Source organism: Nansenia antarctica (assembly GCF_963989245.1).
Source record: "Nansenia antarctica genome assembly, chromosome: 12".
In the NCBI taxonomy this organism is placed as follows: domain Eukaryota; kingdom Metazoa; phylum Chordata; class Actinopteri; order Argentiniformes; family Microstomatidae; genus Nansenia; species Nansenia antarctica.
Window position 1 is genome coordinate 15577213 of NC_137682.1, and position 238637 is coordinate 15815849.

The 238637-nt window shown below is 43.5% G+C and overlaps 11 protein-coding genes and 2 pseudogenes across 13 annotated transcripts; 11 read left to right on the plus strand and 2 right to left on the minus strand.

Annotated features, from left to right (window-relative positions):
* Positions 1-3218: 3218 nt before the first annotated feature.
* LOC308168910 (ADAMTS-like protein 1) lies at positions 3219-94903 on the plus strand (the record flags this gene model as incomplete). The annotated part of the gene is made up of 26 exons (XM_080543552.1): positions 3219-3395; positions 9583-9705; positions 55401-55528; positions 62169-62214; positions 62627-62863; positions 63660-63786; positions 64466-64540; positions 65541-65698; positions 71469-71580; positions 71720-71858; positions 74257-74307; positions 74735-74939; positions 76691-76838; positions 76979-77063; positions 82732-83024; positions 84158-84287; positions 87229-87439; positions 87702-87881; positions 88063-88216; positions 88620-89655; positions 90077-90204; positions 92096-92216; positions 92970-93174; positions 93599-93717; positions 94299-94519; positions 94797-94903. 26 exons carry the CDS (start codon positions 3219-3221, stop codon positions 94901-94903), a joined length of 4716 nt encoding a protein of 1571 aa, XP_080399678.1.
* Positions 94904-101206: 6303 nt separating this feature from the next.
* LOC308168911 (actin-binding protein IPP-like) lies at positions 101207-105462 on the plus strand (the record flags this gene model as incomplete). The annotated part of the gene is made up of 9 exons (XM_080543553.1): positions 101207-101576; positions 101901-102112; positions 102358-102577; positions 102715-102870; positions 103617-103784; positions 104034-104171; positions 104261-104383; positions 104645-104865; positions 105241-105462. 9 exons carry the CDS (start codon positions 101207-101209, stop codon positions 105460-105462), a joined length of 1830 nt encoding a protein of 609 aa, XP_080399679.1.
* Positions 105463-112122: 6660 nt separating this feature from the next.
* On the plus strand, positions 112123-125711 carry LOC308168912 (actin-binding protein IPP-like; the record flags this gene model as incomplete). Its single annotated transcript, XM_080543554.1, has 10 exons — positions 112123-112492; positions 112820-113031; positions 113277-113496; positions 113634-113789; positions 114564-114731; positions 114989-115126; positions 115216-115338; positions 115598-115818; positions 116205-116285; positions 125568-125711. 10 exons carry the CDS (start codon positions 112123-112125, stop codon positions 125709-125711), a joined length of 1833 nt encoding a protein of 610 aa, XP_080399680.1.
* Positions 120679-124734, minus strand: LOC308168488 (cilia- and flagella-associated protein 45-like; the record flags this gene model as incomplete). The annotated part of the gene is made up of 12 exons (XM_080543088.1): positions 120679-120754; positions 120878-121102; positions 121241-121434; positions 121676-121789; positions 121918-122064; positions 122240-122369; positions 122486-122664; positions 122847-123017; positions 123320-123451; positions 123629-123772; positions 124197-124316; positions 124714-124734. 12 exons carry the CDS (start codon positions 124732-124734, stop codon positions 120679-120681), a joined length of 1653 nt encoding a protein of 550 aa, XP_080399214.1.
* A 6801-nt stretch (positions 125712-132512) lies between the features above and the next one.
* On the plus strand, positions 132513-146003 carry LOC308168913 (actin-binding protein IPP-like; the record flags this gene model as incomplete). The annotated part of the gene is made up of 10 exons (XM_080543555.1): positions 132513-132768; positions 133094-133305; positions 133551-133770; positions 133908-134063; positions 134838-135005; positions 135263-135400; positions 135490-135612; positions 135872-136092; positions 136479-136559; positions 145860-146003. Coding segments are annotated over 10 exons (1719 nt in total), but the record flags the coding sequence as incomplete, so codon positions are not given.
* On the minus strand, positions 140953-145026 carry LOC308168489 (cilia- and flagella-associated protein 45-like; the record flags this gene model as incomplete). The annotated part of the gene is made up of 12 exons (XM_080543089.1): positions 140953-141028; positions 141152-141376; positions 141515-141708; positions 141950-142063; positions 142192-142338; positions 142512-142641; positions 142756-142934; positions 143117-143287; positions 143612-143743; positions 143921-144064; positions 144489-144608; positions 145006-145026. The coding sequence occupies 12 exons, from the start codon at positions 145024-145026 to the stop codon at positions 140953-140955; spliced, it is 1653 nt and encodes a 550-aa protein (XP_080399215.1).
* A 6882-nt stretch (positions 146004-152885) lies between the features above and the next one.
* Positions 152886-156578, plus strand: LOC308168914 (tripartite motif-containing protein 16-like; annotated as a pseudogene). Its single transcript has 6 exons — positions 152886-153502; positions 154100-154195; positions 154976-155209; positions 155305-155464; positions 155655-155714; positions 155881-156578. The product of its transcript is annotated as a tripartite motif-containing protein 16-like (transcript).
* A 6225-nt stretch (positions 156579-162803) lies between these two features.
* On the plus strand, positions 162804-167077 carry LOC308168915 (actin-binding protein IPP-like; the record flags this gene model as incomplete). Its single annotated transcript, XM_080543556.1, has 9 exons — positions 162804-163173; positions 163500-163711; positions 163957-164176; positions 164314-164469; positions 165216-165383; positions 165637-165774; positions 165864-165986; positions 166246-166466; positions 166853-167077. 9 exons carry the CDS (start codon positions 162804-162806, stop codon positions 167075-167077), a joined length of 1833 nt encoding a protein of 610 aa, XP_080399682.1.
* A 10870-nt stretch (positions 167078-177947) lies between these two features.
* On the plus strand, positions 177948-181799 carry LOC308168916 (actin-binding protein IPP-like; the record flags this gene model as incomplete). The annotated part of the gene is made up of 9 exons (XM_080543557.1): positions 177948-178317; positions 178641-178852; positions 179098-179317; positions 179455-179610; positions 179915-180082; positions 180360-180497; positions 180587-180709; positions 180971-181191; positions 181578-181799. The coding sequence occupies 9 exons, from the start codon at positions 177948-177950 to the stop codon at positions 181797-181799; spliced, it is 1830 nt and encodes a 609-aa protein (XP_080399683.1).
* Positions 181800-188460: 6661 nt separating this feature from the next.
* Positions 188461-192754, plus strand: LOC308168917 (actin-binding protein IPP-like; the record flags this gene model as incomplete). The annotated part of the gene is made up of 9 exons (XM_080543558.1): positions 188461-188830; positions 189158-189369; positions 189615-189834; positions 189972-190127; positions 190882-191057; positions 191323-191452; positions 191542-191664; positions 191926-192146; positions 192533-192754. 9 exons carry the CDS (start codon positions 188461-188463, stop codon positions 192752-192754), a joined length of 1830 nt encoding a protein of 609 aa, XP_080399684.1.
* Positions 192755-206941: 14187 nt separating this feature from the next.
* On the plus strand, positions 206942-211264 carry LOC308168919 (actin-binding protein IPP-like; the record flags this gene model as incomplete). The annotated part of the gene is made up of 9 exons (XM_080543560.1): positions 206942-207311; positions 207637-207848; positions 208094-208313; positions 208451-208606; positions 209351-209533; positions 209813-209950; positions 210040-210162; positions 210424-210653; positions 211040-211264. 9 exons carry the CDS (start codon positions 206942-206944, stop codon positions 211262-211264), a joined length of 1857 nt encoding a protein of 618 aa, XP_080399686.1.
* A 10169-nt stretch (positions 211265-221433) lies between these two features.
* Positions 221434-225066, plus strand: LOC308168920 (tripartite motif-containing protein 16-like protein; annotated as a pseudogene). The gene is made up of 6 exons: positions 221434-222058; positions 222660-222755; positions 223470-223703; positions 223793-223952; positions 224144-224203; positions 224369-225066. The product of its transcript is annotated as a tripartite motif-containing protein 16-like protein (transcript).
* Positions 225067-231816: 6750 nt separating this feature from the next.
* On the plus strand, positions 231817-236158 carry LOC308168921 (actin-binding protein IPP-like; the record flags this gene model as incomplete). Its single annotated transcript, XM_080543561.1, has 9 exons — positions 231817-232186; positions 232514-232725; positions 232971-233190; positions 233328-233483; positions 234246-234421; positions 234725-234848; positions 234943-235065; positions 235327-235547; positions 235934-236158. The coding sequence occupies 9 exons, from the start codon at positions 231817-231819 to the stop codon at positions 236156-236158; spliced, it is 1827 nt and encodes a 608-aa protein (XP_080399687.1).
* Positions 236159-238637: the final 2479 nt, after the last annotated feature.

Here is a 238637-nt window from a genome sequence, read left to right on the forward strand (position 1 = left end):
GTACATGTCTATTGTGCACTCATTGCCCTGGCACATATGGTGCATTGTACTGTTATAGTGTGGTACCCAGCTGCCAATCCTAATCCTTTCCCCTCGGAATATGATGAAGTGTGACAGCTGGGATGGTGTGTGTGTGTGTGTGTGTGTGTGTGTGTGTGTGTGTGTGTGCGTGCGTGCGTGCGTGCGTGCGTGCGTGCGTGCGTGTGAATTAAAACCATGCCTTCTCGACACACTCCCTTCACACTCTCATAATTAAAATCCACTGTGAGGCAGCGCTCGTCCAGCCAGAAGCTGCACCATCTATCTCCATGCTGGAGCTGCAGACAGGCGGGGGGTTACGCAACCATACTCAACCCAAGTGGATGGTTACGGTTACTTTAACACCACGGGACGAATGAATGTTTCAGGGGGTGGTTGCCTATGAATTTATCAAACTAATGAAAATCTGTGAGGGAGAGCTGTCACACACACAACTGTACCCTAACCACCCCCTCCCTTCACACAGACACATAAGCATGTACACACGCTTACACGCAGGCACGTGCACACACACACACAGACACACACACACACACACACACACACACACAGACACACACACAGAGACACACAAAGGATTCTGTTTGTCACATGCTTCTCAGGCATTGGCCAGTGTTTCTCCTCTCCTCCCCTCCTCGCTCCTTTCCTCTCCTCTCCTCTCTCAGTAGAACACCTCTACCAGTACGTGCCTCCCAGGCCCGACTCACTCCCCTCTTGACCCCTGAAATGTGCTGCAGTACTTCACGCCCTATCCCCGGCTCTCAAACGCTCCATTTCCCAGTGTAAATGTTTTTCCGAAGCCATCGCTCCGGGGTATCCATTCCAGCCATTGAATAACTCGCCGATTATCACCACCTGCCAGGTAGCCAAATAAAAAGCAGGCATGGATGATTAGTGCTTGGTGTGACGTACAGTGACATCTCCGGACTGTGTGTGTGTGTGTGTGGCTTCCATGTCAGCGTGTTTTGTGTTTTGTCATCACTGTGATGCCCATTGGGCTTAGGCAAAAACAACTGTCTCCCCCAGAACTTTTCTCGTTTCCTTTAGAGCACTCTTCAGTAGAATGTAATAGTCAACAACATGCAGCGTTGGAATCGTAAGCTCTCCCTGTAGTGTGACACAAAAAAATGTGTCTGCTGTATGTCACACAACATGTAGTCTTTCTGTTGTGGTGGCACATTGACCTTTCAATCTGATGAAATGCAATGCTTTTAGTACGTGTTTGTATTCATTTGGTTAAGTACTTTTTTGTTGTTTTTTCTATTAACCATAATTTGTGCATACGATCATCCACTGAGACTATGATTGACCATTCAACCGTCGTGGCTCTCAGCCAATCACCCACCTCCCTTTGTCCCACCTTCCTGTGCCCTGTCCCCGTCAATGAGCTGACTAAATGCCCCCTCATCTATCGGGCCTACATGGGTCGAGCCCCAAGAACCACTCCAGAGTATCCACCGTAGCTGCCTCTCTGAACACTGTTCTTCCCCCCAACAGTGTGTAATTAATGACAGTGTTACATTCATATATTTTCTTTCACATCGGGTGTTTGGTGGGAAAGCAAGGCTCTAGCCATCCATACCAGCTAATGCGGTACGTCTGGAAATAATAGGACCAACTTTTGAGAACTTTGAGAAGGGAAAAAAAGGTCTTCTACAGACAGATACGTCTACCAACCAAAATGTGGGTAGGTGGGTGGCTCGGAACAAAGGCGGAAATTGTGCTCTCTATAAATAAAAATAAATCTCTATAGCTAATGCAAACAGCTAGCCTCTCAAACTAATTTTGTATCGGGGAGATGTTGACGATAGATTCAGAACACGAATAACGATAGGCGGTTTTTCCCTGCACGTGCATGTCCCTCCCCATCCGTCTATACGAGCTGGAAAACAATAAGCCTCCCAACGGTATGTCGGGGGCAACGCGTAAGGCCCCACGAGGGTCGGGCTGCTTCAGGCTTGTATCCAAAAGGAGGGAGATGGAGAGATGAAGAGAGAAAGAGATGTGGGGACTGTCGGGACCTGCCCCCCCTCTCTCCTCTCTCTCTCTCTCTCTCTCTCTCTCTCTCTCTCTCTCTCTCTCTCTGTCTCTCTATCTATCTCTGTGCGTGCATTCTGGAACAAAATGTAACAAACGACCAAACCATTCATCAAGGGCAGCGGCAGCAGTCAGGAAAACAAATGGCATTTCTGTCTTAAGTGAGTGTGATGGAAGATGTAAACTGGGTGGATAATCGAAAGCAGAGCAATTATGTCAGAGCTAAGCCCTGGCTTTTAAGCTTCTCTTTTTTTCCTTCGGATTGAAAGGAAGGACATCTTGGCTCGTAACAGATGGACGCCGTTGAGGAATATTGACTGCAGAGTATGAGTTTTGGGGTCCAAACCTCTGACATTATTATGTAAGCCTATTATTTATGTTTAATCAGTGTAATATGTCAGACGATGTTTTGTTTAGCCATTTTGCTATTCTCTTTGGCCACAAGAATGGTACTGCATTATGGGTTGTAATTGAATAGCTTTTTTGTCTACAACAATGTACTGTGTGATACTGTGAGACAAGAGACAGATGGGTAATGCCTCGAAGCCTAACCTCTCCTGTCCGCCCCTCCTTGGGTCCACCCTTTCACCTCAGTGGTCAGCGTTGAGGCTTCTGTCCTTCCCATCGCCCAATGACGTTCCATCTTGCACGCACAGCCTGGTACAGGGAACCCAACTGACAGGAAGGGCTGGCATGTTTCAGGAAATGACATGGTCGTCTGCTGGGACATGCCCGGACGTTGTCCTCCCTACGTGCTCTGTCACTCTGTCCTCGTCAGTGTCAGCGTGGGAACCACCTTCAGCTCAGGCAATGTGGACAGGACAGCATTTCCCGCTGCTGGCATCAGATCCAGAGGTCAGACCGGGGCATCTCACCTCTCATTATGAGAAGCTCTAGGACTGGACTTCATTTCCCAGCAGCCTCTGTGATAAATGGCCAGTTATCCACGTTTTGTTTTCGCCCGTTCTGATAAATACTTTCCTGTGGTGAGCGGGCTAGCTTAATTTCTATCCCTGAACATACTTCGGAGAATACATGAATGAGCAGCACTGATTCTGATGTCTCGTGGTAAAATGAGAACAATACTCTTTTCCAACTCTCTGGCTTTGTTGCTCTCCAAGGAGGACAGCAGGCTTTAAATCATGAGTGAGAGTGACGCTGTCTGCCCCTCGCTGCTGCTCGCCCGCCTCATTTCACCGGTGCTGGACGACCACACCAGGCCAAACCGGATCTTTGTGGCCCTCTGGGTCGCCGTAGCAACTCAACGAGTTCACAATGGCGTGACGGCAAGCACGGCCTGGGATCGGTTCCTCCTGGATGTGTGTGTGTGTGTGTGTGTGTGTGTGTGTGTGTGTGCGTGTGCGTGTGCGTGTGTGTGTGTGTGTGTGTGTGTGCGTGCGTGTGTGTGTGTGTGTGTGTGTGTGTAGTGACGATCCTTTTGGCTCTGGCGTTCCTTTCAACATTACACCTTTCCACAGAGTGCAATTCCACACACAAACTAAGGGCTTTGGATTACAGGCCTGTGCTCTACAGTACATACCATGTTGGGAAAAGCACTTAGGCTGGATGGGAATAGTGTTTTTGTACTGGCACTCTTGTGACTCCCTGTGCAGGTCTCAGAGCTGTCAGAGCTTGTTTGAGGGTCTTGTTAAATACCTCCATATTAAATATAATAGCAGTTGTTACCTGAGCTTCGGGAACTACACTGAATCTGGACTGGAGATTTATGTTCACCACTAAATATGTTCTAAATAAAGACTTTCTCTCCTCTTCCTAATGGGACACGAAGGCCTTAGGCCTGGATTTAGCATCTTCTTGTGTTTGAATTATAGGCAAAGGGGCACCTGAGTTGTGGTGTTTCACCACAAATTAGTCTCCTATTGAAAAAGTGCACACTTGTTGCCCCACACATGGTGAGCAGGTGGGCTAACCAGCCTGCTACTGTCAAAAGCAGGAAACGTACCTCTCATTAACTCTCTGGTAAAACTGGTCAAATGCTGAAGTTGCGGTCAGCTTGTGGTCATTTGCTTCTCCTGTCATTTGCTCTCCTAGAGAGAGGGTAGGGTAATAGCATCAGCGGTGAATAGCAACAATACGACTGGGTTCTGTTCTATGCCTTCACTGGTAGGGACAGAAGTCCTGAGGTTGTTTTTTCCAAATGTTTCTACACTTTTACATCTTTTCTTTTCTACACTCTTACATCTCTCTTTTATGATGACAATTCACTCTTTAGTGACAGTAATGGAATGCAACTGATCCACCTTAATCCTTCTAAGAGGACTCTCTCCCAGATATTTTATATCTTTGTGGCCTCTTCCTCAAACCTGACAGGGAGGTTAATTGTGTCCTGGCACATATAATGGTTGAGGATGACTGAATGCGAGCATGCCCTGACCTTTTCTGGAATCGAATACTGGGAATGCCAACGTCAAGATGTGCCGTTGGACAGGCGGCGGAGAGGCAGCATGGCAGACATAGTTCCGGGCGTCAAACCCCCCCAGGAATGTCTCCCGGTAAACAGCACTAGACAAACAAGCTGACAGGTACTCGTGAACCGGTGGATTGTGGAGGAGGTAGACATCACCCACTCGGAGTGCGCAGCTTCTCCACTGCTGCCCTTGTTAAGATGAGATAGTGACTCGCTTGCCATAAGAGGTTAGAATTCAGCAACCTACATGAGACTTTGAGACATGCAGGTCTTATACAGGCAAGTTCTGTATCTGCCAGTCACATGAATGTGACGTAGAGTGGCCTCTCTAGTCTACTCTATAAAAGGATCTGTCAAAGGAATTACCATCCATCAAGGGCTAGATGCCATGCATCATTATAAGACATTCGGAAATAAAGCAGTACGGTAAGCTACAGTCCATGAAGCAGGGCAAGATGACATCATCAGAAAAACCATGCCTTCATCAAAGACAGTTTTCATTTCCCCCGAGGGCCCTCACTCCTCTCTCTCTCCAAAATGAGAGGTGGTGTGGTGTGAGTTGCAGAGGAGACAGCTTGACCTTTTGCTCTCTTTGTCTTGTCCTCTGGAGAAAGAGATGACTAACTCAACAGAGAGAAATCTGGCGAAGGGGGAAGAAGGTGCGTCTTCAAAGACCCTGGAGGGAAGGGAATGAAAATATTAAATAACTAAACAATCTGTCAGGAAGCAGAGAAAGTGTTGAAAGGGATTTCTTTCTATTTCTTCGGGGCATTCGCTCATGGGCCACTGCACTACCACGTCCCACGGGCGAATGCTTGAAGTGCAAATTGTAACCAGGAGTTTTTCTTTTTTTACACTAAACGGTGTACTGTTGCCCTCAGAGAGCCAAAACCCTGTCATAGTCCTAAAGATGTATACCTTTATCAGCGCTGAGATCATAGGACCGGCCCAGGGCTTTGGTCTATAATGAGCAAATATTGAGGTAGGCCCTTTTGATTCCCGCCTTCCCTCAATGGCGTGTGGAAAATCCTCGCATGGATCACTGTGTGGGGGCCAGCGACCCTGGATCACAGCACAGCTCAGATATGCTAAAGCCCCGGGATGACGGAAAGATCCCCCCCGCCCTCCAAATAAAACCGAGCGGGAGACTGCAGAGAACATAGCTGCTCAATGTTTCTTCATCCTCTATGTGTTAAGTGAAAGCTCACACAGATCCCCTTGAAAGTGGATTAAGAAAATATCTTTCCTCTTACATTTCACTCAGACAGGAGCCAGTCTTGAAAAAGCATGTCCTTATCAAAACATTACACAGGATCGTATTAATCAAAAGCAGCCATGTGTGAAATAGGGGCCCAGTTTGGGCCTACAGTACCATGGTAGTGGTAGACCCCTTTTTGCAATTTCCCCCAAACAGTGGAAGCTGGCACCGCCCTCCAGGAAAGCCCAATTATAATATCAGGTTGGTGTTATTACTGTTGATTATGCGCTTTGAAGGCCCGCCTTGCCCTGAGTTCACTTCCTCTCTCTTTCGCTGGTCTGCTCTCAGACTTCGAAATCTGACCTGCTTGGAAAGGAATGAATCACATGGACTGGCACTCTGTTCCACCTCTGTGTCACAGAAACATATGCATCTACATACACACACACACACACACACACACACACACACAGGGCCTGGCATGGTTGATGGCATATGAGTGGCACTTTGGAGGTGATCGCGCAGACAAAGTACATTTGAGACGCAACATTAAACACAAGCTCATACGGCGCAGACAGGTTGGGTTACCCACCTCTGGGCCCATGTCACTGTTGTAATCATAGTGGAGGCAGCAGAGCCTGTGAAAGCCTGTGACACGGTGTAACCATATGGAGGATCATAGTGTAACCATGGAGCATCACAGTGTAACCATGTGGAGCATCACAGTGTAACCATGGAGCATCACAGTGTAACCATGGAGGATCATAGTGTAACCATGAGCATGGAGCATCAGTCAGTCCAGATCAACATTGCCCATGAACATCTACAGGTCACACATGATGGTGGACGGAGGCTGATCAAGTAAAATCACCTGCTGGATCTCAGTACAGGAAGCTGAGTCTCTCTGGAGAACCCTTTCAACTCAAGTACTGTTTAGCTTTCCTGTCCACGTTGCCATCTTCAGGCCTACCAGTTCATGGGACCCCAAGTAGAGCACGTTCCCAGCCCTCTCACAGAGCACTATTGACCTTGGGACCTCTCTGGAAATGGACGATGTTCGGACCTCTGCCAATGTTGAATGACTTGGTCCAGTGGGGTGTGCAGGATCCTTGACATCTGATTTTAACAACCAGCTTGTTTTCATAAGCAAGAGGGGGGAAAACAAGTTTGATAGATTCGCCTTAAAGACTTGAGAGAGCGTTTGGCTGCCATGCTCCATTAGGCCTTGGTTCAGCCAGGTTTCAGCCTAATCCCTTTCTCTGTGGAGGATGGAGGCAGTCTGTTTACAATGCAAAAGGAAAAGGAAAACAAAGGTCTCTCACTCTGGTGTTTGTCTTATCTATTGAGGGTCAATTGATAAAGAAAGCACCGCAACAGACATCTCTGTGGCAATGGTATTAGACTGCTAAATTACCCACCCATCGGGAAGTCATTTCTTGGTTGACTGCGACCCAACATACACAGCGCAAGCGAGGAGAAAACGTCAGTTTGTTGTCAAGACACTGAAATGGTTTCAGAAAATAAAAGGGTGAAAAAATAATATCTCATGAGAACATTTTCTACGGCGGGCATGTAGGCTTACTTTAAACACACCCTGCCCTCGCTCCGTTGTTTGTGTTTCGCCTTGAGCAAGGACATCTGGTCATTTAAGTGTTTTCATCACATCTTTGTTGATGATCTCTCTCTCTCTCTCTCTCCTACTCTCTTTCTCATTCTCTCCTACTCTCTTTCTCTCTCTCTCTCATTCTCTCCTACTCTCTCTCTCTCTCTCTCTCTCTCATTCTCTCCTACTCTCTTTCTCTCTCTCTCAAATTTCACAGTGTGTTCAACTGAGCCCCCTGCCATGGGTAGCAGACTCCAATGTCTATAATGGCACAACTCATATAGCAAATTCTAATTGCTTGGGGTTGAAACTGTATGGAATGTATAAGTACAACTAAACCAGCATTTGGAAGTTGTTGAGCTTCTCCGTGGTGCCAAGAATCTGTTCGACCGGCCATAACTTCAACAACACATAGGAGTTATGAAGTGTTGAACACTGTAATTCACCAAAATAACACACACACAACCCTCCTCCTGTTGGTTGACGAAAGCAGTGTCACACTTCATTCAGAATATTATTTGGTGTAACAAGCTTGGCCTATGATATGTTTTTGATGTCTGTCGAGATTACATTTACAGCATATGCTTAGCAGATATTTTAGATGCTTTGATATTGTGTTATTCAATGTCGATCCAATTTATGTTTTTGTTTTCTGTGACAGCTTTGCGGAAGATGTTCAGAACCACCAGAACATATTGTTAAATGATTCAATGCTTGCATTGAAATAGTTGCATTGGTTGGTTGCATTATGACTTTCATTGCTTCCTTGTGAAATGATACAGAAAATCAAGACTGATCTGAACAAGATTTTCCCTGGAATTGAGTTAGATTTATTGAAGAGTAACATAATTGAAGCATAACATTTGATTTGAGGTCTCCCTCTGACATATATTTGGCTAGTTTATTAGCTTGTGGTTGAGGAATGTACTCATTTTAAGCATCATTGCCACAGGAGTCTTGCACTAGTGCAAGATCGGTGCTGTCACTGGAGAATCCTCAATGTATATATTAATATCTCTCCCTCGTCTCCTTTTTTTATATGAACATTATACATACAGTATTTGCTTCATCCTTTTACCTCAGCCTATTTATTTAATCTACAGTTTCCTCCCTTGTAGGATAATAATCACAAAGTTGTTCTTTTATACAGTTAATAACCGTCTGAAACGTATAGCTGTGGCTTTGAATGACCATGGAGGTTTTCACACACATCCCCAGGGCTCTTAGTCTTCTGTTGTTTCAGATGCCTCTGCAGGCTAAGTGATTGTAACTGAATGGTGTTGAGTTGAGGGCATGAGCGCAGATTTGATTTGTCACTTTTAAATGTCCATTCCTTGGCCCTTTCCCACACTCGAGTCAATGTATCACAGCAGTTGCTTAGCAGCGCTGGAGGCCTTCCTCCCTCCTACTCGACCCACTCAGAACGCCCCCCTCCTCAACAATCCCAGGCACCCCATTCCCCCCCACCCCGTCTGCCCTCCCTGTCCTCCCCCTTCCCCCAAATCCATCTTGGCACAGGTTCCGGAGGCAGGCAGTTGACCCGGATCATTACAGGGTGTTTATGACCCAGAGAAAGAGCAGCTGAAGGCCCGGGTCCATAAGTTTGCGCATCCTTGAGAACGACTGCTGTTGCTAATGGGCCCTGTCCAAACTAACCCCCCCACCACACACACACACCCCACCCCCAGGTTACATCTTCTGATATTGGATGCCTGACGCTGTGACTTCCACAATGACCCTATACTGTTACTTCCATCCAAGAGAGGAAGATGGGAACAAACCAAAAAAAGCAAGGCACTCAGTCAACCTCACAAACAAGAAATTGGAGTTTTACTGCTGTTTACGAAAGACACTTTTTCTCCAGGACACCTACGGTTAGCTTAAAGTGGCGAGAAGGGAGTTAGTTTTAATAGAGCAAGATTATATTGATTTCACAGTCCATGGTACACATGGGGGGTACAATACCATGTAATGAATAACAGGGGGAGTTTGCTGCACAGATGTTCCTGCTGTCCTTGATTATTTGGTCCATGACAGTGTGAGAGTGCTGTCCAGAGAAACTCAGAGAAAACATTGGAAGGTTTTTTGTAATACCTTACCAGTATGAATAAAGCAGAAATAAGGATATTAACATTTTTGACGCTCCAAAAGTGTCTCCCACAGGGCCTTTTGTATTGAAACAAAAGTGCTGACTGGTGAAATTGTTAGATAATGTTATCTAAAAATGTCAACAGTGACTATTTGAATCGAAATTCATCAGTTGACTTTGTTTCCTAGGTGGGGTTGGAGGCGAACAACGGGGATGCTGTGTTCATTCGGGAGTTTACGTTGATTCGCCATGATAATCTCCCAGAGGAGCCTCTCCATGAAGCCTCCAGCAGCCACAAGCCGGAGGACCCGGTGAGTACCAGCCCCAAAACACCTCACTCGCTGCCTTTAATCTCTATTGCAAAACTCTGCTCAACTCAACTGTTCATTCACATATAGTACAGTTGTTACTGTTCTGGTAACCTCTCAATTTACCACGAAAGGTGTTGCTCTTATGCTCTGACGTCTAACCTACGGCGTGTCATATCTACCATTACATGGCCATGATTCAGACGCGACTGAAAAGTAACGCCTGCGTTAACGTAATGAGCACAATGAGTAACAACAGAGAAAATGGAAGTGGAGGCCGAGGCCAATATGAAATGGAGGCTGAATCCATGAGAAGCAGCATGATGCTCATCCAGGGCGGGGTGGGCTTACCAGCGTCACTATGCTCCCAGTGTCAGCGATGATGAGTGGCCAGCCTTGGCTCCAGCTGTTTCTCTGAAACAATCACTCATCCAGCTGTCTTATCTAACAGGGGCGTGGCACCCGGCCTAACGTCGTCGTCATGGCGAACTTAGTTGCTTGGCTCACCCACCGTCTCTCGTTAGCATTGACGACGCACTTCATCATGGTGCCAATTAGTTAACAGTTTGTTCCTCTTGGTTTAGGACATTTTCTTCAGTTTTTTTGTTTTGGAAGCAGTATGGACAACAACACACAATGTGTCACTGTTGTATTTTACTGTGACATTTGGAATAGATTAGAGAAGAAGAGTAACTATTCACAAGCTCCTGAACTCTTTTGGACTTTTTTGGTCCATTATCAGGGTTATTTCAATAATATCTGTCTGTGATTTTGTTGTTGTTTAGTGTGTTGTGTTTTTGTTGACTTTAGTCAAGATCATCATAAACACTGAATATCACTGACTGATCCTTCATCTGGTATTTCTGACGCATAAGTACTCTCTCAATTCCAAGTTACAGTAATAATCTCCTAATGATAAGTCAGCCCGGCCTGGTCAAACCTTTTGATTACTGGATGTCATTAGGTTTAGGAGCAAAGTAGCAAATTAATGACCTAATCAAATGGCAACTCAAGAGAATTCTGAGAAGAGAAATCTATTTACTGGGCAGTTCACTGTAGTAACTATGTCCCATGACATGTTAGGGCCAACCTCAAAACGCCTTCACAACCAAGACAGGAATGAATGGATGTTAAACCAGCGAATGTCCCTTGATGTTTAACATGTGTTTCAAAAGCAGGGTAAAACTAGGCTCTTGTAATTGCGTTTATTTATCTTGCCTAATTGTGATTCTTTGCTCTTTGCTGTATACTTTCCTTAGCAAGTGACCTCGAAGCTAGGTTGACCTCCCCTGTATCACACACAAGACTGACTGCACTCTCATTAGCTTCAGTACCCTCCTCACTCATTACATATAGAACTACAGTACCCTCCTCACTCATTACATATAGAACTACAGTACCCACCTCACTCATTACATCTAGAACTACAGTACCCTCCTCACTCATTACATATAGAACTACAGTACCCTCCTCACTCATTACATATAGAACTACAGTACCCTCCTCAATCATTACATATAGAACTACAGTACCCTCCTCAATCATTACATATAGAACTACAGTACCCTCCTCACTCATTACATAGAGAACTACAGTACCCTCCTCACTCATTACATATAGAACTACAGTACCCTTCTCACTCATTACATATAGAACTACAGTACCCTCCTCACTCATTACATATAGAACTACAGTACCCTCCTCACTCATTACATATAGAACTACAGTACCCTCCTCACTCATTACATATAGATAGCATCGTGTGTGTCTTAAGAAACATGTTCTTCGCAATATCACTCTAGGCAAAATGAGCACCACACACTAAACTTTTGGAGTTTATTATTGGTATTGCTAAAACACTGAGATTATCCTATCTTCAACAATGACCTTTGTAAAATGTATTTTACAGACACCAATCAGAGTGGAGGGTCACGCAGACATAGCCTATTTATATATAACAAGATGGAACTGAACGGTTATGATGGTTATAACGATTATTTACATGATAATTGACCGCTTCTCAAAATAGCAGACCTACAGTATGTAGAACATTCAACAGCCCATCTCTTTGTGAGATGGGCTGTCCCATATTACCAATGAAAAACAGACCAGTGTGAGTGGGGAATTCGAACAGTCAAACTAGAAGGGGCCCCAACATACTAGAGGTCAGTACAGTACTGTTTAGACAGGCTTGGCTGCCTGGAAGGCTATTGTACCTGTGTCAGCCTTGCAGCATGTCCTGAACTGCAATACCAACTACATGGAGAGTAAAACAGCTTCTGTGTTTCTGCCTTCTAATGTGATAACTTTACCACGGTGTGGTTTAATTTGTGTTCTGCTGCATTGACCTCCAAATGACTGAATCTGAAGCTGTGGTGTCATGGAATGGTTACCGTACTCTGGCAATGACAGAGGTATACAGATGATCAGTGGTGGGTACTGGGTAGTTTTGCGGTCACACTGTTTGAAATGATAAAACATCTGAAAACACATCTTTATCTTATTTTGTGATAAGTAACGCCTTGAGCTCAATGTGTGGTGGATAAACTACAGTAAAGGTAAACCTTAACTATTGAGTGATACCTCTTGTGCGTTGTCTACTACTGAAAGTGTGGGTTCAGACAGCACTGTGTGTGAGTTGACCAGGAGTTGCCCTATCACTGACATATTCTGTAGCCAAGTGGCGCCAGATCCCTCTCAGTGGCCTGGGTGACAGATGGATCCAATAAGAATGGGGTACTCTAGGGGTTGCCTGTGAGAGGCACTCACCGCACTCTGTCAGTGAAAGCAAGTACGTATTACAGTACGTAATATATAGCTATAGGTACTTGGTACTCTATGTAAGTGAATCATCTATACATCAGTCATCATAAGAAGGCAAGGCAAGGCAAGTTTATTTGTATAGCACATTTCATACAACAGGGGCAATTCAGCATTAAAAGAAATACATAAAAAGAAGGATTGTAATAATAATTTAAAAAATGTTTAATGGCAGGCCGTATTCTCCCGATCTGTTTATGTGGTGCCCGTCTCTTTTGAATAGGTCTCTCTGCCTCCAGAATATGTTCCAGTGGTCAATAAATGTCAGCCCTTTAAGTTTGCACGCTCCCGAGAGCCAAGTGTTAAGGCTTAGGAGCCGGCTGAAATCGAAGTTACCTTTGGCCAGTGAAGGGACTGATGAATGAGATGAGACTCTGATGAATGTTTCAATCTTAAGCTTGCCAAATCTATTGAACAGTTATATAAAATCACGTCTCAGGTCTATTGAGCCACGTCTGTCATTTGTACCAATATGTAAAATGAGCCGCTTTTTATCTGGATGTTCAAGCAGTGTCTTTTCCAAGTCTTTTGTTATTTCTGAGACTGTTATATTAGGAAGACAGTGGATATGTAATTCTATACCTCTTGTGTTTCTGATCGCTGAGTCTCCAATCAACAAAGTATCTTTTGGAGGTGAAGGTGGGGGTGTCTTTTTTTGCATATCACACAGAGAAGGAGAGGAAGGAGGGGTAGTGGGTATCCTTGAGCTCTTGTCTGCGGGCCCTGAAGGCGGGGGGGTCTGTTTTGGTTGAGAGATAGTTTGTGCCCTTCAGCTGTCTACGGACTGGGAAGTTACATGACTCCCAGGTCTGAGCTCAGTATCTCAGGGCTTTGAAGCCATGCCAGCTTGCTGCTTTTGAGGCCTACCTGCTAATGAGGACTCACAGTGTTTTTGTAGTTCTCGGGCTGGGCTTCTGAAGTTGCAGTATTTTGGTGGTTCATCTGTCTGATGAATTTTGCAGCTGACGGGTGCCTCGTTAATCTTGGGAAATCTACTTCGTAATCCCAAACATCCTTTAGCATAGCGATCCTTGAGGCCACAGAGCCTTGTCAGGAGAATATTTTCTAATAAATCCACTCTCCGGGCAAGATCTACACAACTTTGACACACCTTGATGGTAGGCATAGTAGATAAAAATAGCAGAGAAAGAATAAAAGATTAAAAATAGCAGTAATTTTCCCCATTACTACCGGTCTATCTCAATCTTTGAAGAGATCATGCTACTGTAACAATTATTTTTGTTTTATAAGTGCAACAAAATATTTACAGTCTATCTATGATTAAATATCATACATTTGTGACTTGATGTCATGAGCATATGTGACTAGGGATGTAATGATACACTCAACTCACGATTCGATAAGATTCACGATACTGGGTTCAGAATATAATTTTCGCATGATTTTTTTACAAAATTATGACAAATTATGACTGAATAATGATTAATTAAGATTATTTTGCAGAGTGCACTGTCGTCGCCCAATGCAGAGTCTCTGTGTTTTGCCTTTTGGGTGGTTTGGTAACCCTAGATGATCTTCGTGACATTTCACATAGGTTCACAAACTCACAAAAGTATAAAAACACCACTCGTAAAGCACTGCTAAAAAATAATATGCTTCCTCGTAATGCTGCTTCTCTCTTCAAATCTCCTCAGCTCTCCATGAGCTACAGTCTTTGAATTACCGTAACAGCCATATATGGGTAGAAAGCGCAGCTTCTCTGCTTTCAGGAACCGTTGGAATCTTTTTGATAACACATTTAGTTTAGGAGTTACGGTAATGAGACCAATGTGGGTTAATGCTGTCGGTTTTTAAGGGTTTAAAAGAGTATCACGATTTGTTTTTCATTTCACCAATTTGAATCGTCTCATATTTGTATCGATAATTAACTGTCTCACGATGCATCGTTACATCCCTATATGTGACACGTTCTAATGTTTTGGTCCGCATGTCGACAACCAATCAAAATGTTCAGACTTTTATTTTGAAACACATTTCAACGTTGTTGAGAATCACAACACAAACTCGCTAGTCAAGCCAAAATACTGCAATACAACTTACTCGGTGAGTAATCCCCACTGCTACCTAGTTAACTATAACACTACTTTACATTGTTAGCAGGCTCACAAAACAAGCTGCGTTAGTTGACTAGCGATGTGTCATTGATTTTCAACAACACAGAAATGTACTAAAATGTTTCGAAAGAAAGGTCCGAACAATGAATTGAATGCCGACATGCAGACCAAAACACTAGAAAGTGTCATATGATTTCCCTCATTAGTGGATTAGTTTAATGGAGTCTCTTTAGGAGAGGTTAGACTGAAGACTCATCTCTTCAGGCTACACCTTAACTGCCCCTCCTGAGACCTCTACATCCCCTCTACCCTCCTGTACAGTTTCTGTACTGTAAAATAAATAAATAAAGACAATCTTCCTTCTTCTAGCATTATGACTGCCAATGGCCCCTGGCCCGAGCATAGATTACATTTTCTTGCTATGACTGATGGATAGATGGTTCACTTACTTAGTCAGATGTATTTGTTGTAAGTCACTTACACTAAAGGTGTCTGCTAAATGCCAAAAAGTAGTGGTGGTCTGGTGGTGATCAGAAGGTCATGAGTTCAAATCCCACCTGGGAACACCACCACTAGTGTGCCGTTGAATAAGGCACTTAGCCCTAAATTACTCCAGGGAGACTGTCCTTGTAATCTCCTATTGTAAATCGCTTTGAATAAAAATGTCTGCTAAATCTCAAACTCAACCTGAACAAGACTGAGCTCCCCTTTCTCTCTGGGAAAGCCTGCCGTCTCCAAGACTTCTCCATCACAATAGAGAACTCTACAGTGACCTCCTCCCAGTCAGCCAAGAAACTTGGCGTGATCCTCAACAGTGACTTATCGTGTGCGGCGAACATCACAGCGACAGCACGCTCCTGCAGATTTGTCCTCTACAACATCAGAAGGATACGCCCATTCCTCACCAGAGAAGCAGCTCAACTTCTGGTCCAGACACTAATCATCTCCCGCCTTGACTACTGCAACGCACTCCTGGCTGGGCTCCCCGCCTCCGCCGTCAGACCTCTGCAGCTCATCCAGAACGCTGTCGCTCGTCTGGTGTTCAACCTCCACAAATTCTCCCATGTCATCCTTCTCCTCTTCTTCACTGGCTCCCAATAGTAGCTAACATTAGGGTTAAGACCTTTGTGCTCGCCTACCGGACGGCAAAGGGAACTGCCCCTTCCTACATGCAGGTGATGATCAGCCCCTATATACCTGCTCACTCCGCTCCTCCACCTCTGCTGGCTGGCTGGCACCACCGCCTCTGCGGGGCTACAGCGGTCGTGCTGCCCGGTCACGGCTTTTCACCGTCCAGGCACCTCGCTGGTGGAACGAGCTCCCCACCGCTGCCAGGACTCCAGAGTCACTCCCTGTCTTCCATCGTAGACTGAAGACCTCCATCTCTTCAGATTGCACCTTAGCTGTCCCTCCTGAAGCCTCCCCTTCCTCCTGTCAGTTGTGTTTATAATACACTTTATTTATCAGGGCTTATGTCCTAGGTTTTCATTATCTTACTGTTGTTTTTATCCTGACTGTGGACTATTTTATTTGATTAAAGTGTATTATTGTTGTAGGTCGCTTTGGACAAAGGCATCTACTTAATGCCCTAAATGTAAATGTTAAAATGTGACATCCTTATCTGCATGGACCCCGTGCATCCTCCCTCCTGCATCTCGAGGAGTTTTAACGGGTGGCATTTTGTTACAGCTGCTCGCCGTGAAAGGACATCCTCTCTGTGACACATTTATGACAGGAGGGACATGTCTCAGAGGACGAGGAGCAAGATAAAACCAGTTCAGGACCCTTTATCTAAGCATTGATACTAAATGTAAGTGTTTAGCAGCATTTCAGCCACTGAACGTGGATATGTAGTTGGCTGTAGTGGTCTCAACGAACAACATGTACCTGTGATGTGGACTGAATCTTTTTTTGTTGTTGTTGGTCATGTCCCCCCTTTCTGTCTGACATGGTTATTTACAAATAGGCAGCAATATACCACATGTCCACATTTGTGTGAACAAATAGTATTTGCTGAGTCAAAAATGAAGGCATCAGATGTTGCAGTTGACATTATTGAATCCATTGAGACAGAGAAGTGATTAGTAGAGCTCTGTTTCACCCCGATTGGTCAGGTGACTGAGAGACTGAAACCCAATCAGGATACAGATGGCAGCCAGACGTATGTCAGCTCACACACCCTCAAGAGGGAGAGGAGAGGGAGAGAGAGAGATAGATAGACACACACACACACAGGTAGAAGAGAGTATTACAGAAACATGGCGCCCACGCACAATGCACCACACGGTTTTCTCCTTTGCTACCGTCTAGATGGCAAAAGATCATCCTGTCAACAAGCAGCTTTAAAGTGAGCTCCTGAAAGGAGATCCTAATGTACAGACAGAGGGGTTTGGGTGCAGGGAGAGTGACAGAGTTGCCCTCAAGTGATCTGCTCTTTGTTCCAATTGTGTACTGTAATACCAGTCAAAAAATGCTCTAAACCATTTACCATGCAAATAATAAAATATATTGTAACAACGTGTTAATGAAGTGCTGTTACTACAGTAGTATTACAGTGTTACTAGTATTACAATACTAGTATTACTCCACTAACTCGATGTAAAGTTTTACCAAAAAGATGTTGTTTGATGCCATTTAGGCCTTAACTCTTATCCACGCCCCCCAATATGGGGGAAGAATCGGGTCTATGTTTAATATAACAGATATAAAGAGCTTACCTTTATCAATAATGTTCATCGATATCGCAAACGATTCATAAGATTCCATTCTAAACGACCATATCGTTTTTTTCCTCGGCCGGTAAACACAGTGCGAGTCACAAGCAGGTTTTTACAGCCACGTCACATACCAACTAGAATGCTAGGTTTCAACGCCCACATTTCCATAACATTGGTCCTCGAAAGTCATTTTTCCCGCCTCTGCTCGATTCTATTGGCTCTGACGCTTCAAATGAGCGGTCAATCATAACATTTGACCAATGGGTTCGGGAGTAAATGCCCTGCGTAACCCGCGCGTCACGAAGCATGTGTGAAAAGGAGGCGGTTGCGCAAGAGGAGCGCGCAGGAGACCCCTGTTGGATGCAAACAGAGTCTAAACAGTTGGATTTGGATGGAATTTATACCTATAGTGATATGTCAATGAAATATAATCAATTTTACAGTCTTAATACATGACAAAGTCTGATACACTGATGGTGCCAAAAAGTCTCCAAATGGCACAATTTGGTTGTCCGCCTAAACATACCTTTGGCACAAGTACTCATCAGACCCTGGAGTACTGATTCCTACATGATTTGGGCTATAAGCTCAGGTTTCCAAGCTGATATTCACTCTAAAAGCTGTTGTTTTTTTAGGCGGAGAGTGAATTTGAGATTTCTCAATGTTCTAGCTCTATTTACTCTGACACAGTAACATATATTTTGATTCTACAGCCACCCCACAGGTGTTAGCTTTCATTTGATACCAAGATAATTATGAAGGCCCTTGTGATTGTGGAGATATTCTATATTCACTGTGGGCATGTGATTTCGAGCAGAAAACCTGAAAAATAGGATCGATAAGAACAGGTTAATGTTTCTCTGTGTATCTTTGCACCTGCAAACCCCCGTTCCCTCAGTCCTCATTAGTTGTTAGTGCCATATTGAATAAAATTAAATACTATGGAGCGTGCTTTAATGCAAAGTCCAGTGCACCCTGTATGATACACATTGTATGGTGTACTGAGAACACAGCTTTCAGAGGACCAGTAATTACAGTACAGTACAGTACAGTACAGTACATAACCCATAATATGTATCAGACATAAGGACCTCTTATAGGACTCACTGTTTCAGTTTATCAGCCAGTCCTGTCAACCAGTCCCGCCATAGCTCTCTGTCACAACCTGGTGCAACATGGGCCGTGAAGACCGACAGTAGGACATACAGCATGCTGTCAAACCCCCAGGTTCTATCCCTAACCCTAATCAGAGTCATCCGGAGGGGCTATTTCTGACTGCATGTTGTGTTCCACACAAAGGAAGTCCAAATGGCCATGGCCTGTAACACTCAAGTGTTCTGTAATGACGGTCATCAGTGTTCCTCTCTGCTGTAATGAGTAGCCACTTGGCATGAGCCCACTTCCACTCAGCCTGCCCGGGTTAAACCCCAGGATAGATGCGCTCTCTCTCTCTCTCTCTCTCTCTCTCTCTCTCTCTCTCTCTCTCTCTCTCTGACTCTCTTTCTCTCTCTCTCTCTCTCTCTCTTTCTCTCTCTCTGTCTCTCTTTCTCTCATTCTGGCTATTTCTGTCTCTCTCTTTCTCATTCTGCCCCTCTCTTTCTTCCACACAGCCTCTCTCTTTCTCATTCTGTCTCTCTCTCTCTCTCTCTCTTTCTCATTCTGTCTCTCTGTCTCTCTTTCTCATTCTGTCTCTCTGTCTCTCTTTCTCATTCTCTCTTTCGTTACTCCAAACGGCCTTGTTTTCACAGCACTCAATTTACTCAGACAGCAGTCTGTGTGTGTGTGTGTGTGTGTGCGTGCGTGCGTGCGTGCGTGCGTGCATGCGTGTGTGTGTGTGTGTGTGTGTGTGTGTGTGTGTGTGTGTGTGTGTGTCAGTGGGGGGACCCAGGGAGGGTGTTTTTAAAACCCTCTGGGTGAACAAGTACACAGTTGCTTCCTGCTCTTGGCAGGGAGGAGACAGAGGCCTGAGCCACGGGGGGGTTGAGGGGCCAGAGGGGCCCGCGGGGGTAGGGGTGGCAGAGAGGGCAGGGGTGCCAGGGTGGCAGGGGGCTCACAGCATGTGATGCCCAACTGTGTTGCGGTGACTAGCCTCACCAGCTGTGTTGTGGGTGAGACGCCAGGTGGAAAGGGCACCAGTTGTGCCTTATTAAATGCTTCACTCTGTCTCATTAAAGAAACAGGCATGTTGAGCTTGGCAAGGGGGAGGAGTCATTTAGGCCTATGGTCCACATCCCTGCCTCTGTGCTCCTGGGTTCGTCCCTCGCCACCACGCCACCGCTCCAAAGTAATAAGGTAATTTTGGTATGTGTTTTATGGACAGCCTTGTGGGATTTCAACATCTGTGCTATTATTTTTATTGGCATATTGATTGGAATTCTTAGTTATTATTAGTTATTATTAGCTTTGTGATGAGATGAGCTTTGAGATGTTTCCATAGTCATCTCTCATGTATTCCAGTGGGCATGCACTGTGGCCATGGTGTTACGTCAAGAATATGTTCAAGAATCATTCGTATACATTTACATTTACATTTTTGGCATTTAGCAGACGCCTTATTCCAAAGCGACTTACAATCAATACATTTGAATACTAAGCATGTGAATCAGAAATCCACCATTCGTTGCAGGAGGAGTAATCTAGCTCGGGCCCAGGGCCACTGATAGAAGAAAAAACCTTCTCCCTATCGCCTTCTACTAAACCTTTTTTTTTTTTTTCTGGAGAAACAGTACAAGGGGGGCAATAGAAGTTCTTAGGGACACAGTAGAGGGGAAAGGGTGTCTTTAGGAGACGTAGTGGTGAGGGTCAGAAGATGTCTCAGGAGGAGCAGTTAAGATGTAACCTGAAGAGATGGGTCTTCAGTCTACGACGGAAGATGGGTAGTGACTCAGCCGTTCTGACGGCCGTGGGGAGCTCATTCCACCAGCGGGGAGCCAGTGTTGTGAAGAGACGTGATCGGGCAGCCCGACTGCTGTGTAGAGGAGGTGGGGCCAGTCGGCCAGCCGAGGTGGAGGAGCGGAGTGAGCGGGCAGGGGTTTGGGGGGTTACCATTTCCTTCAGGTAGGCATAGACGTATACAAACGGAGTAGGGAGCTGGATACAAAAAGAAATACCTTAACATAAGACATACATTAAATAAACTCGACGCTCATAGACAAAAACATTTTTGTCTACTTACTTTGTCCCTGTAGGGGCACCCTTTGATCAAACATGAACAACCCTTTTTTTTCTTTTTCTAAGAGTGTTCAGCATAACGAATGACACAAATGTAAAGAAAATGAATCAGCACAGTCTGTAATGTCCTTCTCGCTCCAGAGTGCAGCCTCCCTCCCTCCCTCACTCTGCTGCCTGGGCTCTGGCACATGGATGGCAGCCGTAGGTTTGGCCTTCTTAGCAGCAGGAGAGAAAGTGCTGAGTGCTGGAGAATGTGGGGTAAAGCCACGTGTTTTTGGAAGGCCTCACTTCTCCCCCTCGTATTTGTTCCATCAACATATGTGTTCAGAACAGGCTGAGCCCCTGCTGTGGTAGTCAGCCGCCGCTGTGATGTGGTCTCACCCCAGTGCACTGTGGGTCTCTGGAGTGGTGCTGCTGGGCTAGACCCCCCTGGGGCTCAGCCTTGCCACTGTGGCCACATAATAGGCCTGTGTGAGTGTGTGTGCGTGTGTGCGTGCGTGTGTGTGTGTGTGTGTGTGTGTGTGTGTGTGTGTGTGTGTGTGTGCGTGCGTGCGTGCGTGCGTGCGTGCGTGCGTGCGTGCGTGCGTGCGTGCGTGCGTGCGTGCGTGCGTGCGTGCGTGCGTGTGTGTGTGTGTGTGTGTGTGTGCTTCATGTGCATGTGTCTGTGTGTATAGGCTGCATACTACGGTGCAGTATGTGCATATATTATATTTATATATTGAAGTGTACACAGTATTCTACATAATTAATTACATATACTCTCAGTTCTAGTTTAATGTTAATGTACAAGTGTTTGTGCATATGTATGTGCATGATGTTTGAGTCCATGTGCGTTCTAGGTTTGTCCCTCGCATTCAACACTATCAGGTGTCATCTCACACGCAAATACATTTGCACATTCCCAAGAGCTGCATCCAAAACTGTTTCTTTGATTAGTGGATTAGGAACCCACCCTCCTTCTCCTTTCCACCCTCCTCCTAACCCCTATCCCCTCCCACCCAACCCTCACTCCTCCTCAACCCTGGTGTAGCCTACTCCCCTCCCCTTATCCTCTGTCCTCCTCATCGTGTGCACACATTGTGGTCAGCCACTTACTGATTGATTTTTTATTTGTTTACATACACATGTCATATTCATGGCAGATGTCCCCTCCTCCCCCTACCCTCCCATGTCATAAGTGCAGGGTTGCCAAAAGATACATCAGGAATTTTACCCTGGATCTGTTGGCTCCAGGTTTTTGGAGAGCTCTGCACATTCTAATTGTCTCTCCACCAGAGGGATATGAATACTGTAGACTATGAAGCCAGGTCTACAGGCCTCTGGCGGCTGCTGTGTTGTTATGTGTGCGTGGGAGGTCATGAGGGCTTGCCATAAACATGGTTTTAATCTGGTTTAATGTGAGGTTATCACATGTCTAAGCAGCCTGTAGCCACTCATTTTTTCTGCTATAATTTGCTGTGATAGGCAAAAAAGGGATAGAGAGCCCTCAATCACGATATCAGCCCTCAGGATTGTCATGCTCTGCATCGTTATTCACATGAAAATATATGCGAAAGGTATTCACACAGGCTCACAGCTCACGTGTATCCAGCCATGTAGCCACTTGTTAGCATTAGCACCAGTGAGGTGTAATTGCTTCTCGCTGAAGGATCCCCGCCGTCCATGCGGAACAGCCGGCGAGGTTGACCGACGGGGAACAGGTAACCCAAAGCTTATCGCTGTGGTGAAGGACGCTTGAATGGCTCCCTGTGCTGGCCGTTCTGTTCTCCCTATGAGAGGGCAAAGACAGACCAGAGTGAGTGGCTATCTCTCCCTAAGCTTCAGTTTCCCTACCACATCTCTCCCATCAGCTGGGCTCGCCTCACTCTGGTGTCTGCTTGCAATATCCTTTCCTTTAGATTAGCCAGAGAAGTTTGCCTTTCTGTGTGTGCTCTGTCGTGACTTCCCAATGAAGGAATTTGTAGCTGCTGCATCTGGTTTTCAATTAGACAACAGTGCCTGGAATCCAATTGCACCGTGTTTAAGAAGGTAGTCTCCTTCTTGCTACATGTAGGAAGCCTATTACTGGAACAGTGGTGTGTCTACCGGGAGCATAAATATGAGGACCGCGACGAGTGTATGTGGTATGTAGGGCCTACAACTTAAACACACATACACACCCGCACTCCGAGATTTCTTAGAGAAGATTTTCTCCTTTCGAAAAACCACAAAATTGAAAAACAACAGCTCTTCCAAGCCAAAAGGGGAGCTGTTCTCGCAACACAAGAAGACCCACTAAAACCATACAAAACACTTCGGTAACTCTTTGACTCCCAATTAACATATTTAGGGTTTCCTTTTGGTTGTAACCAAAGCTTCCTCCTGGGGCTGTCTCCTGTTGACACATACACACACACACACACACACACAGGGCCTGGCATGGTTGTTGGCATAATGAGTGGCACTTTGGAGGGTGATTGCGCAGAAGCAAGTACATTTGAGACGCAACATTAAACACAAGCTCATACGGCACAGACAGGTTGGGTTACCCACCTCTGTTCAGCATAATGTCATTATGTCACTGTTGTAATCATAGTGGAGGCAGCAGAGCCTGTGAAAGCCTGTGACACGGTGGAACCATATGGAGGATCATAGTGTAACCATGGAGCATCACAGTGTAACCATGTGAAGCATCACAGTGTAACCATGGAGCATCACAGTGTAACCATGTGGAGGATCACAGTGTAACCATGGAGCATCACAGTGTAACCATGGAGGATCACAGTGTAACCATGGAGGATCATAGTGTAACCATGTGGAGCATCAGTCAGTCCAGATCAACATTGCCCATGAACATCTATAGGTCACACATGATGGTGGACGGAGGCTGATCAAGTAAAATCACCTGCTGGATCTCAGTGCAGAAAGCGAGGTTCACTAGCCCCTGGTTTGGGCGATGCTGTGGAGAGGCAATGGATGAAAGGGAGGAGTGGAGGGGTGGACAGATGGCCATCCAGAAGCATATTTATGGGCAGGGCTGGTAAGGGCTGCCCTGCCCCTGAGTCCCCTCAGGGCCCTGGGATAGAAGAAATCCCTCTCTCCTCTCTCTTTCTCTACACCCACTCTCGCTCTCTTTCTTTCCCTCTTTCCCCTCACCCTTTTCTCTCTCTCTCACAGACATGAGAGGAAGACAAATGGAACAACATGGGGTTTTCACCATGACAACACTTACCCCTCCCATCTTCTTTATCCTTCTATCCTTCATTCTCTTTTTCATTTGTCTCTCTCTTTTAATCTCTCTCTAGCCCCGCTCACTCCGTTTTCGAGGGCCGGTCACAGAAGGACAGAATGTGTTTCTGATCACGGCGTGATGACACATTTCTGAGATGTGCCATGTCAGGGTGAATGTGTACTGTAAATGATCCGCGGAGAGGGAGTGTTGGGTTAGGTCAATATCGACCAATCAATTCATTATATTTCATACATTTTTTATCCCAGGACCTTTCTTGTGGTGGTGGTCGCTGACTCAGCAGATTTCAGCTGGAACATTTGTGAGCAAAGGTTTTCGCGAGCGTTCGGATTTCAAACGATTTCAAACGCCGAGAATTGGGAGCAAATGGGATTTAGCGCTAACTAACATTGGTTTGTGTACCTTGGATCTGGGACACTTGTCTCAACACTTGACGCTCAGTGAGAAAATAAATAATGATAATGGCATTGCAAATGAATTACCCTTAGATGTTTGCCTGACCTGCTATATTTGGTCATAGGAAATTCTATTTTAAGAGGAAGCTTCATGTTCATGACCCGGTTGACTTTGTACTACAATTCCCTGTGGCACTTAAGTTCATGGTGCGTTTGAAGCATATTCTGTATCGTGTAATCAGGATCAGCTGTAACAGAAACCTCTTTTCCTACAGACAAAATTGAATCAAATATCGTACGTGCCAACCGAGCTCATTTCTCAAAGGCTTGTTTTGGATGACATGGCCCTGTGGTTCTTCACAGTTGCAACTAGATCATGCATGATGCCCTCCAATATTACAGTAAGTACAATGTGGTCTGGCTTAATTGCACTGCTTCTGAGCTCTGATGCATGAGGTTGAGAAAGGCAGTCTTGCTGATTGTTAACGTCTCAGGGTTCTGATTTGGACATGGACACAGAAACCACCATAACGCCAAAAAGTGCATTTTTCTCCTGCGACGTGGTATTAATCGAAATGATTCTTCCCAGATGCGTTATTTGCATGAACACTGCATTTACAGAGGCGTCAATGTCAATGTTAACCAAGGTTCAGTATGCGTAACACAAGTTTAGTGACAATGTCAAAGAGCCTTTATACGTTCAGGGCTACCTTTACAGCATTATCTTCATGTATTCCCTTAACTTACGACAGAGTCTCCACATACTCTGTTTCATCGCACTCGTAGGGATGTACATCGTCTTCCCACAACTATACGATGCGCCCAGTATCATTTTCCCAGGTTTCTTCATGTTTACCGAATCCCAAACCAAAAACACAATGAAAGGTACACCCGGAGAAGTGTCAACGCTACTAGATTTATGGGCCCACAGCGCTCGATATGGATGTCCTGGATGTTTGGGCTGGGGCCAGGGTGTTAGTAATGCCACTGACTTGAAAGGACTGGTGGGACGTAAGCAGGCCACAGCCCAGCCTTAACACGTTGTCCCTGAAGAGAAACATTTTTCTTCTTATTTGGGGGGGGGATATCTACTGTCGGTTGCTTTAAAAAATTCAATCTGTGCTTTGAGGACCAATCGTACCTAAATAAAGACCACGATTGAAGTTGATCTTCTCATAAAACACTCACAACATGATTGAACTATGTCACATTGGATTTAGTGTACCGGTATATGATTCTAGTTTTGTATTGAAAAAAACAACAGAGAAAAGATCTCGCTGGAATGATGACAGTTCAGGATATCTCCAGCACCACCAGAGACAAGCTCCAGTCTTCCTCCCCGGGCCTGTCTCTCTCAGATTGGGCTGCCACAGACGGTGGAGGGGGGGGAACGAGCGAGGGATGAAGGAGAGGTTTTAAGGTCTGGCACAGTTTCGCCCCCTCAATTGAAGGGTGGCGCGACACAGTAAACAGGCCAATTACAGTGAGGCGCTGAGTGAAGCCTCTCTAGATGAGCTCAGCCCTTGGCTCCTGTCTGGCACACACTCGCCACAGCCCCCAGGCCCACTCATTACACTTGAAAAGATGTTACCCCCCCACCCCCCCCCCCCCCCTCTCTCTCTCTCTCTCTCTCTCTCTCTCTCTTGCTCTCTCTCGCTCTCTCATAAGCTATGGGTTCATGTTAACATTCAACCTTATTCCACAGACCACCCCACACACTTCAGTCTCCTGCTTATCTATTATTATTATTGTTTTTATTTTATTTTTACCTCAAATCTCCTCTGCCACCATCCTGTATACAGTCATCAAGCATTACATACTAGACACTAGAGAGAGACAGTGGAGAGATGTGTTGAACGTACAGCGTGCTTACTACTGCTTGACGGTGATGGACCAGAAGGATAAGTCAAGTAAGTCAATGCTTGCACTGTTTTGCATTGTGAATGAAAAATAGACACTCTCCTGCTCAAGTCTCAGTCTTTCTCATTGGAATTTTAGAATGTACTGTTACATTGTATTATAAGATGGAAACTATTTCTAAATATGGATTGAAGAGGTATATTTCAATCTTCTTTGTGAAGCAAGCCACTGTACTTATAGGATATATAAATCATATTGTTCTCCCCACATTGATGACGTGCAGTACATTAAGGTAGACACAAGATGCCGCTGTGTAGTTGTGAAGTCGGTACATGGACACGATAACTAAAGGATTATAGTCTGCTGCTTTGATATTCAAACGTAACAAGACTGAAGGAGGATAATAAAATACTGTATATATTTCCCTGCTCACTTATACACAATGATCACACAAACCTTCAACCTTCTATCTTCACTTTAAACTATCCATATTTTAGTTGAATCTCTCCCCTTCTTAATTCCTTGCTCAAGTGTCAGTTTGAGAGTAGGTGGTTGACAAATTGCACACTGCATTGCACACGTTGGACTGACAGCTAGGGGTGCAGACATACTTTAACACTTAATCAGCCATGAGGGGTCATTTGGGTTAGGGTTTTTGTGAGTAAAAGTGTTATATCTTTGCACTTGATCAAATTTCAGGACCCTCCTTTCATGACTTTTCCTAGATATGTGCATTCGACCACCCAATATCCTTACATTTTCAATGTAAGTAAAAAGTCTGTAAAAAGGCACGGCTGTTCTCGTGTTAAGGAGCAAAGTGTGCCACACGGTGGGATTCCACACCTACCTATGATTCAGTGTCATCATCATGAATCAAATGTGACAGGGTTTGGTGAAAAAGTCCTCAAGTAGGTCTTTTTCTTCAAATAGTTGAAGATATGCTTATTTGAATGTTGGTACACCTCAAACCAAATACAAGAGAAACAGGCTCTGAATCAAAACACACGCAAAACAGCTGCTAGTAGCTCAAAAGGAACATAGCTATGAACATCTAACTGCATGTTAAGCACATCACAACATGCTGATAGAACATCAACATGCTAACTACACATAATTAGATGATCACACAGTCTTTGCTTTGGAACACGTCCTAAAACCTTCGTTTACAAGCCATGTATCACTTACCCAGTAGCATATGGCAGACGATACAGTGAATCCAATTCACAAATGATTAAGTATTTAGTGATCCTAAAAGTATTATTTGTTATATTGAGTGGGCACTTCAACACTCTCAAACTGATAAATGACCTTGCCCTACTTGAGGACTTTTTCACCAGACCCTGTCACATTATGGTCTGATCTTCATCTAAGTTACAATAATGAACACAATCTGTTTTAACTAATAACACACACATTATTGTATTGTTCTTGTCCATATTGAATACACCATTCAAACATTTACAGTGTTGGTTGGAAAAAGTATGTGAACTCCTAGGCTAATGACTTCTACAAAGGTTAGCAAACCCGGAGTCCAATCAATGAAATGAGATTGGAGGTGTGGGTTAGAGATACTTGAAGCATTGTTGATTTGCATAAAGCTGTAAAGGGTTACAAAGTAACAAAAGTAAAGAGTTTAGATATTCATCATTCCACAGGTAGACACATTGCTGTAAATGGAGACAATTTAGTAATGTGGCTACTCTCCCTAGCAGTGGGCACCCAGTCAAGATGACTCCAAAGGCACAATGCAGAATGCTCAATGAGGTAAAAAAAAATATATATATATAAGAACCCTAGAGTAACAGCTAAAAGGCTTGAAGGAATCCTTGGAACTGGTTAACATCTCTGTTCATGAGTCTACCATAAGGTAAAACACTGAACAGGCATGGTGTCCATGGCAGGACACCACAGAGGAAGCCGCTGCTCTCCAAAGAAAACATTGCTGCGCACCTGAAGTTTTCCAAAGAGCACCTTGACACTCCACAACGCTACTGGGAAAATGTTTTGTGGACTGATGAAACTAAGGTTGAACTGTTCAGGAAGAACACGCAGCATTACGTATGGCGTAAAAAGGACACCGCATACCAACATGAAAACATCATCCCAACAGTGAAGTACGGTGGAGGAGCATCGTGATTTGGGGCTGCTTTGCTGCCTCGGGGGCCTGGACAGCTTGCCATCATCGTGGGGAAAATGAATTCCCAAGTGTATCAAGGTATCCTATAGAATGACGTCAGGGTGGCTGTCCGCTGAAGCTCAGTAGAAGTTGGGTGATGCAGCAGGACAATAACCCTAAACATTGAAGTAAATCTACTACAGAATGGCTTCAAAAAAAGAAAATCCGCCTTTAGGAGTGGCCCAGTCAGAGCCCAGACCAGACCAGACCAGGAAGAATGGTAAAACAATTCCTCCAGAACGCGGTGCAGGTCTGATCCGCAGCGACCGGAAGCGCTTGCTTGAGGTTATTGCTGCCAAAGGAGGTTCGACCAGTTATTGAATCCAAAGGTTCACTTACTTTTTCCATTAGCACTGTGAATGTTCAATGGGTGTGTTCAATAAAGACATGTTATTAGTTATGTGTGTTATTAACTTAAGCACATTGTGTTTGTCTATACTTAGATGAAGATTAGATCCCATTTTATGACCAATTAATGCAGAAAACCAGGTAATTCCAAAGGGTTTCTTGCCACTGTAACAGGTTTTAGGATAGGATAGTAAAATAGGTTTTTCTGTTTCTTTGGACCAAGGATGAGCATCTCGGTCTTTTCCGCCATCCATATTTATGGAAAAAAAGAAATATATATTTGATATATTCTGTATGAAACGCAAGCTTCTAAAGCGTCCAGCTGTAGTACTTGTTCTCGTTTCATTGAAATATAAAGTTGAGTGTCATCTCCTTAACAGTGAAAATGTACACCATGCTTATTCCCTAGGGGTAGCATACTGAAAGAACAGTAAAGGGCCTAGTACTGAGCCTTGCGGGACACTGCAGTCCTTAGAGAGATCTGAGATTTTCTCATCTAGTAGAAAAATGTTTTATCTGTTAGGATGTCTGTTTAGGTAGGATCTAAACCACTCTAACGCTAAACCACATAAACCAAACAAGATTCTCTAGTCAAGCCAATATATTGCAAGGCAATGGATTCGGTGAGTAATCCCCACTGCTACCTAGTTAACTATAACACTACTTTACATTGTTTGCAGGCTCACAAAACAAGCTGTGTTAGTTGACTAGCGATGTGTCATTGATAAACGCGGAAATGTACCGGTACTCACATTTTTTCCGAAAGAAAAGTCAGATCATTACATCAGATCCCGACATGAGGACCTAAGCATTAGAATGTGTCACATGTGCTATTCTGTAACATTAACATAGTGAGCTGCTGGGCTACTGCTTTCACAAGTATTGTTGAGAGAATTGGCAAGTTAGATATTGGCCTATAGTTTTTAACAGAGAGAATGATTAACACTATCTACCATAGGCGCCGTCAGGACCAGTAGAAGTTATTTAACTAGCCATGTAGGAGTAGGGTCGAGTAATCAACTGGATGGTTAAAGGACATAAGTGTCCTCTTAAAAAGCCTGTGGGAAGCCTGATATGGCTGTACACACATAATGTGAGCATCTGTCTTCTCAATATGTTTGGCTTTTTCTGTCAACACTGTCTGTCTGTGTGTGTGTGTGTGTGTGTGTGTGTGTGTGTGCGTGCGTGCGTGCGTGCATTTGGACATTGTACATTTAGGGTTTCGAGAGTTGCGATGACATTATCCCATCCTCTCTCCTCTCTTCTCTTCTCTTCTGCTTTTCTCTCCCCTCCTCTCCTCTCCTCTCCTCTGCACTCCTCTCCTCTCCTATCCTCTCCTCTCCACTCCTCTCCTCTCCCCTCTTCTCTCATCTCCTCTCCTCTTCTCTCCCCTCCTCTCCTCTCCACTCCTCTCCCCTCTTCTCCACTCCTCTCCCCTCTTCTCTCCTCTCCACTCCTCTCCCCTCTTCTCTCCTCTCCACTCCTCTCCCCTCTTCTCCTCTCCTCTCCCCTCTTCTCTCCTCTCCTCTCCTCTTCTCTCCCCTCCTCTCCTCTCCACTCCTCTCCTCTCCCCTCTTCTCCTCTCCCTCCCCTCTTCTCTCCTCTCCACTCCTCTCCCCTCCTCTCCTCTCCCCTCTTCTCCTCTCCTCTGCACTCCTCTCCTCTCCTCTCCTCTCCACTCCTCTCCTCTCCCCTCCTCTCCTTTCCACTCCTCTCCTCTCCTCTCCCCTCCTCTCCTCTCCACTCCTCTCCTCTCCTCTCCACTCCTCTCCTCTCCCCTCCTCTCCTCTCCTCTCCTCTCCTCTCCACTCCTCTCCCCTCCTCTCCTCTCCACTCCACTCCTCTCCTCTCCTCTCCCCTCCTCTCCTCTCCACTCCTCTCCTCTCCTCTCCCCTCCTCTCCTCTCCACTCCTCTCCTCTCCCCTCTTCTCCTCTCCTCTCCTCTCCACTCCTCTCCTCTCCTCTCTCCTCTCCTCTCCTCTCCTCTCCTCTCCTCTCCTCTCCTCTCCTCTCCTCTTCTCTCCGCTCCTCTCCTCTCCTCTCCTCTCCATCATCACTGTGAACTCATGATGCTCTCTGTTTTATTGATGTGGCCCCTAACTGTGATGGTGCTAACACAGAGCACTTGGCAGATAGTGCACGACGGTAGCGTATTTGGACAGCTGGAGGTGCAAAGGCTCATGGGAAAACAAGGAGGGAGGTCTTTACTGCACAACGGGTTGCATTCCAATTCGTCAGTTATTACCTGCACTGGTCACTGCACAGGGTATTGTCATTTAAGGGACATTCCAATCCATAGGGAATTCAATTGTTCAGTTTGAGGTGACCTGCAACCCGGGCGTAACTGTAGGGAACAACTGCAACGAAATGGAGTCTTCTTGACACTCATTGGTAGAGCTGAGTGGGGATTTGCAGGGAAATGACCTAATAAATTGTCATGTTTTCAGTGTGCATTGTTTATACAATATACCTAGCTATTCGTTAAGTCCTATCTCTAGCATTTTTCACTAGTGATATCCTAATATCCTAATTATTTAATATGACTAAAATGTAACGTTAAGGTTAGCTGGCTAGCCAACATAACAGTAGCAGCCAATGTACTAGCTAACTGCGACATCTAACAAAAAATACTGTCAGTAGTTACTTAGCATAAAATGTCTGGCAAAATATATTTTGTTTACATCTTTGTTTGTGTGGGTGACTGAAGTATGTCACTTGTGTCACAGTCTGATGATGCTGCAGGGTAGCTCCTCCACCTCGGCTGGCCGACTGGCCCCACCACCTCTGCACAGCAGTCGTGCTGCCCGATCACGTCTCTTCACAACTCTGGCTCCCCGCTGGTGGAATGAGCTCCCCACGGCTGTCAGAACGGCAGAGTCACTACCCATCTTCCGTCGTAGACTGAAGACCCACCTCTTCAGGTTACACCTTAACTGCTCCTCCTGAGACATCTTCTGCCCCTCAGCACTACGTCTCCTAAAGACGTCCGCTTTCCCCTCTACTGTGTCCCTAAGAACTTCTATCGCCCCCTTTGTACTGCTTCTCTGTTCCTCCAGTATTAAAAAAAAAAAAAAAAACGTTTTAGAAGAAGGTGATAGAAGAAGGTTTCTCCTTCTATCAGTGGCCCCGGGCCCGAGCTAGATTACTCTTCCTGCCACGAATGGTGGACTGATGATTCACATGCTTAGCACTCAAATGTATTGATTGTAAGTCGCTTTGGAATAAGGCGTCTGCTAAATGCCAAAAATGTAAAATGTAAATGCAGGGCATTCTGTAGTCATAGTTCCCTGGGCAGATTCACCCTGTGCAGTGTGTCGAGACTCAGGATTATCCCTACGGATTGGAACACAGCCCTGCTGTTATTTGGGAGGGTCCTCTGCTTTTCCAGTCGGGCGAGTCTTCAGCCACACATCCTGACTCTCTCCGTTTACATTTGCCATACCTTGGGGTTGCAGTGGAGTAATTAGCTGGTCTGTTTTAAGGAGATGATGTCAGAGTTCTTAGGCAGGGAGGTGGCTGAGGGAACGTATCCTACTAGGGGCCAAGGGAGGGTCAGTGAGAGGACAATGTTAAACCCAGAGCTGCACTCAGGTGCGTGCACACATACACACACACACACACACACCCACACACACACACACACACACACACACACACACACACACACACACACACACTGCAAAAGATAAACACATCATAAAGGCATTTATGGCTTAGTGGCAACCATTATAAGTAAATACGGTATGAGGGATGATGAAGCTTTAAAGTTGGACTGAAAATAAAATCACTACATCATCAAGTTGTTTTTCATTGTTTTTCTTGACTTTAAAATGGTGAGTTTCATATCTAGGTTGTCTTGAAATAATGACACTCGAAGATGTAACTGCACCACCTTCTTTTATATTTGACAGCATTGTAAATAGCTGTGACTTCTGACATCACAAATGACTATAGTAGTACAGGCATTATACAATATGACCTCAGACAAATTGCAACAGAAACTCTTTCAACTGTCCTAGTCTTATGGATATGTCCTTCATAACATATCAAAAGTCTTAAGAAATCCAAGTGGTGGAAAGTATTGAAAAATACTGAAACTGGTGATGCCACAATTTCCCATTGACGGCCATGTTAAATAATGTTTTTATTGGAAAAGTCCGAAAAATAAAATGTCAGAATAAAAGTCTGAAAAATAAAATGTCAGAATAAAAGTCTGAAAAATAAAATGTCTGAATAAAAGTCAGAAAAATTAAATTTCAGAATAAAAGTCAGAAAAAATTAATTTCAGAATAAAAGTCAGAAAAATTAAATTTCAGAATAAAAGTCCGATAAATAAAAATGTTGGTCGTAAGTATTGAACACGTTTGACATTTACGATTGTCAGCCCCGACAATTTTCAGAGCAGATTGTCGGGAGAGATTGACTCTTAACACACCTCACACCACAGTTTACCCCAGCCGGGTACACACCCCAGCCGGGTACACACATAAAGATAATCTGCCAATTTTCCCCCTTCCGACCAAAGACAGAAAACGCCCGATTATCGGATGGCTCTAAAGATTATCCTATAAGATTATCCTAATCCTTATCCTTATCCTATCCTAATATTGCTTTGATGAAATGTGTCATGTTTAACTTTGTACCATTTAGAGGTTAGGTGTGCTTTTCACTTACAATATTAATTGTAAAAGGCATTTTGACTGTCCCCAAGACAATTATTTATTTGCAAGTCACAGATTAAATGCTCATACTCATTATTATAACAATGCAATATGATACATTAAAGGACAACATTTAAATAGTTTAAACATGGTGCATTGTTACAGTCACTGCTTATCCTTAGTTAGTGATCTCATGCCATGACAAGAATTACGTCATTCCTGGGAACAGCATTATGGCTTACTCAAGTTGTAAAAGAATATCAGGGGGGATGGTGGATTTTATCATATGGGGACAACTTTAGCATCCCCACAGCGTCAGTGACTTCAGTGTCAGTGACTTGGTAAAAATGTCATTGCATGTGTGCGTGCCCCCTCGCCCACAGTATTTACTCAATATGCGCAAAACCAAATGTTGAAATATCAGTAATACCATGTCCATTGATAAAATGACATAAGAGATGGAATGGGGGGATGGCAGTTTTAGAAGGGGGATGATTTACCGTTTTCATTTCAGGGGGGATGCCATCCCCCCTCATCCCCCCTCAACTCGAGTGCTGAGTGATACCTGAAGTAAAAGTGTAATCGATATATTCACACTCAATCACGTCGTGCTACTCTGGAGTAAAGGGCTTCACTGTAAAGACGGTGCTGTCAAAACGGGCCAGATCTTGGCCTGATCGGATTAACGAGTTCTCCATACGTCGGAGGTGAAGACGGCTCTGTTGGCCAGGTCGGCTTTACTCTGTACAGGTGGGAAGACCAGAGTCTCTCGTTTCGCCTCTCCTAGCTTCCACCTCTGTCCAGGGTTGGTGATGTCAGCTATTTTCTTTTGCCATTATCTTGCGGTCATATTTCTTGGATCTTGAGCTCCCTGAACCTTGGCGTGCGATGCTACAATAGCCTCTGTATTCTTTTTCCTTTTTTCTTTTTTTTTCCTAAGTGCATTTTAAAGCCCCTCTTCGCCAGTCAACAGGAGCTGGAGGCGAAATTTGGAGGGAAAGATGGGCATTTTTTGAGCCGTGTTTATCTTGAGGCTTTGGTGAAAAACCATAATATGTGTCCCGTGGGCCGTATTTCCTTGTTGACCTATTATTGAGTGCTGTGTAGTTTATATGCCAGTGGTTTTGGAATGGTGGAAGGATGCTGGGGGACTTGAGCTCTCTTTTCCGTAGAGGTCTGCGATCCGCTCACTGGGTCTGAGCAGACTGGGCTGAAATGGTATCCACCGCCTGGGGGAGGGGCGGGGGGGGGGGGGGGGGGGGGGAACTGACAAAGAGAGAGAGAGGGAGAAAAGGGGAGAGGAAAAGATCGACAGAGTTTGGCAAGTAATGAGATAGGAAGTCACATAATGGACAGAAGACTTCTCTTCCAAAGACTTTCTTTGACATTGATTTGTATGAGTATCATGACGATGAATGCCATTGACTATGCAACACTAACGTGAGGTAATAGCTTTATTATGGGTAAGATTTATCCCAAGCCTTCAGTTTACCCCCTCTCAAGCGTTTTACCCTGAACATATCACTACATCACTCTCCATACTGTACTGTACATCCAACGCTCACACTTTGACTTCATCGAATAAATCTCCAATAGTATAGTCCAATAGTACTGAGTACGTTGTAGTCCCCTAGTATGGTTCCTGTTAGCCTAAGCATCAGTGACTTTGGGGAAACGGGTGCTGTTATTCATTGCACGCATGGAAATCCAATAGTGATGACAGTGCAAAGAGCTGGATTAGTTGACTGTAGCTGATGAGGTGAAAAGTGCTGGAGCTAACAGTGAACTCAGACAGGTTAACAGACAGATTTAGCCCCAGCTTGAGTTACGATTTTCAATGAGTCAGTACTAGGGCTAAATGCATTAGGGTTTTATATTGATAAGTTATGTAATAAGCAGGATATTTATGGATCATTTCAATGTCATTGCCATAATGTTAATTACACCATAAATCACTCCATTACATTTTTAGAATGATACAGCGATAGTAAGATGTGCTCTCTCCTCAATCCCTGTCTCCACACCACCAGATTATCCAGTAGTGTGCAGATGACATGCGGTTGCCGAGACTTGCCAATACATAAGAGTTTCCAATTCATCTACCCAGTGACTGTTTCCATTGACAGTGTCCACAGACACCCCTGTTGATGTGGTTGAGTCCTCCATGCATGTCTGCTGCTGATTACAGAAGCATATGGGCAAGGAATGTTTGATGGGGCAAACTGTAGCAGGCACGCCAGGCAGGAGCTGATATATCATTTCCTCTCCTAGTATCTGGGTGCTCGAGACAAAGCACAGTCGCTAGGTGTTGACGTGCGAGAGCTAGAGACCTGTCGACAGGCGCACTGGCCAGCCAAGCAATGAGCTGGTCAGGTGGGGATGGCTTACTGTATGTGTGAGAGTGTGTGCCATACTTAGTGAGTGTGTGTTTTAAGTTTGATTGTGTCAACATTTGCATACAACATAGCTGTGATCCACTTTGATCTTAGCAAGTTAACAGCAGGAATCTTCTTCAAAACCTGTTCTTTAATTTTCAAACCGATCCTATTATATTGTAGATCAGTGTGTTTCAATTGCAGTCTTTTTTGTTCAAGCCACAGCACCAACACACCTGATTTAAATAGTCACGTGCATGGTGCTGAGTTTATGAATTGAATCAGGTGTTAGTTCTGGGCTGCTGTTAGTACAGGGATGTGCGGCCATGAAGCCCCAGGACACTATCATAGATTAGTGGACCTTGTCTCTATGGATTTTTTGGTAAAGTCTCATCCATTCATGTTGATTTATGGACATACAGGTCAACCCGGGATGTTTATTGAGCTGCAGTCTTCTTAATGAGAACATCTGTGAACCTGAGTTTGATTGACAGTTTTGTTTGAGCTCTCAACCCAACACGGACGGTGAGAGAGATTCACAGATAGCTTTAGCAGAGCTTAGCGCCAGACAGATCCCTCAGAATGGAGGGTTGCCGAGGGAGACCTTACAGCTGTAAACACATGCAATCATAACACTCTCCACAAGGGACCTGATTGAAAAGACAGTGATGGATGAAATGGGTTGCATTGATAGCTATTGTCCAAGCCATTTGAAATCAGGCTGGTATGCTTTGAGGCACCTGTAGGGGGAACAAGGAATGTACCACTAGTAACTGTGTGAAAGTGCCTTGTACTAGTAGTGCCTGCTTTTCACGAACCCCTTTCTGAAGCAGGAAGATAGCAAGATATTACCTTTTTTTTGTTACCAATTTGTAGGTCAGATACAGGTCAGAAGTCATGACAGAGGATAGGACGACACGTACCCCTTTAGCTGTTACAGTTATTGCATCATTATTTAACGAAGTGAAAGTGGCGGTCTCGGAGGACACTTGGAGGGTTAAAACCCTCGTTGGCCACCTTTATCATATTACTATCACATTCCCTGATTGTCCCAGGGCCAAAGACAACATTTAAAAAATTGAAAACACATGTTACAGATGTGACTCAATTTCGTTGTTAAAAACTGAAACCTTACCCATATGTAGTGTACATAGGAGATCAGGAGTGTCATTGCATGGCTAGAAAAGCATTGCAAAACTAATAGTGTAAATTCTCCAAAACACCTCACTTCCTTACGCTGTCATGAACAACAGGAAATTGAAATGAACCTGGGCTATTTAGTCTGGGCGAGTCTTACTTAGTGTCTCCTCTCAAGCAGCCACTTGTTAACCACAGTGGCAGATGTAGTGATTAGACCCATTTTTGTAATAGTGTATGTTTCATTTCATTATTAAGGAGATGATTGCAGCTTTGAGTATTATTGTCCATGAGTGGATGATGTAATTTCTAAATAATAAATAGATTAAATGGAACTTTAATAGGGATGTAGATATTGTAGAAGATTGAAGCCTGGTGTTGACCCACAGTGTGTGGGCTTCTTTAGAGGTCAAATCCCTGACCCCAGAAACACCAGAAACAGTCTCTCCAGTCTCTTTCATGTGTCATCTGCCCTCAGACACACACAAACACGTACAGGTAAACATAAACAGGTATACATGACACTCACACAAATCTAATAAACATAGCTACAGTATAGAGTTTATAGCCACACATACTCTCACACACCAATACAGATACTGTAGACACACAGAGATACTTTCGCTGGGGGGGGCTCCACCTAAGGTGCATATAAACATTTAATAAATAACCTATCATAAATACCTATCATAAATAACCACCATGTGACCCCAGGGGGGCTCCGTACTCTCAGATAACAATTCTGTTAAGATTTAGAAAATCGTTATGTGTGTACCAGGCTTTAGGCACCGCTTGTTGTGTAGATCCTGCATATAGATCCCCCATGTTGACCTGTTAATGTCTCACCTCCCAAGGTGCTCCTCAGAACACTTTACCTTTGGTGTAGCTGGCCGCTACTCTGCTCCCATTTCCTGCATGTTGCTTAGGTCTCTGCACCTTTAGGGTCACCCAGGGGGAAAGAGAAAGCCAAGCTCTTCCACAAGGCCCAATTTACAATTGCTGTTGCTCTCTTGAAATTGTTGTCAAGACAGTTGGATACATATCACAAAGTATTTTGTCCTCAAGCTAAGTGTCCAAACTGAAGAGAAGTGTTTGCGAGAGGTTGTTTGTTCGTGAGATATCGGAGCTCATGTTTCTCCTTTGAAATGACCCTGAACAATAACCCCTTCAACCAGCCTATTTGACTCCTCGGTCTGTTCCATAAATAAAACCCCCATAGTTTTTTTTCTTTTCAGCCATGGGGAATTGCTGGGCCCGGTTTGGTTCCAGGTTGGCTCTAGGTTCGCTTGCTTGACTTCCCGACCTGAGCTGATCCAATTAGGCTCTGGTTTTACTAGATTGCGCGTGCGGACTGAAGGGAACCGCTCTGGGTTCCCATTACATGAGCTTTTACTGCTCCGTCGCTGACTAGTGGCTCCATGTCAGAAGAGGGAGGCCACTGCCTCTGGGAATGTCCTGATCTGTCTGTCCTTCTTGTAACCCTCCAGGCTCTACTCTTATACAGGCGAGACAGCGGCTAAGAAAGGGGGTACCGGTCTTACTCAAGTCGCCCCAATTCCCAAAGTGTCCTACTTTCAACTAATTGGATATGAGTGAAATTAGGTAAAAAATTAAATACATTTAGTCAGCCAGACAGGAAGGGGTTCTACAGGAAAGAGGCCGCCACAAGAGCGGTGTGCCTGTCGGATGTGAATGGCCCAAGACCTGACAGTGGTCTCTTCTGGGAAGTGTCACAGCACCCATAGAGACAGAATCACTGAGGGCAAACATAGTCCATGTTTGTCTTGACAGCCAACAAAAACGAGTTTTTATGTGGTAATTTTTTCACGAGTGCTCTACTTGTATATTGAATGTGTACAGAGAAGATGTTCTTGCTCTCTTACTCCTTTACTCTGTTCATCAGTTTCATGCTTGACATGATGGGATGATAGAACGATAGTTCTGTACAGTACATAGAGTATTGTTACCTGTAGAGGCTTCAACGCTTATCTGTCCTCAGCTAAGAGGAGTTTTGTACGGAGTTCATGATGAGTCACAGTGTCACAGATAAACCGATCTTTGGATAGATCATGATGGGTAACCTACAGTATATCAACCACGTTCAACTATAAATATCGGTAGTCCAGATCGAGATCGTTTTGATCACTGGTTATGAGGCTGAAAGCGTACCATAACACGTAACACTGATAGCCAGTTAATGTGGGAATGTGGTCTGCGTTTGGAAGAGCAGTGGGGAAGCGACGGTTGAGGGTGGGAGGGAGAGCATAAATCAGCTGTTAGCGCTTAGCGCCCACTCTCTCGCCCATCCCTCAAATCTCAACGTCCCACGCTCCTGACTTCCTCCCGGGCCTGCCTCGACACAGCAGTTAGCCAACTCCAACAATTTTACACAACTAATTTATGTGCTTCTCCTTGCCTCAAGGATGAGGTCGGGAAGTGATCCCCCCTTTTAAAACGCCATGGTGGCCACGATTGGGATAAGGGTGGGTGAATAACCCTGTTGGTTTAGTAGGACCCCAGTTGAGTTTGCCGGTGTGCTCTCTGAAACATATGAGCTTGTCTGCACATGCTAATGGGGACCCAGCTCTGCGAGATCTGTGGACAGAGTTTCAGGAAGTTGTAAATGTCACGGCTGATTCTTAATGACTTGCCCCATTCCTCCTCTGTGCTGCATGTGGTGGTTTGGAGGCACAGCTTGGATAAGAAGGTTCAAGTGGATATTGTGTATGGAATAGAATAAAGGGAAGAATATTTGAAACTTCACGTGAAGTGTGACCTAAAGGATAGGTTGCCCCTTTATCTGTGTAGTATCGTTGAAATCACTAGGGAACACATTGTACTGTATTACCATTGCGACATGACAATTATGATTGCATGGTACTTTTCCACTTGTGTAACTCAAACCGGTCAACTTCCTTACTATTGCAATTGTGAAGCAATTACCAATAGAGCAGGGGTGGCCAACCAGTCGGAGACTAAGAGCCCCCCAAAATGATTGGGGTACCACAAAGAGCCACATCATACATGCAGGCTCACAAAAGCACTCCCGCTCACTCACACACACACACGCACACGCACACAAAATACATTTCCAATAGGCTACGAGACCAGTGGTGTAATTTCAGCAAAAGCTGAAAAAATGGCAAGGTACCAAGTGGGGGGGTTGAGAGGGGGTTTCTCCTCCTCTGTGGATTTTTTTTTTTTCAAATCAGTTGTGCAATAGTAATTTTTGGTGAGTTGTTTGACTTATATGACATTAAGGTAATGAATAAAGGTGACAACTACAGTATGTAGGTAGTAATCTACATCTTTCCTAGCAGGGGGACCTGGTTCAATCCTCCTTAGAAACAAAACATTACAGATTTAGCTATTCTCAACTCTAAATTAACTGCACTGTTAACACGCGAGTATTGTAAGACCTCACCCGTGTCCCTGTCATACCTGTCAACCCTCCCGTTTTTCCCGGGATTCTCCTGTATTTTACCTCTCTTTCCCGCCGTGCTCCCGTTTAAATATTTTCCTGTAAATCTCCCGTATTTTTAAGCTATTATAATACAACATAATTGAACAGATTTTGGAGTATGTTAAGATGTGAATGGTAGGCCACTTGTTAGATGTCGCAGACAGGCAAAGAGCTCGCAAGCCACAGGTTGGCCACCCCTGCAATAGTGTATCACCATATAAATACAATGTTGTTAGAGTATGAATAGGGCCAACTTATCTACCTTTTACAAATAATCAAATCCTTCACTACCCCTCTGAGTCTACAGTCTACGCCTCTGGATATTTCAGGTCATACCAGCTGGAGAGGTCTTATTTATTAGACTGGAGAATGCTGGGAAACAAACCTCTTTTTGTTTTTACTTGTGCTGTTATAGCTTTGCTGAGCAATGTTCAGGCAGAACAAATACCTTCCTCCTGAAGGCCTTCGGGAGACAGAGGCTTTCCTGAGGCCTAGGGTTCAATGCCAGCGGAGATGGGCTCATAATCGGTCAACTTGGCATTTGTCTTTCCCCTGTGTATGTTATTTGCCTAAAATGGCCTCACATACAAAACCCTTCCCCTTCTCCTGGATGCTGATACTGTATCCTCCACGGGATTGTTTATGACTCAGTAAATCTATCATCTCCAGATTACTACTAACTCCCTGTCCGAAACCAAACACTACCATCGCTCCCACTGACTGCTTAACAGTCCAATGGACCACCTCTCCTCTCTTGCTCCAAAAAAGGAATGAACAAATAAGATGGAGATGGGGCTCATGATAATACAGTTGGGGAGAAAGAGGATAAAGCAGATTAAGTGCTTAAAACTAAAAAGTGAAATGGCAAGGAGGCAGAGGAAATGGTAGCAGTACTATCTACTCGTGTCAGATGTAACGCTGATATCCACTTTTATTTGGCATCATCAAGGACATTGATAGGATCCATAAAGAGAATTTATAAGGCGAAATATTTGCCTCCCTTCCCTCTCGCTACAATATAGAAGCCCTTAAAGTGTCCAATGCAGGATTAATGTTCCATGTTCTGTCTTACTTTACGTCTCAGGGTTGTTATTTTCCTCCCGTGTGATAGGGTAGATTGTCAGGGAATTACGTTTTTATTTTAATCCTCTGGTATTGGGGGGGTTTGTGGCTGATTTTCAGCTGCGGGCTGTAAAGTTCCTTTCCTGGTAAAACATTTTATGTCGAGGCCCGGAAAGCTTTTAAACGATGACTTTAGTGTAAATCACGTCTGGAGCATATGCATCGTTTGTGGGGGAATCGAAGGGGGTTGGGGGGGGGCTACTATTTATCCCACTTGAACAATTTAATTCTTCTCACGGGAGCTTAGATTTTGGATTCTGGAACGTAGCTTAACGTCAACCCCACAGACCCCCGGTAACTTAAAACCCATTTCTCAGTAAGATCTGTTCAATCAGATCATCTCCCCAAGATATGACAATGTTTTATTTAACCTTTTATTCTGCCACAAGAGACAAGAAGGAAGGATCAGTTAACAGTACAGTCAGTTGCAGTTGGGTTTAATCCATTGCTTTTTACTCCACTTGAAAATGTATTGTGTGTATCTTTCTGAAGTGTTGAAATGTAATGTCAACTGACTTTTATTATTTTAGAAATTAATATTTTCTAGTCTTTATTTTTGAATGTGAAGAAAATCTATGAGCAAACATTGTTGCTGTCTTGTTGCTGTCTCCATCACAATTAGCCATGGGTTCTGAGAACATAGTGGAATGTGAAAAAAATGTATAATAATAAAGGTCCAGTATTTATATATGTATATTTGAGCTTTAAAATAGAAAGGGAACTGTGGGAAAAAGATGATAGGAAAGATATATTACACTTCATTAATATTAATACAGTTCAAGTCGGAAGTTTACATACACTTAGGTTGTGTAAGTCAATAAAACTATGTTTTTAACCACTCCACATTTCATGTTAACAAACTATAGTTTTCACAAGTCGGTTAGTACGTTTTCCAACAACTGTTTACAGACAGATTATTTCACTTATAATTCACTATCACAATCACAATTCCAGTGGGTCAGAAGTTTACATACACTAAGTTGACTGAGCCTTTAAACAGCTTGGAAAATTCAAACTCATTGTGTCTTTGCTTGACATCATGGGAAAATCAAAAGAAATCAACCAAGACCTCAAAAAATGTATTGTGAACCAATTTTAAAAAAAACCTGAAGGTACCACGTTCATCTGTACAAACAATAGTACACAAGTACACCACGCAGCTGTCATACCACACAGGAATGAGGCGCATTCTGTCTCCTAGAGATGAACGTACATTGGTGCGAAAAATACAAATCAATCCCAAGAACCTTAAGATGCTGGAGGAAACAGATACAAAAGTATCTATAGGCCTATCCACAGTAAAACGAGTCCTATATCGACATAACCTGATAGGCTGCTCAGCACAGAAGAAGCCACTGCTCCAAAACCACCATAAAAAAGCCGGACTACAGTTTGCAACTGCTCATGGGGACAAAGATCTTACTTTTTGGAGAAATGTCCTCTGGTCTGATCTGATGTAACAAAAATGTTACTGTTTGGCCACAATGACCATTGTTATGTTTGGAGGAAAAGGGGGAGGCTTGCAAGCCAAAGAACACCATCCCAACCGTGACACACAGGGATGGCAGCATCATGTTGTGGGGGTGCTTTGCTGCAGGAGGGACGGGTGCATTTCCCAAAATAAATGGCATCATGAGGGAGGAAGATTCTGTGGATATATTGAAGCAACAACCTCAAGACATCAGCGAGGGAGTTTAAGCTTGGTTGCAAATGGCTCATCCAAATGGACAATGACCCCAAGCATACTTCCAAAGTTTGGGCAGAATGTGACACGTTGTAATGCTTTTCCTATCGGCAACCAATCAAAATGTTCAGACTTTTCTTTTGAAACACGGAACTACGTTTCAACATTGTTGAGAATCACAACACAAACTCGCTAGTCAAGCCAAAACATTGCAATGCAATGGATTCTGTGAGTAATCTCCACTGCTACCCAGTTAACTAACACTACTTTACATTGTTAGCAGGCTCACAAAACAAGCTGTGTTAGTTGACTAGCGATGTGTCATTGATTTTCAACAATGCGGAAATGTATTGAAAGAAAAGTCTTTTTTTCGAAAGAAAAGTCTGATCATTACATCCGATATGAGGACCAAAGCATTAGAACGTGTCACAAATGGCTTAAGGGCAACAATGTCATTGGAGTGGCCATCACAAAGCCCTGACCGCAGTCCGATAGAAAATGTGTGGGCAGAACTGAAAAAGGAGTGTGCGAACAAGGAGGCCTACAAACCTGACTCAGTTAAACCAGTTCTGGCAGGAGGAATGGGCCACAATTCCACCAACTTATTGTGGGAATGATACCTAACTAAGTGTATGTAAACTTCTGACCCACTGGGAATGTGATGAAAGAAATAAAAGCTGAAATAAATCCTTCTCTCTACTATTATTCTGACATTTCACATTCTTAAAATAAAGTAGTGATTCTAACTGACCTAAGACTGACCTATGTCTACTAGGATTAAATGTAAAAAATGTTTGGCAGAAGATGGAAATGATAATGTGTCAGATGAGTTACACAGACCCAGTTCGACCAAGCTCTGCATCTTGATCAGAGTTGATGTTCAGAGAATGTAGATAGAAAAGGATAACCAAGTCAAGCAGTCAGTGTGACAGAGGTTTTCTATTATGTTAGCTCCATTCACATACCTGCTTTCTGCATGGCCTCAAAACTGCCAGGGACAGCCCTCTAATTTGGGATCAGTGTTCAACTCCACAGCATGACTAACACGAAGCCAAGGCGCCCAAGAAAGACAGGTTACTTTGTTACTTTGTCCAATTGAAATTGGCATGCTTTAGTATTTTACCCAGGAGTAAACAGAGCTACGGCCCCCTCTAAACATGCACCTAAATGATCATACGCTGAAGAAGTGTTTACTGATTGCCTCTGTAGTACAGTGACATTTCAAGACATTTTTCTCGAATGATGCTTGTATTAATGCACTCAGCCCCACTGTGCATGTACCGTACTATTTAGTGTCTCTGGAAAACAGAGTATGCAACAGGGGATGGCTGACACCATTACTCATTCCCTTCCATGCATTATAATGAGCCCGTCCTTCAATTGCTGCCTGCACTGGTCTAAAATGTTAACATACGTTGTACAAGGGTTGTCCTGTGCCCTGACTACTGAATCTTACTCCTCATCCCCCATAACATAACATTTTGGGGGTGGAAAGACGCCCCCAGGAATAGCTGGCAACCAAAGTAAGAGTTTGGCACGGGGAGATTGTGGTAGACCTCACTACATCATCGTCATTATCTCATGGCTCATGTCTCCCTTCATGGAAACGGCTCAATCATTTTCCAATTGGGATGTATAAAGGTTTGCATGGGAAACACAGGAGAGAGGCTGTTTATTGCTTGTTCAGCCTTTATGTTTGGACAGCGACTTTGCTTCCTGTATAAATCATCTCAACAGGGACCGTGGAATGGCTGCTTATCCTCTTTGATTGCCTCTTGGTTTTGGTCACTGACTCACTGGAAGAAAAGGATACTTTTTTTTGTTGCCTGTTTAATCACTCAACATGGTCAAAAGAAAACCTTTTTCATGCAATTTAGACTTAATACTATATTAGTATTATATATTACTAGTATTAATGCACACAGGTGCCATGGCTTTCTATATTAGTATTATGCACACAGGTGCCATGGATCTCTATATTAGTATTAATGCACACAGGTGCTATGGCTTTCTATATTAGTATTGCTTATGGCTCTTAATAACATCCAGTAGTACTGCACCTATAGATTTAGTCATAATACATTTCTCACAATGTTTTCTACCGGTGATGAGACAGCTCTTGTAGGCACATACTGTGGTAGTGAATTAGCCTCCTGTAAGTGTCAATCACCATTTCCATTTCCTCCTCATGTATTCTGGTTTTACTCTCAGGGCAGACCACTGATGCCACGGTTTATTTTCAGTAAGTATACATTCACCAATATGAGAAGGCTGTCCATTGAAAGCAAATATTGGAAGGTTAGGATTAAGGATAGGGTGTGTCTGTGTGTGTGTGTGTGTGTGTGTGTGTGTGTGTGTGTGTGTGTGTGTGTGTGTGTGCGTGTGTGTGTGTGTGTGTGTGTGTGTGTGTGTGTGAGTGCGTGCGTGCGTGCGTGCGTGTGTTCACATGTTTTAGTGTGAGAATGCCCACACACAATCCCACATTCATAGCCATTCATAGTGAGCTCAACATGGGTATATGGTGTGTGTGTGTGTGTGTGTGTGTGTGTGTGTGTGTGTGTGTGTGTGTGTGTGTGTGTGTGTGTGTGTGTGTGTGCGTGTGCGTGTGCGTGTGTGTGTGTGTGTGTGTGTGTGTGTGCGTGTGCGTGTGTGTGTGTGTGTGGAGAGGGAAAGCCAAAGACATCCGTTTCTACAGTATATTGTGATTAGAGCAGTTGAATATTTGTTTTGGAGCACACCACATTCCTCTCAGCCTTAATTGATAGCAATTATGTGGTTTTTGATTTGGTGTGTTTGATTGGGGGTTGGATTTGAATGGTTATGATTTGAAGGGAGAAGTTTCTGTTGTTGTTAAGCTTTAGGGCTGAATTCCTGTAAGATATCCACCCCAACATTACAAAGAAGTCATTTTTAGGGGTGAAGGTTCTAGGGATAATACTTGATTGTCTGTGTTCTTATGGAGATAATGTTTGTTTGGTTTCATCGTCGAAAGTCAGAGCTGTTGGATAAAGATAAAGCAGTGTTATGAAACCAAAACACAGAAATGCTGCATTCCTTGCAGTAACTGAAGTCTAAATTATTGGAATGATTTTTATTACGCTATTGTTATGTCATGTAACGACAACGAAAGACTCACATTTCTAAGTTCACTTTCAAAGTGAAGTTTTATTAAATCAGATTTTATTCATTCATAGATTGTCCTCTGCTCAGACTGCTTCGGGACTGAGTAGACGTGTAGCGTTGGTGGTTGATTGGCAGCCTATCTAGCCAATGTTACAGCTGGTTGCTAGCTAGTACTAGCTACCGGTTCAACAACATCTGGACGCAAATACTGGAATTACGGAGATTTGTTGGACGCAGCAGTCACACTACTCTTTTCACTGTCCTGGCCCCCGCTGGTGGAATGAGCGTCCCACTCCTGTCAGGACTGCAGAGTCTGAGTCACTACCTATCGTCCGCCATAGACTAAAGACCCATCTCTTCACGATACACCTTAATTGTACATCCTAAGACCTCTTCATCCCCTCTTCCCCCCTGTACAGTTTCTCTACTGTAAATAATAAATAAATAAAGCATTATGGCTGCCAGTGGCCCCTGACCCTAGCAATGATAACTTTTTCTTTTGTATGACTGATGGATAGATGATTCACTTACTTGTATTTGTCACTTTGGATGAAGGCATCTGCTAAATGCCAAAAATGTAAATCATTGTTTTGAGAACTATTATTTCTAAGCGCAGAGCAGAAACCACCGTAATCTATCACGCAATAAATAATACATCCAATTTGTTTTGCAGCCGTTATGCCGTATGAAACCAATAAGGCTGTGATTTATTGTGAATAAAGTCACAGCTGATGGGTTGTTAACAACGCCCCTCAGCTGTGACTTTATTCGTGATAAAGCAGGGTATTTCGTGCCTTAATGGAGTAAACTAAGTAAACATGTTGTCCTCCATGAATGATGTAGTACGTCACCTTGTGTGAATTGGTTAACAGAACACGTAGTGCTTATTTGATACATGATCAGTCTTGCTTCTGACAGCTTTGTGTTTATTCGAAGGCAGTCCACGGATTTGAGGTAGGCTGAAAAGTTACCGGAGTTTGGCGTGCTTATTTGATTAATTTCCAAGGATTTGACAGCCTTATTTCAGTCATTTGGCCACAAGTCTGAGGTGCGCTCTCCTCCTTGGCCCCTATGGCCCTATTACGACATTATTAATGATAACAAGTACCTATCACTTAAGATGAATTGGTGTCACCTCAAATCTCTCACCATTCACCCAAGTTTCGTCACAATTGTCCCAGTGGTGTCAGAGGTAAAGAGTGTGACATACAAACCAACATACTTGTGACGTGCGAATGGACAGAGAACGATCAACAGTCCCCCCCTCCTCGATTTCATTGTGGGGGACAACAATCACTTTATAGCTTCAAAACATGGTTAAAACTCTCATTTTTATCTCATGTATGGTCAGTCCTTGCATCCATAGCTCTGTCTATACAATAGAGAGTGGTAACATTTCTCCAGTCCCATCCCTCAGCTGTTTGCCAAAAAAGTGTCGGGGTCCCGGGAGCCTGCCTTGTTGTTGTTGAATGTGAAGCTCTAAGAGTCCCCTTATTTTAAGCCCCATCACCTGATGTCCTTCCCAGGTAATTCATCTCTTAACCACACAGGGATGTTTCTGTAGAATAGAATAACGTTTCCCTACAGTCTGCAGCTTTAAGGATGTCCAAGTTCATCCTCCCTAAGATGATGTATGCTCGTTAGTTGATTTCTTAACAGTTTCTATGTTCATAGGATTCATTGTCTGTCCAGGGGACACCTACCCTCCCCCTGTTAAAAACTTGGACTGCCAGATGTTATGAAAGGATCCATTGAAGCAAAAAATATCAATAAAACAGAATGAAGAAATCAGAAATCTATCCAGATCGCTGATTCTCATATGACCAAACTGTATCATCTAATTGGCATGGGTCTGTCAAATGTGACCTGCATTATAAAGACTTGAGCAGAGGTCTGCTCAAACACGTGCATGCGTGTGTATGTATGTTACCGTTTTGTGTGAATGCAGTATGTGTCCGTGTAGATGTGTAAGTCTATAAATCGGAGTTAGTTATTCTCCAGTTTTCCAAGGTTACTGTGGTATGTTCGAAATATTTTGACATTTTGCGAACTCCTAGTGCTGGCAATGGAAGGTGCTAAGCTGGCCAGACCCAAGAATAGCAGGGAAGAGGGAGGAAACAGAGGAATGACAGTGAGGAAGGGAGAGAAAAGGCAGTAAGAGAAAGGAAGAGATGGTTAAATAGAGGGAAAGAAAAAGGTAGATATAAGCAGAGGCATATGTACATTATGTCTCTGTGTGTGTGCGTGTGTGTGTATGTGTGTGTGTGTGTGGGGGGGGGGGGGGGCGGGGGGGGGGAGCGTCTGTGTGTGTGTGGGGGGGGGGGGGGGGGGGGAGCGTCTCTGTGTGTGTGTGTGTGTGTGGGGGGGGGGGGGGGGGGAGCGTCTCTGTGTGTGTGTGTGTGTGTGTGTAAACGTGTGAGTCTGCAGCTGGTCGGCTCCTTGTTTGAACTAGCGTGCTGGACTGGGGCCCTTTCTGATTGGCTGGCTGGGTGGACCTGGGGACTCAAGGGGCTTGGATCCCCCCCCACCCCCCACCCATTCCCTAACTAACTCCTGAGGTACAGAGGGAGCGAGACAGAGAGTAGACGGCAGGCAGACACAGACGCATACACACAGCTAGAGTGACACACACACCGATAGCAGAGCACCGAGAGCAGAGCACCACACACTGGGCTGACAAACACACACACACACACACACACACATACACATGTGCTAAAGGTAAACACACACAGGCATCTCCCCAGAAGGCATGGACCACGACACCTTGGCTACCGGGCTACTGCTGACAGCACTCGTCTTACTGGTACTGTAACATCTACTTCAGTGCTTCTACTTGGAACATTTTTAAAGAAGGTCATGCTTAACTCTCCTCTTAACCGGTGGAGTGATACTTCTACATCTACTTTTTTTGGTATGTGGAGTGATTCTTACTGTAACTCGAATGGTCATTTGTTCAAGTGGATATTAACTTGTGCTTGGCAGATGTGCTTATTTATTATTAGGTGACATGAGACAGTTGGAATGTACTCTCATAATCATCCGGTCTTTACGGCAGTAGGTTAACTAGGCAGTTAAAATGGAGTTGGCCTATTCATTTGACTCATACTATGAGTGCTCAGGCTTCCTCTCAAACATTTTCCATGTCAGTCATAAATAAAAGTTTGTCCTTCACATCCTAAATAGATACGTAGGTGAGTGAGGGTAGATATTTCGGAGGGTAGATATTGCCATGACTGACTGCCCTATGGCATGAAGTAAAATACTGTGAGAGCCACTCCTCAGGAGACAAGGGCTTAAACAGATGTGCAAAGATCATATGACTTGCCAATTAAATAAAGGCCATTGCATGTACGTATATTGACGTCTGTGAAAGTAGGCATTGAGTTGGACTCTTCTTTCCCCTGTCAAACTTTTCCGTCTTAAGAAGTGAAATATCCTGATTGACGGTCATCGACAGGTGATTCGTGTTTGTCTGTCCATTAAAGGGACACAGAGATAGGTCTGTGTGATGCAGGCATGCCTCATTCATACTTCAAGCATGGTTGTTGGACTATCACAATGGAAACTGCACAGTGTGTAATATGCTCAAAGCAGTGTCTAATGACAGGTACAATACAAAAAGCATTCTTAACAAAGAGCAAGCAAGGCGGTGTTACACACGTATGGGGGTAGGTACTGTATGACCTAGTGTTACACATGTATGGGGGTAGGTACTGTTATGACCTAGTGTTACACATGTATGGGTATAGGTACAGTGTTGAAAGCTTTGACAACTTAAAAAAGCACTAATTAAATGCAATATAATACACCCAAAGGTGAGATGTTCTTGTGATCTGCTCGATCAAGGACATGATCGCCTTCCTTTTAACATTGTAGTTGAATTTGAATCTGGACACAAGGTGTTAGGGGCTCGACTCGGTATGGGGTGGATTCCTTACATAAAGTGTCTGGCTGGCTCTGTGGTTCCCAAACAGGGAGGGGAGATAAAGCGTGTCAGAGTGTCAGGAAGCCTCCAAGTAGATATCCAAGACTTTTGATTATTCTATCCAAATCCTGGTGGGTGACAGATTTACAGAGCTTTGCTCTCTGGTGCTATTGTTGAGAAACAGAAAATGGAAACAGAGCTATTTGGCCTCACAATCATCCAACCATCCCTCCCTCTATCCCGCCATCCTTGCTACTCCATTTCTCATCTTATAACAGCTCTCTCTCTCTCTCTCTCTTCCTGATATGCCCTTGGCCATCTTGGCCATGTAAAGCAGGTCCTATAGTAATTGAGTGAGAATCCACTGATTGCCTTTCGAAGGCGGTTCCAAGGAGCAGCCCTGACTGACCGCCTAAATCACTGCGTGTGTTTATTTTTTCGTGGGGCACCGACAAAGCCAGCCCAGGCAAAGTGTGCATTTCTAATATGATTTGAGGCACGCTCCAGTGGCTGTGTTTAGGCCTCAACGTTCCCCCTCAGACGTGCCTTGCGGATCGCCCGCATTGATGGCTGTTTATAACAGCCCCCCCCCCCTTTTAATGATGGACCCCCCCCCCCCCTCCTCGAGTGAAGAACGGGGGGCGTTTTTGCTACCGGGGCCCAAAGTAAATAATCAGAGCAGTATTATTACCTTGTATCTCCTTTCCACTCCAAAAGCCATTTGTCATTCTAAACTAAGTGAGATGCCGTGCCACTGGGAAGGGGGGCCATAGGGGTCCGTGCATGAAGGCGCCTTCAAAGAGAGAAGGCGCACCCAGGCATTCTGTTAAAGGGAAGGCTGGAGCTTTGGTGTAAACTACTCATTGGATCAGTGGGCGCTTTATACGCTTTAAAAAGCAGGTGTGAAGCTTTGGTTCTTTCTGGTCCTGTTCAGGGCAATCGGTACTGTGGTTTATATTGTGTATTGGGATCTGAATTTTTCTTGGGAAATTTAAGCCACTAGCAAAGACTCTGCCGGGTGCCGATACATTGTTCAGCTTCCAATCCTCTCCAATGAAGACGGAAATTACAGGTCTCACCCCCGTCAAGAGGTTTAAAGGGTCCCACTCCGGAATCACAATTATTCTCTCTAAAGCCCAATGCACACGGCCCCGATTTTGTCGCACCGCCGAACATTCGATTCTCAATTCTTTGAATTATTTCAATTGGTGTGAATGGAGAATCGAATGTTGTCGTGCGATAAAATCGCATCGCACGCCGTGTGCATTGTCTCATTCAAAACAATGGAATCGAATTCGGCGGTGCGACAAAATCGGGGCCGTGTGCATTGGGCTTAAGGGCGACTACACACTAGACGACTTTTCAAGTTGTAACATCGCTGAGCCTCTCACACTAAACGACCGTCGTGCTGGTGTCCGTGTCGCAGCGGCGCGCAGACGTCGCAGCACAGCGCAGACTACAGGATGTGTTAACGACGGGGGCTCACAGACTACAAGATTCTTCACTTGGTCAGGACGATTCCTTGACATGAACATAAACACACCTGCTACCTTCTTTGAAAGAAATCGCGATTTATTCAGTGAAAACTAGTACACCATTCAACATAGCATAACAATAGCATAGCATTCGCGGACACAGTCAGTCAATGCACCTAGCACAACAATAGCATAGCATTCGCGGACACAGTCAGTCAATGGAATGGAATGGACTTTATTTGTCATTGCTACAGTACAGGTACCAAACAACGAAATTTAGGAGGGGTGGCTCCCCTGGTGTTAGGAAAGGGGAATTTTTTTTTTTTTTTAGAAAAAGCACAAAATCACAAGAAGGTAAGGAGCTGGTTTACATAAATAAAGGCTATGTACACAATCCACTGTACTATACTGCACAGATAGTCAACTAGGGTTGTCATATTGCACAAAAGTATTTTTTTCACGTTATTTTAAAGTGTCACAGTTTGCAGGCTTGAAATGTACATGTTTGTGCCTCAGCACTAGCTGCCATACAATCCGTCCGGACTGTCCTGGGCCCAGAACTTAGGCCTTTGCTGTGTTCAGGGACTTGACGGCCCTGTGGTAGAAGCAGTTCTTCAGTCTGTTTGTCTTAGCGGCCGGGGTCCTGTACCTCCTATTCGAGGGCAGCCTGATAAAGTGTACGTGCCCAGGGTGGGTCGGGTCCCTGGAGATCTTGGAGGCCTTCCTGAGACAGCGTGTGTTGTACAGCTCTTCCAGAGAGGGGAGGGGGGCACCGGTGATCTTCTGTGCTGTTCTCACGACTCTCTGTAGCGCGTTTCTCTCCGCTGTTGTGCAGCTGTGGAACCAGTTGCAGATGCCGTAGGTGAGGATGCTCTCCACTGCGCCGTGGTAGAAGGCCACCAGTATCTCCTGCTTGTTGTGTTCTTTCCTGAGGCATCTCAGGGTGTATAGCCGCTGTTGTGCCCTCTTGATGGTGCCTTTTGTGTTGTCCTTCCAGGCCAGGTCATCCCGCATGTGATGTCCCAGGAATCGGAGGGTTGAGACTCTCTCCACGCTCTCTCCGTCGATGAGCAGGGGCTGGATCTCGGACTTTTTCCTCCTGAAGTCTACGATGAATTCCTGGGTCTTTGACTTGTTTAGCAGCAGGTTGTTAACCTTGCACAGCTTGCTCAGTTGCTCTACCTCATCCCTGTACGCCGCCTCGTCCCCCCCCGAGATACATCTCACCACGGTGGTGTCGTCTGCAGTGGTGTCGTCAATGCACCTAGCACAACAATAGCATAGCATTCGCGGACACAGTCAGTCAATGCACCTAGCACAACAACTAGCGCCGTAGCTAAAGGCTATTATCACTTATTTCCCCGACCTCTCGTTGGCTGTGCTGTCCACACGGGTCGTTGCCCATCTCAGACTCGCAGAATGTATACTCCGTCGGCCGATAAAATGAAACATGTTTGAAAAGATCTGGAGCCCTGCGACGGCCCTAACGACGGGGTCGGCGGTCCTCCGATTGCGTCTCTGAGCCTGTCACATTAAACGAGCGTCGGAGACGGCGCGTCCCCGGGTTTGCAACGACTGGAGGATTTTGTCGCCGACCGCAAAAACTGGTCGGCGACAGCTAAATCGGGGTTAAAATCGTCTAGTGTGTAGCCGCCTTTAAGGCTCAGGAGGACAATAGTCATTTCCACAATCTGAGAACACCCCTGCACAGTAAAGTGTCGCCTTCGGATCGAGATCTTTACCCATAATACCCCAGGTGGTATGACAATACGTTATGAAGATTAGCCTGGTAGCAGGTGGATGGGTAGGGAAGGGTAACAACAGAGGAGACTGGGGTATCAAACACACCATTCCTCATTCCGTTCCATGTATTACAATGATCCCGTCCTCTGATTCGTTCCTCCACCGGCCTCCCCTGGGTAACAATAATTGTTCTGGTTAATTTCTGTGGGTTTGTCATTTGGCTCATCGTGAGTTGGCTCATTGCCAAGAGGCAAGAACGCAGTCATGATATCCTACCTCAGCATCCGTTATCTAATTCTCTCTTGTCTTGTCCTATTTACCTCTCCTCTTTGATTAGTTAGAGCTATGTGGAACTGATAAAAATCCAAAACCTCACACATGAGGTTGTGCAAGGGGGTGTTGGGAAAGCTTGGGAGAGAACAGAGCCAAGAGAAAGAAACCTAACTCAGACACACACATACACACCAGCTAGATGATCCACCTCGCATGACAACGCTAATCATTTGACACCGTTCAAATAAACACCTGCCTCGGAGCAAGGTGAGTCATTCCACCAGCGATAAGTCTCTTGTGGAAACAGAGTTGGCCGTGACAGAGAGAAAGACAGCCTTCAGTATTTGGCCGTCACGGTAGGACTGAGATGCACATTGTCCTTGCAAGCGCGGAATTCATCTTCTCATAATATTGATCTTGGACCAAAAGTGATATCTCCACTCCATCCGCTGCCAAATACAGCGCGAAGCAATTATAATAGGGGAAAGAAGAGCGGACTGGAGCTTGTTAAGAGAAGCATAACATTTCACAGTGTAAAAGATGACTCTGACATCTGACTGAAATATGTGGGGTGAAAGCTGAGAGCTTTGATTATTTCCTATCGGCATCTATCTCTTCCTGTCACATGCTCGCGAGCGAGCCTACCTAACAGCGTTCTCATTGGCTCACTGCCTTGGTAATACATTCATCTGAGCGTTCATTTGATGAACCTACTGCAAACGCTCTCAGTGGAGGCTCTCATGTAGGCTATTGCTTGCCATTCATTTGCCGTAAATAAGGTATTTCAATTGAAAGATTTGATTGCGCTATACGTTACTTTCTCTGAGGAGATGACCTCCAGTGTGTATGAGATAAAACTCTGATTACAATGGCCTGCTTTCAAGAGACACACCGGTAACTCAATAGCTATTACTACAACAATGAGGTGATAGAGTGATAAAGTTAAATGTTTGACTTTGAGTAGGGATTCATCCACAGACACTGATTCATTTCCAAGTGTCTACTGCTTTTGAGTGCCTGGCAGGATGGTGCTTTGTTATGAAGAGGGGTATTGTGGGCCACACCAAGGCTTTTGTATCTGAGCTATCTTGGCCTCCTGATCTGGGGCCCCTCATTTATAAATATTGCCTACGCTCAAAAGAAGGCGTACGTCACTTTCTAAGCAAACTTTGGGATTTATAAAAAAAAACTTGGCGGGAGAATGTGCGGTCCTCCACGGACTCACTGACCCATGCGTATGCACATAAACTGGAGAAATGAAGGATGAAACTTGAGAAACACTTTGAAATTGATGCCATTGTGTAAAATAAATAAATATTACCTAATATTATGAAGAGTTCCCTGAAGTGCACAAAAAATATTAATATTTTAGGATAATAAATACAAACAGAGATATCTGTTTTTGCAAAACAACACCTCAAATATGTAGTACAGTTTAATTGGGAATCATCTTTAATTGCATCTGTAATTGTGTGTGTGTGTGTGTGTGTGTGTGTGTGTGTGTGTGTGTGTGTGTGTGTGTGTGTGTGTGTGTGTGTGTGTGTGTGTGTGTGTGCGTGCGTGCGTGCTTGCGTGCGTGCGTGTGTTTAGTGGGGTAGTGTCCGTGGGGTAGTGGTGGCCTAGTGGATAGCGAGTTGGAATGCTATTAAGAAGGTCATGAGTTCAAATCCCACTTGGGAACACCACTGCTAATGTTTCCTTGAGTAAGGCACTTAGCCCTAAATTACTCCAGGGAGACTGTCCCTGTTAATCTCTAATATATCATTGTAAGTCGCTTTGGATAAAAGTGTCTGCTAAATGGTGAAAATGTGTTTGTGGAGGGGGGCGGGTTGCTCATGGGTGTGGGTGGGCATGATGTGCATATGAGTGTGTTTGTTTGTTAGGGTTTTAAAGGTGTGTGTGTCATGATCGTTCTCTGTGCAGAGCTCGCGGACAGCACGTTCGGAGGAGGACAGGGACACCCTGTGGGACGCCTGGGGGTCGTGGAGCGACTGTTCCCGCACCTGCGGAGGAGGGGCGTCCTACTCACTCCGACGCTGTCTCAGCTCCAAGTAAGACATTCAGCCCACTTACTGTGTGTGTCTCTCTCTCTCTCTTCCCAAATATCCCTCTCCTTATCCCTCTGTCTTCCCTGGTCACCAACAGTAGTCTCTCCTTCTCTTTCTGTTTTTCTATGTCTCTCACATTCCTCTCCTGTCTGTCTGTCCCTTTGTGTGTCTGTCACTCTTTTCTTTAGCCCCCTCTTTCTCTCTCTCTCTCTCTCTCTCTCTCTCTCTCTCTCTCTCTCTCTCTCTCTCTCTCTCTCTCTCTCTCTCTCTCTCTCTCTCCCTCTCTTGCCCCCCCTCCCTGTCTTTCCCGAAGTCCTAACAGCCTCCCTTGGTCACCGTAGACCCCCCCCTCTTAGCATGATCTGCTGCAACAATACTTCTCTTTTACAGGTTTTATTGGTTAAATATGTGTCAAAACTTGACCCGGGTTAGCAAACTTGCACTGAAAGCCCCACAGCAAAAATCATCATGACCAGAGCCATAGAATAATACATTGTAAGAGGTTAAAGATAGGTCAACCTGAAAGTGTTGCTCTGAAAGAGCCTACTTCTTCTCCAGTAAATGAAAAGGGTTGTCTGTCCATATAAAAATGAATTCATCAATGAATTCAATAGAGCTTATGATCAGCTAAAGAGAATGAGCATAATATAAGTCATAACCCCGTTATAATGACAGCAAAGTGAAAAAGTCCATTGACAATTTGTAAGCCTGCGCTCAAACACGGTCAAGGTAATCCCCCTTGTTCAAAGAGTAAAGTCCTGACTGGGCTTTGACTGGTTTCCATTAAAGTCTTGCACGATGGAAGTGGGGCCCCTCTCTCTCTCTCTCTCTCTCTCTCTCTCTCTCTCTCTCTCTCTCTCTCTCTCTCTCTCTCTCTCTCTCTCTCTCTCTCTCTCTCTCTCTCTCTCTCTCTCTCTCTCTCTCTCTCTCTCTCTCTCTCTCTCTCTCTCTCTCTCTCTCTCTCTCTCTCCCTCTCTCTCTCTGTGGTTTATGTCCTGCCAAATGGACCCAGACAGGGTCCCTAATAGCGCAAGTAAATCTCGCCGTGTGCCCCGTTCCCATGAGCTGTAATCGAAGTGCTCAAAATACATTTTATACGATTGTTAAATAAACCTTAAAGGTCAACAGAGAGATCTACAGTATCCACAGATCTGGCCCCCAGCAAATCGGGCCCAGGCTGTCATCTGCCTCTTCATCAAAAGTCGACAGTGAACACTCAGGTCCGAATAACGTTGACAGTCATGAGTATGTTTCAGAAATGAGAGCCTAACAAAGACCCTGTATATGACCATTTCAGTCGTATCATTTGAGCTGTACTTGGACTTGTAGGGGCTGCAAACAATGAGTGCACATGTTCTGATGTATATCTTGTCTGGCACCTGTGCTCAGCAGTATGTGTGTGTAAGCCCTCTCTTTTTAGCATTAAGTCAGAGCAACCTTTCTGGAATGGGCTTCAATGATCAGCGCAACACACTAAAAGCTCAGAGACCTACGAGAACAGTCAAAGGGGCCAAATATACAAAAGGATTGGAAGAGTGAATGAGAGAGAAAAAAAGAGTATGTTTTCCATAGAAATTTTGTCACATTTATAGACTGAGAAATATCTGTGCGGTGACTTCATTGCATTCCTCTCTTTATTATTCCCCAATGCACCCCATTTGCTCACTCAAGGTACCCAGTGGGCTTTGCAGGAGGGGTCAAGTCTGTCGCCACAACGTGGAGACTGTGGGAGGCTGGGGAGGGGGTGTGTGGGGTCTTACTGTCCCACTGTGACAGGACCACTCAGCGTGACGATAAAACAGCATGTGTGCCAAAAGTGCACTGACAAAACTGGAAAATTGACTACTCATTAGGTCAAAATGCGATGTAAGGTGCCTTTAGGATGTCACATCCACAAATCTGTCTTTGCAAGACATAATGCAGAGAAGATTGAGGAAAGTTGTTTTTGTTGAAGGCTATTTCTGAGAGAAAAAAGATGCCTTCTTTTTACCCCCAAACTTAATGTGCCTTGCCACTGCACTGCACTGTTCTGCAAACATTGTGGCCTAGCTGTTATAAGAGCCCATTTCGCCATTACCAACAGCAGTCATTTCTGTTGCCCAGAGCTTCTGGTTGAGTAAACCTCAGAGAGCCACTGGCTGTTAAAGTGACCCCCATTAACTGACGTGTTAGGAGCTGTTTGAGGTTTGATCTCCATGTGGGACGTGGGCAGAGACGTGAGAAAGAGTGTATGTGTGTGTGTGTGTGTGTGTGTGTGTGTGTGTGTGTGTGTGTGTGTGTGTGTGTGTGTGTGTGTGTGTGCGTGTGCGTGTGCGTGTGTGTGTGCGTGTGCGTGTGCGTGTGCGTGTGTGTGTGTGTGTGTGTGTGCGTGTGTGTGTGTGTGTGTGTGTAGGGGGTACTACTGTTGGCGAGTCTGGGGTTTTGGGTAGGACCCCCCGCCACCCCACCCCACCATTGCGTGGGAATGAGCAGTAGCCCGGCCTGTATGGGAGATCAAAGTCCCATTAAAGAGCAGCGCACAAGGCCTCCTGTGTTACTGGGGCAGATGACTGGAAATGTGCCTGCAACACCCTCCAAACCACCACCACCCCACTCCAACTCTGTGACCCATTAAAATACACACACTTCAAATACACACACATACAGTATACACACACTTCAAATACACACACATACAGTATACCCACACTCCAAAACACAAGTGCGCTAACTTGGAACCCCAACCCTCCCCTACACACACATGCTCATGTGTATGCTCATGCATACCACCAAATATTCTTTGCCTTGGGCTCAACCACACTACGGTACATGCCTGTGTTCTCAGTACACTTGATAACATGCAGAAACATTGTACCAATATTAAAAACAACAAAGAGTGTATGAGTGTGTACTTAATTAGATACACATGAATTGTCTGAGTTTTTAGCAGTCAGGGTATAAACAAATACACATTGAATTAATTTAAATAATACAATAAAATACAATCCACAACAATACAGTATTCTATTAGAATACAACATATTGTAATCAGGGCCTAATGTAATCATGGTCCAGGTGAATATTTGGGTCTTCGGTACTGCTTTTCTTTTCACTTTGGCAGCATTCAGCTGATTGATTCGTGTCATTGATTGGACAGTGCCACTCATTTGGTGTGCCAGGTATAGATCAGTCTCTGATTGTCAAGGACAGATGAAAATCAAAAGTGCTGTGGTCCTCAAGACACAGATTTCAAACTCATTCATTTACAGTTGGGACATCAGGTCTAGTTCTTACATAAATGCACTCCAAGTTTACATGTGACAGTATTTTTAGATTTGAAACATTTAGCAGACGCCATTATCCAAAGCGACTTACAACCAGTGTGTTTGTGACAGCAGCTGGTGAAAGCGGGAACAAGTCGGCAACCAGTCAAAATGAACATTTTAAATGAATGTCAATGTTGTTGAAAATCAATTACGCGCTCGCTAGTCGAGCCAAAACATTGCAATGCAATAGATTCGGCGAGTAATCCTTATAACTCTAACATCAGCTGACCAAACCAAAAGTACAGAGTGAGAAACTACTCGCTGTGATTGGTTAACTTGTTCCGCGTACGGAACCCTTCACGTGCCGGACCAGGCACTGTTCTGGCTTCTGTTCACACCTAAACCTTCCCTCTAAATTCCATGGAATTATACAAGGTCCTGACCAGGGTAATTGCATGAGAGAATTTCCCTGTACAGTCGTATTCACACATACCCCGTACCAGGTAAATTCCATGGAATATACTGGGAAGGCTTGTATGTGTGAAAGGGATTTAAACTACCATGTAGCCCAACTATGGTTGCTATACATCTTGTATACACTGTTTTACCCTGCTTTTATATTCATTCTATGCTTGTATAGGTTTTTATTATATTCACTTTATGTTCTTATTCCTGTTGTAAAGCACCTTGAGCTGTATTTCTTGTATGAAAGGTGCTATATAAATAAAACTTTACTTACTTACTTGTGCAGTTATGAACAGATGTGTACATCTGGCGTGACTGACCAAGTGGTGTCCCCAATTTTTGCTTGGTTATCAAATTTCAAAAGTGATGCAAAATGATGGTGACATTTGGGAATTTGACCCAAAGGTAATCCACACTTGTTGTGTTAACACATGTTAAAGACAAGTTTTGGTGGCAATTAAAAGTCAGTTTTCTCAGTCAACGATTCATCTAATTAACTTGTGTCAGGCACTGTGATTACACACAGCTTTACAGCAGAGGACCACCCTCTGTGTGTCCCCAGTAGCTGAAACCAACTTCCCTTGAGTTAGCCCCTGACGAACCCTCTCACAGCCAAAATCAATAATCCTGTGTCAAGTGGACTGTATTTCTTAGTACTCTCCTGAAATTATTCATACATAGCACGTTTCTTCTCAGATCCAAGGCAGAGATTTTTCCTAACACCTAGAAGAGGAATGCTTAGCATGGTTGTGCTACAGTACAGTTTTTTTTTTACTAGGGAAGTGAGTCAGTCTTCCTTTTCTGTTACCCGCGTTGACAATACCCCAACTTTCAAGTTACGGGCCACCTTATTATGTTCATTAGCATGCATCAGGGTGATAAGTCTGAAAATAATGGAATGTCTGTGACCTTGTGACAATACTGCATGAATATCTGTTGTCTGTCTGTCTATCTGCCTGTCTGTCTGTCTGTCTGCCTGCCTGCCAGAGCTTGCCTGTCAGTACTGTACTTCTGTCTTTTTCTTGTGTCCAATCTTGTTAGATCAGTCATCTTCATTACGAAAGGAAGGATAAAGGAAGGAACTTCCTATTCAGACTCATGTCCAGTTATATGACCTATGTCTGACTCAACTCAGATGGTCAGAGGGAACCACTAAATGCTCTCTTTAAGGCCATTGATTGCCTGCTCTTAGCTACCCCTAACCACCTCCACTGTCCCCACCACCCCCCCCCCCCCCCCCTCCCCGTTCGCTGACTCTGTGTTCCATGTTACTTGTTGTTTTTGTGTTTCCCATATCCCCTATATTGTCAGCGTCTTTGAGCCTCGGAAAAACGCTATATACATTTAATGAATTATTATTATTATTATTACACTGGAAATAACCAGCAGAATAACTTTACAATGAGAACATATTTCATACATTACTAAATTGGCCGCATTTCCCAGTGCTCATACATTTACGTCCAATATTATGACAACGGTTCCTCTTGCAATTACATTCAATCTATAATTTGCCATGTGAGTCGACTTGATGACAAGTATATGGGTATTATGATGATTAATTCAATATATGGTACTGGGCAATTTCAATACACATCCAGTATTATGAATGTAATGTGCTGTTTCATATTGAGGAGATTATATGGCTTTAACACATACAAGATCAGCTCTGTTTACTTTAAAGAATTGCAATCCATCTGTTTTACAATGGTTGCAATAGAGCTATGTGCAAAAGCACCTGAAGGAGTGTGTGTGTGTGTGTGCGTGCGTGCGTGCGTGCGTGCGTGCGTGCGTGCGTGTGTGTGTGTCTGTTTGGCGTAACAAACTGCATGGTGGTAGCCATGTGTTTGTTGGTCGGCATTCAGGAGTTACACGTCAGCCCCAGGAGTCCTGGAATTCCAAACAGCCTCTCCCTCCAACACATGATGTCATGATGAATTCTCCTTCACCTTCCTGGTTTTGGTCTCCACTGTGCACTGGCCACTTCCAAGCACCATGGCTCACGTTTATGTGACGACACGAGAAGGGAATTTCGTTTTTGACTCTTCTTTTTTCCGTGACCTCCTCCTGTCAAAGGACGCAGGATGAATTCCTTGGCCTGGTGTGGTTTTCCGTCCAGATTTCGTCTCTTTGCTACCTGTCTCTTCAACGTGGTGTTTAAAAAAGTGTGTCATTTGGGTTAGGGCTCCGGGACCCTCTGTTTGGTTTGGCAGCGCTGACTGTCTGGATGTGTCATGGGGTCTAATGATCTTGCCATGCCACACGCTTCATACACAATTTTTAAATATATATATCATGAAAGATCAGTTGGACCGGTGACACAGGAATGTCTCTTATATTACTGAAGTCAACCCTTTGAGTCATTTCTGTCCCGTTCGAGGATAATCCACCGATAGCAGTCACCAGCTATCGTTTATCATACCCAGCATCAGATACAAAAAGAATCCCAATTTGTAAATGTGGTTTGCTCCATCATTTGGACAGAAATGCTGAAGACTGTCGACCAGAGAGCCATCCAGACTGCCGAATCTGAATCTGTTCAGCAGATTTTGCTTTGATATGACTACAGTGAGTGCGCTGTACTATCTGGGGCCCTGTGTTACAAAGGCTAAGATAATGTTCCTTATTGAGATTTCATTGATCCTAATACAGACTTGGCAGCATACTGTATGTGGAGTCCTCTTTACACCTTTGAGATGAGATTAGCCATCATATCTGAAAATACAATAGTCATAATGAGGGTGACTGGACCTTTCGGGGTATCAACCTTTAAAGATAATTTATTTCAGATCTTAGAAAACAAAGGAATGGGAGTCCGTCCTAGAACAACTGTTAACGTGTCAATTCACTTCAACCAGCCAACTACTGACTGATTGTTTTATTGTTCACCCGAAGCCTTTTCACCCACACATACATTTTTTTTTCTCTAACAGGACCTGCGAGGGGCAGAATATCAAATATCGCACATGCAGTAATGTGGTAAGTTGAGCAAACTCATCTTTACGTAATAGACGTCAATGACTCTTTGAAGTGGTTCTGTCCTGGAATAGTTTGAGACAGCAAACTGTGGAGGAGATTTAGTTTGAGAACACTGTTCACAACGATGTGGTCAAGCCAACTATTTGGGAGCCAAACCCCTGCTAAGAGTGGCAAGTGTGGGGAGGGGGGTGTTTGCTAGTGCCCTTTCATGTTCCTTCTCTGAACCCCAACGATGAGTACTTCGATCATTAAACTACTGAAGCTCAAGACAGTTCCTTATTGAACTGGAGCTTAAAGCAGAACATCATAGCTGTAACATTTGTATTATGCTGTATATTTTGTTTATTTTGTGTATTGTCTTATCCCAATTTAAGAGTTTACAGAGCATGTCCTCTGGCCACTTTCCACTTAGGACTGCCCTCCAGATGCTGGAGACTTCCGCGCCCAGCAGTGCTCTGCCCACGGAGATGTGCGCTACCAAGGCCAGTACCATGAGTGGCTTCCCCTGGACAATGACCCAGGCAACCCTTGCGCCCTCAAGTGCAAGTCCAAGACCTCAGGCCTGGTGATGGAGCTGGCCCCCAAGGTGCTTGACGGGACACGCTGCTACACGGAGTCCCTGGATATGTGCATCAGTGGAGCTTGCCAGGTCAGAGAGATCCTATCCTCAATGCACTGTCACAGCTTTGGCAGTTGGTATTACTGTATGACCAGTAACTGAAATGGAGTTGTGTAACCATCCAGTGAGACAACTCCAGATACATAGTATTATTCTCGTTCTTACAAAACAAACCTGCTACTTATACCATGAGTATTGTTCTTCTGCCTCTCTGCTCTGATACTAGATATACCCTGCCATGGCCAAATTGCTTAACCAACTACACTACAGTGGTTTGAATCCCCTTGAATGAATGGTGAATAAATCAAAAGAGAAGCTATACACAGCAAGTGGAACTCTTCCAACACAAGGGCATCTGCTTAGAGAATGAATAAGAAATGAGCAAATATCCAAGAACGCGATTATGATTGACAACTTGGGAAATACTGTCGTTTTTTCCTGATTAAAGCAAATCACATACTGTACTGAAGCGCAGTGTGCGTAAATAGGCCTTAATAAGCAATCCTACCCCTGTTATGAGGAAATTGTGGTTTGGCTTAATATAGCTAGAATATTGTGCTGACGTCTACAATAATCAAATACATGTCTTTGTTTGGTAAAGAATATTGTAGCATTAAAATGCTGCCTTCGTTCAACAAAGTACATTGTGTCAGGTTAAAGGAATGGTTCACCCAAATCTCTAATTCAGATACCTAGTAAGTTCATACTTGTTCAGTACATTTGTAACTTAAAGGTGAACTCGCCTTCAATATTCAGAGACTGAGGGCTAAGGAAGACTAGCTGAAACCTCATGTTAGGTCCTTCCCTTCCCTTCTCCTCACATCAGATTGTAGGCTGTGATCACCAGCTAGGGAGCACGGCGAAAGAGGACAACTGTGGTGTGTGCAACGGAGATGGTTCTTCATGCAGGCTGGTGCGAGGGCACTACAAGTCCCAGCATTCCTTGGGAAAAGGTAAGAAATGTTCCAGGGATCACAGGCCTCATTTATAAAGCTTTGCGTAGAACTGGCATAAAAAGCTTGCATACGTAGACAAGCAAGAACATTTACGCACACCAACATTCTGATTTATAAAACGGTGCGCACGCAAGTGGAATTTGCGGTGCGCAAGTCCCACGCCTGCTTCCCTTTATAAATCACAATCAACTCTTAATTTTGCTCATTTAAATCTAAAATCGAATCTAAAATGGTGGTCAACTTGTCCAGCCTCGTGCTACGTGCAATGATATAATACGTGAGAGGTAATATTTCGATTTATGTTACACAATGGTATCCATTTCAAAGCGTTTCTCCTCTTTCATCCTTCTGCCAGCGGAGTCGCAGTTGCTCATTTCTCCAGTTTCTCTGCGTACGCAGGGGGGCCAGTGTGCGTAGAGGTGCGCACAGTTTCACGCCAAATTCGTTTTTTATGAATCCCAAAATTGCAGGAAAATGTGTGTACGCACGTTCTTGGGTGTACGCAAGCTTTATAAATGAGGCCCCAGGTGTTTAGGACCTGTTTAACAAAAAAAACTGCTAACACTCTAACTCATCTTTCTCTCTCTCTCTCTCTCTCTCTCTCTCTCTCTCTCTCTCTCTCTCTCTCTCTCTCTCTCTCTCTCTCTCTCTCTCTCTCTCTCTCTCTCTGTCTCAGCTGAGGACACAGTCATTGTCATCCCCTATGGGAGTCGTCATGTGCGGCTGGTCCTGAAAGGCCCGGATCACTTGTGTAAGTCTTGGTAGGTCCGGGGGGGTGCTACAGATAAATAATGATGCTTTTCATTTGATATTTTATTATAAGTGTTTCACAAATACTTACACCAGTACTCTACAAACAAGAGTTAGACACTCATCTGAGATATTTTTGGGACAGTGACTGGATCTAATGGCTAACTCTTGTCAATGGAGGCACCACTAGTTCTAGCTTATGAGGGAAGTCCCGGCAGAATTAGTGGGAGCAGTATTTTCTGTTCCCTCTGGCTTTAATGAAGTCTGGTCCAAGAGCTTCCAGCTAGTATCACTGATGTCAAGGCGTTGGCAGGAAACTCATACTCTGGTAAAATTGATAACAAATGTTCCATCCCTCCTCGATCCTTTTCCACTGTAGCCAGTTTCGCAGATCTTTTCGGAGAGGCGGAGAGTAGTTTGAGTTTTTTACACGGACAGATTGGTCATTAAAATATTCCTCCAATTTTCTTGCTGAGGGCAGTGAAATGGTAACCACCTGGCTGCGTGCGATGACTGCTGCTGCTTTGGGGATGTGTCTGTGCTTGTGTTCTTATTGTTTAAACGTCAACGCTGGATTTAGACAAGGGCCCATTAGGGTAGGGTTGACTTGAGGTCAAACGGTGGAAAAGCTGCTGCAACTGAAAGCATGTTTTGGTCCAAATGCAACAGTGAATATATTATGGTATATGTGAAACTAGATCTAACTGAATTGTACTGAGTTGTTGATAAAGGGACGTTCTGGTTTTAGCACTGTGCTTTTTAATGACAGTCTTTTTTCTTCTCAGAGGAGTTGAAAACAAAACAGCCATATAACCATAACCATGACAATCATGATGATGATTTGGGGAAGAAGGATTATTATAACTCTTATTATCTTCATCATATAAATCATCCTCATCATCATCATCATTATCACCACCACCTAGAACACAATTTGAACAGTTGCAGTGGTCATTGTGCTGTCGTTCATATACGGATGCTATATTCCATCTTTCCTCTAGACCTGGAGAGTAAGACCCTGCCAGGGGTGAAAGGTGAGCTTTCTCTGGATGCTTCTGGCCAGTATCACTTGGAGAACACCACCTTGGACTACCAGAAACTCCCCGACAAGGAAGTCCTGAGAATCACTGGACCGCTAGGGGCCGACTTCACTGTCAAGGTAACAAAGAGGGACCATGATCAACTATGTTAGCTGTTTGGCATTTGTGGAAATGTGGAAATGTACTGTATGCTGTGTTGCGTAGTATCTATCCGATCCTTTCAGATCTCCAATTGTGCAGAAGGGGGTTAGAGTCCATTTTGGCAAATGCAAACCAGGTTGTGTATCAATTCATTGGCACAGTCTTTCCCAAACACTGTTCCTGCATTGGATAACATCACTCATATTGCGATGTTATGGGATCCATGAAAATAGGATGCTTGGGCCAAATCAGTTCCGGATCAAATCAGCCTGCTATCAGGTTCTTGTTTCCGTGAACTCTGGGTGAACTCCCGGCGTCACAAAGAGTTCACGAGGATTTTGCTCATCTGTTTAGGTTTTAAGCCCATCGGGGGCATGAGAATGCCACTTAAAATCAAATGCACACACTGCTCCTTGTTTCACTTACTTCTTTTGGAGAAGCCACATGTTTTTTCGAAGCAGCGTGTCATTATACTGAAAACAAGGGTAGAGCGGGCTTTTTTTTCCGCTTCTTTTTGTTCCAAAGCGAGTGGTTTATTTTGGCTCGGTGATGTTATGAAATCAAAGGTTTTCGTTTCTTTGGCTTTATTGTGTGTCCTGATACAGTTCAGTGGTTTCAATGCCCCTTCATGGCACACTCTCGTCTGTGACATTTTGGAATAGACGGCCCACGGCTATAATATTAGAACTTGAAAGGTCCCCCTTACACAACTGTGGCATGCCTGATCTGCATTATTTAGTGTATTTACATGTAACGAAGGGTTAGGGAGTATGGAAGGCATGGAAGGGTTAGCAAGGGTGTGATATAAGGGTGTGATGTCATTGGCATGTGTCAATTGTGGTAGTTTGGTGCTTCACGTGATTGGCATTCGAATGCACAGGTGAAAGAGCCCTGTGGCAGTGAGATAGTTGAATGCATGCTCTTGGCATAACATAGCTGTCTACTATGGTTATGATAGTTCCTATGTATGGAAACCTACAGTATAGATCCCACCCCCTCACCCACCCATTTGCTCTTTGTCTGCTAGAGGAGGTTAGGTGAGTGTAACCCTAGGGCCACACTGGCTACCTCTACCTCAACAGCAGGTGTACATGGCAGAGCTGCTGTGGCTCTCACACTTGAGGCGTCCGTACTGACAGCGTTTCTGCTGTGGCGCTGCTACTGCCATCCCTATCTTTGTACATTGAGTTTTCCTTTGATAATGGCCATCAATAATATAATGTTTCATTTCACTTCATTATGAATGTGATTTATATTTAGTTTAGACAGAGAAGCGTGTGCTCAATTGTAAAAATAAAAAATATAAAAATATAAAAATAAGAATTTTAAAGAATTTTAAAAATTAGGTGCCAACCAAATCTAAAACTGTGTACGTATGTTCTGGATTCACTCTCTGCAAGATAGAGATTTTGTTCCCCTTACAAATGGGTAGGTAGTTTCCTCTGTTATTTGTTTAATAGTTGTTTAATAGTTGTTAAACAACTATTAGTTGTTTAATAGTTCTCCCAAATTTCGTTGTTTGGTACCTGTACTATATCAATGACAATAAAGACCATTCATTCATTCATTCAATTGTAAAACTGCATGTTGATCATGAAGAAAATAGACTGCCTAGGACAACTTATCTATTTATTTTCTTCTTATTTTTTATGTAACGTTACTTTACTTTAAATAGTTTTGATTAGCCTACTTGTCTATTCACATTTCCTAAATAATAGTAACATGGTTTGTTTATTGTTTAATTTTCGTTTTTTTAGTGCGAGTTGTAGACAGAAGGAAAAGCCATAATGCTGTATCTCTATCAACATTTACTGGAGGGACTTTGCTTTGGCTTGGAAGGGGAGATTCATTTTGATATGAACAGACAGTGTGAAACTTTCACGTGTGTGGGGAATGTTGATCGATAGGCTTTAAGAAGGGGGGGGGGGGGGGTTGGGGTACAACTGGGCCTAGTATCTTTTAAATAGCTCAAAGTAGGCTATAGTAAGAGATAACATGTATAGCCTGTATATACACTGCATAACATTCGCCACGGCATCTCCAGACTCTTTCACGTCTGTCACATGTGCTCAGTGTGAACCTGCTCTCATCTGTGAAGAGAACGGGTGCCAATGGCAAACCTGCCAATTCTGGTGTTCTCTGGCAAATGCCAATGGAGCAGCATGGTGCTGGGTCCCACTAGAGGACGTTGGGCCCTCATGCCACCCTTGTGGAGTCTGTTTCTGACAGTTTGTTCACACGAGTAGCCCGCTGGCGGTCATTTTGTCATTCGGCTCTGGCATTGTTCCTCCTGTTCCTCCTCGTACAAAGGAGCAGATATCGGTCCTGCTGCTGGGTTGTTGCCCTTCTACGGCCCTGTCCAGCTCTCCTCGTGTAATGGCCAGTCTCCCGGTATCTTCTCTACGCTCTTGAGACTGTTCTGGGTGACACAGCATACCTTCTTGCGTATGATTGTGCCATCCTGGAGGAGCTGGACTACCTGTGCAACCTGATTTGGCTGCAGGTACCGCCTCTTGCTTCCAGTAGTGACAAGGGCACTGGCAAAATGCAAAACTACAGAATATCTGTCAGGATAAGGAGAGAGAAATGGTCTGTTTTACGAGCAGTGTTTTTATACTTTTGTGAGTTTGTGTACATGTGAAATGTCACATGTATGAAATGTTAAATAACTGCCATATATTGAAGGCTGAAGTAATCCTAGAAAAAGGGGCCAAAGCACTTACTCCTATGACAGTTTCTGACATCTCATTTTGTTAGAAAATCATGAGAAATTAGTATTGTGAACCCAGTATCGTGAATCGTATCGAATCGTGAGTTGAGTGCATCGTTACATCCCTATTAGTTATTGTTACTTATTGGTACTTATCTGGGGTGAAAGACGACCTGTCATGCATCACAAATGAATATACAACCTTCTGCAGCAACAGCTGAAGAAAGTGAACCGATTATAACTAGGAAACTGTCTACTGGTTTTTGTTAACCCTCGTTCAGAGCAAGAGAGAGAGAGAGAGAGAGAGATCACTGGAAAAATACTGCCCTTCACTTGATGTTCTTTTAACTTATTAATATAATATAATTATAGCATAGCGTTTCTGCTATGACTACTTTTTAAAAATAAATTTTCATTTGAAACAGATGGCGGATCAACAGATAATTTAATAATCACCTGCAAAAAAGACGAATCTCTAGATGGCGTGCCACTGCAGTCATGATGATGGATGGTGCCATGTACTGTGAAATCTTGGGCGAGAACCTCCTTCCCTCAGCCAGGACATTGAAAATGGGTCGTGGATGGGTCTTCCAGCATGACAATGACAACAAAAACATACGGCCAATGCAACAAAGAAGTGGCTGAAGAATAAGCACATTAAGGTCTGGAGTGGCCTGGCCAGTCTCCGGACCTTAATCCTATAGAAAATCAATGGAGGGAGCTGAAGCTTCTAGTTGCCAAGCGCCAGCCTCGAAACCTTAATTTGGAGAGGATCTGCAAAGAGGAGTGGACCAAAATCCCTCCTGAGATGTGCGCAAACCTGGTGACCAACTACAACTACGTCTGACCTCTGTGCTTGCCAACAAGGTTTTCTCCTCCAAGTACTAAGTCATGTTTTGCTCGGGGATCAAATACTTATTTCCCTCGATCAAATGCAAATCAATTTATAACTTTTATATAAAGTGTTTTTCTGGATTTCTTTCTTGATATTCAATCTCTCACTGTTAAAATAAACCTACCATTAAAATGATAGACCGTTCATTTCTTTGTACGTGGACAAACTTACAAAATCAGCAGGGGATCAAATACTTATGTATGTATACTTATGTACAGTATGTATGTCCCAGCCGTAAGTGTGAAAAGGGCCATGGCTAATGATACGCTTCACTCAACAACCCAATTATCCCCTGGTGGGATCATTCTGATGCAGTTCAACTAGCATGTCCATTTCTCTCTCCCCTCAACCTTTCCACATGGTCATTAACAAATGGCAAATGGCCATGTGTCGATTACTTCGCCTTGAGATTTTTCCGAACGCGTCAAGCAGACGTTTGCCATGGGGTACGTTGGGGCCAGCGAGCCGAGCCCACATTAGAAATGATACCGGCCACTGATGGGAAACGCCAGTAAAAACAGACGCCTAAAACACAAGTCAGAATAGCACAATAACTAGGAATGTAGGAGACAGAAATCTGAGAAGCCGTAAATGCATAATATTCTAATCTGTCAGAGGGCAGACAGCCAATTCATATCGCAGCCCTGGAAAAGTCCAAGCAAGTGGAAAAACACATTAAAAAAATCGCCAGACAGTCGCTCCATTGTAAACATACATGTGGATGTATGTCAGAGTTCCGTGATTTTGACCAGTTTATTGATTTGATTTACGTCTCAGCAGGTATAATCCATCTGTTATGTTTTCCAGTAGAATACTGGTTTCATGGAAACTATTGACACATAATGAAATGTTATGTGTACAGAGCATCTTTGCTTGTTGAAAGTGTTTATGTCAACAATGACTCCTTGGTCATATCGTTGGGTTATTTACTGTAGGGGTGGTAATGGATGTGTTCATGTATTCAATGCGACTTGCTATGCAAAGTCAAGGGAGCTCTGAGTCCCTCTCAGTTATGTCTTGGCTTCGTAGACAAGACGTGTGGCTGAACACAGTGAATTCCACCACCAGTCAGACTTTTCCTCATCTTCTACTCTCTGATTGATTACACTCCTAGCGCCCGTGCCATATGATCCATCTGGGACCGAGCGGAGACAGGAATGAAGCGTGTGTTTCCAATAGATGTCTTTATTAGAACAATGGCTCTCTTCCTTACTCAGCCACACAGCCCCCCGGGCCAGGGCCTAGTCGTATAGCCCCAGCCTCATCATCTCCAGCCTTAACCCCCAGCCTCTGCCTTCCAACCAAACCCCCGCCCCAGGCCCAGGCCTAACTCTGGCTCATTGAAGCCAAATTACTACACTATGAAACACTTTGTCACTGTCAAGGAATGTCTATGAATGAAACAGGACAACACCCTGGATTCATTAAGTTGAGTTTTTTGAGGAATTAGACGTTGCTTCAATAAGAGTTTCAGTTCGGATCCCGAAGCAAACTGATTGACCGCTGGCAGTTACAGGTGTGTTCCAGAGTGTGTTTCCTTTCATATCCATCATATTTTGTTGATAAATCATCCCCCCATCAATCCAGTCCTGGAAACTCTCTCTTTTGTCCACCTCACTGATGTCAGCTGTCAGACAAGGCCAGTTGACAGGCAAGGGTTAACTACTATTTAGATGAGAGGGAGGGAACATCACGGAATGAGCGCTAGCTCTCAGAAGGAGCAGGTTCGAGTGATGATGGAGAGTTGAAGTCCTCCATATGGAACAACCTTCTCATCATTAGCCTCCATTAGCCCCTATCAAAGGCCTGGCTTTGGGGCCCCTGGGCTGAAATGGATCCAAGATGGCCTAATGTATTTGAGGGGCAGATTTCCGGCCAACGGTCTCTTATCCCGTCAGATGTAATAGACCTATTCATAATAGATTGATATGTCACTGATAGTGTGTTAGTAAAGTGCCAGCTGTTTTTTTTTGCTCTTTATAGGGTTTTGGTAACAATGTATTTGATGCTACAAGGTTTGATGTGTTGTGCATTTTTTCCGGGTATGATATCACTATGCATTTTGTTTCAAAAGTGCTACGTGTTGATGCTGATCAATGGGTCCCGTCTAAGTAGTCCTCTCTCTCTCCGGTTGGTTCTTCAGGTCCAGTATGCTAGCCGTGCAGACAGCGTGGTCCAGTTCATCTTCTACCAGCCCATCATCCATCGCTGGAGAGAGACTGACTTCTTCCCTTGCTCAGTGCCCTGTGGTGGAGGTAAGAGGCTGCTTGCCTCCCCCTCTGACATTCTGCTTACCCACTACTAAACCTAACGCTACTTCCTCACCCGAGACATTTGACCAAGACTCGAATGTCACGTTCCTGTCCTGAATTTGTGACATTCCATCGGCTTTAGGGTACCAGCTGACCTCTGCCGAGTGCTTTGACCTACGTAGCGGCCGGGTGGTTGTGGACCAGTACTGCCACTACTACCCAGAGAACATCAAACCCAAACCCAAACTGCAGGAGTGCAACATGGACCCCTGTCTTGCCAGGTCAGTGATCTAATAACCCTTATTTAAGTAGGACAGAGTTAGGGTTGGGCGGCTTCACATTTTTTATACCGTTAAACCGTCCCCAAATAAAACTGTGATTTATGGTTTAACCGCAGTTTACAGTGCTGCGATCGTGTATCCTTCTGAGGAGAAGTGGTCACGTGACACACACGATTATGATTGCTTTTAAGTAGTCTTTTTTGACAGGTTATTTTTTTATTTTTTTAAGTAAATCATCACTTTCATAGGCGTCTTCAACCACACAGAGTGGTGCTGGACAAACCTTAAGGCATGTATTATTATGTGCACATAATATTTTTGTTATGACGGTATTGATGGTATTGGTATTGACACCGTTGGTATTTTCAAATGCTGCGGTTTACTGTTTTGACAGGTTATTTATTTGACAAATTACATTGTTTACAAAACGTTGGACAAACACTCTTAAGGCGTTTATTATATGTAGCAATTTATGACGGTTTTATGACGGTATTGACAAAAAACTTTGCTATTTTCAAAACATTAGTGAAAAGCAACTGGCTCCATTTGATTTCCACCAGAGCACTCTCCATATCTTTTTTGGCCCTGAAAAACTCCTTGCTTTTTGATTTTTGATTTGATTTATTGACAAAAGAAAATACAATACATAGGCATTTGTGATTGTCAGGTAGTATGCTATGGTAGTATGTTTTTAGTAATTGGCTTACTGTAAGATGAAGCACCATCTAATGAATTTGGAAGCATTTGAATGTACTGGAGCAGACAAGATGCCATCAGCAGTACATCATCAATAAAGATCAGTTAGTCAGTACTAGTGGCAGCTATACAAGCAGCTATACAAGCCCAAATCCAAACAAACCCTCTCCACCATGTTTCACAGACAGGTGGCATGCTGTACATCCTTTCTTCTCAAAACATTTCACTTGCAATCACTCTGGTACATGATCATATTCATCTGTCCACAAGACCTCCAGACCTCTGCAGGTTTTTTATCTAACTGTAACCTGGCCATCCTTTTTGAGGATAACTAGTGGTTTGCACCTTGCAGTGAAACTGTCCTATCACTAACAATCGGAATCGGCCAATAATCAGTAAAAATGAGATCAGGGAAATCCGATAATGCCTTCTAGTCGGCGATTACGACAACTGATCAATGACGCAAACAACCTGAGACAATTCATTGTCGCATGCTCATTAACCTAAACGAGCCACTCTCGCATGCTTGTTAAACAAAAACTATTACTACTTCATTTCCAATCATAGTTAGCTAGCTTACTTACGTAGCTAGATTACTTATCAAATGCACATTTGTGATATGTTTCCAGTCACTCCCTCACTTCAACTGTGCTTACTCAGGCCGACAACACAGTTTGCACTGCGCTGTTCCGTCTGTTTATTGTTACGAGCATTATGTCTAATTGAGTTAACTCGTATTATGCTTACCATCACCAAGTTCTCCCATACTGTTCTTTTGGACTAGTATAGTAGGTTTATATCAACGGTAATCAAGTGCTTTAGTTGGTGAGCGAACTTGGTGATGGTAAGCATAATACGAGTTAACTCGCTGTTAAATTAATGTGAAAAATAGGATGATAAATACATATAAAACGGAGGTATGATCACTATTGCGTAGGTCATTTACATACACCCTGAACAAAGGCCATAGCAACTGCCGCTCTTCCCCTGGCAGTCTCATGCGCCTGTCTCGTTCAAATGCATGTCTACTACGTCCTACTTCTGCATCCAGTTGAATGTGTGATTCAAGTAGCGCACAAATGCACAACTAAGAATCAATACTAGACATTGACAGCTCTCTTATGCCTGCACAAATGATGACGGCGCACACTTGACTTGAGGCATAAACACCTGTGAAGCCAATTATCCCATAACTTTTGGTGCCCTGAAATAGGGGGACTGTGTATAAAAAGCGATTTCTAAATGGTGAAACCAATATGTAAACAAATACCAAAATTGCTGCCACGTGATTGGCTGATTAGATATTTGCATTCATTTCATTTCATTTCAAGCCTTTATTTCAACTCGGGGACCACTGAGGGAGACCCACATTTTCGGTGGGGCCGAGTGATATACAAATACATTGCAACACAATAAATACATAAACATACATAGTGCAACAAAAACACAATAAGAGCAATAACAATAACATTAATGAATACACATTTTAAGGATCAATCAAAGGTAGATAGATAAAATAGATATGCAAAGGTCCATAGTCATTGCCTTGAATTGATCAATAGATGGGAGAGAGTCTATTTCAAAAGTGCTTTAACGAGCAGTTGAAAAGGTGTACATAATGAAGTGGCCGGTGAGTGTATAATGTTGTTCTTGTTGCAGTTGTTTTTAGCTATATGATTTACAGTTCACTTTCCTCTTTCAGCGACGGCTACAAGCAAATCATGCCTTATGACCTCTACCACCCACTGCCCCGGTATGTATTGCACACACACACACACACACACACACACACTCACACGCTTCAATAAAATATACACCCTTCTCCTTGTCAACATCAACACATTCACTGTTGAATTTCAAAGATATTGATCCGGAAACCAGAGGTCTAGTATGCTTTTCATTCATTGCCTTCAGAATGTCCAGTTCTATTGAGTTGTGCTTAATATAGACACACACCCACAAACACACATACAAACAAACACACACACACACACAAACACAAACATAACCCCCCACACACACTCACACGCATACAATATAAGACAGAACCTGAGTATTCCCAATAACCTTTCCAGTTTCGAGACAGATTCACAAATCATTACATTGACAATTGACATTGTTCAGGCCTCTTCTAGCTCTTCATTTGTACAACTCCTGACCCTTGACCTCTGTGCTGTCAGGTGGGAGAGTAGCCCCTGGACGTCCTGTTCCACCTCGTGCGGCGGGGGGATCCAGAGCCGCTCTGTTTCCTGCGTGGAGGAGGACATGCAGGGCGTCATCACCCCCACGGAGGAGTGGAAGTGCCTCTACGTTCCCAAGACGGCCATCCTGCAGCCCTGCAACACCTACGACTGCCCCACCTGGCTGACTCAGGAGTGGTCACCAGTAAGATACATGTTGAACACTTCACTACACTCATCTTTGTTAAGACTCCTCCGATACACCTACAGACGTGACCCTTTCCCCACCCTGCCATCATCTCTCTCTGGTTGTCAGTGGGAAGAAGGCACCGTGCGCTGTGGGCTCATTGTTTCAGCTCGAGTGTGTTGCAGAGTTCAAGCATTAAATGCCATAATGAACAGATAGTCTCCTCATTTAGACCCTGTTCAAATAGGAACAACCTTAGCCTTGATTGCTTGGCCCGAGGGCGTTCTGCTGCTGAACTAAAAGCTTGACGAGAGTCTCAGGGAAATATCCCAAAGGATGAACGTCTCAAGTCTCGAAGCCAAAAACTGTTCTCTGCTGCAGCTAACCACCTGACCCTGCAATCATGCGCCGGCAAGCAGCTCGTTAGTCTCTGATTGGCCACATTGCCCTTGAGCAACGTGTTAATTAACATAAAAGAGAGAAGAAAAAAACGTCTTGATTAATCTTCTTTGGGGCCAGGCCGCGGCAACGTGAAAAAAGGACAACATTAACCAGACATTTGGATGTGTGAATTGCTCCACCCGACACCCCTTAATTCACACCACAAGCGGTGTACTCGACATAGCAGGAACACTTGTAACTGCTAAAGTAAACCCAAGTTAAAACCGAGCTCTCCCGTGTGTTCACCAGTAGCAATGCTTACCCCTCCCCCCTTCACCTCCATCCTGCCGGTCCTAGCACATCCAAAACACACAAAGCTTTAATTAAAAGCCCAAAAGTCAACGGTGCCACACATGCAGGTTATCAAGCGCCTGCTGCAGTTGTACTGGTCCAAACCCCCCGTGAAGGGGCTAGCTATGTCACAGAAGAGATGTATTGGGCAGTTCACTATTTCTTCCCTTATTTGGCACAGTGGCACTGTCATCTATCATCAACCAATCAGAAGTCCAACAATGGTCCCCTGTGACTTTTAAGTTCATATGAACCTCCACTCTCCTTTAAGCGTACATGGAGACCCAAAGAGACAGATTTGTGGCCCCCTAAAAAACCCGGGACACTGTTTACCTTGTGCATTCCTCCCTCTGAACTCCCCTTTAAATGCTTGTCTTGGCAGAGGATGCACAAAAAAAGGCTTAGGATTTTTTGCGGGTCTCTCTCCGTTTTCTCCCCTCGATTCGAAACCAGGAGCGTCAGAGTCGCAGAAATGCAAAGGTCTGAATAGAGCCATTGTCAGTAGCTGAGAGAGATGGTCCAGGACAGAGTGAGGAGTGATACAAGTGAAATCATTAGATTGGGTCTTGGCAAAACGACTACACTTCATTGTCATGTAGTCTAACAACTCATGTGAACCTGCTGACAACTAGGCTGAATAGATGAGGTAATGGAGGATGATAGTTTTATTTAGCAAAGCCTGATAGTGAACACATTTTTATTTTATTTGTTGATAAACTAAACATCCAGAAGGACAGAATCACACAACATTTCAACAAAATAAAGGCTACGAAAGAACGAATGGAAAAAATAACCACAATTATATAAACCCTTAACCCATAAGCACATCCAAGATTTAAAAAGCAATGTGGAATAACAGACAAAAGCAATAGAGGATGATGGGTATTTAGCAAAGCCTGTTACAGTTACCACATATCAGTGTATGTGGGCCATGTGGAAATCAAACACACAACTTTGGCATTACATGCTCTACTCCGGAGCCCACTGAGCCATTAGAGCCACTGATTACTGACAGTGTTCCCCCCTATCCCCTTCAGTGTACAGTGACGTGTGGACAGGGCCTGCGCTACAGGGTGGTCCTGTGTATCGACTACAGGGGTCTCCACGCTGGAGGCTGCAACCCCACTACCAAGCCTCACATCAAGGAGGAGTGCCTGGTCACTGTGCCATGCTACAAGCCCATAGGTAAGCAGCTGGCCCCAAACAAACTGCACACACACACACACTCACACACACGCACGCACGCACGCACGCACACACACACACACACACTCACACACATGCACACACGCACAAAACAACTCCCTCTTTCTCTGCTGCTTTAGAGAAGCTCCCAGTCGAGGCAAAGCCTCCATGGTTCAAGCAGGCCATCGAGCTGGAGGAGGAGATAGCCGTGTCGGAGGAGCCCACGTGAGTTTTGAGGGCCCCGCTGGTCCTCACTGTCCCCTTACACAGTGATCACTGAATTTGATTTACATCGAGATTTCTGCTGCTGAAAGTGCATCTTAGTACCCTATACCTAAGTAGTAATTCTGTCATTAATATAATCATAACATAGTGTTAACATCAGCACTCGAGTTGAGGGGGGATGAGGGGGGATGGCATCCCCCCCTGAAATAAAAACGGTCAAAATCATCCCCCTTCTAAAACTGTCATCCCCCCTTCCCATCCCATGTCATTTTATCAATGAACGTGGTATTACTGCTATTTCAACATTTAATTTTGCGCATATTGAGTAAAATACTGTGGGCGAGGGAGGCACGCACACATGCAATGACATTTTTACTAAGTCACTGACACTGAAGTCACTGACGCTGTGGGAATGCTAAAATTGTCTCCATATGATAAAATCCACCACCCCCCCTGATTTTCTTTTACAACTTGAGTACTGATTAACATGCTGTAATATGCTTATTAAAGCCAAGACTGGTATGTTTCTGAAACTGGTAGGTTTCACACTCTCACTGAAAAGCCTTCGACAACAAGATGGCCTCCCTCTGAGCTATTTGGCACAGTCACCCACCTATCTGTTGAAGCTATTACAGGTGCGGTGATTTAGGTGGAGAAACGCGGCTATAGCCACAGCTACGGCGTCTCCAGATGCAGAACACGGAAAACGGGGAGATTTACAACATTAAATATCCGTTTTACAGATTTAACGTCGCTCCGCCGGGGGAAGGAAGTGAGAGGCAGGCCCCAGATACTGGGTTTCTGCAAAGGCCTCAGGGTCCCATGGCTGTGATTTACCTAGAGGTTAAACTGAGGTAGACTCAGGGCCTTGCTGTTGCCTTGAAGCCTCCTGTATCGTAGCTCCGACCATGTCAACATCCATTTTCCTTTTAGCATCTGCTGTTCTGTACATTTTAGATTTTTCTCAAAATTGTATGAGCTGTGTTAATTTGTTTGCCCTTCCACCTGCGTGTGTGTGTGTGTGTGTGTGTGTGTGTGTGTGTGTGTGTGTGTGTGTGTGTGTGTCTGAGAGGTTTCACCCCTTTTTGCTGACACACTGAAGGAGCTTTGTCGAGGTTGATAAATGGAGTAGGATTTCGGCAGCCGTTGTTGACTCCAATGATAATGCTGGAATATGTCATGAAATGTCTCCTCCAATGTGATTACATTCTCTCACCAAGACCAGCAGCCACCAATACCCAATATCCATCGTGACATGGAATAGCATGTTAGCCTTTTTGAAACATCTCTCTCTCTGACTTGTGTTTTGTAGAGGGAAGCAAAAAAGAGGCACCGGGTGCCAAAGCATATGATTTTGTTCTTTTGCGAAAATGCATGTCTTCCCCCAAAAAGCACATAAATAACTGCGTATAATACGCTGTCGCTTGCAGGCCAACAACAATATCTGCCTGCCATATGGGTCCAGGTTACGGATGTGAGAGAATCGAGGAGGAAATTCCTGAGTTAGACTTATTGCACCTCCTTCGCCAGGGCTTTAAGCCTGCCATTAACCACCGCTGAGCAACACTTGAAAACTGTGACCAAACAAAAGGATTCTATTGTTGGAACACCGGAACCCGAATTAAGTTGAAATAAATTAGCATTTGTTCCACATTTGAAAGTTGTAATCACTTGACAATGAAGTGCAGCAAGACTCCATGAACCTTGTTTACAAAGTCACAGATGTGTCCTATCCAACTACCCATGAATACAGACATCATTGCAGACCTAGGGACTTCAATTTGCAGAGAAAAAAATTACCTAACAAGTCAGAATACTCTACAGCATGGATCACCGATGGGCGGCCCGCGGGCCACATCCGGCCCGCCAAAGCTGTATATTATTCTTTTTAAGCAGTGCAGCCGCTTCTATACGTGACGTGTGTGTCCATGTGTTCGTAGCATGAGATTTAAACAATCAGGAGTCACCTATGCGTCTCATGCCCGGCAATACAATAGTAACTTGGGAAAAGCATGCCCAGCGTCTGACAGTTCTATCTCAGAAAGTATAAATGTCACAGCTTATATATTCACACCGTAGGAATCCTGGTAACCAGATGCACATCTGTATATAATATGTTTTGTGTACCTTAGAAACTGTTGTCGCGGTCACAAGTAAAAAAAAAAATGGGTTTGAAACGGAAATTATGGAGTTTTGAACGTTCCACAATTTATGTGAATGGGGAGCCCGGAGCATGGTTTTCAAACAACACTGAATATTTCAACAAACTATAAATGTCACAGCTTAGATATTTACACCGTGGGAATCGTGGGACCCAGGTGAATATTTTGATAGATATTATGTCTGTGTACCTTAAAAGCTGTAGTTGTCGTCACTTTATATTAATGAATTGAGAAAATGTGAGCAGGGAAAAAATGCGTTCCAGTATTTAGAATATCTAGAGACCAACAGGTTTTAAAGATGTTATAAATCCATCTGTCAGCTTATTATTGGCGAGTAGCCTACACAACCTGATGCAGGAGGAGTCAGACCTGCCTCATTCACAAAGCTGCAACCTTCCTTCGCTGGATGTGCACTGAATGCCCTCTCTTGTTCAGTTAATAGTTCCACTGGCGTGTCCATATCCAGCTTTCAAGCTCGCAATTTTTCTGCGAAGGGCCTCTGACCGGTCAGGGTATGGCTCTTAGAATGCTGCATGCCTTGTGTAATTGTGACGGCGAAGATTGTCATTCTTTTGCAACAGCTACCGTTTCATTGCAGAAGAGGCATACAGGTTTAGCGTTAGGTTGGCAACATGAATGTGTACTTGTCAGTCCATTCTTTATCAAAGCTGCCGTTTTCCACATCAATTTTACGCTTCAGGTTCTTTGAGAGTGACATTTTGCATGATTAATAGTGGTGATCTGGTCTAGTGGATAGTGACTTGGACTTGGACTTGGACTGACTCTTGCCTGAAACACCAGTAAGGCAATCAGTGAGTAAGGCATTTAGCCCTACATTACTCCAGGGAGAATGTCCCTGTAATCTCTAATTGTAAATCGTTTTGGATTAAAAGCGTCTGCTAAATGGTCAATTATTATTTTAATCATTTTGATGGACAAATTAGCAGCTCTGCCAAAGTGATGACAAAATATTTAAATCGCCCCTGGTGGCTGGCTGCAGTACAGGTGTTAGGAGTCTATTCACACAGAGGCTAATAAACATTAATAACATTAATTTTGTAAGAAAGTGAACATATAATTAAATTTTAATTTTGCCATTTAGCAGACGCTTTTATCCAAAGCGACTTACAATTACGAATTACAGGGACATTCCCCCTGGAGTAACTGAGGGCTAAGTGCCTTACTCAAGGACACACTAGTAGTGGTGTGGTTTCAGGCGGGATTCGAACTCACAACCTTCCGATCACAAGTCCAACTCACTATCCACTAGACCACTATCCACTAGACCACCACTACCCCCATATTAAACAATAATATGGTAATTATGCCTAAACAAAATAAAACAAATATTTGTAAACAAATACATTTTTTATATCCGGCCCCCACAGTGTATGCTTAGATGAATTCTTGGCCCTTGGATTGGTGACCCCTGCTCTACAGCATGATTTCTGTTGTACCTTTAAAAATATATTTTATTTAAGTGAGAAATCACTTTTAGTAAAGTTTTAGTAGAACAATCTGAATACACATTTGCATATCATGGAAACGCTAGACATATTATTCAAAACTCTCATTGGATTATTTCTCATTATGTCTATTAGAAATATGAAGGTAAAGACAGCTGGCTTTACTCCAATTTTACACATTTTTTAACATGCAAATTAGAACCTATGGGCCGGTTTCACAGACAAGGCTTAAGCCTAGTCCTAGATTAAAAAACATCTTCAATGGAGATTTTACATTGAAAGTGTGATTTAGTCCAGGACTAGGCTTAAGCCTTGTCTCTGAAACCGGCCCCTAGTGTTGACATTGCAGCTGATGTTCTAATCCCCAACTCGTGCCTGTGACTCATCTGTTTGTATATCACAAATTACTCCTTACTCCACAAATTAGCACTTGTAAAGACCCAACTAAACTCTAATTACGAGTTATTTATTGAAGTGGATTGTAAAGTTGAGGATGTCGCTTTGTTGTGGTTTCACGGCTCAGCCAGGGAAGAATGTCTGACACCAGTCCATAGATGTAAACATTTATGCGCTTTCCATGGCGGAATGCAACACCAATAGGATGTCTTGATGGATTGGAGAGAGGCCAGAGGAAACTGAACTGTGGTTCCATTATAACTCCATTGGGTTAAATGAAGACCCACTTTGGGCACATATGGGGCTATCCTTGGTGTGTGTGTGTGTGTGTGTGTGTGTGTGTGTGTGTGTGTGTGTGTGTGTGTGTGTGTCTGTGTGTGTGTGTGTGTGTCTGTGTGTGTGTGTGGTGTGTGTGTGTGTGTGTGTGTGTGTGTGTGTGTGTGTGTGTGTGTGTGTGTGTGTGTGTGTGTGTGTCTGTGTGTGTGTGTGTGGGGGTGAATACCAGCCTGTATACCAAAACAAAATACCAAGATCAAGATGGTTTCTGAAAGGGTCAGGGTATTGCTCTCCAAATTAGTCTCTTCTGAATAGTTTTGAATGTATTATATCATATGCAGTTCATTCTGATATGGGCTCATCCGAGGTATGAGTGTATAAACAGCCGTTTTTCAAACCAGGAATAGACATATAGTAATGCTTTAAGTGTAAGAACACTTCATTGTCTATCTAGCCCTACTGTATATGCAGCCTTCTGCTTTAATTGGGTTCTGCTTCCTCTGAGGAACTTAAATGAGCCACGAGTCACTGGATGCCGCTCTCTCTCTCTCTCTCTCCCTCTCTCTCTCTCTCTCTCTCTCTCTCTCTCTCTCTCTCTCTCTCTCTCTCTCTCTCTCTCGCTCTCTCTCTCTCTCGCTCTCTCTCGCTCTCTCGCTCTCTCTCTCTCGCTCTCTCTCTCTCGCTCTCTCTCTCTCTCGCTCTCTCTGCTGCTCACTGCTTCCCTGCTGCACTCCTTTTCTGTCTTTCTCTCTGCTACTCTTTTTGTTCTCTGCTGCTTCTCTCTCCCTCCCTATCACTTCCTCCTTAACACAGTTGAATGTGTGACAGCTCTGTTTCGGAGCCCTATCTTTCTCACACTCCTGAGAGGCAGGCTGGCGATCAAACCGTTCAGCTTTTCGGAGAAGCCAATAAAGTCCACTGATCTACAAGAATTTCCCCCTCTCTGATCCATTCTTAAAGACGAGGAAGGACGCATCAAAGCAATTTATCCAAGAGAGGCCGCCCCCTAATGCCTCGCAGCTGTTCAATTAACCGCAGCGGGGCTGGATTTCAGAAATACTTTGTCAGTTTATGAACTTAGCAAATGACTAAAATCTGTGAGAGGAGGACAAATGCCAGAAATGCACGATTCTCTATCGATGACACTTTAGTTTTACTGCTGGTCTGTATTTTACACTTTGTGAGACAATGCTCATTCAGTAGACTATTGTCTAATTTGTAAACTTGTGTTATTTATTGTGTGTGTGCGCGTGTGTGTGTGTGTGTGTGTGTGCATGTGTGTGCGTGTGTGTGTGTGTGTGTATGTGTGTGTGTGTGTGTGTAACTGTGTCCATGCGTGTGTTTAAACCATCATTGGTGTCTTTGCAGGTTCATCCCGAGGCCCTGGCAGCCCTGCAGTAGAACATGTGGCGCAGGGACCCAGAGACGGACAGTGAAATGCCAAGTCATGCTGTCCTTCTCCCAGACTGTGGCTGACCTACCAGACGATGAGTGTGAGGGGGCCAAGCCACTGGGGAGCCAGCCCTGCTATCGTACCCCCTGCCCTGGGCTAGAGGGCCAGGAAGAAGAGGAGGAGGAGGAGGAGGGGGCCCATCAGAAAGAGGAGCTGCATGACTGGGAGTATGAGGGATTCACAGAGTGCTCTGAGAGCTGTGGAGGAGGTATGGAACATAGGGTGCCTAACTAACTGTACCCACACTTTCCGATGTGGCAGCACAGTATGATGATAGTTAGAATAGCACATTTACCATTAGAGGTCATACATCACTGACTCCCATTCTGACAGCAGCTGGGCTAGCACCATGCCAGGGAGACAGCTTATCCCAACATCCTGCCAGCTCCAGTTAGGAATACCTTTTATCTCTGGGCACCTCTGAAGCCCAGCCTTGCACAATTTAAAAGCCCCCTCCTCGCTCCCTTCCCTCCTCTGTACTGTCCTGTGTGTGTGTGTGTGTGTGTGTGTGTGTGTGTGTGTGTGTGTGTGTGTGTGTGTTTGTTCGTGTGAGTGCATGTGCATGTGCATGTGCATGTGCATGTGCATGTGCATGTGCATGTGTGAAAACCCCAAGTCCCCATTCTGGGATGATTAGAGACCCGTATTCGGTGCCACACACACAACTAGAGGGCTGCGCTCCTGTGGACCATCACACCAGTGCCTCCTTTGAAGTCACGGGACAGCGTCTGCCATCCCCCATTATGTCCCCCTGACCTGATTAGAAGCAAGCTCAGAAGTGTACAGCCACCTTTAACACACACTGACACTCACGCTCCGAAAGTTTCCTTCAACGTGGGAACTAGACATAGCAGGCACCTCTGTTGTTTTCATGTTCCCGTTTTTATTCTGTTTTCACAAAGGCCCTACAGTAGTATTTGGGTTGCTCCATTGCAAAGGCAGTTGCTGATGTTCATGCTTGTGTGGTCACACGTGTGTATGTTAATGTGAACAGAAAAGATGAATGTGCGTGCGCTTGCATTTCAGGCAGTGATGAGAGGAATCTAGCCCCATGCAATACATAAAAGGCCATAAAATAACCATAAAATAAATCTTCAACTCTACACGTAACTTTGGGGCTAGCATTCACTGATGTTACTGATGGTTTTGTTTTGATCTATTTTTCCTGTAAAGCAGCGCGTTGTATTGCATCTGTGTATGAAATGTGCTACAGTATCTATAAACAAAGTTTGATTTGATTTACTGATGTACAGTAAATGGTCCTCAGTATAACTTCTAAAAGGATTTCCTCTTGATGGGCAGCAAACGTCAGTCAACATGTGTTGTGTGGTTGTATTGCAGGGTTGCAAGAGGCGGTGGTGATCTGTCTCAACAAGCAGACGAGGGAGGCGGCCGATGAGAGCCTGTGTGTGACGTCGCGCCGGCCCCCGCAGCTCCTCCAAGTCTGTGGAGCTCAAACCTGCCCACCCAGGTAAGACCCCACAACCTGACGAAAACATCGCCCTAGTACATTACAATAGGTCAGCCGTCCCAAGTTATGAGAAACACCACGTTTTCTCCTCAAAACATGTTTTAGTGGTGCTTTGGGATCTTATTCGGTTACTCCTCCACCATTTGAAATGTGTTACGTCTGATAATTGGGAGCAGATTTCCGTGTCTAAATGTATCACTTCCACTACGAAATATGATGGGGAGTATGTCTAAACCCACTGAGGCCATGTCTCTTTCAGTCAAGGGAGAAATCTAACCTCAAACCAGAGGTTACTAGAGGTTACTACTACTACTCACCAGTAGACTGGGCCATTTACCCTAGTCTATCATACATACCTAGGGCTTCAGACAGCTGAGTGTCCCCAACCTCTCTGGTCATCACTCTCACCTAAGCCAGTAGGAAGTAATCTGAGGCAGACACAATGCAGATCTCGTGTCAGCCGGGCCAGCCCCCCCAGGGGGCATCTGTAATATCAGACCTGTCCGTCGTCTGCAGAGTGAAGAGCTCCAAGAGGAACAGCGCAGACTTATGGTATATGTCAGGGGAGGCTGGTGGAGGTAGAAATCAGAGGATAGGCTCCATTCCATGCACACAATGAGCCTGTCCTCTGATTTCTACTTCCACCAGCCTCCACTGGTATATGTACAGTGTATGGCACGTTCTGACAGTGATTCAATGTGGATACTTGACCAAAAACGACTGTATTACTCACAGTCTGGGATTCAATCAATTAAAAGTGGAGAGTTTTTCGACACACACAGAGCATTCGAATCTGTGTTCGATTTGTGTATAGTTAAGCAATATCACACGAGAGGGAGTGTGTTATACTGAATATCAGCACGGCTATGATTCGGTCGTAGGTACGAGTCCGAATAATCACAAAAAAACACACACAAACATGTAGTCTAATTAACGGTCATTTAGTAGAACATCTGTGCGGCGGAGTGATACATCGTTAAAAGTCCCAGTGCTGTATATCGTAACTCATGGAATGCCTCTTGTCCAATCAAATTACTTGGTCGGAACTAACTGTTGTATAAATACTGTATATACTGTCATGAAACATCTGCATTATGACATATGTACCTCTCAGAGATATGTATTTGAGGCATTACACAGTAAGCTGTTAAAATGTCTGAACCGTAGCAGAATGTTGAGTAGATGTTGTGGTCGGCCACACGTTCAGAGTTTACACTTTACAGTCCCGGTGTTCTATTGCTGCTCACACTGTTGTTAGAGAACGCAGAGGCTCGCCGCCTCCCCCCGGTCTGTTTTTCCAGGCCTCGAGTTCTGTTTTCAGGCACAACAAACGCTGCGTTGGACTTGTTTCCCTTGGCCGTGACCCCCTCTCCCTCAGGCCTCCTCATCCCCGTCCCATTTTCAACAACAGGGTTTGGATCCTTTTTCCTCAAAAGCTGAAGCCATGGACCCTGTTGGCTTTCCTGGAGATAACCACTGATCTGTATGCAGTTGAATAAGTAGGCAGATAAAGTTAAGAGATGGTTTGGTTGATTGGTTGGATGGATAGAATGTTAGATAGATAGATAGATACTTAGATAGATAGATAGATAGATAGATAGATAGATAGATAGATAGAGCTTTTTATCAGGGTTGATTTTCTGTGTTATTAAAAAGTGAGATAGGTTGGTTGTTGGTTGGTTGATTTGATGGATGAATAGGTAAATGAAAGAGAGCATGGATAGATGAGAGGGGAGGTATAGAAAGATCAAAACAATTACGATTGAAGATTGACAAAAAGGATGAGTTTGCATCTTTCTTTTAATTGGTGTGAATAGCTTAAAGGTGGAAGGAGTAGCAGGTGGAATAATTGGAATAATAATAATAATATTCTATTATTTATTCTATTATTATTATTATTATTACAGTATAAATAAATAATAAATTACATTATTTACATTAGTACCAAAGGTGTGAACACACCTTCTCATTCAATGGTTTTTCTTTATTGATATATTATTTTCTACATTGTAGAATAATATTGAAGACATCAAAACTATGAAAGAACACATATGGAATTATGTAATAAACAAAAAAGTGTTGAACAAACCAGAATATGTTTTATATTTTAGATTCTTCAAAGTAGCCTTTTGCTTTTTTAGTGGTTTTCTCCCACATTCTAAAGAAGAGAATGCTGGGCGGTGTTCACAGTTTCCTTTTCCACTGACACACACACACCAAGCTGATTGAGAGAATGCCAAGAGTGTGCAAAGCTGTCATCGAAGCTACATAATATCTCCCGTTCTACCACATCCCAAAGGTGTTCTATTGGATTCAGATCCGGTGACTGGGGAGGCCACTGAAGAACACTGAACTCATTGTCATGTTCATGAAACCAGTTTGAGACGACTTTTGCTTTGTGACATTACCATGCTGGAAGTAGCCATTAGAAGATGGGTACATTGTGGCCATGAAGGGATGCAAATGGTCAGCAACAATACTCAAATAGGCTGTGGCATTCAAGCAATGATTGCTTGGTATTAAAGGGCCCAAAGTGTGCCAAGAAAACATTCCCCTAACCATTACACCACCTCCAAGAATGAGTGTATCCATGTATGAGTGTAGTGTGTACAGGTGTTCCTAATGAAGTGTTCGGTGAGTGCATGTCGAAGAACAATAGTTGGACTTGCTGATGCAATGTGTTTTCTGAAATTTATTTTCTTTTTTTAAGGCTCACTGCCAAGGCATTTGGCCCCTAGTCATTGTTTTAGTTTTTGCTTTGTTTGTTTCTGTTTTGTCTGTCCGTTTCATCCCCTTGTACAGCGTCCTTGGGTTTTTGAAAGGCGCTATATAAATTAAAGTTATTATTATTATTACTGTTGGTTCGACCATAGACAGCTTCTTCATAGCTTTTGACCGTCCTTTTGACCACCTATCTGCCTTCCTGTCTGTGTTGATGCAGGTGGGAAACAGGAGAGTGGAGTTTGTGCTCTGCCACCTGTGGCGTGGGTCTCATTACCCGCAACGTGGCCTGCACTCACCGCCCCTCCAGGGACAGCAACCGCACAGAGAACGTGAGGGACGAGGAGTGTCGGACCCCAAAGCCCAGCCCTGTCCAGGCCTGCAACCGCTTCGACTGCCCCCCCATGTGGGACCCACGTGACTGGGGACAGGTAGGACCTCATTGTGCGGGACACTGGGACTAGTGGATTGAATGGAAAATGAATGTTCCCAATATCCGTTTTCCACAATTAGCCTTTGGTAAAGGGATAGGTCACTCTTTTACAAAAACGAAAAGTCAGATGGTTCCTTACTTAAATGGTCTATGGGGCAAGAAGGGTTTACTTCAATTCACTTTAGCCACTACTAGAAATAAAAACAATGCAAAGTGATTGACTAAAATACCTGAAATTAACCATTTATTGGTCCACGTAGTGTTCCCGTAGCTGTGGTGGCGGGACCCAGAGGCGAGAGATGCTGTGTAAGCAGAGACTGGCGGACGGCAGTGTCCTCGAACTGCCTGACACCTTCTGCCCCTCGCTGATCCCCCCAACCAAGCAACCCTGTGGCCAACAAGAGTGCCCGCCTCGATGGGCCACCACAGACTGGTTGCAGGTACTGATGCATCTAAATCAATCAATCAATCAATCAATCAACCAATCAAGCGAAGTATTAATTCTAATCTAGAGCCTGTTAGAAACAATTTTAGTTAAAAACAACAGGCACCGATATGTGTGTATCATTTGGTACCAGGTAGTTAGTAGTTCCTATGTGTTCCTATCTTTCCATTGGCTAGTGCTCGACCACCTGTGGAGAGGGGACCCAGAGGCTGCAGGCGGTGTGCCGGAGGCCAGGGGAGGGAGGGCAGCTCCAGACCGTAGCCCCAGAGGCCTGCGCTGCTACACCCCAGCCCACCAGAGTCCGAGCATGCTCCCTAAGGCCCTGTGAGAGTAAGAGATCCTCTGTTTGGGCACGAGTCCTATACTGTTCATTCATACTGTCAGCCAGAGAGAGAATGTCGCAAGAGAGGTTAGGCAAGCAAGCATAACATTCCCTAGTCAACTATGAATCCACTTGAGCTGCATTTCTTGCCATGCCATGTGTGTAAGTCAAGGTTGAGGTCCATTCTGTCTGAACTGAATTACAATTGTAGAAATTCTCAATTGAAAACAACAGCGATTAAAAATATAAAATACATTTATAACTGTTTTCAGTCTGATTTGTTTTCAGTTACAATAAGAGTTCTCGTAGTTGAGTGTTCAGATGAGTTGAAGATCTCATACCTCTTATAAAGATGCATTTTGCTTAACTTTGATGTTTGAGTAAAACTGTGCTATTCCTTTTTCCTCCCAGAGACCATCAAGCCAGTGGTTGTGAAGCCGGACCCCAGCATCCTGGCTCAGAGGAAAGTGTACATCCAGTGGAAGAAGGGCAAGAAGCTGCAGTTTGTGGTGGGTGGCTACGCCTACCTGCTCCCCTGGACCTCAGTAGTCCTTCGCTGCCCTACCCGCCGCTTACGCAAGGGCCACATCCAGTGGCTAAAGGAGGGGAAGCCTCTGGCCGGCTCGCCGCACCTCTCGCTCACCCCGGTGGGCTACGTCAAGATCCAACAGCTCCGGCCCTCTGACGCAGGAGTCTATACATGTGTAGTGGGTCAGAACCAGGAGCACTTTGTGCTCCGGCTCATCGGTGGTAAGCAGAAGCTCTCTGTGCCCGAAGGTGAGTCTTGGCTCGCCAGCGCCCAGGGGAAGGCGAGCCAGCCGGGTGTAGTGATGGCGGGAGAGAAGGCCAAGGAGCTGCGTCTCTCTCTCAGTCAATACGACGCCATCGTCCAACGCCTCCTCAACCTCAAAGGCTCCACCCAAGACAGCCTCGGCTTCGTGGAGATTCCCGACTCCAGCGAAAGGAACAGGTCCACCCTGGAAGACGAAGAGTCCCTGCTGGAACCCTCCAGTCCCATTATGTTGGTGGTGGACACCCATCGACTCGATGAGGTCATCCACAACCTGTCTGAGGGCTTGGGAGAATCTAAGGGGGAACAGCTCATCACTCAGCTACTCAGTGACCTGACCAGGAGCCAGGGGGAGAGCAACGAGTCCACGCTGCACCCCTCGGAGGGGCCTGAATCCTCCACCCAGGGCCCCCTCACTTACAAGCCCAACGTCAAAGCCTCTACCCAGGCCACCAGGCCCAGAGGCCCTGTTATGATCCAGAGACCCCACAAGGTTGGTGGAGTGTCGTCTTCGGAAGTGGTGGTGGCCCATGTGGGGACCCTGGTCCTGCTGTCCAGACAGACGTCGAGTGTGGAGCTGTGGTGCGAAGCACTGGGAAACCCTGAGCCCACCATCGTCTGGGCAAAGGACGGGAAGGAGCTTTGTTACAGTAGCAGGTAAGGAGAACCTGGCTCGTGATTAGACATAGACAAAGACTATTCTTGGAATAATTTGGCTTTGTAGACACGTCGGTAACAGTTGTGCCTCTATACCTGTGTAGTAACACTGCAATTACTATAGTAACAACATTTGTATGTTTTTACCTAGGCGTTATATTTTCATGGACAGTGTTTATGCTCCGTGTCACCACTAGGATTGTGCCCCATCTGTTTTTGGTGAACCAACTGTCCTGGGTTCAGTGTCTGTCTTGTTTGCATAAGAACTGTCCTGGGTTCAGTGGCTGTCTTGTTTGCATAAGAACTGTCCTGGGTTCAGTGGCTGTCTTGTTTGCATAAGAACTGTCCTGGGTTCAGTGGCTGTCTTGTTTGCATAAGAACTGTCCTGGGTTCAGTGGCTGTCTTGTTTGTGTGGTGGCAGAGTAGGCCTCTTGCCAGGCGGTTCCCTGAGGATCCAAGCTCCTGGCAATGTGGACACTGGACTCTACACCTGCACCGCCAGGAACCGCCTGGGCTCTACCTCACTGTCCTCACAGCTGCAGATGTCAGGTAAGAGACACGTTATCAACATATTAAGAACATGCTACTTACATGCAGTACCATATCCGACTCACTCGGATAAGAACGTTAGTAGTGCAGACCCGTAGCCAGCCTGCTAATAACGTAGCTAGTAGTAGGCTAGCTAGTTAGGTTAATATAACAACCCTACCCTGTTTGGCTGTTTTTCTGAACATCTGTTCAATGTTCTGTATGGAGCCCCCCTGGGGTCACAGGGTAGAAAAAAATGATTTGATGTGTGAATCCGTTCCCTCGGTTTTGTAATTCGTTCCCTCGGTTTAGTAATCCGTTCCCTCTGTTTAGTAATCCGTTCCCTCGGTTTAGTAATTCGTTAGGGTTAGGGTTATGGTTAGGGTTAGGGTTAGGGTTAGGCCCTACGAGCCAGAACGATCGCAGGGATTCTAACCCTAACCCTAACCCTAATCCTTGCGATCATTCTGGCTCGTAGGGCCTAACCCTAACCATAACCATAACGAATTACTAAACCGAGGGAACGGATTACTAAACCGAGGGAACGAATTACAAAACCGAGGGAACGGATTCACACATCAAATATTTTCTTTCTACCATGTGACCCCAGGGGGGCTCCGTAGTTCTGAGACAGTGGGGCTGCTGTTTTCTTTTTCTTCCAAACTACGTCCTCCTTCTGACCCATTTTGGGACTGCAGCCGGCTGGCTCTGGTTGTAGCAAGCTATGTGCGTATTCTTTAATGTGTCGCTGTGTACGTTGTGTATGTCGCGCGCCAGTTTGAATGCAATCATTTGCAATGGAAGGAGAATCACAGTTGCTCTAAAAGTGGTGCTTTTAACAACGTTAGGGCTTCAGTTTGGTTTAGATCATTTTTGATTACTTTAGAATTATTGCACGTCGTTATTTAAAAGGGGCTTTGGTCGTGAGGGGAGGGGGGGGGTCGTTCAAACCGTCCGACCCCCCCCTCGCTACGGCATGTTTTTATGTGATGTTGGTGTCCATTCCTAGTCTTGGATGGTCCTAAAATCCAAGGCCAGAACTACAATTCACACCTAATTCAACCTAGCAAATCTTCAAGATTAAATCTTCCAAGACCTAGAAAATCTTCATTCTTTAACAACAGCTCCACACAAACACACACACACACACACACACACACACCAAACTCTGGAGGCCAATCCTGCTGAGTCAGCGGTGGAGAATTTCCGCAGCACGTGGCTGGGGTCACCTCCAAGCCGCGCCGACTGTCCTCTCCACAGAGCATGATTAGTCGCGACCTCCCCACACTGTGAACAAAGAGCCGCCACTGTCGGTTTCCTGATGCACCGGCCTTTCCCTCCCCATCCGACAACGATTACAGACTCCAGGCAGCGTTTCAAAGCAGATTAAAGTGGGTGCGCCTGCTCTCCTAATCTAAATGGAGGGGATAAGGGGCTTAAAGTGTTGAAAAGGGTCCAAACTATGTCTTCCGAGCCTTTCAAGTACAACCTAGCAAAAGGCCACGTATCATGGGTGTATTTCCGACACTTCACTCGTCTCAAGGAGGATATGCATTACACACGACTTGAAACACAAAGTGCTGTACAGTACATTCAAGTCAAGCTAATACATGATAGACCCTATATGACACAACTGATACCTATATCAGTTGTCAAACCATAACCTTGCTGAAAATAGCTAGCAGTAGGGCAGATTGCAGATACAAAATGTATTCAGTTAGGTTAAGTTAGGTTATTCAGTTAAAACAAATATTTTGAGTGCTTGAGTGTTTAAAACACAGGGCTAAAGAAGGACATGAATTGCATCCACAGTGCTGATTATGCATTAAACCATCATGTATATTTATATTTGAGAGTGCTGGCCGTATAATTTATTTTGTGATTTTGTCTCTTGGTATGTTTGTATTTTTAGGTGACAAAGAAGGGAACAGTCTCCAAGGTGATGGCATGGCGGAGAACGTGTCTCTGTGTAGAGAGAGCAGTAACAGCAGCCACGCACCAGAGCCCTGCCATGGACAAGCCTGCCCCCTAAAGTAGGATTGTGTTACTGTAAACTTTTCAACATGACCCTAACCTACTATCTGCCCATGCTGCAACAACATAAAGTACCAGTCAAAAGTACAATTGAATGGGGAAGTGTGTCCAGACTTTTGACTGGTACTGTACCAATTGGCATACATCGTTGTGTGTGTTTAAGCACTGCATAGCAATGCGTATTTGGTACCTTGCAATGTATGCAGTATGGTCATTTAGCTGACACTTTTAACCATTGTAAGTTATAGTAAACACATTATGTGCAGTGAATGTGGCCTGGTGGCAATCAAAGCCATAATCCTGGAGTTGCAAGCACCGTGTTCCAATCAGCAGAGGCGATGGCACCACAGCTGGGCTGTTGCTGTTCCTACAGTATTCTGGTCCTTATGGTGGACTCTTCCTAGACGCAGAGAGGGATCGCAGCGTAGTGAAGTGAAATGACGCGGAGAGAGCGGTGGAGTGGGGTTTTATAGAGCTCCACTCAGCACAAGAGGAGTTTCCTGTCTAGTCTCTGACATCCTACTGTACTGTCTGTCAGTAAATGAAAAGCCAGCTCTCATTCATTCTCTCTGTGTGTGTGTGTGTGTGTGTGTGTGTGTGTGTGTGTGTGTGTGTGTGTGTGTGTGTGTGTGTTAGGAGTGCACTGACTCCCCACTGACTCCTCAGCCATCAGTTGCAAGAATAGGCCGGACAACTGCAGGATAGTGATTGTGTACCCACCTGATCTATCTCCTCTTTCTCCGGTGGCGTAGATGGTCAGCGTCCCCCTGGTCCCCCTGCTCAGTCAGCTGTGGGGGGGGGCTGCAGAGCCGCAGGGTGAGCTGCCAGCGGGGGCCGGAGGGCGGTGCCAGCGAGGTGGACAGGCAGCGTTGTGCGGGGGCAGGGAAGAGACCCCCGGACACGCGGCCCTGCAACCCTCTGCCCTGTGTGAGGTGGGCTTCCACTCCTTGGGGTCCGGTGAGTAAACCTGCCCATGGCAATCTCTGCGGAATGTACTTTATTGCACTATTTGGGCGAAGGATCTATTTCCCAATCCCAGCTATTCATGTTTGATTTCATACATTCATACATCAAAGCATTTTCAGATTTGATGTAAATGAAAAGCACTCTATGAAAATCACCACAACACAATTTTTTATAGTGGTAAAACATTTTTTTAAAGAATCCCAGGGATGATGGTGAGTTTTTAAATTGTCCACAAGGTGGCAGCTTAGTGATTTTTTTTCCACACTGAAAGGTGTGTGTGAGTCTTTTTATTTTAAGACTTTTGGATAACACAAGAAGGCCCCAATCAAACAAGAATCATGCATACAGATGCTGTATGAATGACTGCTAACATTTCCATATGTACAATAAATGGTATGACATCTGTGTGTTCCAGTGTCATGGTCACTGTGTGGGACCTCGTCTGGCCACGCAGCACTGCCATGTCTTCTGCCAGGATGGGAATGCCACCAAAGTCCCCCAAAGGATGTGCAGCGCCCTCCACAGGCAAGTCCAGTATTGCAATGTTTGCTACCCTTGCTCAACGTTTCATCAGGGCGGCAGGTAGCCTAGAGGTTAGAGAGGCAGGTAGTCGAGGTCAGAGAGGCCAGCTAGCAATCCGAAGGTTGCTGGTTTGATCCCCGCCTCAGGAGGGAGCTACATGTGAGCTGGTGACTGGAGGGTTGCTGGCATCATATCTAAGGTGTCTACCACTGCATCTGTTTCCTTAAGCATGACACTTAACCCCTGATTGCTCCAGGGGAGCTGACTACTTCTGAACCTGTGCCTACAGCGAAACAATGTTTTTGTTATACTTTTGTTAGACAAAAAGGTTAAATCTAATCTAAAAGGATTTACTGTTATATAAGAACAAAACAATTGGTACATTTTAAGATAGTACTGTATAGATAGAGGTATTACAGATACATTTACAGAAACATTTTGTGAGACAAATACACATACAATGCCATCTGAACAAGAGAGTAATATCACAAATCTGCATTTGTGTGTGTGTGTGTGTGTGTGTGTGTGTGTGTGTGTGTGTGTGTGTGTGTGTGTGTGTGTGTGTGTGTGTGTGTGTGTGTGTGTGTGGGTAGGCCTACATCACACAGGAACTGCACAACGGAGGCGTGTGCCTTGCAGTGGCGTGTGGGGCCCTGGACACAGTGCACTGCCACCTGCGGGCGCCACGGTTTCCAGTCACGCCATGTGACCTGTGCCCTTCGCCGCAGTGGCAAGCCCACGCGCGAGCACCACTGCACGTGGAGGCCACGCCCCCCCAGCTGGCAACGATGCAATATCCTGTCCTGTGGAAGAGGTGAGTTTAGTATCACTATGTCACTATCCTTAACTATACTGTCAGTAACAGTATCTCATCTCATGTACAAGTATAGTAGGCCCATTTTAGTCCTCATTTTATCTGCAGTGTTCTAGTTTTGAAAGTTAAAATATGATTTCTCCCACTAGAAACACCATTATAAATGACTCTCCCTCTCTGTGTGTGTGTGTGTGTGTGTGTGTGTGTGTGTGTGTGTGTGTGTGTGTGTGTGTGTGTGTGTGTGCGTGTGTGTGTGTGTGTGTGTGTGTGTCAGCAGGCGAGTGTCGGGACAGCACCAGGTACTGTGAGAAGGTACGGCAGCTGGAGCTCTGTCCTCTGCCCCAGTTCAAGACCCGCTGCTGCCAGTCCTGCAGAGACACCTGAGAGGAGGCGGGGGGTCTCAGGGACAAGGGACAGGTCCAATAGACACACAGAACAGAGACCCCATCCCCCCTACATACCGTCCTGTGCGAATGGGCCAGGAGCAGGGACAGGAGTGTGCTGGAGGGTTTGGAGGGTTTGGAGGGTTTCAATGCCCCTACCAAGTGTGGATGTGATCCACATTCCCCAACAAACTAAGGAGAAACTTAGGGGACTGGCCTCAAATACGTTTGTTTTTGTAAGAGAGGGCATCACTGTTAATTAAACCTTATGAAGGCTTTGGTTATGTTGTTTTTTCCTGTTGTTCATGACAATGCTTTTCCAATGGACAGAAAAGCGATGAGACACTTTGTCAGAGTTCCGTTGCGAGCCTCAGAGAGAATGCTGTGTGACTCTGTCCTAGCCAATCACCATGGACAAGTCATAGGGGGCCGTTGAGCCACTGGACAGCCATAAAGACAGAAACCCACGTTAAAAGACAATTAGTGAAAAGTATGTGTTGCTACCACTGGATACTGAAAGTGTGTCTTTTTTTTCCATCAAAGACCTTCTTTTTAATGTTTTTATCTTTGTTGTTTTCTAACCACCATCTTATGAATCAGCTCAAATTAAAAGAGGAGATCTGCAATTAGATACCTTTACTCCAATGGGTTTTAACTCCAAATTAACATCATCAAAGAGAACATGTTTATTATGGCATAGATTGCACTAATATAGTGGGACAATTCCCGAAAGGCTCATATTAATTTAAAACACTCAATATGATACAGTGTCCGTGTTGTGATAATGATGATGAAACAATACAGCTGTATAGTCAGTAAGAGCACAAACTCAAACATCTAAGACAGAGTAAAAAGGTGCGACACCTGTTTTTGCACTCAATTCTTCCCCAAGTCTTTGTTAAGAACATGGCTTGTTGAGATTTTATCTTAACGTATTTGTGTTCCACAGTTGTTGATATTTGTTGTAAGTATCTTGATTTTTTTATGTGTCAGGATTTGGATTTGTTGTTACATTACACAAGGAAGTCTCTTTAACCACTTTGGGATGTCATGCCAGTTCTGAACGCATGGCTAGTCCACTTAACCCTCCTCCAGACCAGTCTGAATATCTCTCCTCCAACCCTTTACTGTGGCTACTTTTTACTGGCTACTGCTAAATGTGTTCTGAGCTTCTCTCCAGACTTAAGCAGTGCTGCCTCACACATTTAGACTGCAATATAACCGTCATGCTATCCAAGCATAAAATGTCTCCATAAAGAGTTCTGGGTCAAAATAATTTTCATTGAATTACTTTAATTGTACTTCATTTAGCTTGCCTGGTACACCAGGTGTGCAGCGTTTGCACTTTTGGAACTATTTCATTGGCTCCATCACACTGCTCATGCTATTAAGAGAAAACAAATACTGTTTTAACCGACATTGGATTATTAGACAATAATCTCCAGACTTTAATTATTCAATGCAGATTAAAAGTGCTCGCCCAGACACCCAAGCACTAGTTGGTTGATATTATAGGCAATCAGATAGTAATGTTTCTACCAGGAGAGTTTCACTTACTCTCAGGTTTTGTAGATATGTGTTTTGCTACAGTTATTCTCTGTACTGTCTTTGAACTATTTATTACTATGTGTGTTTCTGTGCAAATTAAAAATGTTTGGTAACGATTAAAGGGTTTGGTAGAATGTGAGTGTACATTGTTGTACCCTAGGTGACGTGTGCTATGAACATGCTATGGTGGCCTCCTCTGTAGACTTGCTGTGTTACTTTTTATGTCAAAGCCTGGTCACTCATTAGACAATAAAGTCAATTACATTCCTTTCATGAAGCCTTTTTTTTGCTCTTTGCTTTTTTTATATTCATATTGTGATGACAACTAAGTGCAACTTTCTAGGAAATTGTCAAATACTGTAGTCATTTGTTTCTTTTACAACTGGAGAAGTCTAGAAGTTGTTGCCTGTACACTTCTTTAGATTCTGCCACCAGTGGCACAAAAGGATAAGAATTTGGTTTGTTGTCCCCAAAATTAGACCACATTGGATAGCAGGGAGAGGACTTACCTCTCCACACCTGTGAGCAAAAGCTTAGGGGTTCTGGTTACTTACTTACTTACTTACACACACACACACACACACACACACACACACACACACACACACACACACACACACACACACACACACACACACAAATAAATCAGCTATGCATAGACACAGAACCAGGAGATGTCCAGTCACACTTTATGGTTGTTCTAAATGTTGAAAGCTCCAAAGGAAATTAGCTTAAAATAACACTTTAATCAAATACACCACACAAACTGTAACCATTAAGGATTGGCATGTGGTGTGGTTTCACACTTCTGGTAAATATGGATTAAATTAAATAAGAACCCAGTGGAATGTAATGTTTTAAAATCTTTTGAGAATTTCTCTCTCTCTCTCTCTCTCTTTCTCTCTCACACACACAAATAAATAAGTCATACTACACACCATCTTTAAGGCCACAAAGCTCTCGAAAAAAATGTTGAGACCACTCCAAATGTTTCTTAAATCAGCATCTCTCCATGTATGAGATGTATTATTACTTTATCAATGTAGGGTTACTTATTTGTATTGTGTTTTTTGATTCTGAATGCTGCAATGCCAATGTTGACCAACCAAAGCCAAAGAAGTTTACTCTTGTGTACTTGTACAGTGAGATGTAATAAAAGCGATTCTGATTCTGATTCTGATTCTGATGTATGGCAACTATTCTATTCCTGTGTCTGTTGAATTCCAACCCAGGCAATTTTAATCACGTCTTCTTTTTTTTCTTTTTCTTTTTTTGAGCCGACTATTAACCGCGATGTCGAAGTCTGGATGGCCGAGCGGTCTAAGGCGCTGCGTTCAGGTCGCAGTCTCCTCTGGAGGCGTGGGTTCGAATCCCACTTCAGACATAGTTAATGCTGTTGCATGTGGGGAAAACCCTGCTGCCACCCTCACCCCACATTTCTCCCTAGCAACCTTCCACCCCCTTGCACCCCGATTACTAACTCTCAAAGCCATTCTCTCTTTCAAAGCATTTAATAAACTGCTATTAGCTATCGTATTTCAAACGTATACACTGACTCTGTTTTCTATAAATAATAAATAAATAACATATGTTATTATTTTGAAATGTGTAGCGGGTAGTATTCACCATTTATTGTGGGTAAAGAGGGTAGAAAGTTAGCCACTAAACTAACTAGACAGCATACTGTAGATGTAGAGGCCTTACATGACTTAACCATGGAGGACAAAGTGAAGGAAATGTACAATGCAATCTATAAGACATACAGTGAGGGAAAGAACAAAGAAGTATTTAACACAGCAACCATTCTTTAATTCAACATATTTCCATTGCAGCTATTCACATGAAATGTAGACCAGACAATGGTATTAACTCGATAAAACTATACAGCTAAAGAAATGGTAACATTCCGAGTGAGGTACTGATCAGGTGATCACCTGAACCAAATCGTATTTAACAAGGACAAGTATAAAACCCCTGCTGTGGTCATCACTATCCTCTTGCAATAGGATCAGCTGGATGGCAAAAACAGTGCTAGTAGGAATTGGAATTGGAATCAGAATTGGAATCAAAAATAACGATTGACCATGGCAGAAGAGTTGAAAATGAAAGTTTGGAGTGAGGAAAATACAGTGAGTGTCAGGTTGCTTCCATCCATAATATGTCAAAGACGGAGGTTCATATGAACAAGGTCAAGCAGCAGCAGACATTGGGGACGACAAAGCTACAGACCGGCAGAGGGTGAAAACGACTCTCCACTGACAGGGATGACCGCCAACTCATTAGAATGTCACTCAACAACCGGAGGATGACATCAAGTGACCTATGAAGAATGACAAACGTCAGCTGGGGTGAAGTGCACGGCGAGGATGGTTGGAAACAGGCACCTAAGGGAAGGGATGAAGCTAGAAAAAAGCCCCTCATCAATGATGGAAGCAAAGAAGAGCCAGGCTGAGGTTTGCAAAAGACCATAAGGATTGGACTATAGAGGACTGGAGTAAGGTCATCTTCTCTGATGACTCAGATGAGAGGCCTACAAGCCACAGTGTCTCTCGCACCCACTACGAAATTTGGTGGAGGATCGGTGATGATCTGAGGGTGCTTCAGCAAGGCTGGAATCGGGCAGATGTGTCTCTGTGAAGGACACATAAATCAAGCCACGTACAACATTGTTCTGGAAGAAAAATTGCTTCTTGGTCACAAGCCATCAAACTAAGCCGAGCTGCTTGAATCTTTGTGCCAGGAGTGGCATTAAGTCACTCAACAGCAATGTGAGTGGTGGAGAGCCAAGACGCATGACAGCTGTGATTGAAAATCAGGGTTATTCTACCAAATATTGATTTCTGAACTCTTCCTACACAAAACATTGTTGTGTTGTTTAAAACATTTATATGAACTTGTTTTCTGAAGGTCTGAAAACACTGCATAGTTTATGGCATTTTGACCAGTTGTCATTTTCTGCAAATACATTTTCTAAATGACAACAATGTTGTAGTTTATAGAAGAAAAAAACATTTTACTCAAACACATACCTATAAATAGTAAAACCAGAGATACTTATAATTTTGCAGTGGTCTTGGTCTTGTTAAGTCGTGACGTGTTTCCGGGTCCAACGTTGGCTGAGGCGCTGTCTTCGAAATGCCGAAATAATAATAATAATTAATTCTATTTATATAGCGCTTTTCCGAGGCTCAAATACCCTGACAATATGGAGAAAACGGGAAAGGGCTGTGTCCCTTGTTGAATGAATAGATCCGAGTCTAAAAAACGATTAAACTGTCATTCTACCGCTGTAGTTCACAGGTACTCTGGTGCGGAGAATTTCTGGTTTGGACTCGGAAATGGCTAAACGTCACTTTTGACGTCGGACTTAACACGCAGAAGCAGGAAGTCCCTCCACCAGGACCATTTCGTCTGAATCTGCTGAAGGTAACGAGTTCTGGGTCAAAATGTATTTATTTGAATGACTTTAGTTGTTCTTAATTTCTTCTCCCAATAGCATCATCACACTGAGTACATGCTGTTGGGAGAAAACAAATAATACAGTATTTTAACCAACATTCATGAGATCTAATTGATTCAATACAGTTTGAAAGTGCTTTTGCACAGTCACCAAGCAGTTGGTTGGTGTTAATCATCAACTAGAATAAAAAGTTCCAGAAGAAACTTTGTGGGCTTGCAAAGTCTTATTTTGGAGGTGGAAAGGGTTTAACGATGTTTCGATAGATAGATGCTGCAGTGCTGGGTAGCTCAGAATTAGAATTCGTCTCAAAGTCAATGAGAGGCAGGGTGCTTGTTTGTGAGGCCCTCTGCCATGGGGAAGAAACTGTCCACGTGGCGCAAGGTTTTGGTCTTTGGTGTTTTCGATATTTCGTGAGCTTGGAATGATAAGGTTCTATCTCCATTTTTGTCAAAATTGAGTTTTTTTTACATAATCTGATCCATTATGTGTTTATTAATGCCTGTGTGATGTTATTTTTTAAATGTTGACATTTTTGAGTTAGTAATTAATAAAATACAAAGGTTCCATCTCATAAAACATAATGGAATGTAAAAACTTTGACGCTCAATATCTCTGAACTGCCCTAAACGGAGATAGAACCTTATCATTCTAAGCTCACGACACCTAAACAACTGATGCTGCTGCACATCTTGTAAAGATAACATGTTCTTATGTTATTATACTTATTTAGCTACAGCACAATATGTCTGATTTTAGCCCACCTAAATATACAAGTCTGTTATTCTGCAGCTAGACTAAAACTATGGATTTAAGCTGAGCTATTGTGGAAATTATGTTATTACGCATTGCTACTTTATTTTGTTTTGGTGAAATATGAAATTTGCTTAAGGAAATGTGTCATGTGCAAGTTTGAACAAGATCAGATGATGATGTGTACAAAAATAAAGACTATAATGACACAAATGGATCTGTTGAGAAAACAGTTAACAGTCTACATAATGCATCAATTGCACTCAATAGGGACAAGCACATATCCCTCACAATGTCTTGTATATACAAACACTCAAGCTGAAGTCACGATTAAACAATAGCACCACATCTTTGCTCCATGTATTACTATGACTTAATGAACTATGAATAATTTAATTTATGACTTTTGAAAGAGTGTCAGTCACAGTCATGTGTGTCTTCCTTTTTGCCCTAGAGTCAGATGACGTGTCTGCTTAGAGAATCTTGTGCCATGAAGCTGTAGGCGGGTGGACACACCACAGCCCCTGTCTCTGTGACTGAGTCACCATGTCCTTAATGGGTCCACCTCGTTCCCCACCTGCCTCTACCTCCATCTCTTGGAGTAGCAGCCATGGTGACACCGCTGCTGCTGTGGGGACTCTGGGGTCCCCTGAGCAGGCTCTCTATGCCTCTGACCGCTATGCTCGACTCATACTGGCCCAAATGAACAAGATGAGGCTCCGCACAGATTTCTGTGACGTGAGGCTGAGGGTGGGTGGACGGGTCTTCAGTGTGCACAGGTTGGTCCTGGCTGCCAGCAGCCCCTACTTCTCTGCCCTCTTCTCCGGGGGGATGAGTGAGGCTGACAAGGAGGAGGTCCAGATCCTGGGAGTGGAGGCCGAAGTCTTCGAGGTCCTGCTGGAGTTTGTCTACACAGGTCCTCACAGGATACATGCTCTCCATACACAGACAGTATCTACACAACGATTAGAAGTCGAAAGAGAAAGATATATTGTTTGTATCATTCATGCATAGGACATTAGTTCATTCATTACACTAGTGTGTTTATGTATTTAAGGTCCTTTCTTTAGCTATTATTCTCAGTCAACAGACAATGTTCAGAAAGCTAATACACATGAATTGCACCACCATGTTATATAGCCTAGGTGATGCTTATTTTGATTGATGGTAGGATAGCTTCTTTGTTTGTGTGCATCTCTCTGAATGAAGTCTGAGCTGCTTGCCCCCCCCACCCCCCCAGGTATGATCAACGTGACAGTGGAGAACATGCAGGAGCTGATGGTGGCAGCAGACATGCTGCAGCTGAGTGAGGTGGTGTCCATCTGTGGAGAGTTCCTCAAGGGCCACATGGACCCATCTAACTGCGTTGGTGTCTACCAGTTCCTGGAGCAGATCGCCTGTCTGGACATGCTGGAGTTCACTGAGAACTACATCCATGTCCACTTCCTGCAGGTGCAACATTCTCTTTCCTTCCTCATCCCTCTCTTTCCCTTTATCTTCCTTTTCTATAATTTGTATATTTAAGTTCCTAAATGACTTCTCCAAGGCAGGATCTCTCTCCTTACCACTCATTTTAATCTACTTTGTATGTAGCTATGACAGAAACGAATATCCCATCTTTAAATCAGTAAAAAAAAACGTTCAAGCCAACACATAAAAACTAAAAGAAGAAACTCAAAGAAACTCTGTCTGTCTAGGTGTGTGTGTCTGATGAGTTCTGGGGCCTGTCGAAGGACCAACTGGTGAAGCTGTTGCGCAGCGAGGAGCTGAGGATTGAGGACGAGTACCAGGTGTTCACGGCAGCCATGGACTGGCTGCAGCAGGACGTGGCCAAGAGGAAGAAGCATGTGGTGGAGGTGCTGGATCCTGTACGCTTCCCTCTGCTCTCCCCACAGAGACTCTTCAAGTACATCGAAGGTAGTTGAGACCCACAGTACAGTTCAGAGGCAGTACACAGAGAAGCCTGGAGCTCACCTTGACGACTCACGACTTGACAGCACTGGATGATTCCATGCATTAAACTGACTGACTAGTCATTTAATTTCTCCTTGCAGGCATTTCTGACTTCAGCCTGTGGGTGGCACTGCAGACTCTGCTGAGGGAATACACAGAGGTGACCAAGTCTCCCAAGGAGAATAAGATGTACAGTCTGTTACAGCCTGCTAGGATGAGGCCCAGAAGAAAAGCCAGGAAATATCTTTATGCCATAGGTAAGCCTCTGTGGTAAACTTTAAAAGGGGCAGTCTGGGATTGGTATATACATTTTTGGACATTTAAATTAATGATTTGTTAACATTACAAAACACCCTCAAACTCACCGCCCTCACCTCACTCACTGCTTTCAAACAAATCCTGCAGCGAACCATAGTCGATCAATGCACCTGTTGATCACCGTCTCTCACCCATCCCATAACCCATCACTGCCTCATTTTAAGTACCCCTGCTCCACTACCCCCGCTATCCCTCACCTCCGCTCTTCCTCACCCCTACCTCCTCCGTCTCTCTCTCCTCTCTCTGACTGTTAGTATTTTAATGCATCTGTATTTGCCATTGTTTTATTGTTTTATTGTTTTATTGTTTATTGTATTACTTAACCTTGTTTTATTTCTAGCTTCCCCCCCCCCAAAGAGCCACTGCTTTTTGGTCAGGCTGCATTTGCAACTAAGAATTTGTTCTTACATGTTTGCCTGGTTAAATAAAGGTTAAATAAAAAAATGAAATTAACATTTGTAGCCATTAATTCTTGAGCCCAAGCATACATAGCTCAGTCTATTAATTTGAGATGTGTTACATTTCTCCAGCCCCATCCCTCAGCTGTTTACCAAAAAAGGTGGCGGGGAGACCTCTTTGTTGTTCCTGTAAAATCATTTGATTATCACGTTTCAATACAGCCCTCATCTCCCTACGTTTGCGTAGTAAAAACACTCTCACGTCACGTCTGGTTTCGCCCTCTCAGGAGGCTACACTCGGCTGCAGGGCGTCCATTGGAGTGACAGCAGAGCCCTCAGCTGTGTGGAGCGCTTTGACTCCTTCAGTCAATACTGGACCACTGTGTCCTCCCTGCACCAGGCCCGCGGTGGGCTGGGTGTGGCCGTGCTGGAGGGCATGGTCTACGTGGTTGGAGGTGAGACAGTGCACTCAGTCTGTCTGTCTGTCTGTCTGTGAGAGGTAGAAGTAGAACAACTTCGTTATACAGTGTGGAAATCAACAGATGGTGGTCCCTCAAGTTCATGAGTAAAAACAAAAACGATGTACAAGTGCCATAATGCAATCACAGTCATACTGTATGCATACATGTTTGACATGTCGATATTTCACAGTGGAATTTCCATTTGACATAATATAATTGTGCTTTCCATTTGCTATTTCCCAGGCAAGAAGGGCTCCATGATATTCGACTGCACAGAGAGATATGACCCAGTGACCAAGCAGTGGGAGGCAGTAGCCTCTTTGAATTTCCCACGCTGTGGAGTTGGCGTCTGCCCCTGTCACGGGGCGCTCTACGCACTAGGTAAACACCAGCCTGTCACTTGGGACATGCAGTACATGGAAGTAGATGTGAATAGAGTATCATGTGACCTCACTACTGTGCTCTTGCAGGTGGTTGGATCGGATCGGAGATTGGGGAAACGATGGAGCGCTACGACCCGGCAGAGAACAAGTGGGAGATCATCGGAAACATGGCGGTTCCACGATGCTATTTTGGCTGCTGCGAGTTACAGGGTTAGGCTCTCCCAGAGATCACTAAGGAACCTATGATTTAGAGACTAGCATGCTTATTCAGTGATAATTAAAAACAAATAAAATAAGAAGAATAAGAAGAAATGTATATATATATAGTACATGTACAAGCAAAATGTAATACCATATTCACACCATATTTACCCTTTGATCTTAATGAACACTCGTAATGTTATTGTAATGTTATTGTTAGGAAGGTCCTCTGAACCAACTAGATCTGTGTGGCCTTTGATCGCTCTGCAGGGTTCATCTACGTGATCGGGGGACGAGATCACGAGAGGATGCAGCTGTGCTCGGCCGAGATGTACGACCCCATCTCCCACCGCTGGAGCGCCCTGCCTGCCATGGTTACACGACGGGAACACGTGGGCGTGGCCTGCCTCAACAACTGCATCTACGCCGTGGGAGGCTGGAACGAGGCGCTGGGCTGCCTGAAGACGGTGGAGAAGTACTGTCCTGAGGAGGTTGGAGCCTGTCTGTCTCTTGTCTGGTGTCTGTCTCTGCTGTCACACAGAAGGCTTCACAATTAGTACAATTAGTTAGTGTATTGGACATTGACCTTTGACTGAACAATAACATGTAACAAAATACATGTTAACTGACTTGGCCCATGCTAAATGATGGTCGCCTATAGAGGGGAGGGTGGTGCCTGTATACTTAGATAAAGCCGCAGAGTCTACCCAATTGACTAAAAGATAGACTAAAAGGTTAGAGAGCTGAGATATTTATGTCAAAGATGTTTTTTTTCTATGAATCGCAATAGATGAGCATGTATTATTGACTAGTACAAAGACTGTGACTGTGTGTCTTTTAACCATAATGTGTCTTTCCTTCCACAGGAGAAGTGGGTGGAGGTGGCACCTATGGCGGTGGCGCGGGCGGGGGTGTCCGTATCAGCCGTAAATGGTCTGCTCTACGCTGTTGGGGGGGCCACCGGCGGAGACTTTTCACTACCCGTGTCTTTGGACTCAGTGGAGATCTATGACCCCCACCTGGACACCTGGACTGAGATCGGCAACATGATCACCAGCCGCTGTGATGGAGGGGTGGCCGTCCTCTGAGAGACAGGTCCACTGTTTCCATCCAGAGCCAATAATGAGACTGGTTTTGGATACAATGAAAGATCCTGGTGTTTAGGGTACTCCAATGGTGAATATTGGTTAAGACACAATGGTGTTAAGACGAAAGTCTCAGGGTCTCTGTGCTCCAGAGTTGGAGTGTACCTGGATCACAGGGCAGGTATTCTGTCATTCTACAATGTCTCTGACACAATGACCCTTCTCCACAGAGTCCAGACCACATTCACTCAGGCCCTCTATCCTGGGTTTGTGCTTTGTGGCTATGGGAATGAGGCTGAGCTGTGTTTACTTTTCTAGGGGATCCCCATGCAGTCTTGCTTTATATTGTCCTACTATTCTGTACAAATCAAATACATTCTGTCATTTTGTCCTGAGAGATTTATTTCTCTCATCTATGATTCTCACACGACTAGCTCTCAGATTGTGAACTGTGTAAATCTAGAACAAGGTTATTGTAAATCTAGAACAAGGTTATTGTAAATCTAGAACAAGGTTATTGTAAATCTAGAACAAGGTTTTTTGTAAATCTAGAACAAGGTTATTGTAAATCTAGAACAAGGTTATTGTAAATCTAGAACAAGGTTATTTGCGCCAATTTGATGATATTATCATCAGTCAGGGGATCCTTATCTTTGGTGAAACTTTACTTCCTCGTCCTAATTATTAGAGATTTATCTTCCCCATCTTCTTTTTATTTGTTATTTTTCTTAATACACTTGACTTCATAGTGTGAGATTTATTACATGAATCATGAGTCAAGTAGTGAATATTATTTCTGATATTTCTTCTGCCTTTGTTCATTTGGTTAATTGCAGCTAGCAATGATAAGACACACTTGTACACACACACATGTATCAACACACTAGGCAGTTAAAACTTCTCAGTTGGTTTGCTAGCAAACTTTAGAATTAGGGGCCATTATAAATGTTTGAAAGCTGTTTGAAAGTAAAGTAGCCAAAAAAGAATACTTCAAAGTATTAAATCTGTCTGTACTACTATGGAGACAGTGCTGAATTGTGTGACATTAAATAGAGGTTCCAATAAGAATGAGTTATGATTTACCTTGACTTACTCCAGTATGCTCTTGCTATGGAATTGTTCATTTCATCAATGTCAAATGTTTTCATTACAATTTTACAGTACAGTTCATTTTTCGTTGTTGGAGCTGTAAAACAAACAACTAAGACAGAGTAAAAAGGTGCGACACCTGTTTTTGCACTCAATTCTTCCCCAAGTCTTTGTTAAGAACATGGCTTGTTGAGATTTTATCTTAACGTATTTGTGTTCCACAGTTGTTGATATTTGTTGTAAGTATCTTGATTTTTTATGTGTCAGGATTTGGATTTGTTGTTACATTACACAAGGAAGTCTCTTTAACCACTTTGGGATGTCATGCCAGTTCTGAACGCATGGCTAGTCCACTTAACCCTCCTCCAGACCAGTCTGAATATCTCTCCTCCAACCCTTTACTGTGGCTACTTTTTACTGGCGACTGCTAAAATGTGTTCTGAGCTTCTCTCCAGACGTAAGCAGTGCTGCCTCACACATTTAGACTGTAATATAACCGTCATGCTATCCAAGCATAAAATGTCTCCATAAAGAGTTCTGGGTCAAAATAATTTTCGTTGAATTACTTTAGTTGTACTTCATTTAGCTTGCCTGGTACACCGGGTGTGCAGCGTTTGCACTTTTGGAACTATTTCATTGGCTCCATCACACTGCTCATGCTTTTAGGAGAAAACAAATTTTGTTTTAACCGACATTGGATTATTAGACAATAATCTCCAGACTTTAATTATTCAATGCAGATTAAAAGTGCTCGCCCAGACACCAAGCACTAGTTGGTTGATATTATAGGCAATCAGATAGTAATGTTTCTACCAGGAGAGTTTCACTTACCGTACTCTCAGGTTTTGTAGATATGTGTTTTGCTACAGTTATTCTCTGTACTGTCTTTGAACTATTTATTACTATGTGTGTTTCTGTGCAAATGAAAAATGTTTGGTAACGATTAAAGGGTTTGGTAGAATGTGAGTGTACATTGTTGTACCCTAGGTGACGTGTGCTATGAACATGCTATGGTGGCCTCCTCTGTAGACTTGCTGTTACTTTTTATGTCAAAGCCTGGTCACTCATTAGACAATAAAGTCAATTACATTCCTTTCATGAAGCCTTTTTTTTGCTCTTTGCTTTTGTTATATTCATATTGTGATGACAACTAAGTGCAACTTTCTAGGAAATTGTCAAATACTGTAGTCATTTGTTTATTTTACAACTGGAGAAGTCTAGAAGTTGTTGCCAGTACACTCCTATAGATTCTGCCACCAGTGGCACAAAAGGATAAGAATTTGGTTTGTTGTCCCCAAAATTAGACCTCATTGGATAGCAGGGAGAGGACTTACCTCTCCACACCTGTGAGCAAAAGCTTAGGGGTTCTGGTTACTTACTTACTTACTTACTTACTTACTTACTTACTTACTTACTTACTTACTTACTTACTTACTTACACACACACACACACACACACACACACACACACACACACACACACACACACAAATAAATCAGCTATGCATAGACACAGAACCAGGAGATGTCCAGTCACACTTTATGGTTGTTCTAAATGTTGAAAGCTCCAAAGGAAATTAGCTTAAAATAACACTTTAATCAAATACACCACACAAACTGTAACCATTAAGGATTGGCATGTGGTGTGGTTTCACACTTCTGGTAAATATGGATTAAATTAAATAAGAACCCAGTGGAATGTAATGTTATAAAATCTTTTGAGAATTTCTCTCTCTCTCTCTCTCTCTTTCTCTCTCACACACACAAATAAATAAGTCACTACACACCATCTTTAAGGCCACAAAGCTCTCGAAAAAAAAAAAAAATGTTGAGACCACTCCAAATGTTTCTTAAATCAGCATCTCTCCATGTATGAGATGTATTATTACTTTATCAATGTAGGGTTACTTATTTGTATTGTGTTTTTTGATTCTGAATGCTGCAATGCCAATGTTGACCAACCAAAGCCAAAGAAGTTTACTCTTGTGTACTTGTACAGTGAGATGTAATAAAAGCGATTCTGATTCTGATTCTGATTCTGATGTATGGCAGCTATTCTATTCCAGTGTCTGTTGAATTCCAACCCAGGCCATTTTAATCACGTCTTCTTTTTTTCTTTCTTTTTTTTTTTTCATTTGAGCCGATTATTAACCGCGATGTCGAAGTCTGGATGGCCGAGCGGTCTAAGGCGCTGCGTTCAGGTCGCAGTCTCCTCTGGAGGCGTGGGTTCGAATCCCACTTCAGACATAGTTTATGCTGTTGCATGTGGGGAAAACCCTGCTGCCACCCTCACCCCACATTTCTCCCTAGCAACCTTCCACCGCCTTGCACCCCGATTACTAACTCTCAAAGCCATTCTCTCTTTCAAAGCATTTAATAAACTGCTATTAGCTATCGTATTTCAAACGTATACACTGACTCTGTTTTCTATCAATAATAAATAAATAACATATGTTATATTATTTTGAAATGTGCAGTGGGTAGTATTCACCATTTCTTGTGGGTAAAGAGGGTAGAAAGTTAGCCACTAAACTAACTAGACCAGCATACTGTAGATGTAGAGGCCTTACATGACTTAACCATGGAGGACAAAGTGAAGGAAATGTACAATGCAATCTATAAGACATAGAGTGAGGGAAAGAACAAAGAAGTATTCAACACAGCAACCATTTTTTAATTCAACATATTTCCATTGTAGCTATTCACATGAAATTTAGACCAGACAATGGTATTAACTCGATAAAACTATACAGCTAAAGAAATGGTAACATTCCGAGTGAGGTACTGATCAGGTGATCACCTGAACCAAATCGTATTTAACAAGGACAAGTATAAAACCCCTGCTGTGGTCATCACTATCCTCTTGCAATAGGATCAGCTGGATGATGGCAAAAACAGTGCTAGTAGGAATTGGAATTGGAATCAGAATTGGAATCAAAAATAACGATTGACCATGGCAGAAGAGTTGAAAATAAAAGTTTTGAGTGAGGAAAATACAGTGAGTGTCAGGTTGCTTCCATCCATAAAATGTCAAAGACGGCGGTTCATAAGAACAAGGTCAAGCAGCAGCAGACATTGGGGACGACAAAGCTACAGACCGGCAGAGGGTGAAAACGACTCTCCACTGACAGGGATGACCGCCAACTCATTAGAATGTCACTCAACAACCGGAGGATGACATCAAGTGACCTATGAAGAATGACAAACGTCAGCTGGGGTGAAGTGCACGACGAGGATGGTTGGAAACAGGCACCTAAGGGAAGGGATGAAGCTAGAAAAAAGCCCCTCATCAATGATGGAAGCAAAGAAGAGCCAGGCTGAGGTTTGCAAAAGACCATAAGGATTGGACTATAGAGGACTGGAGTAAGGTCATCTTCTCTGATGACTCAGATGAGAGGCCTACAAGCCACAGTGTCTCTCGCACCCACTACGAAATTTGGTGGAGGATCGGTGATGATCTGAGGGTGCTTCAGCAAGGCTGGAATCGGGGAGATTTGTCTCTGTGAAGGACACATACTGTAAATCAAGCCACGTACAACGTTGTTCTGGAAGAAAAATTGCTTCTTGGTCACAAGCCATCAAACAAAGCCGAGCTGCTTGAATCTTTGTGCCAGGAGTGGCATTAAGTCACTTAACAGCAATGTGAGTGGTGGAGAGCCAAGACGCATGAAAGCTGTGATTGAAAATCAGGGTTATTCTACCAAATATTGATTTCTGAACTCTTCCTACACAAAACATTGTTGTGTTGTTTAAAACATTTTGACCAGTTGTCATTTTCTGCAAATAAATTTTCTAAATGACAACAATGTTGTAGTTTATAGAAGAAAAAAACATTTTACTCAAACACATACCTATAAATAGTAAAACCAGAGATACTTATAATTTTGCAGTGGTCTTGGTCTTGTTAAGTCGTGACGTGTTTCCGGGTCCAACGTTGGCTGAGGCGCTGTCTTCGAAATGCCGAAATAATAATAATAATTAATTATATTTATATAGCGCTTTTCCGAGGCTCAAATACCCTGACAATATGGAGAAAACGGGAAAGTGCTGTGTCCCTTGTTGAATGAATAGATCCGAGTCTAAAAAACGATTAAACTGTCATTCTACCGCTGTAGTTCACAGGTACTCTGGTGCGGAGAATTTCTGGTTTGGACTCGGAAATGGCTAAACGTCACTTTTGACGTCAGACTTAACAAGCAGAAGCAGGAAGTCCCTCCACCAGGACCATTTCGTCTGAATCTGCTGAAGGTAACGAGTTCTGGGTCAAAATGTATTTATTTGAATGACTTTAGTTGTTCTTAATTTCTTCTCCCAATAGCATCATCACACTGAGTACATGCTGTTGGGAGAAAACAAATAATACAGTATTTTAACCAACATTCATGAGATCTAATTGATTCAATACAGTTTGAAAGTGCTTTTGCACAGTCACCAAGCAGTTGGTTGGTGTTAATCATCAACTAGAATAAAAAGTTCCAGAAGAAACTTTGTGGGCTTGCAAAGTCTTATTTTGGAGGTGGAAAGGGTTTAACGATGTTTCGATAGATAGATGCTGCAGTGCTGGGTAGCTCAGAATTAGAATTCGTCTCAAAGTCAATGAGAGGCAGGGTGCTTGTTTGTGAGGCCCTCTGCCATGGGGAAGAAACTGTCCACGTGGCGCAAGGTTTTGGTCTTTGGTGTTTTCGATATTTCGTGAGCTTGGAATGATAAGGTTCTATCTCCATTTTTGTCAAAATTGAGGTTTTTTTACATAATCTGATCCATTAGGTGTTTATTAATGCCTGTGTGATGTTATTTTTTAAATGTTGAAATTTTTGAGTTAGTAATTAATAAAATACAAAGGTTCCATCTCATAAAACATAATGGAATGTAAAAACTTTGACGCTCAATATCTCTGAACTGCCCTAAACGGAGATAGAACCTTATCATTCTAAGCTCACGACACCTAAACAACTGATGCTGCTGCACATCTTGTAAAGATAACATGTTCTTATGTTATTATACTTATTTAGCTACAGCACAATATATGTCTGATTTTAGCCCACCTAAATATACAAGTCTGTTATTCTGCAGCTAGACTAAAACTATGGATTTAGGCTGAACTATTGTGGAAATTATGTTATTACGCATTGCTACTTTATTTAGTTTTGGTGAAATTTGCTTAAGGAAATGTGTCATGTGCAAGTTTGAACCAGATCAGATGATGATGTGTACAAAAATAAAGACTATAATGACACAAATGGATCTGTTGAGAAAACAGTTAACAGTCTCTACATAATGCATCAATTGCACTCAATAGGGACAAGCACATATCCCTCACAATGTCTTGTATATACAAACACTCAAGCTGAAGTCACGATTAAACAATAGCACCACATCTTTGCTCCATGTATTACTATGACTTAATGAACTATGAATAATTTAATGTGACTTTTGAAAGTGTGTCAGTCACAGTCATGTGTGTCTTCCTTTTTCGCCCTAGAGTCAGATGACGTGTCTGCTTAGAGAATCTTGTGCCATGAAGCTGTAGGCGGGTGGACACACCACAGCCCCTGTCTCTGTGACTGAGTCACCATGTCCTTAATGGGTCCACCTCGTTCCCCACCTGCCTCTACCTCCATCTCTTGGAGTAGCAGCCATGGTGACACCGCTGCTGCTGTGGGGACTCTGGGGTCCCCTGAGCAGGCTCTCTATGCCTCTGACCGCTATGCTCGACTCATACTGGCCCAAATGAACAAGATGAGGCTCCGCACAGATTTCTGTGACGTGAGGCTGAGGGTGGGTGGACGGGTCTTCAGTGTGCACAGGTTGGTCCTGGCTGCCAGCAGCCCCTACTTCTCTGCCCTCTTCTCCGGGGGGATGAGTGAGGCTGACAAGGAGGAGGTCCAGATCCTGGGAGTGGAGGCCGAAGTCTTCGAGGTCCTGCTGGAGTTTGTCTACACAGGTCCTCACAGGATACATGCTCTCCATACACAGACAGTATCTACACAACGATTAGAAGTCGAAAGAGAAAGATATATTGTTTGTATCATTCATGCATAGGACATTAGTTCATTCATTACACTAGTGTGTTTATGTATTTAAGGTCCTTTCTTTAGCTATTATTCTCAGTCAACAGACAATGTTCAGAAAGCTAATACACATGAATTGCACCACCATGTTATATAGCCTAGGTGATGCTTATTTTGATTGATGGTAGGATAGCTTCTTTGTTTGTGTGCATCTCTCTGAATTAAGTCTGAGCTGCTTGCCCCCCCCACCCCCCCCCCAGGTATGATCAACGTGACAGTGGAGAACATGCAGGAGCTGATGGTGGCAGCAGACATGCTGCAGCTGAGTGAGGTGGTGTCCATCTGTGGAGAGTTCCTCAAGGGCCACATGGACCCATCTAACTGCGTTGGTGTCTACCAGTTCCTGGAGCAGATCGCCTGTCTGGACATGCTGGAGTTCACTGAGAACTACATCCATGTCCACTTCCTGCAGGTGCAACATTCTCTTTCCTTCCTCATCCCTCTCTTTCCCTTTATCTTCCTTTTCTATAATTTGTATATTTAAGTTCCTAAATGACTTCTCCAAGGCAGGATCTCTCTCCTTACCACTCATTTTAATCTACTTTGTATGTAGCTATGACAGAAACGAATATCCCATCTTTAAATCAGTAAAAAAAAACGTTCACGCCAACACATAAAAACTCAAAGAAGAAACTCAAAGAAACTCTGTCTGTCTAGGTGTGTGTGTCTGATGAGTTCTGGGGCCTGTCGAAGGACCAACTGGTGAAGCTGTTGCGCAGCGAGGAGCTGAGGATTGAGGACGAGTACCAGGTGTTCACGGCAGCCATGGACTGGCTGCAGCAGGACGTGGCCAAGAGGAAGAAGCATGTGGTGGAGGTGCTGGATCCTGTACGCTTCCCTCTGCTCTCCCCACAGAGACTCTTCAAGTACATCGAAGGTAGTTGAGACCCACAGTACAGTTCAGAGGCAGTACACAGAGAAGCCTGGAGCTCACCTTGACGACTCACGACTTGACAGCACTGGATGATTCCATGCATTAAACTGACTGACTAGTCATTTAATTTCTCCTTGCAGGCATTTCTGACTTCAGCCTGCGGGTGGCACTGCAGACTCTGCTGAGGGAATACACAGAGGTGACCAAGTCTCCCAAGGAGAATAAGATGTACAGTCTGTTACAGCCTGCTAGGATGAGGCCCAGAAGAAAAGCCAGGAAATATCTTTATGCCATAGGTAAGCCTCTGTGGTAAACTTTAAAAGGGGCAGTCTGGGATTGGTATATACATTTTTGGACATTTAAATTAATGATTTGTTAACATTACAAAACACCCTCAAACTCACCGCCCTCACCTCACTCACTGCTTTCAAACAAATCCTGCAGCGAACCATAGTCGATCAATGCACCTGTTGATCACCGTCTCTCACCCATCCCATAACCCATCACTGCCTCATTTTAAGTACCCCTGCTCCAGTACCCCTGCTCCACTACCCCCGCTATCCCTCCCTCACTCCGCTCTTCCTCACCCCTACCTCCTCCGTCTCTCTCTCCTCTCTCTGACTGTTAGTATTTTAATGCATCTGTATTTGCCATTGTTTTATTGTTTTATTGTTTTATTGTTTATTGTATTACTTAACCTTGTTTTATTTCTAGCTTCCCACCCCCCCCCCCCAAAGAGCCACTGCTTTTTGGTCAGGCTGCATTTGCAACTAAGAATTTGTTCTTACATGTTTGCCTGGTTAAATAAAGGTTAAATAAAAAAATAAAATTAACATTTGTAGCCATTAATTCTTGAGCCCAAGCATACCATACTCAGTCTATTAATTTGAGATGTGTTACATTTCTCCAGCCCCATCCCTCAGCTGTTTACCCAAAAAGGTGGCGGGGAGACCTCTTTGTTGTTCCTGTAAAATCATTTGATTATCAAGTTTCAATACAGCCCTCATCTCCCTACGTTTGCGTAGTAAAAACACTCTCACGTCACGTCACGTCTGGTTTCGCCCTCTCAGGAGGCTACACTCGGCTGCAGGGCGTCCATTGGAGTGACAGCAGAGCCCTCAGCTGTGTGGAGCGCTTTGACTCCTTCAGTCAATACTGGACCACTGTGTCCTCCCTGCACCAGGCCCGCAGTGGGCTGGGTGTGGCCGTGCTGGAGGGCATGGTCTACGTGGTTGGAGGTGAGACAGTGCACTCAGTCTGTCTGTCTGTCTGTCTGTCTGTCTGTGAGAGGTAGAAGTAGAACAACTTCGTTATACAGTGTGGAAATCAACAGATGGTGGTCCCTCAAGTTCATGAGTAAAAACAAAAACGATGTACAAGTGCCATAATGCAATCACAGTCATACTGTATGCATACATGTTTGACATGTCGATATTTCACAGTGGAATTTCCATTTGACATAATATAATTGTGCTTTCCATTTGCTATTTCCCAGGCAAGAAGGACTCCATGATATTCGACTGCACAGAGAGATATGACCCAGTGACCAAGCAGTGGGAGGCAGTAGCCTCTTTGAATTTCCCACGCTGTGGAGTTGGCGTCTGCCCCTGTCACGGGGCGCTCTACGCACTAGGTAAACACCAGCCTGTCACTTGGGACATGCAGTACATGGAAGTAGATGTGAATAGAGTATCATGTGACCTCACTACTGTGCTCTTGCAGGTGGTTGGATCGGATCGGAGATTGGGGAAACGATGGAGCGCTACGACCCGGCAGAGAACAAGTGGGAGATCATCGGAAACATGGCAGTTCCACGATGCTATTTTGGCTGCTGCGAGTTACAGGGTTAGGCTCTCCCAGAGATCACTAAGGAACCTATGATTTAGAGACTAGCATGCTTATTCAGTGATAATTAAAAACAAATAAAATAAGAAGAATAAGAAGAAATGTATATATATAGTACATGTACAAGCAAAATGTAATACCATATTCACACCATATTTACCCTTTGATCTTAATGAACACTCGTAATGTTATTGTAATGTTATTGTTAGGAAGGTCCTCTGAACCAACTAGATCTGTGTGGCCTTTGATCGCTCTGCAGGGTTCATCTACGTGATCGGGGGACGAGATCACGAGAGGATGCAGCTGCGCTCGGCCGAGATGTACGACCCCATCTCCCACCGCTGGAGCGCCCTGCCTGCCATGGTTACACGACGGGAACACGTGGGCGTGGCCTGCCTCAACAACTGCATCTACGCCGTGGGAGGCTGGAACGAGGCGCTGGGCTGCCTGAAGACGGTGGAGAAGTACTGTCCTGAGGAGGTTGGAGCCTGTCTGTCTCTTGTCTGGTGTCTGTCTCTGCTGTCACACAGAAGGCTTCACAATTAGTACAATTAGTTAGTGTATTGGACATTGACCTTTGACTGAACAATAACATGAAGGGGATACTTCACAAAATACATGTTAACTGACTTGGCCCATGCTAAATGATGGTCGCCTATAGAGGGGAGGGTGGTGCCTGTATACTTAGATAAAGCCGCAGAGTCTACCCAATTGACTAAAAGATAGACTAAAAGGTTAGAGAGCTGAGATATTTATGTCAAAGATGTTTTTTTTCTATGAATCGCAATAGATGAGCATGTATTATTGACTAGTACAAAGACTGTGACTGTGTGTCTTTTAACCATAATGTGTCTTTCCTTCCACAGGAGAAGTGGGTGGAGGTGGCACCTATGGCGGTGGCGCGGGCGGGGGTGTCCGTATCAGCCGTAAATGGTCTGCTCTACGCTGTTAGATAGATAGATAGATAGATAGATAGATAGATAGATAGATAGACTTTATTTGTCATTGTTACAGTACAGGTACCAAACAACGAAATTTAGGAGGGGAGGCTCCCCTGGTGTTTAAGAAAGGAAAAAGAAACACATTTTGGAAAAAGCATAGATGCATAAAATCACAAGAAGATAAGGAGCTGGTTTACATCAATAGAGGCTATGTACACAATCCACTGTACTATACTGCACAGATAGTCAACTAGGGTTGTCATATTGCACAAGAAAGTATTTTTTTTCACATTTTTTTAAAGTGTCACAGTTTGCAGGCTTGAAAATGTACATGTTTGTGCCTCAGCACTAGCTGCCATTACAATCCGTCCGGACTTGTCCTGGGCCCAGAACTTAGGCCTTTTCTGTGTTCAGGGCCTTGACGGCCCTGTGGTAGAAGCTGTCCTTCAGTCTGTTTGTCCTAGCGGCCGGGGTCCTGTACCTCCTGTTCGAGGGCAGCTTGACAAAGTGTTCGTGCCCAGGGTGGGTCGGGTCCTTGGAGATCTTGGAGGCCCTCCTGAGACAGCGTGTTTCGTACAGCTCCTCCAGAGAGGGGAGGGTGGCGCCGGTGATCCCCTGTGCTGTTCTCACGACTCTCTGTAGATCGTTTCTCTCCGCTGCCGTGCAGCTGTGGTACCAGTTGGAGATGCCGAAGGTGAGGATGCTCTCCACTGCGCCGTGGTAGAAGGCCACCAGCATCTCCTGCTTGCTGTGTTGTTTCTTGAGGCATCTCAGGGTGTATAGCCGCTGTTGTGCCCTCTTGATGGTGCCTTTAGTGTTGTCCTTCCAGGCCAGGTCATCCCGTATGATGTGTCCCAGGAAACGGAGGTTTGAGACCATCTCTACGCTCTCTCCGTCGATGAGCAGGGGCAGGATCTCGGACTTTTTCCTCCTGTAGTCTACGATGAGTTCCTGGGTCTTTGACTTGTTTAGCAGCAGGTTGTTTACCTTGCACAGCTTGCTCAATTGCTCTACCTCATCCCTGTACGCCGCCTCGTCCCCCCCCGAGATACATCCCACCACGGTGGTGTCGTCTGCAAACTTTACGATGTAGTTGCTGGGGTGGATGGGGGTGAAGTCGTGGGTGTAGAGGTTGTAGAGGATGGGGCTTAGCACGCAGCCCTGGGGTGACCCAGTGCTGAGGCTGAGGGCTGTGGAGGTGTGGGGGCCCACCCGCACCCTCTGGGGGCGGTTGGTCAGGAAGTCCTTGATCCACGCACATATAGAGTGTGATAGACCCAGGTCTAGTAGTTTGGTCACTAGCCTGTCTGGAAGGATGGTGTTAAAGGCGGAGCTGAAGTCCACGAAGAGCAGTCTCGCGTAGCTGTTTCCCCTCTCCAGGTGGGATAGAGTGGCGTGGAGAGTCGTCGCTATGGCGTCCTCTGTGGACCTGTGGGCTCTGTAGGCGAACTGGTATGGATCCAGGTTGGGCGGGAGGCGTGTGAGTATGTGGGCCCGGACTAGTTTCTCGAAGCACTTCATGATGATTGGTGTGAGTGCCACCGGGCGGTAGTCGTTTAGGCAGCTCACCGTGCTTTTCTTCGGGACTGGGATGATAGTTGAGGTTTTCAGGCAGGGTGGGACGGTGGCCTGGGACAGGGACTGGTTAAAGATGTTGGTTGAAGAGGCATGGCTAGGTTTCAAAACCAAATTCCTAAATATTATTGACAGTATAGCCCCCATGAGAACCACCAGGGTTAAAACCCGATCGGAACCATGGATGAATTCGGACATTCTAAATGCTATGAAAGTCAGAGACCTAAAATGCTCTGAAGTTCAAAAATGCAAATCAAAATTAGTGAAACACTTAAACGAAGATCACAAAACCCACTTTGAGAAAATTAAAAAACAATGCAACAAACTATGCAATCAGGTAATTACCATGACCAAATCTGCTAAGAAAGAATACCTCGATAACAAAATCGAAGAAAACTTAAACAAACCACGTGACCTTTGGAAGCTACTTAATAGCCAACTAGGTTGCAGTCAAAAACTCAAAACCAGGTCTACAAACATCAGCATCAAATCTGGTGATTCTCTCCTTACAGACAAGCTGGATGTGGCTAAGTGCTTAAACACTTTCTTTACAACCATAGCCACTAAATTAGTTAACAATCTACCACCCCACTCAGGGCGTTATGGTGTAGAGCACATCCGTGAGTTCTACAATAAACTGGGTGTACGCAATGATGATTTTAAACTCTCCATGGTGTCAAACGATGAGGTGTTTAAAAAGCTAGGCGCTCTACACTCAGAAAAGGCCACGGGCCATGACAATATTCCAGCCAGATTTCTAAAAGACTCAGCTGCCTCCATTACCCCAATCATCACCCACATAATAAACCTCTCCATCAAACAGGGACACGTCCCCCTTGACTTTAAAATAGCAAGGGTAACCCCACTGTATAAAAAAGGAAGCAAATTAGACCCAGGCAACTACCGACCTGTTTCTATTCTTAATTCCATCTCGAAACTTATGGAAAAAATAGTTTATGAACAGGTCGATAGGTACCTTACCGAAAAAAAGCTGATGTATGAATTTCAATCAGGATTCAGAACATCCCATTCCACTGACACATGCCTTCTCTATTTGAACGACCACATCAACCATGAGGTGGACTCGGGCAAGTACTGCGGCATGGTCATGCTGGACCTCCAGAAGGCCTTCGACACAGTAGATCACCACATATTGTTAGATAAACTGAAAGCAATTGGGTTCGATAGAACATCGGTGAGCTGGATGCAATCCTACTTAGAGGGGAGGGAACAGGTGGTTAGTGTGAACGGAACACTGTCCCCCCCCCTCCCAGTGACCTGCGGCGTTCCACAAGGAAGCATTTTGGGACCTTTACTGTTCCTAATATATGTGAATGACATGTCATCAGCATGTGATTGCAATTTGTTCCTGTTCGCGGATGACTCGGCTCTGCTGGTCTCTGACAGGGACATATTGCAGGTGGAAAAAGCGCTAAGCACTGAACTGAGTAGAATCTGCATCTGGCTAGCTGACAATAAACTATCAATACACCTAGGTAAAACTGAAACCATCCTATACGGATCCCCATCTAAACTCAGAAAGGCTGAAAATTTTAAAATAAAAGTGGGTAACATTAATATCACAAGAAAAGAGGATATTACATACCTGGGCTCCATCTTAGAGGCAAATCTTTCCGGAGATAAAATGGCAGCAAAAGTAATCAAAAAAGTGAACCATAGAACTAGATTCTTGTACAGGATATCCTCACTTGTCAGTAAAAACACACTGAGGACCCTAACAGGAGCTCTCATTCAATGTCACTTCGACTATGCCGTAACATCATGGTACTATAGAACCACAAAGGCCCATAAAACAAGACTCCAGACAGCCCAAAATAAACTGGTTAGGCTTCTGCTAGGCCTCAACCCTAGGACACATCTAACCGCTGCTCATTTTTTGAGCCTTGATTGGCTACGAGTAGTTGACAGAGTGCAGCAGCTTGCACTGGGCCTGGTCTTCAAGATACGCTACACCACAAAGACACCCAAGTACCTGTCAACATACTTCCAAAAAGTGAACAACGTCCACACATACAACACCAGAGGAAGCTCCACGAACCACGTTCAACCGCGTTGCACCACAAACAAGGGGTTAAACTCGTTTGCAAACTATGCAGTAAAAATGTGGAACGCCCTTCCTATAATCTTAAAGGAGTGCAAAACACTGCCCACCTTCAAAACCACTCTCAAAAAACATTTACAGGAGGCTGCAATCCGTAACTGGACCCTCTAAATCAAAAATCAGATTAAAAGACCCGAACTACCCACTGTACATACTTTGTGTTTTGTCCCCCGCCCCCACCTGTGGTGTATGTCCCCACCTGTCCTACCCGCTGTACATACCTTATGTTTTGTTGTATTGTTCTTCCCATGATGGATGTGTGTTTATCTTGTAGATAGTAATAGTTATTTGTCTGTATTATCTTGTAGATAGTACTAGCTTTTTTGTCTGTCTTACATGTAACGATGAATTGAGAATCAAGGACCCCAATTGAAATAAGCCAGTGGCTTTCTTGGGTTTTTATCCTGTTAGTTGACCTTGTATGTAATATGTACTTTCATGTACCTACTTCTGCAAATCTTCTAATAAAGTTTTCAATCAATCAATCAAATCATAATGTGCAATGTATACAGACATCTTTATTCAGAAATGATCTAATGATTATGCTATACTAGTTTCCAGCCTGTGCAATTGATTTTCTGTTTAGTCAACTGTTAGTAGCTTTAGTCAATGTTAAAAAGAGTGACAGTTTCTCTTTTCAAAAAGTAGGATCTAGGACTTTTCCCACCTGTTTTTTTAAGTTTAGGATTTGCATTAATAATGCTAGTGTTCCAGAGTAGGTAAGGCATGTACCTTCCTCTCCACTTCATTGCAGTATTTTTCTGGAAGTCCAGCAGCCCTGAAAGAAAAAACGAGTAAACATGAATTGATTCGGCGTATCGAAAATGGCCTCTTACTGTAGTTTACACACTGTAGAAAGCTTAATGTAAATGCTCTGTATTTTCTATTGCAATTCACTAACTTGAGTTCCTTCAGCTTCTTCTCCTTGATCTCATCCAGGCGTATGCGACGCTGGCGGGCCTCTTCGTCCAGACGGTCTCCCTCTTTGAAGACCTCCCTGCGCTGTGTGACGGCCTGTAGCTCACGCTCCCTCACCTGCTGACGTATCCCGTCCGCATGGCGAAGGACCTTCTGCCTGTGATTGTCCTCCTTGTCCTTCTCCTTAGAGATGGACACCTGCTGGGCTCTGGTGGAAGAGGAAGCAGGGCAAAGAGACTGTTTGGAACTATAGTTACAACTATAGTTAGTACTGTGTGTAATATTTACTTACGAGCTCAAAAGGCAGTGTTTGTCTTCCGAAGAAAGTGTGACATTGCGGACATACCTCAACACCCTCTCAAATTCAGCCCTCTCTCGCCCGGCCTCAATGGAAAGGAGGTGCTCTTTGTGGGTGACCTGCTCCAAGCGCGCTGCCTTCAATCTCTCCTCCTCCTCTACTTTCTTTTTGAGCTGCTCTTTCTCTTTTCTCCTCCACTCCCTCTCTGCAGCCTCCTGGTTCCTCCGGGCTCGAAGCTCATCCTGACAGTCACATAGAAACACTCCCTGTTAATGTCTCCATGTCCTCTACAGCCAATTAGGTATCATACTAGAATAGCAACTTGTTTGCCTGGTCGCCACAACAAAAGAAATAGGTGTTGGCTAATAGAACAAAGGGTTTGGTGCAACTGGGCAAGCAAAATGTCTTGAGCTGAAAATGAGTTCAGGATGGCTGTTATGGTTGTGTGTGTTAAGGGGATAAATAAGTGAACTTGATGCTAACCTGCTCAGCTTTGAAGTCTCTGTCTCTCTCCTGCAGGGCTCTCAGTCTGGCCACCTCCTTCTCCTTCTCTCTCTTGATGCGTCTCTGTTCAGCCTCATACTCAGCCTCCCGCTCCTGTAGAGGTCATACAGAAATGAGTCTTTGTCCACCTCAAAGACTAATCTATTGGTTTGTGTGTGTTGGAGGGGGGGGGGGTACTGCACTGATCCACACAGTACACACATTTTGTACTGTATTCTCACCATTTTCTTGCGGGTGTACTCCATGGCTCTGAGGTTAGCCAGTCTCTCCTCTTCCTTCTTGTGTTCCTTGGCCAGCAAGCTGTCCTCATTGATGCGGAGGATCTCCAGTTGCAGCCTCCGCTGCTCCTCCTTCTTCCTCTCCAAAGCCTGTACCCACACAACCACAGATTGATCAGTCAGCCACACACACACACACACACACACACACACACAGACATACAGTGCATATACCACACGCAGCCTACGTCCATACACACCACTCTGAGTTTTCAACTAGTTTGTTCCAGAATGATTATAGAATTGCTGTGCTGCACTAAAATACCTCCAGCTCCTCCACCTGCATCCTCTCTAGGTTCTCCAGCATCTGCTGCCCCTCCTGCTCCTTCACCTCATCCTGCAGCATCCGGTCCTCCAGACGCTCCTGCATCTGATTCACAATCAGCTGCTTTCCCCTGGACACTCACAAAACAGAGGAAAGAGTTGAGGTGTTGTATGGTAGAGACAGACTGACGTCTGGTGTGTGTGTGTGCGCGTCTGTGTGTGTGTGTGTGTCATAACGAGGCCTCACTGGATCCTCTGATGTTTGCGTTGCTCGACGATCTGGTCCTGGGCCTCCAGGGCTCTCCTGCGGTCCAGCTCCATCATGGCATCCAGATGCGTCTCCTCCTCTTGCAGCTCAGTCAGGATCTGCTGCTTCTCCAGTATCTGAGCATCACGCACTGCGTGGCATTGGGCACCTAGGATCAGCTGAGGACCAGAAAGGTACCCACATGGACAATAGGACACACACGCTTACACAGAGGTGGGAGAGTATGGTCAGTGAGTAGGTAAGATACTGCAGGAATGTGTTAGTTAAGTAATTTAAAATATATATATTATAAAGGAGGTATGAACCACACAAGTGAAAGAGTGACCAGTTAATTTCCTACCTCATTGAGTTTCTTGACTTCATCCTCCTGCTCCATCCTCATGGCGTTGGCTCTCTCCAACAGGTACTGAGCCTTGTCCTTGGCCTCGGCCTCCAGCTCACTCAGACCCTGGTTCTTCTGACGCGACAGGTCGGCCTGACGGATATTAGCCTTCCTCTCCTCAGCAGCATCCTAGCCAGAGTTAACCATAGTAAACTTAGGTCAGTTTAGGCCTACACCTAATTGTTAAGGACAGGACTGTGGTAAGCTGAGCTGATCATAGATCTGTGTTGTAGGTGTTGAAGCAGATATATGACATAGTTCGTCATACAGTGTCATGTATGAAGGGTTGCTCGCAGAAGAGCAACAGAACACACAAACATACACAGATACACACACACACACACATATACACAGATACAAACACAAACACACACACACACAAACACACACACACACACACACACACACCCTCACAGAGCAACATTCCTCACCATGGCGTCTTCCCTTTCCTTCTTCTGGGCTCCCAACATGGCGTCCCTCTCTTCCTTGGTTGGAACTTGAGATGCTAATGCAATACGCTTAAACTCAGTCGGCCGGAAGATTATGGACAGACCAGGTGGATCCTTACTTGAGATCCTGGCAAAATGACAGTAAATTTGTTCCGAATTTGTATTTGACCACTGGTAAAGTCGTTGTACATGTTTACTGCTACAATGCTGCTTTTGCCAAGTCAAATACTTTAGGATAGGCTTTTCTTAATGTTCATCAGATAATTGCAGTGCATGTTAGTAACTGGATACTTGCTTCAGGTCACGGATGAGGTCCATGGTAATAATGCGAACTGTCTCTGGTTTCTGAGCCTTCTGACTTGTAGCAGAGCAGGGCTGGACCCTGGGTAATGAGCAGCCCCTTCTCTCAGAGTCTTTCACATCACAGGTTGACAGCTTGGGTGGGAAAAAAAATCCAACATAAATTTCCACCATATCTCTCTGATACTCACCTACTTTGAGGTGTAGTGCTGAGGCACAAACATGTACATTTCAAGCCTGCAAACTGTGACACTTTAAATAACGTGAAAAAATACTATTGTGCAATATGACAACCCTAGTTGACTATCTGTGCAGTATAGTACAGTGGATTGTGTACATAGCCTTTATTTATGTAAACCAGCTCCTTACCTTCTTGTGATTTTATTCTTTTTCTAAAAGTTTTTTTTTTTTTTTTCTTTCCTAACACCAGGGGAGCCACCCCTCCTAAATTTCGTTGTTTGGTACCTGTACTGTAGCAATGACAATAAAGTCCATTCATTCATTCATTCATTCATACTCTGCTATTAACCTCCCATGACCCACCTGACCTGTGGCTCACCTGTTTTGGGGTTCCAAAGAGACTTTCATCCACATGGGAGGTGAGGGCATGGGTGCGATAGCGGCGTGGATGGGAGCTGCCCAAGCCTCGTTTAGATGAAGAGCCAGAGGCACTCCGTGTCTGGAGGCGAGACAGGACATGAGACAGGACATGAGTCATGTACAAACCTCCACTTAGCTACTAATGATGCAACGAATGTCAGAGAAGTGTGTCCCACGATTCAAAACGTTAGCTACCATGGTCTTTCAAATTGTTCTCTCTCGCCAACCAACATGACATAATAATTAAAACATTGAACAGAAGATCAACAGAACACCATTATTATAATACGAGATAGTATTATGAAACAGCAGTCCGGTGTATGAAGCAGGTACCAGTTCCTTCGCCTGTATCATTGTAGGCTGTGGGACGTTTGCACGAAGGTGTTTTGTTGTTGTTGCGTCTCCATGGAAACTACTGCGCTGCACGCACGCGTCAACCCCAGCAGCGTCAGGCGCGCGTCTCAACCGTGTCTCACGCTGCTACCGCGGCACGCCATCTAGAACAAAAACAAAACAAAAAACAAATATTATGGACATATTACTACTAGCCTACAGATGGCATGTATAACTGTAGGGGGCCGGACTTATATTTATTTATTTTATTTAGGCATAATTAGCATATTATTGTTTAATATTTTAACTTTCTTTCCAAATGTATGTTATTAATGGCTTATTATCAGTGTTAACAGACTCCTGACACCTATACTGCAGCCAGCCACCAGGGGGCGATCAAGATATTTTGGCTTCACTTTGTTATTACACATTGTAATCATTTTCAGTTATCAATCATGCAAAATGTCACTCTCAGACAACCTGAAGCGTAAAATTCACGTGGAAAACCGCAGTTTTAATGAGGAATGGACTGACAAGTACGCATTCATCTGGCCAACATTTAGTAAAGCAAAACCTGTAGGCTATGCCTCATCTGCACTGAAACGGTAGTTGTTGAAAAACGATACAATCTTCGCCGTTACAATTATACAAGGCATGCATCTTTCAGAGAATCATACCCTGAGAAGTCATACCCTGAGACTGCTCCTCCTGAGACATCTACTGCACCCCAGAACTGCGTCTCCTGAAGACACCCGCTTTTCCCCTCTACTGTGTCCCCTAAAAACTTCTATTGACCCCGTTGTACTGTTTCTCTGTTTCTCCAGATATATAAATAAAAAACAACAACCTGAGCTGGATTATTCTTCCTGCTACGACTGGTCACTGGTGGATTGATGATTCATTTGCTTAGTCAAATGTATTGATTGTAAGTCGCTTTGGAATAAGGTGTCTGCTAAATACCAAAAAATGATGCTGCCATGAAAGGCACCTGGTACCTGTTGGGGGGCGGGCCACCGGCGGAGACTTTTCACTACCCGTGTCTTTGGACTCAGTGGAGATCTATGACCCCCACCTGGACACCTGGACTGAGATCGGCAACATGATCACCAGCCGCTGTGATGGAGGGGTGGCCGTCCTCTGAGAGACAGGTCCACTGTTTCCATCCAGAGCCAATAATGAGACTGGTTTTGGATACAATGAAAGATCCTGGTGTTTAGGGTACTCCAATGGTGAATATTGGTTAAGACACAATGGTGTTAAGACGAAAGTCTCAGGGTCTCTGTGCTCCAGAGTTGGAGTGTACCTGGATCACAGGGCAGGTATTCTGTCATTCTACAATGTCTCTGACACAATGACCCTTCTCCACAGAGTCCAGACCACATTCACTCAGGCCCTCTATCCTGGGTTTGTGCTTTGTGGCTATGGGAATGAGGCTGAGCTGTGTTTACTTTTCTAGGGGATCCCCATGCAGTCTTGCTTTATATTGTCCTACTATTCTGTACAAATCAAATACATTCTGTCATTTTGTCCTGAGAGATTTATTTCTCTCATCTATGATTCTCACACGACTAGCTCTCAGATTGTGAACTGTGTAAATCTAGAACAAGGTTATTGTAAATCTAGAACAAGGTTATTGTAAATCTAGAACAAGGTTATTGTAAATCTAGAACAAGGTTTTTTGTAAATCTAGAACAAGGTTATTGTAAATCTAGAACAAGGTTATTGTAAATCTAGAACAAGGTTATTTGCGCCAATTTGATGATATTATCATCAGTCAGGGGATCCTTATCTTTGGTGAAACTTTACTTCCTCGTCCTAATTATTAGAGATTTATCTTCCCCATCTTCTTTTTATTTGTTATTTTTCTTAATACACTTGACTTCATAGTGTGAGATTTATTACATGAATCATGAGTCAAGTAGTGAATATTATTTCTGATATTTCTTCTGCCTTTGTTCATTTGGTTAATTGCAGCTAGCAATGATAAGACACACTTGTACACACACACACATGTATCAACACACTAGGCAGTTAAAACTTCTCAGTTGGTTTGCTAGCAAACTTTAGAATTAGGGGCCATTATAAATGTTTGAAAGCTGTTTGAAAGTAAAGTAGCCAAAAAAGAATACTTCAAAGTATTAAATCTGTCTGTACTACTATGGAGACAGTGCTGAATTGTGTGACATTAAATAGAGGTTCCAATAAGAATGAGTTATGATTTACCTTGACTTACTCCAGTATGCTCTTGCTATGGAATTGTTCATTTCATCAATGTCAAATGTTTTCATTACAATTTTACAGTACAGTTCATTTTTCGTTGTTGGAGCTGTAAAACAAACAACTAAGACTAAGAGTAAAAAGGTGCGACACCTGTTTTTGCACTCAATTCTTCCCCAAGTCTTTGTTAAGAACATGGCTTGTTGAGATTTTATCTTAACGTATTTGTGTTCCACAGTTGTTGATATTTGTTGTAAGTATCTTGATTTTTTATGTGTCAGGATTTGGATTTGTTGTTACATTACACAAATAAGTCTCTTTAACCACTTTGGGATGTCATGCCAGTTCTGAACGCATGGCTAGTCCACTTAACCCTCCTCCAGACCAGTCTGAATATCTCTCCTCCAACCCTTTACTGTGGCTACTTTTTACTGGCTACTGCTAAAATGTGTTCTGAGCTTCTCTCCAGACTTAAGCAGTGCTGCCTCACACATTTAGACTGTAATATAACCGTCATGCTATCCAAGCATAAAATGTCTCCATAAAGAGTTCTGGGTCAAAATAATTTTCATTGAATTACTTTAGTTGTACTTCATTTAGCTTGCCTGGTACACCGGGTGTGCAGCGTTTGCACTTTTGGAACTATTTCATTGGCTCCATCACACTGCTCATGCTATTAGGAGAAAACAAATACTGTTTTAACCGACATTGGATTATTAGACAATAATCTCCAGACTTTAATTATTCAATGCAGATTAAAAGTGCTCGCCCAGACACCAAGCACTAGTTGGTTGATATTATAGGCAATCAGATAGTAATGTTTCTACCAGGAGAGTTTCACTTACTCTCAGGTTTTGTAGATATGTGTTTTGCTACAGTTATTCTCTGTACTGTCTTTGAACTATTTATTACTATGTGTGTTTCTGTGCAAATGAAAAATGTTTGGTAACGATTAAAGGGTTTGGTAGAATGTGAGTGTACATTGTTGTACCCTAGGTGACGTGTGCTATGAACATGCTATGGTGGCCTCCTCTGTAGACTTGCTGTGTTACTTTTTATGTCAAAGCCTGGTCACTCATTAGACAATAAAGTCAATTACATTCCTTTCATGAAGCCTTTTTTTTGCTCTTTGCTTTTTTTATATTCATATTGTGATGACAACTAAGTGCAACTTTCTAGGAAATTGTCAAATACTGTAGTCATTTGTTTCTTTTACAACTGGAGAGGTCTAGAAGTTGTTGCCTGTACACTTCTATAGATTCTGCCACCAGTGGCACAAAAGGATAAGAATTTGGTTTGTTGTCCCCAAAATTAGACCTCATTGGATAGCAGGGAGAGGACTTACCTCTCCACACCTGTGTGCAAAAGCTTAGGGATTCTGGTTACTTACTTACTTACTTACTTACACACACACACACACACACACACACACACACACACACACACACACAAATCAGCTATGCATAGACACAAAACCAGGAGGTTTCCAGTCACACTTTATGGTTATAAATGTTGAAAGCTCCAAAGGAAATTAGCTTAAAATAACACTTTAATCAAATACACCACACAAACTGTAACCATTAAGGATTGGCATGTGGTGTGGTTTCACACTTCTGGTAAATATGGATTAAATTAAATAAGAACCCAGTGGAATGTAACGTTTTAAAATCTATTGAGAATTTCTCTCTCTCTCTCTCTCTTTCTCTCTCTCTCACACACACACACACACACAAATAAATAAGTCATACTACACACCATCTTTAAGGCCACAAAGCTCTCGATTTTTTTTTTTTTAAATGTTGAGACCACTCCAAATGTTTCTTAAATCAGCATCTCTCCATGTATGAGATGTATTATTACTTTATCAATGTAGGGTTACTTATTTGTATTGTGTTTTTTGATTCTGAATGCTGCAATACCAATGTTGACGAACCAAAGCCAAAGAATGTTACTCTTGTGTACTTGTACAGTGAGATGTAATAAAAGCGATTCTGATTCTGATGTATGGCAGCTATTCTATTCCAGTGTCTGTTGAATTCCAACCCAGGCACACCTCATTCTACTTGAGATATTCTATATTGAGATATTGGCCACTTCCCTACTCAGACAATGGGAGTATGGTTTTCCACCACGCAATTTTAATCACGTCTTTTTTATTATTATTATCTTTCAGACGATTATTAACCGCCATGTCGAAGTCTGGATGGCCGAGCGGTCTAAGGCGCTGCGTTCAGGTCGCAGTCTCCTCTGGAGGCGTGGGTTCGAATCCCACTTCAGACATAGTTTATGCTGTTGCATGTGGGGGAAACCCTGCTGCCACCCTCACCCCACATTTCTCCCTAGCAACCTTCCACCGCCTTGCACCCCGATTACTAACTCTCAAAGCCATTCTCTCTTTCAAAGCATTTAATAAACTGCTATTAGCTATCGTATTTCAAACGTATACACTGACTCTGTTTTCTATCAATAATAAATAAATAACATATGTTATATTATTTTGAAATGTGTAGTGGGTAGTATTCACCATTTCTTGTGGGTAAAGAGGGTAGAAAGTTAGCCACTAAACTAACTAGACCAGCATACTGTAGATGTAGAGGCCTTACATGACTTAACCATGGAGGACAAAGTGAAGGAAATGTACAATGCAATCTATAAGACATACAGTGGGGGAAAGAACAAAGAAGTATTCAACACAGCAACCATTTTTTAATTCAACATATTTCCATTGCAGCTATTCACATGAAATTTAGACCAGACAATGGTATTAACTCGATAAAACTATACAGCTAAAGAAATTGTAACACTCCGAGTGAGGTACTGATCAGGTGATCACCTGAACCAAATCGTATTTAACAAGGACAAGTATAAAACCCCTGCTGTGGTCATCACCATCCTCTTGCAATAGGATCAGCTGGATGGCAAAAACAGTGCTAGTAGTAATTGGAATTGGAATCAGAATTGGAATCAAAAATAACGATTGACCATGGCAGAAGAGTTGAAAATAAAAGTTTGGAGTGAGGAAAATACAGTGAGTGTCAGGTTGCTTCCATCCATAAAATGTCAAAGACGGCGGTTCATATGAACAAGGTCAAGCAGCAGCAGACATTGGGGACGACAAAGCTACAGACCGGCAGAGGGTGAAAACGACTCTCCACTGACAGGGATGACCGCCAACTCATTAGAATGTCACTCAACAACCGGAGGATGACATCAAGTGACCTATGAAGAATGACAAACGTCAGCTGGGGTGAAGTGCACGGCGAGGATGGTTGGAAACAGGCACCTAAGGGAAGGGATGAAGCTAGAAAAAAGCCCCTCATCAATGATGGAAGCAAAGAAGAGCCAGGCTGAGGTTTGCAAAAGACCATAAGGATTGGACTATAGAGGACTGGAGTAAGGTCATCTTCTCTGATGACTCAGGTGAGAGGCCTACAAGCCACAGTGTCTCTCGCACCCACTACGAAATTTGGTGGAGGATCGGTGATGATCTGAGGGTGCTTCAGCAAGGCTGGAATCGGGCAGATTTGTCTCTGTGAAGGACACATAAATCAAGCCACGTACAACATTGTTCTGGAAGAAAAATTGCTTCTTGGTCACAAGCCATCAAACTAAGCCGAGCTGCTTGAATCTTTGTGCCAGGAGTGGCATTAAGTCACTCAACAGCAATGTGAGTGGTGGAGAGGCCCAAGACGCATGAAAGCTGTGATTGAAAATCAGGGTTAATCTACCAAATATTGATTTCTGAACTCTTCCTACACAAAACATTGTTGTGTTGTTTAAAACATTCATATGAACTTGTTTTCTGAAGGTCTGAAAACACTGCATAGTTTATGGCATTTTGACCAGTTGTCATTTTCTGCAAATACATTTTCTAAATGACAACAATGTTGTAGTTTATAGAAGAAAAAAACATTTTACTCAAACACATACCTATAAATAGTAAAACCAGAGATACTTATAATTTTGCAGTGGTCTTGGTCTTGTTAAGTCGTGACGTGTTTCCGGGTCCAACGGTGGCTGAGGCGCTGTCTTCGAAATGCCGAAATAATAATAATAATTAATTATATTTATATAGCGCTTTTCCGAGGCTCAAATACCCTGACAATATGGAGAAAACGGGAAAGTGCTGTGTCCCTTGTTCAATGAATAGATCCGAGTCTAAAAAACGATTAAACCGTCATTCTACCGCTGTAGTTCACAGGTACTCTGGTGCGGAGAATTTCTGGTTTGGACTCGGAAATGGCTAAACGTCACTTTTGACGTCAGACTTAACAAGCAGAAGCAGGAAGTCCCTCCACCAGGACCATTTCGTCTGAATCTGCTGAAGGTAACGAGTTCTGGGTCAAAATGTATTTATTTGAATGACTTTAGTTGTTCTTAATTTCTTCTCCCAATAGCATCATCACACTGAGTACATGCTGTTGGGAGAAAACAAATCCAACATTCATGAGATCTAATTGATTCAATACCGTTTGAAAGTGCTTTTGCACAGTCACCAAGCAGTTGGTTGGTGTTAATCATCAACTAGAATAAAAAGTTCCAGAAGAAACTTTGTGGGCTTGCAAAGTCTTATTTTGGAGGTGGAAAGGGTTTAACGATGTTTCGATAGATAGATGCTGCAGTGCTGGGTAGCTCAGAATTAGAATTCGTCTCAAAGTCAATGAGAGGCAGGGTGCTTGTTTGTGAGGCCCTCTGCCATGGGGGAGAAACTGTCCACGTGGCGCAAGGTTTTGGTCTTTGGTGTTTTCGATATTTCGTGAGCTTGGAATGATAAGGTTCTATCTCCATTTTTGTCAAAATTGAGTTTTTTTTACATAATCTGACCCATTAGGTGTTTATTAATGCCTGTGTGATGTTATTTTTTAAATGTTGACATTTTTGAGTTAGTAATTAATAAAATACAAAGGTTCCATCTCATAAAACATAATGGAATGTAAAAACTTTGACGCTCAATATCTCTGAACTGCCCTAAACGGAGATAGAACCTTATCATTCTAAGCTCACGACACCTAAACAACTGATGCTGCTGCACATCTTGTAAAGATAACATGTTCTTATGTTATTATACTTATTTAGCTACAGCACAATATGTCTGATTTTAGCCCACCTAAATATACAAGTCTGTTATTCTGCAGCTAGACTAAAACTATGGATTTAGGCTGAGCTATTGTGGAAATTATGTTATTACACATTGCTACTTTATTTATTTTGGTGAAATATGAAATTTGCTTAAGGAAATGTGTCATGTGCAAGTTTGAACAAGATCAGATGATGATGTGTACAAAAATAAAGACTATAATGACACAAATGGATCTGTTGAGAAAACAGTTAACAGTCTCTACATAATGCATCAATTGCACTCAATAGGGACAAGCACATATCCCTCACAATGTCTTGTATATACAAACACTCAAGCTGAAGTCACGATTAAACAATAGCACCACATCTTTGCTCCATGTATTACTATGACTTAATGAACTATGAATAATTTAATGTGACTTTTGAAAGTGTGTCAGTCACAGTCATGTGTGTCTTCCTTTTTCGCCCTAGAGTCAGATGACGTGTCTGCTTAGAGAATCTTGTGCCATGAAGCTGTAGGCGGGTGGACACACCACAGCCCCTGTCTCTGTGACTGAGTCACCATGTCCTTAATGGGTCCACCTCGTTCCCCACCTGCCTCTACCTCCATCTCTTGGAGTAGCAGCCATGGTGACACCGCTGCTGCTGTGGGGACTCTGACCGCTATGCTCGACTCATACTGGCCCAAATGAACAAGATGAGGCTCCGCACAGATTTCTGTGACGTGAGGCTGAGGGTGGGTGGACGGGTCTTCAGTGTGCACAGGTTGGTCCTGGCTGCCAGCAGCCCCTACTTCTCTGCCCTCTTCTCCGGGGGGATGAGTGAGGCTGACAAGGAGGAGGTCCAGATCCTGGGAGTGGAGGCCGAAGTCTTCGAGGTCCTGCTGGAGTTTGTCTACACAGGTCCTCACAGGATACATGCTCTCCATACACAGACAGTATCTACACAACGATTAGAAGTCGAAAGAGAAAGATATATTGTTTGTATCATTCATGCATAGGACATTAGTTCATTCATTACACTAGTGTGTTTATGTATTTAAGGTCCTTTCTTTAGCTATTATTCTCAGTCAACAGACAATGTTCAGAAAGCTAATACACATGAATTGCACCACCATGTTATATAGCCTAGGTGATGCTTATTTTGATTGATGGTAGGATAGCTTCTTTGTTTGTGTGCATCTCTCTGAATGAAGTCTGAGCTGCTTGCCCCCCCCACCCCCCCCAGGTATGATCAACGTGACAGTGGAGAACATGCAGGAGCTGATGGTGGCAGCAGACATGCTGCAGCTGAGTGAGGTGGTGTCCATCTGTGGAGAGTTCCTCAAGGGCCACATGGACCCATCTAACTGCGTTGGTGTCTACCAGTTCCTGGAGCAGATCGCCTGTCTGGACATGCTGGAGTTCACTGAGAACTACATCCATGTCCACTTCCTGCAGGTGCAACATTCTCTTTCCTTCCTCATCCCTCTCTTTCCCTTTATCTTCCTTTTCTATAATTTGTATATTTAAGTTCCTAAATGACTTCTCCAAGGCAGGATCTCTCTCCTTACCACTCATTTTAATCTACTTTGTATGTAGCTATGACAGAAACGAATATCCCATCTTTAAATCAGTAAAAAAAAACGTTCACGCCAACACATAAAAACTCAAAGAAGAAACTCAAAGAAACTCTGTCTGTCTAGGTGTGTGTGTCTGATGAGTTCTGGGGCCTGTCGAAGGACCAACTGGTGAAGCTGTTGCGCAGCGAGGAGCTGAGGATTGAGGACGAGTACCAGGTGTTCACGGCAGCCATGGACTGGCTGCAGCAGGACGTGGCCAAGAGGAAGAAGCATGTGGTGGAGGTGCTGGATCCTGTACGCTTCCCTCTGCTCTCCCCACAGAGACTCTTCAAGTACATCGAAGGTAGTTGAGACCCACAGTACAGTTCAGAGGCAGTACACAGAGAAGCCTGGAGCTCACCTTGACGACTCACGACTTGACAGCACTGGATGATTCCATGCATTAAACTGACTGACTAGTCATTTAATTTCTCCTTGCAGGCATTTCTGACTTCAGCCTGCGGGTGGCACTGCAGACTCTGCTGAGGGAATACACAGAGGTGACCAAGTCTCCCAAGGAGAATAAGATGTACAGTCTGTTACAGCCTGCTAGGATGAGGCCCAGAAGAAAAGCCAGGAAATATCTTTATGCCATAGGTAAGCCTCTGTGGTAAACTTTAAAAGGGGCAGTCTGGGATTGGTATATACATTTTTGGACATTTAAATTAATGATTTGTTAACATTACAAAACACCCTCAAACTCACCGCCCTCACCTCACTCACTGCTTTCAAACAAATCCTGCAGCGAACCATAGTCGATCAATGCACCTGTTGATCACCGTCTCTCACCCATCCCATAACCCATCACTGCCTCATTTTAAGTACCCCTGCTCCAGTACCCCTGCTCCACTACCCCCGCTATCCCTCCCTCACTCCGCTCTTCCTCACCCCTACCTCCTCCGTCTCTCTCTCCTCTCTCTGACTGTTAGTATTTTAATGCATCTGTATTTGCCATTGTTTTATTGTTTTATTGTTTTATTGTTTATTGTATTACTTAACCTTGTTTTATTTCTAGCTTCCCACCCCCCCCCCCCAAAGAGCCACTGCTTTTTGGTCAGGCTGCATTTGCAACTAAGAATTTGTTCTTACATGTTTGCCTGGTTAAATAAAGGTTAAATAAAAAAATAAAATTAACATTTGTAGCCATTAATTCTTGAGCCCAAGCATACCATACTCAGTCTATTAATTTGAGATGTGTTACATTTCTCCAGCCCCATCCCTCAGCTGTTTACCCAAAAAGGTGGCGGGGAGACCTCTTTGTTGTTCCTGTAAAATCATTTGATTATCAAGTTTCAATACAGCCCTCATCTCCCTACGTTTGCGTAGTAAAAACACTCTCACGTCACGTCACGTCTGGTTTCGCCCTCTCAGGAGGCTACACTCGGCTGCAGGGCGTCCATTGGAGTGACAGCAGAGCCCTCAGCTGTGTGGAGCGCTTTGACTCCTTCAGTCAATACTGGACCACTGTGTCCTCCCTGCACCAGGCCCGCAGTGGGCTGGGTGTGGCCGTGCTGGAGGGCATGGTCTACGTGGTTGGAGGTGAGACAGTGCACTCAGTCTGTCTGTCTGTCTGTCTGTCTGTCTGTGAGAGGTAGAAGTAGAACAACTTCGTTATACAGTGTGGAAATCAACAGATGGTGGTCCCTCAAGTTCATGAGTAAAAACAAAAACGATGTACAAGTGCCATAATGCAATCACAGTCATACTGTATGCATACATGTTTGACATGTCGATATTTCACAGTGGAATTTCCATTTGACATAATATAATTGTGCTTTCCATTTGCTATTTCCCAGGCAAGAAGGACTCCATGATATTCGACTGCACAGAGAGATATGACCCAGTGACCAAGCAGTGGGAGGCAGTAGCCTCTTTGAATTTCCCACGCTGTGGAGTTGGCGTCTGCCCCTGTCACGGGGCGCTCTACGCACTAGGTAAACACCAGCCTGTCACTTGGGACATGCAGTACATGGAAGTAGATGTGAATAGAGTATCATGTGACCTCACTACTGTGCTCTTGCAGGTGGTTGGATCGGATCGGAGATTGGGGAAACGATGGAGCGCTACGACCCGGCAGAGAACAAGTGGGAGATCATCGGAAACATGGCAGTTCCACGATGCTATTTTGGCTGCTGCGAGTTACAGGGTTAGGCTCTCCCAGAGATCACTAAGGAACCTATGATTTAGAGACTAGCATGCTTATTCAGTGATAATTAAAAACAAATAAAATAAGAAGAATAAGAAGAAATGTATATATATAGTACATGTACAAGCAAAATGTAATACCATATTCACACCATATTTACCCTTTGATCTTAATGAACACTCGTAATGTTATTGTAATGTTATTGTTAGGAAGGTCCTCTGAACCAACTAGATCTGTGTGGCCTTTGATCGCTCTGCAGGGTTCATCTACGTGATCGGGGGACGAGATCACGAGAGGATGCAGCTGCGCTCGGCCGAGATGTACGACCCCATCTCCCACCGCTGGAGCGCCCTGCCTGCCATGGTTACACGACGGGAACACGTGGGCGTGGCCTGCCTCAACAACTGCATCTACGCCGTGGGAGGCTGGAACGAGGCGCTGGGCTGCCTGAAGACGGTGGAGAAGTACTGTCCTGAGGAGGTTGGAGCCTGTCTGTCTCTTGTCTGGTGTCTGTCTCTGCTGTCACACAGAAGGCTTCACAATTAGTACAATTAGTTAGTGTATTGGACATTGACCTTTGACTGAACAATAACATGAAGGGGATACTTCACAAAATACATGTTAACTGACTTGGCCCATGCTAAATGATGGTCGCCTATAGAGGGGAGGGTGGTGCCTGTATACTTAGATAAAGCCGCAGAGTCTACCCAATTGACTAAAAGATAGACTAAAAGGTTAGAGAGCTGAGATATTTATGTCAAAGATGTTTTTTTTCTATGAATCGCAATAGATGAGCATGTATTATTGACTAGTACAAAGACTGTGACTGTGTGTCTTTTAACCATAATGTGTCTTTCCTTCCACAGGAGAAGTGGGTGGAGGTGGCACCTATGGCGGTGGCGCGGGCGGGGGTGTCCGTATCAGCCGTAAATGGTCCGCTCTACGCTGTTAGATAGATAGATAGATAGATAGATAGATAGATAGATAGATAGACTTTATTTGTCATTGTTACAGTACAGGTACCAAACAACGAAATTTAGGAGGGGAGGCTCCCCTGGTGTTTAAGAAAGGAAAAAGAAACACATTTTGGAAAAAGCATAGATGCATAAAATCACAAGAAGATAAGGAGCTGGTTTACATCAATAGAGGCTATGTACACAATCCACTGTACTATACTGCACAGATAGTCAACTAGGGTTGTCATATTGCACAAGAAAGTATTTTTTTTCACATTTTTTTAAAGTGTCACAGTTTGCAGGCTTGAAAATGTACATGTTTGTGCCTCAGCACTAGCTGCCATTACAATCCGTCCGGACTTGTCCTGGGCCCAGAACTTAGGCCTTTTCTGTGTTCAGGGCCTTGACGGCCCTGTGGTAGAAGCTGTCCTTCAGTCTGTTTGTCCTAGCGGCCGGGGTCCTGTACCTCCTGTTCGAGGGCAGCTTGACAAAGTGTTCGTGCCCAGGGTGGGTCGGGTCCTTGGAGATCTTGGAGGCCCTCCTGAGACAGCGTGTTTCGTACAGCTCCTCCAGAGAGGGGAGGGTGGCGCCGGTGATCCCCTGTGCTGTTCTCACGACTCTCTGTAGATCGTTTCTCTCCGCTGCCGTGCAGCTGTGGTACCAGTTGGAGATGCCGAAGGTGAGGATGCTCTCCACTGCGCCGTGGTAGAAGGCCACCAGCATCTCCTGCTTGCTGTGTTGTTTCTTGAGGCATCTCAGGGTGTATAGCCGCTGTTGTGCCCTCTTGATGGTGCCTTTAGTGTTGTCCTTCCAGGCCAGGTCATCCCGTATGATGTGTCCCAGGAAACGGAGGTTTGAGACCATCTCTACGCTCTCTCCGTCGATGAGCAGGGGCAGGATCTCGGACTTTTTCCTCCTGTAGTCTACGATGAGTTCCTGGGTCTTTGACTTGTTTAGCAGCAGGTTGTTTACCTTGCACAGCTTGCTCAATTGCTCTACCTCATCCCTGTACGCCGCCTCGTCCCCCCCCGAGATACATCCCACCACGGTGGTGTCGTCTGCAAACTTTACGATGTAGTTGCTGGGGTGGATGGGGGTGAAGTCGTGGGTGTAGAGGTTGTAGAGGATGGGGCTTAGCACGCAGCCCTGGGGTGACCCAGTGCTGAGGCTGAGGGCTGTGGAGGTGTGGGGGCCCACCCGCACCCTCTGGGGGCGGTTGGTCAGGAAGTCCTTGATCCACGCACATATAGAGTGTGATAGACCCAGGTCTAGTAGTTTGGTCACTAGCCTGTCTGGAAGGATGGTGTTAAAGGCGGAGCTGAAGTCCACGAAGAGCAGTCTCGCGTAGCTGTTTCCCCTCTCCAGGTGGGATAGAGTGGCGTGGAGAGTCGTCGCTATGGCGTCCTCTGTGGACCTGTGGGCTCTGTAGGCGAACTGGTATGGATCCAGGTTGGGCGGGAGGCGTGTGAGTATGTGGGCCCGGACTAGTTTCTCGAAGCACTTCATGATGATTGGTGTGAGTGCCACCGGGCGGTAGTCGTTTAGGCAGCTCACCGTGCTTTTCTTCGGGACTGGGATGATAGTTGAGGTTTTCAGGCAGGGTGGGACGGTGGCCTGGGACAGGGACTGGTTAAAGATGTTGGTTGAAGAGGCATGGCTAGGTTTCAAAACCAAATTCCTAAATATTATTGACAGTATAGCCCCCATGAGAACCACCAGGGTTAAAACCCGATCGGAACCATGGATGAATTCGGACATTCTAAATGCTATGAAAGTCAGAGACCTAAAATGCTCTGAAGTTCAAAAATGCAAATCAAAATTAGTGAAACACTTAAACGAAGATCACAAAACCCACTTTGAGAAAATTAAAAAACAATGCAACAAACTATGCAATCAGGTAATTACCATGACCAAATCTGCTAAGAAAGAATACCTCGATAACAAAATCGAAGAAAACTTAAACAAACCACGTGACCTTTGGAAGCTACTTAATAGCCAACTAGGTTGCAGTCAAAAACTCAAAACCAGGTCTACAAACATCAGCATCAAATCTGGTGATTCTCTCCTTACAGACAAGCTGGATGTGGCTAAGTGCTTAAACACTTTCTTTACAACCATAGCCACTAAATTAGTTAACAATCTACCACCCCACTCAGGGCGTTATGGTGTAGAGCACATCCGTGAGTTCTACAATAAACTGGGTGTACGCAATGATGATTTTAAACTCTCCATGGTGTCAAACGATGAGGTGTTTAAAAAGCTAGGCGCTCTACACTCAGAAAAGGCCACGGGCCATGACAATATTCCAGCCAGATTTCTAAAAGACTCAGCTGCCTCCATTACCCCAATCATCACCCACATAATAAACCTCTCCATCAAACAGGGACACGTCCCCCTTGACTTTAAAATAGCAAGGGTAACCCCACTGTATAAAAAAGGAAGCAAATTAGACCCAGGCAACTACCGACCTGTTTCTATTCTTAATTCCATCTCGAAACTTATGGAAAAAATAGTTTATGAACAGGTCGATAGGTACCTTACCGAAAAAAAGCTGATGTATGAATTTCAATCAGGATTCAGAACATCCCATTCCACTGACACATGCCTTCTCTATTTGAACGACCACATCAACCATGAGGTGGACTCGGGCAAGTACTGCGGCATGGTCATGCTGGACCTCCAGAAGGCCTTCGACACAGTAGATCACCACATATTGTTAGATAAACTGAAAGCAATTGGGTTCGATAGAACATCGGTGAGCTGGATGCAATCCTACTTAGAGGGGAGGGAACAGGTGGTTAGTGTGAACGGAACACTGTCCCCCCCCCTCCCAGTGACCTGCGGCGTTCCACAAGGAAGCATTTTGGGACCTTTACTGTTCCTAATATATGTGAATGACATGTCATCAGCATGTGATTGCAATTTGTTCCTGTTCGCGGATGACTCGGCTCTGCTGGTCTCTGACAGGGACATATTGCAGGTGGAAAAAGCGCTAAGCACTGAACTGAGTAGAATCTGCATCTGGCTAGCTGACAATAAACTATCAATACACCTAGGTAAAACTGAAACCATCCTATACGGATCCCCATCTAAACTCAGAAAGGCTGAAAATTTTAAAATAAAAGTGGGTAACATTAATATCACAAGAAAAGAGGATATTACATACCTGGGCTCCATCTTAGAGGCAAATCTTTCCGGAGATAAAATGGCAGCAAAAGTAATCAAAAAAGTGAACCATAGAACTAGATTCTTGTACAGGATATCCTCACTTGTCAGTAAAAACACACTGAGGACCCTAACAGGAGCTCTCATTCAATGTCACTTCGACTATGCCGTAACATCATGGTACTATAGAACCACAAAGGCCCATAAAACAAGACTCCAGACAGCCCAAAATAAACTGGTTAGGCTTCTGCTAGGCCTCAACCCTAGGACACATCTAACCGCTGCTCATTTTTTGAGCCTTGATTGGCTACGAGTAGTTGACAGAGTGCAGCAGCTTGCACTGGGCCTGGTCTTCAAGATACGCTACACCACAAAGACACCCAAGTACCTGTCAACATACTTCCAAAAAGTGAACAACGTCCACACATACAACACCAGAGGAAGCTCCACGAACCACGTTCAACCGCGTTGCACCACAAACAAGGGGTTAAACTCGTTTGCAAACTATGCAGTAAAAATGTGGAACGCCCTTCCTATAATCTTAAAGGAGTGCAAAACACTGCCCACCTTCAAAACCACTCTCAAAAAACATTTACAGGAGGCTGCAATCCGTAACTGGACCCTCTAAATCAAAAATCAGATTAAAAGACCCGAACTACCCACTGTACATACTTTGTGTTTTGTCCCCCGCCCCCACCTGTGGTGTATGTCCCCACCTGTCCTACCCGCTGTACATACCTTATGTTTTGTTGTATTGTTCTTCCCATGATGGATGTGTGTTTATCTTGTAGATAGTAATAGTTATTTGTCTGTATTATCTTGTAGATAGTACTAGCTTTTTTGTCTGTCTTACATGTAACGATGAATTGAGAATCAAGGACCCCAATTGAAATAAGCCAGTGGCTTTCTTGGGTTTTTATCCTGTTAGTTGACCTTGTATGTAATATGTACTTTCATGTACCTACTTCTGCAAATCTTCTAATAAAGTTTTCAATCAATCAATCAAATCATAATGTGCAATGTATACAGACATCTTTATTCAGAAATGATCTAATGATTATGCTATACTAGTTTCCAGCCTGTGCAATTGATTTTCTGTTTAGTCAACTGTTAGTAGCTTTAGTCAATGTTAAAAAGAGTGACAGTTTCTCTTTTCAAAAAGTAGGATCTAGGACTTTTCCCACCTGTTTTTTTAAGTTTAGGATTTGCATTAATAATGCTAGTGTTCCAGAGTAGGTAAGGCATGTACCTTCCTCTCCACTTCATTGCAGTATTTTTCTGGAAGTCCAGCAGCCCTGAAAGAAAAAACGAGTAAACATGAATTGATTCGGCGTATCGAAAATGGCCTCTTACTGTAGTTTACACACTGTAGAAAGCTTAATGTAAATGCTCTGTATTTTCTATTGCAATTCACTAACTTGAGTTCCTTCAGCTTCTTCTCCTTGATCTCATCCAGGCGTATGCGACGCTGGCGGGCCTCTTCGTCCAGACGGTCTCCCTCTTTGAAGACCTCCCTGCGCTGTGTGACGGCCTGTAGCTCACGCTCCCTCACCTGCTGACGTATCCCGTCCGCATGGCGAAGGACCTTCTGCCTGTGATTGTCCTCCTTGTCCTTCTCCTTAGAGATGGACACCTGCTGGGCTCTGGTGGAAGAGGAAGCAGGGCAAAGAGACTGTTTGGAACTATAGTTACAACTATAGTTAGTACTGTGTGTAATATTTACTTACGAGCTCAAAAGGCAGTGTTTGTCTTCCGAAGAAAGTGTGACATTGCGGACATACCTCAACACCCTCTCAAATTCAGCCCTCTCTCGCCCGGCCTCAATGGAAAGGAGGTGCTCTTTGTGGGTGACCTGCTCCAAGCGCGCTGCCTTCAATCTCTCCTCCTCCTCTACTTTCTTTTTGAGCTGCTCTTTCTCTTTTCTCCTCCACTCCCTCTCTGCAGCCTCCTGGTTCCTCCGGGCTCGAAGCTCATCCTGACAGTCACATAGAAACACTCCCTGTTAATGTCTCCATGTCCTCTACAGCCAATTAGGTATCATACTAGAATAGCAACTTGTTTGCCTGGTCGCCACAACAAAAGAAATAGGTGTTGGCTAATAGAACAAAGGGTTTGGTGCAACTGGGCAAGCAAAATGTCTTGAGCTGAAAATGAGTTCAGGATGGCTGTTATGGTTGTGTGTGTTAAGGGGATAAATAAGTGAACTTGATGCTAACCTGCTCAGCTTTGAAGTCTCTGTCTCTCTCCTGCAGGGCTCTCAGTCTGGCCACCTCCTTCTCCTTCTCTCTCTTGATGCGTCTCTGTTCAGCCTCATACTCAGCCTCTCGCTCCTGTAGAGGTCATACAGAAATGAGTCTTTGTCCACCTCAAAGACTAATCTATTGGTTTGTGTGTGTTGGAGGGGGGGGGGGTACTGCACTGATCCACACAGTACACACATTTTGTACTGTATTCTCACCATTTTCTTGCGGGTGTACTCCATGGCTCTGAGGTTAGCCAGTCTCTCCTCTTCCTTCTTGTGTTCCTTGGCCAGCAAGCTGTCCTCATTGATGCGGAGGATCTCCAGTTGCAGCCTCCGCTGCTCCTCCTTCTTCCTCTCCAAAGCCTGTACCCACACAACCACAGATTGATCAGTCAGCCACACACACACACACACACACACACACACAGACATACAGTGCATATACCACACGCAGCCTACGTCCATACACACCACTCTGAGTTTTCAACTAGTTTGTTCCAGAATGATTATAGAATTGCTGTGCTGCACTAAAATACCTCCAGCTCCTCCACCTGCATCCTCTCTAGGTTCTCCAGCATCTGCTGCCCCTCCTGCTCCTTCACCTCATCCTGCAGCATCCGGTCCTCCAGACGCTCCTGCATCTGATTCACAATCAGCTGCTTTCCCCTGGACACTCACAAAACAGAGGAAAGAGTTGAGGTGTTGTATGGTAGAGACAGACTGACGTCTGGTGTGTGTGTGTGCGCGTCTGTGTGTGTGTGTGTCATAACGAGGCCTCACTGGATCCTCTGATGTTTGCGTTGCTCGACGATCTGGTCCTGGGCCTCCAGGGCTCTCCTGCGGTCCAGCTCCATCATGGCATCCAGATGCGTCTCCTCCTCTTGCAGCTCAGTCAGGATCTGCTGCTTCTCCAGTATCTGAGCATCACGCACTGCGTGGCATTGGGCACCTAGGATCAGCTGAGGACCAGAAAGGTACCCACATGGACAATAGGACACACACGCTTACACAGAGGTGGGAGAGTATGGTCAGTGAGTAGGTAAGATACTGCAGGAATGTGTTAGTTAAGTAATTTAAAATATATATATTATAAAGGAGGTATGAACCACACAAGTGAAAGAGTGACCAGTTAATTTCCTACCTCATTGAGTTTCTTGACTTCATCCTCCTGCTCCATCCTCATGGCGTTGGCTCTCTCCAACAGGTACTGAGCCTTGTCCTTGGCCTCGGCCTCCAGCTCACTCAGACCCTGGTTCTTCTGACGCGACAGGTCGGCCTGACGGATATTAGCCTTCCTCTCCTCAGCAGCATCCTAGCCAGAGTTAACCATAGTAAACTTAGGTCAGTTTAGGCCTACACCTAATTGTTAAGGACAGGACTGTGGTAAGCTGAGCTGATCATAGATCTGTGTTGTAGGTGTTGAAGCAGATATATGACATAGTTCGTCATACAGTGTCATGTATGAAGGGTTGCTCGCAGAAGAGCAACAGAACACACAAACATACACAGATACACACACACACACACATATACACAGATACAAACACAAACACACACACACACACACACACACACACACAAACACACACACACACACACACACACACACACACCCTCACAGAGCAACATTCCTCACCATGGCGTCTTCCCTTTCCTTCTTCTGGGCTCCCAACATGGCGTCCCTCTCTTCCTTGGTTGGAACTTGAGATGCTAATGCAATACGCTTAAACTCAGTCGGCCGGAAGATTATGGACAGACCAGGTGGATCCTTACTTGAGATCCTGGCAAAATGACAGTAAATTTGTTCCGAATTTGTATTTGACCACTGGTAAAGTCGTTGTACATGTTTACTGCTACAATGCTGCTTTTGCCAAGTCAAATACTTTAGGATAGGCTTTTCTTAATGTTCATCAGATAATTGCAGTGCATGTTAGTAACTGGATACTTGCTTCAGGTCACGGATGAGGTCCATGGTAATAATGCGAACTGTCTCTGGTTTCTGAGCCTTCTGACTTGTAGCAGAGCAGGGCTGGACCCTGGGTAATGAGCAGCCCCTTCTCTCAGAGTCTTTCACATCACAGGTTGACAGCTTGGGTGGGAAAAAAAATCCAACATAAATTTCCACCATATCTCTCTGATACTCACCTACTTTGAGGTGTAGTGCTGAGGCACAAACATGTACATTTCAAGCCTGCAAACTGTGACACTTTAAATAACGTGAAAAAATACTATTGTGCAATATGACAACCCTAGTTGACTATCTGTGCAGTATAGTACAGTGGATTGTGTACATAGCCTTTATTTATGTAAACCAGCTCCTTACCTTCTTGTGATTTTATTCTTTTTCTAAAAGTTTTTTTTTTTTTTTCCTTTCCTAACACCAGGGGAGCCACCCCTCCTAAATTTCGTTGTTTGGTACCTGTACTGTAGCAATGACAATAAAGTCCATTCATTCATTCATTCATTCATACTCTGCTATTAACCTCCCATGACCCACCTGACCTGTGGCTCACCTGTTTTGGGGTTCCAAAGAGACTTTCATCCACATGGGAGGTGAGGGCATGGGTGCGATAGCGGCGTGGATGGGAGCTGCCCAAGCCTCGTTTAGATGAAGAGCCAGAGGCACTCCGTGTCTGGAGGCGAGACAGGACATGAGACAGGACATGAGTCATGTACAAACCTCCACTTAGCTACTAATGATGCAACGAATGTCAGAGAAGTGTGTCCCACGATTCAAAACGTTAGCTACCATGGTCTTTCAAATTGTTCTCTCTCGCCAACCAACATGACATAATAATTAAAACATTGAACAGAAGATCAACAGAACACCATTATTATAATACGAGATAGTATTATGAAACAGCAGTCCGGTGTATGAAGCAGGTACCAGTTCCTTCGCCTGTATCATTGTAGGCTGTGGGACGTTTGCACGAAGGTGTTTTGTTGTTGTTGCGTCTCCATGGAAACTACTGCGCTGCACGCACGCGTCAACCCCAGCAGCGTCAGGCGCGCGTCTCAACCGTGTCTCACGCTGCTACCGCGGCACGCCATCTAGAACAAAAACAAAACAAAAAACAAATATTATGGACATATTACTACTAGCCTACAGATGGCATGTATAACTGTAGGGGGCCGGACTTATATTTATTTATTTTATTTAGGCATAATTAGCATATTATTGTTTAATATTTTAACTTTCTTTCCAAATGTATGTTATTAATGGCTTATTATCAGTGTTAACAGACTCCTGACACCTATACTGCAGCCAGCCACCAGGGGGCGATCAAGATATTTTGGCTTCACTTTGTTATTACACATTGTAATCATTTTCAGTTATCAATCATGCAAAATGTCACTCTCAGACAACCTGAAGCGTAAAATTCACGTGGAAAACCGCAGTTTTAATGAGGAATGGACTGACAAGTACGCATTCATCTGGCCAACATTTAGTAAAGCAAAACCTGTAGGCTATGCCTCATCTGCACTGAAACGGTAGTTGTTGAAAAACGATACAATCTTCGCCGTTACAATTATACAAGGCATGCATCTTTCAGAGAATCATACCCTGAGAAGTCATACCCTGAGACTGCTCCTCCTGAGACATCTACTGCACCCCAGAACTGCGTCTCCTGAAGACACCCGCTTTTCCCCTCTACTGTGTCCCCTAAAAACTTCTATTGACCCCGTTGTACTGTTTCTCTGTTTCTCCAGATATATAAATAAAAAACAACAACCTGAGCTGGATTATTCTTCCTGCTACGACTGGTCACTGGTGGATTGATGATTCATTTGCTTAGTCAAATGTATTGATTGTAAGTCGCTTTGGAATAAGGTGTCTGCTAAATACCAAAAAATGATGCTGCCATGAAAGGCACCTGGTACCTGTTGGGGGGCGGGCCACCGGCGGAGACTTTTCACTACCCGTGTCTTTGGACTCAGTGGAGATCTATGACCCCCACCTGGACACCTGGACTGAGATCGGCAACATGATCACCAGCCGCTGTGATGGAGGGGTGGCCGTCCTCTGAGAGACAGGTCCACTGTTTCCATCCAGAGCCAATAATGAGACTGGTTTTGGATACAATGAAAGATCCTGGTGTTTAGGGTACTCCAATGGTGAATATTGGTTAAGACACAATGGTGTTAAGACGAAAGTCTCAGGGTCTCTGTGCTCCAGAGTTGGAGTGTACCTGGATCACAGGGCAGGTATTCTGTCATTCTACAATGTCTCTGACACAATGACCCTTCTCCACAGAGTCCAGACCACATTCACTCAGGCCCTCTATCCTGGGTTTGTGCTTTGTGGCTATGGGAATGAGGCTGAGCTGTGTTTACTTTTCTAGGGGATCCCCATGCAGTCTTGCTTTATATTGTCCTACTATTCTGTACAAATCAAATACATTCTGTCATTTTGTCCTGAGAGATTTATTTCTCTCATCTATGATTCTCACACGACTAGCTCTCAGATTGTGAACTGTGTAAATCTAGAACAAGGTTATTGTAAATCTAGAACAAGGTTATTGTAAATCTAGAACAAGGTTATTGTAAATCTAGAACAAGGTTTTTTGTAAATCTAGAACAAGGTTATTGTAAATCTAGAACAAGGTTATTGTAAATCTAGAACAAGGTTATTTGCGCCAATTTGATGATATTATCATCAGTCAGGGGATCCTTATCTTTGGTGAAACTTTACTTCCTCGTCCTAATTATTAGAGATTTATCTTCCCCATCTTCTTTTTATTTGTTATTTTTCTTAATACACTTGACTTCATAGTGTGAGATTTATTACATGAATCATGAGTCAAGTAGTGAATATTATTTCTGATATTTCTTCTGCCTTTGTTCATTTGGTTAATTGCAGCTAGCAATGATAAGACACACTTGTACACACACACATGTATCAACACACTAGGCAGTTAAAACTTCTCAGTTGGTTTGCTAGCAAACTTTAGAATTAGGGGCCATTATAAATGTTTGAAAGCTGTTTGAAAGTAAAGTAGCCAAAAAAGAATACTTCAAAGTATTAAATCTGTCTGTACTACTATGGAGACAGTGCTGAATTGTGTGACATTAAATAGAGGTTCCAATAAGAATGAGTTATGATTTACCTTGACTTACTCCAGTATGCTCTTGCTATGGAATTGTTCATTTCATCAATGTCAAATGTTTTCATTACAATTTTACAGTACAGTTCATTTTTCGTTGTTGGAGCTGTAAAACAAACAACTAAGACTAAGAGTAAAAAGGTGCGACACCTGTTTTTGCACTCAATTCTTCCCCAAGTCTTTGTTAAGAACATGGCTTGTTGAGATTTTATCTTAACGTATTTGTGTTCCACAGTTGTTGATATTTGTTGTAAGTATCTTGATTTTTTATGTGTCAGGATTTGGATTTGTTGTTACATTACACAAATAAGTCTCTTTAACCACTTTGGGATGTCATGCCAGTTCTGAACGCATGGCTAGTCCACTTAACCCTCCTCCAGACCAGTCTGAATATCTCTCCTCCAACCCTTTACTGTGGCTACTTTTTACTGGCTACTGCTAAAATGTGTTCTGAGCTTCTCTCCAGACTTAAGCAGTGCTGCCTCACACATTTAGACTGTAATATAACCGTCATGCTATCCAAGCATAAAATGTCTCCATAAAGATTTCTGGGTCAAAATAATTTTCATTGAATTACTTTAGTTGTACTTCATTTAGCTTGCCTGGTACACCGGGTGTGCAGCGTTTGCACTTTTGGAACTATTTCATTGGCTCCATCACACTGCTCATGCTTTTAGGAGAAAACAAATTTTGTTTTAACCGACATTGGATTATTAGACAATAATCTCCAGACTTTAATTATTCAATGCAGATTAAAAGTGCTCGCCCAGACACCAAGCACTAGTTGGTTGATATTATAGGCAATCAGATAGTAATGTTTCTACCAGGAGAGTTTCACTTACCGTACTCTCAGGTTTTGTAGATATGTGTTTTGCTACAGTTATTCTCTGTACTGTCTTTGAACTATTTATTACTATGTGTGTTTCTGTGCAAATGAAAAATGTTTGGTAACGATTAAAGGGTTTGGTAGAATGTGAGTGTACATTGTTGTACCCTAGGTGACGTGTGCTATGAACATGCTATGGTGGCCTCCTCTGTAGACTTGCTGTGTTACTTTTTATGTCAAAGCCTGGTCACTCATTAGACAATAAAGTCAATTACATTCCTTTCATGAAGCCTTTTTTTTGCTCTTTGCTTTTGTTATATTCATATTGTGATGACAACTAAGTGCAACTTTCTAGGAAATTGTCAAATACTGTAGTCATTTGTTTCTTTTACAACTGGAGAGGTCTAGAAGTTGTTGCCTGTACACTTCTATAGATTCTGCCACCAGTGGCACAAAAGGATAAGAATTTGGTTTGTTGTCCCCAAAATTAGACCTCATTGGATAGCAGGGAGAGGACTTACCTCTCCACACCTGTGAGCAAAAGCTTAGGGATTCTGGTTACTTACTTACTTACTTACTTACTTACTTACACACACACACACACACACACACACACACACACACACACACACACACACACACACACAAATCAGCTATGCATAGACACAAAACCAGGAGGTTTCCAGTCACACTTTATGGTTATAAATGTTGAAAGCTCCAAAGGAAATTAGCTTAAAATAACACTTTAATCAAATACACCACACAAACTGTAACCATTAAGGATTGGCATGTGGTGTGGTTTCACACTTCTGGTAAATATGGATTAAATTAAATAAGAACCCAGTGGAATGTAACGTTTTAAAATCTATTGAGAATTTCTCTCTCTCTCTCTCTTTCTCTCTCTCTCACACACACACACACACAAATAAATAAGTCATACTACACACCATCTTTAAGGCCACAAAGCTCTCGAATTTTTTTTTTTAAATGTTGAGACCACTCCAAATGTTTCTTAAATCAGCATCTCTCCATGTATGAGATGTATTATTACTTTATCAATGTAGGGTTACTTATTTGTATTGTGTTTTTTGATTCTGAATGCTGCAATACCAATGTTGACGAACCAAAGCCAAAGAATGTTACTCTTGTGTACTTGTACAGTGAGATGTAATAAAAGCGATTCTGATTCTGATTCTGATGTATGGCAGCTATTCTATTCCAGTGTCTGTTGAATTCCAACCCAGGCACACCTCATTCTACTTGAGATATTCTATATTGAGATATTGGCCACTTCCCTACTCAGACTATGGGAGTATGGTTTTCCACCACGCAATTTTAATCACGTCTTTTTTATTATTATTATCTTTCAGACGATTATTAACCGCCATGTCGAAGTCTGGATGGCCGAGCGGTCTAAGGCGCTGCGTTCAGGTCGCAGTCTCCTCTGGAGGCGTGGGTTCGAATCCCACTTCAGACATAGTTTATGCTGTTGCATGTGGGGGAAACCCTGCTGCCACCCTCACCCCACATTTCTCCCTAGCAACCTTCCACCGCCTTGCACCCCGATTACTAACTCTCAAAGCCATTCTCTCTTTCAAAGCATTTAATAAACTGCTATTAGCTATCGTATTTCAAACGTATACACTGACTCTGTTTTCTATCAATAATAAATAAATAACATATGTTATATTATTTTGAAATGTGTAGTGGGTAGTATTCACCATTTCTTGTGGGTAAAGAGGGTAGAAAGTTAGCCACTAAACTAACTAGACAGCATACTGTAGATGTAGAGGCCTTACATGACTTAACCATGGAGGACAAAGTGAAGGAAATGTACAATGCAATCTATAAGACATACAGTGAGGGAAAGAACAAAGAAGTATTCAACACAGCAACCATTTTTTAATTCAACATATTTCCATTGCAGCTATTCACATGAAATTTAGACCAGACAATGGTATTAACTCAATAAAACTATACAGCTAAAGAAATTGTAACACTCCGAGTGAGGTACTGATCAGGTGATCACCTGAACCAAATCGTATTTAACAAGGACAAGTATAAAACCCCTGCTGTGGTCATCACCATCCTCTTGCAATAGGATCAGCTGGATGGCAAAAACAGTGCTAGTAGTAATTGGAATTGGAATCAGAATTGGAATCAAAAATAACGATTGACCATGGCAGAAGAGTTGAAAATGAAAGTTTGGAGTGAGGAAAATACAGTGAGTGTCAGGTTGCTTCCATCCATAAAATGTCAAAGACGGCGGTTCATAAGAACAAGGTCAAGCAGCAGCAGACATTGGGGACGACAAAGCTACAGACCGGCAGAGGGTGAAAACGACTCTCCACTGACAGGGATGACCGCCAACTCATTAGAATGTCACTCAACAACCGGAGGATGACATCAAGTGACCTATGAAGAATGACAAACGTCAGCTGGGGTGAAGTGCACGGCGAGGATGGTTGGAAACAGGCACCTAAGGGAAGGGATGAAGCTAGAAAAAAGCCCCTCATCAATGATGGAAGCAAAGAAGAGCCAGGCTGAGGTTTGCAAAAGACCATAAGGATTGGACTATAGAGGACTGGAGTAAGGTCATCTTCTCTGATGACTCAGATGAGAGGCCTACAAGCCACAGTGTCTCTCGCACCCACTACGAAATTTGGTGGAGGATCGGTGATGATCTGAGGGTGCTTCAGCAAGGCTGGAATCTGGCAGATTTGTCTCTGTGAAGGACACATAAATCAAGGCACGTACAACATTGTTCTGGAAGAAAAAGTGCTTCTTGGTCACAAGCCATCAAACTAAGCCGAGCTGCTTGAATCTTTGTGCCAGGAGTGGCATTAAGTCACTCAACAGCAATGTGAGTGGTGGAGAGCCAAGACGCATGAAAGCTGTGATTGAAAATCAGGGTTATTCTACCAAATATTGATTTCTGAACTCTTCCTACACAAAACATTGTTGTGTTGTTTAACACTGCATAGTTTATGGCATTTTGACCAGTTGTCATTTTCTGCAAATAAATGCTCTAAATGACAGCAATGTTGTAGTTTATAGTATAGAAGAAAAAAAAATCATTTTACTCAAACACATACCTATAAATAGTAAAACCAGAGATACTTATAATTTTGCAGTGGTCTTGGTCTATTTTTTCCAGAGCTGTATTTTGCTACAAACAGAAACAGGAAGTCCCTCCCTCTATTCAGAGAAAACGAAACTGACCAGGACCATTCCGTCTGAATCTGTTGAAGGTAAAATAACCGTCAATTATTGTTATTGTTATGCCATCCAAGCATAGAATATGTGGATGAAAAAGTTCACTGTTCATAACGAGTTCTGGGTCCAAATTTATTTATTTGAATGACTTTAGTTGTTCTTAATTTATTCTCCCAATAGCATCATCACACTGCAAATACTACAGTATTTTAACCAACATTCATGAGATCTAATGTATTCAATACAGTTTGAAAGTGCTTTTGCACAGGCACCAAGCAGTTGGTTGATGTTAATCAACTCGGGGAAAAAAAGTTCCAGAAGAAACTTTGTGGGCTTGCAAAGTCTTATTTTGGAGGTGGAGAGGGTTTAACGATGTTTCGATAGATAGATGCTGCAGGGTGATTCAGAATTAGAATTCGTCTCAAAGTCAATGAGAGGCAGGATGCTTGTTTGTGAGGCCCTCTGCCATGGTGAAGAAACTGTCCACGTGGCGCAAGGTTTTGGTCTTGGTGTTTTCGATATTTTCTTTCAGATAATGAGGTCTTATTTTGGTTGATTGGTTGGATGTGTGGTTAGATGGCAGGAGGAATAGCACGTTGGAATACGCACGCATACAAATAATCTACGGTACAAAGGCTACTCTTGATGTAACCGATGTGTTTATTTAATTTATATTTCTCCAAGAATCCTTTTTGCTAATATTTTATTGTTGGTATTCATGTATGTATCGTTTCTGTGTATTATTTATTTTGGGAGCTTTTAATTGATTAAGTTGTGACCTTTGACACCTTTACTTTCATTTCCTGTTCCGTTATGCTTCGCGGTAATTCTCTTCAGACGGCAATGAGCCATGATGAGGAGAGGTGAGCATTGACAGAGCTCCCGTGAGCTAGCATGTTCAAACTCGGTTAAAACAGGGTATAAACATAGGACAAAGTTACATGCCTGTTGTACAAGTTATCTATGCTTTTGGTTAGTATTATAATGTGCATTTCACAGCGAGGATGTTTTTTTTGTTGAACTTTACAACAATGTGCTAGTTCAGCTTAAGCTAGCCAGTTAGCCATGTGCGCACGAGTGGTCTCTCACACAATCACTGCTGTTCATTCCTTCTTGAAGGTGTGTCGTGAGAGCCGGTGTATGCTGTGAATGCTCATTCTATTTCTGTGTGCAACAGGTATGTGTGCTCTTGGTCATTGTATGTTTAATTCCTTTTTATTTGTATGTAGCCTATGTGATGTTTCTGATTTTAGTCACATGTTCATTTTCTTGCTTGTGAAATATTGCCGCTGGGGGGAGAGGGGTAGATTCTGTATTGTAACTACTGTGTGACCACAGCTTATTGTACTGTAACTACTGTGTGACCACATCTTATTGTACTGTAACTATTTTACAATAGTCATTTTTGTTTTATTGTTTGGGATAATTATAATTCTCTGGAGACGGCAATGAGCCATGATGAGGAGAGGTGTGTCGTGAGAGCCAGTGTATGCTGTGAATGCTCATTCTATTTCTGTGTGCAACAGGTGTGTGTATGCAACAGAATAAACCCCTCTACTGTCCGGCAAGAAGTTGTCCATCTCAATCCAGTGTGTCAGCCTACACCGGCTACATTTAGACCTTTCACCACCTGTAGACCTTTACCTTTAACAACACCCAGTGTATCAGAAAAAAAACAGGAAATGATTCACCCCTTCAGAGAAATCTAAACTGTTCTCTCTGTCTCTGTGTTCTCTCCCAAGTGAAGTAAACAGTACAGTAAAATGGCTCAGCAGGGAGTTCTTCTGGACCAGGACCAGTTCTGGTGTCCCATCTGTCAGGATCTGCTGAAGGAGCCCGTCACTATCCCCTGTGGACACAGTTACTGTACCAGCTGTATTCAGGCCTGCTGGGATCGTGATGGTCTGGAGGGCGTCTACAGCTGCCCCCAGTGCAGGCAGACCTTCACACCAAGGCCTGCTCTTACTTAGGAAAAATAACATGCTGGCTGAAGTGGTGGAGAAACTGAAGGAGACACAACACCACACTATTTCCTCTGCCTCTGTTCCAGCCCCAGCCCTTCCTCTGAGCTATGCTGGACCTGAAGATGGCCTGTGATTTCTGCACTGAAAGAAAACAGAAAGCTCTCATGTCCTGTCTGGTGTGTCTGGCCTCTTTCTGTGAGACTCACCTCCAGCCTCACTACAAATCTCCTGCCTTTAAAAAGCACACGCTGTTGAAGGCCTCCGCACAACTGCAGGAGAAGATCTGCCCTCGTCATAACAAACTGCTGGATGTTTTCTGCCGTACTGATCAGCAATGTATCTGTCATCTGTGTTCCAAGACTGAGCATAAAGGCCATGATACAGTCTCAACTGCTGCAGAATGGACTGAGAAACAGGTAAGAATCAGAGCTATATTTGTGACTCTAATAATTGTGGAACTGAAGTCTGCATAAACCTCAATTTGAGAACAAATCGGTGTTTATAACCGATGTATTTCACCACTTAGTCTAAAGTCAAATGGGTTTATGTTTATGGAGACTTGAAATGTTGCTCTTATAGCAGCACTAATGATAGTTTGCAGGATTTTACTGTGAGACTTCCCCAAACAATATCCTGCTAAACGGTTTTCACAAGCAGTAGGACCATGAACAATTTCCTCTGCAGGCTCTCATTTGATTCCCCAATAATGACATTCCTTAAAAGCATTGCAAAGTTAATATTCCATCCATGCAAAACCAATATTCCATCAATAAAAAGGATAGATATATGTTGTTCCTTTTCAGCACATGACAGTTGTGAATTTATGAAACCAGTATTTGCATAACAATATAGATATAGATGGTGGATTGTTTCTTAAAAGCTGAAGTCATAGAAACAATTAACAATTTATTAGCACATTTTGAATATACTGTAGAAATGTTTATATGAGATTTACTGTAAATTATCAAAAAGGTCACCCACACCAGGTAATTGTAAAGTGTGTTTGTCTACAGACGTATCTTGGAATAAGTCAGCAGGACATCCAGCAGAGAGTCCAAGAGAAAGACAAGGAACTGAAGGAGCTCCAACAGGCTGTGGAGTCTTTCAAAGTGAGTATTTACCAAAGGAGATATACCATTTCACTGTGCTCCTCCAGTGACTTCACTGCTCACGTCCATTCAGACAGTGGGAGTGGCCACTGGGAAGAGAAGGAGCAGATTGCTTAAAGTTCCAGTACAGTATGTAGATTTGTAGCTTTGTAGTAGTGAATGAATGAATGGACTTTATTGTCATTGCTACAGTACAGGTACCAAACAACGAAATTTAGGAGGGATGGCTCCCCTGGTGTTAGGAAAGGGGAAAAAAAAAATCACAAGAAGGGAAGGAGCTGGTTTACATAAATAAAGGCTATGTACACAGTCCACTGTACTATACTGTACAGATAGACGACTAGGGTTGTCATATTGCACAATAGTATTGTTTCACGTTATTTAAAGTGTCACAGTTTGCAGGCTTGAAATGTACATGTTTGTGCCTCAGCACTACACCTGATTTAGTAGTGCTAATTAGCCATTACTGGATGAAGAGTGTTCAGCGAAGAGTGCTGTATTAATCCAACATGTGGTGTCGGGTAGGACATGGGCCTTTATGTGCCTGTTACATGTGTTTGGATACGTTTGGTACTATTAGAAGAAAACATAGCATAATATGCACGTTTGGTACTATTAGAAGAAAACATAGCATAATATGCACGTTTGGTACTATTAGAAGAAAACATAGCATAATATGCACGTTTTCATATTTTCAATGTGGCCAACATGCAAAACTACATGCTGGAGCCCTAACTTGGAGCTGTGCGTGTGCGTGTGTGTGTTTGTGTGTCCTAATAGCACTTTGCAGACACAGCAGTGGAGGACAGTGAGAGGATCTTTACTGAGCTGATCCGCTCTATTGAGAGAAGGCACTCTGAGATAAAGGAGCTGATCAGAGCCCAGCAGGAGGCAGCAGTGAGTCAGGCTGAAGGACTTCTGGAACAATTGGAGCAGGAGATCGCTGAGCTGAGAAGGAGACATGCTGAGCAGGAGCAGCTTTTAGACACAGAGGATCACATCCATTTCCTCCAGGTAACTACACTGACCCATTATAATAAAACATAATTCCTTCAATATTTTTCTAAATCTCTCTCTCTCTCTCTCTCTCTCTCCCTATCTCTCTTCAGAGTTATCAATCTCTCTCCAGTCCCAGTGTGTCTCCAGACCTTCCCAGCATTCTTATCAGTCCACTGCAGCACTTTGGAGAGTTGAGTGTGGCTGTGTCTAAGCTGAGAGTGAAACTGGAGGACATCCTTAAGGGTGAATTACCCGAGATCTCCGCAACAGGTAACATTGTCACGTTATACGATACACTTTACACATATTATTGAAAAGTATGATTAGTTGATTTGTCAGGTCAGTTAAGTTACTGCTTGGTTCGAACAAGAGCCTGCACCCACACAGGCCCTCTGGGAATAAGACAGCTACCCCTGGCTCATACTTCTCTCTTCTGTCAATGTGTTTTTGTTTTTTGCAGTCCATGCAGTGGGTGTTTTATTGCCACCAGAGCCCAAGACCAGAACTTGGTTCTTACAATGTGAGTTTCTTTATCCTGAGGAAGCTTACCGTATTTCTGCATTGATACTCGCCACAACCCCTGTGATTTGAATTAAAGAGCTATAAGAGAAGAAGTGCTTAATCAAAGACAGGGTAGATCTGACTGTGACCTTTTTTGTTTCTGATTTGGTCTGCTCTTCTCCCAGATTGGCACCAGCTGACACTAGACCCAGACACAGCAAACAAATTGCTGCGTCTGTCTAAGAAGAATAGAAAAGTGACTTTTACACGTGAAGTCCAGCCATATCCAGACCATCCGGAGAGATTCACTGGCTTGTGTCAGGTGCTCTGCCAAGACGGTCTGTCTGGACACTGTTATTGGGAGGTTGAGTGGACTGGACAGTCAGTCTATATAGCAGTATCATATAAAGATATCAGCAAAACAGGATACAATAATGAGACTCCTTTTGGATACAATGAAAGATCCTGGTGTTTAGGGTACTCCAATGGTGAATATTGGTTAAGACACAATGGTGTTAAGACGAAAGTCTCAGGGTCTCTGTGCTCCAGAGTTGGAGTGTACCTGGATCACAGGGCAGGTATTCTGTCATTCTACAATGTCTCTGACACAATGACCCTTCTCCACAGAGTCCAGACCACATTCACTCAGGCCCTCTATCCTGGGTTTGTGCTTTGTGGCTATGGGAATGAGGCTGAGCTGTGTTAACTTTTCTAGGGGATCCCCATGCAGTCTTGCTTTATATTGTCCTACTATTCTGTACAAATCAAATACATTCTGTCATTTTGTCCTGAGAGATTTATTTCTCTCATCTATGATTCTCACACGACTAGCTCTCAGATTGTGAACTGTGTAAATCTAGAACAAGGTTATTGTAAATCTAGAACAAGGTTATTGTAAATCTAGAACAAGGTTATTGTAAATCTAGAACAAGGTTTTTTGTAAATCTAGAACAAGGTTATTGTAAATCTAGAACAAGGTTATTGTAAATCTAGAACAAGGTTATTTGCGCCAATTTGATGATATTCTCATCAGTCAGGGGATCCTTATCTTTGGTGAAACTTTACCTCCTCGTCCTAATTATTAGAGATTTATCTTCCCCATCTTCTTTTTATTTGTTATTTTTCTTAATACACTTGACTTCATAGTGTGAGATTTATTACATGAATCATGAGTCAAGTAGTGAATATTATTTCTGATATTTCTTCTGCCTTTGTTCATTTGGTTAATTGCAGCTAGCAATGATAAGACACACTTGTACACACACACATGTATCAACACACTAGGCAGTTAAAACTTCTCAGTTGGTTTGCTAGCAAACTTTAGAATTAGGGGCCATTATAAATGTTTGAAAGCTGTTTGAAAGTAAAGTAGCCAAAAAAGAATACTTCAAAGTATTAAATCTGTCTGTACTACTATGGAGACAGTGCTGAATTGTGTGACATTAAATAGAGGTTCCAATAAGAATGAGTTATGATTTACCTTGACTTACTCCAGTATGCTCTTGCTATGGAATTGTTCATTTCATCAATGTCAAATGTTTTCATTACAATTTTACAGTACAGTTCATTTTTCGTTGTTGGAGCTGTAAAACAAACAACTAAGACAGAGTAAAAAGGTGCGACACCTGTTTTTGCACTCAATTCTTCCCCAAGTCTTTGTTAAGAACATGGCTTGTTGAGATTTTATCTTAACGTATTTGTGTTTCACAGTTGTTGATATTTGTTGTAAGTATCTTGATTTTTTATGTGTCAGGATTTGGATTTGTTGTTACATTACACAAGGAAGTCTCTTTAACCACTTTGGGATGTCATGCCAGTTCTGAACGCATGGCTAGTCCACTTAACCCTCCTCCAGACCAGTCTGAATATCTCTCCTCCAACCCTTTACTGTGGCTACTTTTTACTGGCTACTGCTAAATGTGTTCTGAGCTTCTCTCCAGACTTAAGCAGTGCTGCCTCACACATTTAGACTGTAATATAACCGTCATGCTATCCAAGCATAAAATGTCTCCATAAAGAGTTCTGGGTCAAAATAATTTTCATTGAATTACTTTAGTTGTACTTCATTTAGCTTGCCTGGTACACCGGGTGTGCAGCGTTTGCACTTTTGGAACTATTTCATTGGCTCCATCACACTGCTCATGCTATTAGGAGAAAACAAATACTGTTTTAACCGACATTGGATTATTAGACAATAATCTCCAGACTTTAATTATTCAATGCAGATTAAAAGTGCTCACCCAGACACCAAGCACTAGTTGGTTGATATTATAGGCAATCAGATAGTAATGTTTCTACCAGGAGAGTTTCACTTACTCTCAGGTTTTGTAGATGTGTTTTGCTACAGTTATTCTCTGTACTGTCTTTGAACTATTTATTACTATGTGTGTTTCTGTGCAAATTAAAAATGTTTGGTAACGATTAAAGGGTTTGGTAGAATGTGAGTGTACATTGTTGTACCCTAGGTGACGTGTGCTATGAACATGCTATGGTGGCCTCCTCTGTAGACTTGCTGTGTTACTTTTTATGTCAAAGCCTGGTCACTCATTACACAATAAAGTCAATTACATTCCTTTCATGAAGCCTTTTTTTTGCTCTTTGCTTTTTTTATATTCATATTGTGATGACAACTAAGTGCAACTTTCTAGGAAATTGTCACATACTGTAGTCATTTGTTTCTTTTACAACTGGAGAAGTCTAGAAGTTGTTGCCTGTACACTCCTATAGATTCTGCCACCAGTGGCACAAAAGGATAAGAATTTGGTTTGTTGTCCCCAAAATTAGACCTCATTGGATAGCAGGGAGAGGACTTACCTCTCCACACCTGTGAGCAAAAGCTTAGGGGTTCTGGTTACTTACACACACACACACACACACACACACACACACACACACACACAAATCAGCTATGCATAGACACAGAACCAGGAGATTTCCAGTCACACTTTATGGTTGTTCTAAATGTTGAAAGGAAATTAGCTTAAAATAACACTTTAATCAAATACACCACACAAACTGTAACCATTAAGGATTGGCATGTGGTGTGGTTTCACACTTGGAATGTAACGTTTTAAAATCTTTTGAGAATTTCTCTCTCTCTCTCTTTCTCTCTCACAGACACACACACACACACACACACACACACACACACACACACACACACACACACACACACACACACAAATAAATACGTCATACTGCACACCATCTTTAAGGCCACACAGCTCTCGGAAAAATTCGACCACTCCACACTCCACATGTCTTAAATCAGCATCTCTCCATGTATGAGATGTATTATTACTTTATCAATGTAGGCTTACTTATTTGTATTGTGTTTTTTGATTCTGAATGCTGCAATGCCAATGTTGACGAACCAAAGACAAGTTTACTCTTGGGTACTTGTACAGTGAGATGTAATAAAAGCGATTCTTATTCTGATTCTGATGTATGGCAGCCATTCTATTCCGGTGTCTGTTGAATTCCAACCCAGGCACACCTCATTCTACTTGAGATATTCTATATTGAGATATTGGCCACTTCCCTGCTACTCAGACTATGGGAGTATGGTTTTCCACTAAGCCATTTTAATCTACGTCTTTTTTTCTTCTTTTTTTTAAAATCTTTCAGCCGATTATTAACCGCCAAGTCGAAGTCTGGATGGCCGAGCGGTCTAAGGCGCTGCGTTCAGGTCGCAGTCTCCTCTGGAGGCGTGGGTTCGAATCCCACTTCAGACATCATTTATGCTGTTGCATGTCGGGAAAACCCTGCTGCCACCCTCACCCCGCATTTTCTCCCCAGCAACCTTCCACCCCCTTGCACCCCGATTACTAACTCTCAAAGCCATCTCTCTTTCAAAGCATTTAATAAACTGCTATTAGCTATCGCATTTCAAACGTATACACTGACTCTGTTTTCTATAAATAATAAATAAATAACATGTTATATTATTTTGAAATGTGTAGTCACTGTAGTGGGTAGTATTCACCATTTCTTGTGGGTAAAGAGGGTAGAAAGTTAGCCACTAAACTAACTAGACAGCATACTGTAGATGTAGAGGCCTTACATGACTTAACCATGGAGGACAAAGTGAAGGAAATGTACAATGCAATCTATAAGACATACAGTGAGGGAAAGAACAAAGAAGTATTCAACACAGCAACCATTTTTTAATTCAACATATTTCCATTGCAGCTATTCACATGAAATTTAGACCAGACAATGGTATTAACTCGATAAAACTATACAGCTAAAGAAATTGTAACACTCCGAGTGAGGTACTGATCAGGTGATCACCTGAACCAAATCGTATTTAACAAGGACAAGTATAAAACCCCTGCTGTGGTCATCACCATCCTCTTGCAATAGGATCAGCTGGATGGCAAAAACAGTGCTAGTAGTAATTGGAATTGGAATCAGAATTGGAATCAAAAATAACGATTGACCATGGCAGAAGAGTTGAAAATAAAAGTTTGGAGTGAGGAAAATACAGTGAGTGTCAGGTTGCTTCCATCCATAAAATGTCAAAGACCGCGGTTCATATGAACAAGGTCAAGCAGCAGCAGACATTGGGGACGACAAAGCTACAGGCCGGCAGAGGGTGAAAACGACTCTCCACTGACAGGGATGACCGCCAACTCATTAGAATGTCACTCAACAACCGGAGGATGACATCAAGTGACCTATGAAGAATGACAAACGTCAGCTGGGGTGAAGTGCACGGCGAGGACGGTTGGAAACAGGCACCTAAGGGAAGGGATGAAGCTAGAAAAAAGCCCCTCATCAATGATGGAAGCAAAGAAGAGCCAGGCTGAGGTTTGCAAAAGACCATAAGGATTGGACTATAGAGGACTGGAGTAAGGTCATCTTCTCTGATGACTCAGATGAGAGGCCTACAAGCCACAGTGTCTCTCGCACCCACTACGAAATTTGGTGGAGGATCGGTGATGATCTGAGGGTGCTTCAGCAAGGCTGGAATCGGGCAGATTCGTCTCTGTGAAGGACACATACTGTAAATCAAGCCACGTACAACATTGTTCTGGAAGAAAAATTGCTTCTTGGTCACAAGCCATCAAACAAAGCCGAGCTGCTTGAATCTTTGTGCCAGGAGTGGCATTAAGTCACTCAACAGCAATGTGAGTGGTGGAGAGCCAAGACGCATGAAAGCTGTGATTGAAAATCAGGGTTATTCTACCAAATATTGATTTCTGAACTCTTCCTACACAAAACATTGTTGTGTTGTTTAAAACATTTATATGAACTTGTTTTCTGAAGGTCTGAAAACACTGCATAGTTTATGGCATTTTGACCAGTTGTCATTTTCTGCAAATAAATGTTCTAAATGACAACAATGTTGTAGTTTATAGAAGAAAAAAACATTTTACTCAAACACATACCTATAAATAGTAAAACCAGAGATACTTATAATTTTGCAGTGGTCTTGGTCTTGTTAAGTCGTGACGTGTTTCCGGGTCCAACGTTGGCTGAGGCGCTGTCTTCGAAATGCCGAAATAATAATAATAATAATAAATTATATTTATATAGCGCTTTTCCGAGGCTCAAATACCCTGACAATATGGAGAAAACGGGAAAGTGCTGTGTCCCTTGTTGAATGAATAGATCCGAGTCTAAAAAACGATTAAACTGTCATTCTACCGCTGTAGTTCACAGGTACTCTGGTGCGGAGAATTTCTGGTTTGGACTCGGAAATGGCTAAACGTCACTTTTGACGTCAGACTTAACAAGCAGAAGCAGGAAGTCCCTCCACCAGGACCATTTCGTCTGAATCTGCTGAAGGTAACGAGTTCTGGGTCAAAATGTATTTATTTGAATTACTTTAGTTGTTCTTAATTTCTTCTCCCAATAGCATCATCACACTGAGTACATGCTGTTGGGAGAAAACAAATCCAACATTCATGAGATCTAATTGATTCAATACCGTTTGAAAGTGCTTTTGCACAGTCACCAAGCAGTTGGTTGGTGTTAATCATCAACTAGAATAAAAAGTTCCAGAAGAAACTTTGTGGGCTTGCAAAGTCTTATTTTGGAGGTGGAAAGGGTTTAACGATGTTTTGATAGATAGATGCTGCAGTGCTGGGTAGCTCAGAATTAGAATTCGTCTCAAAGTCAATGAGAGGCAGGGTGCTTGTTTGTGAGGCCCTCTGCCATGGGGAAGAAACTGTCCACGTGGCGCAAGGTTTTGGTCTTTGGTGTTTTCGATATTTCGTGAGCTTGGAATGATAAGGTTCTATCTCCATTTTTGTCAAAATTGAGTTTTTTTTACATAATCTGATCCATTAGGTGTTTATTAATGCCTGTGTGATGTTATTTTTTAAATGTTGACATTTTTGAGTTAGTAATTAATAAAATACAAAGGTTCCATCTCATAAAACATAATGGAATGTAAAAACTTTGACGCTCAATATCTCTGAACTGCCCTAAACGGAGATAGAACCTTATCATTCTAAGCTCACGACACCTAAACAACTGATGCTGCTGCACATCTTGTAAAGATAACATGTTCTTATGTTATTATACTTATTTAGCTACAGCACAATATGTCTGATTTTAGCCCACCTAAATATACAAGTCTGTTATTCTGCAGCTAGACTAAAACTATGGATTTAGGCTGAGCTATTGTGGAAATTATGTTATTACGCATTGCTACTTTATTTTGTTTTGGTGAAATATGAAATTTGCTTAAGGAAATGTGTCATGTGCAAGTTTGAACAAGATCAGATGATGATGTGTACAAAAATAAAGACTATAATGACACAAATGGATCTGTTGAGAAAACAGTTAACAGTCTACATAATGCATCAATTGCACTCAATAGGGACAAGCACATATCCCTCACAATGTCTTGTATATACAAACACTCAAGCTGAAGTCACGATTAAACAATAGCACCACATCTTTGCTCCATGTATTACTATGACTTAATGAACTATGAATAATTTAATTTATGACTTTTGAAAGAGTGTCAGTCACAGTCATGTGTGTCTTCCTTTTTGCCCTAGAGTCAGATGACATGTCTGCTTAGAGAATCTTGTGCCATGAAGCTGTAGGCGGGTGGACACACCACAGCCCCTGTCTCTGTGACTGAGTCACCATGTCCTTAATGGGTCCACCTCGTTCCCCACCTGCCTCTACCTCCATGTCTTGGAGTAGCAGCCATGGTGACACCGCTGCTGCTGTGGGGACTCTGGGGTCCCCTGAGCAGGCTCTCTATGCCTCTGACCGCTATGCTCGACTCATACTGGCCCAAATGAACAAGATGAGGCTCCGCACAGATTTCTGTGACGTGAGGCTGAGGGTGGGTGGACGGGTCTTCAGTGTGCACAGGTTGGTCCTGGCTGCCAGCAGCCCCTACTTCTCTGCCCTCTTCTCCGGGGGGATGAGTGAGGCTGACAAGGAGGAGGTCCAGATCCTGGGAGTGGAGGCCGAAGTCTTCGAGGTCCTGCTGGAGTTTGTCTACACAGGTCCTGACAGGATACATGCTCTCCATACACAGACAGTATCTACACAACGATTAGAAGTCGAAAGAGAAAGATATATTGTTTGTATCATTCATGCATAGGACATTAGTTCATTCATTACACTAGTGTGTTTATGTATTTAAGGTCCTTTCTTTAGCTATTATTCTCAGTCAACAGACAATGTTCAGAAAGCTAATACACATGAATTGCACCACCATGTTATATAGCCTAGGTGATGCTTATTTTGATTGATGGTAGGATAGCTTCTTTGTTTGTGTGCATCTCTCTGAATGAAGTCTGAGCTGCTTGCCCCCCCCACCCCCCCCCAGGTATGATCAACGTGACAGTGGAGAACATGCAGGAGCTGATGGTGGCAGCAGACATGCTGCAGCTGAGTGAGGTGGTGTCCATCTGTGGAGAGTTCCTCAAGGGCCACATGGACCCATCTAACTGCGTTGGTGTCTACCAGTTCCTGGAGCAGATCGCCTGTCTGGACATGCTGGAGTTCACTGAGAACTACATCCATGTCCACTTCCTGCAGGTGCAACATTCTCTTTCCTTCCTCATCCCTCTCTTTCCCTTTATCTTCCTTTTCTATAATTTGTATATTTAAGTTCCTAAATGACTTCTCCAAGGCAGGATCTCTCTCCTTACCACTCATTTTAATCTACTTTGTATGTAGCTATGACAGAAACGAACATCCCATCTTTAAATCAGTAAAAAAACACGTTCACGCCAACACATAAAAACTCAAAGAAGAAACTCAAAGAAACTCTGTCTGTCTAGGTGTGTGTGTCTGATGAGTTCTGGGGCCTGTCGAAGGACCAACTGGTGAAGCTGTTGCGCAGCGAGGAGCTGAGGATTGAGGACGAGTACCAGGTGTTCACGGCAGCCATGGACTGGCTGCAGCAGGACGTGGCCAAGAGGAAGAAGCATGTGGTGGAGGTGCTGGATCCTGTACGCTTCCCTCTGCTCTCCCCACAGAGACTCTTCAAGTACATCGAAGGTAGTTGAGACCCACAGTACAGTTCAGAGGCAGTACACAGAGAAGCCTGGAGCTCACCTTGACGACTCACGACTTGACAGCACTGGATGATTCCATGCATTAAACTGACTGACTAGTCATTTAATTTCTCCTTGCAGGCATTTCTGACTTCAGCCTGTGGGTGGCACTGCAGACTCTGCTGAGGGAATACACAGAGGTGACCAAGTCTCCCAAGGAGAATAAGATGTACAGTCTGTTACAGCCTGCTAGGATGAGGCCCAGAAGAAAAGCCAGGAAATATCTTTATGCCATAGGTAAGCCTCTGTGGTAAACTTTAAAAGGGGCAGTCTGGGATTGGTATATACATTTTTGGACATTTAAATTAATGATTTGTTAACATTACAAAACACCCTCAAACTCACCGCCCTCACCTCACTCACTGCTTTCAAACAAATCCTGCAGCGAACCATAGTCGATCAATGCACCTGTTGATCACCGTCTCTCACCCATCCCATAACCCATCACTGCCTCATTTTAAGTACCCCTGCTCCACTACCCCCGCTATCCCTCACCTCCGCTCTTCCTCACCCCTACCTCCTCCGTCTCTCTCTCCTCTCTCTGACTGTTAGTATTTTAATGCATCTGTATTTGCCATTGTTTTATTGTTTTATTGTTTTATTGTTTATTGTATTACTTAACCTTGTTTTATTTCTAGCTTCCCCCCCCCCAAAGAGCCACTGCTTTTTGGTCAGGCTGCATTTGCAACTAAGAATTTGTTCTTACATGTTTGCCTGGTTAAATAAAGGTTAAATAAAAAAATGAAATTAACATTTGTAGCCATTAATTCTTGAGCCCAAGCATACATAGCTCAGTCTATTAATTTGAGATGTGTTACATTTCTCCAGCCCCATCCCTCAGCTGTTTACCAAAAAAGGTGGCGGGGAGACCTCTTTGTTGTTCCTGTAAAATCATTTGATTATCACGTTTCAATACAGCCCTCATCTCCCTACGTTTGCGTAGTAAAAACACTCTCACGTCACGTCTGGTTTCGCCCTCTCAGGAGGCTACACTCGGCTGCAGGGCGTCCATTGGAGTGACAGCAGAGCCCTCAGCTGTGTGGAGCGCTTTGACTCCTTCAGTCAATACTGGACCACTGTGTCCTCCCTGCACCAGGCCCGCAGTGGGCTGGGTGTGGCCGTGCTGGAGGGCATGGTCTACGTGGTTGGAGGTGAGACAGTGCACTCAGTCTGTCTGTCTGTCTGTCTGTCTGTGAGAGGTAGAAGTAGAACAACTTCGTTATACAGTGTGGAAATCAACAGATGGTGGTCCCTCAAGTTCATGAGTAAAAACAAAAACGATGTACAAGTGCCATAATGCAATCACAGTCATACTGTATGCATACATGTTTGACATGTCGATATTTCACAGTGGAATTTCCATTTGACATAATATAATTGTGCTTTCCATTTGCTATTTCCCAGGCAAGAAGGACTCCATGATATTCGACTGCACAGAGAGATATGACCCAGTGACCAAGCAGTGGGAGGCAGTAGCCTCTTTGAATTTCCCACGCTGTGGAGTTGGCGTCTGCCCCTGTCACGGGGCGCTCTACGCACTAGGTAAACACCAGCCTGTCACTTGGGACATGCAGTACATGGAAGTAGATGTGAATAGAGTATCATGTGACCTCACTACTGTGCTCTTGCAGGTGGTTGGATCGGATCGGGGATTGGGAAAACAATGGAGCGCTACGACCCGGCAGAGAACAAGTGGGAGATCATCGGAAACATGGCGGTTCCACGATTCTATTTTGGCTGCTGCGAGTTACAGGGTTAGGCTCTCCCAGAGATCACTAAGGAACCTATGATTTAGAGACTAGCATGCTTATTCAGTGATAATTAAAAACAAATAAAATAAGAAGAATAAGAAGAAATGTATATATATAGTACATGTACAAGCAAAATGTAATACCATATTCACACCATATTTACCCTTTGATCTTAATGAACACTCGTAATGTTATTGTAATGTTATTGTTAGGAAGGTCCTCTGAACCAACTAGATCTGTGTGGCCTTTGATCGCTCTGCAGGGTTCATCTACGTGATCGGGGGTCTCAGTGACGAGAGGATGCAGCTGCGCTCGGCCGAGATGTACGACCCCATCTCCCACCGCTGGAGCGCCCTGCCTGCCATGGTTACACGACGGGCACACGTGGGCGTGGCCTGCCTCAACAACTGCATCTACGCCGTGGGAGGCTGGAACAAGGCGCTGGGCTGCCTGAAGACGGTGGAGAAGTACTGTCCTGAGGAGGTTGGAGCCTGTCTGTCTCTTGTCTGGTGTCTGTCTCTGCTGTCACACAGAAGGCTTCACAATTAGTACAATTAGTTAGTGTATTGGACATTGACCTTTGACTGAACAATAACATGAAGGGGATACTTCACAAAATACATGTTAACTGACTTGGCCCATGCTAAATGATGGTCGCCTATAGAGGGGAGGGTGGTGCCTGTATACTTAGATAAAGCCGCAGAGTCTACCCAATTGACTAAAAGATAGACTAAAAGGTTAGAGAGCTGAGATATTTATGTCAAAGATGTTTTTTTTCTATGAATCGCAATAGATGAGCATGTATTATTGACTAGTACAAAGACTGTGACTGTGTGTCTTTTAACCATAATGTGTCTTTCCTTCCACAGGAGAAGTGGGTGGAGGTGGCACCTATGGCGGTGGCGCGGGGGGGGGTGTCCGTATCAGCCGTAAATGGTCTGCTCTACGCTGTTGGGGGCCGGGCCACCAGCAGAGACTTTTCAGCACCCGTGTCTTTGGACTCAGTGGAGATCTATGACCCCCACCTGGACACCTGGACTGAGATCGGCAACATGATCACCAGCCGCTGTGATGGAGGGGTGGCCGTCCTCTGAGAGACAGGTCCACTGTTTCCATCCAGAGCCAATAATGAGACTGGTTTTGGATACAATGAAAGATCCTGGTGTTTAGGGTACTCCAATGGTGAATATTGGTTAAGACACAATGGTGTTAAGACGAAAGTCTCAGGGTCTCTGTGCTCCAGAGTTGGAGTGTACCTGGATCACAGGGCAGGTATTCTGTCATTCTACAATGTCTCTGACACAATGACCCTTCTCCACAGAGTCCAGACCACATTCACTCAGGCCCTCTATCCTGGGTTTGTGCTTTGTGGCTATGGGAATGAGGCTGAGCTGTGTTAACTTTTCTAGGGGATCCCCATGCAGTCTTGCTTTATATTGTCCTACTATTCTGTACAAATCAAATACATTCTGTCATTTTGTCCTGAGAGATTTATTTCTCTCATCTATGATTCTCACACGACTAGCTCTCAGATTGTGAACTGTGTAAATCTAGAACAAGGTTATTGTAAATCTAGAACAAGGTTATTGTAAATCTAGAACAAGGTTTTTTGTAAATCTAGAACAAGGTTATTGTAAATCTAGAACAAGGTTATTTGCGCCAATTTTCATGATATTCTCATCAGTCAGGGGATCCTTATCTTTGGTGAAACTTTACCTCCTCGTCCTAATTATTAGAGATTTATCTTCCCCATCTTCTTTTTATTTGTTATTTTTCTTAATACACTTGACTTCATAGTGTGAGATTTATTACATTAATCATGAGTCAAGTAGTGAATATTATTTCTGATATTTCTTCTGCCTTTGTTCATTTGGTTAATTGCAGCTAGCAATGATAAGACACACTTGTACACACACACATGTATCAACACACTAGGCAGTTAAAACTTCTCAGTTGGTTTGCTAGCAAACTTTAGAATTAGGGGCCATTATAAATGTTTGAAAGTTGTTTGAAAGTAAAGTAGCCAAAAAAGATAGTTGTTGATATTTGTTGTAAGTATCTTGATTTTTTATGTGTCAGGATTTGGATTTGTTGTTACATTACACAAGGAAGTCTCTTTAACCACTTTGGGATGTCATGCCAGTTCTGAACGCATGGCTAGTCCACTTAACCCTCCTCCAGACCAGTCTGAATATCTCTCCTCCAACCCTTTACTGTGGCTACTTTTTACTGGCTACTGCTAAATGTGTTCTGAGCTTCTCTCCAGACTTAAGCAGTGCTGCCTCACACATTTAGACTGTAATATAACCGTCATGCTATCCAAGCATAAAATGTCTCCATAAAGAGTTCTGGGTCAAAATAATTTTCATTGAATTACTTTAATTGTACTTCATTTAGCTTGCCTGGTACACCGGGTGTGCAGCGTTTGCACTTTTGGAACTATTTCATTGGCTCCATCACACTGCTCATGCTCATTAGGAGAAAACAAATACTGTTTTAACCGACATTGGATTATTAGACAATAATCTCCAGACTTTAATTATTCAATGCAGATTAAAAGTGCTCGCCCAGACACCAAGCACTAGTTGGTTGATATTATAGGCAATCAGATAGTAATGTTTCTACCAGGAGAGTTTCACTTACTCTCAGGTTTTGTAGATCTGTGTTTTGCTACAGTTATTCTCTGTACTGTCTTTGAACTATTTATTACTATGTGTGTTTCTGTGCAAATGAAAAATGTTTGGTAACGATTAAAGGGTTTGGTAGAATGTGAGTGTACATTGTTGTACCCTAGGTGACGTGTGCTATGAACATGCTATGGTGGCCTCCTCTGTAGACTTGCTGTGTTACTTTTTATGTCAAAGCCTGGTCACTCATTAGACAATAAAGTCAATTACATTCCTTTCATGAAGCCTTTTTTTTGCTCTTTGCTTTTTTTATATTCATATTGTGATGACAACTAAGTGCAACTTTCTAGGAAATTGTCAAATACTGTAGTCATTTGTTTCTTTTACAACTGGAGAAGTCTAGAAGTTGTTGCCTGTACACTCCTATAGATTCTGCCACCAGTGGCACAAAAGGATAAGAATTTGGTTTGTTGTCCCCAAAATTAGACCTCATTGGATAGCAGGGAGAGGACTTACCTCTCCACACCTGTGAGCAAAAGCTTTGGGGTTCTGGTTACTTACTTACTTACTTACTCACACACACACACACACACACACACACACACACACACACACACACACACACACACACACAAATAAATCAGCTATGCATAGACACAGAACCAGGAGATGTCCAGTCACACTTTATGGTTGTTCTAAATGTTGAAAGCTCCAAAGGAAATTAGCTTAAAATAACACTTTAATCAAATACACCACACAAACTGTAACCATTAAGGATTGGCATGTGGTGTGGTTTCACACTTGGAATGTAACCCAGTGGAATGTAACGTTTTAAAATCTTTTGAGAATTTCTCTCTCTTTCTCTCTCACAGACACACACACACAAATAAATAAGTCATACTGCACACCATCTTTAAGGCCACACAGCTCTCGGAAAAATTCGACCACTCCACACTCCACATGTCTTAAATCAGCATCTCTCCATGTATGAGATGTATTATTACTTTATCAATGTAGGCTTACTTATTTGTATTGTGTTTTTTGATTCTGAATGCTGCAATGCCAATGTTGACGAACCAAAGACAAATAAGTTTACTATAAGTTTAAATAAGACGTCAGCCATTCTCATGACGAATTAGGATTGACGCAAGTTCGGGGCTGATCCCCCTGAGCTGGCCACCTCTGGCGAGGGTGTATAGTGTGATGGCCGAAACACCCCATGACCTGGAGGAACACTACTGATGATGCGTCCGAAATTAAACCTAACCCCAGCCCCCCCCCCCCCCCCCCCGCATGAACCACTCACCACCAAGACGACACACACGCACACACACACTCTCACGTACGTACCTGCACAAAGGAATTTACATCTTATCCTGTGTTTCATAAATCTGAGTAACTGGGCACTGAGTCCAGTGACCGCTGAGAAAGATCAGCTGACGACAGGGGAAAGTCCTTGTGGCGGCATGGAGAGACAGCTGACGGGAAGGAATAGACCCCACTGGGACGGGCATGGGCTAGCTTCCCATGCTTGTAGTTTCCCATGTCTTTGACATGTTGGATTCACCCGCTATAGCTACGAAAAGAAAACAAAAGAGAACACCCCTAGAGTTTGCGAGAGCGGGGGCGGAAGATGACTCATCGGCTGACTTTATGGTAACAGACCCTGGACCGGAAACGACTATGAGTATCGGGAGCACAGTGCAAGAGAGTGCCACAACAGTTGCCCCAGCTACAGCCACGTCAACGGGCCACAAACAGCAGATATGTCCCTGTGGTTGGAAGAAGAATACATCCTACCGGGGGTTGAGAATTCACCAAGGAAAGATGAAGTGTTTGACAGAAGAGAGACAGAGGCCTCGCGTTGGTTACTTTCTGCGAAAGGAATCGAATAAGTCGAATGAAGTACAGCAACTGGACGCAAACCATAGCTTGCAGTACATCAGTACCACTGTCGTGGAGGAAGCAAACACAGAGGGGATAACAACAGTGGTAGAACCGACCCAACCCCCTAGACCTGTAGTCGAAAAGAGACTAGCAGGGCATAGACTGCATGTGAAGTGGCCTGGTGCCGGGGATAAGAAGCTGTGGGAAACTATCAATACTGACCTGACCCTGTCTCTTGAGCAACTTAAAGGGACAGTGGAAAATAAGTTGGAGAGAATGGGGGATATCATCTACCAGTATGGGGCAGAACGCTTTGGAGTGCAAGAAAGGAAAGGCGGGAAAGATGTTCCAACTGCACCCGTTTCCAGGAGGCAACAGGAGATCCAGCGCCTCGTCCTAGAAAGAAGACAACTTAGGAAACGGTGGAAAAAAGCCTCTGGAGTGGAAAGGGAAGGCATAAACACACTTCAAGTCGACATCAAATCACGGCTGGCATCCCTCCGTAGAGCAGAGAACCTCCGGAAACGTAGAAGGAAGAAAGAACAAGCTAGAACACGGTTCTATAAGGATCCCTTCAAGTTCCTTAAAAGTATCTTCACAAAGGAAAAAAGTGGAGCTCTAAAAACAACAAAGACAGACCTGGAAAATCACCTGAAAGAAACACACTCTGACCCAAGGCGGCATGAACATCTGACCATTCCCTCTGATATCCCACCAATCGACCCCCCTGAACACCACATGCTGATCAGCCCTCCAACCTGGAAAGAGGTGGAAAACACAGTGCGTCGAGCAAGAACGGCATCAGCCCCGGGGCCAAACGGAGTCCCATACAAGGTGTATAAGAACGCATCAGATGTCCTGAGGTTTCTCTGGAGGCTCATGAGAACAGCATGGCAGAAGAAGATAATACCTAAAGCGTGGCGCAGGGCAGGTGGAGTCCTCATCCCAAAGGAGAAGGATGCAGTCAACATCAGCCAATTCCGTCCAATCTCCCTGCTAAACGTTGAGGGCAAAATCTTCTTTAGTGTCATTGCACAGAGGATGGCCCAGTATCTGAGAAGAAACAAATACATCGACACATCTGTACAGAAAGCAGGAATATCAGGATTCATCATTTCATTTAAAAATTCATTTGAATTAATTTGAATTCATTTGAAATTAATCATTTCAGCATGATCTGGCACCAGATCCAAACGGCAAAGGTGGAGAGACGGGACATTCACGTCGTCTTTCTGGACCTTGCCAATGCCTTTGGCTCTGTGCCCCACGAACTCCTGTGGTCTGCCTTCGACTTCTTCCACATACCGGACACCATCACAGCCCTGGTTAAATCCTACTTCCAAGACATGCAGTTCTGCTTTACCACCTCTGACTTTACCACCTCTTGGCAGTGCCTGGAAGTAGGCATCATGGCGGGATGCACTATTTCACCCCTGGCATTTGTGATGGCAATGGAAGTCATCATCCGAGCCTCAAAATGGGTTGTAGGCGGACAGCGAGTTGACTCTGGTCAGCGTCTCCCTCCACTCAGAGCTTACATGGACGACATTACAACGTTGACCACCACCGTCCCATGCACCAGGAGCTCAGCACCAGGAGCTGCTCAGAAAACTGGAAGAGAACATCAGTTGGGCCCGTATGTAGATCAAACCATCCAAGTCACGAAGCATCTCAATTGTGAAGGGAGTGCTCTCTGACCTGAAATTCTTCATCGGCGATGATCCAATCCCAACAGTGTCTGAGCAACCTGTAAAAAGCCTTGGCAGGTGGTATGATGCAAGCCTGAAGGACAAAGACCAGGTGCTACAACTGCGCAAAGATATCAGCAGTGGCCTGCAGTCCATCGACAAAACACAGCTACCTGGAAAGTTAAAGGCTTGGTGCCTGCAGTTTGGACTCCTACCACGGATGCTGTGGCCCCTAGCAGTGTATGAGGTCCCAATCTCAACCGTAGAGAAGTTGGAAAGAGGAGTCACAGGCTACATCAAGAAATGGCTCGGAATTCCACGATGCCTTACCACCATAGGTCTCTACGGAGATAGCATCCTCAAGCTGCCCCTCACCAGTCTCACAGAGGAGTTCAAGTGTGCAAAAACAAGACTCCAGATGACACTGAATGAATCCAGAGATTTAGTGGTGAGCAACAACGCACCAACCTTGGCAACCGGGCGCAAATGGACACCAGCCAAAGCGGTGGAGGAAGCAACAGCAGCCCTCAAACATGCTGACATTGTAGGGTATGTTCAGCAGGGAAGAGGAGGCTTCGGGCTAACAGCTGCTCGCCCTGCTTGGAGTAAGGCCACAGCACAAGAACGGAGGAAGATGGTGGTGGAGGAAGTACGCCATCAGGAGGAGGCTGGAAGATGGGCCAAGGCAGTCTCTCTTGCCAAGCAGGGACAGTGGACGCGATGGGACAGTGTGGAGAGGAGGAAGATTAGCTGGAAGGACATGTGGGCCATGGAAGCGAGGCAGTTGAGCTTTATTATCAGAGCTACATACGACGTCCTTCCAACACCAGTTAACCTTGGCCAGTGGTATGGTGAAGACCCAGGGTGTGCCCTTTGTTCCACGCCAGCCACCCTCAGAAACATTCTTTCAGGATGCAAAACTAGTCTCGCCCAAGGACGCTACACGTGGCGTCACAACCAAGTCCTGAAGATCTTTGCATCCACCCTGGAGGACAAACGAGCTGCCACCAACTCCCTACCGCCATCAGCATCCAACCACCAACAGGCAATTACCTTTTTCCGTGAGGGGGCAAAGGTTACCAGGAGCAGCTCGACACCATCTGAGCGAGGCCAGCTACGGTTGGCCCGCGACTGGAAGATGCTGACTGATATTGGACGACAGCTTGTGTTTCCTAAAGAGATCGCCATAACCACCCTGAGACCTGACTTGGTTCTCTGGTCCCCTTCTCTAAAAAAGGTGTACATCATTGAACTAACCGTACCCTGGGAGGACGCAGTGGATGAAGCTTACGAGCGGAAACATCTACGCTATGCTGAGCTCGCCGCCGAAGCACAACACCGCGGCTGGAACACTGAAGTCCGCCCAGTGGAGGTCGGGTGCAGAGGGTTTGTGGCAAGATCTACCACCAGATTGTTTACAGACCTGGGAATCAGAGGCCAAAGCCTGCGTTCAGCCATCAAAGCTGCATCGGAAGCAGCCGAAAGAAGCAGCCAGTGGCTTTTTATGAGAAGGAAAGATCCCTGCTGGGCCCCGAAGTAGCCAACCAGAAGGTATGCGGTCAGCTTAGGCCTGACTCAGGGAAAAGGACGCCCCTGCCTTGCATAGTCTCATGAGACGTCAGCCATTCTCATGACGAATTAGGATTGACGCAAGTTCGGGGCTGATCCCCCTGAGCTGGCCACCTCTGGCGAGGGTGTATAGTGTGATGGCCGAAACACCCCATGACCTGGAGGAACACTACTGATGATGCGTCCGAAATTAAACCTAACCCCAGCCCCCCCCCCCCCCCCCCCCCCGCATGAACCACTCACCACCAAGACGACACACACGCACACACACACTCTCACGTACGTACCTGCACAAAGGAATTTACATCTTATCCTGTGTTTCATCAATCCGAACTCTTGTGTACTTGTACAGTGAGATGTAATAAAAGCGATTCTGATTCTGATTCTGATGTATGGCAGCTATTCTATTCCAGTGTCTGTTGAATTCCAACCCAGGCACACCTCATTCTACTTGAGATATTCTATATTGAGATATTGGCCACTTCCCTACTCAGACTATGGGAGTATGGTTTTCCACTAAGCCATTTTAATCACGTCTTTTTTTCTTCTTTTTTTAAAAAAATCTTTCAGCCGATTATTAACCGCCATGTCGAAGTCTGGATGGCCGAGCGGTCTAAGGCGCTGCGTTCAGGTCGCAGTCTCCTCTGGAGGCATGGGTTCGAATCCCACTTCAGACATCATTTATGCTGTTGCATGTCGGGAAAACCCTGCTGCCACCCTCACCCCACATTTTCTCCCCAGCAACCTTCCACCCCCTTGCACCCCGATCACTAACTCTCAAAGCCATCTCTCTTTCAAAGCATTTAATAAACTGCTATTAGCTATCGTATTTCAAACGTATACACTGACTCTGTTTTCTATAAATAATAAATAAATAACATATGTTATATTATTTTGAAATGTGCAGTGGGTGGTATTCACCATTTCTTGTGGGTAAAGAGGGTAGAAAGTTAGCCACTAAACTAACTAGACAGCATACTGTAGATGTAGAGGCCTTACATGACTTAACCATGGAGGACAAAGTGAAGGAAATGTACAATGCAATCTATAAGACATACAGTGAGGGAAAGAACAAAGAAGTATTTAACACAGCAACCATTTTTTAATTCAACATATTTCCATTGCAGCTATTCACATGAAATGTAGACCAGACAATGGTATTAACTCGATAAAACTATACAGCTAAAGAAATTGTAACATTCCGAGTGAGGTACTGATCAGGTGATCACCTGAACCAAATCGTATTTAACAAGGAAAAGTATAAAACCCCTGCTGTGGTCATCACCATCCTCTTGCAATAGGATCAGCTGGATGGCAAAAACAGTGCTAGTAGGAATTGGAATTGGAATCAGAATTGGAATCAAAAATAACTATTGACCATGGCAGAAGAGTTGAAAATGAAAGTTTGGAGTGAGGAAAATACAGTGAGTGTCAGGTTGCTTCCATCCATAAAATGTCAAAGACGGCGGTTCATATGAACAAGGTCAAGCAGCAGCAGACATTGGGGACGACAAAGCTACAGACCGGCAGAGGGTGAAAACGACTCTCCACTGACAGGGATGACCGCCAACTCATTAGAATGTCACTCAACAACCGGAGGATGACATCAAGTGACCTATGAAGAATGACAAACGTCAGCTGGGGTGAAGTGCACGGCGAGGATGGTTGGAAACAGGCACCTAAGGGAAGGGATGAAGCTAGAAAAAAAGCCCCTCATCAATGATGGAAGCAAAGAAGAGCCAGGCTGAGGTTTGCAAAAGACCATAAGGATTGGACTATAGAGGACTGGAGTAAGGTCATCTTCTCTGATGACTCAGGTGAGAGGCCTACAAGCCACAGTGTCTCTCGCACCCACTACGAAATTTGGTGGAGGATCGGTGATGATCTGAGGGTGCTTCAGCAAGGCTGGAATCGGGGCAGATTTGTCTCTGTGAAGGACACATAAATCAAGCCACGTACAACATTGTTCTGGAAGAAAAATTGCTTCTTGGTCACAAGCCATCAAACAAAGCCGAGCTGCTTGAATCTTTGTGCCAGGAGTGGCATTAAGTCACTCAACAGCAATGTGAGTGGTGGAGAGCCAAGACGCATGAAAGCTGTGATTGAAAATCAGGGTTATTCTACCAAATATTGATTTCTGAACTCTTCCTACACAAAACATTGTTGTGTTGTTTAAAACATTTATATGAACTTGTTTTCTGAAGGTCTGAAAACACTGCATAGTTTATGGCATTTTGACCAGTTGTCATTTTCTGCAAATACATTTTCTAAATGACAACAATGTTGTAGTTTATAGAAGAAAAAAACATTTTACTCAAACACATACCTATAAATAGTAAAACCAGAGATACTTATAATTTTGCAGTGGTCTTGGTCTTGTTAAGTCGTGACGTGTTTCCGGGTCCAACGTTGGCTGGGGCGCTGTCTTCGAAATGCCGAAATAATAATAATAATTAATTATATTTATATAGCGCTTTTCCGAGGCTCAAATACCCTGACAATATGGAGAAAACGGGAAAGTGCTGTGTCCCTTGTTGAATGAATAGATCCGAGTCTAAAAAACGATTAAACTGTCATTCTACCGCTGTAGTTCACAGGTACTCTGGTGCGGAGAATTTCTGGTTTGGACTCGGAAATGGCTAAACGTCACTTTTGACGTCAGACTTAACAAGCAGAAGCAGGAAGTCCCTCCACCAGGACCATTTCGTCTGAATCTGCTGAAGGTAACGAGTTCTGGGTCAAAATGTATTTATTTGAATGACTTTAGTTGTTCTTAATTTCTTCTCCCAATAGCATCATCACACTGAGTACATGCTGTTGGGAGAAAACAAATAATACAGTATTTTAACCAACATTCATGAGATCTAATTGATTCAATACAGTTTGAAAGTGCTTTTGCACAGTCACCAAGCAGTTGGTTGGTGTTAATCATCAACTAGAATAAAAAGTTCCAGAAGAAACTTTGTGGGCTTGCAAAGTCTTATTTTGGAGGTGGAAAGGGTTTAACGATGTTTCGATAGATAGATGCTGCAGTGCTGGGTAGCTCAGAATTAGAATTCGTCTCAAAGTCAATGAGAGGCAGGGTGCTTGTTTGTGAGGCCCTCTGCCATGGGGAAGAAACTGTCCACGTGGCGCAAGGTTTTGGTCTTTGGTGTTTTCGATATTTCGTGAGCTTGGAATGATAAGGTTCTATCTCCATTTTTGTCAAAATTGAGTTTTTTTACATAATCTGATCCATTAGGTGTTTATTAATGCCTGTGTGATGTTATTTTTTAAATGTTGACATTTTTGAGTTAGTAATTAATAAAATACAAAGGTTCCATCTCATAAAACATAATGGAATGTAAAAACGTTGACGCTCAATATCTCTGAACTGCCCTAGACGGAGATAGAACCTTATCATTCTAAGCTCACGACACCTAAACAACTGATGCTGCTGCACATCTTGTAAAGATAACATGTTCTTATGTTATTATACTTATTTAGCTACAGCACAATATGTCTGATTTTAGCCCACCTAAATATACAAGTCTGTTATTCTGCAGCTAGACTAAAACTATGGATTTAGGCTGAGCTATTGTGGAAATTATGTTATTTTTCCACATTGATACTTTATTTATTTTGGTGAAATATGAAATTTGCTTAAGGCAATGTGTCATGTGCAAGTTTGAACAAGATCAGATGATGATGTAATCATGTATTAATATTATTAATTATTATATTATTATATTAATGATGTAATTCCCTGTAATTCGTAATTGTAAGTCGCTTTGGATAAAAGCGTCTGCTAAATGGCAAAATTATTTATTAATTATTAATTATTATGATGTGTACAAAAATAAAGACTATAATGACACAAATGGATCTGTTGAGAAAACAGTTAACAGTCTACATAATGCATCAATTGCACTCAATAGGGACAAGCACATATCCCTCACAATGTCTTGTATATACAAACACTCAAGCTGAAGTCACGATTAAACAATAGCACCACATCTTTGCTCCATGTATTACTATGACTTAATGAACTATGAATAATTTAATTTATGACTTTTGAAAGAGTGTCAGTCACAGTCATGTGTGTCTTCCTTTTTGCCCTAGAGTCAGATGACATGTCTGCTTAGAGAATCTTGTGCCATGAAGCTGTAGGCGGGTGGACACACCACAGCCCCTGTCTCTGTGACTGAGTCACCATGTCCTTAATGGGTCCACCTCGTTCCCCACCTGCCTCTACCTCCATGTCTTGGAGTAGCAGCCATGGTGACACCGCTGCTGCTGTGGGGACTCTGGGGTCCCCTGAGCAGGCTCTCTATGCCTCTGACCGCTATGCTCGACTCATACTGGCCCAAATGAACAAGATGAGGCTCCGCACAGATTTCTGTGACGTGAGGCTGAGGGTGGGTGGACGGGTCTTCAGTGTGCACAGGTTGGTCCTGGCTGCCAGCAGCCCCTACTTCTCTGCCCTCTTCTCCGGGGGGATGAGTGAGGCTGACAAGGAGGAGGTCCAGATCCTGGGAGTGGAGGCCGAAGTCTTCGAGGTCCTGCTGGAGTTTGTCTACACAGGTCCTGACAGGATACATGCTCTCCATACACAGACAGTATCTACACAACGATTAGAAGTCGAAAGAGAAAGATATATTGTTTGTATCATTCATGCATAGGACATTAGTTCATTCATTACACTAGTGTGTTTATGTAAGGTCCTTTCTTTAGCTATTATTCTCAGTCAACAGACAATGTTCAGAAAGCTAATACACATGAATTGCACCACCATGTTATATAGCCTAGGTGATGCTTATTTTGATTGATGGTAGGATAGCTTCTTTGTTTGTGTGCATCTCTCTGAATGAAGTCTGAGCTGCTTGCCCCCCCCACCCCCCCCCCAGGTATGATCAACGTGACAGTGGAGAACATGCAGGAGCTGATGGTGGCAGCAGACATGCTGCAGCTGAGTGAGGTGGTGTCCATCTGTGGAGAGTTCCTCAAGGGCCACATGGACCCATCTAACTGCGTTGGTGTCTACCAGTTCCTGGAGCAGATCGCCTGTCTGGACATGCTGGAGTTCACTGAGAACTACATCCATGTCCACTTCCTGCAGGTGCAACATTCTCTTTCCTTCCTCATCCCTCTCTTTCCCTTTATCTTCCTTTTCTATAATTTGTATATTTAAGTTCCTAAATGACTTCTCCAAGGCAGGATCTCTCTCCTTACCACTCATTTTAATCTACTTTGTATGTAGCTATGACAGAAACGAATATCCCATCTTTAAATCAGTAAAAAAACACGTTCACGCCAACACATAAAAACTCAAAGAAGAAACTCAAAGAAACTCTGTCTGTCTAGGTGTGTGTGTCTGATGAGTTCTGGGGCCTGTCGAAGGACCAACTGGTGAAGCTGTTGCGCAGCGAGGAGCTGAGGATTGAGGACGAGTACCAGGTGTTCACGGCAGCCATGGACTGGCTGCAGCAGGACGTGGCCAAGAGGAAGAAGCATGTGGTGGAGGTGCTGGATCCTGTACGCTTCCCTCTGCTCTCCCCACAGAGACTCTTCAAGTACATCGAAGGTAGTTGAGACCCACAGTACAGTTCAGAGGCAGTACACAGAGAAGCCTGGAGCTCACCTTGACGACTCACGACTTGACAGCACTGGATGATTCCATGCATTAAACTGACTGACTAGTCATTTAATTTCTCCTTGCAGGCATTTCTGACTTCAGCCTGCGGGTGGCACTGCAGACTCTGCTGAGGGAATACACAGAGGTGACCAAGTCTCCCAAGGAGAATAAGATGTACAGTCTGTTACAGCCTGCTAGGATGAGGCCCAGAAGAAAAGCCAGGAAATATCTTTATGCCATAGGTAAGCCTCTGTGGTAAACTTTAAAGGGGCAGTCTGGGATTGGTATATAAATTTTTGGACATTTAAATTAATGATTTGTAGCCATTAATTCTTGAGCCCAAGCATACATAGCTCAGTCTATTAATTTGAGATGTGTTAAATTTCTCCAGCCCCATCCCTCAGCTGTTTACCAAAAAAAGTGGCGGGGAGACCTCTTTGTTGTTCCTGTAAAATCATTTGATTATCAAGTTTCAACACAGCCCTCATCTCCCTACGTTTGCGTAGTAAAAACACTCTCACGTCACGTCTGGTTTCGCCCTCTCAGGAGGCTACACTTGGCTGCAGGGCGTCCGTTGGAGTGACAGGAGAGTCCTCAGCTGTGTGGATCGCTTTGACTCCTTCAGTCAACACTGGACCACTGTGTCCTCCATGCACCAGGCCCGCAGTGGGCTGGGTGTGGCCGTGCTGGAGGGCATGGTCTACGTGGTTGGAGGTGAGACAGTGCACTCAGTCTGTCCGTCTGTCTGTCTGTCTGTCTGTCTATCTGTCTGTCTGTCTGTGAGAGGTAGAAGTAGAACAACTTCGTTATACAGTGTGGAAATCAACAGATGGTGGTCCCTCAAGTTCATGAGTAAAAACAAAAACGATGTACAAGTGCCATAATGCAATCACAGTCATACTGTATGCATACATGTTTGACATGTCGATATTTCACAGTGGAATTTCCATTTGACATAATATAATTGTGCTTTCCATTTGCTATTTCCCAGGCAAGAAGGACTCCATGATATTCGACTGCACAGAGAGATATGACCCAGTGACCAAGCAGTGGGAGGCAGTAGCCTCTTTGAATTTCCCACGCTGTGGAGTTGGCGTCTGCCCCTGTCACGGGGCGCTCTACGCACTAGGTAAACACCAGCCTGTCACTTGGGACATGCAGTACATGGAAGTAGATGTGAATAGAGTATCATGTGACCTCACTACTGTGCTCTTGCAGGTGGTTGGATCGGATCGGAGATTGTGAAAACGATGGAGCGCTACGACCCGGCAGAGAACAAGTGGGAGATCATCGGAAACATGGCGGTTCCACGATGCTATTTTGGCTGCTGCGAGTTACAGGGTTAGGCTCTCCCAGAGATCACTAAGGAACCTATGATTTAGAGACTAGCATGCTTATTCAGTGATAATTAAAAACAAATAAAATAAGAAGAATAAGAAGAAATGTATATATATATAGTACATGTACAAGCAAAATGTAATACCATATTCACACCATATTTACCCTTTGATCTTAATGAACACTCGTAATGTTATTGTAATGTTATTGTTAGGAAGGTCCTCTGAACCAACTAGATCTGTGTGGCCTTTGATCGCTCTGCAGGGTTCATCTACGTGATCGGGGGTCTCAGTGACGAGGGGATGGTGCTGCGCTCGGCCGAGATGTACGACCCCATCTCCCACCGCTGGAGCGCCCTGCCTGCCATGGTTACACGACGGGAACACGTGGGCGTGGCCTGCCTCAACAACTGCATCTACGCCGTGGGAGGCTGGAACAAGGCGCTGGGCTGCCTGAAGACGGTGGAGAAGTACTGTCCTGAGGAGGTTGGAGCCTGTCTGTCTCTTGTCTGGTGTCTGTCTCTGCTGTCACACAGAAGGCTTCACAATTAGTACAATTAGTTAGTGTATTGGACATTGACCTTTGACTGAACAATAACATGAAGGGGATACTTCACAAAATACATGTTAACTGACTTGGCCCATGCTAAATGATGGTCGCCTATAGAGGGGAGGGTGGTGCCTGTATACTTAGATAAAGCCGCAGAGTCTACCCAATTGACTAAAAGATAGACTAAAAGGTTAGAGAGCTGAGATATTTATGTCAAAGATGTTTTTTTTCTATGAATCGCAATAGATGAGCATGTATTATTGACTAGTACAAAGACTGTGACTGTGTGTCTTTTAACCATAATGTGTCTTTCCTTCCACAGGAGAAGTGGGTGGAGGTGGCACCTATGGCGGTGGCGCGGGAGGGGGTGTCCGTATCAGCCGTAAATGGTCTGCTCTACGCTGTTGGGGGGGCCACCGGCGGAGACTTTTCACTACCCGTGTCTTTGGACTCAGTGGAGATCTATGACCCCCACCTGGACACCTGGACTGAGATCGGCAACATGATCACCAGCCGCTGTGATGGAGGGGTGGCCGTCCTCTGAGAGACAGGTCCACTGTTTCCATCCAGAGCCAATAATGAGACTGGTTTTGGATACAATGAAAGATCCTGGTGTTTAGGGTACTCCAATGGTGAATATTGGTTAAGACACAATGGTGTTAAGACGAAAGTCTCAGGGTCTCTGTGCTCCAGAGTTGGAGTGTACCTGGATCACAGGGCAGGTATTCTGTCATTCTACAATGTCTCTGACACAATGACCCTTCTCCACAGAGTCCAGACCACATTCACTCAGGCCCTCTATCCTGGGTTTGTGCTTTGTGGCTATGGGAATGAGGCTGAGCTGTGTTAACTTTTCTAGGGGATCCCCATGCAGTCTTGCTTTATATTGTCCTACTATTCTGTACAAATCAAATACATTCTGTCATTTTGTCCTGAGAGATTTATTTCTCTCATCTATGATTCTCACACGACTAGCTCTCAGATTGTGAACTGTGTAAATCTAGAACAAGGTTATTGTAAATCTAGAACAAGGTTATTGTAAATCTAGAACAAGGTTATTGTAAATCTAGAACAAGGTTTTTTGTAAATCTAGAACAAGGTTATTTGCGCCAATTTGATGATATTCTCATCAGTCAGGGGATCCTTATCTTTGGTGAAACTTTACCTCCTCGTCCTAATTATTAGAGATTTATCTTCCCCATCTTCTTTTTATTTGTTATTTTTCTTAATACACTTGACTTCATAGTGTGAGATTTATTACATGAATCATGAGTCAAGTAGTGAATATTATTTCTGATATTTCTTCTGCCTTTGTTCATTTGGTTAATTGCAGCTAGCAATGATAAGACACACTTGTACACACACACATGTATCAACACACTAGGCAGTTAAAACTTCTCAGTTGGTTTGCTAGCAAACTTTAGAATTAGGGGCCATTATAAATGTTTGAAAGCTGTTTGAAAGTAAAGTAGCCAAAAAAGAATACTTCAAAGTATTAAATCTGTCTGTACTACTATGGAGACAGTGCTGAATTGTGTGACATTAAATAGAGGTTCCAATAAGAATGAGTTATGATTTACCTTGACTTACTCCAGTATGCTCTTGCTATGGAATTGTTCATTTCATCAATGTCAAATGTTTTCATTACAATTTTACAGTACAGTTCATTTTTCGTTGTTGGAGCTGTAAAACAAACAACTAAGACAGAGTAAAAAAGTGCGACACCTGTTTTTGCACTCAATTCTTCCCCAAGTCTTTGTTAAGAACATGGCTTGTTGAGATTTTATCTTAACGTATTTGTGTTTCACAGTTGTTGATATTTGTTGTGTAAGTATCTTGATTTTTTATGTGTCAGGATTTGGATTTGTTACATTACACAAGGAAGTCTCTTTAACCACTTTGGGATGTCATGCCAGTTCTGAACGCATGGCTAGTCCACTTAACCCTCCTCCAGACCAGTCTGAATATCTCTCCTCCAACCCTTTACTGTGGCTACTTTTTACTGGCGACTGCTAAAATGTGTTCTGAGCTTCTCTCCAGACGTAAGCAGTGCTGCCTCACACATTTAGACTGCAATATAACCGTCATGCTATCCAAGCATAAAATGTCTCCATAAAGATTTCTGGGTCAAAATAATTTTCATTGAATTACTTTAGTTGTACTTCATTTAGCTTGCCTGGTACACCGGGTGTGCAGCGTTTGCACTTTTGGAACTATTTCATTGGCTCCATCACACTGCTCATGCTTTTAGGAGAAAACAAATTTTGTTTTAACCGACATTGGATTATTAGACAATAATCTCCAGACTTTAATTATTCAATGCAGATTAAAAGTGCTCGCCCAGACACCAAGCACTAGTTGGTTGATATTATAGGCAATCAGATAGTAATGTTTCTACCAGGAGAGTTTCACTTACCGTACTCTCAGGTTTTGTAGATATGTGTTTTGCTACAGTTATTCTCTGTACTGTCTTTGAACTATTTATTACTATGTGTGTTTCTGTGCAAATGAAAAATGTTTGGTAACGATTAAAGGGTTTGGTAGAATGTGAGTGTACATTGTTGTACCCTAGGTGACGTGTGCTATGAACATGCTATGGTGGCCTCCTCTGTAGACTTGCTGTGTTACTTTTTATGTCAAAGCCTGGTCACTCATTAGACAATAAAGTCAATTACATTCCTTTCATGAAGCCTTTTTTTTGCTCTTTGCTTTTGTTATATTCATATTGTGATGACAACTAAGTGCAACTTTCTAGGAAATTGTCAAATACTGTAGTCATTTGTTTATTTTACAACTGGAGAAGTCTAGAAGTTGTTGCCAGTACACTCCTATAGATTCTGCCACCAGTGGCACAAAAGGATAAGAATTTGGTTTGTTGTCCCCAAAATTAGACCTCATTGGATAGCAGGGAGAGGACTTACCTCTCCACACCTGTGAGCAAAAGCTTAGGGGTTCTGGTTACTTACTTACTTACTTACTTACTTACTTACACACACACACACACACACACACACACACACACACACACACACACACACACACACACACACACACACACACACACACACACACACACAATAAATCAGCTATGCATAGACACAGAACCAGGAGATGTCCAGTCACACTTTATGGTTGTTCTAAATGTTGAAAGCTCCAAAGGAAATTAGCTTAAAATAACACTTTAATCAAATACACCACACAAACTGTAACCATTAAGGATTGGCATGTGGTGTGGTTTCACACTTCTGGTAAATATGGATTAAATTAAATAAGAACCCAGTGGAATGTAATGTTATAAAATCTTTTGAGAATTTCTCTCTCTCTCTCTCTCTTTCTCTCTCACACACACAAATAAATAAGTCACTACACACCATCTTTAAGGCCACAAAGCTCTCGAAAAAAAAAAATATGTTGAGACCACTCCAAATGTTTCTTAAATCAGCATCTCTCCATGTATGAGATGTATTATTACTTTATCAATGTAGGGTTACTTATTTGTATTGTGTTTTTTGATTCTGAATGCTGCAATGCCAATGTTGACCAACCAAAGCCAAAGAAGTTTACTCTTGTGTACTTGTACAGTGAGATGTAATAAAAGCGATTCTGATTCTGATTCTGATTCTGATGTATGGCAGCTATTCTATTCCAGTGTCTGTTGAATTCCAACCCAGGCAATTTTAATCACGTCTTCTTTTTTTCTTTCTTTTTTTTTTTCATTTGAGCCGATTATTAACCGCGATGTCGAAGTCTGGATGGCCGAGCGGTCTAAGGCGCTGCGTTCAGGTCGCAGTCTCCTCTGGAGGCGTGGGTTCGAATCCCACTTCAGACATAGTTTATGCTGTTGCATGTGGGGAAAACCCTGCTGCCACCCTCACCCCACATTTCTCCCTAGCAACCTTCCACCGCCTTGCACCCCGATTACTAACTCTCAAAGCCATTCTCTCTTTTCAAAGCATTTAATAAACTGCTATTAGCTATCGTATTTCAAACGTATACACTGACTCTGTTTTCTATCAATAATAAATAAATAACATATGTTATATTATTTTGAAATGTGCAGTGGGTAGTATTCACCATTTATTGTGGGTAAAGAGGGTAGAAAGTTAGCCACTAAACTAACTAGACAGCATACTGTAGATGTAGAGGCCTTACATGACTTAACCATGGAGGACAAAGTGAAGGAAATGTACAATGCAATCTATAAGACATACAGTGGGGGAAAGAACAAAGAAGTATTTAACACAGCAACCATTCTTTAATTCAACATATTTCCATTGCAGCTATTCACATGAAATGTAGACCAGACAATGGTATTAACTCGATAAAACTATACAGCTAAAGAAATGGTAACATTCCGAGTGAGGTACTGATCAGGTGATCACCTGAACCAAATCGTATTTAACAAGGACAAGTATAAAACCCCTGCTGTGGTCATCACTATCCTCTTGCAATAGGATCAGCTGGATGGCAAAAACAGTGCTAGTAGGAATTGGAATTGGAATCAGAATTGGAATCAAAAATAACTATTGACCATGGCAGAAGAGTTGAAAATGAAAGTTTGGAGTGAGGAAAATACAGTGAGTGTCAGGTTGCTTCCATCCATAATATGTCAAAGACGGCGGTTCATATGAACAAGGTCAAGCAGCAGCAGACATTGGGGACGACAAAGCTACAGACCGGCAGAGGGTGAAAACGACTCTCCACTGACAGGGATGACCGCCAACTCATTAGAATGTCACTCAACAACCGGAGGATGACATCAAGTGACCTATGAAGAATGACAAACGTCAGCTGGGGTGAAGTGCACGGCGAGGATGGTTGGAAACAGGCACCTAAGGGAAGGGATGAAGCTAGAAAAAAGCCCCTCATCAATGATGGAAGCAAAGAAGAGCCAGGCTGAGGTTTGCAAAAGACCATAAGGATTGGACTATAGAGGACTGGAGTAAGGTCATCTTCTCTGATGACTCAGATGAGAGGCCTACAAGCCACAGTGTCTCTCGCACCCACTACGAAATTTGGTGGAGGATCGGTGATGATCTGAGGGTGCTTCAGCAAGGCTGGAATCGGGCAGATGTGTCTCTGTGAAGGACACATAAATCAAGCCACGTACAACATTGTTCTGGAAGAAAAATTGCTTCTTGGTCACAAGCCATCAAACAAAGCCGAGCTGCTTGAATCTTTGTGCCAGGAGTGGCATTAAGTCACTCAACAGCAATGTGAGTGGTGGAGAGCCAAGACGCATGAAAGCTGTGATTGAAAATCAGGGTTATTCTACCAAATATTGATTTCTGAACTCTTCCTACACAAAACATTGTTGTGTTGTTTAAAAAATGTATATGAACTTGTTTTCTGAAGGACTGAAAACACTGCATAGTTTATGGCATTTTGACCAGTTGTCATTTTCTGCAAATAAATTTTCTAAATGACAACAATGTTGTAGTTTATAGTATAGAAGAAAAAACATTTTACTCAAACACATACCTATAAATAGTAAAACCAGAGATACTTATAATTTTGCAGTGGTCTTGGTCTTGTTAAGTCGTGACGTGTTTCCGGGTCCAACGTTGGCTGAGGCGCTGTCTTCGAAATGCCGAAATAATAATAATAATTAATTATATTTATATAGCGCTTTTCCGAGGCTCAAATACCCTGACAATATGGAGAAAACGGGAAAGTGCTGTGTCCCTTGTTGAATGAATAGATCCGAGTCTAAAAAACGATTAAACTGTCATTCTACCGCTGTAGTTCACAGGTACTCAGGTGCGGAGAATTTCTGGTTTGGACTCGGAAATGGCTAAACGTCACTTTTGACGTCAGACTTAACAAGCAGAAGCAGGAAGTCCCTCCACCAGGACCATTTCGTCTGAATCTGCTGCAGGTAACGAGTTCTGGGTCAAAATGTATTTATTTGAATGACTTTAGTTGTTCTTAATTTCTTCTCCCAATAGCATCATCACACTGAGTACATGCTGTTGGGAGAAAACAAATAATACAGTATTTTAACCAACATTCATGAGATCTAATTGATTCAATACAGTTTGAAAGTGCTTTTGCACAGTCACCAAGCAGTTGGTTGGTGTTAATCATCAACTAGAATAAAAAGTTCCAGAAGAAACTTTGTGGGCTTGCAAAGTCTTATTTTGGAGGTGGAAAGGGTTTAACGATGTTTCGATAGATAGATGCTGCAGTGCTGGGTAGCTCAGAATTAGAATTCGTCTCAAAGTCAATGAGAGGCAGGATGCTTGTTTGTGAGGCCCTCTGCCATGGGGAAGAAACTGTCCACGTGGCGCAAGGTTTTGGTCTTTGGTGTTTTCGATATTTCGTGAGCTTGGAATGATAAGGTTCTCTAATTTTTGTCAAAATTTAGTTTTTTTTTACATAATCTGATCCATTAGGTGTTTATTAATGCCTGTGTGATGTTATTTTTTAAATGTTGACATTTTTGAGTTAGTAATTAATAAAATACAAAGGTTCCATCTCATAAAACATAATGGAATGTAAAAACTTTGACGCTCAATATCTCTGAACTGCCCTAAACGGAGATAGAACCTTATCATTCTAAGCTCACGACACCTAAACAACTGATGCTGCTGCACATCTTGTAAAGATAACATGTTCTTATGTTATTATACTTATTTAGCTACAGCACAATATGTCTGATTTTAGCCCACCTAAATATACAAGTCTGTTATTCTGCAGCTAGACTAAAACTATGGATTTAGGCTGAGCTATTGTGGAAATTATGTTATTACGCATTGCTACTTTATTTATTTTGGTGAAATATGAAATTTGCTTAAGGAAATGTGTCATGTGCAAGTTTGAACAAGATCAGATGATGATGTGTACAAAAATAAAGACTATAATGACACAAATGGATCTGTTGAGAAAACAGTTAACAGTCTACATAATGCATCAATTGCACTCAATAGGGACAAGCACATATCCCTCACAATGTCTTGTATATACAAACACTCAAGCTGAAGTCACGATTAAACAATAGCACCACATCTTTGCTCCATGTATTACTATGACTTAATGAACTATGTATAATTTAATTTATGACTTTTGAAAGAGTGTCAGTCACAGTCATGTGTGTCTTCCTTTTTGCCCTAGAGTCAGATGACATGTCTGCTTAGAGAATCTTGTGCCATGAAGCTGTAGGCGGGTGGACACACCACAGCCCCTGTCTCTGTGACTGAGTCACCATGTCCTTAATGGGTCCACCTCGTTCCCCACCTGCCTCTACCTCCATGTCTTGGAGTAGCAGCCATGGTGACACCGCTGCTGCTGTGGGGACTCTGGGGTCCCCTGAGCAGGCTCTCTATGCCTCTGACCGCTATGCTCGACTCATACTGGCCCAAATGAACAAGATGAGGCTCCGCACAGATTTCTGTGACGTGAGGCTGAGGGTGGGTGGACGGGTCTTCAGTGTGCACAGGTTGGTCCTGGCTGCCAGCAGCCCCTACTTCTCTGCCCTCTTCTCCGGGGGGATGAGTGAGGCTGACAAGGAGGAGGTCCAGATCCTGGGAGTGGAGGCCGAAGTCTTCGAGGTCCTGCTGGAGTTTGTCTACACAGGTCCTCACAGGATACATGCTCTCCATACACAGACAGTATCTACACAACGATTAGAAGTCGAAAGAGAAAGATATATTGTTTGTATCATTCATGCATAGGACATTAGTTCATTCATTACACTAGTGTGTTTATGTATTTAAGGTCCTTTCTTTAGCTATTATTCTCAGTCAACAGACAATGTTCAGAAAGCTAATACACATGAATTGCACCACCATGTTATATAGCCTAGGTGATGCTTATTTTGATTGATGGTAGGATAGCTTCTTTGTTTGTGTGCATCTCTCTGAATTAAGTCTGAGCTGCTTGCCCCCCCCACCCCCCCCCCAGGTATGATCAACGTGACAGTGGAGAACATGCAGGAGCTGATGGTGGCAGCAGACATGCTGCAGCTGAGTGAGGTGGTGTCCATCTGTGGAGAGTTCCTCAAGGGCCACATGGACCCATCTAACTGCGTTGGTGTCTACCAGTTCCTGGAGCAGATCGCCTGTCTGGACATGCTGGAGTTCACTGAGAACTACATCCATGTCCACTTCCTGCAGGTGCAACATTCTCTTTCCTTCCTCATCCCTCTCTTTCCCTTTATCTTCCTTTTCTATAATTTGTATATTTAAGTTCCTAAATGACTTCTCCAAGGCAGGATCTCTCTCCTTACCACTCATTTTAATCTACTTTGTATGTAGCTATGACAGAAACGAATATCCCATCTTTAAATCAGTAAAAAAAAACGTTCACGCCAACACATAAAAACTCAAAGAAGAAACTCAAAGAAACTCTGTCTGTCTAGGTGTGTGTGTCTGATGAGTTCTGGGGCCTGTCGAAGGACCAACTGGTGAAGCTGTTGCGCAGCGAGGAGCTGAGGATTGAGGACGAGTACCAGGTGTTCACGGCAGCCATGGACTGGCTGCAGCAGGACGTGGCCAAGAGGAAGAAGCATGTGGTGGAGGTGCTGGATCCTGTACGCTTCCCTCTGCTCTCCCCACAGAGACTCTTCAAGTACATCGAAGGTAGTTGAGACCCACAGTACAGTTCAGAGGCAGTACACAGAGAAGCCTGGAGCTCACCTTGACGACTCACGACTTGACAGCACTGGATGATTCCATGCATTAAACTGACTGACTAGTCATTTAATTTCTCTTTGCAGGCATTTCTGACCTCAGCCTGCGGGTGGCACTGCAGACTCTGATGAGAAAATACACAGAGGTGACCAAGTCTCCCAAGGAGAATAAGATGTACAGTCTGTTACTGCCTGCTAGGATGAGGCCCAGAAGAAAAGCCAGGAAATGTCTTTATGCCATAGGTAAGCCTCTGTGGTAAACTTTAAAAGGGGCAGTCTGGGATTGGTATATACATTTTTGGACATTTAAATTAATGATTTGTTAACATTACAAAACACCCTCAAACTCACCGCCCTCACCTCACTCACTGCTTTCAAACAAATCCTGCAGCGAACCATAGTCGATCAATGCACCTGTTGATCACCGTCTCTCACCCATCCCATAACCCATCACTGCCTCATTTTAAGTACCCCTGCTCCACTACCCCCGCTATCCCTCACCTCCGCTGTTCCTCACCCCTACCTCCTCCGTCTCTCTCTCCTCTCTCTGACTGTTAGTATTTTAATGCATCTGTATTTGCCATTGTTTTATTGTTTTATTGTTTTATTGTTTATTGTATTACTTAACCTTGTTTTATTTCTAGCTTCCACCCCCCCCCCAAAGAGCCACTGCTTTTTGGTCAGGCTGCATTTGCAACTAAGAATTTGTTCTTACATGTTTGCCTGGTTAAATAAAGGTTAAATAAAAAAATAAAATTAACATTTGTAGCCATTAATTCTTGAGCCCAAGCATACATAGCTCAGTCTATTAATTTGAGATGTGTTACATTTCTCCAGCCCCAGCCCTCAGCTGTTTACCAAAAAAGGTGGCGGGGAGACCTCTTTGTTGTTCCTGTAAAATCATTTGATTATCAAGTTTCAATACAGCCCTCATCTCCCTACGTTTGCGTAGTAAAAACACTCTCACGTCACGTCACGTCTGGTTTCGCCCTCTCAGGTGGCTACACTCGGCTGCAGGGCGTCCATTGGAGTGACAGCAGAGCCCTCAGCTGTGTGGAGCGCTTTGACTCCTTCAGTCAATACTGGACCACTGTGTCCCCCCTGCACCAGGCCCGCAGTGGGCTGGGTGTGGCCGTGCTGGAGGGCATGGTCTACGTGGTTGGAGGTGAGACAGTGCACTCAGTCTGTCTGTCTGTCTGTCTGTCTGTGAGAGGTAGAAGTAGAACAACTTCGTTATACAGTGTGGAAATCAACAGATGGTGGTCCCTCAAGTTCATGAGTAAAAACAAAAACGATGTACAAGTGCCATAATGCAATCACAGTCATACTGTATGCATACATGTTTGACATGTCGATATTTCACAGTGGAATTTCCATTTGACATAATATAATTGTGCTTTCCGTTTGCTATTGCCCAGGCAGGGAGAACCAGGCAGGACGAGAGATGATATTCGACTGCACAGAGAGATATGACCCAGTGACCAAGCAGTGGGAGGCAGTAGCCTCTTTGAATTTCCCACGCTGTGGAGTTGGCGTCTGCCCCTGTCACGGGGCGCTCTACGCACTAGGTAAACACCAGCCTGTCACTTGGGACATGCAGTACATGGAAGTAGATGTGAATAGAGTATCATGTGACCTCACTACTGTGCTCTTGCAGGTGGTTGGATCGGATCGGAGATTGTGAAAACGATGGAGCGCTACGACCCGGCAGAGAACAAGTGGGAGATCATCGGAAACATGGCGGTTCCACGATGCTATTTTGGCTGCTGCGAGTTACAGGGTTAGGCTCTCCCAGAGATCACTAAGGAACCTATGATTTAGAGACTAGCATGCTTATTCAGTGATAATTAAAAACAAATAAAATAAGAAGAATAAGAAGAAATGTATATATATATAGTACATGTACAAGCAAAATGTAATACCATATTCACACCATATTTACCCTTTGATCTTAATGAACACTCGTAATGTTATTGTAATGTTATTGTTAGGAAGGTCCTCTGAACCAACTAGATCTGTGTGGCCTTTGATCGCTCTGCAGGGTTCATCTACGTGATCGGGGGACGAGATCACGAGAGGATGCAGCTGCGCTCGGCCGAGATGTACGACCCCATCTCCCACCGCTGGAGCGCCCTGCCTGCCATGGTTACACGACGGGAACACGTGGGCGTGGCCTGCCTCAACAACTGCATCTACGCCGTGGGAGGCTGGAACAAGGCGCTGGGCTGCCTGAAGACGGTGGAGAAGTACTGTCCTGAGGAGGTTGGAGCCTGTCTGTCTCTTGTCTGGTGTCTGTCTCTGCTGTCACACAGAAGGCTTCACAATTAGTACAATTAGTTAGTGTATTGGACATTGACCTTTGACTGAACAATAACATGAAGGGGATACTTCACAAAATACATGTTAACTGACTTGGCCCATGCTAAATGATGGTCGCCTATAGAGGGGAGGGTGGTGCCTGTATACTTAGATAAAGCCGCAGAGTCTACCCAATTGACTAAAAGATAGACTAAAAGGTTAGAGAGCTGAGATATTTATGTCAAAGATGTTTTTTTTCTATGAATCGCAATAGATGAGCATGTATTATTGACTAGTACAAAGACTGTGACTGTGTGTCTTTTAACCATAATGTGTCTTTCCTTCCACAGGAGAAGTGGGTGGAGGTGGCACCTATGGCGGTGGCGCGGGAGGGGGTGTCCGTATCAGCCGTAAATGGTCTGCTCTACGCTGTTGGGGGGGCCACCGGCGGAGACTTTTCACTACCCGTGTCTTTGGACTCAGTGGAGATCTATGACCCCCACCTGGACACCTGGACTGAGATCGGCAACATGATCACCAGCCGCTGTGATGGAGGGGTGGCCGTCCTCTGAGAGACAGGTCCACTGTTTCCATCCAGAGCCAATAATGAGACTGGTTTTGGATACAATGAAAGATCCTGGTGTTTAGGGTACTCCAATGGTGAATATTGGTTAAGACACAATGGTGTTAAGACGAAAGTCTCAGGGTCTCTGTGCTCCAGAGTTGGAGTGTACCTGGATCACAGGGCAGGTATTCTGTCATTCTACAATGTCTCTGACACAATGACCCTTCTCCACAGAGTCCAGACCACATTCACTCAGGCCCTCTATCCTGGGTTTGTGCTTTGTGGCTATGGGAATGAGGCTGAGCTGTGTTAACTTTTCTAGGGGATCCCCATGCAGTCTTGCTTTATATTGTCCTACTATTCTGTACAAATCAAATACATTCTGTCATTTTGTCCTGAGAGATTTATTTCTCATCTATGATTCTCACACGACTAGCTCTCAGATTGTGAACTGTGTAAATCTAGAACAAGGTTATTGTAAATCTAGAACAAGGTTATTGTAAATCTAGAACAAGGTTATTGTAAATCTAGAACAAGGTTTTTTGTAAATCTAGAACAAGGTTATTTGCGCCAATTTGATGATATTCTCATCAGTCAGGGGATCCTTATCTTTGGTGAAACTTTACTTCCTCGTCCTAATTATTAGAGATTTATCTTCCCCATCTTCTTTTTATTTGTTATTTTTCTTAATACACTTGACTTCATAGTGTGAGATTTATTACATGAATCATGAGTCAAGTAGTGAATATTATTTCTGATATTTCTTCTGCCTTTGTTCATTTGGTTAATTGCAGCTAGCAATGATAAGACACACTTGTACACACACACATGTATCAACACACTAGGCAGTTAAAACTTCTCAGTTGGTTTGCTAGCAAACTTTAGAATTAGGGGCCATTATAAATGTTTGAAAGCTGTTTGAAAGTAAAGTAGCCAAAAAAGAATACTTCAAAGTATTAAATCTGTCTGTACTACTATGGAGACAGTGCTGAATTGTGTGACATTAAATAGAGGTTCCAATAAGAATGAGTTATGATTTACCTTGACTTACTCCAGTATGCTCTTGCTATGGAATTGTTGTAGGAGCTGTAAAACAAACAACTAAGACAGAGTAAAAAGGTGCGACACCTGTTTTTGCACTCAATTCTTCCCCAAGTCTTTGTTAAGAACATGGCTTGTAGTTGGAATCGTTGTTGGAGCTGTAAAACAAACAACTAAGACAGAGTAAAAAGGTGCGACACCTGTTTTTGCACTCAATTCTTCCCCAAGTCTTTGTTAAGAACATGGCTTGTTGAGATTTTATCTTAACGTATTTGTGTTTCACAGTTGTTGATATTTGTTGTAAGTATCTTGATTTTTTATGTGTCAGGATTTGGATTTGTTGTTACATTACACAAGGAAGTCTCTTTAACCACTTTGGGATGTCATGCCAGTTCTGAACGCATGGCTAGTCCACTTAACCCTCCTCCAGACCAGTCTGAATATCTCTCCTCCAACCCTTTACTGTGGCTACTTTTTACTGGCTACTGCTAAATGTGTTCTGAGCTTCTCTCCAGACTTAAGCAGTGCTGCCTCACACATTTAGACTGTAATATAACCGTCATGCTATCCAAGCATAAAATGTCTCCATAAAGAGTTCTGGGTCAAAATAATTTTCATTGAATTACTTTAATTGTACTTCATTTAGCTTGCCTGGTACACCGGGTGTGCAGCGTTTGCACTTTTGGAACTATTTCATTGGCTCCATCACACTGCTCATGCTATTAGGAGAAAACAAATACTGTTTTAACCGACATTGGATTATTAGACAATAATCTCCAGACTTTAATTATTCAATGCAGATTAAAAGTGCTCACCCAGACACCAAGCACTAGTTGGTTGATATTATAGGCAATCAGATAGTAATGTTTCTACCAGGAGAGTTTCACTTACTCTCAGGTTTTGTAGATATGTGTTTTGCTACAGTTATTCTCTGTACTGTCTTTGAACTATTTATTACTATGTGTGTTTCTGTGCAAATTAAAAATGTTTGGTAACGATTAAAGGGTTTGGTAGAATGTGAGTGTACATTGTTGTACCCTAGGTGACGTGTGCTATGAACATGCTATGGTGGCCTCCTCTGTAGACTTGCTGTGTTACTTTTTATGTCAAAGCCTGGTCACTCATTAGACAATAAAGTCAATTACATTCCTTTCATGAAGCCTTTTTTTTGCTCTTTGCTTTTTTTATATTCATATTGTGATGACAACTAAGTGCAACTTTCTAGGAAATTGTCAAATACTGTAGTCATTTGTTTCTTTTACAACTGGAGAAGTCGTTGTCTGTACACTTCTATAGATTCTGCCACCAGTGGCACAAAAGGATAAGAATTTGGTTTGTTGTCCCCAAAATTAGACCACATTGGATAGCAGGGAGAGGACTTACCTCTCCACACCTGTGAGCAAAAGCTTAGGGGTTCTGGTTACTTACACACACACACACACACACACACACACACACACACAAATCAGCTATGCATAGACACAGAACCAGGAGATTTCCAGTCACACTTTATGGTTGTTCTAAATGTTGAAAGCTCCAAAGGAAATTAGCTTAAAATAACACTTTAATCAAATACACCACACAAACTAACCATTAAGGATTGGCATGTGGTGTGGTTTCACACTTGGAATGTAACCCAGTGGAATGTAACGTTTTAAAATCTTTTGAGAATTTCTCTCTCTTTCTCTCTCACAGACACACACACACAAATAAATAAGTCATACTGCACACCATCTTTAAGGCCACACAGCTCTCGGAAAAATTCGACCACTCCACACTCCACATGTCTTAAATCAGCATCTCTCCATGTATGAGATGTATTATTACTTTATCAATGTAGGCTTACTTATTTGTATTGTGTTTTTTGATTCTGAATGCTGCAATGCCAATGTTGACGAACCAAAGACAAATAAGTTTACTATAAGTTTAAATAAGACGTCAGCCATTCTCATGACGAATTAGGATTGACGCAAGTTCGGGGCTGATCCCCCTGAGCTGGCCACCTCTGGCGAGGGTGTATAGTGTGATGGCCGAAACACCCCATGACCTGGAGGAACACTACTGATGATGCGTCCGAAATTAAACCTAACCCCAGCCCCCCCCCCCCCCCCCCGCATGAACCACTCACCACCAAGACGACACACACGCACACACACACTCTCACGTACGTACCTGCACAAAGGAATTTACATCTTATCCTGTGTTTCATAAATCTGAGTAACTGGGCACTGAGTCCAGTGACCGCTGAGAAAGATCAGCTGACGACAGGGGAAAGTCCTTGTGGCGGCATGGAGAGACAGCTGACGGGAAGGAATAGACCCCACTGGGACGGGCATGGGCTAGCTTCCCATGCTTGTAGTTTCCCATGTCTTTGACATGTTGGATTCACCCGCTATAGCTACGAAAAGAAAACAAAAGAGAACACCCCTAGAGTTTGCGAGAGCGGGGGCGGAAGATGACTCATCGGCTGACTTTATGGTAACAGACCCTGGACCGGAAACGACTATGAGTATCGGGAGCACAGTGCAAGAGAGTGCCACAACAGTTGCCCCAGCTACAGCCACGTCAACGGGCCACAAACAGCAGATATGTCCCTGTGGTTGGAAGAAGAATACATCCTACCGGGGGTTGAGAATTCACCAAGGAAAGATGAAGTGTTTGACAGAAGAGAGACAGAGGCCTCGCGTTGGTTACTTTCTGCGAAAGGAATCGAATAAGTCGAATGAAGTACAGCAACTGGACGCAAACCATAGCTTGCAGTACATCAGTACCACTGTCGTGGAGGAAGCAAACACAGAGGGGATAACAACAGTGGTAGAACCGACCCAACCCCCTAGACCTGTAGTCGAAAAGAGACTAGCAGGGCATAGACTGCATGTGAAGTGGCCTGGTGCCGGGGATAAGAAGCTGTGGGAAACTATCAATACTGACCTGACCCTGTCTCTTGAGCAACTTAAAGGGACAGTGGAAAAGAAGTTGGAGAGAATGGGGGATATCATCTACCAGTATGGGGCAGAACGCTTTGGAGTGCAAGAAAGGAAAGGCGGGAAAGATGTTCCAACTGCACCCGTTTCCAGGAGGCAACAGGAGATCCAGCGCCTCGTCCTAGAAAGAAGACAACTTAGGAAACGGTGGAAAAAAGCCTCTGGAGTGGAAAGGGAAGGCATAAACACACTTCAAGTCGACATCAAATCACGGCTGGCATCCCTCCGTAGAGCAGAGAACCTCCGGAAACGTAGAAGGAAGAAAGAACAAGCTAGAACACGGTTCTATAAGGATCCCTTCAAGTTCCTTAAAAGTATCTTCACAAAGGAAAAAAGTGGAGCTCTAAAAACAACAAAGACAGACCTGGAAAATCACCTGAAAGAAACACACTCTGACCCAAGGCGGCATGAACATCTGACCATTCCCTCTGATATCCCACCAATCGACCCCCCTGAACACCACATGCTGATCAGCCCTCCAACCTGGAAAGAGGTGGAAAACACAGTGCGTCGAGCAAGAACGGCATCAGCCCCGGGGCCAAACGGAGTCCCATACAAGGTGTATAAGAACGCATCAGATGTCCTGAGGTTTCTCTGGAGGCTCATGAGAACAGCATGGCAGAAGAAGATAATACCTAAAGCGTGGCGCAGGGCAGGTGGAGTCCTCATCCCAAAGGAGAAGGATGCAGTCAACATCAGCCAATTCCGTCCAATCTCCCTGCTAAACGTTGAGGGCAAAATCTTCTTTAGTGTCATTGCACAGAGGATGGCCCAGTATCTGAGAAGAAACAAATACATCGACACATCTGTACAGAAAGCAGGAATATCAGGATTCATCATTTCATTTAAAAATTCATTTGAATTCATTTGAATTCATTTGAAATTAATCATTTCAGCATGATCTGGCACCAGATCCAAACGGCAAAGGTGGAGAGACGGGACATTCACGTCGTCTTTCTGGACCTTGCCAATGCCTTTGGCTCTGTGCCCCACGAACTCCTGTGGTCTGCCTTCGACTTCTTCCACATACCGGACACCATCACAGCCCTGGTTAAATCCTACTTCCAAGACATGCAGTTCTGCTTTACCACCTCTGACTTTACCACCTCTTGGCAGTGCCTGGAAGTAGGCATCATGGCGGGATGCACTATTTCACCCCTGGCATTTGTGATGGCAATGGAAGTCATCATCCGAGCCTCAAAATGGGTTGTAGGCGGACAGCGAGTTGACTCTGGTCAGCGTCTCCCTCCACTCAGAGCTTACATGGACGACATTACAACGTTGACCACCACCGTCCCATGCACCAGGAGCTCAGCACCAGGAGCTGCTCAGAAAACTGGAAGAGAACATCAGTTGGGCCCGTATGAAGATCAAACCATCCAAGTCACGAAGCATCTCAATTGTGAAGGGAGTGCTCTCTGACCTGAAATTCTTCATCGGCGATGATCCAATCCCAACAGTGTCTGAGCAACCTGTAAAAAGCCTTGGCAGGTGGTATGATGCAAGCCTGAAGGACAAAGACCAGGTGCTACAACTGCGCAAAGATATCAGCAGTGGCCTGCAGTCCATCGACAAAACACAGCTACCTGGAAAGTTAAAGGCTTGGTGCCTGCAGTTTGGACTCCTACCACGGATGCTGTGGCCCCTAGCAGTGTATGAGGTCCCAATCTCAACCGTAGAGAAGTTGGAAAGAGGAGTCACAGGCTACATCAAGAAATGGCTCGGAATTCCACGATGCCTTACCACCATAGGTCTCTACGGAGATAGCATCCTCAAGCTGCCCCTCACCAGTCTCACAGAGGAGTTCAAGTGTGCAAAAACAAGACTCCAGATGACACTGAATGAATCCAGAGATTTAGTGGTGAGCAACAACGCACCAACCTTGGCAACCGGGCGCAAATGGACACCAGCCAAAGCGGTGGAGGAAGCAACAGCAGCCCTCAAACATGCTGACATTGTAGGGTATGTTCAGCAGGGAAGAGGAGGCTTCGGGCTAACAGCTGCTCGCCCTGCTTGGAGTAAGGCCACAGCACAAGAACGGAGGAAGATGGTGGTGGAGGAAGTACGCCATCAGGAGGAGGCTGGAAGATGGGCCAAGGCAGTCTCTCTTGCCAAGCAGGGACAGTGGACGCGATGGGACAGTGTGGAGAGGAGGAAGATTAGCTGGAAGGACATGTGGGCCATGGAAGCGAGGCAGTTGAGCTTTATTATCAGAGCTACATACGACGTCCTTCCAACACCAGTTAACCTTGGCCAGTGGTATGGTGAAGACCCAGGGTGTGCCCTTTGTTCCACGCCAGCCACCCTCAGAAACATTCTTTCAGGATGCAAAACTAGTCTCGCCCAAGGACGCTACACGTGGCGTCACAACCAAGTCCTGAAGATCTTTGCATCCACCCTGGAGGACAAACGAGCTGCCACCAACTCCCTACCGCCATCAGCATCCAACCACCAACAGGCAATTACCTTTTTCCGTGAGGGGGCAAAGGTTACCAGGAGCAGCTCGACACCATCTGAGCGAGGCCAGCTACGGTTGGCCCGCGACTGGAAGATGCTGACTGATATTGGACGACAGCTTGTGTTTCCTAAAGAGATCGCCATAACCACCCTGAGACCTGACTTGGTTCTCTGGTCCCCTTCTCAAAAAAAGGTGTACATCATTGAACTAACCGTACCCTGGGAGGACGCAGTGGATGAAGCTTACGAGCGGAAACATCTACGCTATGCTGAGCTCGCCGCCGAAGCACAACACCGCGGCTGGAACACTGAAGTCCGCCCAGTGGAGGTCGGGTGCAGAGGGTTTGTGGCAAGATCTACCACCAGATTGTTTACAGACCTGGGAATCAGAGGCCAAAGCCTGCGTTCAGCCATCAAAGCTGCATCGGAAGCAGCCGAAAGAAGCAGCCAGTGGCTTTTTATGAGAAGGAAAGATCCCTGCTGGGCCCCGAAGTAGCCAACCAGAAGGTATGCGGTCAGCTTAGGCCTGACTCAGGGAAAAGGACGCCCCTGCCTTGCATAGTCTCATGAGACGTCAGCCATTCTCATGACGAATTAGGATTGACGCAAGTTCGGGGCTGATCCCCCTGAGCTGGCCACCTCTGGCGAGGGTGTATAGTGTGATGGCCGAAACACCCCATGACCTGGAGGAACACTACTGATGATGCGTCCGAAATTAAACCTAACCCCAGCCCCCCCCCCCCCCCCGCATGAACCACTCACCACCAAGACGACACACACGCACACACACACTCTCACGTACGTACCTGCACAAAGGAATTTACATCTTATCCTGTGTTTCATCAATCCGAACTCTTGTGTACTTGTACAGTGAGATGTAATAAAAGCGATTCTGATTCTGATTCTGATGTATGGCAGCTATTCTATTCCAGTGTCTGTTGAATTCCAACCCAGGCACACCTCATTCTACTTGAGATATTCTATATTGAGATATTGGCCACTTCCCTACTCAGACTATGGGAGTATGGTTTTCCACTACGCAATTTTAATCACGTCTTTTTTTCTTCTTTTTTTTAAAAAATCTTTCAGCCGATTATTAACCGCCATGTCGAAGTCTGGATGGCCGAGCGGTCTAAGGCGCTGCGTGCAGTCTCCTCTGGAGGCGTGGGTTCGAATCCCACTTCAGACATCATTTATGCTGTTGCATGTCGGGAAAACCCTGCTGCCACCCTCACCCCACATTTTCTCCCCAGCAACCTTCCACCCCCTTGCACCCCGATCACTAACTCTCAAAGCCATCTCTCTTTCAAAGCATTTAATAAACTGCTATTAGCTATCGTATTTCAAACGTATACACTGACTCTGTTTTCTATAAATAATAAATAAATAACATATGTTATATTATTTTGAAATGTGCAGTGGGTGGTATTCACCATTTCTTGTGGGTAAAGAGGGTAGAAAGTTAGCCACTAAACTAACTAGACCAGCATACTGTAGATGTAGAGGCCTTACATGACTTAACCATGGAGGACAAAGTGAAGGAAATGTACAATGCAATCTATAAGACATACAGTGAGGGAAAGAACAAAGAAGTATTCAACACAGCAACCATTTTTTAATTCAACATATTTCCATTGCAGCTATTCACATGAAATGTAGACCAGACAATGGTATTAACTCGATAAAACTATACAGCTAAAGAAATTGTACCATTCCGAGTGAGGTACTGATCAGGTGATCACCTGAACCAAATCGTATTTAACAAGGAAAAGTATAAAACCCCTGCTGTGGTCATCACCATCCTCTTGCAATAGGATCAGCTGGATGGCAAAAACAGTGCTAGTAGGAATTGGAATTGGAATCAGAATTGGAATCAAAAATAACTATTGACCATGGCAGAAGAGTTGAAAATGAAAGTTTGGAGTGAGGAAAATACAGTGAGTGTCAGGTTGCTTCCGTCCATAAAATGTCAAAGACCGCGGTTCATAAGAACACGGTCAAGCAGCAGCAGACATTGGGGACGACAAAGCTACAGACCGGCAGAGGGTGAAAACGACTCTCCACTGACAGGGATGACCGCCAACTCATTAGAATGTCACTCAACAACCGGAGGATGACAGAAAGTGACCTATGAAGAATGACAAACGTCAGCTGGGGTGAAGTGCACGACGAGGATGGTTGGAAACAGGCACCTAAGGGAAGGGATGAAGCTAGAAAAAAGCCCCTCATCAATGATGGAAGCAAAGAAGAGCCAGGCTGAGGTTTGCAAAAGACCATAAGGATTGGACTATAGAGGACTGGAGTAAGGTCATCTTCTCTGATGACTCAGATGAGAGGCCTACAAGCCACAGTGTCTCTCGCACCCACTACGAAATTTGGTGGAGGATCGGTGATGATCTGAGGGTGCTTCAGCAAGGCTGGAATCGGGCAGATTTGTCTCTGTGAAGGACACATAAATCAAGCCACGTACAACATTGTTCTGGAAGAAAAATTGCTTCTTGGTCACAAGCCATCAAACAAAGCCGAGCTGCTTGAATCTTTGTGCCAGGAGTGGCATTAAGTCACTCAACAGCAATGTAAGTGGTGGAGAGCCAAGACGCATGAAAGCTGTGATTGAAAATCAGGGTTATTCTACCAAATATTGATTTCTGAACTCTTCCTACACAAAACATTGTTGTGTTGTTTAAAACATTTTGACCAGTTGTCATTTTCTGCAAATAAATTTTCTAAATGACAACAATGTTGTAGTTTATAGAAGAAAAAAACATTTTACTCAAACACATACCTATAAATAGTAAAACCAGAGATACTTATAATTTTGCAGTGGTCTTGGTCTTGTTAAGTCGTGACGTGTTTCCGGGTCCAACGTTGGCTGAGGCGCTGTCTTCGAAATGCCGAAATAATAATAGACAGACAGACAGACAGACAGACTAATAATAATTAATTATATTTATATAGCGCTTTTCCGAGGCTCAAATACCCTGACAATATGGAGAAAACGGGAAAGTGCTGTGTCCCTTGTTGAATGAATAGATCCGAGTCTAAAAAACGATTAAACTGTCATTCTACCGCTGTAGTTCACAGGTACTCTGGTGCGGAGAATTTCTGGTTTGGACTCGGAAATGGCTAAACGTCACTTTTGACGTCAGACTTAACAAGCAGAAGCAGGAAGTCCCTCCACCAGGACCATTTCGTCTGAATCTGCTGAAGGTAACGAGTTCTGGGTCAAAATGTATTTATTTGAATGACTTTAGTTGTTCTTAATTTCTTCTCCCAATAGCATCATCACACTGAGTACATGCTGTTGGGAGAAAACAAATAATACAGTATTTTAACCAACATTCATGAGATCTAATTGATTCAATACAGTTTGAAAGTGCTTTTGCACAGTCACCAAGCAGTTGGTTGGTGTTAATCATCAACTAGAATAAAAAGTTCCAGAAGAAACTTTGTGGGCTTGCAAAGTCTTATTTTGGAGGTGGAAAGGGTTTAACGATGTTTCGATATATAGATGCTGCAGTGCTGGGTAGCTCAGAATTAGAATTCGTCTCAAAGTCAATGAGAGGCAGGGTGCTTGTTTGTGAGGCCCTCTGCCATGGGGAAGAAACTGTCCACGTGTCGCAAGGTTTTGGTCTTTGGTGTTTTCGATATTTCGTGAGCTTGGAATGATAAGGTTCTATCTCCATTTTTGTCAAAATTGAGTTTTTTTTTACATAATCTGATCCATTAGGTGTTTATTAATGCCTGTGTGATGTTATTTTTTAAATGTTGACATTTTTGAGTTAGTAATTAATAAAATACAAAGGTTCCATCTCATAAAACATAATGGAATGTAAAAACGTTGACGCTCAATATCTCTGAACTGCCCTAAACGGAGATAGAACCTTATCATTCTAAGCTCACGACACCTAAACAACTGATGCTGCTGCACATCTTGTAAAGATAACATGTTCTTATGTTATTATACTTATTTAGCTACAGCACAATATGTCTGATTTTAGCCCACTGTGACGATCCACACTGGTACCACCAGTGGGCGCCAAACATCTATTGTCTTGTTGACCCTCTCTCTTGGTTCCTGATGGGCACAGGTGAAGGTGATCATCCTGATTGTCCCAGGAACTTTAAGAGGGGGTCAAATTGATGGACTCGCTCTCTTCCTTGTCGACCAGCAGCCATTTTTGGGTTGTTGTTACTATTTACGTTATCATTATTTCAATTCAATATTATATACTTTAATAAATCTCCTATTATTGTTATCCATGTGTCGTCTCCCTTTTTGTCACCTTGTCCTGAGCCAGGCAAGCGTAACAAATTGGGTGCTCGTCCGGGAGTGAATTTGGTGAGAGCAATATTCTCTCCCTTTTCATAGTTGATATTCGGGATTGGATTGTTTGATTTGTCCAACTCTATATTGGGAGACCCGCATGGTTATTGTTTATAGTTATTGGGTTTTTGTTGGATTGGATGTAATGTATTGTTTAGTATATTTGATACGTTGGTTTGGGTGCTGGTGACGAGGGGGAGCTGGCCGTCCGACTGTGCTGATAAGGACGTAACTCTTGGTATTGGCTGTGATCTTCGGCTGGAGTTTGGTGAGTGCTGTGTTCTATGCAAAGCAGAGACGGATAGGTAGGGCGGGTGGTTTAGATACCATCAGAGCTATACGTGAACCCCCGTGCTAGGAGTAGAAGCGCTTAACGCTTGTTTATTGTTTTCGTTTGTTATTTTTGGTGTGTTGAACGCGGGGGCGCCACCAGGCATTTGCTTGGTGGAAGAGTTGCATGTGAACGCACTGAAGACTAGCTGAGTGGTTAGTCAGTCATTACTGAGTTAGATGCGGGGCAGCTCTTACGAAGTATGTTAGTTACTTTTCTGTTTTGTATGTGTGCACAGTTACTCGCTTTAAATGGGCTGAAGATTATGGCTGATATGGGAGTAGTTTATAGGAGGAGTTTGTAATAGGAGGGGAGATTCCCGTTTGTTAGGGTTGGTTAATATTGGTTATTTGATTATATTGAGTTATGGATGTTTTTGAGGAGTTTGTGGCAGCTCCGTCGGTCGATGGATTGTTACAGTTAACGAAAGAACAACTGTGGAAGGTTGCTGAACATTATGAGGTTAAGCTTGAGGTGGTGAAAGGCCGAGCAAAGAAACAGGACGTAGTGGAGGCTTTACAGAATACATTAATTCAAAGGGGCATACTAAAGGGTAAAATGTCTGTCCCTAAAATATCCGTTGGGGTTGCATCTGGGTCCACTGAGTTAACATTTGATCAACAGAAAGAATTGTTAGCATTACAGATGGAATTTCAGATGCGAGAGCGTGAATTTCAGACGCGAGAGCGTGAGTTTCAGGCACAAGAGCGTGCGAGGGACAGGGAATTGGAGTTGGATAAATTAGCTCTTGAACGGGAGCGCCTTAGGTTGATTGCTGAGGGAAAGTTATCTGACGGTGGAGGTGGCGATTCGAGTAATTCTAAGAGGGATAATATGTCTGTCATGGTTAGACTGTTGCCAAAGTTTAATGAAAAAGATCCTGATATATTCTTTTCACTGTTTGAGAGTGTTGCCGACGATAGGGACTGGTCTACTTCAGACCGCACCGCATTACTACAGAGTGTGCTTATTGGCCGAGCTCAGGAAGCTTATATTGCTCTTAATGGTAGAGAGAGGAAAGATTATGATACAGTTAAGGCCGCTATCCTTAGGGCTTATGAACTTGTTCCTGAAGCTTACAGACAGCGGTTTAGACAATGGAAGAAACATGACAAACAAACTCATGTTGAGGTTGTAAGAGAACTAACCAGCCATTTCAATCGTTGGTGCGTGGCGGTAGAGGTGAATACTCTGGAGGATCTGGCAAATTTGATTATTCTGGAACAGTTTAAAACCATTGTCCCTGATCGCATTGCCACTTACGTTAACGAACACAAGGTGAAAACAGCAGGTCAAGCCGCGGTGTTGGCAGATGAATTTGTACTGACTAATAAGAGTCAGTTTGGTGAACATCGTTTTCGTAGCGAGGGGAGCCGTAGACAAAATCCGACCGTGACTGACCTATTGGTAAATCGTACACAATTCCCTAACGAAGGTCCTGGTTATTCTGTCCCCTTTTCAAAGTCGGAGCATGGCAGTCAGAGTAGAGTAGATCCTAACTCGACATGCAATTATTGCCTTGAGAAGGGTCACTGGAAACAGGAGTGTCCTGTCCTAAAAGGAAAGAAAACCTACAGTGGGAAGGGGGGCTCTGTTAGACCGTTGGCTCTTGCAGTGCATGCTTGTGGGGCAGGAGTAAGAGTGTCTGAGGTTGCCGAGGGGTCTCCCTTTAAACCAGGGGTGATGGCATCCTCAGTATCCAGCCCACCTGCGGCTACTGAGTTGGCGGGGGCATTACAGGGCTCTGCCTCCATACAGATTAGCGAGGAGGATCCTGATTTTGGCCCGTTTATTACTACAGGTTTCGTTTCTCTGGTGGGAAGCCCACAGAAAGTGCCTGTCCAGATACTTCGTGATACAGGGGCTTCAGAATCTTTTATATTGGAATCGGTTTTGACATTCTCTCAGGAGTCAAGTGTGGGGACCAGCGTTTTGATTAGAGGGATGGGGATGCAGACTTTGTCTGTCCCCTTGCATGAAATTGAGCTTTGCTCTGATCTGGTCCAGGGGGTAGTGACCATTGGTGTTCGACCCTCTCTGCCTGTGGAGGGTGGGCAGGTTGTAGGGGAGGTTGGGATTTGACGTTTAGGCTGTGTGGCAGAGATCACCGTTTTTTGTTGCCATTAACTATTGTTATTATTTGTATTATTTGTAATCTGGGAAACAAATTAGCAGAGACCTTTTTAGTAGGCCTCTGTTTTAAGGGGGGGGATGTGACGATCCACACTGGTACCACCAGTGGGCGCCAAACATCTATTGTCTTGTTGACCCTCTCTCTTGGTTCCTGATGGGCACAGGTGAAGGTGATCATCCTGATTGTCCCAGGAACTTTAAGAGGGGGTCAAATTGATGGACTCGCTCTCTTCCTTGTCGACCAGCAGCCATTTTTGGGTTGTTACTATTTACGTTATCATTATTTCAATTCAATATTATATACTTTAATAAATCTCCTATTATTGTTATCCATGTGTCGTCTCCCTTTTTGTCACCTTGTCCTGAGCCAGGCAAGCGTAACACCACCTAAATATACAAGTCTGTTATTCTGCAGCTAGACTAAAACTATGGATTTAGGCTGAGCTATTGTGGAAATTATGTTATTACGCATTGCTACTTTATTTATTTTGGTGAAATATGAAATTTGCTTAAGGAAATGTGTCATGTGCAAATTTGAACAAGATCAGATGATGATGTGTACAAAAATAAAGACTATAATGACACAAATGGATCTGTTGAGAAAACAGTTAACAGTCTACATAATGCATCAATTGCACTCAATAGGGACAAGCACATATCCCTCACAATGTCTTGTATATACAAACACTCAAGCTGAAGTCACGATTAAACAATAGCACCACATCTTTGCTCCATGTATTACTATGACTTAATGAACTATGAATACTTTAATTTATGACTTTTGAAAGAGTGTCAGTCACAGTCATGTGTGTCTTCCTTTTTGCCCTAGAGTCAGATGACATGTCTGCTTAGAGAATCTTGTGCCATGAAGCTGTAGGCGGGTGGACACACCACAGCCCCTGTCTCTGTGACTGAGTCACCATGTCCTTAATGGGTCCACCTCGTTCCCCACCTGCCTCTACCTCCATCTCTTGGAGTAGCAGCCATGGTGACACCGCTGCTGCTGTGGGGACTCTGGGGTCCCCTGAGCAGGCTCTCTATGCCTCTGACCGCTATGCTCGACTCATACTGGCCCAAATGAACAAGATGAGGCTCCGCACAGATTTCTGTGACGTGAGGCTGAGGGTGGGTGGACGGGTCTTCAGTGTGCACAGGTTGGTCCTGGCTGCCAGCAGCCCCTACTTCTCTGCCCTCTTCTCCGGGGGGATGAGTGAGGCTGACAAGGAGGAGGTCCAGATCCTGGGAGTGGAGGCCGAAGTCTTCGAGGTCCTGCTGGAGTTTGTCTACACAGGTCCTCACAGGATACATGCTCTCCATACACAGACAGTATCTACATAACGATTAGAAGTCGAAAGAGAAAGATATATTGTTTGTATCATTCATGCATAGGACATTAGTTCATTCATTACACTAGTGTGTTTATGTATTTAAGGTCCTTTCTTTAGCTATTATTCTCAGTCAACAGACAATGTTCAGAAAGCTAATACACATGAATTGCACCACCATGTTATATAGCCTAGGTGATGCTTATTTTGATTGATGGTAGGATAGCTTCTTTGTTTGTGTTTATCTCTCTGAATGAAGTCTGAGCTGCTTGCCCCCCCCACCCCACCCAGGTATGATCAACGTGACAGTGGAGAACATGCAGGAGCTGATGGTGGCAGCAGACATGCTGCAGCTGAGTGAGGTGGTGTCCATCTGTGGAGAGTTCCTCAAGGGCCACATGGACCCATCTAACTGCGTTGGTGTCTACCAGTTCCTGGAGCAGATCGCCTGTCTGGACATGCTGGAGTTCACTGAGAACTACATCCATGTCCACTTCCTGCAGGTGCAACATTCTCTTTCCTTCCTCATCCCTCTCTTTCCCTTTATCTTCCTTTTCTATAATTTGTATATTTAAGTTCCTAAATGACTTCTCCAAGGCAGGATCTCTCTCCTTACCACTCATTTTAATCTACTTTGTATGTAGCTATGACAGAAACGAATATCCCATCTTTAAATCAGTAAAGAAAAACGTTCACGCCAACACATAAAAACTCAAAGAAGAAACTCAAAGAAACTCTGTCTGTCTAGGTGTGTGTGTCTGATGAGTTCTGGGGCCTGTCGAAGGACCAACTGGTGAAGCTGTTGCGCAGCGAGGAGCTGAGGATTGAGGACGAGTACCAGGTGTTCACGGCAGCCATGGACTGGCTGCAGCAGGACGTGGCCAAGAGGAAGAAGCATGTGGTGGAGGTGCTGGATCCTGTACGCTTCCCTCTGCTCTCCCCACAGAGACTCTTCAAGTACATCGAAGGTAGTTGAGACCCACAGTACAGTTCAGAGGCAGTACACAGAGAAGCCTGGAGCTCACCTTGACGACTCACGACTTGACAGCACTGGATGATTCCATGCATTAAACTGACTGACTAGTCATTTAATTTCTCTTTGCAGGCATTTCTGACCTCAGCCTGCGGGTGGCACTGCAGACTCTGATGAGAAAATACACAGAGGTGACCAAGTCTCCCAAGGAGAATAAGATGTACAGTCTGTTACAGCCTGCTAGGATGAGGCCCAGAAGAAAAGCCAGGAAATGTCTTTATGCCATAGGTAAGCCTCTGTGGTAAACTTTAAAAGGGGCAGTCTGGGATTGGTATATTCATTTTTGGACATTTAAATTAATGATTTGTTAACATTACAAAACACCCTCAAACTCACCGCCCTCACCTCACTCACTGCTTTCAAACAAATCCTGCAGCGAACCATAGTCGATCAATGCACCTGTTGATCACCGTCTCTCACCCATCCCATAACCCATCACTGCCTCATTTTAAGTACCCCTGCTCCACTACCCCCGCTATCCCTCACCTCCGCTCTTCCTCACCCCTACCTCCTCCGTCTCTCTCTCCTCTCTCTGACTGTTAGTATTTTAATGCATCTGTATTTGCCATTGTTTTATTGTTTTATTGTTTTATTGTTTATTGTATTACTTAACCTTGTTTTATTTCTAGCTTCCCCCCCCAAAGAGCCACTGCTTTTTGGTCAGGCTGCATTTGCAACTAAGAATTTGTTCTTACATGTTTGCCTGGTTAAATAAAGGTTAAATAAAAAAATAAAATTAACATTTGTAGCCATTAATTCTTGAGCCCAAGCATACATAGCTCAGTCTATTAATTTGAGATGTGTTACATTTCTCCAGCCCCATCCCTCAGCTGTTTACCAAAAAAGGTGGCGGGGAGACCTCTTTGTTGTTCCTGTAAAATCATTTGATTATCAAGTTTCAATACAGCCCTCATCTCCCTACATTTGCGTAGTAAAAACACTCTCACGTCACGTCTGGTTTCGCCCTCTCAGGAGGCTACACTCGGCTGCAGGACGGCCGTTGGAGTTACAGAAGAGCCCTCAGCTGTGTGGAGCGCTTTGACTCCCTTAAAATTGACTCCTTCAGTCAATACCGGACCACTGTGTCCTCCCTGCACCAGGCTCGCAGTGGGCTGGGTGTGGCCGTGCTGGAGGGCATGATCTACGTGGTTGGAGGTGAGACAGTGCACTCAGTCTGTCTGTCTGTCTGTCTGTCTATCTGTCTGTGAGAGGTAGAAGTAGAACAACTTCGTTATACAGTGTGGAAATCAACAGATGGTGGTCCCTCAAGTTCATGAGTAAAAACAAAAACGATGTACAAGTGCCATAATGCAATCACAGTCATACTGTATGCATACATGTTTGACATGTCGATATTTCACAGTGGAATTTCCATTTGACATAATATAATTGTGCTTTCCGTTTGCTATTGCCCAGGCAGGGAGGACCAGGCAGGGAGGACTCGAGAGATGATATTCGACTGCACAGAGAGATATGACCCAGTGACCAAGCAGTGGGAGGCAGTAGCCTCTTTGAATTTCCCACGCTGTGGAGTTGGCGTCTGCCCCTGTCACGGGGCACTCTACGCACTAGGTAAACACCAGCCTGTCACTTGGGACATGCAGTACATGGAAGTAGATGTGAATAGAGTATCATGTGACCTCACTACTGTGCTCTTGCAGGTGGTTGGATCGGATGGGAGATTGGGGAAACGATGGAGCGCTACGACCCGGCAGAGAACAAGTGGGAGATCATCGGAAACATGGCGGTTCCACAATGCTATTTTGGCTGCTGCGAGTTACAGGGTTAGGCTCTCCCAGAGATCACTAAGGAACCTATGATTTAGAGACTAGCATGCTTATTCAGTGATAATTAAAAACAAATAAAATAAGAAGAATAAGAAGAAATGTATATATATATAGTACATGTACAAGCAAAATGTAATACCATATTCACACCATATTTACCCTTTGATCTTAATGAGCACTCGTAATGTTATTGTAATGTTATTGTTAGGAAGGTCCTCTGAACCAACTAGATCTGTGTGGCCTTTGATCGCTCTGCAGGGTTCATCTACGTGATCGGGGGTATCAGTGACGAGGGGATGGAGCTGCGCTGCACTGCGCTGTGCTGCATGTACGACCCCATCTCCCACCGCTGGAGCGCCCTGCCTGCCATGGTTACACGACGGGCACACGTGGGCGTGGCCTGCCTCAACAACTGCATCTACGCCGTGGGAGGCTGGAACAAGGCGCTGGGCTGCCTGAAGACGGTGGAGAAGTACTGTCCTGAGGAGGTTGGAGCCTGTCTGTCTCTTGTCTGGTGTCTGTCTCTGCTGTCACACAGAAGGCTTCACAATTAGTACAATTAGTTAGTGTATTGGACATTGACCTTTGACTGAACAATAACATGAAGGGGATACTTCACAAAATACATGTTAACTGACTTGGCCCATGCTAAATGATGGTCGCCTATAGAGGGGAGGGTGGTGCCTGTATACTTAGATAAAGCCGCAGAGTCTACCCAATTGACTAAAAGATAGACTAAAAGGTTAGAGAGCTGAGATATTTATGTCAAAGATGTTTTTTTTCTATGAATCGCAATAGATGAGCATGTATTATTGACTAGTACAAAGACTGTGACTGTGTGTCTTTTAACCATAATGTGTCTTTCCTTCCACAGGAGAAGTGGGTGGAGGTGGCACCTATGGCGGTGGCGCGGGGGGGGGTGTCCGTATCAGCCGTAAATGGTCTGCTCTACGCTGTTGGGGGGCGGTCCACCCGCGGAGACTTTTCACCACCCGTGTCTTTGGACTCAGTGGAGATCTATGACCCCCACCTGGACACCTGGACTGAGATCGGCAACATGATCACCAGCCGCTGTGATGGAGGGGTGGCCGTCCTCTGAGAGACAGGTCCACTGTTTCCATCCAGAGCCAATAATGAGACTGGTTTTGGATACAATGAAAGATCCTGGTGTTTAGGGTACTCCAATGGTGAATATTGGTTAAGACACAATGGTGTTAAGACGAAAGTCTCAGGGTCTCTGTGCTCCAGAGTTGGAGTGTACCTGGATCACAGGGCAGGTATTCTGTCATACTACAATGTCTCTGACACAATGACCCTTCTCCACAGAGTCCAGACCACATTCACTCAGGCCCTCTATCCTGGGTTTGTGCTTTGTGGCTATGGGAATGAGGCTGAGCTGTGTTAACTTTTCTAGGGGATCCCCATGCAGTCTTGCTTTATATTGTCCTACTATTCTGTACAAATCAAATACATTCTGTCATTTTGTCCTGAGAGATTTATTTCTCTCATCTATGATTCTCACACGACTAGCTCTCAGATTGTGAACTGTGTAAATCTAGAACAAGGTTATTGTAAATCTAGAACAAGGTTATTGTAAATCTAGAACAAGGTTTTTTGTAAATCTAGAACAAGGTTATTGTAAATCTAGAACAAGGTTATTGTAAATCTAGAACAAGGTTATTGTAAATCTAGAACAAGGTTATTTGCGCCAATTTGATGATATTCTCATCAGTCAGGGGATCCTTATCTTTGGTGAAACTTTACTTCCTCGTCCTAATTATTAGAGATTTATCTTCCCCATCTTCTTTTTATTTGTTATTTTTCTTAATACACTTGACTTCATAGTGTGAGATTTATTACATGAATCATGAGTCAAGTAGTGAATATTATTTCTGATATTTCTTCTGCCTTTGTTCATTTGGTTAATTGCAGCTAGCAATGATAAGACACACTTGTACACACACACATGTATCAACACACTAGGCAGTTAAAACTTCTCAGTTGGTTTGCTAGCAAACTTTAGAATTAGGGGCCATTATAAATGTTTGAAAGCTGTTTGAAAGTAAAGTAGCCAAAAAAGAATACTTCAAAGTATTAAATCTGTCTGTACTACTATGGAGACAGTGCTGAATTGTGTGACATTAAATAGAGGTTCCAATAAGAATGAGTTATGATTTACCTTGACTTACTCCAGTATGCTCTTGCTATGGAATTGTTCATTTCATCAATGTCAAATGTTTTCATTACAATTTTACAGTACAGTTCATTTTTCGTTGTTGGAGCTGTAAAACAAACAACTAAGACAGAGTAAAAAGGTGCGACACCTGTTTTTGCACTCAATTCTTCCCCAAGTCTTTGTTAAGAACATGGCTTGTTGAGATTTTATCTTAACGTATTTGTGTTCCACAGTTGTTGATATTTGTTGTAAGTATCTTGATTTTTTATGTGTCAGGATTTGGATTTGTTGTTACATTACACAAGGAAGTCTCTTTAACCACTTTGGGATGTCATGCCAGTTCTGAACGCATGGCTAGTCCACTTAACCCTCCTCCAGACCAGTCTGAATATCTCTCCTCCAACCCTTTACTGTGGCTACTTTTTACTGGCGACTGCTAAATGTGTTCTGAGCTTCTCTCCAGACGTAAGCAGTGCTGCCTCACACATTTAGACTGCAATATAACCGTCATGCTATCCAAGCATAAAATGTCTCCATAAAGAGTTCTGGGTCAAAATAATTTTCATTGAATTACTTTAATTGTACTTCATTTAGCTTGCCTGGTACACCAGGTGTGCAGCGTTTGCACTTTTGGAACTATTTCATTGGCTCCATCACACTGCTCATGCTATTAGGAGAAAACAAATACTGTTTTAACCGACATTGGATTATTAGACAATAATCTCCAGACTTTAATTATTCAATGCAGATTAAAAGTGCTCACCCAGACACCAAGCACTAGTTGGTTGATATTATAGGCAATCAGATAGTAATGTTTCTACCAGGAGAGTTTCACTTACTCTCAGGTTTTGTAGATATGTGTTTTGCTACAGTTATTCTCTGTACTGTCTTTGAACTATTTATTACTATGTGTGTTTCTGTGCAAATGAAAAATGTTTGGTAACGATTAAAGGGTTTGGTAGAATGTGAGTGTACATTGTTGTACCCTAGGTGACGTGTGCTATGAACATGCTATGGTGGCCTCCTCTGTAGACTTGCTGTGTTACTTTTTATGTCAAAGCCTGGTCACTCATTAGACAATAAAGTCAATTACATTCCTTTCATGAAGCCTTTTTTTTGCTCTTTGCTTTTTTTATATTCATATTGTGATGACAACTAAGTGCAACTTTCTAGGAAATTGTCAAATACTGTAGTCATTTGTTTCTTTTACAACTGGAGAAGTCGTTGTCTGTACACCATCTCTCTAGATTCTGCCACCAGTGGCACAAAAGGATAAGAATTTGGTTTGTTGTCCCCAAAATTAGACCTCATTGGATAGCAGGGAGAGGACTTACCTCTCCACACCTGTGAGCAAAAGCTTTGGGGTTCTGGTTACTTACTTACTTACTTACTCACACACACACACACACACACACACAAATAAATCAGCTATGCATAGACACAGAACCAGGAGATGTCCAGTCACACTTTATGGTTGTTCTAAATGTTGAAAGCTCCAAAGGAAATTAGCTTAAAATAACACTTTAATCAAATACACCACACAAACTGTAACCATTAAGGATTGGCATGTGGTGTGGTTTCACACTTCTGGTAAATATGGATTAAATTAAATAAGAACCCAGTGGAATGTAATGTTTTAAAATCTTTTGAGAATTTCTCTCTCTCTCTCTCTTTCTCTCTCACACACACAAATAAATAAGTCATACTACACACCATCTTCAAGGCCACAAAGCTCTCGAAAAAAAATAAAAAATGTTGAGACCACTCCAAATGTTTCTTAAATCAGCATCTCTCCATGTATGAGATGTATTATTACTTTATCAATGTAGGGTTACTTATTTGTATTGTGTTTTTTGATTCTGAATGCTGCAATGCCAATGTTGACCAACCAAAGCCAAAGAAGTTTACTCTTGTGTACTTGTACAGTGAGATGTAATAAAAGCGATTCTGATTCTGATTCTGATGTATGGCAGCTATTCTATTCCAGTGTCTGTTGAATTCCAACCCAGGCAATTTTAATCACGTGTTCTTCTTTTTTTATTTATTATTATTTTTGAGCCGATTATTAACCGCGATGTCGAAGTCTGGATGGCCGAGCGGTCTAAGGCGCTGCGTTCAGGTCGCAGTCTCCTCTGGAGGCGTGGGTTCGAATCCCACTTCAGACATAGTTTATGCTGTTGCATGTGGGGAAAACCCTGCTGCCACCCTCACCCCACATTTCTCCCTAGCAACCTTCCACCGCCTTGCACCCCGATTACTAACTCTCAAAGCCATCTCTCTTTCAAAGCATTTAATAAACTGCTATTAGCTATCGTATTTCAAACGTATACACTGACTCTGTTTTCTATCAATAATAAATAAATAACATATGTTATATTATTTTGAAATGTGCAGTGGGTAGTATTCACCATTTCTTGTGGGTAAAGAGGGTAGAAAGTTAGCCACTAAACTAACTAGACCAGCATACTGTAGATGTAGAGGCCTTACATGACTTAACCATGGAGGACAAAGTGAAGGAAATGTACAATGCAATCTATAAGACATAGAGTGAGGGAAAGAACAAAGAAGTATTCAACACAGCAACCATTTTTTAATTCAACATATTTCCATTGCAGCTATTCACATGAAATTTAGACCAGACAATGGTATTAACTCGATAAAACTATACAGCTAAAGAAATGGTAACATTCCGAGTGAGGTACTGATCAGGTGATCACCTGAACCAAATCGTATTTAACCAGGACAAGTATAAAACCCCTGCTGTGGTCATCACCATCCTCTTGCAATAGGATCAGCTGGATGATGGCAAAAACAGTGCTAGTAGTAATTGGAATTGGAATCAGAATTGGAATCAAAAATAACGATTGACCATGGCAGAAGAGTTGAAGATGAAAGTTTTGAGTGAGGAAAATACAGTGAGTGTCAGGTTGCTTCCATCCATAAAATGTCAAAGACGGCATAAGAACAAGGTCAAGCAGCAGCAGAACCCAGTGGAATGTAACGTTTTAAAATCTATTGATAATTTCTCTCTCTCTTTCTCTCTCTCACACACACACACACACACACAAATAAATAAGTCATACTACACACCATCTTTAAGGCCACAAAGCTCTCGATTTTTTTTTTTTAAATGTTGAGACCACTCCAAATGTTTCTTAAATCAGCATCTCTCCATGTATGAGATGTATTATTACTTTATCAATGTAGGGTTACTTATTTTTATTGTGTTTTTTGATTCTGAATGCTGCAATACCAATGTTGACGAACCAAAGCCAAAGAATGTTACTCTTGTGTACTTGTACAGTGAGATGTAATAAAAGCGATTCTGATTCTGATTCTGATGTATGGCAGCTATTCTATTCCAGTGTCTGTTGAATTCCAACCCAGGCACACCTCATTCTACTTGAGATATTCTATATTGAGATATTGGCCACTTCCCTACTCAGACTATGGGAGTATGGTTTTCCACCACGCAATTTTAATCACGTCTTTTTTTTTATTATTATCTTTCAGACGATTATTAACCGCCATGTCGAAGTCTGGATGGCCGAGCGGTCTAAGGCGCTGCGTTCAGGTCGCAGTCTCCTCTGGAGGCGTGGGTTCGAATCCCACTTCAGACATACTTTATGCTGTTGCATGTCGGGAAAACCCTGCTGCCACCCTCACCCCACATTTTCTCCCCAGCAACCTTCCACCCCATTGCACCCCGATTACTAACTCTCAAAGCCATCTCTCTTTCAAAGCATTTAATAAACTGCTATTAGCTATCGTATTTCAAACGTATACACTGACTCTGTTTTCTATAAATAATAAATAAATAACATATGTTATTATTTTGAAATGTGTAGTGGGTAGTATTCACCATTTCTTGTGGGTAAAGAGGGTAGAAAGTTAGCCACTAAACTAACTAGACAGCATACTGTAGATGTAGAGGCCTTACATGACTTAACCATGGAGGACAAAGTGAAGGAAATGTACAATGCAATCTATAAGACATACAGTGAGGGAAAGAACAAAGAAGTATTCAACACAGCAACCATTTTTTAATTCAACATATTTCCATTGCAGCTATTCACATGAAATTTAGACCAGACAATGGTATTAACTCGATAAAACTATACAGCTAAAGAATTTGTAACATTCCGAGTGAGGTACTGATCAGCTGATCACCTGAACCAAATCGTATTTAACCAGGACAAGTATTAAACCCCTGCTGTGGTCATCACTGTCCTCTTGCAATAGGATCAGCTGGATGGCAAAAACAGTGCTAGTAGTAATTGGAATTGGAATCAAAAATAACGATTGACCATGGCAGAAGAGTTGAAAATAAAAGTTTGGAGTGAGGAAAATACAGTGAGTGTCAGGTTGCTTCCATCCATAAAATGTCAAAGACGGCATAAGAACAAGGTCAAGCAGCAGCAGACATTGGGGACGACAAAGCTACAGACCGGCAGAGGGTGAAAACGACTCTCCACTGACAGGGATGACCGCCAACTCATTAGAATGTCACTCAACAACCGGAGGATGACATCAAGTGACCTACGAAGAATGACAAACGTCAGCTGGGGTGAAGTGCACCGCGAGGATGGTTGGAAACAGGCACCTAAGGGAAGGGATGAAGCTAGAAAAAAGCCCCTCATCAATGATGGAAGCAAAGAAGAGCCAGGCTGAGGTTTGCAAAAGACCATAAGGATTGGACTATAGAGGACTGGAGTAAGGTCATCTTCTCTGATGACTCAGATGAGAGGCCTACAAGCCACAGTGTCTCTCGCACCCACTATGAAATTTGGTGGAGGATCGGTGATGATCTGAGGGTGCTTCAGCAAGGCTGGAATCTGGCAGATTTGTCTCTGTGAAGGACACATAAATCAAGCCACGTACAACATTGTTCTGGAAGAAAAAGTGCTTCTTGGTCACAAGCCATCAAACTAAGCCGAGCTGCTTGAATCTTTGTGCCAGGAGTGGCATTAAGTCACTCAACAGCAATGTGAGTGGTGGAGAGCCAAGACGCATGAAAGCTGTGATTGAAAATCAGGGTTATTCTACCAAATATTGATTTCTGAACTCTTCCTACACAAAACATTGTTGTGTTGTTTAACACTGCATAGTTTATGGCATTTTGACCAGTTGTCATTTTCTGCAAATAAATGCTCTAAATGACAGCAATGTTGTAGTTTATAGTATAGAAGAAAAAAAATCATTTTACTCAAACACATACCTATAAATAGTAAAACCAGAGATACTTATAATTTTGCAGTGGTCTTGGTCTATTTTTTTCCAGAGCTGTATTTTGCTACAAACAGAAACAGGAAGTCCCTCCCTCTATTCAGAGAAAACGAAACTTTGATTGATTGATTGAAAACTTTATTAGAAGGTTTGCAGAAGTAGGTACATGAAAGTACATATTACATACAAGTTCAACTAAAAGGATAAAAACCCAAGAAAGCCACTGGCTTATTTCAATTGGGGTCCTTGATTCTCAATTCATCGTTACATGTAAGACAGACAAAAGAAAAAAACTAGTACTATCTACAAGATAATACAGACAAATAACTATTACTATCTACAAGATAAACATACATCCATCATGGGAAGAACAGTACAACAAAACATACGGTATGTACAGCGGGTAGGACAGGTGGGGACATACACCACAGGTGGGGGCGGGGGACAAAACACAAAGTATGTACAGTGGGTAGTTCGGGTCTTTTAATCTGATTTTTGATTTAGAGGGTCCAGTTACGGATTGCAGCCTCCTGTAAATGTTTTTTGAGAGTGGTTTTGAAGGTGGGCAGTGTTTTGCACTCCTTTAAGATTATAGGAAGGGCGTTCCACATTTTTACTGCATAGTTTGCAAACCGTGCAACGCGGTTGAACGTGGTTCGTGGAGCTTCCTCTGGTGTTGTATGTGTGGACGTTGTTCACTTTTTGGAAGTATGTTGACAGGTACTTGGGTGTCTTTGTGGTGTAGCGTATCTTGAAGACCAGGCCCAGTGCAAGCTGCTGCACTCTGTCAACTACTCGTAGCCAATCAAGGCTCAAAAAATGAGCAGCGGTTAGATGTGTCCTAGGGTTGAGGCCTAGCAGAAGCCTAACCAGTTTATTTTGGGCTGTCTGGAGTCTTGTTTTATGGGCCTTTGTGGTTCTATAGTACCATGATGTTACGGCATAGTCGAAGTGACATTGAATGAGAGCTCCTGATAGGGTCCTCAGTGTGTTTTTACTGACAAGTGAGGATATCCTGTACAAGAATCTAGTTCTATGGTTCACTTTTTTGATTACTTTTGCTGCCATTTTATCTCCGGAAAGATTTGCCTCTAAGATGGAGCCCAGGTATGTAATATCCTCTTTTCTTGTGATATTAATGTTACCCACTTTTATTTTAAAATTTTCAGCCTTTCTGAGTTTAGATGGGGATACGTATAGGATGGTTTCAGTTTTACCTAGGTGTATTGATAGTTTATTGTCAGCTAGCCAGATGCAGATTCTACTCAGTTCAGTGCTTAGCGCTTTTTCCACCTGCAATATGTCCCTGTCAGAGACCAGCAGAGCCGAGTCATCCGCGAACAGGAACAAATTGCAATCACATGCTGATGACATGTCATTCACATATATTAGGAACAGTAAAGGTCCCAATATGCTTCCTTGTGGAACGCCGCAGGTCACTGGGAGGGGGGGGGGACAGTGTTCCGTTCACACTAACCACCTGTTCCCTCCCCTCTAAGTAGGATTGCATCCAGCTCACCGATGTTCTATTGAACCCAATTGCTTTCAGTTTATCTAACAATATGTGGTGATCTACTGTGTCGAAGGCCTTCTGGAGGTCCAGCATGACCATGCCGCAGAACTTGCCCGAGTCCACCTCATGGTTGATGTGGTCGTTCAAATAGAGAAGGCATGTGTCAGTGGAATGGGATGTTCTGAATCCTGATTGAAATTCATACATCAGATTTTTTTCGGTAAGGTACCTATCAACCTGTTCATAAACTATTTTTTCCATAAGTTTCGAGATGGAATTAAGAATAGAAACAGGTCGGTAGTTGCCTGGGTCTAATTTGCTTCCTTTTTTATACAGTGGGGTTACCCTTGCTATTTTAAAGTCAAGGGGGACGTGTCCCTGTTTGATGGAGAGGTTTATTATGTGGGTGATGATTGGGGTAATGGAGGCAGCTGAGTCTTTTAGAAATCTGGCTGGAATATTGTCATGGCCCGTGGCCTTTTCTGAGTGTAGAGCGCCCAGCTTTTTAAACACCTCATCGTTTGACACCATGGAGAGTTTAAACTGACCAGGACCATTCCGTCTGAATCTGCTGAAGGTAAAATAACCGTCAATTAATGTTATTGTTATGCCATCCAAGCATAGAATATGTGGATGAAAAAGTTCACTGTTCATAACGAGTTCTGGGTCCAAATTTATTTATTTGAATGACTTTAGTTGTTCTTAATTTCTTCTCCCAATAGCATCATCACACTGAGTATATGCTGTTGGGAGAAAACAAATACTACAGTATTTTAACCAACATTCATGAGATCTAATGTATTCAATACAGTTTGAAAGTGCTTTTGCACAGGCACCAAGCAGTTGGTTGATGTTAATCAACTCGGGGGAAAAAAGTTCCAGAAGAAACTTTGTGGGCTTGCAAAGTCTTATTTTGGAGGTGGAGAGGGTTTAACGATGTTTCGATAGATAGATGCTGCAGGGTGATTCAGAATTAGAATTCGTCTCAAAGTCAATGAGAGGCAGGATGCTTGTTTGTGAGGCCCTCTGCCATGGTGAAGAAACTGTCCACGTGGCGCAAGGTTTTGGTCTTGGTGTTTTCGATATTTTCTTTCAGATAATGAGGTCTTATTTTGGTTGATTGGTTGGATGTGTGGTTAGATGGCAGGAGGAATAGCACGTTGGAATACGCACGCATACAAATAATCTACGGTACAAAGGCTACTCTTGATGTAACCGATGTGTTTATTTAATTTATATTTCTCCAAGAATCCTTTTTGCTTTTTACTAATATTTTATTGTTGGTATTCATGTATGTATCGTTTCTGTGTATTATTTATTTTGGGAGCTTTTAATTGATTAAGTTGTGACCTTTGACACCTTTACTTTCATTTCCTGTTCCGTTATGCTTCGCGGTAATTCTCTTCAGACGGCAATGAGCCATGATGAGGAGAGGTGAGCATTGATAGAGCTCCCGTGAGCTAGCATGTTAAAACTCGGTTAAAACAGGGTATAAACATAGGACAAAGTTACATGCCTGTTGTACAAGTTATCTATGCTTTTGGTTAGTATTATAATGTGCATTTCACAGCGAGGATGTTTTTTTTGTTGAACTTTACAACAATGTGCTAGTTCAGCTTAAGCTAGCCAGTTAGCCATGTGCGCACGAGTGGTCTCTCACACAATCACTGCTGTTCATTCCTTCTTGAAGGTGTGTCGTGAGAGCCAGTGTATGCTGTGAATGCTCATTCTATTTCTGTGTGCAACAGGTATGTGTGCTCTTGGTCATTGTATGTTTAATTCCTTTTTATTTGTATGTAGCCTATGTGATGTTTCTGATTTTAGTCACATGTTCATTTTCTTGCTTGTGAAATATTGCCTGGGGGGAGAGGGGTAGATTCTGTATTTTAACTACTGTGTGACCACAGCTTATTGTACTGTAACTACTGTGTGACCACATCTTATTGTACTGTAACTATTTTTACAATAGTAATTTTTGTTTTATTGTTTGGGATAATTATAATTATCTGGAGACGGCAATGAGCCATGATGAGGAGAGGTGTGTCGTGAGAGCCAGTGTATGCTGTGAATGCTCATTCTATTTCTGTGTGCAACAGGTGTGTGTATGCAACAGAATAAACCCCTCTACTGTCCGGCAAGAAGTTGTCCATCTCAATTGTTAACACAACGCAGAGATCCAGTGTGTCAGCCTACACCGGCTACATTTAGACCTTTCACCACCTGTAGACCTTTACCTTTAACAACACCCAGTGCATCAGAAAAAAAACAGGAAATGATTCACCCCTTCAGAGAAATCTAAACTGTTCTCTCTGTCTCTGTGTTCTCTCCCAAGTGAAGTAAACAGTACAGTAAAATGGCTCAGCAGGGAGTTCTTCTGGACCAGGACCAGTTCTGGTGTCCCATCTGTATGGACATACTGAAGGAGCCAGTCACTATCCCCTGTGGACACAGTTACTGTACCAGCTGTATTCAGGCCTTCTGGGATCGGGATGGTCTGGAGGGCGTCTACAGCTGCCCCCAGTGCAGGCAGACCTTCACACCAAGGCCTGCTCTTACTTAGGAAAAATAACATGCTGGCTGAAGTGGTGGAGAAACTGAAGGAGACACAACACCACACTATTTCCTCTGCCCCTGTTCCAGCCCCAGCCCCAGCCCTTCCTCTGAGCTATGCTGGACCTGAAGATGTGGCCTGTGATTTCTGCACTGAAAGAAAACAGAAAGCTCTCATGTCCTGTCTGGTGTGTCTGGCCTCTTTCTGTGAGACTCACCTCCAGCCTCGCTACAAATCTCCTGCCTTTAAAAAGCACACGCTGTTGAAGGCCTCCGCACAACTGCAGGAGAAGATCTGCTCTCGTCATAACAAACTGCTGGAGGTTTTCTGCCGTACTGATCAGCAATGTATCTGTCATCTGTGTTCCATGACTGAGCATAAAGGCCATGATACAGTCTCAACTGCTGCAGAATGGACTGAGAAACAGGTAAGAATCAGAGCTATATTTGTGACTAATAATTGTGGAACTGAAGTCTGCATAAACCTCAATTTGAGAACAAATCGGTGTTTATAACCAATGTATTTCACCACTTAGTCTAAAGTCAAATGGGTTTATGTTTATGGAGACTTGAAATGTTGCTCTTATTATAGCAGCACTAATGATAGTTTGCAGGATTTTACTGTGAGACTTCCCCAAACAATATCCTGCTAAACGGTTTTCACAAGCAGTAGGACCATGAACAATTTCCTCTGCAGGCTCTCATTTGATTCCCCAATAATGACATTCCTTAAAAGCATTGCAAAGTTAATATTCCATCCATGCAAAACCAATATTCCATCAATAAAAAGGATAGATATATGTTGTTCCTTTTCAGCACATGACAGTTGTGAATTTATGAAACCAGTATTTGCATAAAAATATAGATATAGATGGTGGATTGTTTCTTAAAAGCTGAAGTCATAGAAACAATTAACAATTTATTAGCACATTTTGAATATACTGTAGAAATGTTTATATGAGATTTACTGTAAATTATCAAAAAGGTCACCCACACCAGGTAATTGTAAAGTGTGTTTGTCGTCTACAGACGTATCTTGGAATAAGTCAGCAGGACATCCAGCAGAGAGTCCAAGAGAAAGACAAGGAACTGAAGGAGCTCCAACAGGCTGTGGAGTCTTTCAAAGTGAGTATTTACCAAAGGAGATATACCATTTCACTGTGCTCCTCCAGTGACTTCACTGCTCACGTCCATTCAGACAGTGGGAGTGGCCACTGGGAAGAGAAGGAGCCGATTGCTTCAAGGTCCAGTACAGTATGTAGATTTGTAGCTTTGTAGTAGTGAATGAATGAATGGACTTTATTGTCATTGCTACAGTACAGGTACCAAACAACGAAATTTAGGAGGGATGGCTCCCCTGGTGTTAGGAAAGGGAAGAAAAAAAAACACTTTAAAAAAAAAAATCACAAGAAGGGAAGGAGCTGGTTTACATAAATAAAGGCTATGTACACAGTCCACTGTACTATACTGTACAGATAGACGACTAGGGTTGTCATATTGCACAATAGTATTGTTTCACGTTATTTAAAGTGTCACAGTTTGCAGGCTTGAAATGTACATGTTTGTGCCTCAGCACTACACCTGATTTAGTAGTGCTAATTAGCCATTACTGGATGAAGAATGTTCAGTGAAGAGTGCTGTATTAATCCAACATGTGGTGTCGGGTAGGACATTGGCCTTTATGTGCCTGTTACATGTGTTTGGATACGTTTGGTACTATTAGAAGAAAACATAGCATAATATGCACGTTTTCATATTTTCAATGTGGCCAACATGCAAAACTACATGCTGGGGCCCTAACTTGGAGCTGTGCGTGTGTGTGTTTGTGTGTCCTAATAGCACTTTGCAGACACAGCAGTGGAGGACAGTGAGAGGATCTTTACTGAGCTGATCCGCTCTATTGAGAGAAGGCACTCTGAGATAAAGGAGCTGATCAGAGCCCAGCAGGAGGCAGCAGTGAGTCAGGCTGAAGGACTTCTGGAACAATTGGAGCAGGAGATCGCTGAGCTGAGAAGGAGACATGCTGAGCAGGAGCAGCTTTTAGACACAGAGGATCACATCCATTTCCTCCAGGTAACTACACTGACCCATTATAATAAAACATAATTCCTTCAATATTTTTCTAAATCTCTCTCTCTCTCCCTCTCTCTATCTCTCTTCAGAGTTATCAATCTCTCTCCAGTCCCAGTGTGTCTCCAGACCTTCCCAGCATTCTTATCAGTCCACTGCAGCACTTTGGAGAGTTGAGTGTGGCTGTGTCTAAGCTGAGCGTGAAACTGGAGGACATCCTTAAGGGTGAATTACCCGAGATCTCCGCAACAGGTAACATTGTCACGTTATACGATACACTTTACACATATTATCGAAAAGTATGATTAGTTGATTTGTCAGGTCAGTTAAGTTACTGCTTGGTTCGAACAAGAGCCTGCACCCACACAGGCCCTCTGGGAATAAGACAGCTACCCCCTGGCTCACACTTCTCTCTTCTGTCAATGTGTTTTTGTTTTTTGCAGTCCATGCAGTGGGTGTTTTATTGCCACCAGAGCCCAAGACCAGAACTTGGTTCTTACAATGTGAGTTTCTTTATCCTGAGGAAGCTTACCGTATTTCTGCATTGATACTCTCCACAACCCCTGTGATTGAATTAAAGAGCTATAAGAGAAGATGTGCTTAATCAAAGACAGGGTAGATCTGACTGTGACCTTTTTTGTTTCTGATTTGGTCTGCTCTTCTCCCAGATTGGCACCAGCTGACACTAGACCCAGACACAGCAAACAAATTCCTGTGTCTGTCTAAGAAGAAAAGAAAAGTGACTTTCACACGTGAAGTCCAGCCATATCCAGACCATCCGGAGAGATTCACTGGCTTGTGTCAGGTGCTCTGCCAAGACGGTCTGTCTGGACACTGTTATTGGGAGGTTGAGTGGACTGGACAGTCAGTCTATATAGCAGTATCATATAAAGATATCAGCAAAACAGGATACAATAATGAGACTGGTTTTGGATACAATGAAAGATCCTGGTGTTTAGGGTACTCCAATGGTGAATATTGGTTAAGACACAATGGTGTTAAGACGAAAGTCTCAGGGTCTCTGTGCTCCAGAGTTGGAGTGTACCTGGATCACAGGGCAGGTATTCTGTCATTCTACAATGTCTCTGACACAATGACCCTTCTCCACAGAGTCCAGACCACATTCACTCAGGCCCTCTATCCTGGGTTTGTGCTTTGTGGCTATGGGAATGAGGCTGAGCTGTGTTAACTTTTCTAGGGGATCCCCATGCAGTCTTGCTTTATATTGTCCTACTATTCTGTACAAATCAAATACATTCTGTCATTTTGTCCTGAGAGATTTATTTCTCTCATCTATGATTCTCACACGACTAGCTCTCAGATTGTGAACTGTGTAAATCTAGAACAAGGTTATTGTAAATCTAGAACAAGGTTATTGTAAATCTAGAACAAGGTTTTTTGTAAATCTAGAACAAGGTTATTGTAAATCTAGAACAAGGTTATTGTAAATCTAGAACAAGGTTATTGTAAATCTAGAACAAGGTTATTGTAAATCTAAAACAAGGTTTTTTGTAAATCTAGAACAAGGTTTATTGTAAATCTAGAACAAGGTTATTGTAAATCTAGAACAAGGTTATTGTAAATCTAGAACAAGGTTATTGTAAATCTAGAACAAGGTTATTGTAAATCTAGAACAAGGTTATTGTAAATCTAGAACAAGGTTATTGTAAATCTAGAACAAGGTTATTGTAAATCTAGAACAAGGTTATTGTAAATCTAAAACAAGGTTTTTTGTAAATCTAGAACAAGGTTTATTGTAAATCTAGAACAAGGTTATTGTAAATCTAGAACAAGGTTATTGTAAATCTAGAACAAGGTTTTTTGTAAATCTAGAACAAGGTTATTGTAAATCTAGAACAAGGTTATTGTAAATCTAGAACAAGGTTATTGTAAATCTAGAACAAGGTTATTGTAAATCTAAAACAAGGTTTTTTGTAAATCTAGAACAAGGTTTTTTGTAAATCTAGAACAAGGTTTATTGTAAATCTAGAACAAGGTTATTGTAAATCTAGAACAAGGTTATTGTAAATCTAGAACAAGGTTATTTGCGCCAATTTGATGATATTCTCATCAGTCAGGGGATCCTTATCTTTGGTGAAACTTTACCTCCTCGTCCTAATTATTAGAGATTTATCTTCCCCATCTTCTTTTTATTTGTTATTTTTCTTAATACACTTGACTTCATAGTGTGAGATTTATTACATTAATCATGAGTCAAGTATTGAATATTATTTCTGATATTTCTTCTGCCTTTGTTCATTTGGTTAATTGCAGCTAGCAATGATAAGACACACTTGTACACACACACATGTATCAACACACTAGGCAGTTAAAACTTCTCAGTTGGTTTGCTAGCAAACTTTAGAATTAGGGGCCATTATAAATGTTTGAAAGTTGTTTGAAAGTAAAGTAGCCAAAAAAGAATACTTCAAAGTATTAAATCTGTCTGTACTACTATGGAGACAGTGCTGAATTGTGTGACATTAAATAGAGGTTCCAATAAGAATGAGTTATGATTTACCTTGACTTACTCCAGTATGCTCTTGCTATGGAATTGTTCATTTCATCAATGTCAAATGTTTTCATTACAATTTTACAGTACAGTTCATTTTTCGTTGTTGGAGCTGTAAAACAAACAACTAAGACAGAGTAAAAAGGTGCGACACCTGTTTTTGCACTCAATTCTTCCCCAAGTCTTTGTTAAGAACATGGCTTGTTGAGATTTTATCTTAACGTATTTGTGTTTCACAGTTGTTGATATTTGTTGTAAGTATCTTGATTTCTTATGTGTCAGGATTTGGATTTGTTGTTACATTACACAAGGAAGTCTCTTTAACCACTTTGGGATGTCATGCCAGTTCTGAACGCATGGCTAGTCCACTTAACCCTCCTCCAGACCAGTCTGAATATCTCTCCTCCAACCCTTTACTGTGGCTACTTTTTACTGGCTACTGCTAAAATGTGTTCTGAGCTTCTCTCCAGACTTAAGCAGTGCTGCCTCACACATTTAGACTGTAATATAACCGTCATGCTATCCAAGCATAAAATGTCTCCATAAAGAGTTCTGGGTCAAAATAATTTTCATTGAATTACTTTAGTTGTACTTCATTTAGCTTGCCTGGTACACCAGGTGTGCAGCGTTTGCACTTTTGGAACTATTTCATTGGCTCCATCACACTGCTCATGCTCATTAGGAGAAAACAAATACTGTTTTAACCGACATTGGATTATTAGACAATAATCTCCAGACTTTAATTATTCAATGCAGATTAAAAGTGCTCACCCAGACACCAAGCACTAGTTGGTTGATATTATAGGCAATCAGATAGTAATGTTTCTACCAGGAGAGTTTCACTTACTCTCAGGTTTTGTAGATATGTGTTTTGCTACAGTTATTCTCTGTACTGTCTTTGAACTATTTATTACTATGTGTGTTTCTGTGCAAATGAAAAATGTTTGGTAACGATTAAAGGGTTTGGTAGAATGTGAGTGTACATTGTTGTACCCTAGGTGACGTGTGCTATGAACATGCTATGGTGGCCTCCTCTGTAGACTTGCTGTGTTACTTTTTATGTCAAAGCCTGGTCACTCATTAGACAATAAAGTCAATTACATTCCTTTCATGAAGCCTTTTTTTTGCTCTTTGCTTTTTTTATATTCATATTGTGATGACAACTAAGTGCAACTTTCTAGGAAATTGTCAAATACTGTAGTCATTTGTTTCTTTTACAACTGGAGAAGTCTAGAAGTTGTTGCCTGTACACTCCTATAGATTCTGCCACCAGTGGCACAAAAGGATAAGAATTTGGTTTGTTGTCCCCAAAATTAGACCTCATTGGATAGCAGGGAGAGGACTTACCTCTCCACACCTGTGAGCAAAAGCTTAGGGGTTCTGGTTACTTACACACACACACACACACAAATCAGCTATGCATAGACACAGAACCAGGAGATTTCCAGTCACACTTTATGGTTGTTCTAAATGTTGTAAGCTCCAAAGGAAATTAGCTTAAAATAACACTTTAATCAAATACACCACACAAACTGTAACCATTAAGGATTGGCATGTGGTGTGGTTTCACACTTGGAATGTAACCCAGTGGAATGTAACGTTTTAAAATCTTTTGAGAATTTCTCTTTCTCTCTCACAGACACACACACACACACACACACACAAATAAATACGTCATACTGCACACCATCTTTAAGGCCACACAGCTCTCGGATAAATTCGACCACTTCACACTCCACATGTCTTAAATCAGCATCTCTCCATGTATGAGATGTATTATTACTTTATCAATGTAGGCTTACTTATTTGTATTGTGTTTTTTTATTCTGAATGCTGCAATGCCAATGTTGACGAACCAAAGACAAGTTTACTCTTGTGTACTTGTACAGTGAGATGTAATAAAAGCGATTCTGATTCTGATTCTGATGTATGGCAGCCATTCTATTCCGGAGTCTGTTGAATTCCAACCCAGGCACACCTCATTCTACTTGAGATATTCTATATTGAGATATTGGCCACTTCCCTACTCAGACTATGGGAGTATGGTTTTCCACGAAGCCATTTTAATCTACGTCTTTTTTTTATTTTTTTATTTTATCTTTCAGCCGATTATTAACCGCCATGTCGAAGTCTGGATGGCCGAGCGGTATAAGGCGCTGCGTTCAGGTCGCAGTCTCCTCTGGAGGCGTGGGTTCGAATCCCACTTCATACATCGATTATGCTGTTGCATGTCGGGAAAACCCTGCTGCCACCCTCATCCCACATTTTCTCCCCAGCAACCTTGCACCCCGATTACTAACTCTCAAAGCCATTCTCTCTTTCAAAGCATTTAATAAACTGCTATTAGCTATCGTATTTCAAACGTATACACTGACTCTGTTTTCTATAAATAATAAATAAATAACATATGTTATATTATTTTGAAATGTGCAGTGGGTGGTATTCACCATTTCTTGTGGGTAAAGAGGGTAGAAAGTTAGCCACTAAACTAACTAGACCAGCATACTGTAGATGTAGAGGCCTTACATGACTTAACCATGGAGGACAAAGTGAAGGAAATGTACAATGCAATCTATAAGACATACAGTGAGGGAAAGAACAAAGAAGTATTCAACACAGCAACCATTATTTAATTCAACATATTTCCATTGCAGCTATTCACATGAAATGTAGACCAGACAATGGTATTAACTCGATAAAACTATACAGCTAAAGAAATGGTAACATTCCGAGTGAGGTACTGATCAGGTGATCACCTGAACCTAATCGTATTTAACAAGGACAAGTATAAAACCCCTGCTGTGGTCATCACTATCCTCTTGCAATAGGATCAGCTGGATGGCAAAAACAGTGCTAGTAGTAATTGGAATTGGAATCAGAATTGGAATCAAAAATAACGATTGACCATGGCAGAAGAGTTGTAAATAAAAGTTTGGAGTGAGGAAAATACAGTGAGTGTCAGGTTGCTTCCATCCATAAAATGTCAAAGACGGCGGTTCATATGAACAAGGTCAAGCAGCAGCAGACATTGGGGACGACAAAGCTACAGACCGGCAGAGGGTGAAAACGACTCTCCACTGACAGGGATGACCGCCAACTCATTAGAATGTCACTCAACAACCGGAGGATGACATCAAGTGACCTATGAAGAATGACAAACGTCAGCTGGGGTGAAGTGCACGGCGAGGATGGTTGGAAACAGGCACCTAAGGGAAGGGATGAAGCTAGAAAAAAGCCCCTCATCAATGATGGAAGCAAAGAAGAGCCAGGCTGAGGTTTGCAAAAGACCATAAGGATTGGACTATAGAGGACTGGAGTAAGGTCATCTTCTCTGATGACTCAGATGAGAGGCCTACAAGCCACAGTGTCTCTCGCACCCACTACGAAATTTGGTGGAGGATCGGTGATGATCTGAGGGTGCTTCAGCAAGGCTGGAATCGGGCAGATGTGTCTCTGTGAAGGACACATAAATCAAGCCACGTACAACATTGTTCTGGAAGAAAAATTGCTTCTTGGTCACAAGCCATCAAACAAAGCCGAGCTGCTTGAATCTTTGTGCCAGGAGTGGCATTAAGTCACTCAACAGCAATGTGAGTGGTGGAGAGCCAAGACGCATGAAAGCTGTGATTGAAAATCAGGGTTATTCTACCAAATATTGATTTCTGAACTCTCCTACACAAAACATTGTTGTGTTGTTTAAAACATTTATATGAACTTGTTTTCTGAAGGTCTGAAAACACTGCATAGTTTATGGCATTTTGACCAGTTGTCATTTTCTGCAAATAAATGTTCTAAATGACAACAATGTTGTAGTTTATAGAAGATTTTTTTTTTTTACTCAAACACATATCTATAAATAGTAAAACCAGAGATACTTATAATTTTGCAGTGGTCTTGGTCTTGTTAAGTCGTGACGTGTTTCCGGGTCCAACGTTGGCTGAGGCGCTGTCTTCGAAATGCCGAAATAATAATAATTATTAATTATATTTATATAGCGCTTTTCCGAGGCTCAAATACCCTGACAATATGGAGAAAACGGGAAAGGGCTGTGTCCCTTGTTGAATGAATAGATCCGAGTCTAAAAAACGATTAAACTGTCATTCTACCGCTGTAGTTCACAGGTACTCTGGTGCGGAGAATTTCTGGTTTGGACTCGGAAATGGCTAAACGTCACTTTTGACGTCGGACTTAACAAGCAGAAGCAGGAAGTCCCTCCCTCTATTCAGAGAAAACGAAACTGACCAGGACCATTTCGTCTGAATCTGCTGAAGGTAACGAGTTCTGGGTCAAAATGTATTTATTTGAATGACTTTAGTTGTTCTTAATTTCTTCTCCCAATAGCATCATCACACTGAGTACATGCTGTTGGGAGAAAACAAATAATACAGTATGTTAACCAACATTCATGAGATCTAATTGATTCAATACAGTTTGAAAGTGCTTTTGCACAGTCACCAAGCAGTTGGTTGGTGTTAATCATCAACTAGAATAAAAAGTTCCAGAAGAAACTTTGTGGGCTTGCAAAGTCTTATTTTGGAGGTGGAAAGGGTTTAACGATGTTTCGATAGATAGATGCTGCAGTGCTGGGTAGCTCAGAATTAGAATTCGTCTCAAAGTCAATGAGAGGCAGGGTGCTTGTTTGTGAGGCCCTCTGCCATGGGGAAGAAACTGTCCACGTGGCGCAAGGTTTTGGTCTTTGGTGTTTTCGATATTTCGTGAGCTTGGAATGATAAGGTTCTATCTCCATTTTTGTCAAAATTGAGGTTTTTTTTACATAATCTGATCCATTAGGTGTTTATTAATGCCTGTGTGATGTTATTTTTTAAATGTTGACATTTTTGAGTTAGTAATTAATAAAATACAAAGGTTCCATCTCATAAAACATAATGGAATGTAAAAACTTTGACGCTCAATATCTCTGAACTGCCCTAAACGGAGATAGAACCTTATCATTCTAAGCTCACGACACCTAAACAACTGATGCTGCTGCACATCTTGTAAAGATAACATGTTCTTATGTTATTATACTTATTTAGCTACAGCACAATATGTCTGATTTTAGCCCACCTAAATATACAAGTCTGTTATTCTGCAGCTAGACTAAAACTATGGATTTAGGCTGAGCTATTGTGGAAATTATGTTATTTTTCCACATTGATACTTTATTTATTTTGGTGAAATATGAAATTTGCTTAAGGAAATGTGTCATGTGCAAGTTTGAACAAGATCAGATGATGATGTGTACAAAAATAAAGACTATAATGACACAAATGGATCTGTTGAGAAAACAGTTAACAGTCTACATAATGCATCAATTGCACTCAATAGGGACAAGCACATATCCCTCACAATGTCTTGTATATACAAACACTCAAGCTGAAGTCACGATTAAACAATAGCACCACATCTTTGCTCCATGTATTACTATGACTTAATGAACTATGAATAATTTAATTTATGACTTTTGAAAGTGTGTCAGTCACAGTCATGTGTGTCTTCCTTTTTGCCCTAGAGTCAGATGACGTGTCTGCTTAGAGAATCTTGTGCCATGAAGCTGTAGTCGGGTGGACACACCACAGCCCCTGTCTCTGTGACTGAGTCACCATGTCCTTAATGGGTCCACCTCGTTCCCCACCTGCCTCTACCTCCATCTCTTGGAGTAGCAGCCATGGTGACACCGCTGCTGCTGTGGGGACTCTGGGGTCCCCTGAGCAGGCTCTCTATGCCTCTGACCGCTATGCTCGACTCATACTGGCCCAAATGAACAAGATGAGGCTCCGCACAGATTTCTGTGACGTGAGGCTGAGGGTGGGTGGACGGGTCTTCAGTGTGCACAGGTTGGTCCTGGCTGCCAGCAGCCCCTACTTCTCTGCCCTCTTCTCCGGGGGGATGAGTGAGGCTGACAAGGAGGAGGTCCAGATCCTGGGAGTGGAGGCCGAAGTCTTCGAGGTCCTGCTGGAGTTTGTCTACACAGGTCCTCACAGGATACATGCTCTCCATACACAGACAGTATCTACACAACGATTAGAAGTCGAAAGAGAAAGATATATTGTTTGTATCATTCATGCATAGGACATTAGTTCATTCATTACACTAGTGTGTTTATGTATTTAAGGTCCTTTCTTTAGCTATTATTCTCAGTCAACAGACAATGTTCAGAAAGCTAATACACATGAATTGCACCACCATGTTATATAGCCTAGGTGATGCTTATTTTGATTGATGGTAGGATAGCTTCTTTGTTTGTGTGCATCTCTCTGAATTAAGTCTGAGCTGCTTGCCCCCCCCACCCCACCCCCAGGTATGATCAACGTGACAGTGGAGAACATGCAGGAGCTGATGGTGGCAGCAGACATGCTGCAGCTGAGTGAGGTGGTGTCCATCTGTGGAGAGTTCCTCAAGGGCCACATGGACCCATCTAACTGCGTTGGTGTCTACCAGTTCCTGGAGCAGATCGCCTGTCTGGACATGCTGGAGTTCACTGAGAACTACATCCATGTCCACTTCCTGCAGGTGCAACATTCTCTTTCCTTCCTCATCCCTCTCTTTCCCTTTATCTTCCTTTTCTATAATTTGTATATTTAAGTTCCTAAATGACTTCTCCAAGGCAGGATCTCTCTCCTTACCACTCATTTTCATCTACTTTGTATGTAGCTATGACAGAAACGAATATCCCATCTTTAAATCAGTAAAAAAAAACGTTCACGCCAACACATAAAAACTCAAAGAAGAAACTCAAAGAAACTCTGTCTGTCTAGGTGTGTGTGTCTGATGAGTTCTGGGGCCTGTCGAAGGACCAACTGGTGAAGCTGTTGCGCAGCGAGGAGCTGAGGATTGAGGACGAGTACCAGGTGTTCACGGCAGCCATGGACTGGCTGCAGCAGGACGTGGCCAAGAGGAAGAAGCATGTGGTGGAGGTGCTGGATCCTGTACGCTTCCCTCTGCTCTCCCCACAGAGACTCTTCAAGTACATCGAAGGTAGTTGAGACCCAGAGTACAGTTCAGAGGCAGTACACAGAGAAGCCTGGAGCTCACCTTGACGACTCACGTCTTGACAGCACTGGATGATTCCATGCATTAAACTGACTGACTAGTCATTTAATTTCTCCTTGCAGGCATTTCTGACTTCAGCCTGCGGGTGGCACTGCAGACTCTGCTGAGGGAATACACAGAGGTGACCAAGTCTCCCAAGGAGAATAAGATGTACAGTCTGTTACAGCCTGCTAGGATGAGGCCCAGAAGAAAAGCCAGGAAATGTCTTTATGCCATAGGTAAGCCTCTGTGGTAAACTTTAAAAGGGGCAGTCTGGGATTGGTATATACATTTTTGGACATTTAAATTAATGATTTGTTAACATTACAAAACACCCTCAAACTCACCGCCCTCACCTCACTCACTGCTTTCAAACAAATCCTGCAGCGAACCATAGTCGATCAATGCACCTGTTGATCACCGTCTCTCACCCATCCCATAACCCATCACTGCCTCATTTTAAGTACCCCTGCTCCACTACCCCCGCTATCCCTCACCTCCGCTCTTCCTCACCCCTACCTCCTCCGTCTCTCTCTCCTCTCTCTGACTGTTAGTATTTTAATGCATCTGTATTTGCCATTGTTTTATTGTTTTATTGTTTTATTGTTTTATTGTTTATTGTATTACTTAACCTTGTTTTATTTCTAGCTTCCCCCCCCCCCCCAAAGAGCCACTGCTTTTTGGTCAGGCTGCATTTGCAACTAAGAATTTGTTCTTACATGTTTGCCTGGTTAAATAAAGGTTAAATAAAAAAATTAAATTAACATTTGTAGCCATTAATTCTTGAGCCCAAGCATACATAGCTCAGTCTATTAATTTGAGATGTGTTACATTTCTCCAGCCCCATCCCTCAGCTGTTTACCAAAAAAGGTGGCGGGGAGACCTCTTTGTTGTTCCTGTAAAATCATTTGATTATCAAGTTTCAATACAGCCCTCATCTCCCTACGTTTGCGTAGTAAAAACACTCTCACGTCACGTCACGTCTGGTTTCGCCCTCTCAGGAGGCTACACTCGGCTGCAGGGCGTCCATTGGAGTGACAGCAGAACCCTCAGCTGTGTGGAGCGCTTTGACTCCTTCAGTCAATACTGGACCACTGTGTCCTCCCTGCACCAGGCCCGCAGTGGGCTGGGTGTGGCCGTGCTGGAGGGCATGATCTACGTGGTTGGAGGTGAGACAGTGCACTCAGTCTGTCTGTCTGTCTGTCTGTCTGTCTGTCTGTCTGTCTGTCTGTCTGTCTATCTGTGAGAGGTAGAAGTAGAACAACTTCGTTATACAGTGTGGAAATCAACAGATGGTGGTCCCTCAAGTTCATGAGTAAAAACAAAAACGATGTACAAGTGCCATAATGCAATCACAGTCATACTGTATGCATACATGTTTGACATGTCGATATTTCACAGTGGAATTTCCATTTGACATAATATAATTGTGCTTTCCGTTTGCTATTGCCCAGGCAGGGAGTTCCAGGCAGGGAGACAGATGATATTCGACTGCACAGAGAGATATGACCCAGTGACCAAGCAGTGGGAGGCAGTAGCCTCTTTGAATTTCCCACGCTGTGGAGTTGGCGTCTGCCCCTGTCACGGGGCGCTCTACGCACTAGGTAAACACCAGCCTGTCACTTGGGACATGCAGTACAGTACATGGAAGTAGATGTGAATAGAGTATCATGTGACCTCACTACTGTGCTCTTGCAGGTGGTTGGATCGGATCGGAGATTGGGGAAACGATGGAGCGCTACGACCCGGCAGAGAACAAGTGGGAGATCATCGGAAACATGGCGGTTCCACGATTCTATTTTGGCTGCTGCGAGTTACAGGGTTAGGCTCTCCCAGAGATCACTAAGGAACCTATGATTTAGAGACTAGCATGCTTATTCAGTGATAATTAAAAACAAATAAAATAAGAAGAATAAGAAGAAATGTATATATATATAGTACATGTACAAGCAAAATGTAATACCATATTCACACCATATTTACCCTTTGATCTTAATGAACACTCGTAATGTTATTGTAATGTTATTGTTAGGAAGGTCCTCTGAACCAACTAGATCTGTGTGGCCTTTGATCGCTCTGCAGGGTTCATCTACGTGATCGGGGGACGAGATCACGAGAGGATGCAGCTGCGCTCGGCCGAGATGTACGACCCCATCTCCCACCGCTGGAGCGCCCTGCCTGCCATGGTTACACGACGGGCACACGTGGGCGTGGCCTGCCTCAACAACTGCATCTACGCCGTGGGAGGCTGGAACAAGGCGCTGGGCTGCCTGAAGACGGTGGAGAAGTACTGTCCTGAGGAGGTTGGAGCCTGTCTGTCTCTTGTCTGGTGTCTGTCTCTGCTGTCACACAGAAGGCTTCACAATTAGTACAATTAGTTAGTGTATTGGACATTGACCTTTGACTGAACAATAACATGAAGGGGATACTTCACAAAATACATGTTAACTGACTTGGCCCATGCTAAATGATGGTCGCCTATAGAGGGGAGGGTGGTGCCTGTATACTTAGATAAAGCCGCAGAGTCTACCCAATTGACTAAAAGATAGACTAAAAGGTTAGAGAGCTGAGATATTTATGTCAAAGATGTTTTTTTTCTATGAATCGCAATAGATTAGCATGTATTATTGACTAGTACAAAGACTGTGACTGTGTGTCTTTTAACCATAATGTGTCTTTCCTTCCACAGGAGAAGTGGGTGGAGGTGGCACCTATGGCGGTGGCGCGGGGGGGGGTGTCCGTATCAGCCGTAAATGGTCTGCTCTACGCTGTTGGGGGGCGGGCCACCGGCGGAGACTTTTCACCACCCGTGTCTTTGGACTCAGTGGAGATCTATGACCCCCACCTGGACACCTGGACTGAGATCGGCAACATGATCACCAGCCGCTGTGATGGAGGGGTGGCCGTCCTCTGAGAGACAGGTCCACTGTTTCCATCCAGAGCCAATAATGACACCCAAGACACACCATCTTTAAGGCCACAAAGTTCTCGAATTTTTTTTTTAAATGTTGAGACCACTCCAAATGTTTCTTAAATCAGCATCTCTCCATGTATGAGATGTATTATTACCTTATCAATGTAGGGTTACTTATTTGTATTGTGTTTTTTGATTCTGAATGCTGCAATGCCAATGTTGATGAACCAAAGCCAAAGAATTGTACTCTTGTGTACTTGTACAGTGAGATGTAATAAAAGAGATTCTGATTCTGATTCTGATGTATGGCAGCTATTCTATTCCAGTGTCTGTTGAATTCCAACCCAGGCACACCTCATTCTACTTGAGATATTTATTCTATATTGAGATATTGGCCACTTCCCTACTCAGACTATGGGAGTATGGTTTTCCACCACGCAATTTTAATCACGTCTCTTTTGGGGGGAGATTTTTCAGCCGATTATTAACCGCAACGTTGAAGTCTGGATGGCCGAGCGGTCTAAGGCGCTGCGTTCAGGTCGCAGTCTCCTCTGGAGGCGTGGGTTCGAATCCCACTTCAGACATACTTTATGCTGTTGCATATCGGGAAAACCCAACTGCCACCCTCACCCCACATTTCTCCACATTTCTCCCCAGCAACCTTGCACCCCGATTACTAACTCTCAAAGCCGTCTCTCTTTCAAAGCATTTAATAAACTGCTATTAGCTGTCGTATTTCAAACGTATACACTGACTCTGTTTTCTATAAATAATAAATAACATATGTTATATTATTTTGAAATGTGTAGTGGGTAGTATTCACCATTTCTTGTGGGTAAAGAGGGTAGAAAGTTAGCCACTAAACTAACTAGACCAGCATACTGTAGATGTAGAGGCCTTACATGACTTAACCATGGAGGACAAAGTGAAGGAAATGTACAATGCAATCTATAAGACATACAGTGAGGGAAAGAACAAAGAAGTATTCAACACAGCAACCATTATTTAATTCAACATATTTCCATTGCAGCTATTCACATGAAATTTAGACCAGACAATGGTATTAACTCGATAAAACTATACAGCTAAAGAAATTGTAACATTCCGAGTGAGGTACTGATCAGGTGATCACCTGAACCAAATCGTATTTAACAAGGACAAGTATAAAACCCCTGCTGTGGTCATCACTATCCTCTTGCAATAGGATCAGCTGGATGGCAAAAACAGTGCTAGTAGTAATTGGAATTGGAATCAGAATTGGAATCAAAAAGAACGATTGACCATGGCAGAAGAGTTGAAAATAAAAGTTTGGAGTGAGGAAAATACAATGAGTGTCAGGTTGCTTCCATCCATAAAATGTCAAAGACGGCGGTTCATATGAACAAGGTCAAGCAGCAGCAGACATTGGGGACGACAAAGCTACAGACCGGCAGAGGGTGAAAACGACTCTCCACTGACAGGGATGACCGCCAACTCATTAGAATGTCACTCAACAACCGGAGGATGACATCAAGTGACCTATGAAGAATGACAAACGTCAGCTGGGGTGAAGTGCACGGCGAGGATGGTTGGAAACAGGCACCTAAGGGAAGGGATGAAGCTAGAAAAAAGCCCCTCATCAATGATGGAAGCAAAGAAGAGCCAGGCTGAGGTTTGCAAAAGACCATAAGGATTGGACTATAGAGGACTGGAGTAAGGTCATCTTCTCTGATGACTCAGATGAGAGGCCTACAAGCCACAGTGTCTCTCGCACCCACTACGAAATTTGGTGGAGGATCGGTGATGATCTGAGGGTGCTTCAGCAAGGCTGGAATCGGGGCAGATTTGTCTCTGTGAAGGACACATAAATCAAGCCACGTACAACATTGTTCTGGAAGAAAAATTGCTTCTTGGTCACAAGCCATCAAACAAAGCCGAGCTGCTTGAATCTTTGTGCCAGGAGTGGCATTAAGTCACTCAACAGCAATGTGAGTGGTGGAGAGCCAAGACGCATGAAAGCTGTGATTGAAAATCAGGGTTATTCTACCAAATATTGATTTCTGAACTCTTCCTACACAAAACATTGTTGTGTTGTTTAAAACATTTATATGAACTTGTTTTCTGAAGGTCTGAAAACACTGCATAGTTTATGGCATTTTGACCAGTTGTCATTTTCTGCAAATACATTTTCTAAATGACAACAATGTTGTAGTTTATAGAAGAAAAAAACATTTTACTCAAACACATACCTATAAATAGTAAAACCAGAGATACTTATAATTTTGCAGTGGTCTTGGTCTTGTTAAGTCGTGACGTGTTTCCGGGTCCAACGTTGGCTGAGGCGCTGTCTTCGAAATGCCGAAATAATAATAATAATTAATTATATTTATATAGCGCTTTTCCGAGGCTCAAATACCCTGACAATATGGAGAAAACGGGAAAGTGCTGTGTCCCTTGTTGAATGAATAGATCCGAGTCTAAAAAACGATTAAACTGTCAT